Below are 209,888 nucleotides of genomic sequence, written 5' to 3'. Positions count from 1 at the left end.
AAGTATTTTCAACAGCTTGAATGTGATATAAAATGCGGTAAACGAACTCTCAAGCCAAAATGAAGTAAATATTTAAAATGCCATGCTTCCAGGTTGTATAGTATGCTTTCTCAAGATCAAAGTGAGTGTGTGAGTTGGGTTAAACGCCGCTTTTAACAGTATTCCAGTTATATCGCGGCGTGTCAGCTTAATGTGGGAGGAAAGCCCAAAGTGATGCAGGTCTTAGACGTTTACCACTTCGGTGAAACCCACCAGCACGGGTATTGTGCTGACACACCTAGAAACATAATCAGACCGAACCGGGATTTGAACCCACAATCATAGGTTTCTGGCGTGCCCAAGGGACGCAACTCTGCACAGCGAATCGCGGCGCCTTAGACTACTGGGCCACCCGTGCCCACCTCAAGATCAAAGAAAATGGATACTATTCTTATCGTACTAAATGATCAATAGTACTTCTATTTTTCCAGAAACCCAACGAATATTTGTGATAAGACTATTGGTTTCCAGATACCAAACTAATCTATTGTTTACCATTCGTTCCATGGTTTTACAAACGCAACTGGTTAAAGATACAGGGCGGTAATTTGAGGGATCTGTATGATTCCAGCTGGGTTTTGGAATGGGGACTACAATGGCATTATGCCATGAAGGAGGAATATTCCCTGAAGTCCATGTATGATCACATTTATCTCAAAGTGTCTCAAGACATAATTTGATGATGAAGAAGTATATTTGCAATGTCAGATGTGTCAGATATTAATGTGTCACCATCTTAAAGATGGTGTACAGAAGATTTTGAACCTTTGCCTTTTATTTTCTTAACCATCTTCCACACCTTCGACATGTGTGTGCGTGAATTGATTTTGGAGACACAGTTCCTCCATGTTTGCCACATATTTTGCTGTAGGGTGTCGGCGGAAATATTGTTTCTGCTTTCTTCCTACACTTTCTTCCTTGTTTGCATTCATTATTTAACCATGGTTTACGAACATGAGGATTGCAAATTGCAAATATAATCTTCTATAAATTGCCCCTAATTGTTTGTACTTGCACTTCCCCACAGAGAGTTACGCCCATTTAAATCGCCCTTGGTGATGCAGGGCTTTTGGAGCTGATAATATAGGTTGTGAAGATCATATTGCCTAAGCGCAGATTAAGGTGGCATATACAACGAGCACAAAGGAAATGCAATGTGCATGGTAAGGCTGTTAGCAACATGTATGCAGATGAACAGCGCTGTGAATGACGTTCTGCCTGACTAAAATTGTTGAGCCTCCAGTTGATTTATCTCCCGGAGGAGAAAATGAATGATGACAGTTATACTTCCTTAGGTCAAATTACATGTGTCTGTACGTTTGAGATATGTCTCTTGGAGACAGATTGCTGACGGTTTACAATTTTGTATTAATAAGTGTAACGCATTAACATTTGCCCTGAGACCTCTGCACTTGCAAAGAATAAAACGATTTGGGTCACTCACGAGGGTGGAGTAACAGGGGATAGACTCCTGGCTTTCTTTTTAGGAGATCGTCCTCTTGTACAACCACAAGAGCTGATGTGAGGGGGTTCTTCCGTATCCATATCCCCGAGCAACCTATACTTGTTGTAGAGTTGCACAGGATCTTTGAGTGCCATCCAAATTGAATTTTCTTTTTCAGTCTTGATTAGATGCAATAGCTTTTGGGAATGTTTCTGTTGATGTTGATGTGGGTGCTACCTGGGTTCACTTTGAAGCTGTAACTTTGTTTCATGTTGGACAGTTTCGATTTCAGAAACTTGCTTTTGCGTGTCTCCTACTGCCCATGACAGATCTGTCTGACAGTGAACTGATACAGTTTTAACCGTTTCACCGGTTTTAACTACAGAAGCATAAGAATGTTGTGTTGTTTCGGCAGATGCGACTCGTTTTGCTTGTTTCCTGGCATCGAAGTAACTGATGTTTGATCATATTTATTGTTTTGGACAATGGATTGAAACTTATATTCACTGCAGTCAGTTGAAGAAGACATATGTTTACCCTGAGTAGCTTTACATGCACATTAATTCAGCACATGTCCAAATTTCTGACATTAAAACAGCGAGTAGGTCGTGGGATGTAGAGGTCCACAGGCATGGAGAAACAACCAACTCTAATGGAACTTGACGGAGCTGTTGTGTCGAAGGTCAACAGATATGTGTTTGATGGGAAAACACTCTTTATGATATGTGAATCATTTGGTTCAGATACAATTTGGTTAATAGTTTCTTTGGCCAGACTGTGATGACGGTCTCAGATTGTGCCCTTGCTTCAATTTAGGGCCCTGCGAGCAGAACAGCTGACAGTTATATCAGCGAACTTAGTTGACGTCATGAGATTGATGGCTTGTGTTTTGTGGACGATAATTGCAGAAGTTCGGGGGAAAAGAACCTGGACAAAGGATTTATGTGCTACATCGAAGGATATGTACATCGCATTCTCGCGTGTACGGGTTCCATATCCCCCAGCCCGCACCCCTGTTGTGTTTTATGTAGGTAAGGTAACGACGAGGTTAGGACAGTTCGCTAAAAAAAACTTTTGAAATCAATGTATTGGTATGCATGAAATAATCCTGTGATAAGTGAAACAAGCATTCATACACTAGGCAACACAATCTACACTGTTTGGGTCCCAATGTTTCAAGTAGGTCAAAGTTTTGGTGCTTTACCGGTTACATCCTTAAAAAATGGTCGCTGGCATAGAAGTTCCTGAAATTTACCCTGTCTAAAAAATGATATATGTTGACTATTCTTAAAAGATTGAAGTCTAGGCCTTTATATTGACAGTTTTAGAAACACATTGTATTACACAGAAACACTAATATTGTCGCCGGGTAAGGTTTCCTAATTTTCTGATTCTATTTTTCTTTAGTGCATTTAAAATGATGTAGATCTAGGGCCTAAACAGTTTTCTGAATGTTTTCAGCATCAAAGTTTGATGATGGCTGCCGATTATCAGCAAGGCGTTACCATTCACAAAGGAGGAATGAGCCTGCACAAACTATGATCCTTTAAACCTGATAAACCTTTTAGATCCAAGCCAGAAAATGTCTTTTAATATGATAAAATTGAGGTTTTTAACAGAATTTATTAACTGATTTGTGTTGAGATATTGTGTAGAATGGTTTCAATTTTATATATTCCTTACCTCCATTCTCAACTTTTGTTACAAAACTTAAGGGTTGTGTTTACAGAAACAAACCTGTCTTTTGTGGTGACCCAATTCATGATACATTATGGCCATTATTATGATGGCAAAATGATGGTTTAAATAAAATAAAATTTAGTTGTCAAGACGCCTCATTGGTTTGTTTCAAGTATTCCTTGTTAATGGGACTCCCATACAAGTGAAAGGAGCAACATGTTCATGCATTATTGGCAAGAGTGGTGCATGTGGTCATGTTGTTGGACTCCTCTATCAACTGGCTAATTACAAGACACTTGGGAAATTGGCAGTTCCTACTGATGTGGCCAAGACATCACTACCACGGACCTGGCATGTCCCCCGTGGTGATCACATCAAAGGTCAGAGTGTCCACAGTTTAGAGATGAGAGGTCAACACAAGAAAGAAGAGTCAAGTGCCTTGAAGTCTACATTATACAACCCTATATGACACACCTCTACCAGATATTGCACATCATATCACAACTAAACATTCAATTGACAATTCAGTTTCCTTGTTGACAATTGTCCCAGATAAGTTTCCGCATAATCTGCTTTTAATTTCTACTTCACTTGGAGAGTTTCCCAAAGGCAGTGCATTGACTTATCAGCAAAATTTGAACAGTGACTTTGTTTTGAATATTTTGAATCCTCTACCTTTCCCTGATTTGCCTGTAGAAGACCACATGATACCAACTTATCAAACAGTGCTTTCTGAGATACAGACTGTTGCACTCTCTACCCTGTCTGGTATCATCTGATGAGTGTCTCAAGTCACCGCATCACACGCAGGAGAAATATTCACAAAAAGAGGTAATGATTACTAATAAATTTGTTAAATCATATTAAAGTAAAAATGGATTTGGAACTAGTTATAAGGAAATCTAGTTCATAACTACCTAAACTTCTTACAGCCTTGACAAACATTCTTATATTAAATAACATATTAAAAGAAAATAATGTTCTAATTTTTTTCTGATAATGGTGAAAAAGTAATCTATGCCAGTGAACAGAATTGTTTTCATTCATATTTTTCCATTATTAACTTGACAGCTAAAGATGCATTTGCCAAGCAACTAAAGACCACTACATCAAGACGAGGCATCAACATGAGGTTTGGTCCGTCCAATGAACCAATTGCAGCTCAGCCTTACTGTCAGGTAGCAGCAATGTCATGGTATATCCATATTTATTGTCATTCATTTCAACTGGTTAGGTAGATTTTACCCAAATTTTATGAATGTCAACATCCTTAAAATGAGTCCAATTTATGAGTTGTCTCCCTTGCACAGTGAATATATGTATTTTTACTATTATGCACTCCATTTCTAATTGCAGTAAAGAGCATGTGTATCTGAATACAACGTTTACTTTTCTACATTCCTGTAAATACACTTCTTTCATTATGTGTTTCTTTTGAAATGAACAAGGAGGTCAACATCTACCCATGTGGAATTGTGATTCACCAAAAGTGCTATTGGCTTGCTGCATCTCCAGATCGAAAAGTGTATGACCCTTTCGGTCTCCTCGTGATAAAAGTGTCGTTGCTCCTAACTTGGGTAATGTAGCTTATTTGGAAAGGAAACATGGTGTTATGTCTTTGAAGCAAAACCACAATCATTATTTCCAGATTCAAATGCAGCTGGCTGTTACAGGACTTAAGTGGTGTGATTTCTTTGTTTGGTCACAACAGGAAATTCACCTGGAAATGATAGCATTTAATTCTGATTGGTGGTGCAGCACTCAAGCAAACCTTGATGATTTTTTATTTGAATGTTATTTGCAGACAATTGAAGATGTGGTTTTAGATATACTGTTAGCAAAACATTTGTGTACTAAGAACTTTAAATTCAGACCAAATATCCAGTGCTGTTTATTGGCTCAACTGGTAATTCGCCATTCACTGTCAAGTCGTCAGGCATCCCATTTATCCTGAATACAGTATTATAAAGTCAATACTATATTATTACTTTCTCCTAGCGGTGTGCAGGGTTGATGAAATTGAGTAGTTTGCCCCAGTAGCCCTGGCACAAACATTTAGATACATGATCATGTATACACTGCAGTTGCTTGACCCTTTATCCTTACTCGAACATATAAAAGTCAGAACGAATGCCTGCATAGTGAGAAAGAAATGCGAACATTAGCTATACTTGTAGTGTAACCATTGAGTTTTATTGTTAATGTCATTAAACAGTATGTCACGTGACTAACCACGGGTCCGGGTAGTCATGTAGGTACCCGAGTCCTACTCTGGACCCACCCGACGAGAGTACCCGAGTTACCCGTCCAAGCCCTAGTTGTTGACCTCTGGTTGGGCAACAGCAAGTTCTTTTGTGATCAGGAAGTTACAATGCAAGGTATAGATCATCTAATGTATGTATGTGTAAGCAGCTGCGTTAATACATCTTGTTAATTAATCACGATTAAATGTGTTGTTATGATGTAACACAACAGTTGGTCATAGAATAGAAAATCAGTTCAGTACTGGTATCAGTGCACTTAGATACGTGTTAAATAGTGTGACTGTTGTATGAGTAATAGACAGATACTAGTATCTTTGCTTTTAAACTGACGTCCAATAGAAACTTTACCAACTGAAAATATACATTTGAGACAAAATATAAAATTTTCTTTCGATGAAGTCTATCTAAAACACATAACCTAAATACAACAATAGTGTATGCTGAAAATGTTAATCGTCTGTTACATGTTTGCGAGATAACACGCGAAAAAGTGAAAAGCACGTGCACCACGGACAACTGCAAATGCACGTGCGGGTTAAAGGTATAAAACAATTGCAACAGCAAGTCAGACATCCACAGTGATAAAAAAAAACACAAAAGAAATACCACGACTCACAGTCGAACAACGTGAACGAGCCTTGGGTATGGTACAGATGGGAGCCACCCACGCCCATATTGCACGAACCTTCGGTTGCTCCCGTGTTGCCGTTACCAACTTGATGCAACGTTACGGACGGACAGGGCGGACCGCTGACAGGCCAAGAACAGGCATACCCAGGGTGACCACGCCCCATGATGACCGGTACTTGCGTACCTTGCACCTCCGAAATCGCTTCGTGACAGTGACGTCATCGGCGACAAATGCCTTAGGTCACAGGGTTAGTCGACAGACAGTGGCCAGGAGACTTAGGGCTCATGGAATCAGGGCTTTTAGACCATACAGAGGACAGCTATTGACAGCGCAACATCGTGGTCTGCGATTGAGATGGGTCCGGACTGTACGACGTTGGCAACGACGTGACTGGCAGAGGGTTGTCTTCACTGACGAAAGTCGATTCTGTATGTTTAGGGCTGATGGAAGACAACGTGTTTACCGCCGAAGGGGTGAACCATATGGTGGAGGGAGTGTCATGGTGTGGGGAGGGATTTGTGGGCAGGAGAGGACACCGCTGGTCATCGTTGACGGAAACTTGACAACTCAGCGTTACATGGATAACATTCTTCGTCCAGTTGTCCTACCATTTCTCCAACAGCAGCCACGTGGTGTCATTTATTAACATGACAACGCTAGAGCCCATACATTTTATCACCTGGAATGGTCGTCTCCCATTTTCCCTCTTGCTGCAGCACCGGTCTGAAAAGAACGGTTTATTAGCCAGACAAACCAGTGATTGTTATAATGAGCCACGCCTCACAACCTCTGTCAGAGTACAATGACGCACAATCATGTTAGTACAAACATAGTACTTCGGTTTTCGATCACCATTTTATTCTCTCTCATTGTCAAAAACTTTCAGGGAACCAAGTATCATATGAAATGTATTTATTACTACGTTTATTGAACATAATACAGTTCAATATCGTTATATATAGTTCTGTAGTATGGTAGCCTACATGGCAACATATGGAGATCGAAAACCGAACGAATATGGTTGCTATCAATTTCATTGTATACTCAACAACAAAAGTTCCTGTGACACCAATATTTTAGTGTATTTTTCAAACAAGTAAAGTTTGGTTTTCAATATTGTAGTACACGTATGGAATCAAGCCACAAAAACGCAACTTCTACAGAAAAGCATGCATTCCATGCAGAAGTTTATTTTTATGCAATCCCCATGCATTTCACTACCCAATAATGGGTATAAAAACATGTGCGTTAACGGGATTCCATATGCATTGTTTAGCATCGTGCTGACAACAACCACTCAGAAAAACAACAAAATTAAGCAATTATTCAACATTACGAAATGCCACGCCTGTCCGAAAATGAGCGTCTGCGAGCCATTGGTATGCTTGAAGAAGGATGGAGTCAACGTGATGTTGCAAGACAATGTAACGTCCACAGAAACACCATTTGGTGTTTATGGCAACGTTGGCAACAGATGACTGCAGTCAGAAACCATCGTCGGAGTGGAGGCCACGCGTAACCAATAATCGACAAGACAACTGGAATCGAACAACACACCTACGAAATCGATTCCAGCCAGCAAAAGTGACTGCAAGATGCATCCCTGGCCTTCGACGAATATCTTCACAAGCCGTACGTCGCCGCCTCAGATGTGGAGGGACTGTCGCCAGAAGACCCGCCAGACGTCCCATTTTGACAGGAAACCATCGTCAAGCACGTCTACAGTGGTGCAGACAGCGTCTACGCTGGACGGCCATGCAGTTGGGACAAGTTCTATTCATTGAGGAGTCTCGTTTTCACCTCGGCCACAGCCATTGACGGATTCGAATGTACCGACGTCGAGGTGAACGTTACGTCAATCATTGTGTCACGGAAGAAGATCGGTTCGGGGGCGGCAGCGTTATGGTATGGGGTGGGGTTACAGCAAGACAGAGGACCCGTTTGATAGTGGTAGAGGGAAATCTCAATGGACAGCCGTTTTTGCGTCGTCATGGCCCAGGCATTACCTTTCAACATGACAACGCCCGGCCTCGTATTGCTCGACTTGTTCAGGATTCTCTTCAACAAAACAACGTTAATGTCATCCCCTGTCCGTCTCGCTCCCCTGATCTCTCACCAATCGAGCACATGTGGAATGAAATGGATCGGCACCTTCGACGTCAACCACTCCAGGAACTAGGAAACATGCTCCAGCAGATATGGACAGATATCCCACAGGACTTTGTGCGACGCCTGGTCCATTCCATGAGACGAAGATGTGTTGCTTGCATCGCAACCAGAGGTGGACACACACGCTATTGATTTGTAAATTGACATTTTGGCATGTTCATGTTTTTTTAAGAAATCACGCAAGTTTCTGCAGTCAGTATGGCAAATTAAACCATTTGAACACTTACAGGAGTCTTTTATCTGTTGCAAACCGAAATTGTTTCAGATTTGGTAAAAAACATAACTTTGCATGAAATCTTATTCAAATGTCACAGGAACTTTTGTTGTTCAGTATATTTTTCATTGGTGCGCATTGGCTACACCTCTCTCACCTTAATTATCAACCACTGATGACCACCATAGTAACAGGTGGCGCTCATGTCGACAGGTCGCACATGACAATCTTCCGAGCAAAATCCATCAAAATCGTAACTAAAATGGCCAATCTAAGAAAAAGCCAAAGAGGTAAAGGTGAGACTGAATCTCAGCAAGCTACTCAGCAAGTTAATTCAGTGGACCAAACATCAACGAAGTCAAAATCGTCGACTGATAGCGACACTACCCCGACACCTGAGAATCCAGCGACATGTTGGTGAGCATGTTCGATGACATGAAAACATTCATTAAGGATTCACTCAAAAAGCAAACAGATGAAATCACTGGCAAAATTGATAAAGTAAACAATGAAGTTACCAAAATACCATCTAAAACAGAAGATATTCTGCGGTCAGTCGAGTTCAACTCCGAACAGATAAACGTAAATGTAATTCAAATGTTGAGAGACGAAATGGCACAGAAGCGAAATTATTGACACAAGAACTTTACTGATCTATGGTATACAAGATGAATTAGACCCTGAAACATCGTGCAGAAAATTGTTCACTGACCTGGGCTTGCAACGTGCTGACGAAATTAACTTTGTCAACATCAATAGACTACCGCGCCAGAGTACAAATCCCTATACAGCTCAATCACCAAAAACCATCGTGATAAAATTTGTCAATATGAAGGACAGGCAATTAATCTTGGATAAAGGTTTCCGAAAAAACGCTGTCCTGCGTGAGAGACAAGTCTCAATCCGCACGGACCTTCCTGTACCATTGAAAAAACTCCGTGGTAAACTAGCGAGTAAGGCCTACGAGCTTCGCAAAAAACACCAAGTCCAGACACGGATTCAGGAAAAAGCGCTAGATATCACGCTCCAGTACAGGAAAAATGCAGACCGACCGTGGTAACATATCCGTCTCGATGAGGATATTGACAACTCTCGGCTGTAGTAAACAACGATGGCTGCACCAATCCTGAGTGCTTGGCTTTGTGATAGTGTGTAATGCAAAGTACAGCGCCACTACGTCTTAAATGTATCCATACAGTGTAACAAAGATGATGTGCGGTAAAGTATGCACCTATTGTGACTTTGAGAAGTTATGATAGAATGGCCTTCAGTGACACTCGTATTACCACTTTGATTTGAAGTTTGTTTACGTTGCTATTTATAGAATCACATGAGTGTCATGTGACTAAACGTTTTCATAAATTCCCACTTTATCCTGAACCTAGCGCACATGAAACTTACATTTCCTTGTTCGTGAGATTATGTATCTCTCTTGAATCTTAACACCGACTGAAAAAGGTGTATGTCAGGTAGAATCAATGTTATTGAATTTTGACGTATAGCGCTATAATTATCTATGAGATGTACCGGAACTACAGATCACGTGATTTGTACACTCCGCAAGGAACAGTGGGGCATAATGCCGACAAGTGAGTAGCGGTATCTTGCTACCTGTATTGGTGTATTGTCAAATAGGTTTCGATAATTGTTCGACTGAAGATAATATCTGAGAACTACGTATGATTTATGATGTCATTAGAAACATATTGTTGTGTTGACATCTCTCACATCACCATGTTCACACGTGAGTTACTTCCGGGTGCAGACTAAAACGGCACCTCAGGAAAAAGGTCACCGATATCTCTGGCGAAAACGGCACCGCACTTGGCGAAAACGGCTACTATGTGTCGGGCGAAAACGGCACCTCTATTTATAATAACGATAACAACGACTTTTGTAGTGATATATATGGTTTATTTACATGGTATTTGATGTATTTACATGTCATTTGATGTATTTACATTGTATTTCCTGTTTTCACAGATAAGTAAATATGTTCATATATACAGTTTTGTGGCATGTCCATCGTCATCATCATCCTGTTCACAATATTCAACTTTTCAACTTGTAATTGAGAGCTTATTGTAAATTACCGAGAACAATTACACCAATCAGTTATAACAACAATATTAATACCTCAACTCGGATAAATAATTGTGATCTGACAGCACCATGTTAGGCCTCTTAAATATAGTTTCAGCTGAAATTGACGTTTTGCTGAGGTGCTGTTTTCGCTATAACCCGTTACTTCCCTTGCTTGGCCTAGTTTGAAGACAGGTCAGTTGATGGCTATATTAGCACACCCAATTCTGGTCATGGCAATATTGTTTGATTTATAATACCCATGATGGATATAGCTTGTGGAACCGCTACCCTATCTATTTTGTTTTTATTATCACTGTATGTTTTCATACAATCTGTTTTTCCCACAAAGTTTAAAAACATTCAATTCAGTAGTTGATGAACCAATGTATGATATAAATAACAGCCTTGACAACAATATGAATCTGTTTAGTTTGGAAAACACTGAATATGGGTGTCAAAATAAGAATAGTATCAGCAAATTGCAGGGGCCTAGCAGATAAATGGAAACGTAAAGAAGAAATGAACCTATGGCGAAAGAAGAAATTTTCTATAATATGTCTACAAGACATTCATATTTCTAAAGAAGATGAAACATTAATGAGAAATGAATGGGGAATTCAAAGTATAATAGCGCCTTACAAGTCAAATGCAAGTGGAGTTGCCATTTTGTTAAGTAATACTTTAGAAATATAAATCCATAGATTTAAACAAGATATTAATGGAAACTATATAATAGCAGATATCACAATAGAGGGCATAAGGTTAACTCTGAGTAATATTTATGGGCCAAATCAAGATGAACCTGCTTTTTACAATGCTTTGTTCAATAATATTGACGAATTTGAAAACGAATCAATGGTTATATGCGGAGATTGGAACTTGGTCCTCAATCCAGATGCCGATTTTGAAAATTATAAGCATATCAACAATCCCAAAGCAAGAAAGTTAGTACTTGAAAAAAAAGAAAGCTTTGATCTAATTGATATTTGGAGTGAAAAAATCTAGATGCAAAGAAATACCCATGGTGAAAGAAAAAGCCTCAACAACACGCTAGACTTGACTTCCTTTTGGTCTCACAAGACATTGCAAATGTAACTATTGATTCTACAATTATACCAGGATACAAATCTGATCACTCTGCAATAACATTGACTTTTTCAAATACACTAAGCAAAGAATTAAAGAGGTAGGGGCTACTGGAAGTTGAATACATCTTTAATGTTTAACAATGAATATATCTAAATAGTAAAAGATACACTAGAAGAAACATAGCTAGAATATTAAATCAGTGTCATTACCTGTATACCCAAAGGCACTAAAGATAAACAACTACTCAAAACTGGCGACCAATTTCTCTCTTAAATTCATTGTATAAAATGAATATAATAATATAAGAAAATGGATATACATACTTATAAATAATGCTTCATCTTGCATCATACAAAATGGACACCTATCTACATTCTTCTGGAACAAAAGGGGATGTAGACAAGGAGACCCATTGTCTCCATATCTATTCCTGCTCGTTGCAGAAACGTTGGGAATAATGATTCGTGATAATAATGCAATAAAAGGTATCAAACTGAATAATGTGGAACATAAACTTGGACAATATGCTGATGATACTGAAATATTTCTAGATGGGACTGATGAAAGTTTAAGTACAGCGATTGACACCCAAAATGATTTTTATAAAATGTCAGGATTAAAATTTAATATTGATCAAACAAAAGCAATATGGATAGGCTCAATGACAGGCTGTGACATAAAATTATGTCAGGATCTGAAACTAGACTGGCACAGTGGGGACTTTGAAATATTGGGAATAAAGCTTAATTCCAACTTAAATAATCTGTGGGTTATCAATACAAAGAAGAGAATTGAAATTATTAATCAAATTTGGGGGAATTGGAGGAAAAGAAATTTAACATTGATAGGTTAATTTACTGTTGTCAAAACCTTGGCCCTGTCAACATTAGTGCATATAATTTCCTCTCTTCCAAACCCTCCAAGTGAATGTATTGATGAACTAAACAAAATATTGTACAGATTCACCTGGAATGATAAAAGGGATAAAATAAAATGAACAACTTTAATTAGAAAATATGACAAAGGCAGACTGAGAATGATAGAGGTAAGGTATTTTATAATTTCTCTAAAAGTATCAGTTCTCAGAAAACATCTCCAAAACAAAAACTGTAATAAACCTGGCATCTTTCCACCCAAAAACATATTCCTACATGGGGCCAATATTGAAAACTGTATACACTTAGCTAACCCTTACTGGAGTGATGTTTTGGCTGCTTGGGGAACACTGTATAGAAGACACACAAACTAACTCGACCAACGGGATCAGGTGGTCAGACTCGCTGACTTGGTTGATGCATGTCATCGATCCCAATTGCGTGGATCGATGCTCATGATATCAATCACTGGATTGTCTTGTCCAGACTCGATTATTTACAGACCACCGTCATATGGAATATTGCTGAGTGCGGTGTTAACCAACCAACCATGCAACTAACCAACTAATAATTACCCTTTGTTACTAAAAAAAAAATAATATGGGAAAAAAAGTATTGGGCCTCCTTCACGTGAACTCTATATATCATGTTCTGTGTATCACATATTAATATCAAATTCCGGGGTAGAATAGGTCTTTAGCAACCCATGCTTGCCATTGGTTGGATGGTTGGTTTGTTGTTTAAGGCCGCACTCAGCAATATTCCAGCTATATGAGGGCGGTCTGTAAATAATCGAGTCTGGACCAGACAATCCAGTGATTAATATCATGAGCATCGATCCGCGGAATTGGGATCGATGACATGCATCAACAAAGTCAGCGAGCCTAACCACCTGATCCCGTTATAGTCGCCTTTTACGACAAGCATAGTCACCTTTTACGGCAAGCATGGGTTGCTGAAGACCTATTCTACAACAGAATCTTCACGGGTCTATGCTTGTCGTAAAAGGCAACTAACGGGATCGGGTGGTCAGGCTCGCTGACTTGGTTGATGCATGTCATCAATCCCAATTGTGTGGATTGATGCTTATGATATTAATCACTGGATTGTCTGGTCCAGACTCGATTATTTACAGACCGCCGTCATATAGCTGGAATATTTCTGAGTGCGGCGCTAAACAACAAACCAACCAACCAACCAAACATATTAATATCAACACTGACGCTCAGTGAAAGTGACTGCAAACTGCATTCTAAACCCCGCCACTTCTGAAAAATACGATAACCTTGATTCGTGGATATAAGGAAAGCTCACCCAAATTCGTGGTTTAAATGTCCGATTTTGTTTTGTATACTCACTGATCATTTAATGCATCTATTAAACTCTAAGAAAATGAAGAAGATTCCACTCGTGACTGAAAAGTTTGTCTACCGCAGCCATTTGCATTCATCAGCCATTCATGTGCACACAAAATGTAACGTCACCTTGATTCGTGGATTACGTAGTGGATTATTGTATCGCTATGTACGAAAGCCCAGTACCGTTACTGTGAAATATTTGTTTATGAATTCGAATCTATACCTACCAGCATTTCTGTGTCGGCTGATAACAGTTGAAGAGCATAGTTATTCAACACTCAACTCCAAAACGAATCTTGTTAATAAAGTTATGAACACTAATTACAGGTAAGTTTGCGTCCTCTTTCAGTCCCTACTCTTTCGATGGTTTGCATGGCGGACCATGGCAAGGGCAACAAAATGTGTCATGAGTCCGAAGCACGCGCACATGACAACAATACTGTAAGTGCACCCAGTGGGTACAGTCATGATACATGCACTGCTCCCACTGTACGAAAAACAGTGATGTGCATTGGGCCAGTTCAGCGGGCTGAAAGTGGTGACACACGCAACATGTTTCATCATTGGACATTGGCGAATCCTCAGTCACTGCTGTATAATAAATTAATCGCACCGGATGGTCCCGCTGCTGGCTCGGTGGTACTTTAAGGTTTCTTCTGAGATGGTTTAGCTGATGTATGTGACTTTGCTGGTCATTTCTTGGTTGGTACTGGCTATTTAGAAGTTGAACTTTTTACATACTAGGTTTTAACTTGAATTTCGATCTCTGGTTCAGTAATGGCTTTGCCGCTAACGGTCCTGTGGATAGATCTGCGTGATTGTTTTTGTTTCTTCTGAATGACGGGAAGCTGGTCAACAAAGAATTGGGTTTGGTCACAGTTAGTGACGAGATTCCCCTTCTCAAGGTTAGGGTTGTAACGTGGGCTGTGTACATCGTCAATAGCTGGTACTTGCTGCTACTTGTCTTCATCGTGTGCTGCGTGGATAAATTCAGCTGGTTGAAATGCAGATTTATCAGTCATATCTGGCGAAAAGGGATAGATTCCAGACTTTCTGAATGCCGACTGCAGGTGACCAGGCGTTAAAGCAGCAGAATATGCCCTGCAGGCTACGGAGGCGATGTTATATCTGTTGACTGTGGTACCATCAGACTTCAACAGCTTGTGACATTCGGCATTGTAACTTTTTGTATACGGACCGAAACATCCCACGTCCATTGGCTCCAAACTCGTGTGAGCCGGGAGGACAAACAACACAATATTGTGATCTTTTGCCCAGTCTATCAGAGACGGAGAAATGTGCGACTTGTGGCCATCGTACAGAAGGATGCCAAGGTCTATTCGGCGTTGCTGGAGATGCATATCGAAGGAAATGCCTGTCCAAGTAATCTTGGAATATAACACCACTTGACCCTCCCGATTCAGAAACAGTTCCGTCACTTCCCACTGTACAGCCTTCAAGCAATTCACTGCGCATACTAGCACCCGCAAATACAAAGAAAGGCGGAATAAATGTGCCAAGAGCGTTTCCACACCCCAAAAGTGTGACGACCGACGGTCTCTCCGAAGAAATCTCATAGGCCACGGATTTTCTTGAGCCAACAATTTTCAGTGCGACAAGGGACTGGTTGATTCCTTTCTCATCTACGTTATAAATTGCTTCTGGTCTTGATTGGAAACCGTATTTGTCCATAATCATCGCAAGTTCATCAAAATACTTGTTGATGCATTCCTCTGAAATAGCTTTGGCACGAAGTTCCGCGAGAGACTTGGCACTTCTAACTTTCAACTCCGGCCATCGCTCCAACAAACCATGCAACCACTTGACAGATAATGGATGGGCCAGGTCACGTTTTCCTAACTGACAAGCAAAGTTATACCCTAAGTGGATAACCTCTTTCCTGGTATATCCGTATCCGATGGATGCCATGTATGTTACATGGTCAACAAGTCTAATTTCTTGCTCCGCATAAAAAAATGGAGTCGCACCTGACTTAACTGTGTCAACATCGATCTTGTTTTTTTCCTGTCTCTCAGTGTTTGCTCGGGTACAGAGAAGTTTAATGCCGCTTTATGAACTGCAACTTTATTGTTTTTTACTTCTAAGTAAGCATTAGTCAAAGCTGTAGGCGAATAACTTTTGTATCCCTTTCGTGATTTGGTTGGTTTGTTGTTTTACGCCGCACTCAGCAATATTCCAGCTATATGACGGCGGTCTGTAAATAATCGAGTCTGGACCAGACAATCCAGTGATTAATATCATGAGCATCGATCCACGCAATTGGGATCGATGACATGCATCAACCAAGTCAGCGAGCCTGACCACCCGATCCCGTTAGTCGCCTTTTACGACAAGCATAGTCACCTTTTACGGCAAGCATGGGTTGCTGAAGACCTATTCTACCCCGGAATCTTCACGGGTCTGGCGTCGGTGTACCCTATGAAAATGAATAAAAAGCTATACGAGATTGTTAAAATTAAAGATATATGGAAACATTTTCGGGCAGACTGCAGGACCTCAAGTAATGTGACTTATGTTTATTGCCATCTAGACAAGCAGACGACGAGAGGTGAGAAGGGTGGTGCTTACGGTATATATTTTGTATTTTGAAAATTGGTATTAGTGATCTAGGGCTTTTTATCTCAATGTTGGACATTTGGTTTTTCTGTACTTACGTGTAACGCAGCGATTCGGAACATTTTTGTCAGCAAGGCGTGGCAGTGTGTGTACATCAAAAGTACCGCTGTGTGACGTTATACGAGACTCAATTTACGAAATATCACGATAATTACCACGATCCACGAATCAAGGTTATCCACGAATTTAGGTAACGGTTCTAAATCATTTGACTATCTGCATGTACGGAAACATATCAACTTGCGGAGACTGCTTTTGAAACATTACCTTACCTCATCCGATTTCACAGATCAACTATCTAGTTCCAGTTGCTGCACAATCACTTGGTTGTAATATGTCCAGAGTGAGCTTGAACTAAGATGGCTGTTGACATCAAATCTTCCGCGATAATGTGACGTCATTCTGACGTCACTTCAAGAGGCAACAAGGCTTTACTTTTCAGCAGTCGCTCTCACGCCGCAAAAAATGCGCACCAATTGTTTAAAGTGTAATATTGGTTGTGACAACATTTAGAATACAGATTACTTCGCGAATAGATATAGATGTGTATGTTTCAAAAAAATAAAACTAGGAGATGGTAGATCTACAAGTGGTTTCCCAAACACTTACAAAAACGTGTTGTAATGTCCAAAGCACAACGTTATTTTGCAACGTTGTTACGTTGTGGAATAACGTTACAATGTTACGTAATACTAACGTTGGCAAAGAGAGACGCAATTACGTTCTGAAAATTTTAGTATTAAGAGATGAAAATTCAAATGCAGAATATATAGAAAGGTAATGCATTACTGCCTTGGTATTCTGACAAATTCAGGTTGATTTTGATAATGCAATTCTATTCCTTTATGACTATCAAGAAGCAAACTATAACGTTTCACCGACGTTTCAGAAACGTAGTTACAAAACGTTATGTGAAGTCCGATGCACAACGTTTTTACAACGTAAATGTGCAACGTTGTTATAACGTTGTGAAATAACGTTGCACGTTGACGTTATAATAACGTTGTGACAACGTTATATCACGACGTTACCAATCCACAACTTACCACAACGTTGTGACAACGTCGTGTGTAAGGTGGGGTTATACTCCAGAGGATCCAGAAGATCAACAAGATTGGTCCTTGAGCCACCTCCTTCTGGGAATACGCTCTTGGCAAGTATCATAAACTTGATGAACAGAAGACTATTTGAAAATTAAGTGAATTGCGTCAAACAAAATATCAAAAACTTCATACACAGGGCTTGACATGACCAGCCGATTGACAGAACCAGGCCCATTCTACCACCCGTCCCGGTGAAGTCAGGGACAAAGTGGTATGTTGGTCAAAAGGAACACTGTTCCTGGCTCCTGTGCCCTCATCAAGCCGAAGACCCGGGTTCGATTCCCGACATGGGTTCAATGTGTGAAGCCCATTTCTGGTGTCCCCCGTCATGATATTTCTGGAATATTGCTAAACGCGGCGCAAAACCGTACTCACTCACCCACTTCTCGCGCAAACCCCCTAAAAAAAGAGAAGAAGATGAGTGTATAGATATACAAGAAATGTACAAAAGAGAGACTAGTATATTTACATTAAAGTTTTACCCAAATCTCTTTGTATGACTTATAAACATTTACACTGCCTTAAAGATATGTTGATTTTCAATAATGGACAAACATCCTTTTCCGTTTGACATCAAACGTAAATCTTATTTAACATTGTTGTTCACGGCGTTCTGTAAAATGTCCCGAATTATCATTAACATAGATTTTCTTTGGTGGACATACCATGGACACTCTAAAAAATAATTAAATGCGTTTTCACATGGATTACCACATTAAATATTGGATCACATTTTATCTCTATTCTGTATAAATCATAATTTAAGCGAGTATGATAAATATTCAACTTTCTAACACCATAGGAAAAATATACCTTGCTCTTTTTGTATGTATGACCTGAATTTGGATGTAGATGTACAATTTCTACCTGCTGCCGGAATAGTGTTCCATAACCTTACAGTTGATGGAATAAAATAATATGTTGAGTGTTTTCATCAAGTATATGAAATCACAATATTGTCTGAATTTCTTAAATTATATGATACATTTGAACCTACAGTGGTTGGTACAATGTCTTAAAGATACATTTGGGCAATATTACTTTGTATTTTGTAGAACAAACATAGCTTACGTTTCCTCATTCGTTCTATTATCGTTTCCCATCCTGTTGCATAATACAGATGTTTGTGCCCAGTAACTATTCTGGTTGCTTCTAGTTGGAGATTTTCTAACTAAGTTGATAACTCCACATTACACCCATCCCACACTTCACACGCATATTCGAAATGGGGTCTTATGAAAATTGTATATACTTTATTTAATTATTTCTGTTCAATGTGAACTTTGAACATTCTTAACTTTACATTCATGAAAGTACATGGTGATAAGGTTTGATTCATCTTTTAATGAAAATTTAACCGCATCTGTTTTATCTTTGTCAGCAAATTTAGTGACATATTTTCTATTAGATTTTTCTTTATAAATAAATGTAAAAAATTGCTGTCAATTGATGGTTTTTCTGCCATGTTCACAGGTACTCTGAAGATACCCCTCTATCTGATGTACCAGTCTTGGAGACTTGGATGTCTGGGATGAAATTGAACGAAGTTTGCGACGTCTTTTAAATAATCCCACAAGGGTGAAGGAACTCTGTCTTATCGTTCCACAAATATGGAACCTTTCACTTTACAAGATTGGTTGATTATAGTAACAGCAACAAGTTACCCTCACATGGCTTAGCACAAATATATTTCACTGAAGATCACAAGAGGTAGTTTGAGTATCCATAATCTGTGCCAAGTAACATATCCACACACCGACAGTGTTCACAACTAGATCCTGGATCACACTGTCACAATGCAACTGATTATCTCAACATTATGTCACATGTCCACACGTAACACATACCAAGCTAATCAGCCTCACAACATGCACTGCGCAATTATCGCGGCATTAGGCTACACACCATCTGCTTAGAACACATGAACCAAAATTCGTCCCAATCTCCTGGTTGCATGATATTGGACGAACATGGAATCTGCACCGCTACTTGAAGACAGGGATAAAGACAAGTCTAAAGTGGGAAATCTACTCAAGGCTAACGTTGTGTTTCTTGTTTTTCAAGTGGCTGTCAATATCCGCAATCCACTGGTAACACAATATCTTTACAAGAGGTACTCCGATGAGGAGTTCAATAACAGCACAGGGCATGTCAACTCTCCTAACCAAACATCCCAGTGTTACGTCAATGAATCGGATCCAGGATATATGCTACAGGAAAAGGTTCAAGAAAATACTTCGAACTGTCAAACGATACTGACAGTTATTGGAAGCTCCGGAGCAGTAATCAGCTGCATGTTTCTCGGGGCATATTCTGATTTTCTTGGTCGACGGGTCCTTTTCATAGCACCTTTAGCTGGAGTGGTTGTGAAGTTTTGGTTGACGACAGTTGTTATTTACTGGAATCTAGATGTGAGATACCTGTACATTGGTGAGGCACTTCAAGGTTTTTCAGGGGGATACAATGGTGTGATTCTAGCTAGTTATGCCTACACAGCTGACAACACACCACCGAAGAACTCACGGACAGTATGGATCGCTGTGATAGATTTCACCACCTACCTGGCTGCTGCAGCTTCTCAGGTCATTACTGGATACTTCATCAAAAACCTAGGCTATCTCTACCCCTCTGTGACTACTGCCTTACTCATGCTTCTGTCTCTCGTCCTTGTCGCTGTTCTTCTCCCGGAAACTATCAACTCAGATAGAAGATCCCAATACCCAACTCCAGTGAAAGCAGTGAAAAATGTCTTTGGATTCTACTTTTCAAAAGATTTTGGACCAAAGGGAAGCCTTTTCTTGCTCACACTTGCATCATATTTGATATTATATTTCAGTCAGAGTGGTGTGTATTTTGTAGAATATCTTTTCCAACTTAACCTGCCTTTCTGTTGGGGCCCAGAGCTCATCGGCTATTTCAATATGGCATTGTCCCTAACAAGACAATTTCTAGGGATTCCAGTCATCAAACTCCTCCATCTGTGCACCTCCGATCCAGGAATATGTATCATAACATCTATCATACAGGCGGGAGCCTATGTCCTACACGGCCTGGCCAACACTGACGTCTTGCTCTTCTCTTGTAAGTCACCATCGCAGTAAATAACATAAGTTAATGGTAATACTTCTGACAAATGTGTGAGTTGATAAAAGGATATCTTGTTTATTATATAACTCAATATATTTTCAGAACAAAAGGTATATATTGACATTAATTATACTTTTCTTTTGTTTAAAGAATATTGTTTGTTGCAGTTGTTTTGCCCAATGCTATTGCAGGCCCTTTGTTTCCGGCACTGCGGGCTATCATGTCGAGAATGGCCCCTGCTGAAATGCAGGGTGAGTATGCAGATAGTTGTGGATGGCCAAGCTCATCATCAAAAGATATCCATCTTCTGGCATTCATTTGTGTTCTTTAAAAAGTGTGGTTATCAACGTTTTTATATAACTGGTATAAACATAGCAAGAGAGGATCCCATGCTACCAACATTCAAATGCATATGAAACAACAAAGACAAAGAGTGGGACAGCTTTAATGTTTTGAATGGCATATTGTGATAATAAAGTGGGCAGTGCAATCACATTTTTCAAAAAAACAACGAAGCCGTTTTCATAATCATTAGGGTTCATTTTATGATTACGTCTATATCATAAATCACCACTTAACTCAAATTATGTAAATACTAGTCAGTAGCAATCTTTATCAAACACATTTTCTACATTTCTTAGAGTTGTTAATTTAACAAATGTCCTGTTAGTCACGCATTTAAATATATATACTCAACAACAAAAGTTCCTGTGACACCAATATTTTAGTGTATTTTTCAAACAAGTAGAGTTGAGTTGTCAATATTGTAGTACATCTATGGAATCAAGTCACAAAAACGCAACTCCTACAGAAAAGCATGCATTCCATGCAAAAGCTGACTTTTATGCAAGCCCCATTCATTCACTACCTAAGAATGGGTATAAAAACATGTGCGTTAACGGGATTCCATATGCATTGTTCAGCATCGTGCTGACATCAACCACTTAGAATAACCAAAAAAACCGCAATGATTCAATTATAAATATTATTCAATGTCACAGGAACTTTTGTTGATCAGTATAAAAGCAACAAAGCCATCTCCATAATCATTAGGGTCCATTGTACGAGTCCAACTATATCATACACGTGTGTTTATCAATCAGTATCAAATAGTGATGATAACCTAGGGAGCACAAAAAGGCAAGCGAATCCCTCGTAACACGCCACAAACACATTGCATTATTTGGGTCACTAATATGTTGGATACCTTTTTGAAACCTGTTTTCTATTCCTTGTATACAAACCATGCATGTCCAGCAGTGTAATTCATTCGCATGGAAAGGAAGACATAAGATTTAACAATTAAGCTGACGAAACACGAGGTATTAATTAAGGTGCAACTGTATGTTTCACAATTACCCTGATTTTTGTAGCCTCCATGTGGAGGCCATATTGATCGTGATTACTTTCATAATGCAGCTTGGAATATCTATAACAGTAACCCTGCAATCTGAAACTTAAACTGTACAATATATACAAGGGGATAACAATAATAATATACAAGATGCTGCAACTCTTTCTATAAAATTCGAGTAATCAAAATGCTTTCTATATTCATTTGTTAAACAATGTGCACCGATTATTTATAAAAGAAAGAGACTTTAACAGCAACAACATTTTGGTGAAAAATTTCGAAACGCTGATCTTGAATTTGTTCCTTTATTCATCAGGCGATTGCTGTTCCCAAACGCATGTACATGCAGTACATTGTTGACCGTTGTTTTCAGGATCACTGTTTGCAGGTATTGTACTGGTGAACATCATCTCAGAAGGTATAGGGATACCAGCTTTCAACGAGATGTATAATGCCACTGTGAGGATACTCCGTGGCTTCGCCTTTTTCGCCTGTGCGGGATGCCAACTGTTGTCTGCAGTTATCATAGTGTGAGTGAAAGTCTAGTTGTGTGTATGGAACTTTCTGTAGCCATCCCAAACATCTGATGGTCTCTATGTCTATTTTCAATATTTTCGTATATTTACAGTTACAAAATGGGTGGTACCTATGTTGTATTGACGTTTGTAGTGGAAGTATATTTGGTACCAAAAGTAGACAGAAGAGTATTATTTTCATCTTGCATACTGTATCCATTGAGATGCATGCGAAAGGTTAGCGATCATATTTGCCTCTTCGTGTAAAGGAAACAACTGTGATATTAAACAACTGCCTATTCATGTGTTACAGAGTGTTCCTGTGTACATCCCGCCGCGTCGTTGACACTGATACCTCCACTGGTGTTGGCATCAACGACGACTGAAAGCCAGGCCCCATCATCCCCCACCAGGACAAGTCTATCACCGACACGATGATGTAGTGTCCTTGGCTGATGTTTTCGACTGTGGAATGAGGATGATACTGAGGCATTGATATTCAAATGACGCTGCATGTACTACATGGGCCCTATTAGTTCGGGAAACCCGCCTTTCGGATCATAACTGTCGTTAACGTTGGGGTGAAGGGAGTGTGTGATGGTGGAGTGAGGTTCGTGATGTTGCAATCATGACTTTATGTGTGCACACACCGTGTGAAACTTGAAACAGACAAAAATGACATGATCAGTATCTTATCTTTAACACGAAGTACATAGTGTGACACCCAACATACAGCTATCTCAACTATACAGCAAACCAGTATCACAAGTAGCGAGACGTCGCACCTTGGATGAGTTTCCATTTACATAGAAATTAATTTTATAATTATTTCAGGACTGATTAGGATGAAGGTTGGAATACAAACATATCTCAATTTGAATAGGGTATAAATTGTTTTAAAGAAAAGTGAACGATGCTGATGACGGTCATATCCAAATATATTTTGAGAAGGAACCAGTTGAGAAATCTTTATGGAATTATTCCATTGAAAATAACATTAGGTGCATGGAAATTAACAACACTAAAAGCACATTAAGATACTTTGCACATTGGTAAGTAACAAGTATAAGAAACATGAAAAGAAAACGAGACAATTTTCCATTTCCTCGAGGCCGCCACGACAGATAGTCTTGTGACATCATCTACACATCGATCGAAACGTCAAACATCAATGTCCCGTGTTAGGAGCTCGAGTGAGTGAGTTGCCTCCCCTTCGCTTGAAACTTGTCTCCCTTGATTAGTATACCTTCAACCGCCTCACAGCTGTAGCTCGTTTGCTGCCAACTGTCACAGCTCCCTGCTACGCTGGACTCCACAACATGGAGTTAAACTCGCAGCCTGACCGTTTTGTTTACAAACAAGTCATGACTGTCGTGACGCTAAATATTTTTCATTGCTAAATTGCTAAATTAGTTTGTCAATTTCATTTCAACTATCATATAATTGGTACAGGATAGTTGTAAGGAGAAAGTTGCAGTGCTTTTCCGTGTGTCTACAATCTCAAATCTGATTACAAAAACAACGTAAATTCATCTGGGAAATAGTAACTCAGTAGTTGATGCACCCAATTATACCATCTATTATTGCACGTGTTGAAGTATGTTAAGGGTGATTTTTCTTTCTGTTACTATACATGGAGTTGACTCATGAAACATCAAGGTCACCGTAGTTTTAATAATGCAAGTGTCATGGAAAATAAATATATACCTTGGAGACAAAAATGATAACGTCTTTCATTGTGAAAACATTTTGTTGATTGTTCTATGGTCATATCAGTCTTGTGGCTTCAAATTTCATCAGGAACACTCATCTATCAAAGCATTAATACTACAGGCAGGATAGGCATATCTTCAGAATTAGATCCTCAGCAAGAAATTAAAAATACTTTACGGAAGCAAAAACACCCATGACTTTTTAAGTGCCCAGTTAACATTTTGTCTATCATTTTCTGTAACTAATTCGACAATGCATTACATATGAGATTGTAAACTAGTGACAAGTGTCTTCTACAAAAGCAAATTAATCATCTGGAATGTTATTGCAAAGATTGGAATTTCTCTGTCAACAAGAACAAGACAAAAGTTATTGTTTTTAAAAATTGAGGTACACTAGCTAAAAGGGAGCAATGGTTTTATCAAGGACATTCATTATATGTTGTATCGTTCTATAAGTACTTAGGTGTATATTTTACAAACAGATTGTCATGGAAGATGATCCAAATTGGAATACTTCAACATACGAAAGTTCTTGGAAATATAACCTATAATAAATTCTTATAAATTTTCGATACAAAAGTAAGCCCAATTTAGGTATATGGGGTTTGGGGATTAGAATAATTGATGTTATGGAAAAAGTACATTTATATGCATGCAAAAGATTCCTTGGTGTGAAACCTAGTACGTCTAATCTAATGGTCTATGGAGAATGTGGACAATACCCATTAACTATTTTTGCAAAGTTAAAGACGATAAAGTACTGGATCAAATTAGTTAAAATGCCTGTAACAAGATATCCAAAGAAATGTTATAACATGTTATTACTCTATGATCAACAAGGACAGACTAACTGGGCATCTTCTGTTAAGCGTCAACTTTATTCATGTGGTTATGGTAATATATGGACAGAACAGGATACGTTTATACCTGGACACTTCATAGATGCTTTCACTCATACCCTGAAAAATATGTACATTCAAAATTGGCATTTTTCCTTATCATTTATCCAAGAAACTATCAAGCTATTCCCTCTTTCAAAACAGTTTCTGTGGAGAGCATTACTTTTTAGATGTGACACTAAAACATTTCGAATTGCACTTGAAACTCTTTAACGTGAGAGAACACAGAATTTGTCAGTTTTGTGATTTAAACACTGTAGAAAGTGAATACCATTTCTAACTATTTTGGGGGCGGTCGGGTAGCCAAGTGGTTAAAGCGTTCGCTCGTCACGCCGAAGACTCGGGTTCGAATCCCGACATGGGTACAATGTGTGAAGCCCATTTATGGTGTCCCCCGACGTGATATTGCTAGAATATTGCTAAAAGCGGCGTAAAACCAAACTCACTCACTCACTCTTACTATTTTGTCCGTTGTATGCTGAACACAGAAAACAGTTCATTGATTAATACCATATCCGTTACCCAAGTTTACAGAAATGTGTTACATTAATGTCAATTAAGAATGTAGTAATGACGAAATAGCTGACAATGTACATACTGCATGCTATGAAGCTGAGAAGTTCCAAATGTGTTACCTTATAAATGTATATACATCCATTACTATATAACAAGTACTATAGGCCTAAGGCCTCCCAGTATTATGAATAAACACACATATATATGACAAGTGTTTCCCAACTGCTTTGAGAAGTATTTTCCTTACATCATGGCGTGTCATTTTGATGTGGGAATAATGACCGAAGCAATTTTAAAATTGTGGGGTTTTTTTTGTTTAACACCACACACACACACACCACTAGTCCAGCTATCTGATATCAGCCTGTAAACAACTGATTCTGAACCGGGCTGGGTTTTAGCTGCTTTGACATTATTATACATGCCAAATATACCTTCATTTTTTTCAACAAATGTCAAAGAGTTTTTCCGTCTTGAGGTCAGCAAGGTTGAAAACATTTCAACAACAACCTAGGAAACAACAACAACATAAATTTGTTTTGCAGTCATAACGGTTATAACTGGTATGAATATATAATTTACAGTCCATAACTTTATTTGCAAACAAAATACCTTACCATTGTAATAATGATTTTGCTAGGGACACATTTGATCAGGATATTTTTAAGATTTCAGCAAATATGTTTAGGACATATTGGGTGACAAAAAGTTTATGTCCTAGAATATGAACCGATCTGAAACCATGATGCCAACATGACACCACCAGCAATTTGCGTTGACAATACTTACATCACACAATAACAATAGATTAGTGTCATGGCATTTACGTATATCAACAATCATGCAGGGTGCTTCGTATTGAATTTGATTAACATGCTTATGTCGAACCATAAACATGATAAAGATATTACAAATAGTTTACATTAGATTTATGTTAATATTTATATCATTTCAGTTAACTGTAAAATTAATCAGACAAGAAAAGTCGTAGAAATGTACTTATGTTACCTTTCCCCCCAAAACCTGGTGAGCACAACTATTTTTAAAATACCTTTTTAAGTGTCCCTTTTCTCACACACCCCTCTCTCATCCCGTCTGTTAGCTTCTCTTTTACCCCCTAACAATCTGTTTCTTAAGTCTTGGTCTTGGCATACAACCTGAAAATAAGTGACTTCATGTAATTATTTACAAAAGAAATCAATTAACAAGTCATTTCGAAATTGCTAATTCAATAAATGCAGGTTTATATAGGTATTTCCTTAGTCACAGGATGGTTTTTTTTAGATTTCAAAACTTACGTAAAATTATTCTGCCTTAAGGTATACATACTTGCTGACAAACAAATTGGCACTTAACTGTGAACTCGTGATTTCTAAAACAATGTATATACATTTAGAACAAGCACAAAGTACAGCATAATAAAATAAAACTCCGATGCAGGACTTTCCTACAAAAACTTTAGAGGAGGGGTTCGTAAGAATGACTTGTGGTTGGAAATGTAATAAAACATTGGTTATAAAAACGTAAGAATAACAATCGATTTTTCTGTTTTAGTGAGTGAGTGAGTTGGGTTTAACGCCGCTTTTAACAATATTACAGTTATATCGCGGCGTGTCAGCTTAATGTGGGAGGAAAACCCGAAGTGATGCAGGTCTCAGACGTTTACCACTTCGGTGAAACCCACGAGCACGGTTATGGTGCCGACAAACCTTGAAACATAATCGGGGCGAATCGGGATTCGAACCCACAATCATAGGTTTCGGGCGCGTCCGAAGGGACGCAACTCTGCACAGCGAATCGCGGCGCCTTAGACGACTGGGCCACCCGTGCCCCTTTTATGTTTTTAAAACGGGACACCTTCTCTTATAATGGACTAAATTCCAAGTATACTATAACCGACTTCATAAACAGCGTATGTGCACGAGTGCAAGTCACGCGCACCAGTGTCTAGTTTCATTCACACGGACGGCATCATGAGACGACATTCGGATCTTATTGTGACGTGAGGTAGGAATGACGACACATCAAGAAACAACGTCATAGCTGAAGGCTGTTGGCATCATGCGACAATTGTGCTTTTCTAAGTCGTGATCAGTGATTTTTTTGTAAAGGGGAGATCGAACGGATTAAGAAGTAATTAATGTGAAGGTTGATGACGTGCAGCCAGTGCTAATGTTGTGCAGCCACCGATCATTTCCTGGATACTGAGTGGCATTTGGGATTAAAAAGTGTGATTTCCCACATCCCGGTGTCCCTTCAGCTCGGTCTGTTTGAACACCCCACAGCTTGACATAGTGGCATGTTCAAAAACAGCACACAGTATCAGCCTCAATCCACTCACTGGCCCGCAATACTGAAACATGGACGCATCATGGACGAGCGTCAGTGTGACATGTTTAGTGACATTATTTTCTCTTAAATCTCTGAAAATAAATATGCACAATACGATGGGTTATTACTTAAGAATAGATGCTGAAAATTCTAATCTATGCACCATCAAAGTGGTCTGAAACGTATATCATTACAGTACAATTTGTACTTTTTGTATAACATAATTATGAAGATAGTAATTTAGAGTCTATTCATGCAGTACAGAGGCCACAAGCCCATTATACAGTAAAACAGTGTTACATTGAGTGAAATGGGGGAGCACCTTCAGCGACAATTTTAATAATTGCAAAGTTGGGTCTAACAACCTTTGCACGTTTCTTGAAAGCTAAACATGAATATTTAGCTGTACAATGATATCTTGTGAATTATGTGATGAACACATAAGTTTATATATTTTTTTTACAAGTAGGGTTATTATATGAATAACAAGCAATGATTCTTTTTCTTTTAGCCCTTCATGAAAAGGGTACTGTTTCAACACCAGGTACAATGCATAGTGAACAATATCTTTCACTACGCAACATACTATGTTTTCCACCCATTTCAACCATAAGTGAAAAACGATAGGATGTTACCGTTATATATGATAAGTACATTTCTTTACAAATATGAGGTTTAATAGTACAAAAGAAATCGAGTTTAGAAATAGAGCATATCTTTTCAAAATAGTTTTGTTCATTAATACCGATGCACCTTGTTTAAAGATGGAAACAAATTCAGGAGTTAAACAATATTGATTATCCCACGTTAAACCAAGACCATACTTATATGACAACTCTTTTACATTTAATGTCTATCATTTAATTCCTAACGTAGCCACATTACGCTGATATAAGTATGCCTCTTGTATAATGTTATTTTCAGTTTGAGTAACATGCCTTATCCAAATTTGTATTATTTTCATAAATGGCTAACCTTTATGGAGTTTATCTACCCAGCTCTCCTCGAACTGCGATGCTTGGAACTGATCTTTTAAGATTTAAGATGTCTGTGTGTAAAAACGACCATGAACATTAAGAATATCTCGAGGAAGAACATTAAGAATATCTCGAGGAAGAGGAAATCCCCAGATTGGCGAGATCTTAATGTCAAAGATATGTAAGAGTACACCAACTGGTAGATTATAAAAACCTCTAATTCTATTTTTCAAAGTATTTCTAATCTCTGTGGCTTGTGAAAGTGTTGCTGGGTTGTACACCAGATCCCGAATGATGACAGATGAACTCCTAAATATTTATAATTTGGGACAATTTCAACATATTCCTCCCCAAGAAAAAAACTTTTCACAATTACGTAAACGCCCACCCCTCCTAAAGACAATAAATTTACTCTTGTTATTGAAATACTCAATTTTCTTTCATTTCAATAAACAACTAATTCATTTCATCGTTTTTGCATTTACAGCACTGTGCTCTCTATTAAGATTTTGTCATCAGCACAAAAGTAGAAAATATCATTCTAGTATATCATATTGTATAAATATTTGGTTATCTGTATTCAAGAATTCTTATACAACCAAAAAGAAAAGAAAAGGTCATAATTGGTGTCCTTGACGCACCACAGAAAACTAGTGACTGTCCTACGTCGAAAGATAAACAGGATTTAAAATCACTGTGCATATTTTTGAGTTTGCGAAAAGTATTACCTTTAACATTGCCAAACATAACAAAATGTTCTTGTTTTCGTCCAATTATTAAGCCTTCAGCATAAAATCGTAGCGAATATTTTGCCCCATATTTCTAACAATGGTATTTGTCTAAAACTACATGGTTCATCTCGAATGCTCTTTTCTAAATATGAACAATTACAGATAAAGGCCTTGCTATAGAATGAATACCTGTCGATAAAATAATGTTAAATAAAAATGTAAGCATTTCAAGACAATGTTAGGTGCATGCTTAAGGAATTTTATTGGTAAGTCCTAGACATAGAACAGAATTCGTGTTCTTTTTCACACTGAAAATCATTTTGAAAATCAGTTTTACTCTATACAAACTGAAATATCAAATTAACCAGGTTGTGGATATGGTTTACATTTAAAATATTCGAAGAAAATTTAGTGTTTGTGGTTGTAAGTGCCATATTGATACCATCGTATAAGTTTTCAACATAGACCTGTTTTTTAGCACATAAGAAATTGTACATTGGAATATACTTAGTATGCGTCTAGCCATAGATTCGCACAATTTGCATTTAAAAAATAAGTATTAACAACCTGATCCCGCACAGCAGCACTTCAGTCATTTGACAGCGGCCTGTAAACAAACCAAACAATCAAGTGATATGGAATTCCACGCACCGGGCCTTTCTCGAAAGTTCAGTGGTCCCCAATACCAGCCCATCTGTGCACAGCGTGGACACGGTCACAACTGACAGTGTGAACCTCTTTGTGTAACATGGTTTATTTCTAATTGGAATGAGGGACTGTTGCTCGTCACCTTACCCTCAGACCGTGTTCCATCCACGGCGGTGAAATGTGTTTTGGTCCATTGTCTTTGTTATTATTTTGTCACAACAACTTTTGCTTTGAGTATATGTAATACATTAAAGTATGCATCATATTAAATATGGTGTTACAACACTCTTTCCACTTTCATTAAAGATAAAAGACACAAATGTCATATTATACGCATGACAATCCCATTTGTTTCACTCATTTCGTCTGCAATTGAATATGTTTTTAATTGAACATCAAAACAAAATATAAAGTATGTAGTTTATCATAAATGCCAGCAACACGTTACCCACACATGTCATCACGGGGGCGGTCGGGTAGCCTGGTGGTTTTAAAGCGTTCGCTCGTCACGCCGAAGACCCGGGTTCGATTCCCGACATGGGTACAATGTGTGAAGCCCATTTCTGGTGTCCCCCGCCATGATGTTGCTGGAAAATTGCTAAAAGCGGCGTAAAACCATACTCACTCACTGTTAATCACGAATATATTTATCTGAAGGTCACAAGAGGTAGTTCGAGTATCCATAATCAGTGTCATTTCACACATCCACACAACTAGATTGTCCACAATGTAACTGAAAATTTTAATTAAATTACCTTTCCAACCAAAATAATTAATAAGGCTGTTTCAATAATATTAAAAGAAAAACAATTAATAATACCACAATAAACCTCCGTTTTGTTCACACTGCCATATCCCGAAAGATGTTGGACCACGCAGTCATCAACCAACTGATTATCTCAGTAAACTATGCTATCTCGTGTCACATACTACGTTAATCAGGGTAACCATGTACACTGGACACGAAACACGGCAATAGCCTACAAATCATTTGCTCTGAACATGTGATCGAAGGTTGGTCACAATCAACTTGTTGCATGATACTGGACGATCATGGAGTCTACACCGCTACTTGAAAACAAGGAAAAAGAAGACAAGTCAAAACTGGGAAATCTACTCAAGGCTAACGTTGCGTTTCTTGTTTTCCATTTGGCAATTAATATCCGCAATCCACTGATAACACAATATATTTCAAGAAAATACTTCGAACTGTCAAACAATACTGACAGCTGTTGGAAGCTCCGGAGCAGTAATCAGCTGTATGTTCCTAGGGGCATATTCTGATTTTCTTGGTCGACGATTTCTCTTTATAGTACCTTTAGTTGGAGAGGTTCTGAAGTTTTTGGTTGTTGACAGTTGTTATTTACTGGAATCTTGATCTGAGATACCTGTACCTTGGCGAGGTGTTTGAAGGCATTTCAGGGGGATACAATGGTGTGATTCTAGCTAGTTATGCCTACACAGCTGACAACACACCACCTAGGAACTCACGGACAGTAGGGATCGCTGTGATAGACTTCACCACCTACCTGGCTGCTGCAGCTTCTCAGGTCATTACTGGATACTTCATCAAAAACCTAGGTTATCTCTACCCCTCTGTAACTTCTTCCTCGCTAATGCTTCTCTCTCTCGTCCTTGTCGTTGTTCTTCTCCCTGAAACAATCAAAACAGATAGAAAATCTCAATATCCAACTCCAGTGAAAGCGGTGAAAAATGTCTTTGGATTCTACTTTTCAAAAGATTTTGGACCAAAGAGAAGCCTTTTCTGGCTCTCACTTGCATCATATTTTATATTAAATTTCAGTCAGGGTGGTTTGTATTTTGTAGAATATCTTTTCCAACTAAACCTGCCTTTCTGTTGGGGCCCAGAGCTTATCGGCTATTTCAATATGGCGTTGTCCCTTACAAGACAATTTCTAGGGATTCCAGTCATCAAACTCCTCCATCTGTGCACCTCCGATCCAGGAATATGTATCATAACATCTATCATACAGGCGGGAGCCTATGTCCTACACGGCCTGGCCAACACAGACTTCATGCTTTTCTCGGGTAAGTCATCATCGCAGACGATAACCACAACCTAACGCAAACATTGTCATTGAAATACCATTCTACATATTCAGAACGGAATGTAATATGGACATTGATTAATCTTTGCTTTTGTTTAAAGAGTATTGTTTGTTGTAGTTGTTCTGCCCTATGGTCTTGCAGCACCTTTGTTTCCAGCACTGAGGGCTATCATGTCGCGGATGGCTCCTGCTGAAATGCAGGCTGAGTATAAAGTAGATTTATCATGTCCTTGAATGGCATTTAGTTCAGTTGCCAACTCCTTCATTCTGAGGAACGCAGAGATTCAGAGTATATACTTACCCCTTCATCGGGTGAGTGATTGCCAGGATGCAGAGAGTGTACATAAGTAATAAGGTAACAAAGGTGGGAACTTAACAATGGAAGCCAACAGTTAATTAGCGCTGATCGGTGATTTTCAATGGACAAATGGAATCAAAGCGATAAATTAGAACTGATTGGTAATAAACGCTGTCCATCCATAATTTAATGTTTTGAATGACCTACGGTGATAATAAAGTTGACAATCACATTTGTTGTGGCAATCACATTTCAAAGAAACAGCGAAGCCCTTTCGATAGTTATAAGAGTCCATTTTACGATTCCGACTCTGTCATAATTATAAATAAAAGCGACAAAATCCTTTCCATATTTACAAGAAATCTCTGCCAAAACAAAATTCCGACTATCACCACTTCCCTGAGATGATGTAATTACTATTAAGTCAAAGCATGTTCTAAGAGTTGTTAGTTTAGCAAATGTCCTGTCAGCCATGTGACTGCTACTATATTTTGTTCATACAATTGTAATCTGGACCACGAGGACGAAATATGCTGATAATAAACACGTGTGTTTACCAATCAGTATCAAATAGTGATACCAGGTGTTCACGAGATTGCCAGCAGTGTAACATATTCAAATAGAAAGAAAACCTTTTTCCTATTCTAGATCATTACAATTTCAGATACAGGTAATTTGAGATTGAACATTTTTATCCAAATATCGTGATGACGGCATGAAACAAAACTATACGTTTCACAACTACCCTGATCTTATAGCCAACCTGTGTAGGCCCTATTCATCGTGCTTACTTCCACCATGCAGCTTGGAATGTATGTAACAGTAACCCTGCAAACGGAAACTGAAAATGGTTACTATACACAAGGGGAATTAGAAGCAAGTGTACAGTTTCACAATGTGCACCGATTAGTGGAAAGGAAAGGAACTGTAAACAACTCGACATTCTGGTCAAGCATTTCAAAACACTTATCCTAAATTAGTTCCTTTGTTCAGCAGTCGATTGCCTTTCCCAAATGTACGTACATGCAGAACAATGTTGAACGTTATTTGCCAGGGTCTCTGTTTGCTGGTATTGGACTTGTGAACATCATCTCATCAACTATAGGCATAACAGCTTTCAACGAGATGTATGATGCAACGGTGAAGATACTGCGTGGCTTCGCCTTTTTCGTCTGTGCGGGATTCCAACTGTTGTCTGCAGTTTTCATAATGTGAGTGCATGTTTTGTTGTTAAACACCGCACTAGTCATTGACATCATGAGCATCGATCTACGCAATCAGGAAACGATGACATGCATCAACCAAGTCAGCAAGCCTGACCATCCGATACCGTTAGTCGCCTCTTACGACAAGCATAGTCGCCTTTTACGGCAAGCATGGATCTTCACGGGTAGTGAGTGAATGCGTGGGCATTGAAAATTCAGGACATCCATAGACATCCCAACCATATGATGATCTCCCTATTTGCTTACTGTATTTCGTATGTTTACACTTCACTAATGGGTTGTACTCATGTTGTATTGGCGTGTACAATTTAAGTACATTTGGTACCAAAAGTAGACAGAAGAATGGTTAGTATGACTGGTCATTTCGCTTACAGAAGCTTTGTTTGTTTGTTTGTTTGTTTTTTAACGCCACATTCAGCAACAGTCCAGCTATATGATGGTGGTATGTAAATAATCAAGCCTGGGCCAGACAACCCAGTGATTGATATCATGCGCATAGATCAACGCAATTGGGATACGATGACATGCTTCAATTAAGTCAGCGAGGCTGACCACCCGATCCCCTTAGTCGCCTCTTACGACAAGTGTATTCGCCTTTTACGACAAGCATTGGTTGCTGAAGACCTATTCTGACCCGGATCTTCACAGGTGGCTTACAGAGGCAGTGCATTTAGCCATTGTGATACATGAAAACAGCTGTGATATTAAACAACTGCATATTCATGTATTACAGAGTGTTCCTGTGTTCATCCCGCAGCATCGTTGACACTGATACCTCCACTGTTGTTGTCATCAACGATAACGACTGGAAGCCAGGCCCCATCATCCCCCAGGACAAGTCTATCACCGACACGACGATGTAGTGTCCTTGGTTGATGTGTTCGACTGTGGAATGAGGATGATGCTGAGGCATTGCTCTTCAAATGAACCTGCGCGCCCAATACATGGACCCATTCATTTTGAAAACCCTTCTTCCGCGCCATAAATGCCGGGAACGTTTCATATATTCATAATTTATAGATTTGTTTTGATTATCTAGACATTTCTTAATCAGGATGATTAAATGCGTATCGGTGCTGTTTGGAGTATTTGTTTAACTATAGTTGTGGTAGGGGAGAGGTGATGTTGCAATCAATAATTTATGTGTGCACGCATCGTGTGAAACATGAAACAGACAAAACTGACATGATCAATTTTGAAACAGGCAACTTAGAAGTCGGGTTTATCGAAAGTGCCGGGCAAAAGAAAATATACCGTTGTAAATAGGACTTGATAACAAAAGATTACAAACGTTTTCAAATCTTTACTCGGCTCAAAATAGTCACATAAACTCTGCATTCGTAAGGTCCAAAACACAACTTTGATATCTGTATCAAATACATCATGAATAACTATTTCTTGTTTGTTTCATTTTGAGTCGCTATGAGTCGTTATTTTCTCTTCCCCGGCAGTTTACATCCTTGCAATATCGGCCTTAAATTCAGAAGATGACAATCAGAGGAGTCCAGACTTTTAGGTTCAGTAAAGAAAGATACTTAACATGACTCTTTATGTTATCGTCAGGTAAGAAAGCCTAATGTTGCCACTTTGGTTGCATTATCTATTTTTTCTACTATTTTTCTGGTCATTCTTATCATTAAATTGTTTTCTAACAAATATCACATATGCAGAATTTCAACATCTTTTCCTATATTGTGGATTTTCGGCACAAGTGGTAGTGCTTTATCAAACAAGTTGAGTTATTGAAATGTTACTAAATAACAAGTTTCAATTTTGTAAAAGTACAAAACCGAAATTATTTGCTTATTATTGTATTAAAGTTTTAATGTCTATACACAATGTGTATTAACTTGTTTAGAATGCACAGCGAAACTCTTTCTGCACCACTGGAAATAAAGCATGTTCGGTCCAAAAAAGTAAAAATGTTGAAGAATTTACATGATTTCTACAAATAACGAATATTCCGTGCTAGGATTGATTTAGTATAGTCTGTTTTTAGACATAACTTTGGTTTTGGTTTTGGTTTTACGCCGCACTCAGCAATATTACAGCTCTATTACGGTGGTCTGTAAATAATCGAGTCTGGAACAGACAATCCAGTGATTGATATAATGAGCATCGATCCAAGCAATTGGGATCGATGACCTGCATCAACCAAGTCAGCGAGCCCAACCACCCGATCCTGTTAGTCGCCTCTTACGACAAGCATAGTCGCCTCCTTCGGCCAGCATGGGTTGCTGAAGACCCATTCTACCCCGGATCTTCACGGGTCCATAACTTTGGTGATGAAATTGGATAAAGAAAAACATCTGAAGGCTGTTTACATTGATGGTGCGCATTGTATTTCCAAATTGTAAGTATGCAAAAAAATAAATACTGAAAAATAGTTCAAATTACGAAAATATAATCGAAGTTATGAGAGAAAAATGGACATATCGAGTAAGTAGCTTTTGCTTTGCTTTGCATATAGGTGCCCAGGACATAATGACTTAAGGACAATGATGATATGAGAACACAATAGCACAAGGACGTAATGGCACCAGGACATGTTGATACAAGAACACAATGGCACGAGGATGTGATGCATTCTTGCATGTCTGTCAGCCCTGGACATTGGAGCTCCATGTGTATGTCAAGACTGGAGTAAAACCATCATTCTTGCTTGTCTGTCAGCCCTGGACATTGGAGCTGCGTGTGTATGTCAAGGCTGGTGTAAAACCAGCATTCTTGCATGTCTGTCAGCCTGGACATTGGAGCTGCATGTGTATGTCAAGGCTGGAGTAAAACCATCATTCTTGCATGTCTGTCAGCCCTTGACATTGGAGCTGCATGTGTATATCAAGGCCTGAGTAAAACCAGCATTCTTGCATGTCTGTCAGCCTGGACATTGGAGCTGCATGTGGATGTCAAGGCTGGAGTAAAACCATCATTCTTGCATATCTGTCAGCCCTGGACATTGGAGCTGCATGTGTATGTCAAGGCTGGAGTAAAACCATCATTCTTGCATGTCTTTGTCAGCCCTGGACATTGGAGCTGCGTGTGTATGTCAGGGCTGGAGTAAAACCAGCATTCTTACATGTCTTTGTCAGCCCTGGACATTGGAGCTGCATGTGTATGTCAGGGCTGGAGGTAAACAATCACTCTTGCATGTCTGTCAGCCCTGGACATTGGAGCTGCATGTGTATGTCAAGGCTGGAGTAAAACCAGCATTCTTACATGTCTTTGTCAGCCCTTGACATTGGAGCTGCATGTGTTTGTCAGGGCTGGAGGTAAACAATCACTCTTGCATGTCTGTCAGCCCTGGACATTGGAGCTGCATGTGTATGTCAGGGCTGGAGGTAAACAATCACTCTTGCATGTCTGTCAGCCCTGGACATTGGAGCTGCATGTGTATGTCAAGGCTGGAGTAAAACCATCATTCTTGCATGTCTGTCAGCCCTGGACATTGGAGCTGCATGTGTATATCAAGGCCTGAGTAAAACCAGCATTCTTGCATGTCTGTCAGCCTGGACATTGGAGCTGCATGTGGATGTCAAGGCTGGAGTAAAACCAGCATTCTTGCATGTCTGTCAGCCCTGGACATTGGAGCTGCATGTGTATGTCAGGGCTGGAGGTAAACCATCATTCTTGCATGTCTGTCAGCCCTGGACATTGGAGCTCCATGTGTATGTCAAGGCTGGAGTAAAACCAGCATTCTTGCATGTCTGTCAGCCCGGGTCATTGGAGCTGCATGTGTATGTCAAGGCTGGAGTAAAACCAGCATTCTTGCATGTCTGTCAGCCCTGGACATTGGAGCTGCATGTGTATGTCAAGGCATGAGTAAAACCAGCATTCTTGCATGTCTTTGTCAGCCCTGGACATTGGAGCTGCATGTGTATGTCATGGCTGGAGTAAAACCATCATTCTTGCATGTCTGTCAGCCCGGGACATTGGAGCTCCATGTGTATGTCAGGGCTGGAGTAAAACCAGCATTCTTGCTTGTCTGTCAGCCCTGGACATTGGAGCTGCATGTGTATGTCAGGGCTGGAGTAAAACCATCATTCTTGCATGTCTGTCAGCCCTTGACATTGGAGCTGCATGTGTATGTCAGGGCTGGAGTAAAACCATCATTCTTGCATGTCTGTCAGCCTGGACATTGGAGCTGCATGTGTATGTCAAGGCTGGAGTAACACCAGCATTCTTGCATGTCTTTGTCAGCCCTGGACATTGGAGCTGCATGTGTATGTCAGGGCTGGAGTAAAACCATCATTCTTGCATGTCTGTCAGCCCTGGACATTGGAGCTGCATGTGTATGTCAAGGCTGGAGTAAAACCATCATTCTTGCATGTCTGTCAGCCCTGGACATTGGAGCTGCATGTGTATGTCAGGGCTGGAGTAAAACTAGCATTCTTGCATCTCTGTCAGCCCTGGACATTGGAGCTGCATGTGTATGTCAGGGCTGGAGTAAAACCAGCATTCTTGCATATCTGTCAGCCCTGGACATTGGAGCTGCATGTGTATGTCAAGGCTGGAGTAAAACCAGCATTCTTGCATATCTTTGTCAGCAATCTCTCTCTCTCTCTCTCTGTTGGTGTGTGTGTGTGTGTGTGTGCGTGCATGTGTGTGCGTGTGCGTGTGTACATAATACTGATGATGAATAAATGCACAATGTGAAGAAGAAATACCATTGTCTTGTGAAGAAAACACAACCGGTATCTGAGGAATCATTTATTTGATAGACTTGGTAATATTGATATTTGGAGAACAATTCCTGGGACAAGAACATCAATTCAAGGAAATATATTGATTGTTTAAATGTTTATAACAATATATATATTTTGTTCCAAAATGCTAAACAATTGTACTGTTATTATGGTTGTGTTTCAGCAGGAAAGAGCACATTGATATGCACATGATACATTAAGGTACACCTGTAACTAACACACACATGACCAACTGATCAGGAAGTCACTTCCTTTATAAAATGCTGTGTATTATCACATAAACTTTGATGCTGTTGATTAGCTAAAATATTACAAATTGACAGATATATTTATCTAGTTTTACAGTAACTGAAGACACTTTTCAATGATGTTGTGTGACCAGACTTTGTTTACATATTATACATCTTCGTGATTTATTGATTGGTAATTGTTTAATTATTAATAATAAATATTATTTTGAAAGTCAATGCCAGGCTAGGTGACTGAAAAAGGGAGAATTTAACCATGTGATTATCATACGACATCCTGAATGACATGTAATCAACCGCTTCTACCTGTTTTTAGATTATTTATTTTCTAGGTTCTTGGTATCTAAGTCCTGGGCATCTTTTACTGGGGGTTTGTTAATGTTCAGTGTTCATGTGGTGCGTTTTACAAGGCCAAATTCTATATTACTTTTGTGCACATCCAATAGTTAAGATCCAGATAGTATGCCAAATATCGACGAATCTGTCAAGAATCTACAATGGCTCTTAGTTTCACATCTAATACACTTAATACCATATTTTCTTGTGTATATTGCACACATGATAGTGTAACACCAGAAATACCATGTCAATAACAGCATAACAGGAAATAAAACTGAAATTGTAAATCATCATGTCAAGTGGTGTTTTATTGCAAATGTCACATGTTCATTGACAAAGATTGTTATCTCCTGTTTGTTTATCTGAAGCGTAATTATGTAGTTTTCAACTTCATAGAAGCGACGAAATCGTAATTTTCCCTAAATTTAACCAAGAGTGAGTGATGCATTGTACTCAAGTGGGCATGATACACAAGTAAATACAGTAGGTATACATATCTTAACAATAATGTATAAACAATCAGGTCAACAGTCAACAAACAACACTGGCGCTGTTCCTCAGGGCCACAGAAGTGACAGGTACAGACTTCATTTGGGTCGGGATATTGTAAAACATTCAGACATGACAACTTCTTTCGAGGCATTTAGACCTTGGAGTCGAAGTAAGGAAAAGATATATGGATGAACAACTTCTTTATTACAATTAGGAGTGACATTTCGGTGTAGGATCTAACAAAAGGATACTACTGCCTTCACCTGTTAGGATGTTAACTTATATCACCCCTCTCTGTGTACACAATAGGCGACCCGTGAAGATCCGGGGTAGAATAGATCTTCAGCAACCCATGATTGCCGTAAAAGGCGACTATGCTTGTCGTAAAAGGCGACTAACAGGATCGGGTGGTCAGGCTCGCTGACTTGGTTGATGCGTGTCATCGTATCCCAACTGCGTGGATCGATGCTAATGATGTCGATCACTGGATTGTCTGGTCCAGACTCGATTATTTACAGACCGCCGTAATATAGCTGGAATATTGCTGAGTGCAGCGTTAAACAACAAAACAACAAAACAACCAACCAACCAACACAACAGGCTTCTCCACTCCAGTTTAACTACATCCCCATCTACACACTGCTCATCCTGTATATATGCTTGTCAACCATGCTCTGAACATCACTTGCTTGATATCAGTGAATCTACCCCGAAACACTGCTCCAAATTGTAATAAAGAAGTTGTTCATCCATCTTTGTCACCCTTACAAATTCAGACATGATGTACGATCAGTACATACAAAGAGGACTTCACACACCTGGTCCTTGTATGAAAACTCGGCTCAAATCAGACTTTATTTCAAAGATCAAGACACAACCAAATCAACACACTTTTGTAAAACCATTAACAGTGAAGTAATTATTATATGGTCAGTACAATATGAAGATCTGTTCTGTTTGTGTGTGGTAAATATGTTTTGATAAAAATATCTATATAATGTAAATATATTACAAACAGACATGAATCCAGTCTGACAGAAAATATGAATATAACTTTGGTTTATTAAATCTTTACAGGAGCATCTTCCTGAGACAGATGTCTATGTATAATGAACTAGTAATCTGTGATGTAAATATACTATAAAACACACACACACACACATATAAAACTGATGAACTCAATTAATTAGAGAACCATCACATGATGCCATTTAAATGATAAGGCCACACATTTTTTATTTTTCGTTTCACGGGCCCCATCACCCCTACTGAAAAGCAGCCTGTCTAAGAAATAAATTAAACATTATTATGTCTCCTGCTAGTAATTTAGACCCACTTATACCCTTTAGTAAAATTGAAATATTTTTTACATTTGTATACTTATCCTGCATTACTCCTCAATTTACTGCTTACCTTACAACAATAATGGACAGCGCTTAGCTTTGGTCTTGGGTGAAAAGAAAAATTGTTTCACTCTCAGATCCCTCTTTGGAGCCCTAAATTGGTGGAATAGTGAAGGAACGATCGGGTTGGCCTGGACATTGAGATTTCGCTATAAAATCCCAGCACAACACAAGATGTAGCGCTCCCTATGTACCAAGCTCAAACCGGAGACTGGTGATGTCAAGTGCATGTAACTTCACCCACGTCGCAGTGACTAAAGCCAATAGAAATTTATATTTTCATGGTGAGGTCATGACATAAGGATGTGTTGAGGGGTTGAAGGAGGGGGGAGGCTCACAAACCTCAAAGTGCCACATTCAAATCTCAAGCAGGGGGGCGGAATTTGGCCTTCTTGTCCTCAAGCCTAAAAGAGCCAAGTAGGGCCTGTAGTTCCCGGACCTTGGTCATCTTACCATTTCTCCAGAAAGGCCAACACTGAATTGAATCAAGGTCACATGACAGTGGCGATGGTCCATATAAAAGTGGGATCTGAGAGCGAAACAACTTTTCTCTTCACCAGAAACCATCACTAGGCGCTGTCCTTAGGTAAGCAGTAAATGCATTAAGGAGTTATTGCAGGATGAGTAAAAAATATAAAATGTTATATCTTTACAGAATTCCATGTCTACTATCAGTGATTGAAGAGGCCACCTGCAGTTTAAATCTTCAGCAGAATGACTTTCATATAAATAAATAAACAAATAATTGACATTTATTTTATTTCGACCGAATTTGAAACATAAAATTAAAAAAGTGTGGCCTAAAATACTCCCAGAGTAAAGCACACGTTAAAAATAGCAGTTGGATAATGTTACTTGAACTTGATCCAACACGTACCAATCAGTAAATCTTACATTTTATAACTCAAGATATTGCCACATATTGCAGTCGTTTATACATCACTTTATTATACATACTTTTCATACCTTGAAAGGGATACTGACATTTCTCTAAGACACATCAAACTGATTACTTCTTAATTTGATCTTATTTTGCCAAGGCATACGTTTCAGTATCCCTATCAAAAGTTGAGTACCATATTTAGTGGTAACAACTATAATAGTTTATTTGACCTGTCAGGTAAGGACAGCGACCATTAATAACATAACATTTCAGTAATTGGTAATTCAGAGGTAATTCATCCATCCTTACTTGTTGAATAAACTTCATCTGCTTGAGCCATTGTTCTTTTATTCCTTGGATCACGGATCCGCTGACCCTTTTTACTTCAAAATTGGAAAATATTTATAATCCAAATTTACACATATTTTTTGCCTGCCGACACATCATACATGCAAACCCATTTTGAGATTACTCAGTGTGTAAAAAAAATCATCTATAAAACTTATCATGCTCAATTTGACATTATTGTTTTCTCAAAATCGTTCAGTGCCAGACTTAATCAACATGGCATGATGTCAGCCTTTTTCAAATCTTTTTATTCCCTCCTCCGACTTTGACCAAAAAAATCTGTGATCCAACAAATACAAAAATGGCCATAGATATTTGAAAAGTGACACTCAAAAAAATATATCTTTTTTTCATGAGCATATTGAGCAAAATGTACATTGTTTGATATGAGAAGGATAATACTACTGACACTTTGTGGAAGGAATCATTCTAATATCACAATAACAACGGTAATACATTAACAGTAGCATTTCATTCAGTGAAAACAAAAAACTTTGGCTTTCTAAGGTCCACTTCTGTGAATACTGGTAAAATACTGAAGGATAAAATGACATTGTAATGCTGTAAAGGATGTAACTGCAGAGGAGTGCACGTTGTTACATTTAATGTGTAGATGTAACATATGCAGCACAGCAGATCAGTGACCGTAAAGAAAACGGATATTTTTGGACAGAATACTACAGAACTCCATCATGTGCTGTGGAGGTACCAACATCCTGCACAAAGTACTCCTCCTGTTCCAGATCAGCATGTCCACCCCCCACAGCAGGTACCTCGTTCTGGGGGGATATCTGTGGTGGAGGAAATGAACTTTGACCTACAGGAAGTGGCCAGTGAGGAGGTGATATTGGGCTTGCAGAGGGTTGTGGGATGCTTGTGGGCATTTCAAGATTGGCTGGTGCTGGCTGGACTTCAGGGGGAGACATCGCTGTTGGGGGGTACCTTTCTACAGGGGGTGACATCGCTGCAGGGGGAGACGTCACCTCTGGTTGGGGCTGTGGGAGGCATGAATCTGGTGGTAATGACACAGCTGCAGCAACACCTGGTGATACTGGAGTGAAGGCTTGTTGTGCTTCTGCTGCATGCTTTGCTTCAACACTCTTGTGGTAGTCTAGCAACAGCTGAGCTTTGTCAGGACGCAGTTGATCCCATACAAATGCACCGTGGCGCTAAAACAATATTTAGAATACATCAAAGTGGTTCTATTGACTTTATTTATAAATACTGTAAACTACGGTTATAACAAAGTCAAAGGGATAACCTTAATAACCTTAGTTTGTTATAAGCATATATACAGTATATATATACAACAAATGGCCGGGACTAAAAAATAAGTTTGTTATATCAGTCAGTTCGTTATAAGCGTGGTCGTAATAAACATAGTTTACTGTAATGTGATAATAGTAATATCAAATATTGATAGTGATCATAATCATACTTAAGTTAACACAGTATTAATTCTTTGGTCTAAGGTCCTCTTGCATCAAGAAATCCATCCCTGCATGAATGCATTTTATTATGCTTATTCCTGCTTTTTGACAAAATGAAAATTCAAATGCGATATTAGCACACTTTGTACGAAAAAAATGAAAAGAAAAAAGGTTGCCCAGCACCATATACAAATTTCAAGATTTAAATCTATCTCTAAATAACGATGGTTCAATGTCAATAGTCCGAAGAAAAAAAGGTATTGAGGTATAAACTGTTTGCTGAGAACACCTCTCATGAAGATTGTTGCTATGTAAACTTGGAAGAATGAATTATCAATGAAGGATGACATAATATACCATACCTTGGACCTGATTGGGTAGTTTGGATCTCCCCGACTGTCATACTGATGCTCAAATGAAATACCTTCCTTGTACAGTCTCTTGTCACCAGATCGACAGCGAAGGAAGTTCACTGGAACTAATTGTTGGAAAGAGAATGATAAAAGTTGAAAAACAGCATTTGAGTTGTAAATGAACAATCAACACACAATTAATCAGTAATATTAGTCATTGTTAGGCACTCAGTGAATTAATCCTGAGGGGTGTGAGTGGTGCAAAACTTTGTGTTTGAATCCACTAACTTGTCCCTTATCATTAACTTGGCATTACCAGCTTACAAGCATATTTGTTTTACTGGGCTCCTGCTACTAGCTGAAGATTAGGGCTGGGATGAGTCCAAATTTACTACCTGGGTACCCACCCCATTATTACGCGACCCTACCACTGGTACCAGCTGTAGGTCTCAAGAAATAGGTACAAAATGTCCAATTGTGAATAGTTTGAGTGTAGACCTGGACAAAATGTATTTAGATACACGTATAAAATGATCTGGTCATGCATACACTGAAGTTGACTGAAGTTTTATCTTTATTCAAACATATAAAAGTCAGAACGAATGGGTGCATAGTCAGAAAGATATGCAAACATTAGTGACTTCTAGTGTATAGTTCTGGATGATTTGTGTCATTAAACAATATTTCACATGACTAACCAAGGCTAGGTAGTCCTGTGGGTACCCAGGTCCTTCTCAGTACCCACCCTACCCAAGTTACCCATCCCTGACCTACTAAAGATGCTCACTGGTGGTGATGTCACATGGATATAGCTTTTTTTTACTAAACTTAGTATTTAACATAACTAAAATATAAATAACTTTCTGTCTTTTTACATGTTTGTCTCTTAACAGGTACCTCAAAAGGTAAATATCAATGCTGGCAAAATGAAATTATGTTTCTGAGGAGCAAGTTGTCACCGATCTCAATCTTGGTAAACTAACCTGTTCCTAAAGCAGGCTCCTTATTTGGATTAGCCAGGTGACGGGTGGAGCCCAGTGGAACCGCTTCCTTTGCAAACTGAAAATCTGCTCTTTGTGTTGTGTCTCGTGTGTATTCAGGTTGGTTGAGAGGGTCAGAGCTTGTCCGAGATGGCCACCAGTTGTGTTGGTCTGGGTAGGTACTCCTCGTAAACACTGTGCATACAGGTTCATTCAGCAATCTGGCGTCATGTCGCAAAAAGCCACAGCTTACAGGTTGGGGATTATGAGCCCGGAAATCTGGAGTTGTGTGGGGTAGAACTCTTGTCTCTCTGATGGATATATCTGGCAGTAATTTCCTGGATGGCCTTGGATCAGAGGCATACACAGGTTTAATGACTGCATCTTGAAACTTTGGATGGAAATCCTCGGCATCAAGGCTCACAACCCTGAAGGTGTCAGGACTGGAATAAAAACATAACAGGGATGAGTGTCAGGCGGAAAATATGTCGGATCTGAAAAGAACAATTGTTTTGTTCCTGTTACTTGATGGAAAAACACAGGACGGGGCAAGATATTTGTGTAAATATTAATTTACTGTTCTCTCTAAACAAGGCAGGCTGCCATATGCTCACACATAATGATGCACCATGATATACAATACAAAATGCAAGTTTGTTACTTGCTGTATATATTTACTGAAAAAAAACTGGACAGGGGCCAAGACATTTGTGTAAAACTAATTAAAAGTTATAATTATATTGATATGTACATAAAATAAAATACTTTATGAAGGAAAGATGAACACTTCTGATTAAAACACTTCAGTAACTACATATATCTTTATTTTAGGCCTAAGCACCCCCACCGCACCTACCTGTCCTCTCTTAGCTAGGGCTATAGCCTTGGCCAACACTTGATCAACTGTTGATCAGATTATTCTACGGGTACAATTCACACTTTAACTTATTTCTTTTGATACCTGTTCCTACGTTGTACCACTGGCAATGTGCATGTATTGATTGATACCTGTCACTACTCATTAATGATTGATTGGTGGACGACAAAGGCATGTATGAGTGAACATATGATTATGATCATAAACGCCGCTTTTGCCTTGGCATACTGATGTAACAACCGTAAAATAAACTTTTCTACACCTACTTGTACTTTTCTGGAACCCTCTTCTTTCGCGCTATTGGGGGCATATACGTTGCCATCGTGCTATATTTGTTTTGATGGCGTTATCATTAATAAAATGGTGTCATAAACTTTTTTCACTTGGCGGAAGCCGCCATATTGTTGTCATGTCGTCGCCCCTAGAAACGGAAGCGGAAGTGACAGCCATACTTGACAACAATAAACAAAATGGCGGCGATGGTGAGGTTGATGCGACAAATTGATGGTGTTATAGAAGAATGCTATAACCGAAAAAAGTAAGTTTAATGTCAATTGTGTACGTGAAAATTTTATATTGTGGCAATGGGTTACTATGACCTATCGGAATTTCATTATTCATCGGGTTTTTTATAAGGGCAAAAGGAAACAAGGTTGTGATTGTTTTTGACTGTCTGAAGGGCCCTGAAAAAGTGATATGAGAACACCTGCTACCAAATAAATACTAGCAACATAAGGAAAGGCTATGAAACTGCTATTTTGGCTCAAAACATGCCTGCCTATACTATGCTTATCTAGTACAGTAGTTAAACAAACCCATGGACAACAACTTTCGACAATTTCTTTTCATTTGATTTTAATGTCGAGGTTTGTTGCTCTTGCAGGATACCATCTTCCCGAGGCAAAGAGCGTCCACTAGCCTTTTTATCAAAGTATTGAAACTAGGCTATGGTACAGGCTATTGGCCACGCTTGCCTCGGGAAGATGGCAGGATACATGTCAGACTATATTCTGTTTAGTTAATTGTGTGAGTCCTTCAGACACGTTTTACAATTTATTTGATGTCAATGTTCATAATTATATAAATACGACATCGAAAACGTTTTTCCTGCTGTTAAAATATTCATCTAGTGAGTAGATACTTTGTCAATGAATTGTCCCTGCCAGACATAATAATGAAAATGGGATGTCACATGAATACAAAACCCTGACACCTCCTTCACAATATCACTGTTTAATAATAATATGAATAATTAATCAGTTGGAAAAGAATATAATGGGGGACTGTTAGAGTGCTTTATACCCAACTATGGCTAAGAGTTTAAAAAAAAACACTCTTACAGCTTTCACAAACTCCCATGCTAGGGCGATGGTATCTGACCAATGTTAACTTTCTGAAATGATCCTGAGGTGGAAAAGGGAAAAATATATAAAACAATGATGGATGCTGAATACTTAATAAAATTTTACAGCTTTGTTAATTTTGAATATATACCAAACCTGTATTCAAATGAACGAAACCTGTACCCCTGAAGATCCTGGTTAGAATTTATCTTCAGCAACCCGTGCTTGTCATTAGAGGCAAGGGCGGTAGAGTAGCCTTTTGGGTAAAGCTTTCGCCCGTCACGCTGAAGACCCGAGTTCGATTCCCGACATGGGTACAATGTGTGAAGCCCATCTGTGGTGTCCCCCACCGTGATATTGCTAGAATATTGCTAAAAGCGGCGTAAAACCATACTCACTCATTAGAGGCAACTAACAGGATCAGGTGGTCAGGCTCAGTGAATCAGTTGATGCATGTCTGGAATATTGTTGAGTGCCACGTTAAACAACAAACAAACAGAACATGTGAGTGTCCCTACTTGTCTATTATATTTTATAGGTGAGCATCCCTCTTCTTTATTCACATACCTTACAAATTACGGGCATTTGTTGTATTATGTACATGTTGCATATTCATTGACTTTACTGACAATAAATCTATACTGTGAATGTTCATGAATTTGATTATATGCTTTCTTTAATAGTGAGGCTGAAGAGCAGAGAGAGGCTGAATATGTTGCAGCTGTTAAGGTTCAAGCCTGGTTTAGAGGAACACGATCTCGGAGCTATCTGGGGTAATTTGTGGAGGCCATATGACATAAACATTTACTTTACAACCATTTGGGTAAACCATGGTGAAATAGGCAGATATTTTATTTTGTGACACCATTATTTTGATCATACTGCCTTTTACTACAAACTGTTATATTTTTTCATGGTATGTGGTAGAAAATTTTCTAAATTAGCATACGAAAGTATCTACAAGTTTGACAGTACATTTATCGTGTTTATGGGTTAGGGTCAAGAAATAAAAACTTATTTCAGATTCTATTTTGGAATGATTTTTGTTCTAAGTTTATTCAAATTAGTTTAGGGGGCACAGGTGGCCCAGTCGAAATCCCCGGTTTGCCCTGATTATGTTTCTAGGTTTGTCATCACCATACCCGTGCTGGTGGGTTTCACCAAAGTGGTAAACGTCTGAGACCTGCATCACTTCAGGATTTCCTCCCACATTAAGCTGACACGCCCATGATATAACTGGAATAAAGTTAAAAATGGCGTTAAACTCAACTCACTCACTCACTCAAATTATTTTAAATGAAATTCACTGCAATTACAAAACAATCTTATCTATTCTGATTAGGATGCAATCAGAAGAGAGATTTCTCTATTCAACAATCTATTGGAACCAATATTTCGATTGAATGTGGATGCTTATTGATATGATAGATCTATGTAATATCAGACATATTATGAATAATGCAATATGTTCCGTGACTTAACAATTATAGGTTCCTGAACAAATGTGCAACATCTGTTCAAAAAACATGGAGGGGCTACCTTGGACGTCAGTACTACCGGCTGCTTGTCAAGGTGATTATGTGTGTTGATCTTCTTAAGGTCTTATAAAGTTGACCACAATACTCAATTACATCTTTTTGCAGAACTTAATACTTTACAGGGTTGTTTTTTGCCGCAGATAACATTTTGAAGAGTTTTAACATGCTATGAAAACATAAGTTTCTATTGTATATGTATTTTGTGTTCTCAGAACAGTGTATTCATCATGAAGCTGAATCACTACAACGCAATGGCCACCAAGGTGATTACTCTATACGTTGGTTTCTTATCAAAATATTTCTTCTTCACTTCTTTGAATCACAACTGTTTCTTTTACTAAAAAAGTCAGTTTTACCTTACCTGATGCAACACCTATAGCACTGTGTAGCGTCAGGTCAGTATAAAAACATTGCATTTAATCAGAAATGCATGCTCATCATTCTGTCTAAAAAGGTATGTTATCAATGATAATAATTTTCCATGAGTATTCTAAACCTGTATAGATTGCCCGCAACTTTGGCCACAAGTCCGAAGCCCGAGTCTAGTAAATTGATGTTCAGTCAAGTAGGCTCAGATACCAATAGTCCATATACAGTAACTGAATTAAAATCTGCTGATGAAGATGCTAAGAGCCAATTTCGGGCTAGTGGATTCCAAAGTTTTTAACACAGACTGGATAAATATCGTACTCATAGCATGACTGTGTAGTGTTGTATTTGTGTTGTTACCATGGTTACAGATCCAAAAGGTGTGGCGAGGTTACTATGTCAGGAAATACATCTTTAACTACTACAGCCGTAAACGTTACCTTGAGGCATTGCAAGTGAAGAATGAGATTTTCAGGTAGGTCTCATCTGTGAGCTTGTAACATTGTATTAAACATGCAAGTGATGTTGGGACCATGTTTGTGACATATTTGTGTATATTTACACAGAATAAAAACATACTTATAACCAACAGGACAAAGTCACTTTTTACCTACAGAATGATTGGTCTTGATTTTTTCACTATTAAATAAATATGTCACTAATGATGGATGACACACTGATCGGAAGTTGATATCCAGACTGTGGTCGAGTACAAAAATTTCCTATCATATAATATATATGCTATTGACGTCCTAATCTTTTATCAAAACAGAACTGAGCTGGCCGATTTCACAGAGCGACAGGCTCAGATCAGACGAAAAATGGAAGAACGGGAAGAACACAGAAGACAAGCTCGGGCTGCCAGGAAGAATCACTACCTGCTGAGTACCGAGGTGATTCCTGGCATCTACAACTCCCCCTTCCAGCCGTGAGTTATCTCCGTTATTACGTATTGTCCAGCCGTATCTCTTTTATTACTTACTGTCCAGCCGTGTGTTATCTCCTCTATTACCTACTGTCCAGCCATGAGTTATCTCCTCTATTATTTACTGCCTAGCCGTGAGTTATCTCCTCTATTATTTACTGCCTACCCGTGAGTTATCTCCTTTATAATTTACTGTCCAGCCATGAGTTATCTCCTTTATTACTTACTGTCCAGCCATGAGTTATCTCCTTTATTACTTACTGTCAAGTCTTGTGTTATCTCCTTTATAACTTACTGTCCAGACGTGAGTTGTCTCCTTTATTACTAACTGTCCAGCCGTGAGTTATGTCCTTTATTACTTACTGTCCAGCCGTGTGTTATCTCCTCTATTACTTACTGTCCAGCCATGAGTTATCTTCTCTATTATTTACTGCCTAGCCGTGAGTTATCTCCTTTATTACTTACTGTCCAGCAATGAGTTATCTCCTTTATTACTTACTGTCCAGCCGTGTGTTATCTCCTCTATTACTTACTGTCCAGCCGTGAGTTATCTCCTCTATTACTTACTGTCCAGCCATGAGTTGTCTCCTTTATTACTTACTGTCCAGCCGTGAGTTATCTCCTCTATTACTTACTGTCCAGCCATGAGTTGTCTCCTTTATTACTTACTGTCCAGCCGTGAGTTATCTCCTTTATTACTTACTGTCCAGCCTAGGTTATTTCCTTTATTACTTACTGTCCAGCCTAGGTTATCTCCTCTATTATTTACTGCCTAGCCATGAGTTATCTCCTTTATTACTTACTGTCAGGCCATGAGTTATCTCCTTTATTACTTTCTGCCCAGCCATGAGTTATCTCCTTTATTACTTACTGTCCAGCCATGAGTTGTCTCCTTTATTACTTACTGTCCAGTTGTGTGTTATCTCCTCTATTACTTACTGTCCAACCTAGGTTATCTCCTTTATAACTTACTGTCCAGTCATGTGTTATCTCCTTTATTACTTACTGTCCAGCCTAGGTTATCTCCTTTATTACTTACTGTCAAGTCTTGTGTTATCTCCTTTATAACTTACTGTCCAGACGTGAGATGTCTCCTTTATTACTTACTGTCCAGCCGTGTGTTATCTCCTCTATTACTTACTGTCCAGCTGTGAGTTATCTCCTCTATTATTTACTGCCTACCTGTGAGTTTTCTCCTTTATTACTTACTGTCCAGCCGTGTGTTATCTCCTCTATTACTTACTGCCTACCCGTGAGTTATCTTCTCTATTATTTACTGCCTAGCCATGAGTTATCTCCTTTATTACTTACTGTCCAGCCGTGTGTTATCTCCTCTATTACTTACTGTCCAGCCATGAGTTATCTTCTCTATTATTTACTGCCTAGCCGTGAGTTATCTCCTTTATTACTTACTGTCCAGCAATGAGTTATCTCCTTTATTACTTACTGTCCAGCCGTGTGTTATCTCCTCTATTACTTACTGTCCAGCCGTGAGTTATCTCCTCTATTACTTACTGTCCAGCCATGAGTTGTTTCCTTTATTACTTACTGTCCAGCCGTGAGTTATCTCCTCTATTACTTACTGTCCAGCCATGAGTTGTCTCCTTTATTACTTACTGTCCAGCCGTGAGTTATCTCCTTTATTACTTACTGTCCAGCCTAGGTTATTTCCTTTATTACTTACTGTCCAGCCTAGGTTATCTCCTCTATTATTTACTGCCTAGCCATGAGTTATCTCCTTTATTACTTACTGTCAGGCCATGAGTTATCTCCTTTATTACTTTCTGCCCAGCCATGAGTTATCTCCTTTATTACTTACTGTCCAGCCATGAGTTGTCTCCTTTATTACTTACTGTCCAGTTGTGTGTTATCTCCTCTATTACTTACTGTCAAACCTAGGTTATCTCCTTTATAACTTACTGTCCAGTCATGTGTTATCTCCTTTATTACTTACTGTCCAGCCTAGGTTATCTCCTTTATTACTTACTGTCAAGTCTTGTGTTATCTCCTTTATAACTTACTGTCCAGACGTGAGATGTCTCCTTTATTACTTACTGTCCAGCCGTGTGTTATCTCCTCTATTACTTACTGTCCAGCTGTGAGTTATCTCCTCTATTATTTACTGCCTACCTGTGAGTTTTCTCCTTTATTACTTACTGTCCAGCCGTGTGTTATCTCCTCTATTACTTACTGCCTACCCGTGAGTTATCTTCTCTATTATTTACTGCCTAGCCATGAGTTATCTCCTTTATTACTTACTGTCCAGCCGTGTGTTATCTCCTCTATTACTTACTGTCCAGCCATGAGTTATCTTCTCTATTATTTACTGCCTAGCCGTGAGTTATCTCCTTTATTACTTACTGTCCAGCCGTGTGTTATCTCCTCTATTACTTACTGTCCAGCTGTGAGTTATCTCCTCTATTATTTACTGCCTACCCGTGAGTTATCTCCTTTATTACTTACTGTCCAGCCGTGTGTTATCTCCTCTATTACTTACTGTCAGGCCATGAGTTGTCTCCTTTATTACTTACTGTCCAGTCGTGTGTTATCTCCTTTATTACTTACTGTCCAGCCGTGTGTTATCTCCTCTATTACTTACTGTCCAGCTGTGAGTTATCTCCTCTATTATTTACTGCCTACCCGTGAGTTATCTCCTTTATTACTTACTGTCCAGCCGTGTGTTATCTCCTCTATTACTTACTGTCCAGCTGTGAGTTATCTCCTCTATTATTTACTGCCTAGCCGTGAGTTATCTCCTCTATTACTTACTGTCCAGCCATGAGTTATCTCCTTTATTACTTACTGTCCACCCGTGAGTTATCTCCTCTATTATTTACTGCCTAGCCGTGAGTTATCTCCTTTATTACTTACTGTCCAGCCATGAGTTAGCTCATCGTTGGACAGTCAGTAATAAAGGAGATATCTCCTTTATTACTGACTGTCCAGCCATGAGTTGTCTCCTTTATTACTTACTGTCCAGCCATGAGATGTGTCCTTTATTACTTACTGTCCGGCCGTGAGTTGTCTCCTTTATTACTTACTGTCCAGCCATGAGTTGTCTCCTTTATTACTTACTGTCCAGCCGTGAGTTATCTCCTTTATTACTTACTGTCCAGCCTAGGTTAACAACTCTATTATTTACTGCCAGCTGTATCTCCTTTATTACATAATGTAGGAATTAGGTCTCACTTGTATATATTGTATGTTGTCTCATGAACTGTTGGCTTCTTTTGAACATCAGTCAATGCCATGATTCAGGTATCCATCTGAGCAGGAGCTCATACTACGCAGTATCAAACCTCTTGTCCACAAGAAGAGGAAACAAAAGGCACACCTGTTTGATCCAGCATGGGCCAGTTACAACCTGCCACGTCCAGAGGCCCTTCCTCCAATATCCCAAAAACCTCAAGTACGTTGCTGTGTATCAGAATCGTGTTTACAAGGGATTTATGGCAAATTGTTTCATGAATGGTTTTTATCCTCATTGATTGTGATGGGGAAAATATGATCTGGAATAAGCCATCATATTTTTGTGTAACTGTCAATTTCTAAATGAGTGATTTCTTTGGTGGTTATTGATGTTTAACTCCTGGCCTGTCATGCTGGTATTCAGACACAAGGAGATGATTTCATGTGCAGCCCTGTTCCGTGTTTCAGGGCCCATTCCGTGATCCTGAGGAAGTACAGAACCAGCGCTACAAGCCATTCCAACCCTCACTGCGAGTAGCCACATCCTTCTACTCCCTGGAGGATGCTCGCAAACAGATGAAGGCCGAGGAGTGGGTCACCCGTGTCAATGATGATGTGTAAGTGGACTCTTCTCGGTGATTGATATTCAAACTTAGCCCAGCTGGTCTTGAAGGCGGTGGGGTAGCCTAGTGGTTAAAGCGTTAGCTCGTCACACCATAGACCCGGGTTCAATTCCCGACATGGGTACAATGTGTGAAGCCCATTTTCCGGGGCCCCCACCGTGGTATTGCTGGAATATTGCTAAAAGCAGCGTAAAACCATACTTTTTCACTCAGCTGGTTTTGATATGATCCTGCCCTTTCACCTTACTATAAAAATGTTGATGCCACACTTTTTACATGAATTCTTTTGTTGCAATGTTCTTCACATGTGCGATCTTAATTATCCATAGTATATAATTTAATTGGTATGTAAGTATCAGGGTCTTTTTATTGTGTATGTCTGTTTGATCAGTTGTTCAAAGCCTTGTGTTTGGTTTTTGGTAATAAAGATGATAGAAACTGAAAGTCAGCCATTGACTTTTTGTAACTAAACTTATTTTTTAACTTATCCTGCATTACTCCGTATTGCATTTACTGCTGTCTTTGACAGAGAGACGAACTGTGTGAGATCCAGCTGCTGAAGAAAGTTGTTTCCATCTGTCCAGGAAGCAGCGCCCCCTCCCACACAGTCGGCACGTGACCCGGAAGACATGACGTCATGTCAAAACTCATAACTGCTTTGTCAACCACATGGATCGGACGTGAACTGTATCCCTCAGTGGAATTATTAAAGCTTTCTTGGTCCTGACTTTCTTTCGTTTTCTACGACAAAAGTCTGCTGTATTACCTTTGCCTTCATTATATTGTTAATTGGTAACGTTTCTCGCTCGGGTTGTGACTCTCGTCACGGTTTTTCCGAGCGTATTGTTGTTTCCCGCCATTTTGGTTTACCGCCATTTTTTCCCGCCCTGTTGCGATTCACTACGTGTCCACGTACTTTCGTGTTTTGTGTCTTGAATTCGCTCTATGGTTGGAGTTTTACATTAAGTTTAATGATTGTTTTTGGCGTGTTTGAAGCGTAATTGTTTGCTCTTATTAACTTTGTAACAAGAATAAGTTATGTTGAGTTACATTATGTTTCACGTTGTGTGTTTACACATCGTTATGTTTTTTGCTTCAATTCCAGTATGTCTCGCTGCTCTCGCTGCCGCGGGAATAAATCTGGACGGGACCCCCACCCCTGCTGCCTGGACTGTACAACCCCGTGTACCCTAACAGAGCGTTGCAGTTATTGTAGTCCCCTGTCGCCAGTCTCCTTCACCGCCTACCTAAGAGTGTCTCGGAAACGATTCACCCAGCTTGTGCGTCGACTCTCCAACATGTCATCCAACGTAGAGTCTGCCTCCCATGGCACGACATCCGACCGTACACGGTCTCCTACACCACCCTTACCGTCGTCTGCTTCGACATCATCGTCTGCAGCATCGCCCGTTTCGGGTTTCCTGTCACCTCTACCATCTACGACAACTCCGGCGCCTCCGATGTACCCGGCGCCTCTTCGTCCGGCGCCTCTTGGTCCGGCGCCTCCGATGTATCCGGCGCCTCTTCGTCCGGCGCCTCTTGGTCCGGCGCCTCCGGCGCCTCTGATGTATCCGGCGCCTCCGGGGCCTCTTGGTCCGGCGCCTCCGATGTATCCGGCGCCTCTTGGTCCGGCGCCTCTGATGTCTTCGATGTATACGGCGCCTCTGACTACTTCGGCGCCTTTGACTTGTGCTGCGCCTCCTACTTATGGACATGCCCTCCCGTCATCGTTCATGGATCCATCTTGGATGCAAGCTTGGATGCAGTCATTGTTTGCGCAAGCTCAACCCACCTCAGCGGCGCCGACGGTGCCTCCTGCGACGCCGGCGATGCTGACGGCCCCGACTACTGTTACTTCGATTCCTGCGGCCCCCTCCACATCGGGTGCTTCTCGGTCTCGAACATTGTACACCTCGTCGCCTCCGACTGTTTCTCGGCACTCGTCCAAGTCTGCTCGTTCCCGTCGACGCTCTCGTAGTCGCTCACCCGTACATAGACGACGACGTCGTTCCTCCTCCTCGGAAGGATCATTTCGCCCCAATTATGACCCTCCATCTCCCAAGATTGATACACACTTGGGCCTTTCACAGGTTGCTGATTGGTTGGCGGACCGTCTGGCCTCCGTCGCTCCCTCCCCGGGCTCCGATGTGGATAAAAAGTTGACGATCTGGTCTAATCCGACTTCTCTACCACCCGATCCAATGCTCACTGACCTGGTTACGGCGTTAGACGAGGACTTCGCTAAGTTGTCCCTCACGCCGTCGTTCAAGGCTCCGCGTTTCCGGCGGGAAGATTTCCCCGTCCACTCCTTCGACGTGGCCGACGGTGCACATATCCTTGACGAGGACTTACATCGAATGACCGGGTCTTCCCAGTCCGTCACCATACGTATGCCGGACTCCCGACTCGCTTTCGTGGAAACAGAACTGCGCCGTACTTTGAAGCCACTATCTACACTTGCCTCATCTGCCAGAGCCGTTGACCAGGATCTCGCTGAATCCAATCCTAACAGGATCGACCACTTGCGCACGGTTATGACATTCCAACTTCGCCAGATCGATCACATGCGCAATCACCTGAGAGCTGCGCTTGCGGAGATCACCACTACTCGACGGTTGGGTTACTTGACTTCCACGGACTGGGATTCCGAATTCAAGCGTTCCTTACTACGACAACCTTGGTCGGGTCCTACCCTTTTTAATGGTGCTATCTCCGCAACCCACACCCGAGTCTCCAGCTTCGCCAGGGATGAAACTGCTCTCAGAGCCTTGGAGCATGTAACACACCAATCAGCGGCCAAGTCCTCCAAAGGCAACTATAAACCACGCCGTTCCTCCCTGAAGGTCGTCTCCAAACATACCTCGCCCTTTCGTGGGACAGGGCGTGGTCGTGGTAGAGCCCGTGGCACTTACCAACCCCGAAGGGATCGTCGCCCCGGCAAGGGTGCCGATTCCACCTCTAAGCGTCGACCGGCGGGACCTCAACGACTGGGACCTCCCACCCCCAGCCGTTCCGGTCACCGACACACCTGTGGGTGGGAGACTAGGCCGGTTTTGGAGAAACTGGTCCATACTGGAGGACCCGTTCGTCACCGACGTCCTCCGTCAGGGGTACCGGCTCCCATTGTCTGCGCTGCCTCCTCTGACGTCTACTCCGTCAACAGCCGCTTATTCACCCTACCAGCTTCGGCCCCTTCACGACAGCATCGTTTCCCTACTGCAGAAGGAGGCCATAGAGATCGTACACGACCCGGCTCGACACCCAGGATTTTACTCTCCGGTGTTTCTTGTGCCCAAGAAGGGGCCCACCAGCTGGCGCATAATACACAATCTCTCCACTTTCAACCGGCACTACCTGGAACGTCCTCCCTACTTCCGAATGACGACGTTGCGACTGCTCAGGACGAGAATCTCAGCTGGCGATTCCCTGATCAGCCTCGACATCCAGGACGCCTATCTTCATGTACCCATCCACCCCAACTACCGGCGCTTCCTCAGGTTCTTTTTCAATGGTACCCATTACCAGTGGGCGGTCCTACCATTTGGAATTTCATCGGCCCCGTGGCTTTTCACACGGATCACCCGCCCGGTCGCCGCCTACCTACACCTGAGGAACATCAACTTCGATCCATACATCGACGATTGTCTCCTCAACAATCGGGACTCGGCGTTGCTACTGCGTCACAGGGATTTTACCCTGCGGCTCTTCAATCAGTTGGGTTGGATCGTCAATCAGACCAAGTCGGAGCTGACCCCATCGTTCCGTCTGCAGTTTATCGGGGGCCTGTTTCTCACGGATCAGGACCTCCTTCAAGTCCCCAGAGACAGGTGGTTGAAAATCCTCGCTCATCTCTTCCCTGCCCTTCAACAGGCTCGAACTCTCCGCCAATGGCAGGATCTATTGGGTCTCCTCACGTCGGCTCAAGACCTGACTGCCAGAGGTCGCCTCCAACTCCGTCCAATTCAACGGTTTCTCGCACCCTTTATCCGGCAGCAGGATCCGGAGTCCCTCATCGTCCTCCCGGTCCACCTCCACCCCTTCCTCCGATGGTGGACGGTGGAATCGAACGTCTGCGGCGGCGTCTCCTTGACCGCGCTACAGCCCTCCCTCCACCTGTTCGTCGACGCATCCAAACAGGGTTGGGGGGCTCATATGGGGACTCAAACAGTTGCAGGGCTGTGGTCCGGAGATCGACTCCACTGGCACAGCAACAACCTCGAACTCGAAGCTCTCATACTGGCCGTCTCCCACTGGCAGAGCATTCTCCGTCACGCCCAGTTGACCATCTCCACGGACAACATCACCGTGGTGTGGTGTCTGAGGAATCAGGGTACTCTCCACTCTCAGTCCCTGCTCAACCAGACCTTCCGCTTCTTCGACCTGGTGGACCGCTTAGACTTGCAATTCCTTGTTCAGCACATTCCAGGCTGCAAGAATGTTCTGGCAGACGCTCTGTCCAGGCCGGACAAGGTGGCTCCCACCGAATGGCGACTCCACCCAGAGATCTTCACAGTCCTTTGTCAAACGATCGCCACTCCAAACATCGATCTGTTCGCCACGTCTCAGAACTGCCAGCTGCCGACTTACATCTCGCCGGTCCCGGATCCGGCCGCTGTAGCAGTCGACGCCTTCAGTGTTCCCTGGGAGGGATTAAGCGCGTACGCTTTTCCGCCTCCGGTTCTCCTTCCCAGGGTTCTTCAAAAGATCCAGGCCACTCGACACTTGACACTGATTTTGGTCGCGCCTTGGTGGCCGGCCAGAAGTTGGTTTGTCGACCTCCGAAACGTCGCCAGAGACAACCCTCTAGAACTGCCAGCGTGGTCCAACCTTCTGCTCCACCCACACAGTCGGTTGCCCCACCCAAGTGCCGATCGGTTTCATCTGCACGCCTGGCACATCTGCAAAAAGCCCTAGGAGCCAAGGGCTATTCGACTAGAGCAGCCAAGGCTATTGCTTTCGCCCATCGTCCATCTACACGGGGACTATATGATGATAAATGGTCCTCGTTCCAGGCGTTCTGCTCTGACAAGCATCAGGATCCGATGACGGCATCCCCGCAGTTCCTGGCTGAGTTTCTTCTGTACTTGCGCAGCACGCGTCGATTAAAAGGCTCTACCATCTCCACGTACCTGGTCGCCATTAACTCCGTCCTTGCCATCCCGGACGACCGGAGAATGACGAAAATTCCCGAACTCCAGGCTATGCTGCGCTCGTTTCGTCTCGACGACCAGAAAGCCAAGTTCAGACCGCCTGCGTGGGATCTGAATGTGGTCTTAAAGGCTCTTCGGGAGGCTCCCTTCGAACCACTCCACACGTCTTCCTTTTACGACTTAACGAAGAAGACAGTGTTTCTACTGGCCTTGGCTACGGCCGCCCGGGTTAGTGAGCTCCACGCCCTCGACGTCTCTCGGGTTAGGTTCGAACGCGGGACTCATGGAGCAGTTCATCTTGGGCTGTGCTGGGACTTCATCGCAAAGAATCAACTCCCCGGACAGCCTGATAGATCCTTCACCATCCCTCCACTTTCGTCGATTGTGGGTGCCGACGATGTGGAGGAGCTTTTATTATGCCCAGTTAGGGCCCTGAAGGGTTTTCCTGCGACGATCTAAAGCCTGCCGTAAGTCTAGGAAACGCCTTTTCCTACCGGTCTCCCCTTCGTCGCTGTCGGAGGTCAGCCGGAATACTATCTCCCTGTGGCTCCGGGCGGTCATCCTCCAAGCTTATAAAGTCGCCGGATTGGACCCCCCCAAGGCTAACAACCCCCACGAGATTCGGGCGGTCGCGTCTACCATGGCTCTGCACAGTAACTGTTCCCTCAAATCTATCATGGAAGGCTGTTTTTGGCGTTCCGACACCGTTTTCGCCAACCACTACCTCCGTGATGTAGCCTTGGAAGATGTCGCTGGCGTTCATAGCTTTGGTCCCCTGGTGGTAGCTCAACAGGTCACCAACCCCCGACGCCACTGATTCTCCGTTACCCTGAGCGGGGCCCGTCGAACTCTCTGGTGTTTATCACCACAGATTAGAGGGCTCTACTGCGTTCCGCATTCGCTCTTAGGTCAGTGCTAGTTTTGGCATTCCCGCCTCATACTATTTCTGTCACCTATTTCGGGTTCCCTCTTTTGCATCGACTCTCGTTTCCTTTGACAGGAATGGTCGCTGGTGTTCCGGTCATCTCTTGTCCATGCGGTGCGATTTCATCGGACCTTTGTCGAGGGTTTTCTTCTGGCTCACATCTGAAGGTATGCCCACCGGCCGTGCCGTCTGATAAAGATGCAATACGGAGTAATGCAGGATAAGTTAAAAAATTTAGTAAAATCTAAATATTTTTTACATTTGTATACTTATCCTGCATTACGAAGTCTAAGTGCCCCCCCTGCGCTCCGCTTCCTCCCCACGAAGTTTCCGATGTTATGTTAAAGCAGTTATGAGTTTTGACATGACGTCATGTCTTCCGGGTCACGTGCCGACTGTGTGGGAGGGGGCGCTGCTTCCTGGACAGATGGAAACAACTTTCTTCAGCAGCTGGATCTCACACAGTTCGTCTCTCTGTCAAAGACAGCAGTAAATGCAATACGGAGTAATGCAGGATAAGTATACAAATGTAAAAAATATTTAGATTTTACTAAATTTCTGCTATATTTTCTGGATTAGGTTCGTGCCATTTTCAAGAAGAGACATGTCTTATGATCCACTGCTGCACACCACCTCCAAGTTCGGCCACCTGCCGTACGGAACCAAGTACTTCAGGGAGGAGTTCATGGACAAACATGTCTCCCATCAGGTATGGATCACGATCTGGTCACTGCAGGTCATCCTCTATATCTCCAGGGATCCCATATCGGCATACCTACACTAACTCCTGGATCCATTCCCATGGCTGTGACCTCAAATTACCCGCCCTTGAATTTCATAGGCAATTTCAATTGCTACGCTACTCAGTCTAACGGACCAATCAGAATACGAGTTACAAACCAGCCTTAATGTTAGGTTGGCGATATGAACAACATTGTGTCAAGACCCATTGATTACGATAGAGTTTGCAAGAGACTCAACTTGAAAAACTGACACTCGCAAAAGAAAGTCCTCAGAAACCTTTTTGATGGTAGTGGCAAGTCCTCCATATTCATTTCCTCCTTCCTTATCTCGACAATATGTTGATTAAATTCAAGGGTGATTAATTTTAAATCGTGAGAACTGGATCCAGGAGTTAGTGTAGGGTTACTGAAATAAGAGCCTTGGAGATAGAGAGGATGACTTTGGGTGGGAAACTAAAGCTAATAACTCCTCAGCAAGTCTAGGAGTTTTAAGGTTTTATTGACCCTATTGATATATTTCATATCAAATGACACTTGGGTGAGATTCTAAATAGGCTTTCTATGTTTTTCTGTAGATACTGTACAGCTTTTTTTTACTAACACTGCCATTTATCATTTCTTTCAGAATTTCAAGACTCTTGTACAACCAGTTCCAATCTTTGACAAGCTCAATGACACATATTCACAAGGCCAGGTCTAGCATGAACATTTATATATTGATAAACAAACCAAATGTGATATTTACAATTATTGAAGTCATATGTAGGATTTAGAAACAAATCAGCTTTAGACCACAGAATCAGCCTAATGGCGTTACAAAACAATAACACATTAACGTTAACAATTGGTTAAGCTGTTGCAGCGTGTGGATTCTATGATAAAATCTTTGAATGTTATCCATTTTATGTAATTGTATAAAGTATGTAAATACCCTTGTATGTAAGTAGAAGTGTTTATCTGTAGTGAAAATACACTTGTGAGACTGCACATAGCTTCCCATGATGGTCTTGTTACCAGGTTTTGTATAAAGCCAGTATAAACTGTGATATGATTGGCAGGTAAACATTGTAAACAGTCACAATTAATAGGTCTATGATGTTGCAAGTCATACTTTTGTTTGGTTATGTTTATTCCTTTTGTTTTGCATGTAAGCATAATTAATAGAGCTAATGATGCAATAATAATTTGAACAAATATATTTTTGATTATGCCACCTGATTGCCGATAGGTGTTGGTGTTTGTTGGTTGATGTTCATGCTGGAAGATAGAACTTCATCTGACTGTTTGCATCAAGACAGTTGTCATCATTTCAGAGCTGTATTTTGTTGTTTTGAACAATAGCTATATAGTCTCACACATGCTTGTGGATTTGGATTTTTGTTATCAAAAACCATGTTTGAATTGCATTTGAATGTTCATGAATCCGTCCATAGACTATAAATGAAATATACTGGAGAATAATACTTGTGTTGTGTGGTTGATGCTTATTCATGATCACGACCATCGTCTTTGGTGCAACCCCTACATCATCTTGTCCAGCATCAGGGAGCTGTACTAAAACCAGTTTGGAACAAGAGCTTGTATGACAAAACCTCATCTTGTGACCAACATATGACACTACCACAAAACATTTACAGATTAACAGTCATGTGACCATCAGAAGAGTGAGTTAAATATAACGTCGCAATGGCACTATTTCAGCCACATAGCGAACCATCAGAAGAGACAACCAGAACATTTACAGTCATGTGACCATCAAATGACACTTCCGGAATAATATTTACAGATTTACAGTCATGTGACCAGCAGAAGCAACAAACAATAATTACAGTCATGTGACCATCATATGACACTACCAGAATAACATTTACAGTCATGTGACCATCATATGACACTACCAGAATAACATTTACAGATTTACAGTCATGTGACCATCAGAAGCGACAAACAGAATAATTACAGTCATATGACCATCATGTGACACTTCATGTGACCAACATGACACAACCAGAACAATTACGGTCATGTGATGTTTAAAAGACCCAAACAGTACAACATTAATGGTTTTCAATATGGCTGTCATGACAGCCATATTGAAAATCTGATTTGAACCTCTTGGACAAGTTCAGGCCATTACTTGGTGTAACAAGTTTGCCATACTGCTACCTTATTGGTCCAGTCAGTGGGTTCATAGTCGATAATTATTGACAGCAACTTATAACATTATTGGATTATTGGGGGTCAAAAACCTGAGGGGCTGAAGGTCCCTTGTGCTTTCCTTGATGGCTGACACAATGTTTGGGGCTTGGTCGGCCAAAGGTAACTGACAAGCTCATCAAATTGGTCCAATGGTGGTCTGTTGTCAGTCCGGTTTTGATCTGCTTGAACTTATTTTGGTGTTTCCTCCTAAACCACACGATGCACGATGGTGAAACTTTACTTGGAACATCCAGTTGATGATGGCCTCAAACAGTTGGTTTCATGGCAAATATATGTCAAAACATACTTTTCATTATGCATCACCATATGTACAGACCATACAATGAAATGTGGTTATATGGGTTTAAGATATGTTTTTTCCAGTGTTTGCACATACTTTTATTAGTGACAACAGTTTGGCTTCAGCGAATTATACCATTTGGCCATATTTGACCTTCTAATGACAAATGACATGAAACAGTATACATGTGGTCCTGACAGGTTCCAGTCTCTTGAGTATAACAAATATGCTTTCTGAAAAGTAGTTGGCTGTGGTGCAATAGATTCTGAGATAAAAAGTGAAAAATAATTATGCAGCATTGTCCACAGCACTGAAGTTGTCTGATCATGATGATGCCTTCAATAAATTTAAATCTACCAATGGCCATACACCATTTTAAGTACAAGTCCAACATTTTAAACAAACTATGATGATCATTAGAAGAAACATGCCAAACATCAGTTTCATCTGTAAACCAGTTTCAGAGAAGGTGCTCACAGGGCAGAGAAAGCATTTGGAAAGAAATTCATGGCTTAGTAAAAGTGTGAAGGTCAGATCAAAAACAAATTACATAATATCACTAAAAGCAGAATATATATATTGAGTAAACCCTTTACTAGACATATACCAAATTCCCTTAAATTGTTTTAAAAATGATGGCCATTTTATATATTTTTTAAATGTGGCTACAATTAGAGTCATTTGAAATTTGGGTTTGAACTTAAAGAACAAATTCAGATGTCCTCATCAGTGAGAACAAGTATGCCAAGTAGGTTTCTGGGGAGATATTTACAGGTGCTGTCCCCGACCAACAAGGCCATGATTTTCCCTCAGGTGAGCTACAATTGGCTTTCACTGTGAAAACATTGGTTATTTTAATGCAACCCACGAACACACATACAGTGCTGGTCATGCTGACAATATATACAATGTGGAATTCAACCCCACTAGTAGCAGATCCTGCTAGCGAAGGGATGTAAATCTGCACATCATTTCCAAGACCGATTACACTGAAAGATCAATGAATGTCAACATTGAACATCCATGTTCTGTAGTGAGTGAGTGAGTATGGTTTTACGCCGCTTTTAGCGACATTCCAGCAATATCACGGCGGGGGACACCAGAAATGGGCTTCACACATTGTACCCATGTCGGGAATTGAACCCGGGTCTTCTGCGTGACAAGCAAACGCTTTAACCACTAGGCTACCCGACCGCCCCTCATGTTCTGTAGAATGATCTAATCATCAGAATTACATGCAATGTGTATGGATGTCATCCATGCCAATCAAAGAATCACCTCATTGTACTCATGGTGGTTCTTCAGTGACATGAACACACACATCTCACACTGTGTGTTTAAAGTCCTCCATGGTCTAGTAGTAGAGTGTCTGCCCCTAGAGCGGAAGGTTCAGGGTTTAATCCCCAGCCATGTCATACCAAAAGACATATAGGAGATAAACCAACTGTGTTTTGAAATTTGATGTAATCCCACTGTAGAGTAGATACCTCTTATTTTAATTTGGAACCGAGTGCTTAAGCGCTCTATAAATCAGAGGTATCTACACTACAGTGGGACTACATCAAATTTCAAAACCCAGTAGATTTATCTCCATTCTACCATGGCGGCAACGAGGTTTTTTGGCGAAAAGGCTTAATATATTTGAAAGGGGTATCCGTAGGAAAAAGGAAACCTCTTTTAAACTAATCAGAATCAAGCATTCATCAATATCATGGTAGAATAAAAGATGTGCTGTGTATCAAGGGGCTAAAACAAGAACTGTTTAGCTTGGAGTCAGTATACTGTGTCAGAGTGAGGTATTCATGTTAAACTATATGTTGGCATCACTCCGGACTAGTACATGCAGCCACACACACACCTTCATGCACGTTACTATATGAGTGCAATAATTTTGGATGCAACGTTAAACCCTACTTCACTTCACCTCACCTCACCTCACCTCATCTCACCTGCAAGAACACACTTGACCATTTTCTTGTGCTGAGGTATGTGTAGCATTGTTTTACAGTGTGTTACAGCAGGTCACATATGTACCTGCAGTAGCTTTCTTGAATAAAACTTTCTGCCTGTTTATATGCCGAAGATTTATCTAGACATGATCCAGAGCTGTTATTCAGCCCCAACATGTTCTAGATTGGAACAATGATTTTCCAAGTTATAAGTAATGTTATGGCTTTGTTAGAGGCAACTTGTATTACACAGATAGGACCAATACAGAGGAAGTGACATTAATAATTGGTTTTACATTGAGTGTAATATTAAATACTTCTAGATAAAAAAAATTAATAAAAATAATATGAATATATTAATATATCCAAATTATGAAGAAAATAAAAAATTTCCCAATTTGCTAGTCCAGGGTACTTAGTTTAAATTTGTGACAACTCCCTGTATGCACCCAACTTTATCTTTTAAACATATATGTCAAATAGTTCCATACCCAGAAATAATGTATAGAACTGGAACTTTAAAAAATATATTCTTCTTTCATTACTGGGTGGAAATATTGTTTTTTGTCATATTTGATAATATCAGATCATATTGAAATGAAACCGAAAAACACAAAGAACATATGATATGAAATTTATTTCAAAACCCATAACACACCATGACACAATATTGGACGGAATGCATGTGACAACAGAATAATGTGTGTTTGTATCTGTCTATACAATGTACTATGCTGTGTATCACAACCAGATCTGATAACAACCAAACTTTACATCACCACACCATCCTGACAGTTCAGTTTGTTATGGGACCGTCATTTATAGCAATTCGGGCTGGAATATTGACATGATTGACATGGAGAAACTGTAAAAGAAGTCAAACAATATGAGAGAGGGTCATGAAAATTGGCCATGCATTTGAAAAAGAAATGACAAACATTTGGGTAAGGAAATCTTTACTGGCAGCTTCACTCCAGCCCAATCCTGAACAAAGGGACTTGATGCAATGTCAGCAATATGACAGCAGTCTGTGTTTGTGTGTTTGTTGGTTTGTTGTTTAACACCGCACTCAGCAATATTCCAGCTATATGACAGCAGTCTGTAAATACTCAAGTCTGGACCAGACAATCCAGTTATTGACATCATGAGCATCGATCCTCACAATTTGGATACGATGACATGCATCAACCAAGTCAGCGAGCCTGACCACCCGATCCCGTTAGTCGCCTCTTACGACTGCCAGTATCAACCACTGCAGGATCTTCATTCCCATCACACTTTACTGATGAGGTGACCAGCTAGACTCAGCCCACTTGTGAGCTATGTGCCAATGTCTAGCTTAATTAATTTTTACTAAAGGTTTTGTAGTACATTCATCCTGTCCTAAGGAAGACCCACATATCAACCCAACATGGCCAACAATGTAGGTCTATAGTTTAAACGTGTTGAAATGTAGGTCTTCAATAATCTTGCAGAAACGTTTGGAAAAGAAGCATGTTAAGCATGGTCTACAACTCCAAGTCATCAGTGGTCAGTGCAAGTCCAATTCGTGATAATCCATTCTCACTCCCCTGGTCTATGGTTCAGTGTGGCTTTGTTTAATGTAATAGAGTCGTGAGTCAATTATCCAGCCAGTGTTGTAGACACTTTAATAATCAGACAACTTCATTAATAGATTCGTGTTCCTTGAATTCCTCTTTCTCCACGTCCGAGATCATCTCTGACGTCACCTCAGTGAACAGTCGATCCCAGTCCCATGGGCGGTCCTCCTACAAACATTATTTACAGACCGCCGTCATATAGGGGAAAATTGCAAATAACACAAACAAACATAATAATAGGACAATAATAGTCCAGTTATATGGCACTTTTCCATGGTGGATATCACATGCTCAAAGCGCACAGAGAATTATTACCCCAGTCAATGGATCAGTGTGCAGTCCATTCTCAACTCCTTGGGGAGTATATAATCCAAGCTGCCTGTTTGGCGCTTGAAGGTTAAATTACCATCAGATCACAGTGCTCGCTACAGCTACACGAAGATCTGAGAACATCCGATTACAGGTCACGTCAGAACATCCTTTGGTGAGCTTTACTAGTTTTAAGCTGTAAAGTTCTTGATTCAAAAGAAAATTCTGGAATGTCTTATAGATGGCTGAGCCATGGACAGTCTCTTCTGCTTCAAATGATTATCCAATTGAAGCAATAAATTGATCATAATGTCATACATCCCGAAACTGTCATTCTCTGCCTCATGTTAACCTTTTAGATGTTGCATGATTTGAAAACACATTCAGACTTTCAAGTTTGCGATCTCGGTAAGCAAAGCTCTGATTGGTCGGATGAAAGTTTGTTCTGATGTGACCTGTGAGCACTAAGATCTGATTTTAATGAGATTCACATTCAATGGAATTGTTAGCAATATTCACACAAACAAGTAGGTTGGTTTCGATGCCTAACATGTTCTATTGGACACTCACCTCTATTAAGTCTTGTTCTGGTGAAACAGCCTTTGTTAATAATTTGAGATCTATTTCATTATCCTGAAACACAAACCATAAACAATGATTAATAACAACATACAAAATACCGCCATGTACTTCCTGCCCCAAAACATACTTCCAGACCTTGACCCAAAGACGTATATATACGTCCTTGCTTGACCTTAATAACCTCAACAACAATTACCAAAATTTTAGGATTGTAGAACTACAAGTAATTGTGCACCAGTCACTGACAATAAATGATGCCACAATGTTTCACAATAACCTGAGAAGACCTTGACCTTTGATAGACAGTACCTACATAAGGTATGGTAGGATTTGTACAGATACAATAAACGTATATATAACGAACATGCTTATAACGAACTGACAGATATAACGAACATATTTTTGGTCCCGGACATTTGCTGTATATATATGTTTATAACAAACTACGGTTATATCAAGGCCGTAGTTAACTTTTTTTGACAGGGGGGTTCAAACATTTGTACAAGTGTCACTTGTCCCCAACTTGATTCAAATAAAACTGTTTTCTATAAAAAATACAGGGGGGGCAACTGCCCCCCTGGCCCCCCGGCTGGCTACGGCACTGTATATCGAACTAATATTAGTGGTCCCTTTGAGTTCGTTATAACCATTGTTTACTGTACTTGCAAACATAAAGTTTGATGCCAGTAGAGGGGTAACCAAGCCTCAGAAACTGACAAAGATATCACCATGTTTCACAAAACAGCCTAATGCTGACCTTGACCTTTGTCTTAGTTTGACCTACACCCTTTCAAAGCAGTGCCCCATCCAAGGGATGGTATAAACCAAGTATAATGCTACATGCATTTATACCATTTGAGATTTTTCTATTATGTAGCCTGGAACTTTGAACTTCTCACTGCATGTACCAAATAAATTCTCCAGGTCCATGTGGAACAAGACAATTCTAGTATATTCTTTAACACCAGTAATCTTAGCGCCATATTTACCAGAATATGATTGTTAAAAATTTCTCTTAGGTGACCTTGACCTTTGAAATAATTGGATGTGATGTTTGATGTGGTAGGATTTCTGAAGTAACATGTAAATATAGTTCCATGCCTAGGCCTGTAGAGAGATAACCATTTCTCGGAAACTGACAATGATATAACCATGTTTCACGAAAAGCCTGGACACTGACCTTGACCTTGACTTATGTAAACCAAAAGCAGAACCCAATCCTAGCATGCCCAAGAGGAGGTACATACCAAGTTTATTGATAATTGCAATAACATTTTGAGAAGGTGAAACCCAAGTGTGTTCAGTGAGTTTTTTTATTTCTTGTGAAATTGACCTTTTCATGGCATGTACCTAAAGAATTCCACAAGGCAATTTGGGAGAAGTCCATGGATGAATAAATCCATTCCTCAAAGCATGTCTGCTTGTTCAATAAACTATTGACTAACGTTCTCAATAAGAATAGAGAGGGTTTCCAGATGTGTGGATGTTCCGTAACCAAACATTTGGGACTATATATTAATGGGGGGTTCACTGAACCATTGTATTCTTGGGCAGTTTTTATAGCTACTTAACTGAGCAAAATTATGACACTATTAATAAATAGAAATAACTGTCAGTTATTATAGTCCTTAGGATATTAGTGTGTTCTCAGTATTTAGCAGAAACTATTTATATATCACTGCAAATTTTGGTACGTGGCTTTCTTTGTTGACAATTTAAACTGGTAACTATGTATCCAGGTGAGCTACAGTGCTGTGACACAATTTGTATTTCTAATATATGATTTTAACAAGACAGAAACATACTCAGCTAATCACTTCTATTTAGCTATTGAATGCCTGGGAATGTTAACAGCTGAAACCTCCAGCCAAAGGCACTGTTTCCAAATAGATTCCTAAACACAATACATTCTGAAAACAAATCTATAAACATCCTAGATAACCATGTTAGCTCAAAAACAAATGTCCGTACCAGTGTGAGGAATGCTGCTTGTCGCAGGAGATCATTGTCCAGCTCTCTGTATGTGGCCACTCGGTTGACCGCGACACTGTGGGAGTCAGTAACAATCAGTGGTCAGATGGTGTGGTCAAACGAGCAAACAAACAATTCATATCAAATCCGTACAAAACACTACGGGTAAATATTTTTTAACTTGATCTTCAAATAAACATAGTTCAGTTAACATTTCTTTATTGTTCCTTCTCAAAAGAAACTACTTGTAAGTAAATCATAGTCTTAAAATAAACTAGTGTCCAAAAGAAACGATACCAACTTATTTTCAAAATTGTTTTTTACTAAGTGAATTGTCTAGTATGAAAACATGCCAATTCGTATTGCACATCCCAAACACAGCATAGTCAATAAAAAATACCGGGAACACGTGATCACTTCCGGGAAAAAACGTAAATTTTGTGAAAGTGACATTTCCCTCTCTAGCATGTTCTGCACGTGCATACAAACTGTATAAAACGGCTGATCAGACACGTTGAGATCACAGCAACAAAAAGAACACAAGATATGCCACGTTTGACAGCCATCGAGAGAGAGAGAGCCGTTGGAATGGTCCAACAAGGAGCGTCACACGTCGACGTCGCCAAAAGGTTGGGCTGCGCACGCATCACTATCACCAGGTTGATGCAGCGGTTACGTCAGACAGGTCAGACATCAGACAGGCCCAGGAGTGGAAGACCACGAGTAACCACGCCCCGTGAAGATCGTTACATCCGGGTATTACACCTGAGGAACCGCACCGTAACAGCGACGTCCACAGCACTGGGAAACAGGATCAGTCGACAGACCGTCTACAGGAGACTACGGCAGTATGGTATCCGGCCACGTCATCCCTACCGCGGACCGCTCCTGACGCCTCGACACCGGAACAACAGACTGATCTGGGCCAGGCGAGTTCGACGTTGGCAACGGCGGGACTGGGCACGTGTTATGTTCTCTGATGAGAGCAGATTCCTCATCTTCAGAAACGATGGACGGCAGCTTGTATACTGACGATTTGGTGAACGTTTGGCGCCTAACTGTATCCAACAGGTCCGGCCGTTTGGAGGTGGAGGGTTAATGGTTTGGGGTGGCATATGTGGTGACGTCAAAACGATGCTTGTCGTAATTCGTGGAAACCTGAATGCACAGCATTATCTTGATGACATCCTACGGCCTGTTGTGGTGCCCTTTATTCAGCAAAAGCCTCGTGGACTCCTTTTCCAACATGACAATGCAAGGCCACACACAGCAAGATTGACACAGAACTTCCTTGCCAACGCCAACGTACAGGTTTTGCCATTGCCCGCATGTTCACCGGACATGAATCCCATCGAGCACTTATGGGACCACCTCGATCGGCAAATCCGACGTCGCTGTGTGCCTCCAGTCAACGTCCAGGACTTGGAACGATGTCTCCTCGAGGAATGGCAACGCATCACTCCCAACGTCATCAGACGTTTGACGTCATCAGTCCGTAGGCGTGTTCTGGCATGTATTGATGCTCACGGTGGACATACCCGCTACTGACTTGACTTTGAGACGTGTGGTGTGACATTTCCCGTTGTTTCTGTGATCAGTGCTCTAACGAAATGTTCATTTTTAGACCCCACCCATCTTTAAAGGCTTGTCATATTGGTTGTACAGATTTTATTGAAATGAAATTTTTGTACAGATGTTGTGAAAGGATTTCTCAAAAGCATAACACAAATCCTAAACTTCTGCATTGTTTAGTTTTTCTTTTATGTCGTTGCAAACAGGTGGTATCGTTTCTTTTGGACACTAGTTTATATTGTTACCATTCACTAAACATATCAGTTAAACGTTAAAGACTAAGTGTTTGGCCATCACCAAATGCTGATGTTTGTTTATAATAAGAAACAAGTAGTATGTGCAAGCAGGGTCCAGTTCCACACAGTGATCTTAGATATACCAAATGTCGTAAGTCTTCGTTAAAGGGAGTTAGTCATCTTAGACAGGGGTGTTCAATAAGTATGTCTGACTTGGCCGACCCATGAAAGTGCCGGGCAAGTGGGAAAATATAATTTAGTGCCCCTGGGCAAGTATGAAAATTGGAAGTATTAACTTTGTAACTAGAAGATGCATCATGTGTTTGTCTACTGCAGATGAAGTACCTGACTAGTCATTTTTCTAGTCTACTTAAAATGTGACCTTGAACGAATATCAGCTCTCACATTACTGCTTGTTGCCCAAGCTTGAAAAAAATTAGGTTTCTGAAGCCAAAGTGGGGAGGCAATCTGCAACGGATACATCCTTAGATGAAGTAATGCAGGATAAGCATACAAATGTATAAATATTTAGATTTTACTAAATTTTTTAAGTATCCTGCATTACTCCTTAATGCATCTGTATCACATGATCAGACAGTATGGAGGAGGGTATACCTTCAGATGTCCAAGAAACAGCCTCAATAACTCACACCCCAAAGGTGACACATGTTAGTCAATTAACCGTAAGGCGGAAAAAACATAAATACGCTGTGACGGTACACGCATGACAGTGAAAGCCAAAAATCTTTACCTACTGTGTTACTGAGCCAAAGCCGATAAAAGCTTGAAGCAATTCCTTGCACCAGGCGTGTCTTAGATAATACTGCCCAGGATGGAAACTGGCTCCAGATAGGATGAGTTAATTTTTTGTGTTGGGGGTCGGTTACCTGCTGGGCTACTACCAGAGGGCCAAAACTGTGCACCCCTTCGACTTGCAGGATGCATACCTGCATATCTCTATCCATAATGCAGGATAAGTAAAAAACATTAATATTTTCTTCTTTTCTCTGATTTAGCAGGGCAAGTTGAAAATCATACAGGGCCAGTATAAGTTTAAAATTTACTTGCCCTTTGGCAAGTTTCAAATTTTGGTACTTGAACACCCCTATCTTAGCGCTAAGATCTTTTTTGTTTGTTTGCTGTTTAACGCCACACTCAGCTATATTCCAGCTATATGACGTCAAACTGTAAATAATCGAGTCTGGACCAGACAATCAAGTGATTGATATCATGAGCATCGATCCATGCAATTGGGATACGATGACATGAATCAACCAAGTCAGCGAGCCTGACCACCTGATCGAGTTAGTCGCCTCTTACGACAAGCATAGTCGCCTTTTACGGCAAGTATGGGTTTCTGAAGACCTATTCTACCCCGGACCTTCACGGGTAGCGCTAAGATCGCTGTATGGAACGGGGCTCTGGTGTGTAGACAACTGACTTGGGGGCTACAGCCACTTTAGTGCTCATGTCCTCTTCCTGCTGGTCCTCCAGCTCTGGGATCACCGGGATGTCTGCAGCGAGACAACGCCCATATATACAACTCATAATACGGCAATATCACATTCAACACTTCTCTCAACCAGTAGCCAGCTACAGGCCACTAGTCATGGGCCAGGAAGATTTGTCTTAGGACTGTATCATATTCTGCTGCTTCCCTCCCATCCCCTCCTTCAATACACACAAATACATAGACATTTGTTCAAGGCCCCCACAAATACATGTAAGGCTTAGAAAAATAAAGAATTGGTTCTCAGACAATATAATGAAAATATAGTGTTTTTTTAGGGTTGGGGGTTGTTCAAACTAGTATGTAACCAAATAAAAAGTTAAATTTAATCAACCTGGGAAAGGGCCTCCCTACATAAACATATTCCTTGATGAGTAAAATACTGGAATACGGTCTTTGACTACCGTTATACTTTGAGTATGTAAGGATTTCGTTGTTTTTTTTAAAATGGAAATAAAAACGAAATGTGCAGCACACTTTATGAAGATGCGGACAGTGCCTGAGAACCAAGACTATTATTTTTTTTAGCCTTACATATAGTTAATGTTCATCAAGACCTTGCTTATGTGTAAGCAATTAACCACAAAAACAAAGGATCCTTGAAATAGACCTTATGTTACAAAGCTAAGGTTAAGGGGGGTCCCTAGGTTCAGTTACTATGGCAGCAATACTCAAGGACCCAGGACCCCCTTTAAATTCTAAAAATGCATTAGTATTGACACATTCAATTACATAGTATTCCCAACATACCTTGATCTGAATCGGATTCTTGATCAGGGCTCCTTGGTCGTAGTCTCTCACTGTAACACAGCAAACACACACTGACAACATGGACCACAAGGAACACTACCTTCCTCTTGTGGCTCCTATTGGTATCATGGCTGCGGTTATCGCGTACTCATAGAGTTGAAGGATTTGTTACATTGTTAAATGTTAGACATACTTGAAAATAGTCACAATAATCAATATATAGATAATTAGCATGTTCAGACACACCATAACACAGGGCTAAAGATAAGCTTTGGGCTTTTGGGTATTTTACCCGAGGGTTTGATTTTGATTGCGTATCCACAAGTTTCAGAAGGTATTCAATTTTTTTTACCCACCTGTTTCTTGACATTTGGGTATTTAACTTAAAACCTGTTTCGTAACAATCACTGTAAATCCTTTTAGACTACATGAATAGTAGTATACCTGCATCTGCTGTGGCAACCTCTCCGGGAAGACATTTTTTGTTCACAAAACCTAGCATTGTAAGAGGTGAGGTGAAATTGGGTTTAACGTCGCGTCCAAGATTATTGCACTTATATAGTGACGTGCATGCACATGTTTGCGTGTGGCTGCTTGTACTACTCCGGACTGATGCCGATTTCATAGTGCTAGCTCACTGAGATACCATGCCGCAGTTTAACATGAATACCCCACTCAGACACAGTATACTGACTCCGAGCCGACCAGTCCTTGTTTTAGCCCCTTAATGCTGAGCACAAAACAAGGTAACAACAAGTACCATCTTTTAACATCTTTTGGTATCTTTAAGGTCGAGCCCCAGACCTTCCGCTCTCTGGGCGGATGCTCTACCACTAGACCACGGAGGCGGTCTAGCATTGTAAGAGAGGTGCTATTGTTTTAATTACAAATCAGCGACTGATTAAGATACAACATGTACAGTGACTAGGCACGATGCGCTTTTCAATTGGCATCCATCAGTATGTTTGTCGTAGTAGCTTTGCCAAATTTAACTTCGGAAAGTGAATATGGCGATAGATGATACAGAATCATTTTGATACGTTAAGATTTTACTTGTCTGCATATTTCAGATTATTTAATGCGTATTTCACGCAAATATACAGCTTATCTCAAGCTCTGATAACATATTTTAAACAGTATTGTCGTCTATATTTTTTCTAACCTGTCAGATGCATCATGAGCCACCTGTGGTTATAGCTATAGTGTTTGTTAGTCAACTGGAACAACGGGTTAAATACACTCGTGGCATTGAAATGTAAAACAAAACAAACCTTGTGGCAAAGGTTGAGTTTTGAATGATAACAAAGAGACAACAATAGAAAGACTGAAAGCATGACCACTACATCACATGATCGTCTTGAATCAATCAAAAAAAATATGAAAACAATTGATATCATCCATGATATCACTACTAGAACACTTCTAGGCAGAATAAGTACTTTCAGAGACCAAAAGACATGAAATGCAAAAAATGTTGCTTAGAGTAAATAAATATTAAAAATGGAGTCAGTGTACATATATCAACGTATGGTACGACTGGTATGTGATATTCGGTACCTGATCGTTGTTGGTTTGTTGTTTAACGTCACATTCAGACAGCAGTCTGTAAATAATCGAGTCTGGACCAGACAATCCAGTGATTGACATCATGATCCACACAACTGAGATATGACAACATGCATCAACCAAGTCAGTGAGCCAGACAACCCGATCCCGTTTGTCACCTCTTAAGACAAGCATAGTCACGTTTTATGGCAGGCATGGGTTGCTGAAGACCTATTCTACCCCGGGTCTTCATGGGTATTCAGTACCTGAAGCTATTTAGAAGATAACCAACGAACTACAAGGAATTACGGATCATTTGCCCCGAGTGAATAAATGGTGGATGTCCTGATCCTTTGTTGAGTGATTTACAGCATTCATTCACAAGGGACAGATAATCCGTAATTCTAAGTAGGTTATTCTAGATATTACTCATTGACAATTAAAGAGAAAATGAAGAAAAAATGTACCTAACAACCCTAACAGAGAAACTACACTGCAGGCTGCATATTGTCCTGAAGACATACATAATTTGTGACATCATGAGCAATGGAGGACATCACATCATATTTTCATCAACTATAAAGCACTGTGACACATTACGGCTTCAATTGACCAATCGGCATCAAGGATCGTTGAAATGCACTTGAGCAAATATCGAAAGGTGATTACACACAATCATTCTACCTTTACGGGCAATATGATAAGTGTAGATGTTCATCCGATCATTCAGGGGTGTGTGTGATGGTGTATGTGTATGTGTGGGTGTGGTCATGCAAACCAAAGTCAAACCAGTGCAAATGTTGGAGCGTGAACATGGGGGGTCAGTCACACTGGGTCAAACATCACAATTACCCAAAGAGACCACTCTGGTCTACATGGTCAAACAGATCGCTGAATGTAAAAATGGTGAATCATTAGTGCTATACAATCAATGTAAGTATTCCATGCATTAATGTGGCAGCATTCAACCACATTCTGAGCTGAAAGTTAAGTGTGATTCTGACAAACTAACCACCATCACAGAAACTATCCAGGGGCCTGTTCCACAAAGCGATCTTAGTGCTATGATTGTCGTAAGTCAGTGTTAAAGTATGGGAGTTACGATCATCTTAGCGCTAAGATCGCTTTGTGGAACGGGGCCCAGGTTCTCTTCCTTCAAATTTCTGCCTAAAACTTACATTCCCATATATTTCCTTGTTTTTAAGGACACAGGCTATAACTGTTAATTTTTTCAAAAGCAAGCAAGAAATTAAAATATAAAGGATAAGTTTTATTTTAAACAGAGGCAAATTATTTTCTCAGTTCTTTTGGACTATTGGAGCTTTTTTCACAAATGTGATAGTATTGCCTTAGTTGTCAACTATTGCAATAGTATCAAGATAGTTTTAAACCAACTTTAAGGCTTGATAATTATACCAATCAATGTAATAGAAATGAATAAAGTATTTCTGACAATGTCAAAGTCTGCCATTTTCGTCCCTGTCACTCCTCAAACCAAAGGGATGTAACTCCAATCTGTAGTTGTCACAATTCTCGCTAATAAATACATGACAGATTTGAAATCAGACTGTGAAAACTTGAGTTTTCTGAGAGATAATTTATGTTCTATTTAGAACTAACTGCAACTATTGAAATTATCCATTGTTGGGCATACTATTGACAACAACAATGTCGTTTTAAAATTTATATTAATATAGTACAATTGTAAGACAAACAATTACAAAACATCAATAGTTTGATATATTGTTACACTCCTAGAATCAACACTAATAACATTATTCATTTTTTTCATATTGTATGTTAGTATAGATCTACTGACAAGACAATATCAATAACAACTAAAATAATATGACCGAACCCATTTCCCATAATGCTCTAAATGTAAAAATCATCCATTATCTGTTACTTTCTGTGTTGATAGAACCACACAAAAAACACATATCTCAGTCTTATTTCTCAACATACCTGGAAAAAACAAAGTAAACATGAACTGATAAAAGAAACATAAAATACCTTTCCAAACAATGCACCATTAGAATACCATGCAATGCATGCAGCAGCACTAGCACTGGGTGACACGTGTGAAGCATTGTGACATGGTCATATGAATACAGCCCGTTCTCTGATTCATACACCATCCTTTGTACAATCTTAGGATTGTGCTGTGTACGTCAGAAAAAGCATTGCATCTTAATCGCAAAACCAGAATTGTCCCACTTTTCACTAGCTGCCAAAAAGGTTTTAAACCTAAAAAGGAAATCTGCTTGAAAGGTTTAAGCTTAAAACCAGAAATCTGCTTATCCTAACAAGACGCAGGATTGGGGTGTCCTCGAAAAATTTAGATATCGATAGATTCAATACAATCTTAATGTCGACACGGTATCGATACAAATAAATAATTCACTCTCACAGAAACACTTACATTCATTAAGATTACCATGGTAAAGATGGCACAAAACATATTCAGTTTTAAACATTTAATAGATCAGTGGTAGAAACGAACATTTTTAGTCCACTTGTCCTTATAATGATAACATATACCAAAATCCTTAAAAATGGCAAATTTCTACTGGTCCTTATGATACCTTAACTATTGGGCAGTTTGGCAAGGACGACAGGACCAGTGCCAATTTCTAAGGCTGCAGATGAACCTAATTCATATACTACTAAAAAGAAGTTAAGAACCACTCGATTCTTTCATGACAGAGTAACTATAGTAATACAAAATAATCTGGTGGTCCTTAACTTTTTATTTGTAGTATATATTTAGCATTTTGTTGATAAATTGCAGGGATAGATAGGAATTTTGTTTTATCTAAACACATACAGAATAACTACTTTTGTTATTAATCAATATGTAATTTTCATTTCACAATAAAAAACTTTCCAATCAAATGACATCCCTAGTTTTGTAGTTTTGATTACATTGTACACCGACAGAATATATGCAGACGGTCTGTTCAAATAGTAACGTGTAAATCAGACAAGCAGATTATATATCAACAAATGGAATTATTTCTGATTTTTCTGTGCAACTGTATCATCTTGCACACAGTGGAACATTCTGAAGCATATTATGTGCATATACTCACTCTTCAAATGGCTCAAATCCCTCTCCCAACTGCCGCGAGCTGATTGGTCACCATCACAACATTTACAGCAAGGGAAAGGTCCATTTTGGGAACGGGGAGGAAGAAATAACATAACAACAAGCAGTCAGCATGGTCAGTAGCTATCCTCTACACTCCTGAGGTACACCACAGTCAAATGAACCATGTTTTAATCAGATACATAACACCATCAGTCAACAGCCATTTTTGAAACTATTTAAAAATCATTGCACTTATACTGCAATGTTTCTATTGATTTGTTTCCGCTGATGAAAGGGTTTTTTCACATTTTTTAATATTTCTCAATAACCAAGGGTTAACATGCCAAAAAATCAGTGAATTTTGCATTCAATCACACAGATGATTATCTTTTGAGGATATGATACATATATATATGATACGCTGTGAGTGGATCATGTGACTGTCGTGAGGTTTGTACCACCTGGAGCATGCTCCACCATTACCACATACAATGCATTTAGTTCCCCTTCACAGACAATACGATTCATCACTGTTATTTCTTCACTTATTAAACAGAAGTTTATACACACACAGTGTGTACAAATAAATAGCTTCAAACAACATCTGTGAAGTAATATTCAAGAAAACTTTTGTGAGTGAGCATGCACAATTGCGAATTTTGTTCATGTCAACAGCTTCCGTAAATATGTAAACTCTCCTTGCCCTCCTGCTGTACTCAAAACTGTACTTATACTATGAGTCATTGACTATGACTTTATAATATGTTATATATAGATTTGATATACCGGTATTGGTAGCTTAGTTATGTGAACTGATTCTTTCCAATTCACAATCTCATTAAAATCAGATCTAAGTTCTCCCTGCCGCTAAACAAAGATCGGAGGACATCCCATCACGGGTCACGTCAGAACGACCTTTCGCGAACTTTGCCCGACCACTGAAATGACTAACAAGAAGTCGACATCAGCCAGTGAGAAAGCAGCTTTCTCAAACTTTACAGCACTCGTTTCAACCTGGTGACTACCATTTCAGACTACGCTTGAAAGATATGTTGAAACAGTTCTTGATTAAAATTTTGAAAACTGAACAAACGAACATTCTGGAATGTCTAATATATGGTTGAGATTGTATGGCAGTGCTTCCCACGTACTGTCCAACGTCTCCTCCGTTCTGTTCAAATGTTTATGCCACGGAAGCGAGAGATACACGATTATTTTGACGGAATCAGTCATACAGGCCGTACCTGTCGTTCGGACTACCCTGAGTTAACATTTTCGAGGTTGCATGATTAGAAAACACATTCTGACTGTCACTTTCATGATCTGGTAAGTGACCCCTATTTGGTCAGATGAAAGGAATTCTAAGGTGACCCGTAATGGGATGTCCTCAGATCTTTGTTTAGCGATAGCGAGAACTAAGAGCTGATTTTAATGAGATTGTCCAATTCATAAGGTAAACATTCAAACATAATTTCAAAATTAAGAGGCAAGATGTTACTTAAACTCTGAAGTGGATTATTACCTGATATTTGTGAATCATGCAGGCAGTGAGGATACAGGAAATGGAATGTTCAAAAGTGACACCAAATATAGTGACCAACTTCTGAATAGTGGGCATGGTGGGGAGAGATTTCACATCTGACCAATCAATACCAGTGATGAAGCATTATGTTGTGAAAAATGGCATTACAATTATAAAACATGCAAACATACGCTTCAGCTAGCAATGCTACAATATTCTAAATTATATGTCCAATGATAAACACGACAGCTTTATCAGATGTGAGAACTGGTTATAGAAGTATGACCAAACAGATTCATTATTAGAAATGAACATGACAAAACATGTCCGTAACATGTCTACCAGATTGTTTTTGGATTAATCTACTGAAGATGAATACTCTTTTTGAAAAAATAAATATTTGAATCTGGTTAGTACAAAAGACGAATGACATAAACTAAATAAATATGAAAAATGATAATTTATTTCATTTACGTGAAAACAATTTTCCAGATTGCTGACATGATCAACATTAGACATTATACAGGTCATAAGCAATGTAAGTGTGCATGATATTGTTCACTGTATCACTGGTATGTTTCAGCTATTGCACATGCAGTCATGATAAATAAGATACCGATATACAAATGTAAACTGTCTATGCATCACTCAGTCAAGCGTGGTATCCAGCGTGGTATCCATCATGGTAATCCAAAGGTCAAACACCTTCATTTCATAGCAGTCATAATTTATTATTATTGAAATTGTACATGTGACAATAAGGATATTGGTAAAAGTGCATATAGCAATATGATCAAAATCCTTTAATATACTGATCAAGTTGATCATGTATTAAATGCAAGAAAGTTATCCTCCAAAATATATTGCTAAACATGCACTACATTCAAACATTCAAAATGTTCAAAGATTTCTATTTCTCACTACCATTTACTATGAAATTTAGATTAGAAAATCAGTGTGCAGGCTTTACAACATTAAAAGCCAGTTACAGCTATAGGTATGTTGTCGTGGAGGCAATTAGTACCTTACCGGCTTTTTCTAGGTGCTTCTTCTCCCCAGCCAGAAACAGCCTTTGATGGACGCCCTGGGGGACCATCCTGTCAGACACAAAAAAGATAAATCTGAAACTTACTTATACTATTTCAACTGGTATGATCGACTCGGCAAACTTATCAAACTGCAAAAAATAATTGAATCTCAATTAGACAAACTGGTGATAAATATTGTGAGCAATGGTCCATGCAATCAGAGCACATTGACAGGCATCAACCACATCACCGAGTCAGACCACCCATTCCACAAAGGTGTCTCATACGACAAGCAGGTTGGGCGGTACAAATACTAACCTGATATACCACTAGGCATTGTGAACAAATCAGGACAAAGCGATAGTATATGGATTACCTTGTTTGATGGAGGTTGTGATACAGGGGCATCTTCTTCCGGTCCATCATCGTCGACAGCAGCAGCACTACGCTGTGCTCGACGGCCTTGCTTCGCACTCTGAAACAATTTAACTTGATTGACAGCCGATAACTTTTCACATGAGCATTTCCAAATTTGCCAGCAACGTTGCTATGGCAACTTTGGAAACTTCCCGATTTATCAAATATTGATGGGTTTCCATCTCAATCCAAGGAATATGAAATACAATCTGACTGATCATTTAAACAAATGGTAAGAATTCTGCCCGTATCCCAACACATTTGATAGATCTGAGTTGGAAGAAATACGCTAACTGTAAATATATATAATATATATAACTTTTGGAGGGGGATACGGGCGGAAGTCTTTCCAACATAATAATCTGGCTATGATAATCAAAATGCATTTACCCTTGACTTCGCAGTCGGTTGGAAATCTAGATCTTCGTCGTCCATCTCGTTCGTAAACAAACAATACTCTGCTGTTTCCCTGGAATGCGGGAGCGTCGAGATAAACGGTTTTTATTATCTGTTACAAAGCAACTTCGCTGAAAGGTAACAGAAAACAAATTCCGCTTAAAACATTGTTACTTCCTTTAGATAGTATAATAAATAATAATATGATAATCCAAAACTAATGGATATCCGAAATTGAAAATAACTAAAATAAATCAAAACTATACAACGATGTATCCCTATGAAGAACTCTTTTGATAGGAAGTCACGATACAAGTTAGACTGGTTCCACTGACGGTTCGCGCAGCGAACTTATAGACTGGTTCCCGCTCATTCCCAAGCTCCTCACAGCGATATTCCGTTCGCGGAGAGAATAACGAAGGTATCACGCGCTGGGAAGGAGCTTGATTTATTCCCAAGACCCAGGCTCCTCACCGCGATAGCCCGTTCGCGGAGCTCTCTATGTTACGAAGGTGTCACGCGCTAGGATGGAGCTTGCCCAAGACCTACAACGATATAACCCAAATAGGAATGTATAAATTAACAAAGATGTTACCATTAAATGTTAACCAACTTGTAATACTACTAATTCGTTTCCGATTGTTACAAGCTCCATCTCAGCGCGCCACATCCAGTATCGTTGTGCGGAGTTAGTTGTGCCGGTACCCGATATCCATTGCGCAATGGATTCTGCGCTCGCGTGTCTAAGTTAGAGACAAGACACTAGTTTGACCAGCTGAAAAGACTAACGATGTTGTTGTCGAGAATAGTTCAAAACCACAGTTTGGCCAACCGATTACGAACTTCTGTGTTGGTTTGCAGACCAAAGATTAAACGTGAAATTTTCTCGATGTCATGTTTAGGAAACCAGACCCAAAGATGCCACGCGCGTTTGCTGTTCAACAGTTTACTACAGTTGGGTGCAAAATGTGACTTTCTTCCCAAGACCTCGCCAAGGACGATCATATCGAGGCATAAGTCTTATAAAACAAAACCAAAGACCACGTTACCCTTCGAAGTCGATTCCAATGTGTCGAAAGATGTGTTAGTGTATTCATTCAGTGGGAGTCGCTTCTACAAGTTGATCACATTGTTTGGGGCTTCCCAGTTTATATTTTGGATGTATTTGTCAATATTTTCATTCAGCAATTTGAAAGACATTTCACAAGAGGACGAGGACAAACAGTTAGGCATTAAAAGAGATGATAGTCTGGTTTTTAAGGTACTGATGCCGGTGAAAGGCTATTACAAAACAGGACTTGGCTTTCTCTTCCTGAGCGTAGGTGTGTATTCAGATGGTACAGCGTTAGCATGAACACGTGTTTGATTATCTGCTGCCAGTGGGTTCGAATCCAAGAGTTGTCCCATTTATGACCCTACTTTGTCAGCACCAGACCAGTGGTTGTGTGTTTCAGTTAAGTTGTAAATGTAACATGGTTTATCTGTTAACTGACATTCAGTGAATGTGATTGTAGAATTTAGTCCCAAATCAGTTATAAATACTTTATGATAGTGGCTGCATGTATGTGTGTGGAACATGTTGAATATTTGGCATGAAGCCGAGATGAGTCAACCATATTTATCACCTGGCAAATAGATGATTTACCCATCTGTGTCAACATGGTCGAAAAAATGTCTAATTATCAATGAAAAAATATTTTTATGACTGAAGGGGGAAAAGATTTTTTTGATAGTTTCATTTTACACACCCACCAAGTCACCAACTCAACTGGCTGAAAGTCATGTGACCTCATGTCGAATGTTATATATCCATTATCTATCCGACCTTTGTTACTTTTTTTACATTTTTGATATCTCCCCTGAAACCACAAGGTGTATGAAGTTTAAACTTTGGGTATGTGGCACCAGTTATGTCGTCTCTTAAAAGTGCACACAGAATTCACGTCTGATTTTAAACATGGCCGCTGTGACAGCCATTTTGGAAATGCAACTTTTGGCTTTTACTCTGTTACTTCTGTGCATGTGTCATAAAATGTCATATTCAGCAGGTTTGTGCTATGCCAAACACATTTCATATCTTGCTGTGTATTGTGATATTTGACACAACTTGAGGAACTATTATGGCTGCCAATAGCATGGGTACCCAGGTAGGGCCGGGTAATAGGGTGTTGGGGACCCAGATAGTAAATATGAACTTAAATTATCCCAGCCCTAGACATTTCTAGCTCAATTGTCTAATAATCTGGGTCACAGAATTAGTTACATTGAACTGTAACTGGAGGGTAAAAATGAAAAAAGACATAAGCAAGAAATATTGCAGATGTACAGTGCTCCCTGAAATACAGATTTAACTAGCATAGCTTAGATCATGTAGATTCCTATAAGTATGAAATTTATCTGGTATCAGCTTGTTTATGGCAGGTTAATGCTGCATTAATGTTAAATGTCAGGTAAATCCCTGTATATTCCTGTTGAAGAACCAGAAATACTCAAGTATTCATATTTTATAAGGGTGTTAATGATTAGAAAAAATATTATCAATATGTCAACTCAAAAGTATCAAGATATATATGGATTTATAACAAAATTATTTATTCTGTATGTGTATAGATACAAATTTCCTGTTTATACCTGCAGTTATATAATGCTAAATATGAATTATGACTGGTGAATTAGGGGTGCATTATTTTCAGAATCAAGGAAGTACTTGCTTGATAAAGGTACCTAGTTCTAGCAGATTTGCCTACCATAAAGATCTGGGGTAGACTAGGTCTTCAGCAACCCTTGCTTGCCGTAAAAGGCAACTAACGGGATCGGGTGGTCAGACTCGCTGACTTGGTTAATACATGTCATTGTATCCCATTTGCGTGGATCAATGTTCATGAAGGCAATCACTGGATTGTCTGGTCCAGGTTCAATTATTTACAGACCGCCATCATATAGCATTGAAAAAGTAAAGTTGAAATGGATAAGTCAACTTGGTCTTCCTGATCCCTGTCTGTTGATAAGTTGTGATCATTGGTTTCAGGTTCAATGGTGCTGTTCATCTGTTGGATCTACCCACAACGTGCTGTGAACCAACTCTGGCTGTTGAAGGGAGGCAAGGGGGTACAGATATCCACCTACACTTGGTTTGGAAACACACGCTCCTTCTCATCGCCACTCAACCATCTCTCCTGCCTGCAGTCACGCACAAGCTCTTCATCACAGATTTCAATGAAAGTCAAACACCATTGGTTCCATTTTCTCTTGGACAAAAAAGGAATCTTTCACAACACAGAGCTTTTTGATCGTGCTGTTGGACTTCAGAGGAATCTAAAGAAATAATTCATGAACTATTAGTTGGTTTCTTTCATAGTGTACAGAGTACATGTGTTATAAATATATCGTGTGTGCAGTGTGTTCATCAGTTATGATGCTGTGTAATCATTGTTATCAAGGAGCAGGTTTAGATACATTAAGGTACTGAGTATGCCCGAACATACTGTGTGATCGTAGTGTCACCAGTGGTTATTATGAGTTACGGATCGCCTCCGTGCTCTAGTGGTAGAGTGTCTGCCCGGAGAGCGGAAGGTCCGGGGTTCGATCCATGGCCTTGTCATACCAAAAGACATTAAAAGATGGTACTTGTTGTTACCCTGTCTGGCGCTCGGCATAAGGGGGCTAAAACAAGGACTGGTCGGCTCGGAGTCAGTATACTGTGTCTGAGTGGGGTATTCATGTTAAACTGCGGCATGTTATCTCAGTTAGCTAGCACTATAAATCGGCATCAGTCCGAACTAGTACAAGCAGCCACACAAACACACACACGTACATGCACGTCACTATATAAGTGCAATAATCTTGGACACGACGTTAAACCCCATTTTACCCATCTATTATGAGTTACGTCCCTTCTATGCCTCCACTACTGACCAATCAGATTCCAACTCTCATATCACTTTCATTTGCTGCAATGGCCTAGTGGTAACGTCCGGCCAGAGAGTGAAAGGTTCAATCCCTGGCCTCATCATACCTAAATGCATTAATAGATGGTACTTGTTGTTATCCTGTCCGGCACTCGGCAGTAAGGGGCTAAAACAATACTGTGTCTGAGTGGGATATTCATGTTAAACTGTGACATGGTATATCAGTGACCTAGCACTATAAATCGACATCAGTCCGGACTAGTACAAGCAGCCATACCACACACACACTTGCATGCACGTCTCTGTATAAGTGTAATTATCTTGGACGTGATGTTAAACGCAATTTCTCCCCACTCCACCTCAAACAAAATGACGGTGCCTAGTCAAGACGATCTCATCGATAATAAAGATCTTTATTTTAATAAAACAGGTTTAAACTCGCGAAGTGCATCACATCACTTGAGCACCTTGATTTAAAACAATGTCTGTCAACACTAAGTTGACAGTCCACATGTTCTGAATATCCTGCAAGTAAACAAATTTGGCATGGCAGTTGCCATGTTTATTAACCAGATGTCGATTTCGCTACAGGATTTTGATTGGACTATGCATAGACATGTTAGTCCAGGCAAAATATAACTCCAAATTTCCAGCCTAGTCGTCAAGGATGGTAACTGGACTTTAAAAGACAGTCAACTCCCTTGCCTCGGGAAGATGGTATTATTTATGATCTTAATAGACTGTATGTTAACTCAGATACTGGCTTGTAGCCATTACTTGTAAGAACATTTTTAAGAAATCTTGCATTGGTCCTCATGCATTTATATTTATTTTGAAATATTTCAGAAATAACCACACAATACCAGGGGCCAATTGGAGAAGCATGTGGGATACAACCTACAATTTAAATCATGGAATAATATCCCATTCAATATTGTAGACATTCTTGGCAGTTATAGTAGGCTATAGTCTTGACTAACAATGTTTCAGTTGTGGATCAAATAAAACAATGGCTGTCTCTTTTTAGCTGACAGTCAGTACATGGTGGTTAACCAAGGTGCAAGATATATGGCTGAGTCAGTACTGATGCAACCTTAAGTATTTACTGTGTCACTGGGTCACTAATTGCAAGAAATATGAAAGTCCTTTATGGAAGATACTTCTGCCTCCTGAGATTATCTACTCTATCAGCATCAACAAGTGCATTTCTGATCATTACATGGAGGGCAGTGTTAGCCCAGTGGTCAATCGTGTTGCAATTCACTATTCAGAGTTATGTCCCTTAGCTATGACAGGATTTGCCGATCAGGAGCTGGAATCTCAGATTCACCTTCATTATGATCCTTTGGTCTGTCATCTCCTTCCGTTTGGGGCTTCCCAGTTTATATTTTGGATGTATTTGTCAATATTTTCATTCAGCAATTTGAAAGACATTTCACAAGAGGACGAGGACAAACAGTTAGGCATTAAAAGAGATGATAGTCTGGTTTTTAAGGTACTGATGCCGGTGAAAGGCTATTACAAAACAGGACTTGGCTTTCTCTTCCTGAGCGTAGGTGTGTATTCAGATGGTACAGCGTTAGCATGAACACGTGTTTGATTATCTGCTGCCAGTGGGTTCGAATCCAAGAGTTGTCCCATTTATGACCCTACTTTGTCAGCACCAGACCAGTGGTTGTGTGTTTCAGTTAAGTTGTAAATGTAACATGGTTTATCTGTTAACTGACATTCAGTGAATGTGATTGTAGAATTTAGTCCCAAATCAGTTATAAATACTTTATGATAGTGGCTGCATGTATGTGTGTGGAACATGTTGAATATTTGGCATGAAGCCGAGATGAGTCAACCATATTTATCACCTGGCAAATAGATGATTTACCCATCTGTGTCAACATGGTCGAAAAAATGTCTAATTATCAATGAAAAAATATTTTTATGACTGAAGGGGGAAAAGATTTTTTTGATAGTTTCATTTTACACACCCACCAAGTCACCAACTCAACTGGCTGAAAGTCATGTGACCTCATGTCGAATGTTATATATCCATTATCTATCCGACCTTTGTTACTTTTTTTACATTTTTGATATCTCCCCTGAAACCACAAGGTGTATGAAGTTTAAACTTTGGGTATGTGGCACCAGTTATGTCGTCTCTTAAAAGTGCACACAGAATTCACGTCTGATTTTAAACATGGCCGCTGTGACAGCCATTTTGGAAATGCAACTTTTGGCTTTTACTCTGTTACTTCTGTGCGTGTGTCATAAAATGTCATATTCAGCAGGTTTGTGCTATGCCAAACACATTTCATATCTTGCTGTGTATTGTGATATTTGACACAACTTGAGGAACTATTATGGCTGCCAATAGCATGGGTACCCAGGTAGGGCCGGGTAATAGGGTGTTGGGGACCCAGATAGTAAATATGAACTTAAATTATCCCAGCCCTAGACATTTCTAGCTCAATTGTCTAATAATCTGGGTCACAGAATTAGTTACATTGAACTGTAACTGGAGGGTAAAAATGAAAAAAGACATAAGCAAGAAATATTGCAGATGTACAGTGCTCCCTGAAATACAGATTTAACTAGCATAGCTTAGATCATGTAGATTCCTATAAGTATGAAATTTATCTGGTATCAGCTTGTTTATGGCAGGTTAATGCTGCATTAATGTTAAATGTCAGGTAAATCCCTGTATATTCCTGTTGAAGAACCAGAAATACTCAAGTATTCATATTTTATAAGGGTGTTAATGATTAGAAAAAATATTATCAATATGTCAACTCAAAAGTATCAAGATATATATGGATTTATAACAAAATTATTTATTCTGTATGTGTATAGATACAAATTTCCTGTTTATACCTGCAGTTATATAATGCTAAATATGAATTATGACTGGTGAATTAGGGGTGCATTATTTTCAGAATCAAGGAAGTACTTGCTTGATAAAGGTACCTAGTTCTAGCAGATTTGCCTACCATAAAGATCTGGGGTAGACTAGGTCTTCAGCAACCCTTGCTTGCCGTAAAAGGCAACTAACGGGATCGGGTGGTCAGACTCGCTGACTTGGTTAATACATGTCATTGTATCCCATTTGCGTGGATCAATGTTCATGAAGGCAATCACTGGATTGTCTGGTCCAGGTTCAATTATTTACAGACCGCCATCATATAGCATTGAAAAAGTAAAGTTGAAATGGATAAGTCAACTTGGTCTTCCTGATCCCTGTCTGTTGATAAGTTGTGATCATTGGTTTCAGGTTCAATGGTGCTGTTCATCTGTTGGATCTACCCACAACGTGCTGTGAACCAACTCTGGCTGTTGAAGGGAGGCAAGGGGGTACAGATATCCACCTACACTTGGTTTGGAAACACACGCTCCTTCTCATCGCCACTCAACCATCTCTCCTGCCTGCAGTCACGCACAAGCTCTTCATCACAGATTTCAATGAAAGTCAAACACCATTGGTTCCATTTTCTCTTGGACAAAAAAGGAATCTTTCACAACACAGAGCTTTTTGATCATGCTGTTGGACTTCAGAGGAATCTAAAGAAATAATTCATGAACTATTAGTTGGTTTCTTTCATAGTGTACAGAGTACATGTGTTATAAATATATCGTGTGTGCAGTGTGTTCATCAGTTATGATGCTGTGTAATCATTGTTATCAAGGAGCAGGTTTAGATACATTAAGGTACTGAGTATGCCCGAACATACTGTGTGATCGTAGTGTCACCAGTGGTTATTATGAGTTACGGATCGCCTCCGTGCTCTAGTGGTAGAGTGTCTGCCCGGAGAGCGGAAGGTCCGGGGTTCGATCCATGGCCTTGTCATACCAAAAGACATTAAAAGATGGTACTTGTTGTTACCCTGTCTGGCGCTCGGCATAAGGGGGCTAAAACAAGGACTGGTCGGCTCGGAGTCAGTATACTGTGTCTGAGTGGGGTATTCATGTTAAACTGCGGCATGTTATCTCAGTTAGCTAGCACTATAAATCGGCATCAGTCCGAACTAGTACAAGCAGCCACACAAACACACACACGTACATGCACGTCACTATATAAGTGCAATAATCTTGGACACGACGTTAAACCCCATTTTACCCATCTATTATGAGTTACGTCCCTTCTATGCCTCCACTACTGACCAATCAGATTCCAACTCTCATATCACTTTCATTTGCTGCAATGGCCTAGTGGTAACGTCCGGCCAGAGAGTGAAAGGTTCAATCCCTGGCCTCATCATACCTAAATGCATTAATAGATGGTACTTGTTGTTATCCTGTCCGGCACTCGGCAGTAAGGGGCTAAAACAATACTGTGTCTGAGTGGGATATTCATGTTAAACTGTGACATGGTATATCAGTGACCTAGCACTATAAATCGACATCAGTCCGGACTAGTACAAGCAGCCATACCACACACACACTTGCATGCACGTCTCTGTATAAGTGTAATTATCTTGGACGTGATGTTAAACGCAATTTCTCCCCACTCCACCTCAAACAAAATGACGGTGCCTAGTCAAGACGATCTCATCGATAATAAAGATCTTTATTTTAATAAAACAGGTTTAAACTCGCGAAGTGCATCACATCACTTGAGCACCTTGATTTAAAACAATGTCTGTCAACACTAAGTTGACAGTCCACATGTTCTGAATATCCTGCAAGTAAACAAATTTGGCATGGCAGTTGCCATGTTTATTAACCAGATGTCGATTTCGCTACAGGATTTTGATTGGACTATGCATAGACATGTTAGTCCAGGCAAAATATAACTCCAAATTTCCAGCCTAGTCGTCAAGGATGGTAACTGGACTTTAAAAGACAGTCAACTCCCTTGCCTCGGGAAGATGGTATTATTTATGATCTTAATAGACTGTATGTTAACTCAGATACTGGCTTGTAGCCATTACTTGTAAGAACATTTTTAAGAAATCTTGCATTGGTCCTCATGCATTTATATTTATTTTGAAATATTTCAGAAATAACCACACAATACCAGGGGCCAATTGGAGAAGCATGTGGGATACAACCTACAATTTAAATCATGGAATAATATCCCATTCAATATTGTAGACATTCTTGGCAGTTATAGTAGGCTATAGTCTTGACTAACAATGTTTCAGTTGTGGATCAAATAAAACAATGGCTGTCTCTTTTTAGCTGACAGTCAGTACATGGTGGTTAACCAAGGTGCAAGATATATGGCTGAGTCAGTACTGATGCAACCTTAAGTATTTACTGTGTCACTGGGTCACTAATTGCAAGAAATATGAAAGTCCTTTATGGAAGATACTTCTGCCTCCTGAGATTATCTACTCTATCAGCATCAACAAGTGCATTTCTGATCATTACATGGAGGGCAGTGTTAGCCCAGTGGTCAATCGTGTTGCAATTCACTATTCAGAGTTATGTCCCTTAGCTATGACAGGATTTGCCGATCAGGAGCTGGAATCTCAGATTCACCTTCATTATGATCCTTTGGTCTGTCATCTCCTTCCGTTTGGGGCTTCCCAGTTTATATTTTGGATGTATTTGTCAATATTTTCATTCAGCAATTTGAAAGACATTTCACAAGAGGACGAGGACAAACAGTTAGGCATTAAAAGAGATGATAGTCTGGTTTTTAAGGTACTGATGCCGGTGAAAGGCTATTACAAAACAGGACTTGGCTTTCTCTTCCTGAGCGTAGGTGTGTATTCAGATGGTACAGCGTTAGCATGAACACGTGTTTGATTATCTGCTGCCAGTGGGTTCGAATCCAAGAGTTGTCCCATTTATGACCCTACTTTGTCAGCACCAGACCAGTGGTTGTGTGTTTCAGTTAAGTTGTAAATGTAACATGGTTTATCTGTTAACTGACATTCAGTGAATGTGATTGTAGAATTTAGTCCCAAATCAGTTATAAATACTTTATGATAGTGGCTGCATGTATGTGTGTGGAACATGTTGAATATTTGGCATGAAGCCGAGATGAGTCAACCATATTTATCACCTGGCAAATAGATGATTTACCCATCTGTGTCAACATGGTCGAAAAAATGTCTAATTATCAATGAAAAAATATTTTTATGACTGAAGGGGGAAAAGATTTTTTTGATAGTTTCATTTTACACACCCACCAAGTCACCAACTCAACTGGCTGAAAGTCATGTGACCTCATGTCGAATGTTATATATCCATTATCTATCCGACCTTTGTTACTTTTTTTACATTTTTGATATCTCCCCTGAAACCACAAGGTGTATGAAGTTTAAACTTTGGGTATGTGGCACCAGTTATGTCGTCTCTTAAAAGTGCACACAGAATTCACGTCTGATTTTAAACATGGCCGCTGTGACAGCCATTTTGGAAATGCAACTTTTGGCTTTTACTCTGTTACTTCTGTGCATGTGTCATAAAATGTCATATTCAGCAGGTTTGTGCTATGCCAAACACATTTCATATCTTGCTGTGTATTGTGATATTTGACACAACTTGAGGAACTATTATGGCTGCCAATAGCATGGGTACCCAGGTAGGGCCGGGTAATAGGGTGTTGGGGACCCAGATAGTAAATATGAACTTAAATTATCCCAGCCCTAGACATTTCTAGCTCAATTGTCTAATAATCTGGGTCACAGAATTAGTTACATTGAACTGTAACTGGAGGGTAAAAATGAAAAAAGACATAAGCAAGAAATATTGCAGATGTACAGTGCTCCCTGAAATACAGATTTAACTAGCATAGCTTAGATCATGTAGATTCCTATAAGTATGAAATTTATCTGGTATCAGCTTGTTTATGGCAGGTTAATGCTGCATTAATGTTAAATGTCAGGTAAATCCCTGTATATTCCTGTTGAAGAACCAGAAATACTCAAGTATTCATATTTTATAAGGGTGTTAATGATTAGAAAAAATATTATCAATATGTCAACTCAAAAGTATCAAGATATATATGGATTTATAACAAAATTATTTATTCTGTATGTGTATAGATACAAATTTCCTGTTTATACCTGCAGTTATATAATGCTAAATATGAATTATGACTGGTGAATTAGGGGTGCATTATTTTCAGAATCAAGGAAGTACTTGCTTGATAAAGGTACCTAGTTCTAGCAGATTTGCCTACCATAAAGATCTGGGGTAGACTAGGTCTTCAGCAACCCTTGCTTGCCGTAAAAGGCAACTAACGGGATCGGGTGGTCAGACTCGCTGACTTGGTTAATACATGTCATTGTATCCCATTTGCGTGGATCAATGTTCATGAAGGCAATCACTGGATTGTCTGGTCCAGGTTCAATTATTTACAGACCGCCATCATATAGCATTGAAAAAGTAAAGTTGAAATGGATAAGTCAACTTGGTCTTCCTGATCCCTGTCTGTTGATAAGTTGTGATCATTGGTTTCAGGTTCAATGGTGCTGTTCATCTGTTGGATCTACCCACAACGTGCTGTGAACCAACTCTGGCTGTTGAAGGGAGGCAAGGGGGTACAGATATCCACCTACACTTGGTTTGGAAACACACGCTCCTTCTCATCGCCACTCAACCATCTCTCCTGCCTGCAGTCACGCACAAGCTCTTCATCACAGATTTCAATGAAAGTCAAACACCATTGGTTCCATTTTCTCTTGGACAAAAAAGGAATCTTTCACAACACAGAGCTTTTTGATCATGCTGTTGGACTTCAGAGGAATCTAAAGAAATAATTCATGAACTATTAGTTGGTTTCTTTCATAGTGTACAGAGTACATGTGTTATAAATATATCGTGTGTGCAGTGTGTTCATCAGTTATGATGCTGTGTAATCATTGTTATCAAGGAGCAGGTTTAGATACATTAAGGTACTGAGTATGCCCGAACATACTGTGTGATCGTAGTGTCACCAGTGGTTATTATGAGTTACGGATCGCCTCCGTGCTCTAGTGGTAGAGTGTCTGCCCGGAGAGCGGAAGGTCCGGGGTTCGATCCATGGCCTTGTCATACCAAAAGACATTAAAAGATGGTACTTGTTGTTACCCTGTCTGGCGCTCGGCATAAGGGGGCTAAAACAAGGACTGGTCGGCTCGGAGTCAGTATACTGTGTCTGAGTGGGGTATTCATGTTAAACTGCGGCATGTTATCTCAGTTAGCTAGCACTATAAATCGGCATCAGTCCGAACTAGTACAAGCAGCCACACAAACACACACACGTACATGCACGTCACTATATAAGTGCAATAATCTTGGACACGACGTTAAACCCCATTTTACCCATCTATTATGAGTTACGTCCCTTCTATGCCTCCACTACTGACCAATCAGATTCCAACTCTCATATCACTTTCATTTGCTGCAATGGCCTAGTGGTAACGTCCGGCCAGAGAGTGAAAGGTTCAATCCCTGGCCTCATCATACCTAAATGCATTAATAGATGGTACTTGTTGTTATCCTGTCCGGCACTCGGCAGTAAGGGGCTAAAACAATACTGTGTCTGAGTGGGATATTCATGTTAAACTGTGACATGGTATATCAGTGACCTAGCACTATAAATCGACATCAGTCCGGACTAGTACAAGCAGCCATACCACACACACACTTGCATGCACGTCTCTGTATAAGTGTAATTATCTTGGACGTGATGTTAAACGCAATTTCTCCCCACTCCACCTCAAACAAAATGACGGTGCCTAGTCAAGACGATCTCATCGATAATAAAGATCTTTATTTTAATAAAACAGGTTTAAACTCGCGAAGTGCATCACATCACTTGAGCACCTTGATTTAAAACAATGTCTGTCAACACTAAGTTGACAGTCCACATGTTCTGAATATCCTGCAAGTAAACAAATTTGGCATGGCAGTTGCCATGTTTATTAACCAGATGTCGATTTCGCTACGGGATTTTGATTGGACTATGCATAGACATGTTAGTCCAGGCAAAATATAACTCCAAATTTCCAGCCTAGTCGTCAAGGATGGTAACTGGACTTTAAAAGACAGTCAACTCCCTTGCCTCGGGAAGATGGTATTATTTATGATCTTAATAGACTGTATGTTAACTCAGATACTGGCTTGTAGCCATTACTTGTAAGAACATTTTTAAGAAATCTTGCATTGGTCCTCATGCATTTATATTTATTTTGAAATATTTCAGAAATAACCACACAATACCAGGGGCCAATTGGAGAAGCATGTGGGATACAACCTACAATTTAAATCATGGAATAATATCCCATTCAATATTGTAGACATTCTTGGCAGTTATAGTAGGCTATAGTCTTGACTAACAATGTTTCAGTTGTGGATCAAATAAAACAATGGCTGTCTCTTTTTAGCTGACAGTCAGTACATGGTGGTTAACCAAGGTGCAAGATATATGGCTGAGTCAGTACTGATGCAACCTTAAGTATTTACTGTGTCACTGGGTCACTAATTGCAAGAAATATGAAAGTCCTTTATGGAAGATACTTCTGCCTCCTGAGATTATCTACTCTATCAGCATCAACAAGTGCATTTCTGATCATTACATGGAGGGCAGTGTTAGCCCAGTGGTCAATCGTGTTGCAATTCACTATTCAGAGTTATGTCCCTTAGCTATGACAGGATTTGCCGATCAGGAGCTGGAATCTCAGATTCACCTTCATTATGATCCTTTGGTCTGTCATCTCCTTCCTCAGGTGGTTTCATCTGTTTGTCTATCCTCACACAATATGTACGCCCTGATGTTACTGAAATTTGGTTTATGGCTACACTTACTAATTATTACAGGTGCTTATTTAACCATGGACTGTTAACTGAACCAATCGTTCGCTGATTGCTCTCAGAATACTCACATTTCCTTTGTAGATAGAAACCGGTTGATTAAGAGCATTAATATTTATTCACAATGCAAACCAGAAAAAAAACTGCGGTCACTTAATTGACATGTACCAAGGGTCCAAGGCTACTTTGTGCTGTGGACCTGGAGTCTGGTCTACACTGCACTGAAACATGCGTCACCACTCGCGTCTTTCCGTCACCCTCCTGAAAACTTGATCATGGAATGACACAGATGGTCACGAATATCCAGGGAATTTCCAGGGCCTCGTTTAACGAAGCACTCTTAGCTACAACTATTGTAAGTCTGTGTAAAACTATGGGAGTATACAATCATGGTGGCGGTCGGGTAGCCTAGTGGTTAAAGCTCGTTCGTCACGCCGAAGACCTGGTTCGATTTCCGACATGGGTACAATGTGTGAAGCCCATTTCTGGTGACTCCCGGGATATTGCTGGAATATTGCTAAAAGCAGCGTAAAGCCATACTCACTCACTCACTACGACCAAGGATCTCCATGTGAAACGGGACCTGAACACTGCTGTCAATCAAAGACCCTAACAGGAAAGAACGTGATACAAATCTTTAATAAAAACACCGACATTCCATTCTCGCGCGATCACTGAATGCGCCAACCTTCTGATGGTACGGAGCGTCTGCCGGGCGAGCGTAAGGTCACCGGTGCAGTCTTTGGCCGTGTTATGCCAAAATAAGATGAAGAAGGCACTTTTTGTTACCCTGCCTGAGTGCGACGTAAAACAACAAACCAACAACAACAAAGCAAAGCTTTCCAAAAGTGTTATGGTAGACAGGTGGAGGACATTTCCAAATTTGACGCATCAGTTACAAAAATGGTGTCCGATGCAATTCCGACTTTTGACTTGTACCATATGTTACCAAATGGTAAAGCGACCCGACTTACAGTAGAGATTATTTAATGTTATGAACATGTTTTGTCGCTTTTTATTCGATTGAAGTTCCATCTGTTAATCTGAACAGTTGGCTTCTCAAGCCAAACAAATTATACTCTATGATTAGTCTGTCATACAGCCCATGCAAGTCTATTATATTTGGCAAGTCTAGATTACTGCAGTATCATGCTGAATATGAAGAAAGTCTCTGGACTCCTTTTTATTATATTTTATAACAATAATGTAACAACTGTTTTTTCTGTAAAATATGTTCATTTCAGAGACTAGATGTTTGTCTACTCTTCGTTGTGCAGAAACTCTCATGGTGCAGGAAGCTAGATACAGTGGCCAGGGATGATTGACAATCAACTACCAACAAACGTTGTTGTGGGCATTGTTAGGAGAATCTTCAGAAAATTCGCGTTGATTAAGATTTTAAAAACAATTAAATAAAATTTAAACACAAAGGGAAGGCTCTTTGACAAGACAGTGGAACATGGTTATTATTTATATTTCAAAGGATTGCTTTTCATTGTCACAAACCTTGGTATGTATAATGCTAAAGTGAAGTCTTAAAGTATCAGAGTCTTATAACAAATGACACACGAGCAGAACACAGACACTCACAGACCTCTCACAGAAATCGTGTTCAATATTAATATTAAATAACTAAACAGGCATGACGAACTGAAAATGATCCTTCATGTGTCATTATATATAGACACATGTTTCAGTAAAGTTTTGACAGGCAGAAATTGACACAAGGCATATGTTTCGGTGAATGGCTTCAAACGGGGAAAGAGGCGGTCGGGTAGCCTAGTGGTTAAAGCGTTCGCTCGTCACGCCGAAGACCCGGGTTCGATTCCCGACTTGAGTACAATGTGTGAAGCCCATTTCTGGTCTCCCCCGCCGTGATATTGCTGGAATATAGCTAAAAACGGCGCAAAACCATAAACACTCACTCACTCACTCAAACGGGGAAATATTTAGTTAATCAAAACCATAGAACGTTCAAACAGTAGGGCGTGAGGTCTACCACGGAGGTAGATTTAGCAGGTGCGCGCTTGAGGAAAGGATAGAGTTACCTCCCTTTACGTTCTCATGCATTGAAGATTCTGTTTGTTGAACTTGGAGACGAGTGAGCTGACTGGATCTCGAGAGGTGTACACAATGGGTTCTAACGGGACTACGATACCTAACACAAACACATCATCTGCAGCAAAACACCGGTGGAAAATACTTGCACGAGTGAGACGATGGTTTATATAATTTCAAATTGCATGTACCGTATTTGTATGTATCGACACACCATGTATCTTCCACTAGCCTCCTGTCTGCTAGAGTTCACAACTGACTACTGTAATTTGTAAATTTACTTCAATTCGTACTGTACACATTCAGAGATAGAGATCAGTGAAGATCTACCCTGATGTCAGAAATATGCGGCGTGGTTACGCAAAATGGGGAGGAATGTGTTTTTCAGTGCCAGACCATTCGACAACCAGTCTATACGTTCGCTGTTCCAACACCGGCTAATTACTAAAGCGCCCCCCCCCCCCCCCCCCCCCCGAGTCTACCTGTCATATCCCGCAGTTAAAGAAGAGTTATATACGTTTTTCATTGACTTCTATTTACTAACAAAAATACACTAGTAAGGTTTTTTTTAAAGTAATTATTACTATTAACTTCATGTTTGTTTAAAATAGATGCACAACATGGCCAGTCAAATGACATTACAGATAAGAAGGAACATCAACTGATGCATAACCGGTACATACAATTGTTCTGATGCAAAATTATCATCAGTATAAGTTTGATCAAAAGGTGAATTACCTTGTGTAGCTTAATTTGTAACATAACTTCAGCGACAAGGTTATATGATTCTTAGAAACTGGAAACAAGTTCATGCACAGATGAAGAACCTAATCACCAGCCCATTTTCCTGCTCAGAGGAACACAATTGGCTACTACTGTTTGAGGAGGTACCACTGTATGTACAGTTATGTTATCTTGCTCCAGGCACTGGTTGGAGACCGGTCAAGTGATCCAGATGACCGGATATACTCAGTACGAAGGTTCCAGTGCTTTGGTCTTTTCCAATCCCACATTGTTGAAGACAGGAGGAGCTCGGATGCTGACTGGTTTACTTACACATCGCAAGAATTTGAAAAACTGAACCTACTTGTCAGGTAAATATTATGCCATTAGTGGCTGCAATAATCACAATAGTAGGACAACCAAGAAGTAATTAGCAGCAGAATACTGGGAATGTGAAATAGCAGAGAGAATCACTGAGTTTGTTTGTCTTTTGTGTTTTGTTAACATTGCAGAAGATGAAGCACTGGTTTTACCATGCAATGTGACATGATGGATACATGTTTGTTTGTTTGTTGCTTAACTTCGCACTCAGCAATATTCCAGCTATATTATGGTGGTCTGTAAATAATCGAATCTGGACCAGACAATGCAGTCATTGCTATCATGAGCATCGATTTACGCAATTGGGATACGATGACATAACTCAACCAAGTCAGCGAGCCTGACCACCTGATCCCGGTAGTTGCCTCTTACAACAAGCATGGGTTGCTGAAGGCCTATTCTACCCCGGATCTTTCACGGGTTGATAGATACATTTAGTATATAAATATTCTTGTATGACATTGCATGCCTTGTATATTTAGAGGCCTATATAGAGAGGGGTGTTTGATAGCAAAAAGCACACAATTTCCCTTCTTAAGTAAGAACTTCCAATTCCTGTGGTTTGTTTATTGAGCTATGGGGCCAAATTGAAGAGGTGCCTGTGATTGTTATGAGTTGATTGGCATGTCCCTGTGGGGATCTGAGAGTAGAATTGGTCCTCACTGACTATGCTTGTTGTACAAGTCTATCAGATGGTCTAGCCCTGTAACTTGGACGAGTGTGTTCTTATGCCTTTTTTTCACTCACGTGTTTGGCTGTCCCAGCATTGATTATTAATTAACAGGCTGCCAATCAGCCATATACATTGTATCTGGAATATTGCTGACTGTGGTGTAAAACAACATTCATTCACCCACTCTTTGTTTATCGTGATCATAATATACTACTCCACTTCTGATAGGGATATTGTTATGTTTCATTTGACACACAAGAATTATTCTTATAATACGGCAGGTGTGGGGCTGGGACGAGTCCAAGTTAACACCCGGGTACCCACCCCCCTACTACATGACCCTACCCAGGTACCCGATGTAGGTCTCATGAGAAAGGTACAAACTGTCTGATTGGGAAGGGTTTGACCGTAGCCCTTACGAAATGTACTAGATACACCTTTAAAACCTTCTGGTCATGCATACACTGAAGTTGACTGAAAATATAAAAGTCCGATGGAATGGATGTATAGTCCAAAAGACAGATTAGTGAATTGTGGTGTAACCATAGAGTTTTAGAATTTTTTTGTCATTAAACAATACATCACGTGACTAACCACGGATCCGGGTAGACCTGTGGGTCCCCATGTCATACTCAGAACCCACCCGACCCGAGTACCCAAGTTACCCGTCCCAGCCCTAGGCAAGTGTATGTTTAAATAGAAGGACAAATGTGATCAACCCTATCAAACGTTGAGTAGTATATGTGAAATGTCATCTGGATTCCAATGTGGTGACAAGACACTCTTTCTTCAGGCAACTGCGAGCCGAGAGTACAGTGAAAATAGATTCCCTTCTTGGATTTAACAACACAGGCAATATATGTAAGTCATCCAGAAGGTTATACATGATATAGTCTCGTTCTTCTATTCTCTGCACAGATGTATTTGCTTGGTGAATAGATATACATTTATGGTAGTTTGTATGTGATAGTGTCTGTACACTTGAACAAGAAAACTCAACTTCAACAAAAAATTTAGCAGTTATAAGCTTTTCTCAGAACTCAAATGAGCATGCCACCTGTCGCCATCCTGGGACCCCCTTGTTCATGCCTTGGACACCCCAAATCATAACTGACAGTTGAGACTCTCCGATAGACAAATAGACATCTTCCCGGGGTAAGGGTCCCTGATGCTTGCTGAACTAGGCTGGAATTCTAGAGTTACATTTTGGCAGGACTAACGAGTCCATGCATAGTCAAATCAAAATCGCGTAATGAACTAGACATCCTGTCCATAAACAACATGGATTTCAACATGCAGATTTCTGTCAACTGTAGGATTTGCAAAACAAGTGTACCGCCAACTGGGCATTGACAGAGATTTTGCAAATCTTTTCATGTTTATTATCAACGTGTTCAAATGATTTGAGGCACTTCGCAAGGTAAGGCCCGTTTTATGATGATATAGATCTTGACTATCGATGGGATGGTCTTGACTGGGCGCCACCATTTTGTTTAAAGCAATTGTAAGTGATAGAAGAGGTGGAATCTGATTTGTCAATAGGAGTGACATAGAAGAGACATAACCCGTAATAGCCACTGGTGGCGCTTCGATTGAGCCTGGAAATGCCAGCAAAGTTCGTCGAGGGTGGAAACTGGACTTTTATTGTCAGTTAATGCCCTTGTCTCAGGAAGATGACAAATAGATAGACCCAGGCAAATCTCAGGTGATGAAGGTGTATTGTTTTTGATCGTTACAAATGGTTTATGTATTTGCCAACTCAAAACTTTTGTAGAATACAATACATATTTTTATTAAAGTTAAATAATTTCAGCAATTCTGATAAGCATCAGAGATGTGTTCAAAGCAAGTGAATGTGTGTTGGGTACAACTTGAAATTAAGACAAACAATTTTACAATTCTGTTTTATTTCACACGACCAATGTGTTTATTTGGGCCACTGATTCTATATTTTTTGGAAAGAAATCTATAAACCAAGTGATTAGAAAAGATAGCACTAAGTTGCCATTAATCTCTCTGATCATAATACCTGTATATAATATAATTTACTATATAAAGGTAGACATCTTATTGTCAATACACAAGTGGCAACTATTTGTTTCTTTGACAGGTATCTGGCCATCTGAAGAAGTTATGACATATCACTGCCTCAAGGATGTAAACTGGTTTAGGTGAGCAATATCCGCTTGGATAGAACTGATTGAATTCTTATGGACATACCGTAGTTCCTCTAATAGATGAATGGTGTGAAGGGTAGCATCTCATAACTGATGGAGCATGGATACATTGTAAGTGCTGAGACACAACAGTACAGTTTAACAGGGCATCACTGTCAAGTGGATCTCATAATTATCAAAATAAGAAAACAAACTTCAGAGGATTTCAAATTTATGGAACCTACTTGGCATACTTCATACATAGTCATACAGGGTTTATTGTCAGGTCTCAACTCAACTTATCTTGGCTTACCATCAACTTATCCTGGCTTACCATCAACTTATCCTGGCTTACCGTCAACATATCCTGGCTTACCGTCAACTAATCCTGGCTTACCATCAACTTGTCCTGGCTTACCATCAACTAATCCTGGCTTACCATCAACTAATCCCGGCTTACCATCAACTAATCCTGGCTTACCATCAACTTATCCTGGCTTACTGGTAGTTTTCAATATGTTGACTATGTTGCTGAAATATTTGAAATAATTGTGTTATTTCTATTCCAGGAATAAAAGTGTTATAGAACTGGGCGGAGGAATGACCTGTCTGGCAGGTATTGCTGTGAGTAGAATCTCATCTCAGTTAGAGCACACACTGATTGTGCATTTTGTCATAACTATGTGAGTGTTTAATTAAGAAATAAACAATGCATGGTCCGGCAGTGTTTTATTGTATGATGGTACAAATGATGAGAAGATAGTGTTCAACTCTTTATTGCCCGAGTCATATCTCATCCACTTTTGGGGGCAGTCGGGTAGCCTAGTGGTTAAAGCGTTTGCTCGTCACGCCGAAGACCCGGGTTCGAATCCCGACATGAGTACAATGTGTGAAGCCCATTTCTGGTGTCCCCCGCCGTGATATTACTGGAATATTGCTAAAAGCGGCCTTAAACCAAACTCACTCACTCACTCTCCCACTTTTGGATGCGATCGTTCGGAACAACTCACTAGACACTTCCCTCTCAAAAATATTGTTTGTCCAATTTACGACGTCATCAAGTTGCGAACGCATATTCGAATCTCCAGAAATGACGTCATGATAGAACAATGTTTTATTGTGAAATAAATCAAGCTTTGTTCTTCATTGTTCTTTGCAATTCATCGCATAGCTATCTTATATTACTTCATGCGGCCACAGCCCCTACTAACAGTGACATGCCTCAGATGTTGGAGGTGAGGAGATGCATGTATACATGATGTAGAAACAGATGTAGACATGTGTATTTGTTTGTAGGTGGCTGCTTGCACAGAAGCTTCATGTGTTGTGCTCACGGATGGTAATGGAGACTCGGTTAAAAGTGAGCTATACCCTACTTAATATATTATCTGATCAGTCTTGTCACATATTTACCTGATGTTTGTTGTAGAAGCATTTGCTCAGAATGAACAGCAAACTCTAACCTACCAAAAGTAAACATGTAGAACATCAAGATACAGTCAAACACCGTTGTGTCGAATTTGAAGGGACCTTGGTAAATACTTCAAGTTATCTGAGGTTCAACACAACTTTTTACTTTGAGACAACATACATTCCACACATCAAAGTCCGACACAATGGTGTTTGGCTGGATATCATGATCACGATGATTACTTTATCTAGGGATGGTTGAAAGACTATGTCCCTGGAGGCAGAAGTAATTGTGATTGTGTATTTAGAAACACACAACACCCCCTTGTTTCTATCAACATATCAAGTTCACTGCTGTTTAATTGGTCTTTAGATTGATGCTTTTGAAAGATGTTAACACGCACACACAAAAATTCCATATGCTGATCAGAAGAGGCTATATGATGGATCGAGGGGGGGTCAGACTCAATGACCTGGTTGATTGCATGTCATTGTACCTTGATTGTAAACATTAAATGCATTAAGGAGTAATACAGGATAAGTATACAAACGGAAAAAAATATTTAGATTTTACTAATACTTGTTCACAATGATTTTCCTAGTATTTCATAATAAAAACTTTGTTTCAGATCTGGATTTGATGATCAATGAGAACAAGGAGAGCTTCAGTACCACCGCCGTGTCTTCCAGGTACTGTAGGCCTCAGTGCAGCTGTAATAGCAGACTACATCCTTCAGTGCAGCTGTCATAGCAGACTACATCCATCAGTGCAGCTGTCATAGCAGACTACATCCATCAGTGCAGCTGTCATAGCAGACTACATCCATCAGTGCAGCTGTCATAGCAGACTACATCCATCAGTGCAGCTGTCATAGCAGACTACATCCATCAGTGCAGCTGTCATGGCAGACTACATCCATCAGTGCAGCTGTCATAGCAGACTACATCCTTCACTGCAGCTGTCAGGGCAACTGAGTCCATCAGTGCAGCTGTCAGGGCAACTGTGTCCATCAGTGCAGCTGTCAGGGCAACTGAGTCCATCAGTGCAGCTGTCATAGCAGACTACATCCTTCACTGCAGCTGTCATGGCAACTGAGTCCATCAGTGCAGCTGTCAGGGCAACTGAGTCCATCAGTGCAGCTGTCAGGGCAACTGTGTCCATCAGTGCAGCTGTCAGGGCAACTTAGTCCATCAGTGCAGCTGTCTGGATAGACTACATCCATCAGTGCAGCTGTCCGGTCAACTGAGTCCATCAGTGCAGCTGTCATGGCAACTGAGTCCATCAGTGCAGCTGTCAGGTCAATTGAGTCCATCAGTGCAGTTTCATGGCAACTGAGTCCATCATTGCAGCTTTCATGGCAACTGAGTCCATCAGTGCAGCTGTCATGGCAACTGAGTCCATCAGTGCAGCTGTCAGGGCAACTGTGTCCATCAGTGTAGCTGTCAGGTCAACTGAGTCCATCATTGCAGCTGTCAGGTCAACTGAGTCCATCAGTGCAGCTGTCAGGGCAACTGTGTCCATCAGTGTAGCTGTCAGGTCAACTGTCAGGTCAACTGAGTCCATCAGTGTAGCTGTCATGGCAACTGTCTATCGTTGCAGATGTCATGGCAACTGAGTCCATCCTGTCTAATTCCTTCACTGGCTAAAATACACTGGTGACTTGGTCCAAGATGAAAATAAAAATAGAAAAAATTAAGAACCTTTAGTATGTATAGATGTCGTGATTAATGTTAGGTGACAACGTATGTTACGTCTTTTTAAGACTGTGGTTCATTTAGTTGTGAGTTGCATGACAGTTTTGTTATTTTTGACAGAAGAAGCTTACGACAATGTACTTTGATTTGTTGTTTCCATGGCAAACTTTCACTTCCATTACGGTTTATGTATTTCCAGATTACTGCGCTGGGGCCCCGGTGAGGTGGCTACAGACCTAGAGGCCAGATTTGACTGTGTACTTTGTGCTGACTGGTAAGAGTGCTGATATCTTAAGCCATGCTATAAATCCATTACAAATAAGTTAATCCATATCATAGATTTTATTTTTATGACCACAAATCAATACACGATTGTTGATCTTGTAATCAGTGCCAGGTGTGTGGAAAACAGTGCCTTCCTGCCTGTAACCGTTTCCAGGGATTAGTAGATTGACGTCTGCCCGTATGTCAATACTTTGGCATGGTATCTCAGTGGTACCTCACCTCGCCTTCCTTGCATACAAGCAGGTTAAGAGAAGAACGCCTTACAAAGGACACTGCAAACAAGCGTGCCTTCAGTTGAGGTCATTAGTTGTTGTGTACTGTTTACCTTTTCACTTGGTCCATATTTAGGTATGTTCAATTTGGTAGGTTTAATAAATCAAACCGATGATTCCTGATGAATACATGACACTTTTTATAAATACATAAGAATTCACCTGATCAAGGAGCAAGGAGTACCTCTGAAATGTATAAGAATAAGTAGAAGTTTTTATCCATAAAATGTGTTATGTATTTATGTTCTACGGACCCGGGTTAGAATAGGTCTTCAGTAACCCATGCTTGCCATGAAAGGCGACTATGCTTGTCGTAAGAGGCGATGAACGGGATATGGTGGTCAGGCTAGCTGATTTGGTTGATGCATGTCATTTTATCCCAATTGCGTGGATCAATGCTCATGTCACTAGATTGTCTGGTCCAGACTTATTTTATTTACAGACTGCCATCATATAGCTGGGATATTGCTGAGTGTGGCGTAAAACAACAACAAAATAAACAAAACAAAATATGTTCTACCAACTTGTAACTGCCTATCAAAGACTTCATGATTCCTGATGATGTTTAGTTAAGTTGTTTTGTTCAGTTCAGCAAATTCTAGGATGATGTCCCGAGGCTTCATTGCAAAACATGCAAGTGCTGAGTTTCCATTCATTTTCAGTTTTTTCTTTGACGAGGGTCGCAATGACCTGGTGGATCTGGTGCATTCCTTGCTCTGGCCTGGGGGCCAGGCTGTAATGTTTGCTCCACACAGGGGCCCAACATTACAGGCGTTTGTCCATCTCGCCTCAGACAAGTTTGATGTTAAAGTTACAGATCATTACGATGACAAGATCTGGAGGTTACATCAACAGGTAACCATGGCAACACAGCGCACGTACACTGCTGGAAACTATTAGCTAATCGGATGCATGTTTAAGATATTAAGCTGTGCATGTATAATTGAATTATAAGTGCTCTTGAAGCAAGGATAAACAGAAAGCCAAAATAGTGTGTAGTATGTTATGTGGATGATATTTTGTATTAATTCTTACAGACACCATCTGTGTCAGTTTAAAATATATCTGTGACCATTTTCAACAATAAGAAAGGACGCCAAAGATGTTGAGGTATATCTATCAGAGGAATGTCTTAACAGATAGTGGTCTAGTGGTAGAGGGTCTGCCCGGAGAGCAGGAGATCCGATGTTTGATCCCAGGCCGCGTTATAACAAAAGACCCTGTCTGGCGCTCGGCATTAATGGGCTAAAACAAGGACTGGTCGGCTCGGAGTCAGTAAACTGTGTCTGAGTGGGGTATTCATGTTATATTCCAGCATGGTATCTCAGTGGGCTAGCACTTTAAATCGGCATCAGTCCGAACTAGTACAAGCCATACACATGCACGTCACTATATACATACCGGTAAGTGCAATAATCTTGGACGTGACATTAAACCCATTTCACCTCACCTCATCTTTGGAAATTAGTGAGAAGTGATGTTATAAATTCAGGAACAAATACCGGGTCATCTCAACATTTATCTGAAGGCTACGGGGATGAATGAGACCCTATTGACAGTGATGCCCTGTTAACCTGTACTCTTGTGTATCAGCAGTTATTATATATATGCATGCTACATCAGTTATGAGATGCTCCCCTTCTCGCTATGTAGTCTCGCAAGACTATAGTGAATGCCCCTTATTAATGAATCATTAAAACAGGGAGATAGGCTGGTGAGTGTCCGGACTACCAGGGTCAGATTAGGCTTAAAAAAAATAAAAGAATTGGTTCTCAGGCAATGGTTTTGGAAAATATAGTGCGGGCGGGCGGTGTCTTTTTTTGTTTTGTTTTTTGTTGTACAAACTAGTATGGAATCAATAAACAGTTGTGTAATCAATAAAACAATTGTGTACAATCAACCTGGGAAAGGGCCTCCCTACGTAAATGTATTCCTTGATGAGTAAAATACTAGAATACAAGTTGGAAATGGAATATTTAAGGATTTTTTATATATCTTTTTAAAAGTTGAAATAAAAAGAAAACATGCGGAGAACTTTATGATGATGCGGGCGGTGCCTGACAACCAAGACTATTATCTATTAGCCTTAGCAGGTTTCATTGTCCATCATAATGCAGTCCTAGAATGACATAGTCATGAAATGTTACTTTGTTGCAGATGAAAGTGAAAGGCCCTGAAGAATATGATGAGAACCTGCACTACCCAGTGTCGGTGTTGTTGAAGAAGACTGGATCTTCTTAACACTGACTTATATGTACCCACAGACTTACCTCCCCTGTCACAAGACCGACACTACCCAATATATGTGTTGCTGAAGAAGACTGGATCTTCCTAATACCCACAGACTTACCTCCCCTGTCACAAGACCGACACTACCCAGTAACAGTGTTGCTAAAGAAGACTGGATCTTCTTAACACTGACTTATATGTACCCACAGACTTACCTCCCCTGTCACAAGACCGACACTACCCAATATATGTGTTGCTGAAGAAGACTGGATCTTCCTAATACCCACAGACTTACCTCCCCTGTCACAAGACCGACACTACCCAGTAACAGTGTTGCTAAAGAAGACTGGATCTTCTTAACACTGACTTATATGTACCCACAGACTTACCTCCCCTGTCACAAGACCGACACTACCCAATATATGTGTTGCTGAAGAAGACTGGATCTTCCTAATACCCACAGACTTACCTCCCCTGTCACAAGACCGACACTACCCAGTAACAGTGTTGCTAAAGAAGACTGGATCTTCTTAACACTGACTTATATGTACCCACAGACTTACCTCCCCTGTCACAAGACCGACACTACCCAATATATGTGTTGCTGAAGAAGACTGGATCTTCCTAATACCCACAGACTTACCTCCCCTGTCACAAGACCGACACTACCCAGTAACAGTGTTGCTAAAGAAGACTGGATCTTCTTAACACTGACTTATATGTACCCACAGACTTACCTCCCCTGTCACAAGACCGACACTACCCAGTATCAGTGTTGCTGAAGAAGACTGGATCTTCTTAATACCCACAGACTTACCTCCCCTGTCAAAAGACCTACACTACCCAATATATGTGTTGCTGAAGAAGACTGGATGTTCTTAACACTGACTTATATGTACCCACAGACTTACCTCCCCTGTAACAAGACCGACACAACCCAATGCCAGTGTAGCTGAAGAAGACTGGATCTTCTTAATACCCACAGACTTACCTCCCCTGTCACGAAACCGACACTACCCAATATATGTGTTGCTGAAGAGACTGGATGTACTTAATACCCACAGACTTACCCCCCCTGTCACGAGCCCTACACTACCCAATGTCTGTGTTGCTGAAGAAGACCTCCCCAGTCTAACTGCCCTTGTCACAACTGCCTTGTTAACCAATGCCTTCACGGGTGTGTACACACAAACATCCAGACCCCAAGTCCCGATTTCACAATCAATCCAACCAGCTGTCCCTCGTGTTGCCTGGATGACACTAGTTTCCATGCAGACCATGGATTCATATTGTTGATGCTGTGGAAACTGAAGGTTCTGCATTGATGTGCAACAACAAGTCATATTTCAGTATACACTAACCCATGGGAGAAAACAGTGTCCATCACTATTGCTCCCTTCAATGTGACGCTAACTTGGTTATCGTGGGCAGTAGTGCATGGCTCCCAAAATGTATGTACATTTATAATAAAATCAAGTTTTGCACTAACACAATGTTTTTTCCCCATCACAAAAGACATTACCAGCTGATCACTGCGAGCTCGCAACACCGGAAATACCAATCAACAAATCCGAACTGCAGTCCGCAATTTTATCCTATTATTACACTATCTAATTACAAAAACATGTTTGTTGTATATCTTGACTTGTGTTTGTAATATATTTTATTAAGTTTATTCAAAAATTCATTCAATATTGTTTACATTAATTTTTGCATAATTGTTTGTGAAGTGATCGGTAGATGCACAACTCACAGTTATTTACAGCAACCACAGTCAGATTACCCCCATTGACGCCTTGAAACAAACTTTAGTTGACAGAGAATGGATACATGTATTATAAATGCCATGCTTTGACTTGTTAAGGCTTAAAAAAATAAAAGAATTGGTTCTCAGACAATGACTTTTGAAAATATAGCGGGCGATGTTTATTTATTTAGTTGTTTCTTTTGGTTGTTCACACTAGTATGTAACAAATAAACAGTTGTGTACAATCAACATGGAAAGGGCCTCCCTACATAAATGTATTCCTTGATGAATAAAATACTGGATTACAGTTTTTGACTACCGTTGGACCAATATATATAATTTTTTAGGACTTTTTTTTTTTTTTTAAATTGAAAAAAACCGAAACATGCGGCAAACTTTAGGATGATGCGGGGGGTGCCTGAGAACCAAGACTATCATTCTTTTAGCCTGAAGGGAATTTTTTTTTATCCCGACCAATTGCTGAATATATGCTGTATATATCTTTATAAGGAATTACAGTTATAACGAACTACAATTAGGGGTCCCTTTGAGTTCATTATAACCATATTTTACTGTACTCTTTGTGTTCATGGGGAGAAGTTGAATGTGTTTGATAGTGAGTGTTTGACTGTGAGTTTTTGATAGTAAGTGTTTGACTCTGAGTGTTTGATAGTGAATGTTTACTGTGAGTGTTTGACTGTGAGTATTAGATTGTGAGTCTTTGATAGTGAATGTTTGAGAGTGAGTGTTTGATATTGAATGTTTGTATAGGTGGACCCTGGATGTTGTGGACCTGATGTCCTGATGAGAGGATCGTTGTGTGTGACATTCCTTGTATATTACCCACACGGGTAGAATGGTTGAGCGTAATAACTGTCCGACATTTGCACATGTCCATTTTAGCAATTCTCCATGCAAATAGGTCAGTTGAAGCCATAATACGTCACAGAGCTTCATTGTTAAGAAAAATATGATGTATTCCATGTTTGTGACGTCACAAAGTGATTACGTGAGGTCATGGCAAACAATAGACTGATTTCATTGGCGTTTCTCTGTAGGGTTGATATTTCATACAGTTTTTCTTAATTCTCTCTCTTAAAATGTCAATTAGTGATATAAAGAATATATATATACTAGCCACATAAAGAAACTGTGCACGGAGAAAATATAGATGTAAGGGCACACCGTCCATATATGAAAGATAGGTTTGAACACAGCAATTATTGGAGACATTCAAACGCTCATGCACGTGCCATGCGATATGACGTCATTGATGGGGGCCTATGGACGTGCAATGTGTTACTGCACGTGCATCCTGTGCAGCTGTACACAGCATGTGCAACTCAAAATTCGCTGTCACTTTGGAAAGCATGATCTGTGGTCATTCAAAAGTTCAAAACTTCTCAGGCGCAGACACAAGCATATCACAAGCAAATCATGCCAAGATTGACAGCTGCACAGCGTCATGAAGCCATTGGAATGATCCGAGCGGGAATGGGGGCAACAACAGGTGGCAACACATTTCCAATGCCATCGTAACACGATATCGGCATTGGTGAGGCGTTATCAGAACACAAATGACGTTGCCGACCACCCACGTTCAGGACGTCCCCGAGTAACGACGCCAAGACAGGACAGATGGATTCGAGTTACACATCTCCGACACAGGATCCAAACGGCAGTAACGACGTCCCAGACAATTCCTGGACTGCGCCGTATCCATCCCAACACTGTCAGGAATCGTTTACGTCAGTACGAGATTCGACCACGACGCCCTGCCATACGTCCCATCCTGACACACCGTCATCGAGTCAACCGTCTAAGATGGTGTCGAAATCATGTTCGCCAACCTCGAATATGGTGGAGAAATGTTGTCTATACAGATGAATCGAGGTTCAACATTTCCCACAGTGACGGGCGCCAACGTGTCTACCGGCGTTTGGGAGAACGTTATGCACGCAACTGTATTGTGGAGAGGAATCGTTTTGGAGGTGGCTCTGTGATGATTTGGGGTGGGATAACAGCACGGCACCGAACCCCTTTGGTGGTTGCTCAGGGCAATCTCACCGGTGTTGGCTACAGAGATCAGATTCTGAGGCCTGTGGTCATTCCTTTCCTGCAACGTCATGGCCCGGGATTGACATTTCAACAGGACAACGCTCGTCCTCACACGGCTAGGGTCGCAATGGATTTCCTTCACCATAACAATGTCATGTTACTGCCATGGCCTGCAATTTCTCCAGATCTCTCCCCAATAGAGCATGTGTGGGATGAAATGGAGCGCCGTCTGCGTCGTCTTCCACATCCTCCAGATAACGTCCGTGACTTGGCACAGGATTTGAGGAGGATATGGCAGGCCATTCCCCAGGCCTTCCATGCCCATTTGGTGGACTCCATGCGTCGCCGATGCACTGCTGTGATTCACGCACAGGGTGGTCATACCCGTTATTGACTTTGTGACTTTGTCGTTTGACCCCCTACTCCATTTTGATCTTCTGACGTCATCGTAACAGATGTTGTTCAGGTCCCGTTGACATTTTCTTATGGTCCGATCATTCAGCTGCTACAGCGTTTGCATCATTTTGTTCTTGCTGTGTTGTATTTCAGTCCCGAATATATTTTCTCCGTGCACAGTTTCTTTATGTGGCTAGTATAGAATAAACTACTCCAAACTCAGAAATACGGTTATCTGGCCCTCTTGAATAAGTGCTGTTAGTCACTGACAAAGGCTCGGGATTAATATCGTTCATTCAGTCTGGGCAGATAATCTGTGATTCCTCGCAGGTCGTTGATTATTCTCGAGATATACATTGGCAATATGCACACTTCAACTTGTAACTATACATACAACATAGGTACTTCAAATTGTCGACCCGTGAAGATCGTGGGTAGAATAGGTCTTCAGCAACCCATGCTGGCGACTATTTTTGTCGTAAGAGGCGACTAAGGGGATCGGGTGGTCAGCCTAGCTGACTTGGTTGATGCATGTGATCAATCCCAATTGCGTAGATCGATGCTAATGATGTCAATCACTGGTTTATTTGGTCCAGACTCGATTATTTACAGACGGCCGTCATATAGGTGGAATATTGCTGAGTGCGGCGTTAAACAACAAACAAACATCAACCTGTCACTTTATATCCAGCATAGGTACATAAGTGAACTCGGGACCGCCCTCCAACTGATATGTATTTTGTCATGCATTCATTTCTGAATAAATAAACTGCAAGTTATTTTGTGGCGTTTGATTGTTAAATCAAGCAATTGTTTTTGCATTTATTTGTCCCAAATTATTTTTAGGCTCCGCACACTAACAGATTACTTTTTCCTGACAAATAACAATTGTGAACTATTGAAGTGATTTCCTCAACCGTGTAAAAGCTAAAGATGGAGGAGATGTGAAACACTACTCTAATTAACCCAATGGAAGAATCGGCTCAGATAATTACATGTAAATTACCACTGTAATAAAAGATTAAGTACTGATGTGGTGTTTCACTTCCACAGTTTCACCTTTATCAGCATCATATAACAGAAGCCTGTATTATATTACAGTGTGCTTATCGTAGTGTTCGTGGGGGCACAGGAGCCCTGAGTGTCGGGGTTGTTGCAATTCCATGAGTTGCCTCCCTTTGCTGCCAGGATCTGGGAGAGGGGTATCCAGAATAACCCGATTGTGAACCTTGATCTGACACCTCCCCTACTTGTGTGTTTCACCCAAGAACCGCCTGTGTTCTAGTGATTAGAGAGTCTGCCCTGAGACTGTCCAAGGTCTTGTAACGTCTGGCTGAACACCGCCTCCAAGTCCTAGTGGACAGAGCGCACACAAAGCAAAATTTATAGCCATCAATGACCATTGTACATTTAAACACATACCTCTTTGGCAATTAGATTGTGAATAGATATTGAAAATTCTTATAGAACAGGTAATCATTACACGTTCAGCTCGCCTGAACAAAATACCTTTCGGGCACACCTTGGCACAAAGTCAAAGGTAAGGGCACATTGTTCAATTATAATGTTTGCATAAACAATATCGATCACCAGAATATTGCCTTTGCTGTACGGTGACTTACTCTAGTTTTACATACACCTGATTCTTATACTGTCCCAGGTGAGACACACAGCCTTGTTTGTCACCAGTGACACAAAAAAGGAGGAAACTAGGTCAAGAACAATCACATGTTGTTTTATTTGTTTTGTGGATATCTAATGCAATTACAAGAACTCTGTACATCCATTCAATATCAAACTACCTATTCCCGAGATTCAACAAATATCAATGTGCATGTTCGTGGGACACTCAACTCATTACCTTAAAGAGTGGGTCATGGATCGAACTTTACTGCCAGAGGAATCATTGTACACTTCTTGTGCAGTTGTCGATGACCAAGCCTCGTGGCAATATGACGCACTGATATCGACTGCTTATACTGGTATTGTTACCAAGCGACTTGCACTTGTCTGTCTGAAGGTCAAACATTCGGAACATGGAACTAAACTGCCTGGCGAAAGAAAGGGTACACAATTCCTAATGGTGGTTTAAATGAAACAACCAAGAAATGGGTTTCGGTGGTGAAGTATTGATGCGGGTATCATAGTTGTGCTCTGGACTTTATTTGTACTGTCTCGGTGACTGTTAGCCTAGTAAAGGTTTGATAACGTTTGTAATTGTTTTTAGTTATCAAATCCAATTTTCAAGTCTATACTATCTTTTCCCCAGACAGTTTATCCTGGAAAGGTTAAATATTTCTTCGGGTATTGACATATTAATTGAGTCTTGGAATATTGTGACTTCAAAGTTATAGCAGATGATCAAGTAAGCTCCGATAAATACGATCTAGTATAACTCGCGACCCGTGATGATGCTTGCCGTAAAAGGTGACTATGCTTGTGAAAGGCGACTAAAGGGATCGTGTGGTCAGGCTCGCATACTTGGCATGGTATCGTATCTCAATTGCGTGGATCAGTGCTTATGATGTCTATCACTAGATTGTCTGGTCCTGACTCGATTATTTACAGGCCGCCGTCATATAGCTGAAATATTGCTGAGTGCGGCGTTAAACAACAAACAAACAACACAACTCGCATCGACGATGCCATACCGCTGGAATGACGTTCAGTAGCCACTGTGCTGTTAGTAGGGGACGTTACATGTGGTTTATACATTGTATAACGTGTGAAATTAAGTTCAGATTGGCGTTTGGGTATTCCTAGCTGTAATGTTTGAAAATGATAAGAATAATCCAATTGTTACAGAATTCACAAACATGTCGGAAGGGTATGTAGACACACGGTGTAGACTTGATTCCCGAAATCCATCTTCCCGAGGCAAGGGAGTTATAAGTATATATATATATATAATGTCCAGTTTCCACCGTTGCCGAACGAGGCTGGAATTGTGGAGTTAATTTTTGGCTGGACTAACGAGCCTGTGCATAGTCCAATCAAAATCGTGAAACGAAATCGACACCAGGTTCGCAAACTGCCGTGCAGATTTTGGTCGACTGCACTTTTTGCAAAGCATTTGTACTGTCAATATTTGCGTTAACAAATATTTTTCAAATCATTTCATGTTTTTGATAAAGATGCTGTCGCGATTTTATGCACTTCGCGAGGTAAGACCTGTTGTATTACAATTTTGATCTGGATTATTGGGTCAGATCGTCCTGACTGGGCCCCGCCATTTTGCTTGAAGCAAATGCATATGGTATGAGAGGTGGGACATAGAAGGGACGTAACTCGTAATAACCATTGGTGGCGCTACGATCGAGCATAGAAATTCCAGCCTAGTTCGGCAAGGGAGGAAACTCCCTTGCAACGGGAAGTGGCCCGAAATTAGGAACAGCATGTGACCACAGGATTAAGCTGAATCCCCAAATCAGGAATTGTATGTGGACACATGACGGACATCTCCGAAACAAGGAACAGAATGAGTGCACAAGATTACACCTGAGTACCTAACCATGGGGACTGTCGTGGTCAAGCGTCCGTCCGGAGAGCGGAAGGTCCGGGGGTACGATCCCCGGCCGCGTAAAAATACGTTAAAAGATGGGACTTGTTGTTACCCTGATCGGCTCGTCGTATAAAGTGTCTGAGTGAGGTATTCATGCGGCATGGTATCTCAGTGGGCGAGCTCTATAATTCGGCATCAGTCCGGACTAGTACAAGCAGCTACACAAACACACACGTGCATGCACGTCTCTATATAAGTGCAATAATCTCGGACGCGACGTTAAACCCAATTTCACTTCTCCTCACCTTACCATGACAACAGAGTCCCGAAATCAGGAAAGGTATGTGGACATATCATGAATAAGTCCTGAAACACCCCTAGCATGATGTAGGGATGTAGATGTCTGGCCTTTTGTCCGGAGACACGAGTGTCTGCAGGTTTTCCGTGTCCTCCCTTTTAAGGCCGGGCGGAACCATTTGGAAACAGGTGGAGTGGATCTGGAGCCGTCTCTGTCTAGACTCAACATCACGTAACAACATGGACATAGACTTGCCGTCCACGGTCATGCCACTACTTGACACGTTAATGTAACCAAGCTCCGACCTGTCGCCTTCTGGCTCAGTGGAGAAGAAACTGGTCTGTCTGGTTTGGGGTCTGGTACTAGGGGTCTTCTGGTCAGGGAGGCGGGGTGGATCATCGACTGGGTGAAGAATGGCTGTCACCCTCTGGAGGAGTGCTCTTGCCGTCCGGTCAGACAAAGGCGTCTTCTTTGTCATGAAGGACTGGAATGTCTTCAGGATGAGCTCGTCGTAAATCGGAGTGAGCATGTCGATTTTAGGAAGTTTGAGGGGGTTAGCCGCGCGCCTCGGCTTTGTGCGTGGTGATGTGTCGTTGACTTGGGTTGGTTCTAGTTTGCTATGTGTTGGTTCTTTGGGCTGCACCACTGGTTGCTTGATCTCAACAGCTATAAAGTCTTCAGCACTCTGATCTACCCTTGGAAGTTGGATGTTGCAACCTTTGGTTCCAGAAACATTCTTTGAAAAATGAACTTTCCTAGAAGAACAACTATCTGGCGAGTCGGATCTGTGTGTTTTACATTTGAGATCTGGTAGTCCAGTGTCACAGACTGAGAAGTGTGGTTTTTCAGGGCACCCTTGAGACCTATTGAAGCCATCCGAATCAACCCCAGATGCTTGAGAGTTCTCATCATCGTCAAAGAGATCATCACCGTTAACAAACAGCGTTTCTTGAGACCTAACATCCGATCTCTCCGATATTGAGTTAAAAGGAGTAGTGGGTTGTCTCGAAAGCCAAGGACTGACGGACTGAATAGCATTTGTCTTCATTTGCTCAACTTTAAGCCCCACTTGCGACCCTAGGGCCTTGACCTGCTTGATGTCTGCGTCATGCTGACGTTTCTTCTCCCTCCGTTTGGTAAGAAACTGATGACGACTTTTCGCTGCATAAGCTTTCCGCGATTGTCTCTGACCCTTATCAGGATAGTTCTCGGGGAGACAAGGAACTTTGTCCGCTTTTACAACAAAGTAGACGACCGGTAGCTGGAACGATGTTTTACTCTTGGATCCAACGAAACTAACGTGGTGGTTGCTGCTTGACGTCCCTCGTGACTTTTGGAAATGGAAGCTGGACTTTGACGATTCTAATCTTCCACGAGCTGATTTCAGTTTGGATTTGTAAGTGTCGTCGTCAAGAAGAACTGGCGACTTTCCCGCCAAGACGCCACGCCCAGCAGGTGTTATGTATCCTTGTCCACGGCTTGTAGGCACCTCGGGTAGCATGTTCACGTCCATGTCGCGAGGTATAGAATTTGGGTCGCCTGCCTTTGAGGTGAGCATGACATCCATGCCCTTTTCTATACACACCGTGTCCATGTTGTGTCCAGAAAGTGGACTCCGGAGATGACCATAATATCTGCAAGTACACAAAATTTCGAACTTAGGGAACATTTTATTTGTCAAATCCACACCAATAATTATTGATAGAAATGTAGCATCTCCGTCTCCGAAGAAGTCATGAGCTGCATGGTACAATTTTGGGCAACAGGTATCTTATTTGCCTCATGCATATTTTATATTGCACGAAATCACTACAGTGTATAAATTAACATAGACACACCAACCGGAACTAGTTCCTCGGTATATAAACTGCCGGACAAAAGAAAGTATACACTTGAAAACTGGATTTGACCCAAAAAAGTACAAGCGTTTAAAAACGTTACTAGGCTGAAAACGGTCGCCGAAACACTGCAAACCTAAGCTTCAAAACACATCTATGATACCCTTTTCAAATTACTTTATTATTGAATAATCATTTCTTGCTTGTACTGTCCTTTGCTTGGCAATTTAGCATACATGGGTTACTCCTGAATATTAGTGTTTTATAACTGACGATGAAACCCTAACTTGAACTCAATATAACGTCTCTTTTAACAAACAAAATAAGTGCCAAGAAGACCAAATGAGTATTATGATGAAACCAGCACTAAACAATAATGTCGACCTTGACCGGTTTGCTTTTTGTTGTTGTTGTTGTTGTTGTTGTTGTTGTTGTTGTTGTTATACCAGTCAACCCGTGAAGATCCGGGTCAGAGTTGGTCTTCAGCAACCCATGCTTGTCATAAGAGGCGACTAACTGGATCGGGTGGTCAGGCTCACTGACTTGGTTGATGCATGTCATCGTATCCTAACTGCGTAGATCGATTCTCATGATGTCAATCACTGTATTAAGTGGTCCAAACTTGATTATTTACAGACCGCCGTCATATAGCTGGAATATTGCTGAGTGCGGCGTTAAACAACAAACAAATGATAACAGTCACGACGCTAGACATATAAACATACGCTCAGTCTTCTGGTGTTTTGTCGTGCAGGTTGTTTACGTGTTACGGGATCACCTAGTGATGCCGGCGTCTCAGTCGTTACCTGTCCACCCAGACGTCCTCCGTGTCAAGCCTACATGTTTTAAGATTGATAATGCGATATCTCATTTCACCTCATATCAATCTCCGTGACATGGCTAGCGACTACTGGATACTCATAAGGCAGATACTGGATATCTTTCAAGAAAATATGATATCAGTATTTATGGATTATCTGTCACGAGCGAAATTAATGGTCCAGTTAACAAAATGTACGGGTTTCTATTACTGAAATTGTTTTGAATCTCTGACACCTACACGTAACTGAACAAAATATATGTTTATTTACCAAACTGACAATAGATATACTCCATGTATGTTTACGAGAGTTTGTCGGTTTGTTGTTTTATCATGTACATATATGATCTGTTTATGTATATTTAACTTTACAATCTCTCGGAGTGACCGACAGCGTCGCGGCACATATTAATATTCGGGTTAAACTAGTTTTTTCCGTTCCCATCTTTATGTACCGCATAAATACTTTTGATTAAGATCATGTACTTTATTTATGAATAACGAGATCAAAATAACAAAAAGGGACACCAGCTATCATTGGAGATTCTATTCTCACAAACCTTAACACATGCAACAATTCAATGTACAATAAAACAACTCTGGATCAACAATGCCTAAAAACACAAGAGATAGTATATGACCTATACATACCCTAGCACCTGTCAAGTTGTTGTCGTGCCCCTATAGACACCTGTGCAGGCAGTGGTACCCTGCCGAGTGTTAGTTTGTCCACAGTGTTGCGGAAAACCTATGTCGATTACAGGTGAAGCGTTGCCAATCTCTAATCCCACTAACGCCAGCATTGTTTCACTGGAACGCTAACCCATGCCGCGAATGTTACACCTTAAGATCTTCCACCAGATTTCACCTTTACAATGATCAAAGCATTTACCTGCGTTCTGGAGCAGGTCCCTGCGTTGGCTTGTTCACATGAACGGCGTTTCCACTGACGTCTGTGTTGAATTACCGCAAACCTACACCTAGCACTGCCTAGCTACCTGCACTACGGGACAACCCAATTAAAGGGTTCGCAGTACAACCCGTGTCTTTAAATCTGTTGCATATTAAACTTCAAGGTCAACGAGAAATTTGAACTTCTCGCTTTGTGAGATAGGTTTCATACGTCATAAGGTTTTGGAATTGTTCATGATATATTGAGAGTGAGTCTATCAAAACGTGTACAGATAAGGTGTGTTGGAGACGATTGATCGGCGCTCATGAAATATTGCTTTAAACTGAAACCTATACACTTACTTGTGATTTATGTGAACGAGATTTGTAAAACTTTTGAAGTACTTGTCATGCCTTATATGTAATGTACCCTTACACGATATTTTGAAAATATAAGCACGCTGTATCAGAATGTATGAGACGTATACTTTATGCATGTCTCATCATATATTTAAAATATAAGAATCGGGTGATCCTTAACATTTTTAGTAGTATATTTCGGCATATTGGTTGTTGTTTAACGCCGAAATCAGCAATATTCCAGCTATATGACGGTGGTCTGTAAATAATCGTGTCTGGACCAGACAATCCAGTGATTGACATCATGAGCATCGATCCACGAAATTGGGATCGATGACATGCATCAACCAAGTCAGCGAGCCTGACCACCCGATCCCGTTAGTCGCCTTTTACGACAAGCATATAGTCGCCTTTTACGGCAAGCATGGGTTACTGAAGACCTATTCTACCCCGGATCTTCACGGGTCATTTCGGCATATATTTACATATTCACCCGAGTTTGACGGTGCCACAGGTTGGGCAAGGTACGTTCACCTTTTCACGAACAAACAAATAAACATTATTTGATATTGATTCATAAACACATGCTCATGATGTAGGAATCGTATCTTGTCATCTTCGGTATTTCTTGATTTTATGATGATGATGATGATGATGATGATGATGATGATACTGTGAAAGTATGATATTGATCAGTAGTCATAGGAGTCACTGGTTTTGTTTGTTTGTTGTTTAACGCCGAACTCAGTAATAGTCCAACACGGATAACGGTCTGGACCGGACAATCCAGTGATTGACATTATGAGTATCGATGTACGCACCTGAGATACGATGACATGCATCACCAAGTCAGCGAACCTGACCACCCAATCCCGTTAGTCGCCTCTCAAGACAAGCATGGGTTTCTGAAGTAACCCGGATCTTCACCTAATGGAGAAGGGACACGAAGTAGCCCTGAAACGTCGTTACAAAAAATACAGTCTTGACTGTCATGTATGTCAGTCTAACACTGTTATTAATTAAGAAGATATTATTCTATATAAATCAGTTCTTCACGGTATCACGACCAATATCATTATGGGACCGAAAGTTTAATTCTCAGAATGTTATAAGGATTATGTTATACATTGGCAGTGACGTGCGTCACGCACTCCATAATAGCCGCCGTTTTAGGGTGGCTTGTCGACAGTCATGTGTGTCCGCGTAATCAGCGCAGCGTTTTATCAGATGGATGAAGGCACGGAAGTCTCCGGGGTATAGCTGCTATAGTTAATTAGCCCCGACATGAAAACACACACAGACTTGCTGTGTGCTGGTCCAGTCATAACCGGCCATGATCTATGGCACGAGCTCACGCGAGAAACTCTGCATCAATGCTGGGCAGTAAAGAGGCTGATTGTTATGCCTCATCATGAGAACGATGTAGTTTCACTTTATTGGGTATATACAATACCGACATATTAATTATTCAGGTAATCAGTGGACATTCCCACATATAGATTTGATATCACTATGGCAACTGATTTAAACAAGCTACTTCTCAACCAATACTGAATTAGTGTAAAAAGTGCGGAAAAAACAGTTAACGGACTCTTAGAAGCAGGTGGACAGTCACACGCGCTGAAGTGGTTTACTGTTGGTATAAATCATTTTTCATAACAGTAACTATTGAACTTAGTTTACACCCGACATTGTCACTCGAGAGCTTCTGAAGGACAAGTTATGTAGGTTAACATTAACTGTAGGTGAGTGGGCATCGCTCATCAGTATGATGATCGGGTTATATTAGACTGCAAGGGAACACTGATGACCATTCACATATATAATCGGACTGAATGGTCTGACTGTATGGAGACATATGTACCTGCAGATAAACAGACTCTGGTTTGTCTGCACGAAGACACTATTGAATATGACCTGCAGATAAACAGACTCTGGTCTGACTGCACGAAGACACTATTGAATATGACCTGCAGATAATCAGACTCTGGTCTAACTGCACAAAGACACTATTGAATATTACCTGCAGAAAATCAGACTCTACGGTCTGACTACATGAAGACACTGGTGCATTTTTCCTGCGATGAATATGTGTGAAAACGTGTTCACATTTTGCAAAACAGCGATTGCTTCCGAGCTACAAAGGGTTAATCGCCGGATGTTTCATGTGCCCCTGTCTAGGCAGGTCGTCCACACGTCTACAGTCCTTGTGCAGTAATTAGAACACATTTAATTTCGGATTGTTTTTTTCTCTAAAATGTCGTCTTTGATGTTATTAAAAAAAACATTGACAGTCGTGAAGAAAGCTGTCTGCGTTGTCGTCCACGGTCAACCTACTTCACAGAAACAACCCAGGAACAGGTGATGCGTGGGTATACTGTCCTCAATATCAGAACAACTCACACATATTCAGGATCAATCCATGTTGCTCTGCAATACCAACGGCGTCGATAAACAGGTGTGATGATATACTAGTGTGACTGCGACTACATATAACAGCGGGTGTATTGGAACACCAGGATCTGGAGCAGTACCTTGATGCCATCGGTGTTCTTTGTTTGTCTCTGTGATGCAAGCGTGGGAGACGGAACCCAGGACGTAATAGCATGATACGTCAGTGTTGACTGTCAACAGAAGGAACAGTATAGCGCTGAGGACAATAACAGCATGGGGAAGTTTGGTCTGGTTCCGTTGGCATGTGAGTATCAATAGTACATTTTTATACCATCCACGACCATTCCGCGTTCGAGCCTCTGCGTGAGGTACATATAGGCTTTGATTTCGGGTATAAGTAGTCTGAAAACGATTTTTGTATCGGCGAAAATTATATGTCGTGGTATCTGATGTATCAAGTAATAAGTCGGCATGGGCTTGTTTTTCTCCTTCAGTCAACAGAAATAAATCACATATTTATTAACTAAATAGTCTACTGGCACTTTTAGAATGGATGATGGTAATATTCGTGGAGGTAGTTGAAGGCGAATAAAAATGAATTCTATGTTGCGTGTATTTCAGGATTTGAAATGTCCACAAGGAGCATGTTATGTTGCCTGTGGCATTGGTGAGGAAATGTTTACACGTGGCGGGTCTGTTACAAGAAATTAATCATTCTGTGTTGATTCCGATCTCTGATACAGATTGGACACTCTAGGCTATGTGTCAATATTTAGCACCGTTGTTGACAAGTACTGGTGGAGGATGTTGGGGCTATATTAATATGGTAACAACCTTCAGTCAGAGTTAGTTTCAAGGTACATCTCACTTTACTTACACAGCATCTGTTCCTGTTGTCTACATACAAACTATACTGCACGTGACCGCCAAGTGAGATCAGTGAGTCAACCAGAAGCTATCCGTGACATGACTTAAGGCTAAATAATTTAATTTTTAGATTTCCAGTACAATATACAGTTTGTTACATATTTTTACAACCTGAAAAATCTTTGTAAATTAACTGTCGATTGATATGAAGAATATATGTTTGGTTGGACATAGGGTGTATTTCGTAAAGTGGGGGAACACATTCAGTGATGTGTTTCGTCTTAAGGTACTTTGGAACAAGACAATTATGCGAGGTGAGGCGTCCGGTAGTGATGCGTAGGGACGAAGAACTATGAAATGATCTTATTCCATGACGAATGGTCATGTTCACACATTCATGTAGTGTCTAGCCAAGCATTTCGTTACAGTATATATATATAACTAGTTCTTTGACATCATCCGTGTTTGTAGATGCCCCAAGCATGTTAAATGTACATGCTTTTTGTCTTTGGGAGACATGTAGAGGAATACTTACTCGTATGTATGTATCTAACTCGAAGTGATTCGTACCTTGCACAAGCCTAAATAAAATAGTACTCATCTTCAATAATTATGCCCTTCATTGCAAAACTGGCATTCTCGTTTAATAGTTTGTTTGTTTGTTGTTTAACGCAGCACTCAGCAATATCCCATATATATGACGGCGGTCTGTAAATAATCGAGTCTGAACCATGCTTGCCGTGAGAGGCGACTAACGGGATCGGATGGTCATGTTCGCTGACTTGGTTGATGCATGTCATCGTATCCCAAATGCGAGATCCGATGCTCATGATGTCGGCGGTCTGTAAGTAATCGAGTCTGGACCAAACAATCCAGTCATTGACATCATGAGCGTCGATCTACGCACTTGGGATACGATGACATGCATCAACCGAGTCAGCAAGCCTGACCACCCGATCCCGTCAGTCGCCTCTTACGACAAGCATAGTCGCCCCTTACGGCAAGCATGGATTGCTCAAACCCTATTGTACCCCGGATCTTGACGGGTCGTTAATAGTAAAATAATAGTGCAAATTTTGTTCTGATCATATTTAGTGAGATATAATCGAAAGTCTTTTAATTAGTAGATTACATACAATTCGTCTCTGATTCAAGTGGTATCAATGACTCTGTGTCAGGTTAACGTTATTGTGCCACCGAATCTGGTGCACACTCGTATACTCCGCGATGTCTACCAGTTACTTTCCAGAGTTGAAAGACAAGCAAGCTTACTATTAGTAGGGCTACCCCTTCCCTACCCCTGCACAGTATCATGTGAGGGACCCGTCCCTGCCAACAAGTATGTTTGAGTGAAAATTGTAATCCGAATGTATTATCTGTACCTAGCTTCGGTCATGGGAGTCGTGTCTATGTACACCTATCGGAGGGCTAAACAAAGTACGTGATCTAGACTACCAGTTTCGGTTGCTGAGTGGGTTAGATCGCTGAATTTGTGTTCTGGCGATTAGTAGCCTCACCCCGAGAGTGTGGGTTCGAATCCCGGAAGGGCCTCCAATAAATATAGTGCTAGAATTTGTACTTTACCAAGAAAATATATTCCCAGATATAACATGTTATGTTTGACCACTTTCCCTTAATTTGACATATTTCTTGAGAAATATATATTGAGTGCGAAGTGAAATACATTATCCTGGCGACCTGAAATACACTATCCTGACACTATCTATGAAGTTTCATGTGGTTTGTTTCTGCACATGATTCTCTACGTTTGTACTCAATGATGTGTGGAAAAGTTAATTCTTCCCCCATTTGTTTCAGCCCCGTCAACGCCGGTCTGGCACGCAGTGTGGGTGCTGCTTGTCGTGCAGGCATATGGGGCACCCACCAGCTCAACGCTCGACACCAACTCTACTCTCATCAACCAGACCCAAACAAGTCAGGACCAACCTGTGTTAGATTCTACATTCAGCAGCCAGGCCCAAACAAGTCAGGGCCAACCTGTGTTAGATTCTACATTCAGCAACCAGGCACAAACAAGTCAGGGCCAACCTGTGTTAGATTCTACATTCAGCAACCAGGCCCAAACAAGTCAGGACCAACCTGTGTTAGATTCTACATTCAGCAGCCAGGCACAAACAAGTCAGGGCCAACCTGTGTTAGATTCTACATTCAGCAACCAGGCACAAACAAGTCAGGGCCAACCTGTGTTAGATTCTACATTCAGCAACCAGGCCAAAACAAGTCAGGACCAACCTGTGTTAGATTCTACATTCAGCAGCCAGACGCAGACAAGTCAGGACCAACCTGTGTTAGATTCTACATTCAGCAGCCAGACGCAGACAAGTCAGGACCAACCTGTGTTAGATTCTACATTCAGCAACCAGACGCAGACAAGTCAGGACCAACCTGTGTTAGATTCTACATTCAGCAACCAGACCCAAACAAGTCAGGACCAACCTGTGTTAGATTCTACATTCAGCAGCCAGACGCAGACAAGTCAGGACCAACCTGTGTTAGATTCTACATTCAGCAACCAGGCCCAAACAAGTCAGGACCAACCTGTGTTAGATTCTACATTCAGCAACCAGGCCCAAACAAGTCAGGACCAACCTGTGTTAGATTCTACATTGAGCAGCCAGGCCCAAACAAGTCAGGACCAACCTGTGTTAGATTCTACATTCAGCAACCAGGCCAAAACAAGTCAGGACCAACCTGTGTTAGATTCTACATTCAGCAGCCAGACGCAGACAAGTCAGGATGATCCTTTGTCAGATTCTACATTGGTCACCAAGACAGTGACACCCCACGAGCAACTTATGTCTGATTTTCCAACATCACCTGCAGGGTCGGACCTCCAGACATCAGTCATAAATACTGATTCCCCAACTGCTCCGTTATCAAGCATACTGTCACCGACAGGCAACGGTATCATAGCACCATCAAGCACGTCACAAAATGAAAGTCTGACATTCAAATCTGACTCTGTTAGAAATGCCAACCAAATGCAGCCATTAGACAAACAGTCTGATCTTACCGAAATATTAGCAAATAAAACTCATGTCCCTGATCCATCTCGAACTTGGGTAGAGTCAAGCAGCTCCTCGCTATCTCTCAATGATTACATCCTGCAGCTGTTTGATCCTGACGCCTCGTACAGAAAGTGCACGGACGTCGTTAGCAGTTGGTATGACGCTTGGAGAAAGGCAAGACTAAGATCTACCCAGCATTCCGAAATACACTCTTCAAGCCCCGGATGCTATTCTGATTCAATGTCAAACATTGGCTGCGTAAGTGAAGCTCCTACCGAACACTACACTCAGATTGAGCCAAGTGCGAGCTTCCGGTTCCGGTCTGATCCTAATGAACTTTCAAGCCTTGACTCGACTGAAACGGGCGAGGTCATGTCCTACACCAGTGAAGCTAGCCTTCCTTTTAGCCCAGGTTCAGAGATATCAGAACTTATTATGCCTGAAACAACAGCGCACGAAACCATGTCCTCTTCGTCTGCAGTTGATAGTGTCATCGTTTCATCAGTGAATTATACATCGTCTGCTACTGACAATGCAACTGTAGAATTCGTTTCAGAAATGTACAACATGTCATCGTCGTTTGTACCAGACACTGTACCTTCTAGGTTCTCGGGGACGCCAGTATCGACACTGACGACTAACGATATGGATTGCACTGACTGCATCACACCATCTTCCGTAACATTATCTCGGAGTACTCCAAACAAAACAAGCATATTTCAAGGTCCTCAGCAAACAACGCCCTTAAATATATCTTTGGTAGTTTCAACAGGAACTATGAACGTAGAACCAGATTTGCAATCGAGTACGTCTGAAGTCCCAACAATGATTGTTTATTACAATTTCTCAGGGTCTATAGTTTTCTGTGAAACTACAATACCACCTAAAGTGCAGGTTTCTAGCAGTTCAGAGTTTCTACAGTCATTGTCAGACTCTACCAACTCTCTGTCATCTGCGACAACTATCACAGAAGGTACTGGGAACAATGTTGGAGGTGGAGGAACAGTAACAGACGACACGACCCCGAAGATAGGATCCACTGCAGGGGGAACCACGGCTGTACCAGACGGATCCATCGGGTCCGTCTCATCTGGATCTGGCACTGGAAGCGGGGGAGTTTCTGTCACTACAGGGGGACTGGGGCCCGGAAGGACGGAGTCGGGGGGAACAGGGACAGGGACGTCACTAGAAGTCCAAGTCCTCAGAACAACACCACAGCCGACCACTAGAAAAAAAGTAAGTCGGTCAAAATTTCTCTGAAAACAGTACTTTACAGTCTGGGTAATTCATGTTCCGACATATAAATATATCTTTTCCGATACATACCCATTTCTTTTTCAAATCGTTTAGGGGGTATTCGACCCCCTTTTTTATATTATCACACTATATATACACTTCCACTGAAACCGATTCAGGGGAGCTGCTGACAGGAGGGTATGGTCGTTTCCGAAACAATTCTAAAAGATCTTTCCAGACATTGTTTGAAATGTCAAATGAATCCAGTATTTGCCTTAATTCTCTAGTTCATAAGTATACTCCACTTTGCTGACCTAACAGCTTCCTGTTAGGTGCTCAGAAGTTTTTTTATCAAGGTTCAAAGAATTTTATGTAGACATGAGGACATTTCCAAATTTGACTCATCTGTGACAAAAACGATGTCTGATTCAATTCCCTATTTTGACTTGTACCACATGTTTCAGTGTATGTTCAGGTGAACAATTGACTTGCCTTTGTATGCGTTTGTGACGGAATAGTTGGAATCGTACAATCGACTCTGCTTTTAGCAGAGATTTCGTAATATGGAAAGGGTTTATTATGATTATGATTATGAAAAGGGCTATATCGATTATATTTAACAGCTTCCTTCCTCGCCATAAATAGAATCATATCTAGGCCTAAACGTTGTCATATAATTAGTATTGCATTAAATATCAGCCAAATGCATAATATGACAGAGGCAGAGATTGACGCCCCCATATGTGTAGTGGGGCCACGGCTGATAATAACATTGTGAAAAACAACAGGCCCGATTTTTGAAAGCCTTATTTACGCGAGTGTTAGTCATATTCTGCCTGTATTATTTCTAAGTGTAAAATATTAATCTTTAGACGAGATGATAATTATTCTATAGTTAACATTACATATAAGATTTCGAAGCAAATGCCGTAAAAACATCTACTATTTTAGCTCACCTGAACTTTCAATTCAAGTGAACTTATGGCGTGAGGTATTTCCATCGTCCGTCCACCTGCCCGTTTATATTCCCGTCTGAAACCACATGGCTAATGAAACTTTGCAAGAGTGGTCCCAGCTATCGTGTCTCTGAACTTGCGAACAGAATTCTGATCCGTCACGACAGCTATGTAATGTTTGCCCATTATCCAACCATTTCGGTATGTATCATTATGAAATTCGACATGCAGCAAGTATGTTGTGAGCTCAGCGACATATTGTAAGTTTGTGTCGCATTTTGAATTTCATCTAAATCTTTACATTATTTCTGTCTTCCCATCCCTCAATATCCAGTATAGCTTATTATTCGACAATTTCTCCAAAACCTAATAGTTAATGAAGCTGAAATTTGTTGTTTGCTGATCACAGCATTTATGTTTCTTAAATTACTCACAGAATTCACATCCGATTTCAAACATCGTCGCAATGTCAGCCATATTTGAAATGTTATTTTTGCCGTTCATGTGTGTCAAAAAGAAAATAGCCTTGCTGTTTTACTGTTACTTAATTTTGAATATGCTGTGTTTACCCTTTCCGTATGACCTAATTTTTCGAATATTCCCGAACATTTTGGTGAGCCTGTATTTGTCACTTTCTGACACGTTTCCATTTCAGTCGAACAATGTGTCCCGGTCCGTGGTGATTGGCCTTGTGTGTGGGGTAGCCTTCTGTGTCGGCTTCCTGGTCATGTGTCTGTGCTTCTTCAAGTTCTGCTGCAACGGCCCCAGCATCTCCCCCCAGCTGTACAACTACAAGCCCCATAACCCCAACGACCCCCAGCTCGCCCCCTCACCCCCCACCACCCACAGGGCGAAGAAGATATTTGTTGCCGATTGATCCTTGGAAATTCAATAAAAACAACAAAAGTCGACATTGAAGACAATAAGAAGAAGATTCACTTGCAAGAGAGTGAGTGTATAGGGTTCTACTCTACAACCGAGTCTGGACTAGGCAAGCAAGTGGTTGATAGTGTGAGCACTCATTGTAGTTACATCGTCTGCGAGGATCACCTGTATCTACATATTATGACCTGACTTGATTGCAGTGAGGATAATACAAATGAGAGTCCGTGTCTCAAGCGTATATCCTTCTGCATACTACATGGAACGGGGTGAGACCCGTGAAGATCCGGGGTAGAAATAGGCCTGCAGCAACCCATGCTTGCCGTGAGAGGCGACTAACGGGATCGGGTGGTCAGGTTCGCTGACTTGGTTGATGCATATCATCGTATCCCAAATGCGTGATCCGATGCTCATGATGTCGGCGGTCAGTAAATAATCGAGTCTGGACCAAACAATCCAGTCATTGACATCATGAGCATCGATCTACGCAATTGAGATACGTTAACATGCATCAACCAAGTAAGCGAGCCTGACCACCCGATCCCGTTAGTCGCCTCTTACAAGCATAGTCGCCTCTTACAGCAAGCATGGGCTGCTGAAGACCTATTCTAACCCGGATCTTAACTATATATTTTATTGTCATTAGGATGGATGACCGTCATTGCGAAGTGACCTTTTAGGGCATGTGGGTAGCATTTTACAGGACGTGTCATGAAGGCCGCGTTGCGATACTTATCAATGGAGATTCAGTTTAAGGAGGTATCATGGAATTATTTCTCCTTATAGACGTGTTTTTATGGTTATCATTAATGGCGAGATTGGTGTGCATAATTTAGGTACGTCTGGTGACCAATCAAGTTGCGTTTGTACGATATGTAAGTGCGTGAGTTGGGCTTGACCATGTTCCAGTATTCCGGTTATATCGCGGCTGTCAGGGTAATATGGGAAAACCATCCTAAGAGAATCAGACAGCCGACGTTAACCACGCATGTAATACCTACAAGTGAAGGTCTGGTTACTGACAATAGATCTTACTCGGGGCGAATCTTGGATTCAACCCATGGCCATCGGATCTGTCATCCTGGCACCAATTCTGTACAGCGATTTCTATCGCTTTTAGCGACTGGGCCACCCGTTCCCCCAAATCTGGACTCAAACATACCCGGACTGCAAACTGGCACTAGTTCAGTTTAAGTAAGAATTGACTTTCACTTTGCGTGAGTTCACTTGAGTATGAACCTTCATAGACTGTATGAACATCGGAGCATAAATTAACCTTTGCTAGAAGTTAATATTTTACCACGTTTCAAGATTAATTTGTTAATCAAGCAGATTGTTTTAAGAATCTGAATTCCATACACTATTGCTGACTTGCACATATAGTTGTTTATGACCGGAGAGTGCAACAAGCAATTCTCCCTTACCTTATTCCTTGATTGTACAGTTATATTCTTCCTATTCTGATACCATTAGATGTCATGTTTATACAAGTCTTCAACGAAGAAGGTATGTCGTCGTCCTTGTCATTGAAACACATATCACTGTAAATAAAGTTATGTTTGTGAGCGCCCAATGTACTTTATTATGTTAATGGTCTTGAGCGATGCGACTGTGCATCTACAAAGTTAGTCCAGCTATATGACAGCGTTAGTCCAGCTATATGACAGCGTTAGTCCAGTTATATGACGGCAATCTGATAATAACCGAGTCTGGACCAGACACTCTGGTGATTGGCATCATGAGCATCAATCTACTCCATTGGGATACAATGACATGCATCAACCACGGCATCGAACCTGACAACCCGATCGCCTAACAGCCATGGGTTGCAGATGACCATTCTGGCCTGGATCTTCAGGGTTATTAAAGAGAGTTTAATGGGACACTCAGACTAATCCATACAACGCCAGATTTGTTGGATAATTATCAAATCTAGATCAGGCGACCAGTGACTGAAAGGGTAAGTACCGATCCACGACACTGGAACAGGATGACACCTTTCAACCAGGTCCCTGTTATATGACCCTTTAAAGACCGAGAAGGGTGGAATTTGCTTCAAGTTGTTGCTAATAGTTTATCAAAATGTAAGTGACAGGCAGACATGAGATTTGGAATCTACTGATAAGGGCGAGGGGACTATGATGGCTGGAATGACCTGTTTGTTTATACACAGTGGGAGCTTGCTTCTGCTGCCCCGTCTCCCAATCTCAAGCCTCTCCCCACTGTCTGCAGTTAGCCTTTCTCCTTGTATTGAAGGATAAGTCAATGGGTGTTCTATCCTTATAATAGGCAAATCTAGATAAGTGGTCATTTTGAGGAGGTCTTTTATTTATATAATCTTGAAATTAGTATTTTAATGATTGATTGTTGCCTTAGAGACTTGTGCAAGTCTATTTCTTTAGTCCGCTTGCCACTTTGGTATAGAAAAAAGGAAAAACTCACTAGACACTTTGTACAATTTATACACTTTATAAACTATATACGCTTTGTACAATTTATACACTTTATAAACTATATACACTATATACACTTTATATACTTTATACATTACATACAATTTATACACTTTATACATTGTATATATATACATTATATATATTTAAACATGTCATTATGTCTAAGTAAAGTACTACTTCTACAATAAATTAAAATTGTTTATTATCCCAGCTTTATACTGGAAATAAGTATACAATAGTACCGGTAAATAAATATTGGTATGTCGGCATTATAATGAACAATGTCTCAAAATAGCATCTAGGATTCCGACAATATACATTTGTCATTGCAAATATACAACTACTTATACACTAAATTCCTACTTATACCACTTCTGTTATGATACATATACATAAACATAAGACATCTTCCATAACTCGAAAATTCGAGATAAAAAATCAACTCTTAGGTATGGAAAAAGTATCCAAAACATTAAGAATATCAAAATGTTATTAAATGAGAAGCACATCACATCATCTAAAAGAGAGCTTAAAATATGTACAAATTTCCAATTTATATCAACTGGCCATAAATTAAATAATCTAATATCCTGCCTGTAATATTAGCGATGTTTTTTACTCATAAAAAAAACACAAATATTTATATGACTTGTGTATATTCACATACTTCATACTGATATTTACATAGGATCAAGATAGAATTAGGTGATCAGTTTGTCACAGGTCCATGTAAGTCCTCACTGATTATAGTCAATCTCTTCATCTGAAGCGCTTTCTCTCTCATCATCAATATCACTGTAACTCAGGTTATTCTCTGCTGGCATATCATCTTCAGAATTAACCGTCTGTAGTAGTATCCAAATTTTGTCCACAAATTTAAAACTTTTCTGCGTGTAACATTTTTTCCCAGTGCTTCTGTTTGGATGTTGTACTCTGAGTCGCTGGTATCTAGACGAGAAAGGTCTGTCCACATGTTCATTCCAGTCTAAAATAGCCAGGCTCATTCTTGTTTTGTACATTAGTGTTTTATAATGTATTCTCTTGTCCAGATATGCTAAACATGCATTGTTAAAAGACTCTACATAAAACGTGCTGTAACCCAAAATATAGTCCAAAATCTGTTGTGCTTTGATGAATTTTGTCAATAGTTCTACTGCAACTGGGTCCGTTTTAATTCTCCATTCTGGAACATAGTCTTCTGTTCTACATTCAGAATCCTCGTGGCTTGTATGATGGTTGTTCTGGAAGTGCATTACACATGATAAAAGAAGTTGTTGGAGACATTGTGGATCTCTTTGGCAGTTGTCCATTGACCAATAAAAATGGTTTTTAACCATTGATCCTTTGTCTACAAGTTCTGGGTGCCATGTTTTCAATTTGTCACAAACGCGACCATTCGATATTTTGCGAAAGCATTTTGAGACAGATTTCGCACAGTGCCACTTGTCATTGCAGTTTTGCACATGGGGCTGATGTGTTCGAAGATATTAATTTATTTATGGATGCATTTCGGTCATGTACATGACTGACAACAGGAATGTTGTGTTCTTCAAATGACTGGTACATGTTTTCACATCCCACAAGTTCATGTTTTTGGGAAAAACGCTCATCTGATTTAGTTATCAGTTGATGATCAATAACTTTATGAGTCAAATGTCCAAGTGCAATATGATCAGAATGAAACGAGTTTTTCCGACAGCCATGTCTAGCATCTGTCATAATTTCCATCCCATCTAATGCGCTGTCCCTTGATGCTGCAAGTTCATCAAATCGAGCTATGCTTATATTCTCATGCAGAAGAACAGAGATAACGGATGAAAGAGTCTTGATACTTTGATCCTTGAAGTGACGTGTTGGTTCACCAATGTCAAAAAATTGACAAAATCTAGTGTACTTGTTTGGTGGCATACCTGATGAGATGTATGCACTGACACTGTGATACTTTATCTTAAAATTGTTCTTCATATTTGTTGATGAATTCCAAATGAAAGAATGGTTCTGTTGACATTGCATGATGATAGTGGCAACGTGTCCAGTGTGGGAGGCACTGATGGGATAAATGGATGAAGAACAATTTGAGTTGTGATCAGCAGCAAAAGATTATAGTTCCCACAAACATGTCAGTTCACATATGAAATAACTGATTTCATTTTGGACAATCTTCTATATCCCACTTGAAAGGACGGAATACTTTCTCTGCATTTGTGGAATTTCCTCCATTGTGTTTAGTACATTCTCCATTTGCAGAATCATAATGCATTGCAGAGCTCTCACTTTCAGGTGTATTGTCGTCAACAACGACAAGTTAAAATCCTTTGCAGGGAATCGAACCCTAGTTTTCAAGGAGACAATTGCTATAAAGGCACAGAATAAGTCATATCGACTTGCGTATTGATTGGTCCTGAAGAATGTGGTGCAATCATTTTATCCTCCAAAGTGAGTATTGTTTTACGCTGCTTTTTGCAATAATCCAGCAATATCACAGCGAGGGACACCAGAAATGGGCTTCACACATTGTACCCATGTCGGGAACTGAACCCGGGTCTTTGGCGTGACGAGCAAACGCTTTAACCAATCGACTTAACCAACCCTTATCCTCCAAAATTGGCTACCACAGGGGTATCGCTTGGGTGAAATCAATGGAATTGTACAGCTTTGCAGACCATTGTGACACCATCAGTTACCATGACATCACAATCAAATGACATCACCAAGCTCTCTGCACGGAAGCTTTAGCTGAACTATTTACACTTGTTGAATGAGTTTGGATGATAAATAGAATCTCACCCTTGTGTGTTCCAAGCTCAAATATATCAAGACTCAGAGACAAAAATATCCTCATCAAGCCTTGGATATTTGAAACTTTTGACAAGTCTTGAAATATTTGATCCTGGAAGTCACAAGGGTGAGATTCTCAATGTATTCCAGTCCACTGTTTGCTACAGCGATGCTCTGTTCCCTTGTCCCTGAGAGTTGCCTGCATCCTCCATTGTGAATACAGTGGAATTAAACAGAACAATGTATAAATCCTCCCACACATCTAGTGGAATATCCTGATGCCTCCATCCCAGCTACAACACACAACAGTGCTGGCTAGGACAGGGTGACACATCGCGTCCACACACACACACACACATCTAGTGGAATATCCTGATGCCTCCATCCCAGCTACAACACACAACAGTGCTGGCTAGGACAGGGTGACACATCACGTCCACACACATACACGTCTAGTGGAATATCCTGATGCCTCCATCCCAGCTACAACACACAACAGTGCTGGCTAGGACAGAGTGACACATCACATCCACACACACACACGTCTAGTGGAATATCCTGATGCCTCCATCCCAGCTACAACACACAACAGTGCTGGCTAGGACAGGGTGACACATCACGTCCACACACACATCAAGGCCACTAGCCAGCTGCTTCTTCAACTTGCCAGTCTGGAAGTCGTAGAAGTGAATCTTGCCATCAGAGCTCCCACTTACAACAAGGCTGCCATCACGACTCACATCAAACCCTATGCTGTATCCTAGCAACTGAAACAGATATACACTCATCAGTCAGTATTTAGCTGTTAAAGACATAATTTGAGTGTGATTTTGTGCAGCAAGACTTCTCAGTTAATTTTAGAAAATCAAGTATTATATTTCCGTGTTATGGGTTTTGGAGTTTGTAGTTTCCTCAAATAACATGAACAACTGTAAAACATCTCCCAGATCAGATAAATGACAACTTTCTCTTAAAAACAAGCCATCATCTGAGTATTCACAATGTCTTGGGATGCTACACTCTTTGTTATAGTGCAAGTACTCGCGATAAACATAGTTGTCTGAAAAGGTATGATGTCCAAAAACCTATGATTCGACGATATGTGGTGGTGGGGTGTCCAAGGGAATCAGGGGAGGGTCACACAATAAGTAATACACAAAATTGGAGAGGGTCATGATAAAAGTGACATTTTATAATAAAATATAAAGTAATTTTGCATTTGGGGAGGGTCATGAAAAAAATGTACATGGACATGGGGAGGGTAATCTAAAAATATGAGAAGCATAAGGGGAGGGTCATCATTAACAGAACATTAGTCAACAACACCCCCTCACCCCCACCCCCCTTACCCTGCAATAAATGGCCAGTCCCTAACAATGAAATAGAACTAAGGAAATGAGAATGAGCCTGTATTTGCTTCAATTTCATCATGTACAATTAACTTTAAGACTAGATCTGTGAAATAGAACTTCAGAGTTACCCCCAACATCATGCTCTGAAAGATGCTGAAGATGCAAAGAATAATTCCAAATTACAAAACAGATGCATTATTCACTATCAGACATACCCCCAAACATCCCTAAATCACTATTAACATTACTATTACAGTATACTGGTTCAATGTGTACGACTTACAGTGTGTCCCTCAAACCTCTTAGATCTGACCATCTTGTAGGGCCTAGTTGTGGAGAACAGGGCCACATAGCCCCCGTGACTCTGGGCTAGGAAGTGGCTACTTGTTGGGTGTAACTTCAGCCTAACGCATGCATACCGCTCCTACAGGAAAAAAACACAAAGAATCAAATCATCTTTTTCTTATGCACTGAAGTTTAAAAAATAACATCAAATAATTAAAAGCTAATCAAAATGATGTGTTGGATTGAAATTTACCCAATCTCATTAAAATCAGATCTTAGTTCTCGCTACCTCTAAACATAGATCTGAGAACACCCCATTACGGGTCACGTCAGACTGACCTTACGCAAACTTTAACCGACCAATGGATTGACTGACAAGAAGTCGACATTAGCCAATCAGAAGGCAGCTTTCTTGTGCACTAATTTCAAATTGGCGACTACGCTTCGGAACATATTTTGACAAATTCTCGATTAAAGATTTGAAACCTGAACAAAAGAACATTCTGGAATGGCTAATAGATGGTCTAGATTGTATGGATTCAGTTGTTAAGCCTGTAACAATTGTTCCAAATACCCCAAGTTAAAGTTTACAAGGTTGCATGATTAGAAATCACATTCTGACTGTCACTTTCATGATCTGGTAAGCGACGCTCTGATTGGTCGGATGAAAGGTCATTCTGTCATGACACCCAATGGGATGTCCTCAGATCTTGGTTTAGCGATAGTGAGAAATAAGGTCTGATTTTAATGAGATTTGGAAATTTACCTTAATTTGAATATTTGTATAAACTTTCTGTTGGAAATTAAATCAAAAGTATAGAGTACAAAAAATTATGATGATTAGTTATCTAATTTCTATCAATATGATCTTTCTAATATTTTTGTCTCGAACTCCCGTACCTGGTATATTTGATTTGAGAGGGGGACACCCGAGCTGAAGTCCCAGGCCATGATGTTGCGGTCGGCGGAGTCCCGGGTCACCATATCGCTGCAGGTGAAGAACTGGTTCCCATCTTTACTGAACAACACATCCTGCATCTGAATAGAAGCAGGCACACAGTGTCACACACATTCGGACGTAACAGGCAATGGCCAAACAGTGGACTGTCAATCTGTGACAAGACCTGGAAGGTAAACCATGAACTGTCTGTCTGTGACATAAACCATGAACTGTCGGTCTGTGACATAAACCATGAACTATCGGTCAGTGACACAAACCAGGAACTGTCAGTCTGTGACATAAACCAGGAACTGTCAGTCTGTGACATAAACCATGAATTGTCGGTCTGTGACATAAACCAGGAACTGTCAGTCTGTGACATAAACCATGAACTGTCAGTCTGTGACATAAACCATGAACTGTCAGTCTGTGACATAAACCATGAACTGTCAGTCTGTGACATAAACCAGGAACTGTCAGTCTGTGACATAAACCATGAATTGTCGGTCTGTGACATAAACCATGAACTATGAGATAAAGATCAACAGACATGGGATGGAACACAAAACTACAAGAAACAAAAACACATGATGCATGCTGACAGACATTAAAGTGATATGATGTAATAGAACACTTAAAGGTAGTCGATAAGCTTTCCAGTTAATCTCTCATGACATTTTTTTCATATGACTACAGACATCTGTAATGACATGACAAGTTTATAATAGTCAAAGGAAAAAACTGAGTGTTCTTAAACTGTTTTTGAGCAGTAGGTAACCAGGTGAGATTATCCAAAATTATTCTTCCAACATTTCAGTTTGTAAACAGTAATAACCAGATTTGAGTGTAAAAAGTCCAGGGCCCCGTTCCACAAAGCAATCTTAGCGCTAAGTCGATCGTAACTCCCATTCTTTAACACTGACTTACGACAGTCGTAGCGCTAAGATCGCTTTGTGGAACGGGTACCAGGTAACCAACTTCAGTGGCCAAGAGATTAGTGATATAATTTGATTGTGACATCATGGGTACCGACTGTGACATCATGGTAACCGATGACGTCACAATCTGAAATCTGGTCTGAAAAGCACTGTGTTTTCTCGCTTGATCTCCCTAAGTGACATCTCCTGTGGAATGATCACGAGTCGTTTATTTCTTATATAAGATATCACCATCATGTACAGCCTCTTTTAGGGTGTTGGAAACAAATGTACAAGCCATAAAAATAGTTACCTTAATTTTAGTCATAATGACTTCCTGAATAGAAGCTGACTTCGGCGATGTCGGACAAGACCATTTTATGAACAGGTATTTCCCGCATATTCTCACAATCCTCACATCGATTAGCTGTATATTTTCTCCTAATACCGCTTGTCATATTTTTTTTGAAGCAATCGTTCGGCCATGGCGTTTATCTGCATACCCCAGCTACATCCATGGGGAACAACTCACTAGACACTTCCCTCTCAAAAATGACGTCCAATTTACGACGTCATCAAGTTGCGAGCACATATTCGAATCTCGAGAAATGATGTCATGATAGAACAATGTTTTATCATGAAATAAACCACATTTCTTCTGTTCTTTGGGATCTTAGCTATCTTATATAACACATTAACTTGTCATCAAGAAAATAATAACGTCCTAAAAGGGACGATATATTTACTATCTACCAAGGCTGAAACACAAGTATATATAAGCATGACTAACACAGACATCTGCTGACTGTGTCCTTATACCTACAAGACATTTTCCATTTGGGTAAAGTTATTTATCAATTAAATCTAATATTTCTGAGAAGTTGAAATGGACTAAATACCTGCCCCAAGTCATCATGGTACTGGAAGTTCTTACATGCAGTGTGAGGAGTTCTAATGTCCCAGTGCTGTAGACTGTTAGTGGAGCCTGTCACCACTTGACTTCTCCTCACAGGGTTGAACTTCCCGCAGGTCACATACCCAGCATGCTCCAGTTTACACACTTGCTTTCCTGACAACAAAAACAATTTTCAAATTAACAGCATCCCAAAATGTTTGAAGTCTTTCAGCACATGATAATTGAATACATATACACCAGTGTAACCATTGTCATAATTTTAATTAATTACTGAGATATTATTATTAATAATTGTAATATTATTGTTATAACAACAACAACAACAACAACAACAACAACAACCCAGGACTCTGATCCTAACCAATGGATTTGCCATACACAATTACACCTGGTCAGAACTGAAACCAAATATAAAACATTGGTGCATTCAAGTCTTTTAACAATTTCTGCAAACTTTCAGCTAAGTGTGAGTGGGTTGGGTAAAAACACAGCTTTGAACAGTATTTCAGCGATATAACGGGAGTGTCACCGTAATGTGGAATAAAAAAGACAGGTGATCCAGGGCTTGGCTCTTTGTCACATTGGTGACACCCACAAGCGTTTTATGGTGAAGGAATCAAATTTGGGAGGGTTGATGGTTACTATGCATACAGACCCGTGAAAATCCAGGGTAGAATTGGTCTTCAGCAAGCCGTGCTTGCCGTATAAGGATATGCTTGTCAAAAGACGCGACTAACGGGATTGGGTTTTTTGCATGGATCGATGCTCATGTTGTCAATTATGTACAGACAACTGTCATATAGCTGGAATATTGCTGAGTGCGGCATAAAAAAAACAAATAAAACTATGCATACATGGTATATTGTTCCATTGTTTAATAATTAACTATTCAAGATAATGACCACCCCAAGAATTACAACAAATGCCCCAATCAAACTGATAACTGCAACTGCCAGACAGTGTTTGAAATAATTGTAAAACCCAACAAGATAGTCAGGCAGTTGACCCATAAATGTTGCCTGCCCATCTTCAAACTTATCTGTCCCAAGACATAATAAATTTTGAAAGATCATGAAAAATTAGAGACAAGTCGCATCTTGATTCAGTTGAAATAATGCAAACAGTTACTTGAAAATCTACAAGAAGGTATGATAAAACGGATATGATACAGTAGTCTTAAAATTATCTGCTAGACAGGCGGGCAGGTGGAGGAAAATTTCAGTCAGCCCCACAGAAATGTTACCAGGTGGGCAGGCGGGCAGGTGGGCATTTCAGACACTGCTGCTCAATTAGTTTTATCTCTACCTGTTTCAACATCGGTGAGAACAGCACTTCGATCATAGCTACAACTGAGTATGTTCCGACCATCGTGGCTCCATTCTGCATCCTTGACTGCCTTCCCATGATGCATCAGATTCCTCATGCAGGCACTTTCAGCAGAAAATGCATTCCAGATCTTCACACAGGAATCCATGCTTGTTGTCAGGAAAAGGTGACTAAATGATGGAATATTCCATTTCACTCGATTTACAACACCCCCATGACCAGCAATGTGCCGGTCAAGTTTTTCAGGGGGGTTATTGTGGGAAAGCGTATGCATTCTGGGTTGGATTTTAGGATGAATATAAAACAATTTTCTTTGCAAGCTTACAGTATCATTTGATTTTGAGGAATAAACCTGCTTTGTTGCTTTTGAAGGTTGTGGTCTAACTGGATAGCTGTTTTTACACAACCCATCATGCTTCCGTTTTGCAGGAGAACCTAATTTCTGTACAGGTATTTCTGACAGTGTCCTGCTTGTATCAGACTTTATTTGTTTGAGATCATCACTAGTAAGTTCTCTCCAGAAATCACTATCTGGTATGTCAACTCCTGATTCACCAATCTCCAAGTGTCCATCGGTGCGGTTGATACCCTTATTACATGAACTGTAATCGCTGTGATTGCTATTGTGTTCTATTCCAAAATAGTTGGTTTCTTTTTCAACCTCTGTTACGTTGTCCTTCCTAATCACTGCTTCACAGTTTGATGTCTCTTTGGCATTTTCGTCCTCTTTATCACTCTCTCCTGAACTGACATCATACGACCGAAGAAGTTCCATTCTGGTGATGATATGGCTCTAACACAAACGCCTATAGAAAAGAAAAGTCTCACTTAATGAGCAATAAAAATTACATTCCTTCATCATGTGTTGTACTTTGCATGTTAATGATGTCACATATACTGACTTTTACACCTTCATTTACCTTTAGCATTGATTAATCAGATACTATTCAAAAATAAAAACTGAATAATTAATCTTGATGGCACTAATTTGGTATGTTGCAGCTCTGTCACAGATTTAATTTTCATGGAATAGGCCTATGTTTGAAATGGAACAAACTTTGCTTCAGTCCAGATATACCATATTTCCTCTATTAGATGCCCAAACTCCAATACACACACTAGGGCTGGGACGAGTCCAAATTTACTACCCGGGTACCCATCCTCCTATTACCAGACCCTACCTGGGTACCCACTGTTGGTCTCAAGAGATAGGTACAAAATGGCCGATTGGGAATAGTTTGACTGAGCCCGTCCAAAATGTATTTAGATACACGTATAAATTGATCTGGTCATACACTATATGTTGACATATAAAAGTCTGGGTGCATAGTCAGAAAGAAATGCGAACATTAGTGACTTGTAGTGTAACCATATAATTCAAGATAGTTTTTGTCACTAAACAATATATCATATGACCAACCACTGGTCCGGGTAGTACTGTGGGTACCCGGGTCCTTCTCAATACCCCCGACCCAAGTACCCGGGTTACCCGTCCCAGCCCTAACACACATGCCTCTAATTGATCCTGGATCATACGCTCTGTCCCAAAAATAGAAGCTGGGCCTCAATTAGATGCTAGGTCTCTAATATATATCCTTTCATACCGTGATATGTTGGTGATTAATAATGACTGTTTCCTGCTAAAGTACTCTTGTATGACTCCATAATTTAGGATTTGGTAAGGTGGTGAGTTGCCATGAGCCAGCATTAAACAGAATAGACTATCTTAGTTGTCGGGCCAAGGGCTTGCACAAATTAATACACATCTGAGCATCTGATAGAGGTAATACGGTAGTCTCTGTCATAAGTGATTCAGGACACATGTGACCAAGGCGTCGTAACTTCACTCTGCAGAGTTGCATCCCTAAAGTGTGCCATAAACCAATGATCGTAGTAGGGATGGTAAGTAACTTGTATACTTGGATTGGGTGGGTACTGGGTATGACACGGGTACCACCAGGTCTACCCAGACCCTTGGTTAGTCACGTGATATATTGTTTAATGACAAAAAAATCCAAGAACTCAATGGTAACACTACATGTCACTATATAATGTTTGCGTTTGTTAGCACCTATCCCGAGCTCTTAGGTTTTCACTGATGTAGCAAACGCCTTAGATTTGCAACACTTTCTTTCCAAATCAGTCTGACACGCAGACATATAACTTAAATACTGTTCAACTGTCATCAAGCCAAATTCAATCCAAATGTGTCTTATATCTAGGCCTACTACCTAATCGATAAGGTAAAAACGCCACCAATAAAAGGGTTATAGCGAAAACGGCACCTCAGCAAAACGTCACCGGGCGAAAACGGCACTGATTGGTGAAAACGGCACCTCGACTCAAGCGAAAACGGCTACTATTGCCTGGCGAAAACGGCACCTTATTTTTTTTTTTTACCTTGGTCAAAAAAGTGCTATTAAACTTATATGGTAACTTGCAAACACCAATATAATTGTGAGATGCTAAAAACAAGTTTACATTAGCCTCTACTCCAACTATAATCCAACTTAGCTTATACACAACACAACTTATTGTGAAAACATGACATGCTTTGAAGAAAAATAATAGAAATTAAACTCACGTCGTCTTTACAAACACAAATAACTGTGAAATTGTGAAATAAAACAAGTAAGAAATTAGACCCTTACTCCAATTTACTCGCCCACTGATTGGGAGGCGCAGTTAACTTAATGTGAAAACACTATATGCTTTGAAGTGTTAAGTACCTCAGAGACCATATAGTCTCTGAGTACCTTTACTCAATTTAAACTGAAACTGTATTTAAGAGGCCTAACATGGTGCTGTCAGATCACAATTATTTACAATGGCCTTTCGATGTGTTGCATGAGAGAAGAATGTCAGAAAACAACAACATGCTGTGATAACTGTGACATGAAAATAAACCATATATATTACCACAAAAATCGTTCTTATCATTATTAAAAATAGAGGTGCCGTTTTCGCCCGTCACATAGTAGCCGTTTTCGCCAAATGCGGTGCCGTTTTCGCCAGAGAAATCGGTGACGTTTTGCTGAAGTGCCGTTTTCGCCTGCACCCCCAATAAAACCCTAAGTTTGGAAAACAAAACATTTTTTTGACAGTTGAAGAAGATTGCTTACAAGTGAAATATTTTCACATTGCTACCAAGTTTCATCATTGGATACGTCCTACTAATACCATGGTGAAACGTGACATACAGGAGAGAAATATCCTCCATGGGCGCAGCCATTTTGGAAATCTACCGATTAATAACCAATGATGATACAGTTCACAAATCTCGTAGGCGTGACCTACCAATCACAGCGTGTGTTACAGGCGTCGCCATCGTCTGCACGAATGATGCAACACGTGTGTATGTCGATAGAGATTCGATACTTCCTATGATATTTAAACATCGGAAATGATATAAAAGAATCAGATAGATGTTCAATATATGGTCGAAATAGTCACCTAGAGAAAGTGATCTAGGCCTGTGAATCTCATACAAAGGAGCCTGTTTCGTTTGTTTACGTGAGCAGTAATAGCCAATATGGCTGATGAACAATCCGCAGCTGTTCAGAACATGAGTATCGGCGATGGCCTGGACAAGACTCAGGAAGAGGATTTCGTTGATCCGTGGAATGTTGCAAGTTCATCTGCGAAGGGAATCGATTACGATAAATTGATAGGTGAGTTGTACCAGAGACCGTAACTTATAGTCCATTGTATTGTGTACGTTTTTAATTTTTCGTTCAAAAAATTTGGAGATTTGCATCTGTATGTATTTTTACATACTATAGAGGCTACTCAACATAAAAACCAATGTTTCCAATTTTTGGGGTCCATAGTTTGCGAATAAATGACGCTCAAACTTGACCACTTGATGCCAGGGTAAATGACAGCAATAATGACTAGTTGTAGGTAAATATTATGAAAATGAGTTATCTCCCCTTGTGACATTGACCTTTCAAGTCAACATGGCCGAGACAACTCTGACAAGAAGAGTTTTTCCATCATCAAGGAAGGCTTATCATCAACCAAGACTTGCTGAAATTCATCTAAATAGGTGAGTGAATATTTATAGAATATTATGACGCGTGCTATCTATGTTGGTTTATTGATAATTATTGAGAAATTGAATGGCAATGATTTCTTCATAATAACATGACTGACAACATAGGCTTGATCTGTTTCATTAAAAGTATATTGCAACCATTTGCTACATGTTAAACTTAACTAGAAATGCTTCCTAGCGTATATTCAGTTTCAGGAAATTTCAATTTTAGTGTAAACTATTCTATTTAGCTCAAGTTATGCTACATAAAAGTTATATGCTGTCTGATACCTTGGGGCCCGTTTAGGGATTCAGTATAATTATTTTTGTTAAATATTGCAATTATTCTTGTTTCTTAAATTTTTCATAGATAATTTATATACTTTACGTAGCATGCCAATCTTTTAAAAGTACATGTAATAATTTTATATGCTTGCATTAAAAACAATTTTCAATACATCCTTAAAAGGGCCCCACTGCAATGGTCTGTGCATGTCACATATTGTTGTGTCCAGACAACTAATTACTTTTGCTTGCAGACCTCAGATGATACGTTAAATATTTTGGTAATTTCACTTGCAAAATAAAACCCATAAGATATTGTAGTATACATGAAACATTTTTAGTAATGTTTTCCTAACAACTATGAATAATAGCAAATTCTAGTATGAAGACTTGAAATGAATTTTTTTACTAAAGAGCACAAACACTTTTTAAAAATATTTCTGGACATATATTTTTAATAAAGGATGTTTGATTATAAAACAAACAAAAAATACTATTTCTATTTTCTTCTATTTTTACTTTATGATCAGTATTGTTTGTTTCAGGAAAGTTTCAACCTAAATGATGATATCATTACCACAGCTTGGGCAAGTGAGTCAGAAGATATCAACATCAGTCACTACAGATTGGAATCTTTGTATTCTGTGCCAAAAGAATGCCCATCATGGATCATCCATACCAGTATCCCAACCAAGATTTTATTCTTACGACCGCTTACTCCATGTTTTGTTTGAACGAGCGAATGTCCATGATGGTGAATATACTAGTATATGGCGAAGACTTGAAGGCTGTGACAGAGAGACTTTATCATCTCACAGTGCTGCCTGGCATCGGACTTGCTACTCCAATGCTACCAACAGCGATCAAATACAGCGAGCACGAGACAGGACACAGAAAGGAATACTTGATGATTCCACACCTTCAAAAAAGAGAGGCCGTAAAAGGAAAGGAACAGATCTCCATGAGGAAACATCCACACCATTTACACGGTCGTCTACAATGCCATTGGTCAAGGACTTGTGCTTCTTTTGCCAGGAAGAGGACAGACAGCCACTTTTTAATGTCAGGACCTTAAATGCTGGGGAAGATTTAAGATATGCCGTTGAAATTTCAAACAATCCTGCCTTAAAGACCAGACTTTATTCATCAATCTCTCCTAGTGATGCCCATTCCATTGATGTAAGATACCACAAAAACTGCTGGACTACAAATGTATTTCATGTTTTCGCCAGGAAGCCCACAAAGAAAACAAGCGATCTGAATCTGGACATCAAAGTGCCTGTTTAACCGAACTTATTAATCTGGTATGTAGACAGACAGACAACAAGGCCTATCTGTCAATGGGAGATATTGAAGTTACATATATCAACATGCTGGGAGGTATAGACTGCTTGTCTGACCATGTACCTACTTATTCCAGGCAGTGGCTGAAAGATAGGATACTTACAGAATTACCATCCGTCAGATCTGTTCAGCAAAAAGACCGAAGACAACCGGCTGTTCTCTACTCCCCTGAAGCCTGCGAGAAAGAGATGGTGCATGCTGCAATTGAAAACGACCAGGGCATGGACAACATGAAGGTTATATACAAGTCAGCACAGCTTGTACGAAAGAGTATAGAAGCCTTTGACAGAGATGACAAAATAAACAATCCCCTATCTGTTACAAGTAACATTAATGACGTCCCAATCGAGCTGTACACTCTGATACGCTGGATGATGGTGGGAACTGTTGAAAACCTTCAGAATGAAGCAATAGCCAGCGTTGTTGACAGAACAGTACTGACTGTATGCCAGAACATAATGTACGGTTTCAAGTCAAGAAGACAAGTTAAATATACACAGAAAAGAGAATGTGAAACATTCAGATCTCACAATGGAAGAGAAAATCCTCAAATAATAGGATTAGGCCTTACAGTCCACCATGACACAAGAAACAAGATGATCATGGATCTACTCAGTGCACACAACTATTGCATTCCATACAGACGTTCTCTAATGTTGGAAACAGCTCTGGCCAATGCAGTTGTGAAGAACACCAGACAGTTCCAAGGGTTATATGTTCCACCATTTCTGAGGAAAGGTTCCTTTGTCTTTTTTGCTGTGACAACACAGACTTTGATGAGGACACTCATGATGGCAAAGGCACCACACATGGGACTATTACTGCTGTATATCAGAGCACTGGAGCAACTGGACAGCAGATATCACCACCCCTTGAGATCACTGAAGCAAACAGTCTCTCTGTGGCTCCCTACCATACCAAGATGCTTCACTGTGAAAAACCAAATCCAAGAAACCATCCACATTCAAAAGACAAAGAATTTATAACCAACAAAGCAGGTATTGGAAAGTCATATCACTTGACACACTTTGGCTGGGTTGTTGCTTCCATGATAGCCAGAACAGATGATGAGAAAGAAGCTAGCATGATTCCTGGATGGGCTGGCTACATGTCTTTGTTGTCAGAGAGACAATCAACAACTAGAGTTGGTGCCCTACCACTCCTTCCAGAAGTAGCACATGAATGGTCTACACTGCTCACTGTCATATTGCAAGCTAAGAAGTTGAAAGAACTAGCAGTTGGAAATGAACATCCTACAGTCATCACATTTGACATGACCCTTTATGAGAAGGTAATCAAACTCCTAGATGCTAAGCCTGAACTGAAAGAAAACATTGTGCCACGACTGGGAGAACTGCATGTTGTCATGGCTGCGCTGAGAGCTTTAGGCACGTCCATAGAAACCTCTGGCATTGATGATGCATGGATGGAAGCTGATGTCTTTGGCCCCACAACAACAAGACAGGTTCTTACATGTACGCATTACAAACGTTGTCTGCGGGCTCATATGTATACCTACATGGCACTCTATGAATTAGCATTGCAAGAGTTCTTCAAGGATTATCCTCAACTTCAAGAAGTTTGTGTGGAAACAGCAGCTGAAATCGAAAGGGCATGCAGGAAGACTGATAAATCATCAAAGGCTAAAATTGTCAAAGATGAACATTCTAATGGTCAAATTCAGAATGAAGAAGTCATGGAATCATTTCTGAAATGGGAGACTGAGAAATCAAAGAATGCTATGTTCAAATCACTGATGAATTATCTACATCGAGTTGAGACAATTCTGTTCTTCATAGCAGCTTCTCGCAATGCAGATCTGAAGCTTCATCTTGAGGCTGGAGAAGAACTGAGCGGATTATTCTTTGCTATGGACCGACTCAAGTACAAACGACTGTGGCCCCGATATATTGCTGACATGCATGCCCTGAAGATCGACTTCCCCGAGACTTGGAAGGAGTTTGAAGCTGGAAACATATCAGTTACAAAGAAAGACATTCCATTTACATCCATAGGAGCTGATCATGCATGTGAACATCTGAACAGATTAATGAAAGTTCACTCAGGCTTGATTGGTATCTCAAACAATTCCAATGCCAGGCAGCATTTCTTTTTGGCCTCTCCAGAACTCTCTCGTCTTGCTAGTGAGTACAAAAGTCAGTTTCATCAAGAGGCAAAAGATATGGAAGAACATCATGACCTTTCACCAGGAGTCATTTGTCGGGATCACACTGCAGTTGACAAGATCAAATCTGCTGTTCTGGATCATGGTAATCCATTTGCTTTTGAAGGTGACAAGATCTTTAACTTAATGACGCATGCCTATGTCCCTGAAGAGTTTGTGTCTCAGATCCTACACATTGATGAAACAGGAAAGAAGCTCTATGAAGAGTACGTGTCTCAACGAATCAACGGGCCAGTGAGTCTTTGGGCACCAGTGAAGAGGGAAAACAACAAGATGTACATGTCAGGATGCCAAAAGCAAACAGTTCGTCTCCGAGATAAGAATGTGGATCTCAGAGAAACAAAAGATTTGTATGGAAGGCTGATGGTTCTTGCCAGATCAAGTAGAGACATTGACTTGAAACAAGCAATTGGTAACTTTGAGTTCACACTGACTCCAAGGTCACTGTTTTCACCAAGTGGATTGCTGTTACCATGCACTGACAAGTCCAAGTTGATCAGCAGTCTTACAAAGTTTGTAAATGAAGAAGCAATGAACTATGAAGCAAGTCAGCCAGAGAACACAGTTGATGACAGTGACACAGAACAAAATCAAACCTTCAACAACATCCCAAGAAAAATTGCTGTTATAGATGGGATGGTTGTACTTCAGAAGATGACAAAGTTACCAAATACAGTGGAAACAGTTGAAGATCTCAGTCAGTGCTTCGATGACAGAGTGATGAACCTGGCAAGAGGGTTTGATGAGGTCATACTTGCTTTTGACACATACAAGCAAGATTCCCTCAAATCTGCAACAAGAGAAAAGAGACGCCAAGGAAGAGATCCTATTCAGTACCAAATTAGAGATGACACCAGAATCAAGCACATCAAGTTAAATCGTTTTCTGTCTCATGACCAAACAAAAGCTGATCTGACAGACTACCTCGCAGAAAAGACACTGGAGTATAATGCTGATTCGTCTCAAACCATTATTGCATCTGCATCCGGCTGTACCAGGAGCAACAGAGACTTGGAGTTTGAAGCTAACAATCATGAAGAAGCTGACACACTCATGATATATCTTGCTATTTCAGCTTCACAGCGCAATCCAAGGAACTCGCAGTTGACAATCTTCTCTCCTGACACTGATGTCCTTGTTTTGACCATTGCAAATTACAGCAGTCTCCTGGAAAACACAACACTCTCAATGGACTCAAATGTTCTTCCAATAAAGCCTCTTTGGACAGCCCTAGGTGTGAAGAAATCATCAGCTTTGCCAGCCTTCCATGCCTTCACAGGAGCTGACAATACAGGCAGATTTTCCCGAGTAGGAAAAGCAACATGGTTTCAGAAATACTTGAAAACGGATGATGATATTGTTAATGCTTTCCTTGTGCTGACTACAAGTGATGAACTCTGTGACCAAATAATTTCAACATTGGCCAGATTTGTATGCAGTGTTTACTGTCCAAAAGGCCTCTCTGTGACAGATATTCCAGAGCTCAGATGGTATCTCTTCTGCAAACATATGGCAGAGAGTGACAAGCTACCACCAACACTGGGTGCTCTAAAGCAGCACATTCTGAGGGTTCATATTCAAGCTTATGTGTGGGGTCAAGCCAATATCGCCCATCAGATCCAATTAGATCCACTTCAACATGGATTCCATAAGGACAAAGATAACCGGATCCAACCAACAACAATGGATGTTCTCCCAGCCCCCAAAGCTATTATTGAGATGTTGAGGTGTCAGTGTAGGAAAGACTGTTTGACCCAAAGATGTACATGTCGATCAAACAACTTGTCATGTACAGAACTCTGCCTCTGCACCTGAGTGTGTGGGAACGACGATGACACAAATATGTCAACTAATGATGGTGATGACAGCAATGACATGTTTGATGACTCTCTGTGAATATGATATCAAGACACATATCAAGAATTGTGACTTTATTATTCAAGACTTCAAGGGACCTATTTTGGTGTAAAGTGACTATGACAATTCTATGTGACATTTTGAAAATTTAAATGCCAAGGCATTGATACAGATGGCTCTTATGTTGCTGAGTTGCTGGAGAAACATATAACCATAGGTAATTATTGGATAAATGACAGTTTTTAAGGGGTCATATGATAATTAAGGTACAATATATTCTTAAACAATTTTACTTTGTGATAGACAGTTGTAACGTATAGGATTCTATCCACACTACTGATAATATTGCAAAATCCAACTAAGATATTAGAAAAGTTGAGGTAGTTTTTTGTTAAGAATGTGAAATCATTACCTTAAGCATGTCTAAATTACATATGAGTAAGCATAATATCACATATAAACAATTAAATGACAAAATAAACACCTCAGAAGCCTTAGACTTGACAAATATGGGCAAAAATGGCCGCCATCTTGAAATCCAAGATGGCCGCCAAATGAATGATGGGAAAATTTGGAAACATTGGTTTTCTTCATCTGTACATTGAAAGCTTTCAGAATATGTATAGTTTTGCTAATCTCCAATTTTTTTCAACAAAAGTACATAAGGAACTGGACTATTACATTAGATTGATATTGATCATGATAAAAAACTCAAAGTATCGGAAAACAGCCCATCTATTTTTTTTATCATGTTTAGATACATTTGAAATAATAGATCTAGTACTTTGTCTCAAAACTAGCAACAACGCTGTCAACAACCTGGTCAAGTAAACAGTAAAACATAAACACGATCAATTTGAACAAACAAATTGGATTAATGTCATGAGAGTTAGTTACTATATAGTATTTATTGTTCACTACACCAAACTTACCATCTGTTTAGTTTGGCCTCGATCATGTCTATGGATCGTTGTTGTTGTTGTTGTTGTTGTATTAGGTGTTTAAGAGGTCGCCTTAGGCAATTTCGGCTGATCTGTCCCTCTTTGGGACTCCTGTGTGTGAGAAGGGTTCACATATCTATTATGAGTTCGGTGTTCACATAATTTCTGTTTTTGCATTGATATGATTTCTATTTTCTTATATTGATATGATTTCATTTTTATCCTTGGGTGCTCTGTTTATATAGGTTCGAGCAGCTGTCCATCTCTCAGAAATAGAGTTAGTTTGGCTTCGCCATTGCATCTCTTGGCTTTAGGAGATCTATGACAGATAGCGGATCAAACTGCAATTCTTGTTTTAGCCTGGGCTGGGGCATGGTCTTGACATTCTAGTAACACGTGGTCAATGGTTTCAGTCTGATTGCAAGATGAACAAACCTTGTCATTGTGCTTTCTGTGACCAAGTCTGAGGCGTGAGATAGCAATTTCAATTTTCCTTTCATTTGAGTATGAGTTTGGCTTTTGTTGGACCTTGGGTTGAATTTTGTATAGCCATCTGCCGATCTTACTTGCGCCCCATTCGGCTTGCCATCTTTCTGCTATGGAGGCTTTGATTTTGATTTTTATCTCTAGTTTACTAAAGGGAATAGGCTGTATATCCGCTTTGTCTAGAGCTAGCTTCGCCAGTGAGTCTGCTTTTTCATTTCCATGAATATCTATGTGAGAGGGGATCCAACACAGCTCCACCTGTTGCCCTTGGTCCGATAGTTTTGTATATTCGTATAGAATATTGTTGACTGTGTTTGGCCTGGAGTTTGAGTTTCTGCCACTGATGGCCTGAAGTGCACTTAGCGAGTCTGATAGGACAACTGCCTTTGCTTCCGGGAGTTCCGGTATGAGTTTGAGTGCATGATGAATTGCCTCCAATTCAGCCGTGAATACTGACTGACCATCAGGCAAGCGAACTGAATGTGCTTGGGGTTTGGAGCTGTGGATATGGATCCCGTAACCAACACTGTTGTTGATAGGATTCTTGGATCCATCAGTGTATATATGGGCCCAGCTGTCCCAGGTAGTTTGAATTTTAGTGATAGCTACTGATCGTAGTAGGGTTGGGTTTTCTCTTTTAGTGGCTTCTGATGTTAAAGCAGTGTCAACTTTGGGAGTTTTTAAAGTCCAGGGAGGGTGTAACCCTTTGTAGTGACTTTATGGAGGCTGAATGTCATCGCAATTGTGACTTCGAATGAGTTCACGTACTAATATCCCAGATGGCTTTAGTGAGGGATTTTTACGAGCTAGGGCTTCATCTCGAGTGTTTTTGTCTTGCCATATCTTTTTAACCAAAGGGTTTGATGTTCGTCCCCAGAACGATAATATTGTCTGCTCTCTTCTTAGTTTCAATGGGAGTTCTCCCGTTTCTACTTGTAGTGCTTCTAGTGAGGTGCCTGTCGCTGCGCCTGTGGCTAGCATTAAGGCTTTGTATTGTATTCTGTCTAGGCGCCTCAAGACAGTATTTGATGCTGAAGGAAAAGCCTCACAACCATAGTCAATTTTTGATCTGATAAGAGCTTTGTAGAGGTCCAGCTGAGTGTCCCTCGATGTGCCCCAAGATGTGCCTGAAATTGCCCGTAATACGTTCAGGTTTTTTTTACATCTGTTTTCGACATATTCTATATGCTTGCGCCAAGTGAGGTGTTGATCAAGGATCATCCCAAGAAATATTGCAGATTTTTCGAATTTGATAGGTTTGCCTTTTATGGAGACACGGGGTATCATAGCATCTATCCCCCGGTGTTTGAATAGAACTCCAACAGTTTTTTCACTTGGAAGGGTGAATCCCCATTGCACCATTGATCTACTCCGTCCAGGGCTGACTGGAGTTTTTTTCTGATTTGTGAAATATCTCTGTGCTTTACCCATATTGCTCCGTCATCAGCGAACTTAGAAGTTTGGGTAGGAGAGTTGACATGGTCAAAAAGATCATTGATCATGATATTAAACAGGGTTTGGCTTATAATGCTGCCTTGTGGCATGCCATTGTCCAGTGCCATAGGATCCGATCAATTGTTCCCTATTTTAACTGATAGCGACCTGTCTTGCAGGAAGCTGTCTATGAAGTTTGCCATGTTCCCTTCTACTCCATTTTGTGCTAGTTTTGAGAGGAGTCCGTCATGCCATACCATGTCGAAGGCTTTGCTGAAGTCCAGAAATACTGCGTCTAGGTATTGTCTGTTTAATTGAGCTTTTTTTATTTCATTTTCCAGTCTTAGAATATGATCTAGACACGAGTGTCCCTTCCTGAAGCCACTTTGGTCAGGTTTTATGTGGTTGCCAGTTTCAAGGTGATGCATGAGCCTTTTTGTAACCATGGCTTCCATGGATCACATTTCAGTTGGGATTATGCACTAACATGACTACTGCAGTAGGGGCAAAATGTAATGACAAAATTCCAACTTAGCATGGGTGAATGTTCTTAGAAATCATAAGAATTGTGGGTGCCCTAGAATAAAATACTACAGACAACAATAATTTGTACACTGATGTCCATTATATTTCTTTCATTCTACTTGCCAAAGGAAAACACTAAATGTATGTGACAGACTATGACAGAAAGTTTCAGCCTAAATACTGTATATGAGAACAAATATGATACACTTGGGGTAATTTGTTCATGGACATGTCCAGTTGATGAACAAAACAAAGGAGAGACAGATCCTTCGTTTAGTTTTATCCTTTTGACAAATGGTAGACTAACATCTAGTCTCTGAAATGAGGGGGCACGGGTGGCCCAGTCGTCTAAGGTAGAAGAAAGATATGGTAAAATCCATTATGAACAATGATGAACATGAAGAAAGCATCTTGTTTATATTCTACTCAACTTTTGATAGGGATAGTCAGATATGTCATTTTATTTAAATATATACTTGACATATTATGACAATCAATTTTGTGTATCATGGAAAGATAAAAACCATCCCTGTCCAAAGTGAAGTAACATACATCTCTTGTTTGTGAGATATCATGACATCACCATGATCACCATGTTAATACCTCTTCATATTTATTGGTCTTGTTATCAGTGAAATACAGGTTCTCTACAAAATCTTAACATTAGTTATTAGCTATATATATGTTTATATATATATACCATGAATACTCAACCCAAAAAATTGGTGATTTTGGGGATATTTTTTAAAACTTTATGTTCAGTCTTAATGACAACAAATATCCCCCAATTATTCATGAATCCTAATTGTTTTTGTTCAGTACCTTAACATGAATTCAGAATATTGTTTAATTCATATTTTGATTCCCATTTGGAAATATTAATGACACTTGCTACAGATTTGTAGTTGAATATCGACCTCTGAGCAGGTCTAGACAAATCCCTGGATGATGTGCTTCCATTTGGTGGGCCATTTGTTCAGTGAATTATTATTATGATTGTTTATTGACATTCTTTTTCCAGTGAAATTTGGAAGCTCAAAGATTGACCAGGCACTCATTGACAAAATGGAGAGAGTAACGGGGAAACCGGTCCATCATTTTATTCGAAGGGGAATTTTCTTCTCTCACAGGTAAAGGGAGACATCTTTGGAGATGATAGATTTCCAGTATTAAAAACAACTTCCATGTCTAAATGTACTACAAGTTGTTCATAACACAAATCTGGACTTAAAAAACTGCTAAAGTTTCTTATTAGTACATTAAATACTTCATAGCTGATGAACTGTGAAGATCCGGGGTAGAATAGGTCTTCAGCAACCCATGCTTGCCGTATCAGGCAACTATGCTTGTCGTAAGAGGCGACTCACGGGCGACTCATCGGAATGGGTGGTCAGGCTCGCTGACTTGGGTTGACGCATGTCAATTGTATCCCAATTGCGTGGATCGATGCTCATGATATCAATCACTGGAATGTCTGGTCCAGACTTGACAAGCAAACAAACAAATCGTAATCATAAACATAACAAAAGAGTTATTTGTCCCAGTTCTTATTAATAACACATGTATATGATTTTTGTCAACTGCTGTTGTCATAATTGTTTTGGTTTTTTGGTTGTTTCTAAATTGGAAGTTTTTATGCACGACTTTGATCTTGAAGATACTAAACACTATCTATAGAAATAATTTTAAAATGTTTTCTGTGTGGCACATTATTAGGAAAACAAATGACATCGGAAAAACAACAATATGAATTTGGTCTACATAATTTATATCATGTATATGGTCAGTGTTTGTTTGATTTGAAACCAGAGCACAATACTATGAATAGATTTGAAAGTTATGTCCAATAAGGTCGTCATCAGTCTTTTAGCATGTTTAGTATTGTGAATTTCATTTATGATTTTTCACCATGTTGAAGCTTGTTGAGATTCTACCTGTCAGTTTACCATGTATAATATCTTGATCATTCCAGGGATTTGCACCAAGTATTGGAAATGTATGAGAAAAAGAAACCGTTCTACCTGTACACTGGCCGCGGACCATCATCAGAGGCCATGCATTTGGGTCATCTCATACCATTTGTCATTACAAAGTAAGTCCAAATTTCATTTGGCTGAATAATCCCAAGTGGGATTATCCCAAAACATGAAGTGGAAGGGAATATAGGAATGGGTGCTGTCCGTCCTTCCGTCCATCTGTCTGTCACGTTTCATATCCAGAGCTGGTCACAAAAATCATGAGTGATGTCTTAACTACACTTTGCAAATGGATAGGTTTTAGTGGTGAACTGGTGCCTTTTGATAGTTTGGGATTTTTGAAAAAATTATCTTTCGAGTTCCATGGCATTGACTTTTTTTACTTAGACTCAAAATGGCGGTAGTGCTCCACACAACCGGACATGTCATATTGGCAGGGTATATGAGTATTTCTTGCTTGTTTGTAGTTAGTCAAGATGATGTTTTATTTTATTATGTTGATAATGTTATGATTGAGATAATGTTATGATCATGGTGTGGCAGGGTTGCATAGTGGTTTGGGTGTTTGCTTTGGATTTCTAATCTTGGTTGGATTATCCACAGGGAAACAAAATTAACTAATCAAATATGTCAAGCTCATTCTTGATGTTCCCTCTTGGAAAGTAGCTGGACTATTGCTTAAAGCTTGTAAAACCAATCACTCACTCCCCGCATTCCCGTGTGTGTAGGTGGCTACAGGAAACGTTCGATGTCCCGCTGGTTGTGCAGCTGACAGATGATGAGAAGTTCCTGTGGAAGGATTTCACAATTGAAGAGGCAAACAGGCTGGCGTATGAAAACACTAAGGATATTATAGCTTGCGGATTTGACCCAGAGAAGACGTTCATCTTCAGTGATTTTGAATATATTGGGTAATAATACTGACCTTATTCTTCCCAGTAATCGTCATTGAAAAGTTTCTCTGTCCTCATGGACCTTGTCAACAGTTTCAAAAACATACTTTGTGTATGGTGCTATGATCTAACGGTCTTTACGTGCATAACAGGACAAGAACAAGATTCAATATTTACATAGACTTTGTAAGCTCTAGTTTATGTTTATATACTGTTTAAAAGAAGTTAAAGAACACTCTATTTTTTCATATGACTATAGTAAATCTATCATGTCATTACAGATTGACTATGACAAATTAACTAATAACATGATGAAATAACTGTTCTTAAACTTCTTATGAGTAGGATACATTGATTCTTTTGTAGAGGAAAATTCCCTATAAGCATGATAAGTATGGAATGCAGTACTGTGTTTCAATATGTTTGAATATGTCAAATAGTTATCAAAGTCATTTGGATTCCGTCATGTTATTTACCTTGATAAACCAATTCAAATGCATGTCATGTTTCTTCAACAGGAACAGCAGAGGGTTTTACAGGAACATGTGTCGGTTTCAAAAGTTGGTCACATTTAACCAGGTGAAGGGCTGTTTTGGTTTCGGTGACAGTGACTGCATTGGGAAGATCAGCTTCCCTTCCATCCAGGCTGCTCCAAGCTTCAGCTCCTCCTTTCCGGACATCTTCAACGGGAAGAGCAACGTCCCCTGTCTGATCCCCTGCGCTATTGACCAGGTGAGTTCTCCCTGTCTGATCCCCTGCGCTATTGACCAGGTGAGTTCTCCCTGCCTTATCCCCTGTACTATTGACAAGGTGAGTTCTCCCTTGTCTGATCCCCTGTGCTATTGACCAGGTGAGTTCTCTCTTGTTTGATCCCCTGGGCTATTGACCAGGTGAGTTCTCCCTGTCTGATCCCCTGCACTATTGACAAGGTGAGTTCTCCCTTGTCTGATCCCCTGGGCTATTGACCAGGTGAGTTCTCCCTGTCTGATCCCCTGCACTATTGACCAGGTGAGTTCTCCCTTGTTTGATCCCCTGGGCTATTGACCAGGTGAGTTCTCCCTTGTTTGATCCCCCGCACTATTAACCAGGTGAGTTCTCCCTTGTTTGATCCCCTGGGCTATTGACCAGGTGAGTTCTCCCTTGTTTGATCCCCTGGGCTATTGACCAGGTGAGTTCTCCCTTGTCTGATCCTGTGTGCTATTGACCAGGTGAGTTCTCCCTTGTTTGATCCCCTGGGCTATTGACCAGGTGAGTTCTCCCTATCTGATCCCCTGCACTATTGACCAGGTGAGTTCTCCCTGTCTGATCCCCTGCACTATTGACCAGGTGAGTTCTCCCTTGTCTGATCCCCTGGGCTATTGACCAGGTGAGTTCTCCCTGTCTGATCCCCTGCACTATTGACCAGGTGAGTTCTCCCTTGTCTGATCCCCTGGGCTATTGACCAGGTGAGTTCTCCCTGTCTGATCCCCTGGGCTATTGACCAGGTGAGTTCTCCCTGTCTGATCCCCTGCACTATTAACCAGGTGAGTTCTCCCTGTCTGATCCCCTGGGCTATTGACCAGGTGAGTTCTCCCTTGTCTGATCCCCTGCACTATTGACCAGGTGAGTTCTCCCTTGTCTGATCCCCTGGGCTATTGACCAGGTGAGTTCTCCCTGTCTGATCCCCTGCACTATTGACCAGGTGAGTTCTCCCTTGTCTGATCCCCTGGGCTATTGACCAGGTGAGTTCTCCCTGTCTGATCCCCTGCACTATCGACCAGGTGAGTTCTCCCTTGTCTGATCCCCTGGGCTATTGACCAGGTGAGTTCTCCCCTGTCTGATCCCCTGCACTATTGACCAGGTGAGTTCTCCCTTGTCTGATCCCCTGGGCTATTGACCAGGTGAGTTCTCCCTTGTCTGATCCCCTGGGCTATTGACCAGGTGAGTTCTCCTTGCCTTATCCCCTGGGCTATTGACCAGGTGAGTTCTCCCTTGTCTGATCCCCTGGGCTATTGACCAGGTGAGTTCTCCCTTGTCTGATCCCCTGGGCTATCGACCAGGTGAGAGCTCCCCCTTTCCTCAACATTGATCACTATATGGCTGAAATAATGCTGATGTGACATTAAATTAACTCTCCTACTTAAATCGGCCCTTATGCAACCTCGTCCTTCTAATTTTTGATCATGTTAATATTCACTAAATGTTTGCAGGATCCCTATTTCCGAATGACGAGGGATGTAGCACCGAGGATGGGATGTATGAAGCCGGCTCTGATGCACTCCATGTTTTTCCCTGCACTGCAAGGAGCTCAAAGCAAGATGAGTGCCAGTGACGCCAACTCCTCTATATTCCTGACAGACACAGACAAACAGATCAAGACAAAGGTGACAAATGTTAAGATGTCTCTTAAAGTCCTACATATTACTCTATCAACCCCACAGTATGTTTGACGCCCCTCTAGAAACCATCATTCATATGACTGTGTTAACTCCACAGTACAATACATTGGAATGCAAAATTCAGACATTATTGCAGTGTATTGTTATCTGAAAGTAAATACTTGTTAAGTAGAGGTGCAGAGTATCACAAGTATACCACAATATGAAATACTAATGAATACGTATCACATTATGTTTGGAAAAATACCGGTATATTGCATTTTTCAATATCATGAATATATGTTGGGCATAGCTTACACAAGCAAAACATTGAGTTGAAGTAATGAAATACAGAAATCAGCATCAGATTGCTGTGATCGAAAAAGCGAAACTCGTCGCGACCGGCTTCCTTTTCTGTAAATCTTGAAAATAATCTCCAAATTAATATGACTGTTGTCCCTTAGACAAAAATGTGACTCAATATCAATGCAACTCCCCCCACCCCATTCCCAGTGGGATGACACATTACCTTAATCCAATCAAATAGCAAATAGCACCACTTATTAGCACTACGTAAAGCACTTCTGTAAAAAACAATTAACAGTTTATATGTTTATTCTGTTGACTGGCGTGAGGGAAGTTGAAGGGCAATAAAATAATTGAACTAACAACAGTTCACTGATTGGTATGCGGAGAAGGTGTCAACAAATTTGAAATGGAGTGGTCAATGCTGCCTAGTTTGACACAAGTGGGTAGAACTCTTGACCCCAGCAGTTATAACTCACTGGATGCCTATTGTGTAATTCCTATTCTTTGAATGACGTTGTTATATACTTGTTACAACTGCTGCTCAATAAACCGTGTTTGTGTTTATATTCAAGCTGGTATTTTCCACTATCCAACGTGTGCAGTATGGCCATCTTATTATTGATAGTCATTTTGCAGACATAAATGCGTCATTTAATTAATGCGAACAAAGACCACTTGCATTTTTTGCATTTAACTCACACTCATGTTAATTTCAAGATTTACAGTATATAATGTGTATATTGCGCATGTTGCGACAATAGCAACATCCAACAAATTGGCAGGGGATTACTAAGTTGTTACAAATTTGTGGGGGAGTTCGGATGTACGGGTCCTTTTTATTCAGATTCATAACAAATTATACATAAAAGAATGCATGCAGTATCTTGTGGTACATACCGTATAGCAATACATGAATCATTAGTGCAATAAATTGCAATACGAAAGACAGGCAATTACGATTCACTATCTTTACGTGTGATTGACGTGTAAATACAGTTATTTCTTGTCTATATTCACCATGTCTATGTTCACAGTCTAAATTACTGCTGAATAAGGCAACATTCAACCCTTCCATTTTCATGCCAAAAAAGCAACACCAGTTGTGATTGTAAGCATGGTAACATACATCTTGCTGGGGCAAGGGAGTTAACTGACTATAAATGTGGAAACTTGACTTTTATAGTCAGTTAACTCCCTTGCTGTAAGTAGATGGGTAAAATGGGTCTTATGAGGTGCATTTATAATCACTGATACTGGCTTTAATAATTAACTGAAAGATTTTCTTGTCATGCATTCTTGTGTATTAGCTGTCACATGTCGTATATGGTTTGTTTTCTCCTCATGGACAGATCAACAAGTATGCATTCTCTGGAGGTCAGACAACAGTAGAGGAGCATCGAGAAAAGGGAGGAGACTGCAGTGTTGACGTGTCCTACCAGTACCTTACATTCTTCTTGGAGGATGATGCCAGACTAGAAGAAATAAAACAAGTCAGTATCCTTTGTTTTTACATTATGCATGTTTGTTAAGGCTCTGTTTGTCAAAATGCATCATGATTATATGATTTAAGATATTATTGATATTGAAGCTTTTTTAGGAGGCGTAGATGGCCCAGTCGTGTTAGGCACTGCAATTTGGTGTGCAGAATTGTGTCCCTTTGGTGAGCCAGACACCTTTGATCAGGGAGATTCCTCTATGGGCTAGTAGCTAGAATGACACCTCACTGGATCGATCCCAAAAGACGTTAAAAGATGGTACTTCTTGTTACCCTGTCTGAGCCTCAGCATATAGGGGATGAAAAAGGACTTGTCATTTCGGAGTCGGTATACTGTGTCTGAGTTGGGCATGTTAAATCTTTGGCATAAACTCAATGGGCAAGCACAATAAAAACGTCATAAGTCCGGACTGGTGCAAACAGCCGCCACACAGGTGTATAACTAGTGTAAATACCACCACCATACCACATACCCTCCCACAGCATTAACTAGAGTAATATGAAAGAATTTGAGTAGAATGATATGACTCATTATCCCAATCAAAGGTTGAGTCCTATAACCATTATTTGTACCCATGTACTGCAGGGTGGAATACGTCTGGAGTAGCCCTTGCTTGTCATGGGAGCAGACTATTAATTGTGGATAGAGTGGTCTCAAGGGCTGCATAGATGAATGCAAATTGAATGTAAACATCATTGTTTTGTCTGATTCAGACTTGATTTTAATAGGGTATTTATATATACTACTCAAAAGAAGTTAAAGCTTTATCTTCTTTTGAGTAGTATAGAATAAGGCCACTTCTATTGGGGATAGAATAGGGCCATCATAGCATAGAGCTATGCATGCATTGATAATTCATCTTCCCGAGGCAAGGGCGTTAACTGACTATGAAAGTCCAGTTTCCACCCTTGCCGAACTAGGCTGGAATTTCCAGGCACGATCGTAGTGCCACCAGTGGCTATTATGAGTTATGTCCCTTCTATGTTCCTCCTAGTGACCAGTCAGATTCCATCTCTCATATCACTTGCATTTCTTTAAAGAAAAAATGGCCTCACCTGGTGAAGACGATCTGATCGATAATCAAGATCTCTATTTTAATAAAATGGGTCTTACCTTGCCAAGTGCATAAAATCATGTGAGCACCTTGATTAAAAACATGAAAGAATCTGTAAAATATCTATCGAAACATTGAAATCCATGTTGTTTACAAACCAAATGTCCTGTTCGTTACGCGATTTTGATTGGACTATGCATAGACTATGTTAGTCCAGCCAAAATGTAACTCCATAATTGCAGCCATATTCGCAAGGGTGGAAAGTGGTTTTTATATTCAGTTAACTCCCTTGCCACGGGAAGATGTGATATTTAGGTTTAATGAATGCATTTTTTCATTAAAATAATCGATTCAAATAAATTTTTGAATGAGTTTGTGTGAGAGGTACTTTGACAATGTTGTTTTCTCTTTCAGGGTTATTCCAGTGGTCAGATTTTAACAGGAGAGCTGAAAAAGGAACTGATTACAATTTTACAGAAACTAATAGGAGAACATCGAGAAAGGAGGGCCAAGATCACAGATGATGACATCAAGCGGTTCATGAAACCAAGGAAGCTCAAATATGATTACTGACACATAGGTTTAACACGGTGCACTCACATGAACTGATTGAAATGGTCATTGAATATTGATGACAAATGATGAAAATGTGATTATTTTGATATTTATTTAGGGATGTATCCTCCCATCCTGCCATTAGTCAGTAAGCTGAAAACAACAAACCAGCATAATGTACTACCCATGTAACATGCTGTCTCAGTCCCATAAATTAGTATGCTGTGGCCTTCGATGACTTTATACTAGAACACTTCTTTTCTCAAAATGCTCAATTATTTAGTAGATTAATTTTCAAAAATATAAAATGTTCACGTTAGTCTGGATTATCTGCTGAAATAGGTAATTATTTGTTTTATGTGGGATAACATTATACTGGTTCAGGTGTTTTTTCCAAACATCGGACAAGCAAGAAACAATTTATGGGGAACAATAACATCATAATGATATCAAAACTTCTATGAGAGTAGTCTATGACTGTTATAGGTCTTTCATATGAAAACAGATGGCATTTGACCGACATAGCATATTCCAACTTATGCAGTCCTGTCTATATGGTGTTCAGCTGTTGCGATATGTGTATGGTGCATTCAGTCCCGGACCTGAGTCGAGAAAGTAACAAATGGGAGATAACTCTTCCGAAAACCACAGACTAGACTTTCACTGCCTGCAGCTGAGCACGATGGGATATGTGGTGTTCATGGTGTTAGCACTTTTTCCACAGGTCTAGCCTCTACTTTGCGCTATGGTCTCAACACCAATCTCTACTGGAACAAATATTATCAATAACAACTTCAACAGGAACTAAAGGTCCAACACAAGCTTTTGCTGGAACTGTAGTATCAATACCAGCCTCTACAGGAACTATAGTTACAACATCAGACTCTACAGGAACTATAGTTACAACACCAGACTCTAATGGAACTATAGTTACGACATCAGCCTCATCAGGAACTAAAGTTACGACACCAGCCTCTTCAGGAACTATAGTTACGACACCAGCCTCTTCAGGAACTATAGTTACGACACCAGCCTCTTCAGGAACTATAGTTACGACACCAGCCTCTTCAGGAACTATAGTTACAACACCAGCCTCTTTAGGAACTATAGGCCCAAAAGCTGTGGGCAATTAGCAGGGTACTGCCCAAGGATGATTCTACCACATTTACTTATCACTCCAAAATGTAATAGTCGAAGTCTAAATAAATGCCGATCATTTTGTCTTTGGTTATGTAAACCAAGCTTGTTTCCAGTTCAGATGAACATATGAAACAAGTGTTAGAATGTAACAATATGTTGTAAATATTTACACACAAATATTTCAATGTTGTATTGCTGTTACCAGCATCACCACTCCTCAACCACTGCGAATACTGACTACACCACAAGACTAAATTCACTATCTCACTCACTCTTACAATAAATGTTTAATTTTTCATTCCTTTGTTTAAATGTGATAAATGTTTCATGAATTGAAGTTGGAGTCATTGTTTCAGTTCATTATTTGTGACCTCAGTCTTTCAGGAGATGATGTGCTCATCCTATTGGTGACAAAGCATGAAGACCTACTGATTTCACTTGTCGGGAGGCTATTGTAACACAACGGTAGTCACTTATTGTCAACAGTTGAACGCTTTGGTAGAGGTCCTGCTTTTCACATGTTTTAGACAGTGTTTCAAGTGAGGGGACACGGGTGGCCCAGTCGTCTAAGGTGCCGCGATTCACTGTGCAGAGTTGCGTCCCTTGGCCGCGCCAGAAACCTATGATTGTGGGTTCGAATCCTGGTATGCCCCGATTATGTTTCTAGGTTTTTCAGCACCATACCCGTGCTCGTGGGTTTCACTGAAGTGGTAAACGTCTGAGACCTGCATTACTTCGGGCTTTCCTCCCACGCCGTGATATAACTGGAATACTGTTAAAAGCGGTGTTAAACCCAACTCACTCACCTTTCAAGTGATTGATTGCGTTGTACCCCGATGGTGTGGATGTGAGCTCATCCACTGGACTGCCTGGTCTTCATGCAAATATTTACATGGAGCTGGATGTCGAATATTGCTGACTGTCTTTAACATCATTCAAAAGTTGTGATCTAACTGCTATACTGTTCAAAACAGTGTTAAACCAGTTATAGAAACTAACAATTTTATTCCACTAGTAGTTATTATGATAGCATATACCAAAACCCCTACAAATGGTAAATGTCTACTCTTCCTCAGGATACGTCAACTATTGGGCAGTTTGGCAAGGACTATGGGACTAGTGCCAATGTCAAACATTAGTTAAAACATCACTCACTCAATGAATGAAGTACGATTAATGTTTGAATGAGGACTTATTTCATGTTTTCACCACGTTCCTATATTCATTATGCATCTGTACAGTGCTGACCTCTGTGGTCAAGTGGATTGAGCTGCTGCCCAAAGAGATGGTGGTTTGAACCCAACAACATTTAAAGATGATGCTTGTTGTTACCCTGCCTTGCCCTCGGCAAAAAACAAGGACTGGTGGGCTGGTGGGCTCGGAGTCAGTGTACCGTGTTTGAGTGAGGGATTCATGTTAAACTGCGACATGGTATCTCAGTGGGCCAGCACTTTGAAACTGACACTATTCCGGACTAGTATGAGTAGCCACGCACACTCATGTGCATGCACATCACTCGTGCAAGAATCTCGAACACAACTATCAACCCCATTTGGCCTCACCTCCTGTACACTGCTCGGTACAGTACACAGGGTCTGATGGGTCCATGTACACTCTGATCACTCCTGTACATAAAGTACAAACTGAAGATATCTGTATTATTACTGACAACATTAATCTAATTCACTTAAATGGAATTTTCATTATTTGATTCAATTGTCAGGAATATATATAATCAACAAACCACTTGCTGTAAGGTGAGTATTTATTCTGTCTGTGAAGTGAGGGAAACTAGGAACCTCATAACTAAACTACATAAAGCATACAAGCAGTTCAACAATTTGCTCCAGTTAACTAAAATCAATACAATTGATAAAGAACTAAAACAACCTTTATTACGTAACATTCCACGTTTTCTGCATTTTTGCATTCTCTTGTGGCTAAAGTACTTGTTTTGGACCAATCAGCTACCATTGATTGTTTGGGATCCGCATCTCTCCCGTATGTTCCCACAACTCTTGTATAGGAGTAATTATGTGCGACTGCCATTTTTAACGTGTGATTCAGTCTTGAAACAAGCCTATGGTAGAGAATTGGTCCTGGGTATTACCCTAACAGAATGGAGATGCAGTCCCGAAACAAGCCTATGGTAGAGAATTGGTCCTGGGTATTACCCTAACAGAATGGAGATGCAGTCCCGAAACAAGCCTATGGTAGAGAATTGGTCCTGGGTATTACCCTAACAGAATGGAGATGAAGTAACTGCTTAAACAAGGATGGGTTTCACAGAAACCTGCACTGAACATAGAAGCTTAGATTTTTGCCCCAAAACATCAGGTCAGGTTGAAAAAATATACAAAATAAAAACTCTGATTTCGGATATTTTGATTTATTTCCTCTCGTGATTCGTCATTATTCATTGTGTTTTGAAGATAACTGCTCAACAGGTTTTAATTAGATAGCGCTCTTAATAATTTATTTTTATTGATTGATTGAGTCCAGCTTCAAAATGATTTTTTTTCAACATTTACTTATTTCTGGTTGGTAGAAAAATTTACTGCTTTACATTTTTATTTTTTTCACATTTCAATTTGGCAGGTTCATAAACCAAGTTTCAAAAAGGTCTGGCCTGAAAGACAAGGTCTTCATTATAAGGTGGTCGTTTCATGGTAAATCAGATGATGTAATACCTGGTGATCACTCCTAGCACTGGGAGAATTATTACTGTACACATGGTCTGGAACTTCATTATGTTTGTTTGTTGTTTAATGCTGCACTCAGCAATATTCCAGCTATATGACAGCGTTCTTAAAAATAATCGAATCTGGACCAGACAATCCAGTAATTGACATCATGAGCATCGATCCATGCATTTGGGATATGATGACGTGCATCAACCAAGTCAGCGAGCCTGACAACCCGATCCCATTAGTCGCCTCTTACAACAAGCATAGTTGCCTTTTATGGCAAGAACTTCAAGATGAAAGAAGTATATATTTTGACATCAGTCTCCTCTAGAATAAACTTCAGTACTGAGACAGGTAGACAACTGCAGCAAGATACAAATATACAATGATATTTAAACAAGTTTATAGTGTCATTATTTATGATACATAATATCAACATGGATGTACAATTATATTGTATATAAACTAAAAAAACTATTAAATAACAATAATTTGGCACAACTAAGGGTAATAAATACTACATGTTATACAGACATCATATTCTGCATAAGATATGCTTGTATGTGGGAGAAGTGGCCATATTTGATTTTCTGCTGATGCATAGTGTACAACAACTTCTGTGACATGACAGGTAAATAGTGAGACGGACCACCAGGCTCCTCTAGCACATAAATGTGAGAGCTACAACCATAACATAAGGCTTAAAAAAATAAAAGAATTGGTTCTCTGGCAATGGCTTTTGAAAATGTAGTGTGTGCAGGCAGTTGTTTTTTGTTGCATTTTTTTGGGGGGGAGGGGTGTGTGTGTGTTCAAATTAGTATGTAACCAAATAATAAGTTGTGTACAATCAATCTGGCAAAGGACCTCGCTATATATAAATGTATTCCCTTGATGGGAAATGGAATAAATAATTAAATAAAAAAAATAAAAAATGTATTCCTTGGGAGTAAAATATAGTATTTGACTACTCTCCATGCAGTGTGCATAATATATAGCAAAGATTGAGCTTAGGCATTATTTCACTACGCTGAGACATAAGCACATAACACTGGAAGTAGCATGTCAACAACTCCGTACTGAAGTGAGTCATGTTACAGTATTGGGCAATGGAAGTGTTTGGTGTGTATCTGGACTTATGTTGTCTTATTTTTGTCTACATCAATTTCAGCGAAATCGTGTATATACTGATCATGCTGATCGGACAATAATCGGTGGAATATTTATGGATTCATATATTTTTTAAAAAAATGGAAATAAAAACGAAACATGTGGCAAACTCTGATGATGCTGGCAGTGCCTAAGAACTAAGACTATTATTTTTTAAGCCAAAGTGTAAATTCTGAGATCCTGGAGTCTGTTCCGCACAGCAAGTGTTTTATGAGAATTGTGGAAATATAATAGCGACTGTCCCAAGGAACATGGCTGGGTTAAGTACAGTGCTGATCAGATCGTAATGTTTCCAACATCTCGTAATATTAAGATAACAATTGTGTAAGTCAATATGTAAAATAGCCTCTGATAATCAGGCAAATATCGGTTAAAAAATATGACATGTGAATGCTGGAGGTATCAGCCTGTGTTTTGATTGGACACACAGTTTTACATGAAGCCCACATGGCAGTGAAGAGAGTATCAACTGGCTAAGATCTAATTGCATAGATTCTTCCCATCAATTCTGACATCAGTAAACAGGCAGAATATGAACACAACAGCAGCTACAGATATCTGGATGTTGGTGCTTATTATTTCGAACGGTGGGATGTTCGTATGAAATGAAGAGACATTACATGCATTTTTCAGGCACGCACATATCTTTAGAGTCTGCAGTCCTGTAAATTGTCAATTTGTGGGAATACTTGTGAAAATAAACACAATATCAGCGATCTAACCCACTCAGCCACCGAGGCTTCCACAAAATGGAAGTCCAACAACTGGTAGTCTAGATCACGTACATGGCTTAGTGGGTTAAATCGCTGACTTTGTGTGCTGGTGATTAGGTGCCTCTCTCTGAGAGTGTGGGTTCGAATCCCAGATGGGACTCAACCCCCCCAAAAGTTCGAGAACTTCTACTTAACTAAGAAAGTGTAATCCCATATTAACATTTGTTACTATGAACAGTTGGAATCACAGACATGGTGATTTATACATGTACACACAATCATGGAAGAATCCAATCTACACCGAGCTCATAAATCTTACATCAATGTCGAAGTGATGTAAATACGGTCACAAGCCAATATCGCATCACAGAACACCAGCAGATACGTCTGTCATGACTACTGCCTCCAGACAGACAATACACAGCCAGACTTGACACTGTGCTAGAATACAGCAACATGTAGTGTTTTTGAGCACAAGAAATACATAATATGAGCTCTCAAGTTCAAGACAGTGTTACAGAACAAGACATTGTGTTAACTGAGATATATATTTAGGTGTGGAAATGCTTTGTTCGGTGATACTGATACTGTGATAAAATGAGTAACAAGTTGAAGTAGGTCCAATCTCAGAACCTCCACATGACCCTGACTGAATCCAGAAGGAAAATCACCAAAATACTGGCACCTCCTTGAGCTCCTCACCCAGATCTTCCTCTTCTTCCTCCTTCACTTTCTTCTTCTTCTTCTTTTTGGCAGCATCTACTTTCTCCACCTGTGTTTTCTCGACTGGATCTTCGATGTCAGTCAACACCAGATCCTTCACGGTACTGGTCTCACTTTGAACACTGCCCTCTGTGTCTGTCACTTCAGTCACGGAGCTGCTGGTCTCACTCAGGGCATCGCTGGTGCAGGAAGTGTGCCCCTGTGAGGAGTTCACACTGGCAGTGGTGGACAGGAAGTCATCCTCACTCGCATCAATACTGGCATCATCGGGGACATTGGCACGCAGGATTGATTTGATGGCTGCAACAGTGCTCTTCTTCACCTTATTTTCACTGAGAGTTATTTTTCGTAATTTGCCAGGGTAGTTTTGCAGTAGATCTAACAGAAGCTGAAAACAATATATTTGACACAATTAATATTTATCTGATAATTATTTTATAAGGTGCAATCCGGCGATACTGAGATGGTCCCCTTAAAGTATGTTATGCAAGCCTTTAGTGTTCGAATAAGAAAGGATCATATAAAAAATATTCCAAATATGCCAACATATGTTACCCTGATCCAGACGTTTCAAGTCTATTTTTAGCCAATAACCATGGTGAGATGACAACATCTTCACACAATGCAGGGTAGAAGGTATCACATTACATTTTGGAATTAATTCCTCTGCAGTCAAAAGTGGTGTCATTATTTCAGGAAAGAGGTGAGATGAAATGGGGTTTATAACGTCACGTTCAAGATTATTGCACTTATATATAGCGACGTGCATGCACATGTGTGTGTGTGCCTTCTTCTACTAGTCCGGCCTAAAGCCGATGTTATAGTGCCAGCCCACTTATAGACCATGCCACAGTTTGACATGAATACCCCACTCAGACACAGTATACTGACTCTCGAGATAACCAGTCCTTGTTTTAAACCCTTAATGATAAGCACCTGGCAGGCTAACAAGTACCATCTTCTAACGTCTTTTGGTACGGCGCTGCCGGGGATCTAACCCCCAACCTTCCACTCTCCGGGCTGACATGCTACCACTATGTCTTTAGGCATAGAAGTATTATATGAGAGCAAAGTGATGACATCAGCTATCTTCACTTAGGAAAGATCTTGAAGATAGGGAATTTATGTCAGTGAAACAACTGGTCATCTCACTGCAAAGTAAAAAAACATATCAGTTCAATCAAAACATTTTTCCTGCAGTTGTTATCAGGTCCATTGGCCTTAAAGTAAAACTAAACAGAGCATTAGAGGTTAACAGGTACTGTTGTCATGCATAGACTGGTGTACCTGGGCTGTCTTCTCTGTGACCCCGGTGCCTTCAAAGTCGAGGGCCTCAATCTGCTGGTTGGCTGCCACGCCCACCAGCAGGCTGCTGGCCCCGATGTCCTCCAAATTGTTGTAGTCGAGGTAGACACGCCTCAGGTTTGGGGAGTGGGCCACTGTCATGGCTAGACTTGCCCATCCAGCTGTGCTGATCCTTGTGTTGGCACTGAGACCCAGTTCAGATAAACCTTGGGTACAAAACAATAGAGTTCTATGACTCCCTGCTTTCCAAAATGAAGGTCCTGAAGAGTGTATGTTATCCATTTTGGGGGAAGTTATTTGATTTAGATGTAGAGTTACATCTGCTGTGGTAATTTTACTGGTTGGGATTTTGCAAATGTTCAGTCTTATTAAAGTCTTTTTAAAATCTCATATTAGCTCTTGCTACTGATAAACAAAGATCTGAGGACATCCCATTATGAATCTCATCCAAACGACTTTCATCCGACCAATCATGTTTGTTTAATGCTGTACTCAGCAATATGTCAGCTATATGACGGCGGTCTGTAAGTAATCGGGTCTTTACCAGACAATCCAGTGACTGACACGAGCATCAATCAATGCAATTGGGATATGATGACATGCACCAACCAAGTCAGCGAGCCTGACCACCTAATCTGTTAGTGGACGCTAATGACAAGCATGGGTTGCTGAAGATCATTTCTAACCCGGATCTTCACAGGGGTCATCTTTTGAAGCAATGATGCTCAATGTACAAATAATGAGAGCTGACCACTATCAATGCTGTCTGTCAGGACACCTTCATGAAAAAAACATTACAGAGTCCACTCACAATCAATAATGCATTGATGTCACAAGTAACCCATGAAGAACCTGTGTCATTGTATCCCAACTGCAAAGATCAATGCTCATGATGTCAATCAGTGGATTGTCTGGCCCAGACTCAATTATGTACAGACCGCTGTCATATAGCTGGAAGATCGCTGCCACTTAACAAGCGCAAACAACAACAAACAAACATGTCAAAAGTGCAGTGACCGTGTCCAGCACAAGTCCAGGTAAGCTGCAAATTTGTATAAAATATGTAAAATAAAATACCATTACCCTTTCAGCCTTGAGTCGTTGCACACAAATACATATGAACATTTTTAAAATCTCAACATCAACACCCGGCGAAATTACCCAATGTATCGTTTTCAACTTGCTTAGCTGTATTTCTTTACAGTTGTTGTATTACTGAGGGAAGGCAGGCATCACACATACATGAAATCTACTGCCAAAATGTAACTCCATAATACCAGCCTAGTTCGGCAAGGATGGAAACTGGACTTTTATAGCCAGTTAACTCTCATGCCTTGGGAAGATTGAAAAAATCTATCAATACTCAATGTGAATGATAGCTTATAAGTACATATGAAATGGTTCCAAAAATTATCTGGAGCCCTGTTTGAAATTTGAAAGCAACATGGATCTGCTTCACTGTTTCTGCTGACCAACCTTCTTGTTCTGATGTTGGCATCAGCAAAAGCCTTAAGTGTTGTATAGCAGCATCTCCCAAGTCACAGTCACCAACATCAAGGGATGTTACATGAGAGTTGTATGACAATGCCTCTGCTATCACCTTCAGTCCTTCATCACCTATCGGGTTACCATGGATACTGGAGTAAAAAAGGTCAGAGATAATCTTGTGACTGATATCTCCTAGACTGACAACATGCACATAGATCGGACACAATTATCCCCCCCCCCCCCCAAAAAAAAGATATTACATCAACACAGTGGAGGAAAGTTTACTTCGGCCGTCTGTCCTTTGAGTCTACCAGCCTGAATATCTATTTTTGCATTTCTTTCAGTATATTTTAGTCTTAGTTTATGGATTAGTATTATGTGATTTAACCATATTCAGACTTTGGACTAGTGGATGGCAGATAGCTTTGGGTAGGTTTTGTTTGTTTGTTTGTTTGTTGTTTAATGCCGCACTCAGAAATATTCCAGCTATATGACAACAGTCTGTAAATAATCGAGTCTGGACCAAACAATCCAGTGATTGACATCATGAGCATTGATCTATGCAAATGGGATACGATGACATACATCAACCAAGTCAACGACCCTGACCCTCTATCCCATTAGTCAACTCTTACAACAAGCATGGGTTGCTAAAGACCAATTCTAAACCGGATCTTAACAGGTCGCTTTGGTATTTAAAAACTGTAATGCACACTATGCATAAATCAGGTTTTCGCGGATTAAAACAATATGCACATTGGTTCATTAATTCTTCATTAGCATATCATTGTACCATAACGTGTAGTAATAGATAAACGTGGGTTATGTTTGATTCAATGAATGTGCTATATGAGAACGTTTGATGACTATCGTCACCAAGTCACGTACTGTAATGACTTCAGAAGCTTGTTTTTCCTCAGAGCTTGTGCCAGGAGTTCTATTCGTTGTTGGTCGGAGATGACTCCAACACTGAGGGACATCTGTAACAATGATGTACTGCGACCGCTACTTTTCATCAGTCGTTTAAAGTTTACATCTGAAATCTTACAATTTCTCAAAGAAATTATTCTGAGCTGATTGCTCTCCAGCAAATCACCAATTTCCTTGATGTGCTCTTTAGTCAGTTCCACATCTGAATGCTCTATTGCGTTAACAAGCATGGTGTTGGACGCTCGCAGTGGCGAGAAAGCAATACCTGTACTTCGTAAGTCATTGACGGGCACCTGCCGCCATCTTTTCGTTTCTACAACAATCCAGACTCGAAGCAAATGCAAAGCTTATTCCGGATTGGTTAAAATTGTCGAAGCTCCATACATTGAGGGTGTAATGTGCGGAGCTTCACGACAAATTCGATAACACCGCCGTCGGTGGCCGTGCCTTAGAATATTTGACACAGAATTCTATACAGCATTTTAAGAGTGTAAAAATAATACGAAATATGTGAAACGTAACATGCGAACGCGGAATTCTGTAGCCCATTTTTTGTGAGGAATGTATGTCATATATATATACAATAGAAATATTTATGCTGTAAGCTTTTTATAATCTGGATTTGTACTTTGTGCTTTTGGACATTTGGACTCATTTTCTGCAAAGTCCCATCTTCAGACGGTTTATGTAATGGTTGCAGTATTTGAATATAATATAATGACACGAAACGACATCTCAGTTAACGACACGAATACTATATTCCAGTTAACGACACGAATACGACATCCCAGTAAAAGACACTAACACAACCACTGTGAATTGTGTGAAACACATGTACAATTTGTAATTCAAATACACAGTTTCTACATGTTGAAAACGACCCGGAAAAACCGGGGTAGAACAGGTCTTCAGCAACCCATTCTTGCCGTAAAAGGCGACTAACGGGATCGGGTTGTCAGGCTCGCCGACTTGGTTGATGCATGTCATCGTATCCAAATTACGTGGATCGATGCTCATGATTTCAATCATTGGATTGTCTGGCCCTGACTTGATTATTTACAGACCGCCGTCATGTAGCTGGAGTATTGCTGAGTGCTGCGTTAAACAACAAACCCAAAAAACAAACATATTGAAGATATATGTCACAATTTGTTTGACCAGCATAAAAACCCATGACCTGTTATTCTGAATAATGACGTGGTGTGCAGGTTATTCTTGTAATCGTGTTTTAACATATTTGACCTACAACGTACACTTACATCATACATACATTTCTGTAAATATACAAAACCAATTCTTTTTATGTTACTATTGTACCTACGTACATAATGAAAAACCAAAACAAACTGTTTACAGATAACAGACTCCGATTGACGTTTATCAATTGTTCTGCTCCATATGATTTAACAAACACATTCATAAAGTTGAAGAAAGTTCGAAGAATCCTGGCAAATGTGTTGCTTCTCCTTTTCCCTTCGTTTGTCATGTCTCACGTTCGGCTATTTCCGCCAAGCCCGGAACAAATACGCCAGCACACTGTTGGCAGAGTGGTAACGGGCGACCAAGTCGTACACGGCGCCACAATTCGCTGTGCAGAGTTACTTCCCTTGGATCGGAAACTTATCGTTATGGGTACGAACACGCTTCGCCCCAATGATGTTTTTAGGTCTTTCAGCACTATACCTGTGCTCGTGGGTTTCTCAAAGTCGTAAACGTGTGAGGCCTGCATCACTTCGGGCTTTCCCCCCACATTAAGTTGACTCGCCGTGAAATTTATAGTTTCTAATGTATGTAGAAAACTGTTAATATCCAAACACCCCTTCTAATTCACCCAACACTCACACTCAGACAAGAAAGAATGACCTGAATGTGTTTATTGACGAAGTATACGGCCGTGGGGGTATATGCCACCACATGCATAACATGAAACACAATGAGGCAGACATAATACGTCGCAACACAATTCGATCACACTACTGGAGACCCGTGAAGATCCGGGGTAGAATAGATCTTCAGCAACCCATGCTTGCCGTAAAAGGTGAATATGCTTGCCGTAAAAGGCGACTAACGGGATCGGGTGGTCAGGCTCGCTGACTTGGTTGATGCTTGTCATCGATCCCAATTGTGTGTATCGATGCTCATAATATTAATCACTGGATTGTCTGGTCCAGACTCGATTATTTACAGACCGCCGTCATATAGTTCGAATATTGCTGAGTGCGACGTTAAACAACCAACCAACCATCCAACCAAGCAACACTACTGGATAATACAACAATTAATAACAATGGAGAGAACTAAGATCTGGTTTTAAAAAGATTGCTTGTTGTACCACCGTTCACAAAACGAGTGAGTGAGTATGATGTTACGCCGCTTTTAGCAACATTCCACCCATATCACAGCGGGGGACATCAGAAACATTGTACCTATGTGGGGAATCGAACCCGGATCTTCGACGTGACGAGCGAACGCTTTAACCAGTAGCTAGGCTAGCTCACCATCCGTTCACGAATGGACACATTCAAGCAGGACGTCTGTGGTGTTTTGAGCGTAGAAACACGATAAATCACGGATGGTCTCGTGTTATGTTTTCAGATCCACTCTTTGTTTTTTAGATAGGTGAAGACGTGTCTGGAGGCGTCCTTACGAACATCAGGCGAACGTCAACGTAAGGCAACGTGACAGATTTGGGGTTGGGTCTGTAATTATATAAGGCGGGATCACTAAGACTGCCAGAACGCCTGTGCATACTGTCCATGGGAGGGTCATTGGCCAGTACTACCGATGCAACATATTGGCGCCAATAGTTGTACCGTTTGTCTTTCAAGGCGACGACCCTCATGCACTCCGTGCATGTATCGTAACTGAATACCTCCACCTGCAAAACATCACCAGAATGGAATGGCTAGCCGCGAGTCTGCCCCCTTCCCCTAAACAGGGCGAGGACATTTCCAAATTTGAAGCATCAGTCGCCAATATGATTTCTGATGCAATTCCCTTTTTTAACGTGTACCAAATATTCCCTATTATTTTCAGCTTAACACTTGACTTGCCCTTGGATGTGTTTGTAACAGGTGTTCGAAGTTCATTTTCACCTGTGCCAGTTCTGCCATCAGTTTGTGAGACTGCTTGTACAGTTACCATGATACTTATCAATTTAAATAAAAGTTTTGTTACCTTTGACATAACAAAACTAACATATTTTTCAATTTTCTAGGGTAAGGTCTGACAATTTTACAAGTACTCCAAAATTCCAATTTCGTTTCTTTTGAAAAGCCAAAACATTACTCCAAATAAAAATGTCAGTTGTAACCTGATTACGGTCTCTTTCGCATAAGCCCCTATAAAATCTACACCCTTCTCCACTGATTAACAACAGGTTCACAAACAACACGCTTCTATATTTACGTTAACCAAGAATAAAGCGCATGGCACTCTTATGAACATCATTTATTTATGACAAATTATTGAGTACCCTATATTGCAACATCATATTCAATATTCGATCGATTATTGATTAATACAACTTAGAATAAGCTGATATTGCATACCAACCAACATTTTATATTTTGTGATTTCACTGCTCCCTGAATTTGCCACACATTAAGCCATACGCGCATAATTCAAACACCAAAACATTCTAACTGGATATCTCCATATGAAAACAAAACTAAACAAAAATGTACCGAACTACACCGACGTGTCTCGGAAATGCAGTACGTTGGACTCGGCGATATTTAAAGCCATTTTATTTTGAATCACAAGAATTATGTAGACACTCGATCAATACATTGCATTTGATTTCCATTTCATCGAATAAAACAATAGCATTTGCACATAAAGAGTAAGGGAGATAGCAAACAACCCTGTTTTAAACCATCAAACCAGGGTTTAAACACTTTTTTTGTATAGTTACATAACAGGTTAAAACATGTTCCATTGACATCAATATTACTCAAGGTCCTTCCAATACATGTTTGCGAACGCTCGGAGACACGATACAGTTTGAACAGATCGCAGCCAACACTGCTATAAATCAACGCTTTCGACAAGAATACCCCACCCTCGTCTTATTTTTGCTTTCAGCTTCAACCCACGGAGGAATTTTAGGCACGAGGTATTAATGGATTAAACTTTATGCCATTCTCGAGGATCGTCTAGCTTGTGTCAATATGCCATTCGACTGTGTGGGGCAATGTTGCTGTCTGTGTATTAATACCCCAGTCGTGACAACATAGTCAATCTCTGCAACTTGGTTATGTAAGCGTTAAATTCCAAGTTTTTTTTATATCAGTCTACGTTGTCTTCAAATATTCCCCAGTGTTTTACATGTGCCGCATGCCCCCTTTCTTCACTAATACCTATTTATTTTTAATTACGCCCCATTGCAATTTCGGCGGATGATTGAGATGGTTATTCGCTGTATTTGACGTCAATGATTTTCTTGAACACACGCAAACAGCGTACAAGTAGCTTGGTGCAAATCTGACAAAGACTGATATTAAATGACCCGACCGTGCTTTTGTGTGTTTTAGATATTGAACCAAACTGGAATTTCCCCTTATTAGGTACCTGTATCAGAACACTAATGACTTGAACGAATTTCATTTAAAGGGAGGTTTGACTTAATTGTATAAATGGGACTTCGGGCCACAGGACATAATGAACAATAACAAATGTTTTTTCGTGTAAATGCTTTAAACAGTGCCCATGAAACTAAAACATTTCTACTAGAATGTATTTCGTGTTATTATTTATTTCTAGATTGTCCCAGTCATATAAAACGCAAGTCACTCCCTCACTGTTCTTAGATTGAAGTGTATAATTGAGATGACGAGTAATGTTTGCCTTTACGGCTCATTTTATGCTGCAATTCATTTTAATCTTTTTGCTTAATATAAGACCTTATGTAATTATTATCATGATTTTAATGACGTACAGAAGTTGTGTCAGTGACTAAAGTTACAGAGCATAAAGTAATCATGAAACTGCTTTTTAGATTTAACCTGGAAAGGTAGGTAACTCCGATCCTGATGTCTTACAATGTAGTCATGAAACAAGATTGATATTAGGGTTAATTGTTGGTTTGCTGGTTGTTTGTGCGACGTGTGTGTGTGTGTGTGTGTGTGTGTGTGTGTGTGTGTGTGTGTGTGTCTGTGTGTGTGTCTGTGTGTCTGTGTGTGTGTGGAAAAGGTGATGGGGAGGTAATGTGGGTAATTCGAACCCACAATCATAGGTTTCTGGCGTGCCCAAGGGACGCAACTCTGCACAGCGAATCGCGGCGCCTTAGACGACTGGGCCACCCATGCCCCCGAATAAATACCAGTAGTTACTTGTCACTCAAGTTTAATATAAAAAATATTCTACAGTGGAAACTGCTATTACATTGACATGCTCTTTCGGTTTGTGTTTATAAAGGCTGGTTGTACGGCCGCGTGTGTATATTGCGTCAGACGCAGTGGTAGGGAGAACTTGTCATTCCGTGAGCTGCGGCTGTACAGGTCGACAACGTTCAAGTGAGTACCGTAATGGCTGACGCTAAAGACTCCCTAGTCCAGGATGAGGATGAGGTCACCCCGTGGACTGTCCAGAGCGTTTCCCAGAAAGGCGTGGACTACAACAAGCTCATAGGTAGGAGCCCTCCATTGACTCTGTTTTGCAAATAATCGTATCATAGTCTCGTCCCCGCGGGCTGGTATCTCACTCTGTTTCCCTGTGATATATTCCATGGGCGGATACAACTTTTTTGAAAAGGGGGGGGGTGCACAATTAAGATCTATTTATTGTCTTTGGTGGTAATTTATACAGAAATAAAGATTTTTTTTCGAAATAAAAGGGGGGTGGTGCGCACCCCCGCACACACCCCCTCTGTATCCGCCCATGTATTCAATCATCTTTCTTAAAATCATCAAAACACGAATGTTGTTGTCAAGGCCCACATATCCCACAAACCTTAGCGTAAAAACGTTTAATATGAAGTGCCTTATATTTGACTTGTAGTGGTGTTCAATTACTGTACGTAATTACATCGTGCGGATATTTGTTACCGTATTGCTTTAAAGGCAGCAAGATTAAACTCATGAATGAGGCATTAGGCAACAAACACATTTTTATGCAAGTTGTCTCGGATGCTGCCGGTAAAGCGGGGCATTGTACCCTTTTATGGTGTCATCACTGATTTTAAGTGATCCATTCATATGTATTTTCAACACTATTTTGCCTTTTCTACGCGGGTAATCGTGACTGGTTATTCTCCGGAGTTGACGTTATATAATTACTTGCAACCTGTACATTGCATAATTGTGTGTGTGTGTGTGTGTGGGGGGGGGGGGGGGGGGGGTTGCGGCTCATTGTACTCTCTGTTTTGTTTGTTTGTGATGAATGGTAGTTGTTTTTTTGTCGTTTTTTAATATTGTAATCGTGTGCTAGATCACGTCCGAATCAAGTCCATCATTAATCTTAGTATTTCCTTCGAACAGGCCATTGCCGGGAATATATGTTGATATTTGAATGTCAAAAAACAGATTTGTGCGAAATAGATCAAGCTAGTTAACTGCTGCTTTTGTCGTATCATGATTGATGCTGTCAGGAAATCCCATCACAAATTCCCCAGTTATTACACACACACAAGAGTGTTTCATTTCTGGTACAGAAACCTAAATTTCTTGATATCTTAAACGAACAAACTATTAACCTTCTGGCAAAAACAAGACTACACCCATGTTTGATGGTGGCTACAAATGAAACATACAAGAAATGTTTATGCGATGGTGATGTATTTGATACGGGTATCATAGTTGTGTTTTAGACCTACGTTTGCATTGTTTCGGCGACTGTTTTCAGGCTAGTAACGTTATGATAAAGTTTGTAATTTTTTGGTCAAATCCCATTTTCAAGTATATCCTTCCTTTTCCCCGGTATAATAGTTGTCTGACAATGCGCCCCAAACTGTGCAACTTGAAAACACATTAACGACAGCCTTTGACCGTTCCCTTCAGATGGTGGTGTTATATTTCTCTTATGTTATCAACATGCAGTATTGAAAATAGAAAAATAGCTGTTTAGCTATAAACCATTATGGGATTTTTTTACTTGTAATAGAAAAACTTTGTAAATAATATGGAAAGAAAGGTGATCAACGCAGAAATTCAGATAAATAAATGAAATCACTTTGAGTCTCATTTAGTATTTGGATAAATAAATAAATAAATAAATAAATAAATAAATAAATAAATAAATAAATAAATAAATAAATAAATAAATAAATAAATAAATAAATAAATAAATAAATAAATAAATAAATAAATAAATAAATAAATAAATAAATAAATAAATAAATAAATAAATAAATAAATTCTGATTTTAATTAAAACAACAAGGATTTCATACATTGATGCATTGTTTTTCAACCTACCTAACATTTAGTCAGATATTTGATTATTTCCCCATTTATTGACTAACACACCCAATTATATGGTGCATTATGTCATATAATACCTGATAGTTAGATACGGCCTTAAGCTATAAAACAGTTTGATTTATGTTATCTATTAATTTGTTTGCATTATTTTTGTATACAGGTAGCCCAATCCGAAGGTAAATAGTTGATTAGTTTGAAATATATGATACTATAAGTACCAATCAATTTAAACTATATTTTTAGGGTTCTTAAAATATTTCAGATTCCCTGTTTCTGTACATAGAACTTGCATATACTTGATCTCAGTGTTGTGCAATTTAATAATATATTTGCATACAAGATATATATTCTAAATTGTATAAATTTAAAACTTCATTAATGTAATTAATTCAACCATATCTTAGATTCCGTGCTCCATGAAACTCAAGTCAACAGTAATTTTCAACTTCTGTACTCATACACTGCGCTTTTTCTGTTATATATTTAAGAAGGGACTTTCTCCATACGGAATTTGAGTGTATAGTTAAAGTCTACTGGAGGCAGTCTGTAGGTACACACCTCGTTATTGTCATACAGTGGCAAAAGCCAACCATATATATATATATATATATTCTTTATTCCTCCATAGGAGAATTATAAACATATAAATACAGTATTTACAAGTGTACGTAAACAGACATTCTTATGTTAAGTCTATCCCTGCTCACATGTCAGAACATATAATGTTTCTTCACAAGGTATATATATTTCTTCAATTGGAAGAGACCTTTGACTGCAGCTTTTGCAAAGCTCTCTACCGTCTCTGGATTTGCTGGGATCGAGGGGCGTGCATGCTAGGAGACGGCAAACTAACTCAATTTCCTGCTTGTTATGGAGAGCCACGCTGACTTCCACTGGACAAGTGTCGACTATGCTACACCACAAATTGTCTCTGAGTTGCTCTGCCTGTGGACATATACACACAACATGAACGAGCAAGTCCTGGTGGGCAAACTTACACATGTCACACACACCCTGAACTTTCCCAGGTCTCCAGGCTGCGCACAAGTGGATCACGAAGGTTGCAGCTTGTTTCAGATCTGGATTTCTTCTAGCAATTTGCCATGCTTTGTGAGGGCAGATAACCGGATGAATTTGTTTAAAATGCATTAGGTCAGGATCAGAGTTTATGCGTCTTCTCCATGCTTCAAGATCATTCGCTTTAATGGCATCTTTCACAACTTTCATCCAGGTATGACAGCTGGGGAATGTACCATTGGTACTAAAGCTGCTCAGGAATTGCTCAAGATTTTACTTAGCCATAATACGTTTAATGTCAGGAACATAACCCAGGGAAGTGGTAGCGCAATAGTAATTTGAGAGGGAGAGCCTAGTACTGAAAATTCTTCTCGTAAGGAACGTTATTCTGCTATTGTATAGGTTCCCTTGAAACAGAAGTTTTCTCTTGTCTATTTCAAATTCCAAGGGGGTCCATCCAAGTAGGGCATTACAAATATCAGTCCGTGTGCTTCGAGGGAGACCTTGTGCAATTTTTAATGCAGCTCTCTGGGCACGCTCTAAAGATAACAGTTCAGCTTTTCTTAAGCCACACCACAATTCACTTCCATACAGGGCTCTTGGTACACAGACGCTCTTTAAGATGTTGGAACTCACCAGAGGGTTCAGTCCTCTTACGTGGACTCCTGTTCTTAACAGGGCCATTGTGGTAGACCTCATCTTTAAGCAGGCATCTAAAGTCCGTTCCCAGGAGCTGTATTCCGAGTCAAGTAAAATTCCAACATGTTTAATTTCTCCTGTAGTAGGGATTTTTTGGCCATACAATGTTATATTGATGTTAGCAGCACTTGATGGGCCAAAGGTCTAGGGCTTGAATACTATTTTACAAGAGCATATATAGTTCATAAAACAATGGATACAGTAAATACATATTTTTTTCAGGATCTGGAAGTGGTGTAACGGGGCCAACATTTAATATTTAGTTAGTTTCAACATATTCTATTGACAAAACAATCGGATTGAACAAAAGTGATCCACTTACGAGATCCTCTCCTTATTGGAATATCAAGATATTAGCATCAGTGGAATTTAAAAAACAGTATCAAATATTCGCGGTGACATTGCTGGAATATTGCCCAAGGCCGCGTGAAACCATACTCACTCACTCACTCACTCACTCACTCAAACTCAAATACGTCAAATATGTACAATGTACAGTGCAACTAATATTTCACATTTGATAGCTAAAAGGCGTGCCGAGGGGAGTGCCTATCTATACTAAATAAATGCATTACCTGTTAAAAAATGGTAATAAAACCATCAGTAGAAATATAAAAATGGGAGTTCAAATGTATAATTACAGTAAAAGATATGGTTATTGGAATAGTTTGGTTGCTATTATGTATTTCTGAACCAGACTTAAAAATCGCGGTACCATGTAATGATTCCTTATCACCCAAAGGTTTGTTTTTTCTAAATTTGAAAGAATTCCTTCACGCGCTTTGTCTTTAAACAGTTTGCCCGTGTAGTGAGTTATTTGTACATTCAAGGACATTTACAAATGCATGAAATTTGATCAGGTTTGTTTACTCGGTATGAATCAGTATTGCAGTAACGACACTAATGTCTGGGTCATGAATGTAACATATTAACTGCTCTCTCCCCACAGTCGTAGTATTTGGGAACTTCTATTGATTTCAAATTTATTGCGTTTATGAATGTTGCAATAATGTTATTACTTTCACTTCATTATAAAAAGTCTGCAAGGGACATAACACACTGGGAATAAGAAGTTTTTGAAAGTTGTTGTGCAGGCGAAAAGTATAACTATCATGTTATTTCCATGACGAATATTATATCTAGAAACCCAAACATTTTCATAATCTATAAATCTCCACGTCGAGTCGATTGTGATTGAGTGAGCATCGCCATTATTTCAGCGATATAGCGACCACAGTCATTTGTACGATTCCGACAATACGTGTTTATAAAGCTCTACCAAATAGTGACGATGCCAGGTGTATGCGAAAAGGTGAGCGCATCCTGCCCCGGCGCTGGCACCCGTTACAAACACATGCAAAGGCAAGTCAGTTGTTCACCAGACAAAACACGGAACATATGGCACACGTGCAAAATAGGGAATTGCATTGGACATTATATTTGTCACTGATGCGTCAAACTAGGTAAAGTCGCCCACATGTCTACATCATAAAACCTTTGAAAGCTTTACTGTGCCCTTGCTAAAACAACTTTTGAGAGTCGTATGAGGTTTTTCGTTCAAAGATCATGCTTGATTGTTTTGAAATGTAAACACCAAAGTCTGGAGCTTCTGGAATTTTGCTCGACATAAAGGGAAAGTCATATAGAAGTCATCCCTTTTCTCATACAGCCTTGTAGAGTGTATTTGTATTTCGGAATCGTTATAAATAGATCCAAATATGAAACAGATGAGGCGGTTTCACTGGTTTCTTATATTTCTAGTTTAAGCGGGTAAAGTGACTTCAGTGAAAGGGAATTGGCTATCTGACCGTTATTGAACGCTATACCTACAGCTTAAGCCAAATTCCCTTGGATTGATTTTGCCAATCTGTGCAGAAATTTCGATTTATATGAGAGATCAGCAAGGAAGGGGCATACTTTGTGCCAGTGGTGATGGGTGCTATTGTCAAATGTCTTATCCCCAAATTTTGTATTGATGTTGTCAATGAGGAAGTCCAGCATTTCACATAATGTTTTCTCAGTAAACTTCAGATGACATTTGCTTCCATTTTAATTCCGCAACGCGTTTTAAAGAACACCTTCCGTCCGTGCGTCCGTGTAAGATGTCGTTTCCGGAGCAGATGTTGAAAACCGTTCAATATTTCTTCACAATATTTGGCACATTGATAGGTCTGGCGGTGAAGTGGTGCGTTTTGATAGTTTGGGATTTTTTAAAAGATATATTTCGAGTTTCCATGGCAACAATTTTGACTTAGGTTGGAAATGACGGTTGTGCTCGTTTCCGGGGCAGATCTTTGAAACCGCACACTATTTCTTCACCAAACTTAGTCCATTGATAGGCCTAGTGTTGAACTGGTGCTTTTCGAACGATATTTTTCTTGTTTCCATGGCAATATCTTTGACATAGTGACTGAAAATGGGGGTAGTTATTGTTTCCGGAGCAGATCGTGACAACCGTACAATAGTATTGCATCAACCTTGGCACAGAGATAGATCCAGTGGTAAACTGGTGCCTTTTGATAGTTTAGGAATTTTTAAACAATAAGTTTGGTCCATAGCAACACGTTTCATATATTTATCCCGCGCAATATTTACAATTGCGGGATATATCGATGACTTTGTCCTCTTGTTGACAAATTGTCCTGCAGATAGAGAGGTAACTAAGTCTATGGTCACCACGTTTAGTAACAAATGCCCTTTGGATCAAAGAATGAACTTTTCTTGTCAGTTTGTCATGTGGGATAGTGTTGTACAGAGTTGAAATATCAAAAGTACCTGAACCTGGGTCTTTTCAGAGATTGCAAAAATTCAAGCGTCCACATGGTATTCATTCCACTTGCCTCGAACAGATTCTGTAAGTTCTTCCTTGGATTATGAGTATTCTTTCAGACAGGGATTTACACAACAGACGTAATTCAAAAGTTACATATCGTTTTTAGTTTCAATAGTCATAGCCTTGGTCACGGTACGGTTGATTGACGGTTGGAGTCAGTAAATACGCAATCGTATCACTGGGTTGTCTGGTCCTTCGGCGTGGCTTGGCAGGAGTACTGCTGTACTGACGTCAGGCCAAAAAATCTTACTTCTTTAACATTGTGTGAGTCGCGGGTGCTATACCGGTAGGGAAGGACTTGCTCCCCACTTTCGTGAACACCTGGTGTCATCACTGATTTTCGGTGGTCCATTCATATGTTTTTCACCGCTGTTTTGTGTGTTGCGCCCGGTTGAATTTGTTTTGGCGAATAGTCAAAAGTGGTTGTTCTCTGGTGTTGACGTTATATAGTCTATCTATTATTTCTCGTCTTCACATTATCCTTCTCATGGACCTTTATGTATGACAAGTGCAGATAATACATTAAATTTAATTTTTTAGCGATGATGGATACCCTACCTGTGTTTAAAATACACTTAAAATTGTAATTATAAATCAGTTGTTTTCGGTCTGACCAGACAAGTTTGGCAGCCTGAAAATAACAGAGGACCTCATCAAGAGAATTGAACGTGTGACAGGGAAGAAACCACACCGCTTCCTCACCAGGGAAATCTTCTTCTCACACAGGTATAGCATTTTAAATATTATTATGATTATAATTGTGATTAGGATTATCAGCACCACCATCATCATCTTCATCGCCATCAGCATCACCATAACGATGGCAAAATACAATATTTGTCATTCTGAAAAAAGAGCTACACTTTTTACCTGGAACACCGGATGAATGAACTCATATACACTTAATACTGTTCTCAAAGATCACCCTAAATTCTAGCGTTTATGTCAATTGAATATAACGTGATTACTTATGTAAATAAGTGAATGTTGATGTACCTGACTGGTCCCGATGGATTGGTTTGTATTTGAACGACAACACGCCATGATGTTGTCCATCAGTAACGTCCTGTGTCCTACACAGAGAGCTGGGCCAAGTCCTGGACATGTATGAGAAGAAGCAGCCGTTCTACCTGTACACTGGCCGCGGACCGTCATCAGAGGCCATGCACCTGGGCCATCTCATACCATTCATCTTCACTAAGTGAGTCAATAATACATGTTGATATAATACGATGACACAGAGGAACCTCATACTATTTATCTTCACTAAATGAAGCCAAACACCTGGGTCATCTTACACCCATCTCGAGGCTATTGTGTTAAGTGACTATAAAATCCAGTTTCCACCCTTGCCGAACGAGGCTTGCATTATGGAGTTGTGTTTTGGCTGGACTAACGAGTCTGTGCATAGTCCAATCAAAATTGCGTAACGATGTCGACATCTGGTTCGTCAACTGCCACAACTGCAAAGCATGTTTACCGCCAACTCGACGTCAACAGATATTTTTTTCTAATCATTTTATGTTTTTATTCAAGGTGCTCACATGATTTAATGCACTTCGCGAATTATTTATTACAATATACTTTTTCAATTATCGATCAGATCGTCTTGACTGGGCGCTGCCATTTTGTTTGAATTTAATTGATATGGGAGTTGGAATCTGATTGTCAATAGGAAGGACATAGAAGGGACATAACTCGTAACAGCCACTGGTGGCGCTACGATCGAGCCCAGAAATTCCAGCCAAGTTCGACAAGTGTGTAAACTGGACTTTTATAGTCAGTTAACGCCCTTGCCCTGGGAAGATGTCTTATAGCATTCATCTTCCCGTTGTGAGTCAATAATACCCGATGACATAGTACGACGAGTGAGTGAGTGAATTTGATTTACCGCCGCTTTGAACCTACTTCCAGTTATATCACCACGTGTCAGCTTGATGTGGGAGGAAAGCCCGAACAGTTTACAACTTTGGTGAAACCCTTGGGTATGGTGCCGACAAACCTAGAAACGTAATTAGGGCGAACCGGGATTCGAACCCACAATCAAAGGTCTTTGTAATGCCCACGTGACGCGAATAGCAGCGCCTTAGACGAGCGGGCCACCCGTGCTCCCGACGACAGAGGGAAACCTTATGCCATTCATCTTCAGTACTAAGATGTTATATTACCTTGGGATATAGAATGTTTTACAATTAAGTCATGCATCTTCACTGAGTGAATCAATACCTACAGATATTATATTACCATGGGATATAGAACCTTTTACAATTAAGTCATACATCTTCACTGAGTGAATCAATACTTAAAGATATTATATACCTTTGGATACAGAATCTTTGAAATTAAGTCATGCATCTTCACTGAGTGAATCAATACCAACAGATATTATATTACCATGGGATACAGAACCTTTTAAATTAAGTCATGCATCTTCACTGAGTGAATCAATACTTAAAGGTCACCATTGTGCCATTCATCTTCACAGAGGGAAACAATCTGTCAGTGGTCGAATCAGAACTAACATATGCTTGTATGCGCATACTGTTACAGTAAACTACGTTTATAACGCTTATAATAAACTAACGGATATAACGAACTGTTTTAGGTCCCGGACATTTGCTGTATAATTTAGATGAAATGCTTATAACGAACTACATTTATAACGAAATAGTGGTCCCTTGGAGTTCGTTATAACCGTAGTGAACTATGTTTATATGCGTCAAATTAACTGATACAATAGTTGTGTTGACATAGGAGATATATGGAATAGCTGAATGGGCAATATTTCAGATGGCTACAGGATACGTTCGACGTTCCGTTGGTGATCCAGATGACGGATGACGAGAAGTTCCTGTGGAGGGACCTGGAACTTGAGGAGGCACATCGCCTCGCGCATGAGAACGCCAAGGACATCATCGCTTGTGGATTTGATCTTGACAAGACCTTCATCTTCAGTGACCTTGAATATATTGGGTAAATCTTGATTGTTTATCGCCTACCACAATGGTGACAGTACCATGCTGGGGTAGTTTGTTTGTTATATATATACTAATATATCTGTTGATGTGCTGATCACATAGTGGAAACAACACATTCCGAGCAGCGTTGTGAAACATTTTCCCGACCAAATGAATAACCACCAACTAGGTTAAACTGTTTTTGTAGGTTGGTTGGTTTAGACGTCTCCATCAATGTACAACAGTGTCAAAATATCCTAGCTTCAGTTTTGAAAATCAGTTATATCCAAGGTCAAGTTTCTATTGTTCGTTTAGAGGCTCCATCGAGTTCTACAAGAACATTTGTCGTGTGGAAAAGCTGGTGACGGTCAATCAAGCCAAGGGAATATTTGGCTTCACAGACAGCGACTGTATCGGTCAGATCAGTTTCCCGGCCATCCAGGCGGCGCCCAGCTTCAGCTCCTCTTTCCCACAGATCTTCAACGGAAGGAGTGACGTTCCCTGCCTCATCCCCTGTGCAATAGATCAGGTAGGTGACAATTAAACCTACCAGATCATAATCTATTAGTTCACCATAAGTTTGAGAACTAACTCGAAAGAACCTCGTGTGTCACAGCAAATGGAATCTATTTACAAACCTACAGGACCCGTATTTCCGGATGACACGTGACGTAGCGCCCCGGATGAAATGCCACAAACCAGCCCTGGTTCACTCCGTTTTCTTTCCGGCTCTGAAGGGGGCTAAGGGGAAGATGAGTGCCAGCGACCCAACATCATCTATCTTCCTAACTGACTCTGACACGGAGATTGCCGAAAAGGTTAGTCGCCATTTGAACGTATATTTCAGGAGAGACTACACGTGATAAAAGCTAAGCAGTTTAAATGTTCGTAATTCATGCAACTGAAAGGAAAGGCGCCCACATTATTTAAAGGGGAAGTGTACACGCAAAAATCACTTTCTTTCTTTTTCTAAACAAAACGCAATTTTAGAATTAATTAGTATCTGTGTTTGAAAATATACACTCATTTTTTTCACAGTGAACGTAGGAAGCTCACAATAGTGTGAAAATGTCATGCCGTTATGAGGCCTTCGTTTTTCGAGCTAAACAGGCCTGAGTTATCCCCCTTAGATTATGGCGTAATTGGTGCCAATTCAACTGGGTCCCTGTCTATTCTCAACGCAAAAGATATCAAGTACCAGTTTGCGGTAAAACAACATGGCCTACGACACACTCCGGCGCAGTGGTGACTCAGCATAACACTATGCTGGCTGGCATCTGAGACGCTAGAATCACACACCTGGACCTACACCACGTGAAGCGGCTCTAACAAAGCATGATGACGTCATAATGTTTATCTATTGGCACCAATGACGTCATATTGCAAGGGGCATAAGCCATGGTGTTTTTGTTGTGGAAATAGAACACTTGGTAAATGTGAAAAATATAAATCGTTTTAATGCGAAAAATATGTTAATTAATTGTCATATTTTTATATTTTTGTCTATGACACTTCTAGGTTAACACTTTTAATGTGGAAAAAGTACAAGAAAAATAGGTTCATTTCCGTGTGAACTTGCCCTTTAACGTTTTTTCTTTGCAGGTTAAAAAGTACGCATTTTCAGGCGGCAGGGACACAAAAGAGGATCAGGAAAAACATGGTGGTGACTGTTCCATTGATGTGTCCTACCAGTACCTCAGGTTCTTCCTGGATGATGATGCTAAACTGAAGGCTATCGAAGAGGTGAGTACGACAGTTGTGTGGGTGAGAATGCTACAACTGATTGGGTTGTGTCATAGGTAAACTGAAAACATGTGTTTCACCTGACACAGTGTAATTGAAGGTGATTTATTTCTGGTCTCAGTGTTCACGTAGCTATCTATCTTTCGAGGTGGGGTGAGGTGAAATGGGGTTTAACGTCGCGTCCAAGATTATTGCACCTATATAGCGACGTGCATGCACGTGTGTGTGTGTGTGGTTGTTTGTTTGTGTGTGTGTCTGCTTGTATTAGTCCGGACTGATGTCGATTTATAGTGCTAGCAAACTGAGATACCATGAATACTCCACTCAGACACACTATACTGACTCCGAGCCGACCAGTCCTTGCTTTAGTACCTTAATGTCAACGCCAGACAGGGTAACAACAAGTACCATTTTAAAACGTCTTTTGGTATGAAGCGGCCGGGGATCGAAACCTGAACCTTCCGCGCTCCGGGCGGACGCTCTACCACCAGACCACGGAGGCGGTCCTGCCTTCCGAAATTGACTTACCTTAAAAAGAAAGCTCGAAATTTCAGTCCTGGGAATAGGGTTTTGGTGTTGTTACCCATTCGTAGTTAGATTCGGGCTAGATACCAGTGTCATTATGTGATTGATAAGAAAATTGTCCAACATCAAAATAAAACGGTTTTGTCATTTGAACATGATAAAGGAATATCATGACATGTCACCATAGGTAATTGCTAATGTCTTTCGTGTCGAATCTGTATTAGATTAGGACAATTCAGGCAATTCTTTACAAAGCGTAAAAGTAAGATTTTGAGAAAACATTTTAGGTAAGAATTGATGCAAGCGACATCGGTGCTGGCGGTGTGTTCGATCAGTCTTTCTGTTACTTCACGCACACACAAATACACAAAATTGAGAAAGAAATCCTTACTTTGATTGTGTCATTGCAACATTTTGAGGTGTATATGGGAACTACAAAGCATCGTATGAAATAAATATATTACCTACAAAAAAATAAGGGAACTGGTGATTTAATGACGATGAATGTCTGTCAACTTAATTTCGGGCATATAGATCAATACCTGATGTGTCGATACATGCACGACACCTTGATGGCATACTGTTGATTAACTTGCGTATGGCTGCCCTTGGTATTGCTCGCCATTCCGCCTGAAGAGCTACCCAAAGTTGGGCCAGGTTGGCGGGTGCTGGGTCTCTGGCCTGCACTCTCCGTCCGAAAACATCCACAGATGTTCTGTTGGAGACATGTTACAGGACTTAGAGGGCCAGTACAATGTCCGTCTCGTCGGAGATATGGTCTGGCATTTTCATCTTGAAGTTCAAAATTTCTTCCAATAATTCTAGCGAATAGAACAACGACAGGACGGAAAGGGTCGTCAACATATCGCTGGCCATTCAAATGTTCATTCAGAACAACCTGATCAGTTTGCGTGTCCTGTGTGATACTGCCCAGTGCCATGACGCTACCGCCCCCTTGCCGATCATGGTCCAGAATTGTTTCCCTGGCATACGGCTCGCCGCTACGTCGCCAACAACGTTTTCGGTCATCTGTGAATCGGAGGCAAATCCTTGATTCGTCTGTAAACGTGGTGTGACGCAATTGGCACACAGCCCGTCCCTGGTGTCGCCACGCCCACTCCAATCTTTGCCGCCTATGGTAAGTTGTAAGGGTCACAACCTTCACAGGACGCCTTGCTTTCAGGTGGGCTACATGAAGGTAGATGTTGAAATTCACCTTCCTGTAATTGTACGGAATTTTCTATTGATAACAGGAACAGATTTGAATCTTTTGCGTTGTGCAATTAATATAATGAGACGATTTTGTCCTAGAGTCGTTTTTTTAGGCCTGCCACGCCCAGGTCTAATTGCAACCCCACCCGTTTGACGGTACTTGTCGGTACTTTGATGCCTCAAATTTCATTGTGATCAGATGTTGCGTTCAGATGCAACGCCACGGTATTGTACATGTAACCTGAACGATAGCTACATTAAAATCATTGGGTCCCTTATTTTTGTCGGAAGTATATAAAATGTAATTACATAATTAGTAATTAGTAATTGGACCCGTGAAGATTCGGGATAGAATAGGTCCTCAGCAACCCATGCTTGCCGTAAAAGGCGACTATGCTTGTCGTAAGAGGCGACTAACGGGATCGGGTGGTCAGGCTCGCTGACTTGGTTAATGCATGTCATTGTATCCGAATTGCGTAGATCGATGTTCATGATGTAAATCACTGGATTGTCTGGTCCAGATTCGATTATTTACAGACCGCCGTCATAAAGCTGGAATATTGCTGAGTGCGGCGTTTAACAACAAACAAACAAACAAAGCATAGGTGAATGGGTGGACAGAAACATAAATGTTCATAAAACACTTAAACACAACACATATGGGAAACAAGCCCCGAAGTGCAAACTTTTGCCGATGTCTGAGGTTAAGAACGACTCTGTGGTATGGGATCCAACTCGGCGTATAGTTGTTCTATCGACTTAAAATCTGACGGTACTTGCTGACGACTATAGCTGTTACACATGCTGTGTTCGGTCTAGCATTGTCCAGGGGAGCAATGGACGCCTGTAGGAGTTCATCACAACAGCGTTGGGCTGTTAAGTTGCCTGGCTCTAGGTTTGTTATACCGATTAGGGAAAATTCAACATTCCCTCACAATTGAAACAGATAACACAAGCGACCCCTATAGTGGTCAAGAGGGGATACTGCTTTATCGCGAGAAAGCGATGTCCCCTCTCGCCACCATATTAGTCGCCTCTTACGGCAAGCATGGGTGGATGAAGACTTCATGAGTTTTCTGCAATGCAACATATGCGATATGCATTTGCCGTGCCGTTTTTATATTGATATATGAAAGAGGTTGTCAATTTTATTATGGGCTTAAATCTCAACAATCATAACTGGGTAATACTTGAAATGAAGTATCCTCATATAACGCTGTCCCTCTATTACCGAAATGTTATATCCCCATATTGTCGTATCGTGTGACCATATCGTAATACATGTATCGAATGTCGGTTGCGTTGTCGCCATGCGTCATATGATCCTATAAAGCAATATCGTTACATCGTACTGTCGCGATATGGCGTTCGTAATAGACTACGATACGAGGATGTCCCTTCTCGGCCACCATACCCAGCACATGTGTTATTTTCTTATTTGCTTGTTTATTTGGTTGCTATTTTACGCCGCATTATTCCAGCTATATGGCGCTGGTCTGTAAATAATTGAGTCTGAACCAGACAATCCAGTGGTCATCAATTTACGCAATTGGGATAGGATGACATGCATCAACCAAGTCAGCAAGCCTGACCACCCGATCCCGTTAGTCGCCTCTTATGACAAGCACAGTCGCCTTTTACTGCAAGCATGGGTCGCTGTTTACCTATTTTCTACCCGGGTCTTTTCGGGTCGGTTTATTTTTATATCCAATAGTAACTGAAAGACTACGAAAGTTAACTCTGATATTGCAGCGGTACAGCCGTGGGCAGATGATGACTGGAGAGCTGAAACAAGAGCTCATCACAGTCCTTCAGACTCTGGTTGCCGGTCATCGTGGACGACGTGCACAGGTTTCCGACGCCATGGTGGACTACTACATGACGCCCCGGAAACTCAAGTACAACTACACCGCCCCATCTAAACCTCTGGGCACTTGCTGAGGAGAAACGCCAAAGCAGATGGTGAAAGGTCACTGTCACTGAATGCTGAGTTGATATATTTCAGAATATGATTGCTTCAGATTTGCTGCTACATTACTGATGTGAGGCACAACGATCTCGTCTTTTTCTTATAACTTTTAATACATTATTTTATTGTCGAATCAGTCTCAAATAATGTTCAAAATATAAAAATAGAACTCCATTTTCTTCTTTTCATGAAAATAATCCCACTCCCCACCCCTACCAATCTCACTGACCAGCCCACCGACCCACCCCTTTCCCTTTGATATGTGACCAGTCCAATATGAACATTGAGCCGATGGTATATATGAAGCTATTTTAGATAATGTCTTAGACATTTGGCAATGTTTGTATTTCATGCAATGCAATTAAGAACCAATCGTGTTCACGTGCAAATCAAATACTGCTGGTTGACCGATTGCCTACATCCTATTATGATGATGATGATGATGATGATGATGACGATGATGACGATGATGATGAAACATAAAATCAAGCTTACATGGCTGACTATTGCTCCGAGGGACATGTCCCCAGTTCTACTCTCCTTGTTTTGCCCCACGTGCTGCACTAATAAAAACATACGTTCACGTTATGTCGTTATGTTTTAACACTTTATACTTACTCTTTACACAACACTTATTGGCACTTACCGTATTTCCTCGATTAAACGCCCTGGCGATTATTTCTTTCAGACACTCAATTCCGTACATAAATAACACCAAGCTTTTAATCGAGAATCATCGTTTAATCGAGGAAATGCGTATGTTAAACTTTAAATTTTATGGTAGGATACGGCGAGTGTGCGTATGGCAGACAAGATTTCAAGTAAAGTATCCGATATAAACCAAGATAAATTCTGTCAAAATATTTTACTTTTCAAGTTTGTACACGACTCTCCTACACGACAAACTAAAGGGAAACATTCCTTGACATATGGGGCATTTGTCACTAAACGTGGTCACCATAGATATAGTTACATCTCTATCTACAGAGGTTAAGGACAATTGGCAAAAATGAAAACAAATATCATCTGTGAAACTATGTGAAATGCTGGGCTTCCCCTAGATAATATCTCTGTGAAATTTGGGGATAGAGAATTTAGGACAAAAGTAGACATCCCCATGGGCATCAATTGTGCTCCCCTCCTTGTGGATCTGATCTTTATGTATAAAATCAAAACGCAGGAACTGGGCCAAGAAGTTTATTGCAAGATTGAGGTATATCGATAATCTTATATCGATAAAAAATTGTCAGATAGCCAACTGCCTTCCACTGATTTATCCACCTGAAATAGAAATAACAGAGTGAAAGTTTTTTAAAAACTGTAATATCTCCTGCGGGAGCCAGTCATTGATAAAAAATTGTGTTGTTGATCCCCCGTGATTTCAATGTTTGAACACACCCCGGCAATAATAAATCACATTTGTTTGAAGTCTAGTCACAAACCCCCTGTGTATATCAATCGTATCCTACGATATTGGAATCACACGAACTGTTCAGTTCATGTGTGTGCGGCAGTGTGTGTGTTGGTGTGTGGGGCAGTGTGGTACAGTGTGTGCGGCAGTGTGTGTGTTGGTGTGTGGGGCAGTGTGGTACAGTGTGTGTGTGTTAGTGTGTGTGTTGGTGTGTGGGGCAGTGTGGTACAGTGTGTGCGGCAGTGTGTGTGTTGGTGTGTGGTACAGTGTGGTACAGTGTGTGTGTTAGTGTGTGGGACAGTGTGTGCGGCAGTGTGGGACAGTGTGTGCGGCAGTGTGTGTGTTGGTGTGTGGGGCAGTGTGGTACAGTGTGTGTGTTAGTGTGTGGGACAGTGTGTGCGGCAGTGTGGTACAGTGTGTGCGGCAGTGTGTGTGTTGGTGTGTGGGGCAGTGTGGTACAGTGTGTGTGTTAGTGTGTGGGACAGTGTGTGCGGCAGTGTGTGTGTTGGTGTGTGGGGCAGTGTGGTACAGTGTGTGTGTGTGTGTGTGTTAGTGTGTGGTGCAGTGTTTGACAGTGTGTGCGGCAGTGTGTGGTACAGTGTATGGGTCAGTGTGTACTAGATTCCAAAGCTCCATAAAAATCCGTACAGAGAGAGATATATTGCTGGGTCCAGCAAATGTACCACCTTATCCCTATCTCAAAGATTAACAATATTCCTTCATACAACCAAGGAACGATATTCAAAGAAAGCTAGTTTCAGGTCAATTTAAAATTGTTAATATGAAAGCAAATGCCATCTGAAGTTTACTGAGAAAACGATATGTGAAATGCTGCACCTCATTGATTGCATCTATGTAAGATTTTGACGTAAGTTATAGAGGCAAGAAGTAGGCAAGTTTACTTAAGCTTCAGGTATAGCCAATTCCCTTCCACTGATTTACCCACCTGAACTAGAAACAAAAGAGACTAGTGAGACCGCTTCATCTGTTTCACATTTAGATCTCCGCATAAAGATTCAGAGTGGCAAACCACTCTCAACAAGGCTGTATGACAACAGGGATGACATTCCAACAGTCAAATTTCCCTTTATGTCTAGCAATATTCCTGCGGCTTCAGCCCTCGGTGTCTACATTTCACAATTCTAGAGGTACAATCGAGCATGCTCTTTCTTCTAAGATTTCAAAGAGGGTCATGCAACCCTTGGTCAGAAGCTGTTTGATCAAGCTTGCAACATTTAAGACTTCGTTAAAGCTTTCAAAACGTACTATGGCAGACACGGGGGTGACATTTTCAAATTTGACCAAAAATCATGTCTGATGCAATTCCCTATTTTGACTTGTACCATATGATATAGTCGGAATGGTAAAGTCCACTCTGTTGTTGGCAGATATTTGTTATGAATATGGAAAGAGTTTTGTCGCTTTTATAACTATACTTCGTATAAGTCGTGGAAGATCTTTGATGATAGATGAAAATGACAATTTTCGAGATCAAACACGTACGCATCCTATATAAACATTTACATGTCATTGTGAGCTGACATGTGGATAATTCATATATAAACATTTACATGTCATTGTAAGTTGACATGTGGATAATTCATTGAGCAACAAGTGCCCACATTTCCTTCAATACTAAAGGTACAGAAATGGCACATTTTTGTTAATGATGGATATGCCTCTTTGCCAACACTGATATAGAAAAAGAACAGGCCACCCAATAAAAAAGCCAGTTGTCAACGTGATTGTCTTGGAAGGCACATTTCGAACACATTGAGTCACTTGCCCAAGGAGACGCCACATGTGTTACAATAACAACACTAGATTCCTCGGAAACGCTCCGATATCAGTAAAACAATAAATGTCGAGTTGAACATGGGCAATAAATAACGCACACGAGTGTTTGCAAATGTCAATAAAGACTTGATAAGAAAACACCGTGAAGTTTTGTATTTACAAAATTGTTTTTCATTGAAAACATTTTTTTGTTCAGATACTCATCTGTTCTCCAGGGGACACTGTACACAATTAATTGAGCACTAAAAATGACACTTTCATGTGGTTTTCTGTAACAAACCTGGGTTTTTTTTATAGACAAAGAGGGCTTTCACAAAAGAGACGCATATGGGATATATGCTAGAGTGCTACAAGGCTCAATACTTGGCCCTTGTCTTATTTATTGTCTATACAAATAACATTGCCATGATTTAAATTGTATGACAAGACTATTTTGTGGTATTTTGTTTAATATATCAATATAATTTAAACAAATTCCATACCCTTTACTTGTCTCTCAACTCCGTATTAAGTTTAATGGACGTGCATTTTGAAAACGACTGGGTGCTATTTAATAGCCTTCAATATCAAGGGTACATCCAACGAAGTCCGGCTCGATCTATATGTCAGACTATACACAGGTAGGTTTATTGAACGAGACCTTTCTCAAATTTATAATAATGCATGTGAATACGGATATAATTGACACATGATAAGAACTATAACTTGCACACGTCAGTAAGAACTAACTGATTATGCTACTTATTTTTACTTGGGGGCAATATTGAAAACTATGTACATTTAACTAAGCCTTACTGGATTGACATACTGGCTGCAAGGGAAACACTTTATAGAAGACACAAAATTAATTCCGCTCATATTGGAGAGGTACAATCAGATCATCTTTGGTGTTACCATCATTTTCAAAAATTGATTTTATTGTAAGAAACTGATTTGTAAAGAGAATATACACTATCAAAGATCTCTGTAATGACATAAAAGAAAATACAAAATTAAGGGCACAATTATTAACTATTACCAGGTTCTATTAAACATGCCAACATACTAGAAAGATGTTATTAAAAATAATCACATTATGTTACATAATCAATATTTAAATACAATTTTGATAGACTGACTTGTAGCTCCTAAAGGCTTCAGGTATTTTGTATTATTTCTACAGCAATTTTGCCAAAAGTAGGTGAAAATGGGTTACCATTTTCTGACTTAGATATATCATGGAAAGATGTTTTTATCATATACATAAATATGCAAGATGTAAAATTATTTGATTTTCAATTTAAATGTATCGCATCATCTTTACAAAGAACGAACTGTTAAGAATGAAAAATCTCAATAATGATTTATGCTCATTCCGTGAAACTAATACTTAATCCTTACTTCATGTATATTGAGATTGCAAGCGTTGTAGGCAAAAGTTGAATGTGTTCTAAATGGACAATTTACAAAACAATTTACATTTGACAAAATGCTCTGTTTTACTCACTATTTGGAAGTGATTCATCAACGCTTGCTTATATGATATAGTCGGAACCGTACCAAGAACTAAGAAATTTCTTATGATTCTGTAAAGGTTTTTTGTCGCTTTTATAATCTTCTAATTCGTTATTGTGAAGAAACGTATTAGTTAAATAGTTATGTTATCTGAGATATGATTGCGTGGGTCGATGCTCATGATATCAATCACTGGATTGTCTGGTCAGGCTCGATTATTTACAGACCGCCGTCATATAACTGGATAATTTCTGAGTGCGGCGTTAAACAACAAACAATAAATCAACTGAGATATGACTGTAAACCCGCAAAGCTTTGACAATTTAATTGTCGATGGACGTCATCACCGCCAGAGTCAATGCAATACAGGATTGACATTTTTCAGACATTACTGACACTTGACTGGTGCTATGTGCTGAATATTTAGTGTTTCAAAAGTGAGTCAGGAATGCCTACATATATTATGAAGGAAACAAGCCGCCACTCTTCCAGATGTAGGTCCTCTGAGATAAGTACCGAACAAAGGAACTATCTTATTTACTGTGTTAAACAAATGCAATGTGAAACCATACTATGATTCAAACGGAAATGAGAGGAACGTTAATTCTAGCAACCTATGCTGCTTCTCAGGTGTTCAGGATGCTTGGCGCAGCTGGGAGGAACGCAACCTGACCTCCGGGGTTTCATAACAATTACCCACACAATAATTGTAACATCAATACACTTGGGTAATAAAAGCGTGATATTTATTTATTCCAATTATTTCTAAACTTCCACAAAACCATAAAGTGCAATACAGCCTCCCTACCAATATGGTGTGACTAATTTGAAACAGCTTTGGTGTGTTGAGGACGAATTTGTGAAAACGTTTTTACTTACAATGGTTAATTCAACAGGAAGATTAAATGACTGTAATGTATCCAGCATTTCAGTCGTAAACCAATATCGTCTAATGTAATGGATAAAGTTGAAACGAATGTTATGTAATATTAAACACTGTCTCGGTTATTTAATGCCATAACTGAAAGCCTGTCGTTTTTACCCATTTGATCTAAGTATTGTACAGAAGTGCCATGACAGGGTCCCTTAAGACGTTCTTGCCTATTTCAGCGTTTCATATTTCCCGACGCCTTCAAATTTCCACTACGCCAAAAGAATTTTAAGCACTAATCCTGAATTTTCCGCCCTCCATTTGTATCTGCATGCAAAAAGCAGCAACTGTCATGGACGGGTGACATATGTTGAACAACTGACTTGTCTTTGCATGAGTTTGTGACGGGTACCACCGGTGGGGCAGGATACGCTAACATTACGGGTAGGATACGTATAATCACTATTTGATAATGCTTCATTAACACATACTCATGATTAAGTCGGACTCGTACAAGAACTTAGAAAGGTATTTTGTCATTTTAATTGAATGACAGTATGCGTACGTAAAGTGAACAGTTGAACCTTGGATTGGAAACAACTTTTGGCTACATCTACTTCCGAGTTACGATATATGATTCGCGTCCACTATAGTTTATAAATAAAGCGGGGAGCTGTGTTGATGATTGAGAAAACACATGGCATGAAAACCTGCAACAATGGCAAAGCAAGGGCCTCTCTGCTGAGTGAGTGAGTGAGTATGGTTTTACGCCGCTTTTAGCAATATTCCAGCAATATCACGGCGAGGGACACCAGAAATGGGCTTCACACATTGTACCCATGTCGGGAATCAAACCCGGGTCTTCGGCGTGACGAGCGAACGCTTTAACCACTAGGCTACCCGACCGCCCCGGCCTCTCTGCTGGTGGAATGGGTTGGGCAAAATAATCTGATGACTACGACCTTCGATTCTTTTAGCTATAAGAGGGTTCCAGTGACTTTGTACCACAAGAAACCTGACTCCAAACCAACACAAGCAGTTCAAGCTTCCCTTCTTCACCTTTATTTGTTAACATTTATTGTGAGTCCATCTGATTTGGGTATTTTTGTCATGGCATACTTTGTACAAATATGAACGATACTCTAAAATAACACACATCGATCTACTGTCTTATGTCAAGAATATTAAAGACATTCTGATTGATATATTTTCAACATAAACATCAGTTTAATCAATGCTATGAAATGAAAATATTAATTAGTTTTGAAAATTGCATGACATTTGTGAAATGTAGTCGATTTTCGTTCAGCTGTGAAAATCGGCCAAATATTTTACGATATATATTTTTTCATGTAAATATTAAGGAATTTATTGTAGAAAAGCTCTAAAAATATTAGATTTCTTTTCCCTATCTTGCCACGTTTACAGTGGAATTTAAAGTTCCAACTGTTATTCTAATATAATAAATTAAACAAAATATTTAAAATACTATCTGGATCTAAACCTGTGTAGAAGGTTTTTCCTATGTTCGTGAATTTACAATATAGCATCCAGTTCCATTTTACCCGATACTGCGTGTCAGAGAATGCATATTTGAAGATGAGAAACACAAAACGAGTCACATATCGGCTTTTATAAATGTATGATTTCATGATGTATGATAATTAATTATCATTAAATCGTCAACTGACTTTACACAATATGAACAGAATATTTCACGGTGACACACAGAACGCAAACTGGCATTTGGGAGGGCCTTGGACAATGAAGGTTCAGAAAACTGCGACCCAGAACAATTACATGATACTTTTTTATTCAGTTCATTTCATCTGTGACAATTTATAACAATGCAGCTAGTATTTACATGAATATGATCATATATGCACATATTACAACACCCGAAATAAATGCAGATATTTATCAACTGTTATTCACGCAGGAATACATCAATTTGTTATTATCCTATAGTGAGGAACGTCCAACGGTGACTATCCCGATAATAATAATAATAATAATAATGATGATGATAATAATAATAATCATAATCATAATCATAATAATAATAATAATGTAGCAGAATGCATGTGTTTCGCTGAATGATGTGACAACACAGCTACGGGTGTGATTCGTTTTATTTGATGACGAGTTATGTGTGTTATACTTTTACACCCTGAAATGCACAATAACACTAAATAAGAATCTTGTAAATTATGACAACTAAAATGAGAACATGATACTTCATTAGAATTACATTATACATACACATAGTATATCCATAAGTCAAATCAAAACACTTTTTAGGTCGTGTGAAATGTAATCAATAGATAAACCTAATAATATATATTCACATTGTTGTGATAAGTAAACATACCAGAAGCATGACCTCTAGATGTAGGTGACACTTTAGTCTGCCAGGGCTACACTGCCAGGGCTACAGTGACATCAAAATACGTAAACATATTGAAATGATTCTACATGTTCAATAAAACTAGCTTCCCTACACAATGCTCTTGTATTTGTGGACATTATTATCAAATCAGTGCTACTGTTAATACATATTTACAGATTTCAACATAGCACTATCATAAAACACAATAAATTACTAATCATCCTAAAACTATCATAAATGTCCACACACTTACAACTGATTTAACACATATATGATAATAACCTCATAAACATATTCAAATAACATCCTGTCCAGGAGAATCAGACATTGACCACTACTACTACTACTACTACTACTACTACGACTACTACTACTACTACTACTACTACTACTACTACTAATACTACTACTTCTACTACTACTACTACTATAATGATGATGATGATGATGATGATGATGATAATAATAATAATAGTAATAATAATCATGATACTAATACTAAAACTAATACTAATACTAATACTAATAATGATATGCCATTTATATTGCGCATATTTCCATACCACACAGGGGCATGCTCAAAGCGCTATTATTACCCCGGTCACTGGATCAGTGTGCATTCAACAAACATTCTCAGCTCCCTGGAGGGTATACAACCCAAGCTGCCTGTTAGGCGCTAAGGGGTTAATAGCCATCTCATCCTACCGGGTACCCATTCACTGCTGGGTAAACAGAGGTACATTTCGAACAATGTCACTTGCCCAAGGAGACGCCATGTGATACATGTGCTTCAGTGTGGGGCAGGACCGAAGTTCTAGAAACTCTCACGTGTCTGGTTCTGATACTCAAGGTGCAGAATGCAAACTGGCAACAAATGACCACATTTCAAGTCCTCGCACGTTCCCCTGACTAGACTATACATGTTGTTTCTTGACTGATCTCGTCTGGGATTGCCTACTTCCAACTAGTTGTTGACCTTAAATCTTATCACGTTGATGCCTCGTTTTACACACCGATAACACAATTTGTTTCTCCCAGAAATATTTCTCAAACTGTTTATGTTCATTTGTAAAAAGGTGTACAAATATAATTTTGGTTTTGTCGCTTTGATATACAGATTTACATTTGTATCTAGAAGTACGTGTTTAGCCTAGTTTCTAGTGATTATTACAAGGATCAAAGGGTTTGATCATAGTGCATAGATTTGTGATTTCCTAATGCAATTTCCTTATTTGGATGCAAATTATTAAATGAGTTATTGGCTGAATAATACACTGGTAATAAACGTTGTCAGATGCGTTCATGTGAATGATTCTATTCTACCAAAATACGATTGCACTGTTACAATCCTTAATGTAACAATTACTCTTTATGTCAAATATTTACATTAAGGGTAGTGCCCGGAACCCTTATGTAAAACTATTTTTTAACATTAAGGCTTAATATGGTACATACTCGTATCTCCCCTTATTGTAAAACATTCTTATAAACAAAGTTTGATTGTTTTTACACAGCTTATCTCGAGCTTCTGGAAGTGTTTATTAAGATCATTATTGCGGCACATCATACGAAATTGCAATGCATTTACATTTTGTACAGATCCCCTTCTTCCTTCACCCCTGCCATCCCCCATGGGTTATATAGCTGGAATATTGCTGAGTGCGGCGTTAAACAAAAAACTCACTATTAGAAAGAGTACATCACACAGACAAATGTAAATGAACGTGCACATGATGTTTAATAAATCACTGCAGTAGCCTTCATACATTACATGAAATCAAGCTCCGTCTTGATGAGTTTACTGTGCAAACATTGAACAAATTTAACTTCTTTGAGAGGCACTTAGAAGCTGGAGTACCAAGTGAGGATAAGATATATGGACGAATAACTTCTTTATTACAATTAGGAGCAACGTTTTGGTGTATGTGTTCTAACACTGTATCATCACTTGCTCCAAATTGAAATAAAGAAGTTGTTCACCAATATAGCTTATCCTTACTTAAATTAACAAATTTAACAATGCAAAGATTTGTCATGTGACAATTGCCTTGTGGTTATTCCCCCATAAAGAGGACAATTTGTCAAGATAAAGGGACGTCCATCTTTACTTTACTCGGCTCAATGTGAGCCATCACTCCCAAGAAAAAACTATTTCAGTTTTTTTAACATACTAAACACCCCAAATATATAACCTGTTTTATGTTATGTTTTTCCTGTGGTGTGTTACATACTTTACACTAACGAATAAGATGCTGAAAAACGGTATGCTGTATGTGGTGTTCGTCGTGAGCGTATAAACATAATTGGTTTTGTTATCCTGCATAAGTATAGTCTAATCCATATTATTAATCGAAACTAATGAAAAGAAACAACCTAGCTTTGGAAATCGAAATAACAAAGTGATCAAATCTCAATGATGATGTTTATCGCTAAAACCGTGGATATTTCTTGAAAAGCTGACTTTGCAATTTTTGTCAATACTGTAAGTAATATTCCTTATCGGTGGAATGGCTTGTTGTCACTTCATAAGTATACGCACACATGCAGCTATTAATTAATCATATTTCAATCTATTTTAAGTGACGAGGACTATAGCACTTGTTTGGCAGACAGGTTTCGCTAGGCTTGCAAACTTGTTGTTGCATGTTTTATCGAGACTGTTAAATCGGATAAATACAATCCGTCTGAAATTGTGGAAACGTATTCACTATTTAGATAATCCACCGGTTTCCTACACTGAAAGACTATCGCCGTGGAAAGCGCTGTGACGATAACGATGACCTCAAAGCTGCCGTGAATGGGATTTTCAGGGTTGCTTCAGAAAAGCTTTACTATCGACATGAGAAGTGTATTGAAAAGCTGAGAGATCATGTTGAAAAATAAAATTAAAAACACTTTCACAATTGTTGGTTTTATTTGTTAGGCTAAGAACGTTTCGACCCGCCCTTAATTATCATATCACAAAAGGACAACGATTTGTAATATAAGTATTCTCTCACTGTACCTATATTATGAACTATTTGCGCCACGTCTCCACATGTGAATTTGTTTTCTGTGTTCTATCATTTTTCAAACCAAAGGGATTTTTGCATCCATTTAGTCAAATCCTGATAATGAATTTGTTCCAGACGTTAAATGTAACTGATACTAATACTAACAAAAATATCTTTAAAATGTTAACACATACAAGACAAGTTCAGATCTAAACATGGTTAGGAATGAAATCTTTTTAAATTTTAAATCCTAATTCAAATACACACATTTGGTTATCCTCGTGATCTAGACATGTCTATAATGTAGATATGTGACACGGTCCCGGGGATGCGGGGTTGACAGATTATTATCCTCGTGATCTAGACATGTCTATAATGTAGATATGTGACACGGTCCCGGGGATGCGGGGTTGACAGATTATTTATAGTCCTTAGCATATTTAGATCATTAACAAAATTATGGGACAATGACAGCGCTTAGGTTTGTAACCCGCGAGCACCTAGTATCATCCCTATTTGATAGTGATTCATACACACATGCTCATGAAATAGTCGGAATCGTACAGTCGATTCTGTTTTTACAGAGATTTCTATTGAATATGGAAGGGGAATTTATCGCTTTTATTTATGAATATGGAAACTTTTAAGGGTTTTGTCGCTTTTATTTACATAGCACTGAGCTCACATTCACTTTTTGAATCCCAGTGACTACTAAAGGGACAATTGGGCTACATACAGTTATTGATTGTAGAGTCCGTTTTTCTGTTTTCAGTAGGGCTCATTTTCCTTTGTGTTTTTTGCTGTTTGACATGCTATTTCATTAACTGTTTCATGTAACTCATGTAAACTGTCGAAAATGCTTTCTTAACTAGAAAACAAAAACATGCGTGCTATCCATTTGAATAAATTTGGTGTGAAGTTTGTATATATATTGTGCCATCCCTGTTCTGAAACGTCTTTGTAAATATAGCTGATGATATATATAAGTAATAATAATACTAAGTAAGGAAACATAGCGGAAAGCACCCAGCGTTACTTTGCCAGGATTGTACAAGTTTTTGACAAACGTTCTCCCACTGATGCCACCACTGCTAATCTAGGACTTTGGAGCATGGTTGGCTATAAAGATAATGTTGACTACAACTCCTGGGGCGTCTCTTTCCTAACTCATGTGTCTCAATTTTTAAAACGGTTTTCTGCGCATCTGCGTCACACTATTATTTTCATAACAATAACTTACACAGTCTATGTGGAGTGTTGCTTTCAACAGCGGAGGCGAATTCTCAGCGAAGAACAAGTGGGGAAAGATTGGATTAAATAAAATAACTACCCACGAGGAAGAGGTATGGAAATAAAATTATCACGTAGAGCTGGCCTGTTTCGATATTCTAACATTCTTACTCCTCATGAGGGGCGGTCGGGTAGCCTAGTGGTTAAAGCGTTCGCTCGTCACGCCGAAGACCCGGGTTCGATTCCCGACATGGGTAAAATGTGTGATGACCATTTCTGGTGTCCCCCGCCGTGATATTGCTGGAATATTGCTAAAAGCGGCGTAAAAGCATACTCACTCACTCACTACTCCTCATGTATTTTATAGCATTGTTGTGTTTTATCCAGAATTAAGAGAAGAAATACAGTATGTAATAAGGATTAGATCCAGAAGAAACATATCTGAGGAATGTACAAAATATAATACTTTTGCTAATGATTATTATCACCATGTCATCTTAAACTGTGAATGTGTACTTTCAGAGAGAGAGAGAGAGAGAGAGAGAGAGAGAGAGAGAGAGAGAGAGAGAGAGAGAGATAATTGATAAGCTTGATGTTGAAATGTATATTAAAATAGAGACGATGGATGACCATTATGTGTTAGCATTCTTTCTTAATACAGATAATAATGACATTGATGAAATAACATGGCATTTTACTATTATAGAATTATCAAAGTATTTGTATCAAATTAAAAATATCCTAAACAACGTTTGGTCATATTACCTATATTTCTCACTGTTTATAGCCTGTATATATGCTGAACAATGATATATTTGTTTGAATGTTTTCTTGAATATTTAATAACATTTTTATGTTCTGAGAATCTTCGGATCTATCAGGAGGAAATAAAGACATTCATTCATTCATTCATTCATTCATTCATTCATTCATTCATTCATTCATTCATTCATTCATTCATTCAGTAAATTAGATCCTTAACTCTTCAATATTATGTCCATTTGAATAAATTTGGTATGAAGTTTGCATATTAATTTTCCCATCCCTGTTCTGAAACATTTTCGTAAATATAGCTGATGATGTACATTTAAGTAAGGAAAAGATAAAAAAACACATCCAGTTATATGACCCGTAATACGTGCATGTGAAAATAACGTGCTAATTACGCTAAAGTTTGTTTGTTTTTTTGTTTGTTTGTTTTTCCACTCAATCACGAATGCATTAGTTCACAAGCTACCTGTATAGCCACGCGAAATCACTTGTGACAAATTTGTCAAACACCTGGTGTCGTCACTGTAAGTTCATGTTTGTAAGATGTTTTCATTTGACGTTTCTCTTGATTTTGTAAACTTCAGTTCCCCTTCTTTGGGAAGAAATATGACATACTACTGTATCTGCACAATCTGTATTAGGTAACACTATGTTCTACACTGACTTAGAGTAGTGCACACTCTTTATTCACACAATTAATGTTCCTATCTTAAACCACAAAACGCGTACAGTTTTGTGTGGGTCTAAGCGGCCGTGTATGAAAACAGCAATGAAAGCGACAAAAAACCTTTCCATGTTCAAATAATTATGTATGTAGAAGAAAAGGAAAAGTGACAAGGGTAACATAGAATTCAAAACTTGGAATATTTATTCAGAATAAATATTAAGTAGATATGTTGCGTTTCCGACCCATTTCTTCTATGTATAATAGACATACTTTGTATTTCCATTTGGATAATGTGAAATATATCGCGTTTCACAAACAGCTGCTATCGCCAATGTATTAAAGTGCAACCATGGCTGCAAAAGCTTAATCATTTGACGTTTGTCTGGTTTTGTATTCCTGCAATTTTCATTCTTCATGATCAGACAGATGCATTACATGCTACTATATATGCATAACTTGTATTTGTTTTAAGTATGGTTAAGACTGTATTTGTTCACAGTACTGCTGTGTGGCATCAGCTAACAAACGCCTCCTTATACAAATTGAGTGAGTGGTGGGTGCTACCGGTAGGGCGGGACATGTTCACCCCTTTCGCGAACACCTTGTGCCATCACTGATTTTCAGTGATTCATTCAAATAATGTTCATAGCTTTTTTGCCTTTTGCACCCGGTGGAATCTGTATCAGCAGATAATCGTGACGGGTTGTTCTCCCGCGTTGATGTTATATATTCTAAGAATAAAAACGTATAGTTAACGGTTGGCCTCCGCGGTAAAATTACAAGTATTCATTCTTTCACGAGGTGACAGAGATCATATTCGATGACTAATACACGCTTCAACGACGTATGTATCATAGTAACAAGGACTAAATACACCCATATACCTTCTTGAAAACGAGCTCGGTTGTACAGGACTGAGATAAACGAGACTTTTTAGTCTCTGGCGCTGACGTTTTATATTTGAACGTGAAATTGCGAAGTTGCATGCTAGATATTGTGATCGATCTGGAAGAATATATCGAAATCAGTGAGGGGCAGGTTATAAATTCAAGTATAAGGACATCCCTCTTTTAATTAAGAAATAAACGACTCGTGGTCGTTGATCATCGTACCCTGGTGTACATTATGACGCCCCAAATACTACTGTTGTGCGTCGCCTATGACTACAATGAACGTGGATGTTTTTATTACACCTGAAGAGCCGGTGAAGTAAGAAGGGTCTACCCGCAACCGCTAATGTAGAATTTATTTACATTAAGAGTAGTTTTTACATTGAGGGTTGTAACATTGCATCTGCCAGCCATATGCATCCACATTGTCAAATGCTATTTTGTACGAAAGCTTAATGGTGCTACTTTTGTAAAGTAATTGAAATAATGAGAAAATAATTGAAATGACGAAATAATATTGGAAGAAAGGAGAAAATAATTAAAATAACGAGAATTTCGATTTGAAAAAAATAAAATTACCAATGTGGCATCTTTAGGCTTTCGTAACTTTGTGGAAACTCTGATGCAGTGAAAAGACAAAATGAATACATTTTTCTAGTCCTTAGCACTTATTTGAAGGAAGTACCAACACAGTTAAATTGTCAGTGGAATGATTTATGTATAATGTAACCAATATCAACAGTATAATGCGTGTTGCATGCTATATTAGTTGATCTTGCGCTCTGTCCAAATGTATGTAATACTGTCCTGTGTATGTATAATGGGCCGGTGAAATCACCTGGTGAAGAAGTAGCCCTGAACCTGCGTAATATAGATGTGATTAATGTGCTATGTGTATTGCTCTCGGGGTTTCCCTACATTCAATGACATCGAATTCAAGATAAGTAGCAATATATTCACCGCCAAAAGAAACCCGAACTATAGAAACATATAGGGAAGTATGTACGTTCAGAAGATATGTTTCCAATGTGTAATTCCTAATTCCTAATGACAAAACTAACAATCGGTCAAGTGTTACCACAGAGTCTCTTTATTCCTATCACGATATACTGAACGAGATTTCCAAACTTTACAGCTAATCCTGTAGGAGACAAATGGTGCATTGAGTCATGGATCTATGACGTCACATGTGATGCGTTCATGAGCGTTGGTTCACACGACATACCAGTTTTTTCGTTTGTGTGTCGAACCAGTCTAATATCTCTTGAATATGAGCACTTCTTTATATATTAACCAACATGTATGGCATTTGCGTTTCTTTCGGTGTTGAGTATAGTGATAGTAATAACACCCCTTTTATTTAAAAACAAACCTATCTAGGCATGATGTGTATTAGATGATGATTGGACCACGAATTGCTAAATATAAAATGTCTGCAAGTGCTGCTTATAAGAAAAGGAAAGGTTTGTTCTTTGAAAGGCACAGTTGAGGCCAGTTTTAATGTCTCATCCCAAACATGTCTTTTGTTGTTGGTTCAGCATAATTGATAAATGCTGCTGTGCTTATGATGAAACTCGGAGACTTCAGTCCACCAGGAGAAACAGATTCCATGCGTGCATTACTTTAGAAAATAATATTAGCTTGTCTGGTTCGTGAAAATGTAGGAGAGACACTGTCCTTGCCATTTCCACCCCTTCTATACATTCATGCTACTAAAGTCTTCACGTTGAAAATGACGTATTTATCATTGCTATATATATCCGCCAATCTTGAGCATGATTTCACAGTTACTTACTGGAACAGAAAGTAAGCAGCCTGTGATTGCTTCAGTGTTGTTTATAGGTAGACATATAGCAGGACTCAACACGACCACGACTCACAGTCGCTTAGCGCTTTGCTCCCGGTAAGTCAGCTTGTATTTTCCCTGTTGAAAACATATCCCAACGTTAACGGTTATACTTTGACGTAAAATCTGTACTCACAGCTTGTTGATATAATTCAGATCACTGTTAAATTGTTAAATTGAATATATTTAGTACTATACTAGACATTATATCTTAAAAAATTGCAGAACCCGTTATTATTTCATAGAAAAAAACAGACTAAAATTAATTTTCTTAATACAAATGACTTTATATCAATGTATTTAAACTATTATTGATTTTCATATATTTCTGTTGACCTGATCTGACAAACAATTTACAGGTGAAATTGTAATATGTGATTATTATTATTGTGTACCTTTTCAATTATTGAATTATTGTCGATTTAATTATCATCTCAAATATACCCCGCTTTAAACCATATGCAAGTATAACCTGGCGTACTGTATTTTAAACTGAACTTTGTCTAATACAATGAAATAATAATAATAATAATAATAATAATAATAATAATAATAATGATAATAATAATAACAATGATAATAATAGGCTGCAGCGTTGGGAGGTCTTCACATTCTCCGAAAAGTTCTGGGTGGGTTCGTCTAAGCATCGCTTCCTGGGAGGAGTCCCATTCGCTGTCTGGGCTGCGTGTAGAGCGGGCAAGGGCCCTGAACTGATGATGAGCCTTACCAGCCTGACTGTGCCAGGACCACCCAAACCCTCTTTGCTGCATGTATATATTTTAATCTGTATAGAATAATTAAGCAGTGATAAAGCAGCTAGTAAAGTGAGTTGAAATGGGGTTTAACGTCGCGTCCAAGATTATTGCACATGCATGCCTGCATGTGTACGTGTGTGCGTATGTGCGTACGTGCGTGTGTGCGTGCGTGCGTGCGTACGTGTGGGTGGCTGCTTTTACTAGTTCGGACTAATGCAGATTTTATAGTGCTAGCCCACTGAGATCCCAATCTGCAGTTTAACATGAATACCCCACTCTCCCGCTGTCGTTGTAGTTCTCATACACTCCATATTAAAGTGGGTGGACATCACGATGTCCCAAGAGACTAAAGATTATGTAACCTCTGTAACATTTCTCTTATCGAGAACGAATACCAGTTACTGTTAATTTGCAAACCGTGAAACAATCTTAGACATAAATATATTCCAGGAAAATATTTTTCCATCCTACATTACATAAATTGAACATATTGCAGCCATCATGAATGCTGAAACCATGAAAATACTTTCATAATATATATTCCATGTCATGAATATTAGAAGCTCTTTAATGTCCATTGTGGACCTGAATATCTAAATGTACAATGGGCCGGTGACCGTAAGTGCAAAATGAATAAAGAATTGAATTGGAATACCCAACTCAGACTCAGTATACTGACTCCCAGCCAATCAGACCTTGTTCTAGCCCATTAACGCCGAGCGCCAGGCAGGGAAACTACAAGCACCATCTTATAACGTTTTTTGGTATGACGCTGATCATGACAGCAATGTGTGAGTCTGTATGAATTGTTGCAGTATGTCACATACAGTTAAAGTTGGGCAAAGTCGAGTGATAATAAAGCAGAATATTGTATCTTGCAAACGAATTCTAAAAATAAAGCTTAATTATCTACCATGAACACCCTCTGAACATAATGAACTAGTCCG

General features: G+C 40.0%; 13 protein-coding genes across 20 annotated transcripts; 8 read left to right on the top strand and 5 right to left on the bottom strand.

Annotated features, from left to right (window-relative positions):
- Positions 1 to 9,852: 9,852 nt before the first annotated feature.
- On the top strand, positions 9,853 to 25,882 carry LOC124123709 (solute carrier family 46 member 3-like). 3 transcript variants are annotated; one of them, XM_046486891.2, is made up of 6 exons: positions 9,853 to 10,030; positions 14,198 to 14,289; positions 19,062 to 20,669; positions 20,843 to 20,926; positions 22,403 to 22,559; positions 22,858 to 25,882. In XM_046486891.2, the coding sequence occupies exons 3-6, from the start codon at positions 19,559 to 19,561 to the stop codon at positions 22,928 to 22,930; spliced, it is 1,425 nt and encodes a 474-aa protein (XP_046342847.2). In that variant the 5' UTR covers positions 9,853 to 10,030; positions 14,198 to 14,289; positions 19,062 to 19,558; the 3' UTR covers positions 22,931 to 25,882. The 3 variants fall into 3 exon arrangements, with proteins under 3 accessions (XP_046342847.2, XP_046342837.2, XP_048258927.1); XM_046486881.2 differs by lacking the exon at positions 14,198 to 14,289; XM_048402970.1 differs by lacking the exons at positions 9,853 to 10,030; positions 14,198 to 14,289 and adding an exon at positions 10,061 to 10,185.
- Positions 25,883 to 41,889: 16,007 nt separating this feature from the next.
- Positions 41,890 to 46,419, bottom strand: LOC124123688. The gene is made up of 4 exons (XM_046486858.2): positions 46,277 to 46,419; positions 45,137 to 45,576; positions 44,163 to 44,278; positions 41,890 to 43,539 (listed from the first exon to the last, which is right to left on the bottom strand). The coding sequence occupies exons 1-4, from the start codon at positions 46,330 to 46,332 to the stop codon at positions 43,048 to 43,050; spliced, it is 1,104 nt and encodes a 367-aa protein (XP_046342814.2). The 5' UTR covers positions 46,333 to 46,419; the 3' UTR covers positions 41,890 to 43,047.
- A 43-nt stretch (positions 46,420 to 46,462) lies between these two features.
- Positions 46,463 to 62,199, top strand: LOC124123679 (spermatogenesis-associated protein 17-like). Its single transcript, XM_046486846.2, has 10 exons — positions 46,463 to 46,548; positions 48,037 to 48,126; positions 48,844 to 48,925; positions 49,104 to 49,154; positions 49,632 to 49,735; positions 50,033 to 50,188; positions 53,444 to 53,594; positions 53,843 to 53,991; positions 60,652 to 60,781; positions 61,441 to 62,199. The coding sequence occupies exons 1-10, from the start codon at positions 46,481 to 46,483 to the stop codon at positions 61,513 to 61,515; spliced, it is 1,056 nt and encodes a 351-aa protein (XP_046342802.2). The 5' UTR covers positions 46,463 to 46,480; the 3' UTR covers positions 61,516 to 62,199.
- Positions 62,200 to 65,884: 3,685 nt separating this feature from the next.
- On the bottom strand, positions 65,885 to 81,946 carry LOC124123651 (intraflagellar transport protein 43 homolog B-like). Of its 3 annotated transcripts, XM_046486827.2 has the most exons (10): positions 81,789 to 81,946; positions 81,358 to 81,456; positions 80,983 to 81,050; positions 78,433 to 78,471; positions 76,193 to 76,231; positions 73,796 to 73,845; positions 72,977 to 73,049; positions 69,728 to 69,803; positions 67,745 to 67,807; positions 65,885 to 67,033 (listed from the first exon to the last, which is right to left on the bottom strand). In XM_046486827.2, exons 1-10 carry the CDS (start codon positions 81,831 to 81,833, stop codon positions 66,920 to 66,922), a joined length of 666 nt encoding a protein of 221 aa, XP_046342783.2. In that variant the 5' UTR covers positions 81,834 to 81,946; the 3' UTR covers positions 65,885 to 66,919. The 3 variants fall into 3 exon arrangements, with proteins under 3 accessions (XP_046342783.2, XP_046342784.2, XP_046342791.2); XM_046486828.2 differs by lacking the exon at positions 76,193 to 76,231; XM_046486835.2 differs by lacking the exons at positions 76,193 to 76,231; positions 78,433 to 78,471.
- Positions 81,947 to 82,208: 262 nt separating this feature from the next.
- LOC124123635 (transmembrane protein 223-like) lies at positions 82,209 to 89,339 on the top strand. Of its 2 annotated transcripts, none has more exons than XM_048402969.1 (3): positions 82,209 to 83,004; positions 87,147 to 87,258; positions 88,965 to 89,339. In XM_048402969.1, the coding sequence occupies exons 1-3, from the start codon at positions 82,585 to 82,587 to the stop codon at positions 89,261 to 89,263; spliced, it is 831 nt and encodes a 276-aa protein (XP_048258926.1). In that variant the 5' UTR covers positions 82,209 to 82,584; the 3' UTR covers positions 89,264 to 89,339. The 2 variants fall into 2 exon arrangements, with proteins under 2 accessions (XP_048258926.1, XP_048258925.1); XM_048402968.1 differs by having other exon boundaries at positions 82,210 to 82,941; positions 87,084 to 87,258.
- A 1,793-nt stretch (positions 89,340 to 91,132) lies between these two features.
- On the top strand, positions 91,133 to 93,481 carry LOC125384387 (transmembrane protein 223-like). The gene is made up of 2 exons (XM_048403433.1): positions 91,133 to 91,400; positions 93,107 to 93,481. Exons 1-2 carry the CDS (start codon positions 91,133 to 91,135, stop codon positions 93,403 to 93,405), a joined length of 567 nt encoding a protein of 188 aa, XP_048259390.1. The 3' UTR covers positions 93,406 to 93,481.
- A 3,904-nt stretch (positions 93,482 to 97,385) lies between these two features.
- On the top strand, positions 97,386 to 108,810 carry LOC124123619 (calmodulin-lysine N-methyltransferase-like). Its single transcript, XM_046486825.2, has 10 exons — positions 97,386 to 97,651; positions 98,423 to 98,592; positions 100,069 to 100,136; positions 101,386 to 101,446; positions 102,001 to 102,055; positions 102,728 to 102,791; positions 103,471 to 103,531; positions 104,736 to 104,810; positions 105,756 to 105,948; positions 107,251 to 108,810. Exons 1-10 carry the CDS (start codon positions 97,574 to 97,576, stop codon positions 107,332 to 107,334), a joined length of 909 nt encoding a protein of 302 aa, XP_046342781.2. The 5' UTR covers positions 97,386 to 97,573; the 3' UTR covers positions 107,335 to 108,810.
- A 6,421-nt stretch (positions 108,811 to 115,231) lies between these two features.
- LOC124125295 lies at positions 115,232 to 119,029 on the bottom strand. Of its 2 annotated transcripts, none has more exons than XM_046488589.2 (2): positions 118,874 to 119,029; positions 115,232 to 116,957 (listed from the first exon to the last, which is right to left on the bottom strand). In XM_046488589.2, the coding sequence occupies exon 2, from the start codon at positions 116,915 to 116,917 to the stop codon at positions 115,403 to 115,405; it is 1,515 nt and encodes a 504-aa protein (XP_046344545.1). In that variant the 5' UTR covers positions 116,918 to 116,957; positions 118,874 to 119,029; the 3' UTR covers positions 115,232 to 115,402. The 2 variants fall into 2 exon arrangements, with proteins under 2 accessions (XP_046344545.1, XP_046344537.1); XM_046488581.2 differs by lacking the exon at positions 118,874 to 119,029 and adding an exon at positions 118,633 to 118,825.
- A 2,470-nt stretch (positions 119,030 to 121,499) lies between these two features.
- LOC124124928 (probable GPI-anchored adhesin-like protein PGA55) lies at positions 121,500 to 128,933 on the top strand. The gene is made up of 3 exons (XM_048403432.1): positions 121,500 to 121,930; positions 124,312 to 126,758; positions 128,370 to 128,933. Exons 1-3 carry the CDS (start codon positions 121,900 to 121,902, stop codon positions 128,589 to 128,591), a joined length of 2,700 nt encoding a protein of 899 aa, XP_048259389.1. The 5' UTR covers positions 121,500 to 121,899; the 3' UTR covers positions 128,592 to 128,933.
- A 2,258-nt stretch (positions 128,934 to 131,191) lies between these two features.
- Positions 131,192 to 142,808, bottom strand: LOC124123602 (WD repeat-containing protein 25-like). Of its 2 annotated transcripts, none has more exons than XM_046486820.2 (6): positions 142,767 to 142,808; positions 139,546 to 140,372; positions 138,224 to 138,393; positions 136,368 to 136,505; positions 135,466 to 135,606; positions 131,192 to 134,597 (listed from the first exon to the last, which is right to left on the bottom strand). In XM_046486820.2, the coding sequence occupies exons 2-6, from the start codon at positions 140,339 to 140,341 to the stop codon at positions 134,376 to 134,378; spliced, it is 1,467 nt and encodes a 488-aa protein (XP_046342776.2). In that variant the 5' UTR covers positions 140,342 to 140,372; positions 142,767 to 142,808; the 3' UTR covers positions 131,192 to 134,375. The 2 variants fall into 2 exon arrangements, with proteins under 2 accessions (XP_046342776.2, XP_046342769.2); XM_046486813.2 differs by having other exon boundaries at positions 142,689 to 142,803.
- An 81-nt stretch (positions 142,809 to 142,889) lies between these two features.
- LOC124123595 (tryptophan--tRNA ligase, cytoplasmic-like) lies at positions 142,890 to 162,776 on the top strand. The gene is made up of 8 exons (XM_046486803.2): positions 142,890 to 143,237; positions 153,681 to 153,789; positions 154,632 to 154,751; positions 155,364 to 155,546; positions 156,047 to 156,260; positions 157,718 to 157,891; positions 159,544 to 159,684; positions 161,159 to 162,776. The coding sequence occupies exons 1-8, from the start codon at positions 143,099 to 143,101 to the stop codon at positions 161,315 to 161,317; spliced, it is 1,239 nt and encodes a 412-aa protein (XP_046342759.2). The 5' UTR covers positions 142,890 to 143,098; the 3' UTR covers positions 161,318 to 162,776.
- Positions 162,777 to 164,190: 1,414 nt separating this feature from the next.
- On the bottom strand, positions 164,191 to 171,757 carry LOC124123587 (leucine-rich repeat-containing protein 73-like). Its single transcript, XM_046486792.2, has 4 exons — positions 171,411 to 171,757; positions 170,511 to 170,671; positions 169,017 to 169,240; positions 164,191 to 168,117 (listed from the first exon to the last, which is right to left on the bottom strand). Exons 1-4 carry the CDS (start codon positions 171,680 to 171,682, stop codon positions 167,674 to 167,676), a joined length of 1,101 nt encoding a protein of 366 aa, XP_046342748.1. The 5' UTR covers positions 171,683 to 171,757; the 3' UTR covers positions 164,191 to 167,673.
- Positions 171,758 to 176,848: 5,091 nt separating this feature from the next.
- On the top strand, positions 176,849 to 192,415 carry LOC124123576 (tryptophan--tRNA ligase, cytoplasmic-like). Its single transcript, XM_046486781.2, has 8 exons — positions 176,849 to 177,083; positions 184,039 to 184,147; positions 184,503 to 184,622; positions 186,212 to 186,394; positions 186,694 to 186,907; positions 187,023 to 187,196; positions 187,981 to 188,121; positions 191,611 to 192,415. The coding sequence occupies exons 1-8, from the start codon at positions 176,981 to 176,983 to the stop codon at positions 191,797 to 191,799; spliced, it is 1,233 nt and encodes a 410-aa protein (XP_046342737.2). The 5' UTR covers positions 176,849 to 176,980; the 3' UTR covers positions 191,800 to 192,415.
- The last annotated feature ends 17,473 nt before the right edge of the window (positions 192,416 to 209,888 follow it).

This window comes from Haliotis rufescens, unplaced genomic scaffold, assembly GCF_023055435.1.
Source record: "Haliotis rufescens isolate VD_foot unplaced genomic scaffold, xgHalRufe1.0.p SCAF_3, whole genome shotgun sequence".
NCBI lineage: Eukaryota > Metazoa > Mollusca > Gastropoda > Lepetellida > Haliotidae > Haliotis > Haliotis rufescens.
The sequence above is the reverse complement of the archived record's forward strand: the minus strand, read 5'-3'. Positions and strand labels throughout refer to the sequence as shown.

Excerpts from the sequence above, each read along its gene's own strand:
- LOC124123709 (XM_046486881.2), top strand. The coding sequence starts at position 19,559 with ATGGAATCTGCACCGCTACTTGAAGACAGGGATAAAGACAAGTCTAAA. Across the intron at positions 20,670-20,842 it reads TGACGTCTTGCTCTTCTCTT|TTGTTTTGCCCAATGCTATT; the intron begins GTAAGTCACCAT and ends TGTTTGTTGCAG. Across the intron at positions 22,560-22,857 it reads TTGTCTGCAGTTATCATAGT|AGTGTTCCTGTGTACATCCC; the intron begins GTGAGTGAAAGT and ends CATGTGTTACAG.
- LOC124123688 (XM_046486858.2), bottom strand. The coding sequence starts at position 46,332 with ATGGCAACGTATATGCCCCCAATAGCGCGAAAGAAGAGGGTTCCAGAA. Across the intron at positions 45,577-46,276 it reads AGGGTTCCAGAAAAGTACAA|TCCTGACACCTTCAGGGTTG; the intron begins GTAGGTGTAGAA and ends TTTTTATTCCAG. Across the intron at positions 43,540-44,162 it reads ACTACCCAATCAGGTCCAAG|CGCCACGGTGCATTTGTATG; the intron begins GTATGGTATATT and ends ATATTGTTTTAG.
- LOC124123679 (XM_046486846.2), top strand. The coding sequence starts at position 46,481 with ATGGCGGCGATGGTGAGGTTGATGCGACAAATTGATGGTGTTATAGAA. Across the intron at positions 48,127-48,843 it reads CGATCTCGGAGCTATCTGGG|GTTCCTGAACAAATGTGCAA; the intron begins GTAATTTGTGGA and ends TAACAATTATAG. Across the intron at positions 60,782-61,440 it reads ACAAACATGTCTCCCATCAG|AATTTCAAGACTCTTGTACA; the intron begins GTATGGATCACG and ends CATTTCTTTCAG.
- LOC124123651 (XM_046486827.2), bottom strand. The coding sequence starts at position 81,833 with ATGGACGACGAAGATCTAGATTTCCAACCGACTGCGAAGTCAAGG. Across the intron at positions 81,051-81,357 it reads CACAACCTCCATCAAACAAG|GATGGTCCCCCAGGGCGTCC; the intron begins GTAATCCATATA and ends TGTGTCTGACAG. Across the intron at positions 69,804-72,976 it reads AAAGTGGCTGTAGCCCCCAA|TGTCGCGGTCAACCGAGTGG; the intron begins GTCAGTTGTCTA and ends TGACTCCCACAG.
- LOC124123635 (XM_048402969.1), top strand. The coding sequence starts at position 82,585 with ATGTTGTTGTCGAGAATAGTTCAAAACCACAGTTTGGCCAACCGATTA. Across the intron at positions 83,005-87,146 it reads TGAAAGACATTTCACAAGAG|GACGAGGACAAACAGTTAGG; the intron begins GACGAGGACAAA and ends ATTTCACAAGAG. Across the intron at positions 87,259-88,964 it reads CTTTCTCTTCCTGAGCGTAG|GTTCAATGGTGCTGTTCATC; the intron begins GTGTGTATTCAG and ends CATTGGTTTCAG.
- LOC125384387 (XM_048403433.1), top strand. The coding sequence starts at position 91,133 with ATGACAGGATTTGCCGATCAGGAGCTGGAATCTCAGATTCACCTTCAT. Across the intron at positions 91,401-93,106 it reads CTTTCTCTTCCTGAGCGTAG|GTTCAATGGTGCTGTTCATC; the intron begins GTGTGTATTCAG and ends CATTGGTTTCAG.
- LOC124123619 (XM_046486825.2), top strand. The coding sequence starts at position 97,574 with ATGGGTTCTAACGGGACTACGATACCTAACACAAACACATCATCTGCA. Across the intron at positions 100,137-101,385 it reads TAACAACACAGGCAATATAT|GTATCTGGCCATCTGAAGAA; the intron begins GTAAGTCATCCA and ends TTTCTTTGACAG. Across the intron at positions 104,811-105,755 it reads TGTGTACTTTGTGCTGACTG|TTTTTTCTTTGACGAGGGTC; the intron begins GTAAGAGTGCTG and ends ATTCATTTTCAG.
- LOC124125295 (XM_046488589.2), bottom strand. The coding sequence starts at position 116,917 with ATGGACACGGTGTGTATAGAAAAGGGCATGGATGTCATGCTCACCTCA.
- LOC124124928 (XM_048403432.1), top strand. The coding sequence starts at position 121,900 with ATGGGGAAGTTTGGTCTGGTTCCGTTGGCAT. Across the intron at positions 121,931-124,311 it reads TGGTCTGGTTCCGTTGGCAT|CCCCGTCAACGCCGGTCTGG; the intron begins GTGAGTATCAAT and ends CATTTGTTTCAG. Across the intron at positions 126,759-128,369 it reads AGCCGACCACTAGAAAAAAA|TCGAACAATGTGTCCCGGTC; the intron begins GTAAGTCGGTCA and ends TTTCCATTTCAG.
- LOC124123602 (XM_046486820.2), bottom strand. The coding sequence starts at position 140,341 with ATGGAACTTCTTCGGTCGTATGATGTCAGTTCAGGAGAGAGTGATAAA. Across the intron at positions 138,394-139,545 it reads TCTCACCGATGTTGAAACAG|GAAAGCAAGTGTGTAAACTG; the intron begins GTAGAGATAAAA and ends TTTTGTTGTCAG. Across the intron at positions 135,607-136,367 it reads TCTCAAATCAAATATACCAG|GAGCGGTATGCATGCGTTAG; the intron begins GTACGGGAGTTC and ends TTTTTCCTGTAG.
- LOC124123595 (XM_046486803.2), top strand. The coding sequence starts at position 143,099 with ATGGCTGATGAACAATCCGCAGCTGTTCAGAACATGAGTATCGGCGAT. Across the intron at positions 153,790-154,631 it reads GGAATTTTCTTCTCTCACAG|GGATTTGCACCAAGTATTGG; the intron begins GTAAAGGGAGAC and ends TGATCATTCCAG. Across the intron at positions 154,752-155,363 it reads ATACCATTTGTCATTACAAA|GTGGCTACAGGAAACGTTCG; the intron begins GTAAGTCCAAAT and ends CCGTGTGTGTAG.
- LOC124123587 (XM_046486792.2), bottom strand. The coding sequence starts at position 171,682 with ATGCTTGTTAACGCAATAGAGCATTCAGATGTGGAACTGACTAAAGAG. Across the intron at positions 169,241-170,510 it reads GCCAACATCAGAACAAGAAG|GTTTATCTGAACTGGGTCTC; the intron begins GTTGGTCAGCAG and ends TTTGTACCCAAG. Across the intron at positions 168,118-169,016 it reads TCACAGAGAAGACAGCCCAG|CTTCTGTTAGATCTACTGCA; the intron begins GTACACCAGTCT and ends TATTGTTTTCAG.
- LOC124123576 (XM_046486781.2), top strand. The coding sequence starts at position 176,981 with ATGGCTGACGCTAAAGACTCCCTAGTCCAGGATGAGGATGAGGTCACC. Across the intron at positions 184,623-186,211 it reads ATACCATTCATCTTCACTAA|ATGGCTACAGGATACGTTCG; the intron begins GTGAGTCAATAA and ends GCAATATTTCAG. Across the intron at positions 188,122-191,610 it reads AACTGAAGGCTATCGAAGAG|CGGTACAGCCGTGGGCAGAT; the intron begins GTGAGTACGACA and ends CTGATATTGCAG.